This window comes from Physella acuta, unplaced genomic scaffold, assembly GCF_028476545.2.
Source record: "Physella acuta isolate Inbredline_101_S28 unplaced genomic scaffold, ASM2847654v3 ptg000281l, whole genome shotgun sequence".
In the NCBI taxonomy this organism is placed as follows: domain Eukaryota; kingdom Metazoa; phylum Mollusca; class Gastropoda; family Physidae; genus Physella; species Physella acuta.
In genome coordinates this window covers 603,653-882,500 of record NW_026731800.1, presented here as the reverse complement: position 1 = coordinate 882,500, position 278,848 = coordinate 603,653, and the positions used below count along the sequence as shown (strand labels likewise).

Below are 278,848 nucleotides of genomic sequence, written 5' to 3'. Positions count from 1 at the left end.
GCTCGGGTACCTAAACTCGATGGTTGATCAGGGTCATGCTAGGCCTGACTTTAACTGTATGACGTCAGTCTTGACGTAGGACTTACTGGCTGACTCATCATGTTGCTTGACTTTTCTGTCAATTTGACTTCACGTTTACCTGCTGAGTCAACTTTGGTTGGCATGTCCTTGTCGATTCATTTAACAAATTAACTTAGCGTTTAATTATCGATTTGATTCGTCAGCTTTGGATACACGTATGGTATACAATGTATATATATATATATATATATATATATATATATATATATATATATATATATATATATATATATGTGTGTGTGTGTGTGTGTGTGTGTTTGTGTATGTGTGTGTGTTTGTGTGTATGTGTATGTGCGTGTGTTAGGAATCAAGTACATACTATTGGGGTAGTGGGGAGGGCGTTTTCCATTTTCTTATATTGTGTTATATTGGTTGGAGCGGTGGTTCAGAGCGAGACTATATATTCAGACTTTTATTTAATCTATTATATTCGATAATTTATTTTCCGGTTATACACTGCAACTATTTTTTAAAGTGAACAATGAAAAATTGTTTTCTGAGTTGGAACAGATAAACTCTACTTCATCTGCCCAAGGCGTCTTGAGCGCAAAGGCAAAAGATGATGATGATAATATTCCGCTAACTTTCTGAGAAAAAAATTATATAATTTTATATAGAGCATTATGTTAGTGTATATGATGAACCCGATCCTTTACATTATGTACATAGACGCCTAGAAGAGTTCCATTTCGCCACATGGCTTTCCCTGGCAGCTAAGTTTGTAAAAAAAAATGTATCCTGTGTGTTACGCTAAGCTAACATCTGTTGGTCTGTAGGCTTTACAACAACAAAAAATTACAGAAAAAAAAAATTTAGGCGTATGCTCAAGAGTTCTGAGTTTCAGCGTAGTTTTAAAAAATGTAGGCTCGAATATTAACGTGTAATATATTTTTTAAATGTATTTTCTTTTTTCATACAGACAAATGCATGCAATTTTTAATCGACGTTTTATAAAACTGTAATTGAAATTTTGTTATTTGAATAATAAATTCAATACCCTTTTTTTTTATTCAGGGGAATGTATTCTTAGATATTAAAGAAAATCTTTAATCAAAGAGTTGTGTGCCTTTGTTGAGCCAGCCCGACTTGCTGAACACTAAACGAGACACAACATTAACAGCATTAATTATATATATATATATATATATATATATATATATATATATATATATATATATATATATATATATATATAATAAGATTTTAAATGTACTCAAAATAATATAATTTTTATTTTTTTTTAGTTGTCTGAAGTTATTTAGTTTTTCAAATAAATACAGTGCACTTCAGTTTTGAAATTTCAAAATAATTTACATTTCTGTACACTGACACCAGGTATAGAAAATAATATAAATTTATCAAAAACTTGCTATATAAAAGAAATGAAAAAGAATTGATTGATTTCAAAATTATATACTAGATATCTGATTTCATTTGAGATAAAAGCTATTGTTTTGTAACAAAAATTTTGTTCATTTTTTTATTTTAGTGCATTTAAAAGCTTTTTATTATAAAGTTGTATTTTATTAATTTGTTTTTAATGAGGTCGACAGCAGATATATCTTACAATATTTTCTTTGAACAATTACCGTTGTAAACAGGTTGATCAACTAAGCTATTGGGATTAATTATGGTGTTATCTCCCCTTCTATTATAAAATATAGAAATGTATCTTGATATTAAATTTAAGTACTATTTTAATAATCAGTTCAATGCTCGTGTAAATTGTAGAGCATATAATTGCAAAATAAATATTTGAAATCGAAAGACAAAAAATCTTTACCAATGAAGGAGCAAGCACGAAGTAGCATTAAAATTATATACAAATCCGTCATTAAAAACGCAAAGGAGCTCCTGGAAACCTATTGTATACATTTGTATTTTAACCTTAACTAAAAAATTGAGGTTCATAAAGTCTCAAACCATATAATTATTCAATTGGCAGCTATGTTATTAAGTTCTTTTCATTTTTGTACAACAAAAGTTCATTTTTTTTTTTTTTTTTACACTGTGGCGATGCTAACTTCCAAAAAGTTCATTTGATTTTGCTTAAATCCCAATGTTCTATTGCTCAAAATTACACATACAAACAAATACACACACACACACACAAACCGAATTTCTGTAACTACAAATATGTCAGATCCTATCTGTTATTTAGGTTTGTGTGTAAAATTATCCGAAGATTCAGATAATTAATCTACCATACAACTGTTATTCAAGAAACAAATTACAAGTTTTCTAAAAGAAAAGCGTAATTTACCGTCAATTTTTCAACACGTCATCTCTAAGAGTACATGAACGACACCTTAGAGTTATAAATGGAAACTTCATCAGAGGTGCCACGTAGCTCGGCATCAAAGAGGAACGGAATCTCGCTCAGAGAGTCTCCATGTTAATGAGATATGCGACTCTAATCAGAGAAAAGAAAAGTTAATTGCATTACAATGACCGCAATATCTTTTCCTGGAGAGCTGAAAATGATATGTTTGCATTTTAATTACTTTTCACACATTTTTTAATACGTTTAAAATACATGTTTTTCAGCTATGATGAAGATCTAAGGTCGTTACATCATTTCTTGCGTTTGATTTTTTTTCGCAAACTTTTTTAACTACTTTAAAAAAATTAATTCCAATATTTTTTTCACTTCATTCATAGTTTTTTCTTGTTCCTTTGTCTTAACTTCATTTTTTGTAAATATAAAATCTAAACGCCGAATGGGCTGGGGTGGGGGCTGGGTGTAGGGGCTGGGGGTGGGGATGAAAGAGGTGGATGACCTAGTATATTTATGTAGGCTTCCTTATAAACATGTAACGCAATGGATGACGCGATCTCAAGCTTTATCTTTTTAATCGTCCTGACGTAGTGCGGTTTACGTCGGCGGTGGGAGAGAGAAGAGGGTGGTGATGAAAGATGGAGGGGGGATGATGTTTTTTCTTGGGTTGGGGTGGGGGGTAATGTTCGTAGGGTCGCGATATTTTTTAAGCAGCGTTTGATACGACAAAAGCATTTAGCTAGTAAACTTTATTCTATTCCGGGAAACTTATTACTTTTTCGTTTATTTTTGTATACCATGGAGGCAATTTCTTTCAACATAATTAAGTATTATGTGTCAACATGTTATGCGCCATAAAGGCCGTTGATTCTGACTTCAGCCTGCTTTTCGTTCTGGATTTGCTTCCAAAGCCTTTGTCCATCCAAGAAAAATCTACAAGACAGCAGTAGATTTTGGAAATACTCTATCCTAGATGAGTAGCTGTACCCAGCCACTGAGCTTCTTCTGTCTGGAGATCCGAACTCCAGACCTTTGGGTTAGCAATCATCATCATTATGCTGTCCCACCCGACCACACCGTCTTGACTTTTGTAAAAAAAAATGCGTTTTTTTATAAATCAAATTAGATTGATGCTAATTTATCAAATAATTAAGTTAAATAATGTAATCTAAGAAACAGCTCTGTCTTGTACAGTGTCTGATCTACAGTTATACACATAATCAAAACAATAACTTTACAACATCAACTTTATTCATGAAATGTGTTACATGAACGTGATGTTTTACTGTTGCTATTTGATTTTATGAAGCACTGTCCCCAACAGGCGAAGGGACTTTGGAACGGCGTGGCTTAGTGGTAGAGCGCTAGACTGCTAAAATGAAAGTTTCAAGTTCGAACCCGCGTTCAAATCAGTAGAACGTCCCTGAGTCCGCCCACCTCTGATGGGTACCTAACTCGCGTTAGGGAAACAAAAGGCTGACCACATTATCCCCTTGAAACAGATTAACTCTACTTCATCTGCCCCATGTGCCTTGGGCACAAACGAGAAAAGTTGATGATTTGATTTTTATGAAGTGGATGTCCCCACAGGGGAGAGGACTGTGTGGAACATCCCATTTACAACCCCCCCCCCCCACATGCCGTTTCTGTTATTGTTTATTTTTTTACCTTGCGCTTTTCTGTCTTCTTAATTTTAGAGAAAACTCTTTGTAAATCAGGCTTCGATCTAGTTTATGTGACAGAAACGCATGAAGAATTAGTGTAATTATTTTTTTCTATTTTTAGAACCCAGCACCTCAAAACACCGGTGCTAACCTTACAACCAAGTTCGGTAACTCTGAAAAGCACATGTATTGTTTGTTTTGCCGTGTGTCTCAAGAATTGGTTTCTTAACGCGGTAAAAAAAATGTTTTAAATTATGGAAGTCATACCGGTCAAGTTACTACTGAGATGATTGGTTTCAGTATGTAGCGTCTTACGGCTGTCGAGAAAAATGTCTGCTAAGCTGCTGGATTGGTGAGGTTGGTCTGTGTCTTCTGATTCTATGAACATCTAACTTAGATTTTAAGGTAAGTTTCGATTAGCCGTACCCACATATTAGGCCTACTGATAAGATAAAGATTCGCATAAGTACTAATAGTATTGGCCCTAGAGCTAATCAATTCAAACCTTAACCCAACGATTCGAGACCAATTCGTCATTTCATGTGTGTGGATCTGGCTTGGGCTAGAAGAATTAAATCTATATTGAGTGATATAGATAAATTGTATCTATATTGAGTGATATAGATAAATTGTATCTATATTGAGTGATAATTAGATAAATTGTATCTATAATTGACTTATTGAGTGATATAGAGAAATTGTATCTATATTGAGTGAAAAATAGATAAATGGTATCGATATTAAGTGATAAATGGTAAATAGATAATCTGTAGCTATATTGAGTGATAAATAGATAAACTGTATCTATATTGAGTGATAGATACATAAATTGTATCTATATTAAGTGATAAATAGGATACATAACTTGTATCTATATTGAGTGATAAATACATAAATTGTATCTTTATCGAGTGATAAATACATAAACCATCACTATATTGAGTGATGATAACATACACCGAATCTATAGTAACTAAATGATGAATGCATAAGCCGTATCTATACTGAGAAGTAAATGGAAAAATCTTATGTATATTGAGAGATAATTACATAAACCATATATACAATGTATGATATATACATAGACCTATACTTTTTAGTTATCGTCAATACAGTATAGTATCCATCTATCCACACTAAAAACAATATTTTCACAGCAATCTATGAATAGAAACGACCCTAGCCGATTCGATGACGCCATGGCGCTGGTCCCCTACCCTCGGTCCTCCACCCGCTTGAGGGACGGGTCCCCACTCCCCAACAACCGCCGTCGCCGGAGAGACTGCGAGTTTTGGCCCGGGGAGAGCCGCTACGTGCCCAGACGGAGACAGTGGCGGGGGCGTGACCCGTGTCAACCTGACCCGTGTCTGCCTGACCCGTGTCTACCTGACCCGTGCCTACAGGACCCGGGTCAGATCCTGTGCGCGAGCCCGGACTGGAGACGACCGAGGAACATCCGATGGTCAAACAGGGACGAGTACTGCTGCCCGGACAGATGGGGACCGGACGGTTCCAACCTGGACGTGTACGGCCTGATGTCTGCCAGCGACGGGTTCCACCGGCCATCCTGCGAGGACAGGTACCCCCGCCGGTCACGTGAGGACAGGTACGGCCTGAGGGCGGGCCAGTCTGGGACTGAGGGGCCGGGCGATGTCCCGTCCCCGGGGCAGGCTGCCTGCATGAACGACCTGCTGCAGGTGTCGCGGCGTGACGGCAACCAGAACTCGGACGTTTTTCTCAGGTGAGATGGCGTGGTTGCCATGGCAACCAAATATTCTTCTCAGGTGAGATGGCGTGGTTGCTATGGCAACCAGATATTTTTCTCAGGGGAGATGGCGTGGTTGCTATGGCAACCAGATATTTTTATAGTTGTATAAGATGTCCAGGTATCTTATGAAATAGTTCTGTTAATATGTTGTTTGTTTGCCCATTGATTTATAACAAAGTTGCCTTTTTCCTAAACTGTGCTGTATTTCCTTAAGCATCTCAACCGCAAACTTCGCCAAAATAAATCAATACAAAACGGTACAGTAATCTGTTGTAGCTTATTGTTTTATCACAGTTGCCAGTCAGGGTTTTGAATATTTTTTAAAATCTGGCCAGCCAGTGTTTACCAAACCTGGTTGGTATTGAAACTAAATACTAGAAATCTTTCAGACTTTTATGAAAACAACAGAAACTGGGGAATCATGAAAGCTGTGCATGGCACCCGTTCATTTGTCAAACTGTTGTCTTAGTATAAGATTGTTTTTTTTTTTATTACTGTTTGTACGTCATACAAACCTGGTGACGATTGTTTGTACGCTATGCAAATCTGGTGACGATTGTTTGTACGCTATACAAACCTGTTGACCGTTGTTTGTACGCCATACAAACCTGGTGACCGTTGTTTGATTCGACAGATGCCCACCGCCAGAGTTGAACACGGACAAATTTATCCTCAAACCCTGTCAGATCGACATTCTCCTGTCTCTGGCTGCTTCAAGTAAGTCTTACCTCAGTCACACAAACTCTTCAAGTAAGTCTTACCTCAGTCATACAAACTCTTCAAGTAAGTCTTACTTCAGTCAAACAAACTCTTCAAGTAAGTCTTACCTCAGTAACAAGTAAGTCTTACCTCAGTCATACAAACTCTTCAAGTAAGTCTTACGACACTGACATAAACTCTTCAAGTAAGTCTTACCTCAGTCAAACTCTTAAAGTAGGTCTTACTTCAGTCACACAAACTCTTACATTAACTCGTACACATTGGGGGACGGAGTGGTCGAATGGTAGAGCTTACGACTGGTAACCTGAAAAGTCTCGAGTTCGGATCTTGAGGTCGAGCTTTTAGGACGATCCTGAGATCAACCAATGTTAGGAAAATCAAGCCGGCTGGACATAGTGCTAACAACATTTTCCTCATGTATGCCGTGGTCAATGAAACAGATGAACTCTACTTCATCTGCCCCATGTGTCTTGGGCTCCAGCGGGGAAAAATGATGTTGAAGTCTTACACTAAACTCTCTAAGCTAGTCCTACTGCATTTGCTGCGTTTACTATTTTGATTGGTTTAGTACTCTGTCTTAACATTGGCTATTAATAGAGGCTTAACAAATGTGTGGGTGGGGAATTACTGGAGGCGTGACAAGGAATTAGAAGGGGTGTGAACATCACAGGCTGTCACCGCCAGAGACGACACCACTGGTTAGGTACGATAATTCTATCTCACTGACCCGTAACTCCATCTCTACGTCTGATATAAGCGGCCATGTTTTGACATAAACTCATCCCCTCCCTCCCACCCCCCCCCCACCCCCCAGATGGGACCAACACGGACATGGTGCACCAGTGCAAGTACGCCCTCATGTCGTGCGATATCGAGAACTGCATCAACAACTACCTCATCGCCGCCAAGTTCCAGCTCTGTGACGTCATGGACCGCATCCTCGACCTGATCCGGCTCAACTTCATGAGCATCATCCGGACGCGGGAGTTCCTCTCGCTTCCGTGTGACGTCGTCGTGGTAGGTCAAGGTCATAGCTGGCAATTTTTTAATATAAAAATAATATTATAGCAAGCAGGCAATTGCGGAGTGGGAACAGGGCATTCCCCCACCTCCCGTCAATTACCCCCCCCCCCCCGGACATTTCCCCCCGTCATTAACGTCCGGAGTAATTATCCCCCTGTCGAGTACCCCCCCCCGCCCAATAGGACATTACCTCCCCCCCCCCCCCCCCCGGTCATAGCTTAAGGTTCAGCTAGGGTTAGAGTTAGGGTTTGAGTTTGGGCTGGGTCTAGGGTTAGGGCTAGGGTTAGTGTTAGGAGCAATGTTGAGCTTAAAATAAATCAATGGCAAGAGTTGGGTTTGGTTTTGGGTTTAGTTTAGGGTGAGGTGAATTCTTAGGATTTTCGTCTTATGGTTAGGATTAAGTTAATATATAGGTATAGAGTTGGAGTTTGAATCAGGATTCTATCTTGGTGGATGGGGGTGGGTGGGGTAATTCCCCTTGGGGGTAATTGATAGGGGGTAATTGACAGGGGGTAACTGACAGAGGAGTATTTGATAGGGGGGTGGGGGGGGGGGGGTAATTGATAGGGGGTAATTGACAGGGGGTAACTGACAGAGGAGTATTTGATAGGGGGGTGGGGGGGGGTAATTGATAGGGGGTAATTGACAGGGGGTAACTGACAGAGGGGTAATTGATAGGGGGTGGGGGGAGTAATTGATAGGGGGTAATTGACAGGTGGGTAATTGCTCCGGGGGGGGGGTAAATACGAGGAATGTCGGGGGGGGGGGGTAATGTCCTGTAGCCTTGCGGAGTACAGTAATTATGTTTCACTGTATGTTTGGAGCATTACAATGTTAAGTTTAAACTTTAGAGGCTAAAAGTTGTAAAAATAAAAAAAAAATGTTCACAATTTACTTCAGATAATTCATGTTTGGCTCATGATAAAACATTCTAATATTGTCTGACTTATATTCGGCGTTAGAAAATTTGATTAAGTTTTCCTTGAGACAATGTCTGGAATTTTGATTTTCTCCAGATGTTTCTAACGGACTCGAATGTCAACGTGACGTCAGAGCTGGAGATCTTCTTCGCGGCCTTGTCGTGGGTGGATTTTAACAAGATGGACAGGATGCCGGACGCAGGTCGGTGTCAGAAGTATCTGTCTGTCATAGGTATCTGTCTGTCATAGTTACCTTATGCCATAGGTATCTGTCTGTCATAGGTATATGTATGCCATAGGTATCTGTCAGTCGTAGGTGCCTGTCTGTCATAGGTATCTGTCAGTCGTAGGTGCCTGTCTGTCATAGGTACCTGTCTGTCGTAGGTATCTGTCTGTTATAGGTATCTGTCTGTCATAGGTATCTGTCTGTCGTAGGTATCTGTCTGTTATAGGTATCTGTCTGTCGTAGGTATCTGTTTGTCGTAGGTACCTGTATGTCATAGGTACCTGTCTTTACCTAGGTACCTGCCTGTGATAGGTACCTGTCTGTTGTAGGTATCTGACTGTCATAGCTACCTATCTGTTAGTTACCTGTCTGTTATAGGTATCTGTCTGTCGTACACGTGTCCTTACCTTTCTTGGCCAACGTTAACTGACATTGATCGCAGATTAGTTGACCATCTTTAGTTAACCATCTTAAATTGATCATCTTTAGCTAACCATCTTAAATTGGCCATCTTCAGCTGACCATCTTAAATTGGCCATCTTTAGCTTACCATCTTAAGTTGGCCATCTTTAGCTGGCCATCTTATATTAGCCATCTTTAGCTAACTATCTTAAATTGGCCATCTTTAGCTAACCATCTTAAATTGGCCATCTTTAGCTGACCATCTTAAATTGGCCATCTTTAGCTGACCATCTTAAATTGGCCATCTTTAGCTAACCATCTTAAATCGGCCATCTTTAGCTAACCATCTTAAATTGGCCATCTTCAGCTGACCATCTTAAATTGGCCATCTTTAGCTCACCATCTTAAATTGGCCATCTTTAGCTGACCATCTGCAAAACTCAACCACGCCCACACCAAGCTCAGCTGCTAATCCATACCCTCCATCCCCCGCCACATTTCGTCAAAGATTTGCTTTACAATACATAAATAGCCTTCACGTGTTTTCCGTTTAATTTGATTAATTATACACAACATGTCGACCCCAGGGGGGGCCACATAACGGAAATGATGCAGCCAACAGCTGAACATTCTCAACGCATAACCTGTCGATGTTTACATAGATCTAACACAAACTTCAATTACACTAACAATTTTTTTTTAATTTTAATATCTAACTGGCCTTGATTATATTTTTACCATACACAAATTTATAATGAAGGTTAGAAAAATGTTTCGTGAACACTTCTGTTCAATGATAACCATCTAACCTTTGCTGGAATTGAGTTTGCTTAATTAGTATATTAAATGCAGGACGTAAAGCTTACGACTTCTATTTAATTAATTGTTTTCAATGCCTTAAGCTAAATTTTATTTTACCGTTAAAAAAAGCCAGAATTATAAGAAAATACATAAATTATGTCCGCTATATCGTGTTTATTCAATCGAATATTATATTCACCAGACAAGTTTGTGCCATATTTAGTTCATCTACCAAATAACAGTGATGTCCCTACAATATGTTAGTCCCTATATAATTTGTGTATGTTATAATGGTTGTCCCTATATAATGTTTGCAGTGGCGTAGCCAGGATCGTCTCAAGGGGGGGGTCCAATTTTTACCCGGGGACAAACTTTCTATTTGCACCCCCCTCAAACTTTCGCTTTGCACCCCCCCCTCATACTTTTTCTATATACCGAGGGGTCTATGGGGGGGGGTTTATGACCCCCCCTAACCCCCCCCCCTGCCTACGCCACTGAATGTTTGTCTTCATATAGTTATTTTCCCTTTTCATCACGTTTTCCCAATCCTGTATTTTCCTATATTACGCTTGTCCTTATATCAAGTGTGTTACTACATAACGTTTGCCCGTCTATCACATTTACCCCTTTATCATATTGTTTACATAGTTTTTGTCCCCATTTACCATGTGTCCCTACATGACGCTTGTCCCTGTCACGTTTGACCCCCCCCCCCCCCACCACCCCACCCTACAGGTCGCGTCCTGAACTGTGTCAGGTATGTGTACATTGACCCAGAGGACATCATCAAATATGTGGAGCCTAACCTGCATCTCTTCACTGGTGAGCAGGGGATGGATGCCATCATTAATATGTACAGGTGAGTAGTTGGTGTGTACAGGTGAATACAGGTTGGTGTACAGGTGAGTATAGGTTGGTGTGTACAGGTTGTTGAGTACAGTTTGGTGTGTACAGGTGTGTACAGGTTGGTGTGTAGAGTATAGAATGGTGTGTACAGGTTGGTGTGTACAGGCTGGTGTGTACAGGTTGGTGTGTAGAGTATAGAATGGTGTGTACAGGTTGGTGTGTACAGGCTGGTGTGTACAGGCTGGTGTGTACAGGCTGGTGTGTACAGGCTGGAGTGTACAAGTGAGTTAGGATTGGTGTGTACAGGTGAGTATAGAATGGTGTGTTCAGGTTTGTGTACATGTGTGTACAGGTTGGTGTGTACAGGTGTGTACAAGTGAGTATAGGTTAGTGTGTACAGGTGTATACAGGTTGGTGTGTACAGGTGTATACAGGTTGGTGTGTACAGGTGTGCATAGTTTGGTGTACATGTGTGTACAGGTGAGTACAGGTTGGTGAGTACAGGTAAGTGTAGGTTAGTGTATAGAGGTAACAAAGCTGACAGAAATCACATTCAATATTCCTAAATTTAATAATGTTTTCTTTCATTTAATTTGTTCTAATGAACAAATCTTCCCACCCAGCGCTGCTGGCAAAAAGGTTTTTCAAAAGTAAAGAATATTTAATGTGCTGTAACAATACATCTATAAATACCCCAACACGATTGTGTTTGTCATGTCGTGAAAGTCCATTTAACACTTCAAAAACTACTAGGTCGTATGCTCTTTATTCCCAATACACGATACCCATTTGATTCTTATGAAATCGATCAATCTTCTATAGAATTAAAACAAATCTATACGTTTATTTAACGAAAATCTTCGGACATGATGCCGATAAAGAAGTAAAATGGTGAGGCGTTTGTTCTTCGGTTGCTCTCTTTTTTAGGTTATTCTTACGAATCTTTTGGTGGAAAATATTTTCAATCACTTAGGTCAGGGGTCTCCAAACTTTTCAGCCCGAGGGCCGCATTAACTATCAAATATCAGCTCGGGGGCCAGAGTTTCTTTAAGGCATCTCTTCGGGTTGGTGTGGCGCCCCCCCCCCCCCACCCCCAAAGAACGTCTATCGCCCGCCCCCTCCCACCGAAATATAAGTTATATAGAAATACATACAAATTTCAAGTGTCTACACCCCCTCCCCCCACCAGAAGAAAATAGTCTGGAAGAAACACTTTCGGGGGTCGACAACACAATCGAGGTCCAAGTTTTCTCACGTATTTCATTCTTGAAAGTGTACTTGTTTCAAAAATATGACAAGCCTGAAGGCCTTAAGGTGGGCGTATAGATCAGAAACTAGATTTCCCTCTCTTGCTGTTTTAGGTTCAGAAAATTTAAATGACTAGTTATGTCTGCAGTAGAGGCCAATTTCTATACCCACTCTTCGTGACACGATAATGGCTGTGGCTTGAATTTAATTTCAGGAAGTCACCCATTTATTTTCTTATATATTCTGCTCAGAACTTTCTAGCCAAATTAGCCATCTTACTGATGTAAAATATGGTGAATCTTGCGATTTTGTGTTTGTCTCTGAACTATCAATGGTTAGATATCCTCTCCGGTAACAGTGTCATACATTCTATATAGAGAAGCCAGCTCTTGTGTTATGTTCATGTCTTCAGAGTTTCTTCCAGGCATCTCTTCGGGGGGGGGGGGGGCTAAGTGCCCCCCCCCCCGATTTTTTTTACCTCCCCCCCCCCCCGAACGAAATGAAATTTATTTAATTTATATAGAAAATATATACTTTTAACAGTAGATGCAGTAGATGGCGATCAGACAGGATACAATGAACAAAGCCAACCCCACACCTGTTGGCAAAAGTAAATCAAGACACACGTTTAAAGCTTACCTACGCCCCATCGGAGTGGTCTAGCGGTAGAGAGCTGGACTGGTAACCCTTAAGTCTCGAGTTCGAATCCGGGTTCAAGTCAGTAGACCGTCCCTGAGTCCACCCAACTCTGATGGGTAGATAACTCACGTTAGGGAAAGTAAAGGCGGCTGGGCATAGTGCTGACCACACTCAGTGTTTCTTCCAGACTTTTTTCTCCGGGGGTGAAAAAAAAGTCTGGAAGAAACACTGCATGTCTTCATCCTCACCTCTAATGAACACAAGCAGTTGAAAGGTGGAACAGCTGTCCATTACAATTACAAAATTGCAAAACTTGCTTGCCTTTTTCACTATTTGAGTTACGATGTTTTCACCAATGTTTGCAACACAGCGGGCAAAGGTATTTGCACCTAAAGCTACATTTTCAAATTGGTTTGAATTTTCTGTAAAAAGATCCTCAGGAACCTTTAACAACATTTATTCAGTGGACAAAACTAACATCGCGGGCCGGATGAAATTACCTCGCGATCCGGCCCGCGGGCCGTAGTTTGGAGACCCCTGTCTTAAACAGTCGCCCGACTTTGATTTTTTTTTTTTTTAAATGTCCCTTTGTTCAAGGGATCCAAAATTTTTATTATTAAAAATTTAATCAACAATGTTACAAGTGTATGTCATCATTATTGAATAGAAGTATGTTATAATAACGTTACCGTGTTTAGACTTTGAAAATAAACCTAAAACCAATTAACAAAATATATCCTATTACCACGGTTGCATAGTTGATATAAAAGGTGTTTTAAAATTATTATGTAATAAAAATTAGATCGTTAAACTTTGTATTTCATGTATGTCTTAGTTTCACTTGTTTAATTTAGCTATTTTTCTAAAACGTTATTTCCCTTGAATAATATTTTGGTATTTGGATTTCCAAATGGGAGATAATTCATCCATTTCAAATTCCTCACCTTAAGTTGACCGCTTACATATAAAAAAACCTTTAAGTTACTATTTGCTATTGTAACAATTATATAGAGCAGAAGTTCTAAACAAAATAGTTTGGTAGGTTTTTTTTAGCATTATCCAGTTGAAAAACAAATACATCAGTAGCCGTTGTAGATTGCAATAATTAATGTTAGCAACAAATGCGTCAAAATCATATAATAATATTCTAATTAATTGTCTTTTTATTATTTTTCACCCCCTAATAAAGGATTTATATATAACATTTGTAGCCTGGAATCTATAACATTTATAACCTTTTACTTTTCAAAAACAAAAACAAATCGTTACACAATCATACTATATAGACATTTTACAATTATAACTAAAGACAGTCAGCTTAAAACAGGTAAGTTCCGTCTTGGAACTCACCTTGAGAGATCTGCAGAGAACCCAACACTACAAGAACTGGTTTTTTTTTTCAGTTGTTTTTTTTTCCAGACTTTTTCCCCCGGGGGGGGGGGGGAATAAACATATGAAATTTTCTAAAGGGGGGGGGGGGGGGCTATGTCTGTAAGTACAAAGTAGACTCGTGAACAATTTTCAATATAATGTGATTACGCTTGCAAACTGGAATTGAAGGAATTAGTACAAACTTTTGCGACGAAGGAGGCATGCAAAATTTGATTTTGATGTCTACTTATAACGTTTATGTAATTGATAATAAATTAACAGGTCACTTTTAATTAATTGTTTTCTTATACATATGTTTTATTAATTAGTCTGTGTGAAAGGGAGCGTTTTAATAAGTTTTGCCTGGGGCGCTAAATAACCCGGCGCCGGCAATGCTCCTAGTTCTAACAAGTCATTTGTCTATTAGCTCGAACAAGCTATATGTCTCTTTGTTCGAACAAGACATATGTCTCTTAGTTCGAACAAGCTATATGTCTCTTAGTTCGAACAAGACATATGTCTCTTAGTTCAAACAAGCCACGAGTCTGTCAGATTAAACTGGCCACACGTCTCTTATTTCGAATAAGCCATGTCTCTTTGTTCGAATAAGCGATATGTCTCTTAGTTCGAACAAGCAAGATTATATCAGTTTGAACAGGCTACGCGAGTCTTATTTCGAGCAAGCCATTGTCTCTTAGTTTGAACAAGCCCAGGGGCGGAACTACAGTGCCGCCAGACCCCGCAATGCGGGGGGCCCCAGACCGATTGGGGGCCCAAAAATCCTGGCTAAATTATTACAAAAATTATTTTTTTTTAAATTTAATTTTAAAAAAATAGGTGGATGTCGAGTTATCTTTCTTCTACAGTTACAAACAAACACGATAGTCGGCAAACATCATTGAGAAAAATGCACAGACTATTGCTCGAGAGACCGCCAGACATATAGACAACTTCAAAGACGCAGCCTACCGTTCTTTTTTAGTGTCGTCGATTAGGAGAACAAAAAAGCTTTGAAAATCGGGCTGGGGAAATGTTGCGGCGACTATCCTGGTCTTCTAGACGACCGGAAAAAGTCGGCACTATTGATGTAGATGTTCATCGGCGCTTTCTTGTCCCCTTCCCTTGAACCTTCCCAACTCTCTACCCTCCCCCCATCCCCCTAACCTCTACCCCTCACCACACCCTTACTCTTACAATAAGATGTAATGCATAGATTAACGAACCGTTTATGAACTACTGAACTGTAAACTGACCAATTCTGAACATTTTGTTAAAGACACTAGTCAGTAGTTGTTCATTTACCTCAGGGGTCTATAAGCTTTTCAGTCCGAGGGCCGCATTAACTATCGAATTTCAGTTCGGGGGCCAGTTTCTTCCAGGCATGTCGTGATTTTTCTGAGCAAAGTTCCTCAGCCATCACCAACAAACGTTTTTCCGTAGACAAAATATCTCCGCGGGCCGGATGAGAGGACCTCGCGGGCCGTAGTTTGGAGACCCCTGACTTAGGTCATTGCAGTACCTCTGATTTGTTTTTTATATCACGGTTTTAAGGTTGGACACTGTTTGTTGAGAACTGTGCAGAAACTGCAAAAATTGCTTTATATTTCGTAGTTTTAAAAATCGATGAAAAGAATACACTTGGTTTATACACTACATTTTAACTACCCTTAAGTCGATTGCTAACACAAACGTCACGAGTTGTGGACACGGACTCGAGTGTAGGTTGTTCCTGAGCCCACCAAGCTCTGATGCGTACCTAACTCACTTGAGGGAAAGTAAAAACGGCTGGGCTTAGTTAACATGCTGTGGTCAAGAAACAGATAAACTCTTCTTCATCTACACTAAGGAACGTCGTATAACGTAATATATAACCTCAGATGATATCTCCATAGACTACTCCCTCTCATGTAATAATTCTAGGAATCCCCCTCCCCCCCCCCCCCCCCCCCCACGCGGCCTCCTCCCGCCCCTTACTGAACTCTGATACTATACGATTCTAGAAGAAAAAATCATGAGTTTTAAAATCAATAACGGATAAAATCGCTTTATACATCTTGGTTAGACACTGTTGTAAAGCCGAGAATGAGAAGAAAGAATCTTTCAAGTGGGTTATGTTATCGATTTAGCCGGCTAAATAGTAAAAGTGTTACGGGTCAGTTCAGTTGTAGGTTAGATTAGAATAGGATTGAATGATCAACTTTCAAATCAAGAAAAATCAAAGATTATTTAACCCTTGCTCTCTACTTTCATGTAGCACAAAATAACCTTTGACACTGTTTGATTATATAATAAAACCGGCAGCCGGAAAAACAATTGCCCGAATTCCGTTTACATTTCCCCGAAGGCGACAAACGCTCAAATGGTCACTTGCCTGAATGCGACTAAGCCCGGAAATCATATATGTGTATTAATACGCTATTTGTCTCGTAAAATTATCACCATGCTGAGTAAACTATGAAAATGACAACAACAAAAAACAACTCTTTACGAACTTCTACTTGATAAAGTATACGTTTTTTTTTTGTCGTTTGTTTTTTGGCAAACAGTCTTTGGGCAAATGACATTAGGGCATTCATCTCATTCGAACAAACGTCCATTCAAACATTTGTCGTAGATGGAATAAAGCCAGCAAAGCATTCTTCCCATTTCTGATCCCAGAATTACAAGACCCCGATCCTCCCATTTCTGACACGGCCCTAATCCTCCCACTTCTGACACGGCCCTAATCCTCCCACTTCTGATACGCCCTAATCCTCCCACTTCTGACACGGCCCTAATCCTCCCACTTCTGACACGGCCCTAATCCTCCCACTTCTGACACGGCCCTAATCCTCCCACTTCTGATACGCCCTAATCCTCCCACTTCTGACACGGCCCTAATCCTCCCACTTCTGATACGGCCCTAATCCTCCCACTTCTAACACGGCCCTGATTCTCCCACTTCTGACACGGCCCTAATCCTCCCACTTCTGACACGGCTCTAATCCACTTCTGACACGGCCCTAATCCTCCCACTTCTGACACGGCCCTAATCCTCCCACTTCTGATACGGCCCTAATCCTCCCACTTCTAACACGGCCCTGATTCTCCCACTTCTGACACGGCCCTAATCCTCCCACTTCTGACACGGCTCTAATCCACTTCTGACACGGCCCTAATCCTCCCACTTCTGACACGGCCCTAATCCACTTCTGACACGGCCCTAATCCTCCCACTTCTGACACGGCCCTAATCCTCCCACTTCTGACACGGCTCTAATCCTCCCACTTCTGACACGGCCCTAATCCACTTCTGACACGGATCTAATCCTCCCACTTCTGACACGGCCCTAATCCTCCCACTTCTGACACGGCTCTAATCCTCCCACTTCTGACACGGCCCTAATCCTCCCACTTCTGACACGGCCCTAATCCTCCCACTTCTGACACGGCCCTAATCCTCCCACTTCTGACACGGCCCTAATCCTCCCACTTCTGATACGGCCCTAATCCTCCCACTTCTGATTCCAGGACCAAGGCTCTGATCCTGTCTGGAACAATCCCAATGCCCCCGGGCAGCAATGGCCTTTGCAGGCCCAACCTCACCTACGACGCAATGAAGAACCCCATGGCCGTGGGTCCCATCCGTGAGGTCGCCCCCTCCCGTGGGGTAGGTCCCACGCGTGAGGTCCCGCCCTCCCGTGGGGGAGGCCCCACCCCCGGTGGGTCGAAGCCCGACAAGAAAGGCAAAAAAGGCGGTAAAGAAAATGAAAAGAAAAAGAAAGGGGACGAAATGAAAAGGGAGAAAGATGAGAATAAGAAAGGGGGAGACAAGAGTATGAAAAAAGATGACAAGAAAAAGAAAAAAGGCGATAAGAAAGAGAAACCCCCTGAGGATCTGGCTATGGGGGACATGGGGGGCGAGGAAAACATGCAGACGTTTAGAGAGGAACCTAACGACGCACCGAACGATGCACCGAATGAAGATGTAACGGAGAATAGTAACGAGAACTACTTTTACTACCCGTATCAGGAGATGGGGTACTACGACAACTGCTACAACTACGACTACTGCTACAACTACTACAATGTCTGCTGAAACTCTCGTGTCTGACTTTACCTTCAGGTGAGCGATGTTTAGATCTCATGTTTTTAGCCTGAACTCTCAGTTTTTTCATTGTATCAGGTAGGTTATGTTTAGACCTCATGTTTTTAGCCTGAACTCTCAGTTTTTTCATTGTATCAGGTAGGTTATGTTTAGACCTCATGTTTTTAGCCTGAACTCTCAGTTTTTTCATTGTATCAGGTAGGGTATGTTTAGACCTCATGTTTTTAGCCTGAACTCTCAGTTTTTTCATTGTATCAGGTAGGGTATGTTTAGACCTCATGTTTTTAGCCTGAACTCTCAGTTTTTTCATTGTATCAGGTAGGTTATGTTTAGACCTCATGTTTTCACTCTGAACTCATAGTTTCCTTAATAAACAATGTATAAGGTGAGCGATGTTTTGACATAATGTTTTCAGACTGAATTCACAGCTTACCTTAATGAAAAATGTATAAGGTGAGTTATGTTTAGACCTCATGTTTTCGGTCTGAATTCATAGTTTCCTTAATAAACAATGTATAAGGTGAGTTATGTTTAGACCTCATGTTTTCACTCTGAACTCACAGGTTTCCTCAAAGATCAATGTATACATGTAGTTTTAAAATACTAGATCTAAAAGGATAATCAGATAAACGTGTTGTTTCAAAAAACGTAGCACATGTCTAGTTTTAGGTCCTTAAGGTATCAGCGGTTGGGATTAGGGTTAAGGTAAGGATTAGGTCCAGAAATTGGTTCAGGAAAATTAGAGTCTAGTCGATGGTTATGACCTGTTTTAGAGCTAGCACAGCGAAACTAGCCTAATTTCTTCTTATTAAAATTATTGATACTTTTTTTAAAAACTGTTTCTCGTATATTATATTAGGAGTCATTTGTCAACACATGTATTTGTAACGATGGACGATTTAAAAAAATGTTTTTCACTTATCTGATGAGTGAATTCATACAGTACGTTCTTATAAAGTTGTGAACTAGAGATGGACGCTTCTCTAAACCGTTTTTTATTGAGGCAATACGTAGAAGTGCTTTTAAAATGTAGAAAATATCGGCAAACAATGAAATGAAAAATAGTCACATTGTTTTAACTTTCGTCCCCTCCCCACAGGCAAAATCCACCAATCACACCAACTACAACTTTCACCGCCATCCCACCCCTCCGTCTCCATTTCACCTCCACTCATTACAACCCCCTAATTCCATTTATGGCAGTTATATGGTTAAAAAAAGATGGATTTCGCATACTGACGTTATTTTAACTTTGTTTCGTTTCAGTGCAGAATGCTCTTCCTTTTTAAAGTTACCTTTTGCTTCGTGTAATGAGAAACAAAATTGTAATCTTCAATCTTGGCCAGCAAGAAAATCAGCCCCACGGTCGCTTAGATTTTTTTTTTAAATAAACCAATAAACGTATTCATGCATTTCTGGTTGCGATTGAGTATTTTGATGAGTTACACCATAATGCTAGTCTAATAGACGCACCACTTGCCAGATAAAATATATTACCCTAGTCCAGGGGTCTCCAAACTTTTCAGTCCGAGGGCCGCATTACCTACCAAATTTCAGTTCGGGGGCCAATTTCTTCCAGGTATGTCTTTGATTTTTCTGGGCAAAGTTCCTCAGCCTGCTCCAACAAACATTTTTTCCGTGGACAAAATGATCTCCGCGGGCCGGATGAGAGGACCTCGCGGGCCGCATCTGGCCCGCGGGCCGTAGTTTGGAGACCCCTGCCCTAGTCTAATAGACGTAAGACTTGCCAAATTTACAAACAAAAGTTAGAATCTTAACCGACTCCCCCCCCCCGAAGACCCCCCCCCCCCCCCCCCAACCCCTAAGACTGTGACGCAGTTTATGGATGACCCTAACAGATCCAAATTTGCATGGTTTACCCATCATCGTGTTATTTCAGTTACATTGACGTAAAGAATTCTATTAGCACCATTCTTTACACACACAAAAATCACAATAAAGTACACAAAATTAAGTTTAAAATAACGTTTTTGACATTATTAATTTTTTTTTAAACAAGCAAATAGACCATCGCTTTCTCATTCCACTGTTGATATTATCCCTATACTAAAAAAAATTGTTAACGACGGTACGTCTTTTCATTTATTTATTTTTTGTGGTTGTTTTTTTTTTTTAGTTATAATAGTTTTTTCCTCATTTCAAATTTTCTTATTCACATTGAAAGGTACAGTTTCTTAGAGCTCAGATTTACTTTCTGCTCCTCCCCCGGCCAAATTGTTATATTAATAAATTTGCCATTTATATACTGGATGTGCGGACCCACAACACCACCCAAACACCAAGATAAAAGAAGAACCACCGGACACAACACCACTAAACACCAAGTTAAACGATCACCCACAAGATTCTCAACACCACCAAATGAACAACCACCGGACCCACAACACCACCAAACGATCATCCACCGAACCCACAACACCACCAACCACCCAGTTAAACGAACAACCACAACCAAGACAAACGCGAACCAGATTGTAAAAAGTAAAGAAAGTATAAAATCCCGTGAATGTATCACGCCCGGGTAGCTCTAATGAAGGTCGGAGGTTTTTCTTCTGTGACCATGTTAAGCTCTAAGGTTTCGTATGGCATCTTGTAGAGTTGGGTGCCAGATGACATTTCTCTTGCCAGATTACAGAGTTTATTTATAGCTCATGTATTTAGATATGGCGTAATGTGTTTGTGTGCCCGGTTAGAATAATTTCTCTTAATTATCTAGGTTTTAGTGGGGGTGGGTTTGTATATATATATATATATATATATATATATATATATATATATATATATATATATATATATATATCAAGTTATATATATATATATATAGAGAGAGAGAGAGAGAGGGGGTTACATAATAATTTATCTTAGAAACATTCCAGACAACAGATCTCAAGGACGTAGTATCCCATACAAAATCTCTCACAGTAAAATAACTAAAGTATATAATGAGATTTTTTAAAGCGAGAAAAAGAAACGCAATATGTCGTATTACATTCGACTTACTTATATCATAATTTGTTTCTATTTTATTTGTAATTATAAGATTTTTTTTTCAATGAGAATGAAATAGATTGAAGCACATGCGATATTCACGTTATCAAAAAAAATGTTTGATGGCCTAGGTGGTTTATTTGATCGTGAGACGACCCAACCACCTCTGGTGGACGATACTAGATCAAAAGATTAATCTAGAGCTTTACTTGTGGGTTCCTAGAGGTTCTAGCTTGGTTAGAAGTACATCAAAGTGTTCCGCCCATCTGTTGGTCAAAGCCTATGATGGTGTCCCCTGGTTGTTTGTCCTTGACAGGTCGTTCCGGTTCGCTGAATTTAACAGAGAGACGGTTGGTTGTGTCGTAGAGATGTTTCCTGTTTCCATTGCTTATCTTCAGCTGATAGACTCTCTATGTAAGTGGTTCTTAACCTGGGTTTGATCGGAACCCAAGGGTTTGGGTAGACCGATTCAGGGATTCGGTGGACGTCAAGACCCACCGATGCACAATGCACGATCAGAATACTGTCGGTGAGGACGATACAAGGTTTGGTGAATGTGCATATAAAACTCGTAGGGTTTGGTACCTCCAAAATGGTTGAGAACTTTTAATATAATCTTTATCTTGTTAAAGCTTCTGCTTCACTTCTCTGTGCTCTTGTGGACCTATGCCTTTGCTGTTCTTGTTCTGGTATAGTTATTGTATAGTTGTTCTTCTTTTCTTCTATTTTATGTATGGTCTCAGTTGTAATATATTCCATCTGTTGGAGATTCCTTGGTCCTACTACATCTTAACGTGATGACCATGGCGCTTCTTTCACTTTTAGCAGCAACTGGTTTCTCTTCTAAACCAAAAAGATAAAATTGCTTTTATGGATCTCACGGTGCTAAGGATAGATGCAGTAGAGTTCGTTTTTCTTGACTAGGGAATATGAAGGGATGGTGTGATCAGCAATCTTTACTTTCCCTAACGTAAGTCACGTACCCCAAAAGAGCTGGGTGGACTCATGGAAACTTTAGGGTTAGCAGTTCTAAGTTCTAACCCTAACATTCTGTAAATGTCTTCAGAATTTCTTACAAATGCAGACAAGATGGATCTAGTTTTGGCTCCCTCCATCAGGTGATACGTAAGTACTTCTGTGCACGGCTCTCAGATTTGTAAACAACTACCGTGAACTCTAACTCACCTAACCAGCAAATAGTCGCTATTATCTCCCTTTGTGCTACTAAATATAAGTATTAAAACACTCATTACATTAATTTTAATGACTTTTTTTTAAAATTATACTACACTGACAATTAGATAGTGTACGGTGTTTTACGAGGTGCGTGTATCTTAAACTTCTTTTTTTCTTCTTCTTCGTTCTTAATTTTAGTGTTGGAAGGGATCCCCTCCAACACAATTAAGGATACGTGTCAACTGGTTATGCGCCATTGAGGCCATTGACTCCGATTTCAGCCTGCTTTTCGTTTTGGATTTGCTTCCATAGCCTTTGTCCAACCAAGAACAAACTACAAGGCAGCAGTTGTTTGATTTTGGAGTTATCTCTCCTAGAAGAATGGCTGTCCTCAGCTAACGAGCCTCATCTGCCCGAGGGTTCGAGCTCAAGACTTTTCGGTTTAGCAACCATGAGATTTACCAACTCGACCACGCCGACCCCTTACGCAATTGAAACGTAATTCTTCATTAGAATATTTTTAGTTACAAAAAGTTACCTCAACACACTAGCCTTAATCACTTTCATAAATATACAACAACTATTGTCTGTGTTTGTTTTATAGGATTTAGTGACAGCCTTCTATTCTCAAGAACAGAACGGTAAAAAAAAAGTTATATAATGACATGGATTGTAGTTTATTTTTAAGCCGTCGACTGTTTGTAAGAAACATCACTACAATCTCACCTCTACCGAGCGTTCAAGAAACACATGAAAGTTGTGCAAATAGCCAATTTCTGTCATCAACTAATTACCGTGTGCAGGTCGACGTGGATGAAACTACATGTCGTGAAGCAACCTATATACAATAACCTTCCTCAAACGAGCAATAACAAGATCTTACTATTGTGTCTCACCAGACATAAAACTGTCGCTATGATAATACCATCAAGTTGAGCATAATTACACAGCATATAGCTCTTCTATGCTCATTGCTGAAGATGGAAAGGCTTTTCTATTCTAAAAATAAATATTTTATTTTTATAGTTTGGTAATTTACAACATAGAAGGGAATGATCCCAGTTAATAAAAAAAAAACTTTTTTTTCACACTCTTTTGTTTTCTGAATCAGCATTTTAAAATTAGTTTATTTAGTTGTTGTATTATATGAAATAGCAAGACTCCTGTGGGCGCTTTGTTGAATTTCAGTAATTGTCAAAATCAATCTTTATAATATCTCGGGCAGATGAGGCTCGTTAGCTGGGGACAGCCACTCTTCTAGGAGAGACAACTCCAAAATCAAACAACTGCTGCCTTGTAGTTTGTTCTTGGTTGGACAAAGGCTATGGAAGCAAATCCAAAAAGAAAAGCAGGCTGAAATCGGAGTCAATGGCCTCAATGGCGCATAACCAGCTGAAGAGTAACGCTTAATTGTGTTGGAGGCGTGGTCGAGTCGGCAAAAAGCTCATGGTTGATAAATTCGAACAAAGTCTCGAGTTCAAACCCACTGGCAGATAAATCTCGATCCCCTTCAACACTAATAATTAAGAACGAAGAAGAAGAATCTTTATTATGTATTTAAGTACCAATTTTTCAATTGGTAATCGAAAAATGAAACATATTGAAAATATGTGATTTGAACAATTCAAATTGTGGGATATTTTAATTTTTGAATTGGTCGGATGGTAAAGCGATCGATCCATAACCTTGTTTGGGGTGTGTGGGAGTGTGGGAGTGTGGGAGTGGGAGGTGACGCAATATAGTAATTGACAGCAACAGTTCAACTTTTCGTGTTACTTTCTACACCAATCGTACACTTAATCAAAAACAAAGGCCCAAAATAAAACGCCCTAAATCAAACGCCGAAAATCAAACGCCCAAAATCATACGCCCAAAAATCAAACGCCCTAAATCAAACTGAGCGTCACCTCAACTCGTTTGTCTCCTTTTCTGAACACGTTGAAACAGCAAAGGCGTAGCTAGGGGAGGGCGGGTGGGGTAGCCGCCCCCGGCGTCGAAACTCTGAGGCGCCACTAGGGATAAGAAAAAAAAACTCATATTGAACAACATTACTGCATTATACACAGTCGATATCCAGAAAATAAATTGCAATAGGCCTACAGCCTTACACGTTAATTTAATTATTGTATGTAACGTCTAAGTAACATCAGATTAAGATGTTAAGAGTTAGTGGCCAGTAAAAAAAATCAATATAGGGCCGATGTATATGTATCTCTAATTTCTCTAGAAAATGGAGAGTCGAACATTAATACTTTTTGCTGTTATGCGGTGCTTTGGGAACAATGTTTATTCCACACTTTTTTTTCCGGGGAGGCACTTGAAATTTTTGGGGGAGGGGGGGGGGACTAAAATATTTCCGGGGCGGACACTGTTAAAGTATATATTTTGAATATAAATTTCATTTTGTTCGGGGGGGGGGCTGAAAGAAACTCTGTTTGGGAATTCATGAGTTTTGGGAACTAAAACAACCCCAAAGCTTTATAATCAATATTTCGGAGGAAAACAATGTAATGATTTTACAACTTCCGCTCATCTTTAAAACACGAGTTTAATAACCTCGGTGATGAAGTGTATTTTTAGTAACGGATATTCCCAGTCTCACGCGAAGATCACGTGACGTCTAACCGTCAGCTGACTTGCTGTCAAGTGCGTCAGTTTAATTATCTTCCGGTTTAAAAAGTTAAACCATTCCCTTCTCCGAATCCCTCTTCAATCCCATTCTTCGAGTTTCTATGGAACGGGACCAAGGTTACTCAATGAAGGGAAGTAATTCAATTTCGTGATGATTTTTTTTCTCACTAAAGGATGCCGAGGTGATGATGTGAAACATTGATGAAGCCAGTTACACCAAAGATGATTTAAAAATTATATTGTTTTCGCGATTTCATTTGCTTTTCACGTGGTTCAACAATGAAATGCGGAAAAAAAATTAATTTAAAGTATGTTTAAAAACGTGACGAATTTTCCGTTTAATAAAGCTGAGGACATAGGGGTTAACCATTGATCAGACTTTCTAAAAACCTGCAAACAACCTACCAGAACAGACCCTCGCCTGAAACCTACACGGCAGGCAAGAAAGGGACAGGTCAAGACAAGACTAGCCACGTGAGCACAACACGAGAAATATGAGTAACCATGGTGATGGGTGGAGAAAACAGCTCAGAATCGAGTTCTAGGTGACATTGTTGCAAATGGTGACGACACATTTAGGACCTGCTACACATGAGATGTTAGTGGACACACATGACCTACTACACATGAGGTGCTGGTGACGACACACTTGGGCAGTGGCGTTGCTGTGTCGGGTGTCACCCGGTGCGGCACATCTTGGTGTCACCTCACCCCCTCCCAAGAAACAAAGTTTTAATATATGCCAAATACGCGTACATATATGTGTATAACTTTAATCGCTGCTTTAATTAATAGTAACGGTGTTTATCTATTGTCTATTAATAATACAGTTGGATGTATTTTAGTTGTCTCCATAGTTAGCACGATTACGTCATGGTGTCACCATACCTTCTTGTTATAATTGTCGATTTGTACTTAAGAGACTATTTAACTTTCATTCATCATTAATGGAACTGGCAAAAAACCTTTTTTTTTGCACATTTTGTAATTTTTTTTTTTGCCCAGGTGTTACCTCCCCCCTAAATGGTGTAACTCGGTGCGGTCAGCCCCCCCCCCCCCCCACCGCCCTCGCTACGCCTCTGCACTTGGGCCCTACTACACATGAAGGTTCTGTGTAGAGAAGTACCAAATATGTTCTACAACACGATTCCACCCACACATCCCAAGTTCAAATACCAACATTGGATCAAACCCAACTAAAACATTTCATCAAGTCCACCCCTTACAAAGCACCTCTCGTATTGAATAAAATATTGAAAATTCCATTAATGTAATGTTCTGTAACAGTCGGCTATAAAATCATCTTAAATGTCTAGCATTTTGTAAGGAAAATATTTCAATGTCCGTCCATTTTCAGATTAATTTTTTGATAGAATTTTGTTTTGAAAAACGTGATGTCTGCTTCGCTAGTGACCTTCGACTTAATTCGGATAAATTAGAGAGAGAGAGAAATTAAATCGAGGGCGCCTCTCTAGAGTCTTAATTAATGAACAGCTAGTTAAATTTTAATGGCGGATATTTAGTAATGTTATATGATGGAGCATGTCAGTACTGTAAGATCAGCTACGTGTGTATGTGAGTACATGTATGTGTACATGTATGTGTATGTATGTATGGGTGAGTAGGAGAGTTTACATGTATATGTATAAGTACGTGAATATGAACGTGTACGTGTATGCGTGTATGTTTATGTAATATATATGTAAGGGTGTATTTGTTTGTCTGCGTGTATATGTACGGGTATATGCGTGTGCGCGTGAATAAGTACGTGTATTTTGTGTACGTGAATCTAGTACGTGTTGCGTACCTGTATGCGTATTAGTATGTGTATGTATAGGTGTACCGGTGTGCATGTGTGCGTACATGTATATATACATGTGCGAACGTGTTCTTTGTACGTGCGATGTACGTGTACGAATACAAATACACATAATCGAATTCATTTACACGTGTATTTCTCACTCACCTTTGCAGAAAAATACCATCTGTCGCATGTTCACTCCCCCCCACCCCACACAAACCCCACACACACCCCGCACACACCCCACTGTATTCGACACCTAAGCTGTAATGTCACCGTGACCTGGACGACCCATCAAAGGCTGTGGCACCTTCACCCGGAAAATTGTCCTGGACACTTCGCTTTGTCTTCAATGAGAAACGCAGAATGTGAGAGAAATGCCAACTCATGCTCACAGTTCAGGAATAACTCTTGCAATGTCACAAGGTGTAGTTCTTTCAAACCAGTTCATCGATGTTGTAACAGCTTATTCCTCACGTGATAAACTCAGTACGTTCACGTGGCGTCACGTGCGATCACGTGGAGAGCTACCCCTTTAGCTCTTACATGCACCCAATGGAGTTTTTTAAATTCAGTGTATTGTTTTTAAGTGTCTAACAAGTGACTAATTTGGGCTCGATTGCTCGATATATGTTGCAGGGAATTTATGAAAACCCGGCATTCTTTACACTTTGACGATAACATTTATATATATATATATATATATATATATATATATATATATATATATATATATATATATATATATATATATATATATATATATATATATATATATATATATATATATATATATATATATATATATATATATATATATATATACTAGCTGCATACCCGTGCTCCGCCACGGTGTATCTTTTTAAAATGTACCAACCAACGTGGGAACAGAACAATACAAACACAAACACACAAAAAAGCGCAAAAACGAAAACAATGCAACACACAAACACGATGCAAACACAAACGCAAACTCGAAAAATCACAAACGAAAACATAAACACAAAAGAAAAAACAAACGCAAACACAAAAAACGCAAGCGCAAACTCAATGAAAACGCAAACACAAACGCAAGCGCAACACGCCTAACATAAATACAACTTAAATGCAAACATAAACGCATAGTGCTCGCAGTCTAGCCCGGAGCGCCGCATCGCATCCTGCCCGGGCGCCGGCGGAACCGCCTGATTTAACTTACTCAACGACTATGATACCCCAACTTATTAATAAAATAAACAAAAGGCAGTAGGCTTATTTAAAATATCTAACACGGTGCTTTTCATCAATCCATGCTAATTATAACATTCTGACAATAATGTCTCCTTGGACTTCCGCGGAATTTGCATTCGCATTTTTTTTTTTATTAACGTGAGTTGAATTTCTTTCTAAATTACCTCCCCTGACATAATTATTAAAATTTTTAAATTAGTTTTTTCAACCCTACTATTATTACAATGTATCAAATTTTTCAAGGAATTTAAGCGAACATATTATTTGACATTGATCCGTTTAATATGTATAGCAATGTAAGTGTATTTAATATTTTATTACGTCATGCTAAAAAGTAAAAACTGTGCCAGCTACAAAAGAAATTTAAGTCGTTATATAAATAAATCCTACTCCGCTATTAAAAATAAGACAATTCGAAGCATGTAAAATCACGGCATATATTGTTTACTTTTATGGGTCCAAAATCTATAGCGATGACGGAAGGAAGGAAGAACTGACACACTACCACCAGCGTTATGTTATAGATAGTCTATATATACACTGTATTGACTCTAAAAAGACATTTTTTACATCTTTGCCCTAAACTATGAGTGGGACGGCGTGAATTTGAAGTAGAGCGCACGATTACCTACTAGAAAGTCTGAAGTTCGGATACCTGATTCGGCGCGACCTAGTGCACTCAGTGCTTGTACTCTACACAACAAAACTGCTAGAGAAATCAACAGCTAGGCGTGAGTCGCCGATAGCCGGATTAAAAGTACTCTCCTGAAGCCATTAATTGAGGTTTACAAAAAACTGACTGTTGCAACAAATTGAGATGTAATTAATCCGCAGAACACGCTAGAAAACTGAGCTCAATAACACATTGTCCTTTATTATTCCGCATTGTTTTTTAAGATATTCGATTTTTTAACAATGTTTTTTTGGACAATTTATATACAAAATATTATCCCACGGCGACACTGTGACAGATAAAGCATGTAAGAAACGTGTAATCAAATGACATCATTAATTCACACTAAGAGTGCAAAGCCTTTCTAAGCCCCACTTTGTAGAAAGTATTGAATCAAGCAGCGCAGTTTATATTGTAGTAACCTTTCTTTCGTTGTATGTGCAGCACTAGACACATTTAGGATGTACATCTTTAGATGCACATCAATTGAGACACTTCTAGATGCACAGATTGAGATGCACATCTGTAGACACTTCGAGATGCACAGATTCTCTAGATGGTGTAAAATAACTTATACTATTTCTCTCTCTCCTTCTCTCCCTCTCTCTCCCTCTCTCCCTATCTCCCTCTCTTCTATCTCTTTCTTCTTCTCTCTCTCTCCCTCCCTCACTCTCTCACTCCCTCCCCCTCTCTCTCTCTCTCTCGTCAACTCCAAAATAAACTCTGTGATATTATTGCAATACACCTCTTGTAGTCTGTATTGCTTTCGGAAATAGCGTGGTCAAGCAGTGGAGCAAATGATAACAAGCTCTAAGGGCTAGAGTTTCAGTTCTGGTGATATAGTAGTTTAATGTAGAGCTTGAAAAACTCAGGGAAAAGAAGAAAGCAATGTAGTTAAGGTTGGCGTGTCTGCCTGCCCGGGGTTTAAAGCGCCCCCCATGCGTCACGCCACACGCCATATGAAGAACGACGGCTGTTTTATCTATGTCTGACAGAATTTTGTTTCGGTGACGTCATCTCCCGACACGCTCACTTGAAATAGCTGTTGGCCACTTGACGGATGACTGGTAGGATATATCCCCCACCCCCTCCCCCATCAATATTTATTTAGGCTCACCCGCAAAATGTATACACGCACTTTATTTTAAGGAGATGTAGAGCACTAAAAGTATGGGGACCACTGATGTAGACTACAGAAGTTTTTTTTTTTTAAAGGGTGTGTTTACAAAAAATGGGGGACCATTGGCTATAAAATAGTTTTTTTAAAAGATGGGTGGAGCTACAAAGTATGGGGACAATAGACATATAGATAGCAGGAGTTTAAAAGAAGGGCTGGGGGTGGGGGTACAAGGACCACTGATGTTTACAAAAAGTGTTTAAAAACGTGTGCTACAATCACGGGAGTTTCAAATGAAGGGTTGGGGATTAAGAAGTATGGGGACCCCTGTTATAGATAAAAGGAGTTTTTAAAAAACAGGGGGTGGGGGTACAAAGTATGGGGGCCCCTGTTATAGATAAAAGCAGTGTTTCACTTAGGTATCGAATATAGTCGGGTGTGTGTGTGGGGGGGGGTGGAGGTGGGGGGAGTGAACATGCGACAGATGGTATTTGTTTTTCTGCAAAGGTGAGTGAGAAATACACGTGTAAATGAATTCGATTACGTACATCGCACGTATAAAGAACACGTACGTACACGTACATATACACGTACACACACCTGCACACCGGTACACCCATACATACACATACTAATACGCATACAGGTGCGCAACACGTTCTAGAAACACTTACACAAAATACACGTACTTATTCACGCACACATGCATATACACGTACATATACACGCAGTTAAACCAATACACCCTTATATATATATATTACACTAGCCGTCCCGGCCAGGCCCTGCTCTGGCTTCTGTGAAAAACCTTTCTGTTAAAGACCATTACCTGTGTGTTTAGTAATCATCATAAACCCGGCATTGCCCACCCAAACCACAACCAACCAAAACAACAAAACGCAAACATAACGCTAACACAATTAGAAATACAAACGAAAACAAAAACCTAACAACAAACCCAACCACAAACACCAATACAAACACAAAGAAAAAACAAACGAAAACAAAAACCTAACAACAAACCCAACCACAAACACCAATACCAAAAAAAAAACAACGAAAAAGCAAACGAAAACAAACCAAATCCAAACGCAAAACCAACCAAAAACACAAATACAAACCCAAACAAAAAAAAAACACAAACAAAAACGAAAAAAGAAAGAACAAAAACGAACCAAATCAAAACGCAACCACTAACGCAAACCCACCTAAACACAAAGAAAACACTAACGCGAACATAAACGCCCGGGGCAGAATCGCCTGTTTTAGCTTAATAAACGACTATAGTACCCCAACTTATTCATAGTTTTTGCACTCACTTAAACGAACGCGCCTGTTTCAATTTATTGAACAATTATAATACTCCAAGCTAATCCGTAAAATACCTAAAACATTTGCACTTGATCAATCCCCGCTAATTATGTAATTATTTTTTTCCCAACACCAAAACAAAGTAATTAAAAAGTAAATGCTTTTCAACTAATGCAATGGTTTCATAAAGGGAAGTAATTGTGTTTTGCCTAATTTATCAAAGGGAAGTAAGCGCTATAGGACTAAATAAAAACATAATTAGAATTTTTGTAAAAGATAATATTTTTTTAAAACTTGTGTTTAATGAACATGCCGACAATTATTACTATAATTTGAAAAATGAAAATGATTTCCCAACACTTTTAATAGTAATTTTTTAACTCATAAATTTAGACAACTGCGCACGATAATTGATCTAACACTTAAATCCGTAGAAATGCCAACGACAAACATATGCGTTACAGAATTGAGCTTTATATATTAGATAAACATACACGCATACACCTACACGTGCATATTCACGTGCTTATACATGTAAACTATCATACACACCCATACATATATACACACATACATGTACACAGTGGCGTAGCCAGGATCATCTCATGGGGGGGGGGGGTCAAATTTTTTCCAGCATGATATATATATATATATATATATATATATATATATATATATATATATATATATATATATATATATATATATATATACATATATATATATATATATATAAAGACCCATATATATATATATATATATATATATATATATATATATATATATATGTGTGTGTGTGTGTGTGTGTGTGTGTGTGTGTGTGTGTGTGTGTGTGTGTGTGTGTGTGATATAGTACTTTAATAGTCTGATATTCTGGTGATATAGTAGTTTAATGTAGAGCTTGAAAAACTCAGGGAAAAGAATAAAGCAATGTAGTTGAGGTTGGCGTGTCTGCCTGCCCGGGGTTTAAAACGCCCCCCCCCCCCCCCGTGCGTCACGCCACACGCCATATGAAGAACGACGGCTGTTTTATCTATGTCAGACAGAATTTTGTTTCGGTGATGTCATCTCCCGACACGCTCACTTGAAATAGCGGTTGGCCACTTGACGGATGACTGGTAGGATATATCCCCCCCCTCTCCCATCAATATTTATTTAGGCTCCCCCGCAAAATGTATACACGCACTTTATTTTAAGGAGATATAGAGCACTAAAATTATGGGAACCACTGATGTAGACTACAGAAGTTTTTGTTTTTCAAAAAGGGTGTGGTTACAAAAAATGGGGGACGATTGGCTATAAAATAGTTTTTTAAAAGAAGGGGTGGAGCTACAAAGTATGGCGACAACAGATATAGATAGCAGGAGTTTAAAAGAAGGGCGGGGTGGGTGTACAAGGACCACTGATGTGTACAAAATGTGTTCAAAAACGTGTGCTACAATCACGGGGATTTCAAAGGAAGGGTTGGGGATTGGGAAGTGTGAGGACCCCTGGTATAGATAAAAGGAGTTTTTCAGAAAGGGTGGGGGTACAAAGTATGGGGGCCCTTGTTATAGATAAAAGGAGTTTAAAATAAGGGGTTGGGGTACAAAGTATGGGGGTCCCTGTTATAGATAAAAGGAGTTTTAAAAAACAGGGGGTGAGGGTACAAAGTATTGGGACCCCTGGTATAGATAAAAAAAAGAGTTCTTCAGAAAGGGTGGGGATACAATGTATAGGGATGTTATAGATAAAAGGAGTTTAAATAAGGGTTAGGGTACAAAGTATGGGGGCCCCTGTTATAGATAAAAGGAGTTTAAAAACAGGGGGTTGGGTTACAAAGTATGGGGACCCCTGGTATAGATATAAAAGAGTTTTTCAGAAAGGGTGGGGGTATAAAGTATAGGATGACTGAAATAGATAACAGGAGTTTAAAAGAAGGGATGGGGGTATAAAGTATGGATACCACTGATGATGTAGGCTTAAAGAAGTTCAAAAGAAGAGATGGGGGTGCAAAGTATTGGGACAACACACGAACTAACACAGCGGTTCCCAAACTGGGAGGGGCATCTTTCGAAGTGTGAACAGCTTGGTGAAAAATATTCGAAAATAAAAGTTGACTGAAACTTACAGATGAGATCGAACACTTACAAATGATATATCGTTCACCTCACTCAAGCGCAGAGTTTCTTCCAGGCATCTCTTTTAAAAATTTTACCGCCCCCCCCCCCCCCCCGAACGAAATGAAATGTATACAATTTATAGAGAAAATATATACTTTTAACAGTGTCCGGCGCCCCGAAGAAAGTCTACCGCCCCCCCCCCCAGAAAATGTCAAGCAACCCCCCCCCCCCCGGTGAAAAAAAGTCAGGAAGAAACACTGCTCAAGCGGTACTCGAGTTGTCACGCTTACACGCAAGCATACAAGTATATACAGACAAACCCGCCAAACTGCGCTTCCCTACTCTTGATGGTATAAAACTTCGAGATTATTCATACATCTTGATTTCAATTTTTTTAACGGTTACAGTATTTCAGGCTATATTCGTCATTTGAGAAAATAAAAAGACGATAGCTAAAGAATAGATACTACCTTAAACTTTCTCAGTGACTTGTACATTTTGTGAACATTAACAAATATATCCACAACATGTCATTCTACACACACACACACACACACACACACATACATATATATATATATATATATATATATATATATATATATATATATATATATATATATATATATATATATATATGTAGAGAGTGAGAGAGAGAGAGAGAGAGAGAGAGCCTTTATATATATATATATATATATATATATATATATATATATATATATATATATATATATATATATATATATATGCATATATGTACATATGTGTATGTATATATATGTGTATATATATATATATATATATATATATATATATATATATATATATATATATACTACTAAAATTCAAGTTTGTGTACATGTTTGAATATTTATTTTTTTGGTTGTTTGTCTGATTGACTACTGTAGAGGATCTGCGCTATGTGGAGAGCTGTAAAATAGTAGGCCTATGTAGGTAGAGAACAATTTTTGTTTTCAGACAGACTGTTTATCACAAATTTATTTAAAGACGTTAATTAATTTATTGATTTATTCATAGTTAGATTAACCACATTAATTTTAAAGTTTTCAAACAATGGATTTACCTTGACTGAATAGTGACGTCACTTGATTTATTTACTTTTTAGTACAATAAAATGGCGGCTACCTTCATAGACTTTGTGGCCCTTTCAAAAGTTTAACGCGTTATAAAGCTATTTTTCTGCCGGCTATAACTTTATGAATCTAGAATTCTAGATTTAGATCTAAATTTAGATTTAGATCTAAATGTTCTAAATCTAGGTCACAAGACTTAATGTAAATTCTAGAATCTATTTCAGGCCTTAATTATTTATATAAATCGGGTTTTCGCGTTATATAAACATGCTATAGGTGGTCAGGGCTTGATATGCCGGAAAAGCATTTTAAAATTTGCTATGGAGAATGAAGGCTAATTTTGAAGCCGGTGTCATTAAAATTAAATAGAACTTTTTAAAGGTCACCTGTGACGTTAGTATATAAAGGGATAGTGTGGTCAGACCCATGCTCAGCCGAAATCGGTGTTTTTAAAAGATAAAAAACGTCTTTTTGAATGTGGGGGTCTGGTTATTTTGTGAAAAAGTCACTGACGTGATGTCATTTATGGATGACCCCCGAAACCCACAGTCATCCAAGGTATGACGGGTAAGTCTAGTAGTATATATTAATTTTAAAAATATAGGGGCCTATATGTATATATACGTATGTATATGTATATATATACATATATATATATATATATATATATATATATATATATATATATATATATATATATAAATTAAAATATACATATATAGGCCCCTATATATATATATATATATATATATATATATATATATATATATATATATATATATATATATATATATATATATATAGTGGTACCTCGAAATACTAATTTAATAATTTCGATAAACTTGCTCGTAAATCATTTTGTATGTAACTGAAATTAATTGAAAATGTAAAGACTAGGTCACTCACTACCTCACATATTGGGGTCTACCAGCAAAGTTTGTAGACCGCTGATGTACGACTCACGCCTGACGTGAGGGAAGCTGCGCGCGTCGCTCGGGTGACGGCATAAAAAGACGTCCCCTCCGCCGTGAAGCTGTCCACGAGCCAACCGGAAACAGAAGTATACCGCGTCGTCTGTCAGCCCTGTCGTCCACACGGTGTACAGTGATATAAGTCGGGTCAGGTAAGGAAACTTTTGCACCTGAACATTAGTGTCCTGTTAATTAGATTAGGTTCTGAATTTAACACGGAATTTACTCACTTAAAACTCAACAAATTGGTATCAAATTAGGCTATATCTGGACAAGAGTTTAAGGTAAAAAAAAATAAACATAAAAAGTTTAGTATTAACATACAACAGATGACAAAATTTGTTTGATTCCTTTTATTAATGTTGCCTAGATTAAAGTTACGTTACTCTCAGATCTGTTAAGATTTGCCTATATTTTATTAATAGAAACGCACTTATATTATTTTTTTTATTATCTTAAAAATGCATTCTTCTGTTGATATTAAGTTTCGTTTATAATTTTTTTTACCTTGTTTTTTTTTCTGGTGACCGCCCACTGCTTATCTTTTTAAAACTCACAATCGCTGTCTGGGTAATCGTCATTAACAAAGGAAAGCTTAATTGCCTAATAAATGCAAATGTTAGCCGTTGAAATGTGTTCTATTCAGAGTTATAACCGCGTTCATTGTCTTGATGAACCGCCGATGTATGGTATATTTTCAACGTCTGAATCTTGCTGGCGATAATGGGGCGGACTAGAGTGCGTTTTTCTTAATTGGTGTGCGTGCTAATGTTAGGGTTATCGAGAGTCGGGGGGGGGGGGGAGGAGAGAAGATGGACAGCTCATGGCATCACTTCCGATTTCATTTTCATCTAGAAAGATTAGAATATATCACGACACATTCAATAATCTCATCAACATGACACTCGCGATAATTTCATCATGACAGTTGCGATAATGTAATCACGACACTCGCAATTATTGTATCATGACACTAGCAATTATTGTATCATGACTCTTGCGATAATTCAATCATGACACTCGAGATAATTGTATCACGACACTCGGGATAATTTAATCACGACACTCGGGATAATTTAATCACGACACTCGGGATAATTTAATCACGACACTCGCGTTAATTTCACCACGACACTGGCAATTATTGTATCATGACAGTCGCGATAATGTAATCATGACACTCGCAACAATTTCAACACGACACTCGCTATAATTTAATCACGACACATGCGATAATGACATCAAGACACTCCCAATAGTTGTATTAAGGTATTCAATTATGTTATGAAATCTGAATTTTGTCACATACACAAGTTTGTTTTTCAAGTACATATACACACATACATAACACATATATTATGAGTTTGTCCACAAACTACTTTACGCAACTTGAACCCAATTTTACCACTGACAATCTGATAAATTAAAACTTCTGTTTATCTTTATTGTTAACCAAATATATACTTGCTAGTTTGTTGTTTGTTTGTTTTTTGTTTTTTTTTAGCTATTTACATCTACAGTTATAGTATTTTCTCGTGCTATTTACATCTAGAGCTGTTGCATTGTCTCGTGCTATTTACATCTACAGTTTGCACCTTTCCCTGCTAGCTTGGGATTGCAAAATTCCCAATGCGTCTCGTTAGAGGATTCTTTTATTATCTAAAATAGACAAACTTTTCGAGCGTTATTTTTGCCGCATGAACTGCACAGAGTAAACACACCTACATCTACAGGTGATCAGAGACTAGAAGAGAATTACTTTAGTGGTCGGTAATATATTAGAGGACGGCAATAGATTAGAGGACGGTAATATATTAGAGGACGGCAATAGATTAGAGGACGGCAATGGATTAGAGGACGGCAATAGATTAGAGGACGGCAATATATTAGAGGACTGCAATAGATTAGTGGACGGCAATAGATTAGTGGACGGCAATAGATTAGTGGACGGCAATAGATTAGAGGACGGCAATAGATTAGAGGACGGCAATAGATTAGAGGACGGAAATAGATTAGAGGACGGCGATATATTAGAGGACGGCAATAGATTAGAGGACGGCAATATATTAGAGGACGGCGATATATTAGAGGACGGCAATAGATTAGAGGACGGAAATAGATTAGAGGACGGCAATATATTAGTGGACGGCAATAGATTAGAGGACGGCAATATATTAGAGGACGGCGATATATTAGAGGACGGCAATATATTAGAGGACGGCAATAGATTAGAGGACGGCAATAGATTAGAGGACGGCAATATATTAGAGGACGGCAATATTTTAGAGGACGGAAATAGATTAGTGGACGGCAATATATTAGTGGACGGCAATAAATTAGTGGTAGGAAATATAGTAGTGGACGGCAATATATTAGAGGACGGCAATATATTAGAGGACGGCAATAGATTAGAGGACGGCAATATATTAGAGGACGGCAATATATTAGAGGACGGCAATAGATTAGTGGACGGCAATATATTAGAGGACGGCAATAGATTAGAGGACGGCAATTGATAAGAGGACGGCAATAGATTAGTGGTAGGAAATATATTAGTGGACGGCAATAGATTAGTGGACGGCAATATATTAGAGGACGGCAATAGATTAGAGGACGGCAATATATTAGAGGACGGCAATAGATTAGTGGACGGCAATATATTAGAGGACGGCAATAGATTAGAGGACGGCAATTGATAAGAGGACGGCAATAGATTAGTGGTAGGAAATATATTAGTGGACGGCAATAGATTAGTGGACGGCAATATATTAGAGGACGGCAATAGATTAGAGGACGGCAATAGATTAGCGGAAAGCAATAGATTAGTGGTCGGTAATATATTAGTGGACGGCAATATCTTAGTTGACGGCAATATTCGGCACCACAGGATTCAAAAACGTATAGATGTGACTCCCCCTTAAACGTATAGATGTGACTCCCCTTAAACGTATAGATGTGACTCCCCACTAAACGTATAGATGTGACTCGCCACTAAACGAATAGATGTGACTCCCCACTAAACGTATAGATGTGACTCCCCACTAAACGTATAGATGTGACTCCCATTAAACGTATAGATGTGACTCGGCCACTAAACGAATAGATGTGACTCCCCACTAAACGTATAGATGTGACTCCCCACTAAACGTATAGATGTGACTCCCCATTAAACGTATAGATGTGACTCTCCATTAAACGTAGATATGTGACTCCCCACTAAACGTATAGATGTGACTCGCCACTAAACGAATAGATGTGACTCCCCACTAACCGTATAGATGTGACTCGCCACTAAACGAATAGATGTGACTCCCCACTAAACGTATAGATGTGACTCCCCACTAAACGTATAGATGTGACTCCCCATTAAACGTATAGATGTGACTCGCCACTAACGAATAGATGTGACTCCCCATTAAACGTATATATGTGACTCCCCATTAAACGTATAGATGTGACTCCCAATTAAATGTATAGATGTGACTCCCCACTAAACGTATAAATGTGACTCCCCACTAAACGTATATATGTGACCCCCATTAAACGTATAGATGTGACCCCCCATTAAACGTATAGATGTGACTCCCCATTAAACGTATAGATGTGACTCCCATTAAACGTATAGATGTGACTCCCCATTAAACGTATAGATGTGACTCCCCATTAAACGTATAGATGTGACTCCCCATTAAACGTATAAATGTGACTCCTCATAAAACGAATAGATTGACTCCTCATAAAACGAAGAGATTTGACCCCACTCATTAAAAACCTCCAACTAAGAAAGTAACAGCAACCCTACCGTCCGACCGACACACAGACCACCCACAAGAGTTTTCTGTCTACCCACGAGCTAGCTCCTGCAACTGTCCCAATTTGTAATCTGCCTTTAACATGTCGCTCAAACTCTCAACTCCAGGTTTTATCCTAGCTTTCACTTTGTATTTTACCTTGTAGATTCTAGTGAGAGCCAGTCTTGTTATGCTAGTTCTAAGCTTCGGTGTATGTCATTTTTCTTGAGGGATTTCATCTTAATCAGGTCGTCAGTTTGTTCGCTGCTATTGTCCTTCGTTGTAAAGGCGATAGAGTACTGAATCTGAATCAGAGGCGTAGCGACCCTTCCCGGCGCCCAGGGACAAACTTTCAATTTGGCGCCCCCTCGGGATCAAATTTTCGATTTGCACCCAACTCAAACTTTCGATTACACCCCCCCCCCCCAAACTGCTAAAATTCAGCTAAAAATGACATTTCTTAATTTGTTTTTACAACCCATTTTGGCGCCCCCTAAGGTCGGCGCCCGGAGACATATGTACCCCCCTGCCCCCCCCCCCCCCCCCCCATCGCTACGCCTCTGTACTGAATACCTTATTATTATTCCGAGGCATGCGAATATTTTCCTTTTTGTTCGCTCCCAAGAATTATGTTTCCGTGACTTCGGTATTCTGGGGAAAGACTTCCCTAACTTAAGTCAGGTACCCATTAGAGCTGGATAGACTCAGGGGTTTGCTTGAGCTCGAGACTTTCAGGTTAGAAATCGTGAGCTCTACAATCCGATCACACGGTCATGACCCGATTCTTGAATACCAGCCATTTCTCGGCGTCTCTGCTAGAACTAACAAAACAGAAAAATGTTCGTCTAGCAGTTTGTACTTGCTACAATCATAAGTGTCAGAAACACAATACACTCTGGAATTATGTACGATCAGAAATAATTAATGACGGGGCTCGTTACTCAGAACGTTTGCCGATCTGTGCCCTAGATCAACACTAGCGAGAACGTCCGAGAGCTCAATGCATGAATCAATGAACGAAGACGATGAAAGCTATATCAGAGTTCACGGAGTCACGTTTGAAGTACGAGCAAGCTGTGAGGTGTTCGTTGGTCGTTTGAAATCAGCGCGCGACCATAAAGCTGTGTAGCTATGGTTGGGTTAGGACAATGACGTCATGCAGCCATAAATCTGAAGCTATGAATTATCTCCCAAATGAATTTACCCCACATCCACCTCATTTAATTATACTTGTCACTATCCACAGTGTCATTACCCCCCGTGTCAATAACCCTGTGTCACTACCCCCTGTGTCACTATCCCCCCCCGTGTCAAAACTCCCGTATCACTATCCTCCGTGTCACTACCCTCGTATCACTTTCCCGTGTCACTAACCCCCCTCCCCAGTATCACTATCCCCTGAGTCACTATCCCCCTCTAGTTTCAGAGCAGATGGGGTGGGGGGGGGGGGGGTAATGTACGGAGTACGGAGGGTCATCTTACAGGGGGACGGGGGTACTGACCAATAATGGGGTGGGATAAGGTCGTGGGGGGGGGGGTGATCGGGGAGTAGTTGATAGAGAACAATATCCTACCCACCCCTCATTATCCGTCCTTTGCCAGACAAACTTAAGTCATTTTTTTTTTAAAGCGAACGGTCGCCTTACTAATGACATGAAATTATATAACGAAAAGTTCCAAAACATTTCACCATAGGATATTGCACATCCCTAATTTACCATAAAAAGTTAACATTTTTACTACAAATTTTACTTGAAATCACTCTTTTATTGGATTTGATTTAGAAAAACTAAATTGCAGTGGTATTCAAAACTAAGGCATTGAAAAAATCATTCAGAACTATGTTTAAACTTTAGAAAGTTGGTTATCTTGAAAAGTGATATTTTAAAAACTTTTACAATAATTCTTTATGAATATTTCGATACTTTTTAGCATGCATCCTTTCAAGAGGATTTTTTACAAAACAGCCTTATACAATAATCCTTCATGAATAATTCTAGATGTTTCTAAACATACCTTTTTTCAAAGAGAATTGTTTAAAAACCGTGTAGGCCGCTAAAATTAAACAGGTCACAAGAAGTGGGCTGCGATATATGTGATTGAAACTGTTCAATTTCGCATTCGTCAAGACATAAGCTAAGCTGTAATTAGGACTGGTTGCTCTGCCATTGTTTGTAATATTTTATTAGTTAAAGAAAACGTTACTCAAGAGCTTGTAAATATGGAATTGTTTTTTTAATATTTAAAACAGTTCAGACTTTATTCTACGGGTGAGCTAATTTTTCCGGGAGTGGGGGGGGGGGGAGACGGAAACCGGTAAAGTATATATTGCATATATTTTCTTTATAAATTAGAGGTTTCGTTGGGGGGGGAGCGATTAGACGTGCTTCTGGAGAGGGCCGTGCTCTTCATCCATCCCCCACGCCTTCCAGCCTCCTCCCCCACCCGATTCCACTTCCTCCCCCAGCCTCCTTCCAGATCCACCCCCCACGCCTCTCCAACTACCGGCACTAACAACACCACCCCACCTTCCCACCATCCACCACCCCCACCCTCCACGCATCCCAACCTCCTCCCCCCACCCTTCAACTCCTCCCCCACCCTTCCACCTCACTCCCCCACCCCCCTTCCACTTCCTCCCCACCCCTTCCACTTCCTCCCCCACCCTTTCCACATCCTCCCAACCCCTCCACCTCCTCCCCCAACCCCCTTCCACCTCCTCCCCCCACACTTTCCACCTCCACCTCCTCCCCCACCCCTTCCACTTCCTCCCCCACCCCTTCCACCTCCTCCCCCACCCCTTCCAACCTCCTCCCCCACCCCCTTCCACCTCCTCCCCCACCCCTTCAACTCCTCCTCCCCCACCCCTTCCACCTCCTCCCCCACCCCTTCCACTTCCTCCCCCACCCCTTCACTCCCGCCACCCCTTCCACCTCCTCCCCCACCCCTTCCACCTCCTCTCCCCACCCCTTCCACCTCCTCCCCCACCCTTCCACTTCCACCTCCTCCCCCACCCCTTCACCTCCTCCCCACCCCTTCCACTCCTCCCCCCACCCCTTCCACCTTCCTCCCCCACCCCTTCCACCTCCTCCCCCACCCCTCCACCTCCTCCCCCACCCCTTCACACCTCCTCCCCACCCCTTCCACCTCCTCCCCCACCCTTTCCACCTCCTCCCCCCACCCCTTCCACTTCCTCCCCCACCCTTTCCACCTCCTCCCCCACCCCTTCCACTTCCTCCCCACCCCTTCCACTTCCCTCCCCCACCCTTTCCACCTCCTCCCCCACCCCATTCCACCTCCTCCCCCACCCCTTCCACCTCCTCCCCCACACTTTCCACCTCCACCTCCTCCCCCACCCCTTCCACTTCCTCCCCCACCCCTTCCACCTCCTCCCCCACCCCTTCCACCTCCTCCCCCAACCCCTTCCACCTCCCCCACCCCTTCAACTTCCTCCCCCACCCCCTTCCACCTCCTCCCCCACCCCTTCCAACTTCCTCCCCACCCCTTCCACCCTCCTCCCCCACCCCCTTCACACCTCCTCCCCCACCCCTTCCACCTCCTCCCCCACCCTTCCACTTCACACCTCCTCCCCCACCCCTTCCACCTCCTCCCCCACCCCTTCCACTTCCTCCCCCACCCCTTCCACCTCCTCCCCCACCCCTTCCACCTCCTCCCCACCCCTTCAACTTCCTCCCCCACCCCTTCCACCTCCTCCCCCACCCCTTCCACCTCCTCCCCCACCCCTTCCACCTCCTCCCCACCCCTTCCAACCTCCTCCCCCACCCCTTCAACTTCCTCCCCCACCCCTTCCACCTCCTCCCCCACCCCTTCCACCTCCTCCCCCGCCACTTCCACTTCCTCCCCCACCCCTTCCACCTCCTCCCCCACCCCTTCCACTCCTCCCCCACCCCTTCCACTTCTCCCCACCCCTTCCACTTTCTCCCCACCCCTTCCACCTCCTCCCCCACCCCTTCCACTTCCTCCCCTCCCTCACCCCTTCCACTTCTTCCCCCACCCCTTCAACCTCCTCCCCCACCCCTTCCACTTCCTCCCCCACCCCTTCCACTTCTTCCCCCACCCCTTCCACCTCCTCCCCACCCCTTCCACTTCCTCCCTCACCCCTTCACTTCTTCCCTCACCCCTTCCACTTCCTCCCCCACCCCTTCCACTTTCTCCCCCACCCCTTCCACCTCCTCCCCCACCCCTTCCACTTCCTCCCTCCCTCACCCCTTCCACTTCTTCCCCACCCCTTCAACCTCCTCCCCCACCCCTTCCACTTCTCCTCCCCCACCCCTTCCACTTCTTCCCCCACCCCTTCCACCTCCTCCCCACCCCTTCCACTTCCTCCCCCACCCCTTCCACTTCTTCCCCACCCCTTCCACCTCTTCCCCCAACCCTTCCTACTTCCTCCCCCACCCCACCCCTTCCACTTCCTCCCCACCCCTTCCACTTCCTCCCCCACCCCTTCCACCCCTTTCCACTTCCTCCCCCACCCCTTCCACTTCCTCCCCCACCCCTTCCACTTCCTCCCCCACCCCTTCCACTTCCTCCCCCACCTCTTCCACTTCCTCCCCACCCCTTCCGCCCCTCCCCATCCCTTCCACCCTCCCCCACCCCTTCCACTTCTCCCCAACCCCTTCCACTTCCTCCCCCACCCCTTCCACTTCCTCCCCCACCCCTTCCACTTCCTCCCCCACCCCTTCCACTTCCTCTCCCTCCACTTCCTCCCCTCCCACTCCCAAAGAGATGTCTGAAAGAAACTCTACTCGCCAGTAGACTACTCTACAACGAACGCGTGCGTCAAATTTTCTAACCGTTTCCGGAATGGAACTAACTCTGAGCTGAAGATTAAATGAGACGCTATGCTACGTCTAGAAGTTTCGATCGGCGGTCGTGTTATCGGGACGGGGATGAAGCCATTTTTAATCCCTGGGGATAAATCCGGACATACCGCCGTGAAATCTTAATCCCCGAATATATCGTCATTCACCCCCACAGGTAAACACTACTTCACCTGCAAATCAAAGCTTCTCATCCCGTTGAGATAACATTCGTTATTCCCGTGCCGATCGTGGTTTTGTTTCAACCCAAAATGTTTCAGTAAAAGTAAACCAAAATGCCCTTTATGGTAGGAGAGTTTTTTCAAAACATTTCTGGCTAGAATACCCTTGGTAGGATTCGCGTATGAAAGGCAAACTTGATCTGGGCTAGCATAACCCGGAGTTAAATTTTAATTGGGGTAAGGTAACTTCCAACAAGGGTAACATAATTAACCTATAGGTAAATCTTAATTATGATAAGGTAACCTGCATAACATAACCTATAGGTAAATTTTAATTAGGGTAAGGTAACCTCAGGGTAATCTGTTTAGGGTAACCTCCAACTAGGGTAACACAACGTATAGGTAGCTTTTAATTAGTAATTTGGGTACGGTAATCATGGGCTAGTCTGTCCTTAAGGTAACCTTCAATTAGGTTTAATTAGGTTATCTTAAACTCAGAGTAATTAGCGTTTGGGGTTACACAAAATGGTTGTTCTACCCCCATCTTTCCAACGCCAACCCAATCCCCACCCCACACCGTATTTTTTTTTTTGAAAACGGAGATTTTGAGGAGAGTTTTGTCTGGTCAACTTCTTCATCGATTCTCAAACCGGTGGAGCTGATCAAACCCCGATCCATCTTCGACATTTGCGATTGATTGATTCGTCCCTAATTTTCCACAGCTTTGAGGGGTTGGGAGACGAATATAGAAGGTACACGGGCGACAATTTCAATAACAAAAAACCCAACGATAAAATTATGAAAAGAAACCGCCAAAGCTTAGAATGAAGTCTAAAAAAGGCGTTTGATCTTCTATTCATTTACGGTCGATTTGACCGGAAAAATTTCCGGGTTGCGGTCATTATTTATCCGGGCCAGGTTGCCGTCTGGTTGTGTTGTGTTTTGTGAGTGACCCACGCTTGCAAGGCTGAGAGAAGGAAAAAACTTGAATGGTTCTGAGAGAAGGAAAAAACTTGAATGGTTTTTATTTTTGTTGACGTGAGTGAAAGAGATTTAAAAGTGACAAAACAAAAGCCTAGTTTAGGGGACGTCAGTAACAAACATATGAATGGTGTAAGACGTCAGTAAAAAACATATGAATTGTGTAAGACGTCAGTAAAAAACATATGAATGGTGTAAGACGTCAGTAAAAAACATATGAATGGTGTAAGACGTCAGTAAAAAACATATGAATGGTGTAAGACGTCAGTAACAAATATATGTATGGTGTAAGACGTCAGTAACAAACAATTTAGTGGCGTAAGACGTCAGTAAGAAAAACCTGAGCTGTGTTAAACGTGAGTTTCAAATATCAGAAAAAAATCAAGAGATATCATGACGAGGTTCAAACCTTTTGAGATGTCAACCATATCACGTGACACCGGCTAGAGGCGAATTGACGCCACACTTAACAATGTATTTATCCCATATTTAATCCCAAAGTTCATGTGACTGGATTTTGATGATAGATATCGAATAATAAATATTTTCTATCGAGACAAGTTTATAAGCTTCTAATTAGTGCAGTTAGAGCAGTTGCTATACACTTTCATATATATATATATATATATATATATATATATATATATATATATATATATATATATATATATATATATATATATAGTATATGATTTACGGTGTGTCTGCCCTTTTGCATATGCTAATACAAACAAGTAATCTAACAAGAGGATAGTCCCTTCGCCCCAAATCCCCGAGCTACGCCACTCTACGATGATGTACTGGGTACGGCACTTTTAGATGACGTTGTGGGGGTTGTGGGATGGCCACACGGCCATGTATAATTTAAGGCCATCTCCTCTGGCCCACGATGAAAGCTGACCAGACCTCGCTGTGTACATGGGCTGTACAATTTCTCCTCCACCACTACCCTCCCTCCCACTCAAATCCCCCCCCCCCCCCGGTACCTAGCAGACGTCACAAACAACTGGCATTACCCACGCGTGGCAATGCCCGTTATTAAGGGCCCATGTTTTCAGCAGTACCAGAAGTGGGGTAAGAGTGTTTTGTTTTTACAGCCAGCAACTAGATCGTTATTGTGGTGTAAAGTAGCCCTAAGCACTTTACGTTTTGTTTTGCTGTACAGGACCACTCGCTTACACAAACATAGCAACACACACACACAGAAGCACACACAAAGAATATAGACACCCACACACACTCAATGAAATGTGTGTGTGTTTGTGTTAGTGTGTGTAGTTCATTGCATTTCTTCCTTCATGTGTATTTATTTTGTTTTAATTCGCCAATGTTGCCTTTTCACATTTTACCAATATATATATATATATATATATATATATATATATATATATATATATATATATATATATATATATATATATATATATATATATATATATATATATATATATACGTGTGTGTGTGCGTCTATATCTTCTTAGGTGGGGGTGGGTGTAGGGTACTTCACTTTGCATGTTTTCGTTCATGTATTTATTTTTTTATAAATCTCCAGTTTCATATTTTACCTAAGCCAGTAATTTATATATTCTATAGAAGGCTTAAAGTATATTAAAAAATGATTATTCCATTTATTCACGTGGTTTCCGTCGAAAATAACAATTTTCTGAGAATTAAATACATCTGCGCAATTTAGAATTTTACATTTCCTTTTTGTGCCTTTTGCATCAATGTAACCGGAATATCAGAAACGATGCGAACATTTTTCCACTGAGTTTAAAGGCCGTCTAATCTAAGCTGGACTTCGAGTGCCGGCTATAAAGCCGTCTGTGTTTTATTATTCTTTTGTGCTGAAGACATAAAACTTGGTAATGGGACATGTTATCATGGTAGCCATGTTACGTATTTTTTTTATTAACTGGCCATTTGATATGGATGTGGGTGTATGTGTTTTTGTTTGTGCACGTGTGTGTGTGAGTGAACGCATGTGCTACAAGCTCGGTGTGGGACAGCTTTGTGTGGGACAGCCCTGTGTGGGACAGCTTTGTGTGGAACAACGTCGTGTGAGACAGCTTTGTGTGGGACAGCTTTGTGTGGGACAGCTCTGTGTGGGACAGCTCTATGTGGGACAGCTCTATGTGGGACAGCTTTGTGTGGGACAGCTTTGTGTGGGACAGCTTTGTGTGGGACAGCTCTGTGTGGGACAGCTCTATGTGGGACAGCTTTGTGTGGGACAGCTTTGTGTGGGACAGCTCTGTGTGGGACAGCTCTATGTGGGACAGCTTTGTGTGGGACAGCTCTATGTGGGACAGCCCTGTGTGGGACAGCTTTGTGTGGAACAACGTCGTGTGAGACAGCTCTATGTGAGACAGCTCTATGTGGGACAGCTTTGTGTGGGACAGCTCTGTGTGGGACAGCTCTATGTGAGACAGCTCTATGTGGGACAGCTTTGTGTGGGACAGCTTTGTGTGGGACAGCTTTGTGTGGGACAGCTCGTTTGTACATCTATTGACTACGGTCCGCTCGTGTTGCTTAATGTCTACCACACATGAAAAAATGACACCCCCCCCCCCCCCGACCAACCCCTGCGGACGCCAATGAAGCTACAATACCATACTGAAACCGCCCACCTACAAGTAAAGCGATAAGACACTTTTTTTTTAAGCCCAGGATTGTTGACATGCTGACGATAGGCCGGGGCGTTTAATGAGCACTTAAGTGAGTACCTAAGTGCGCGCACGGTCTGAAACAAGGAGTTAACTCTGTCACACGATGCGCGTGACCTGGTGAGCACGAGGGGCTGATTTGTCCTGGGACCTGTTCACACGAGCAGGACGACTGTCAGTACTCACGCTTTAGTCTAGGGGCAGCCGGTCCAGCTTTTTACGGCTTGTGGTGCTTCAAATTTAATTAGTCCCCAGCAAAGGTCGTCAAATTGGGGAGTTGGGGTGGGCAATTACGCTAAGGGTGGGGGGGGGTCTTGTTTTTGAGTTCTAAGAGACTGGAATTGTGGTATTTTGGATATCTTTGTTCGTGAGTAGGTGGGATTCGGTATCTGTGCTTTATGATTTATTTTTTTGTTTATTTGTTTGTTTGTTTGTTGTTTGTTAGTTGTTTTTTTTGATATCTATTCTTGTGAGGTTTGTTTTTGGGGATATCTTTGTTCGTGAGCAGCGCTATTTGGGATTAGCTCGTGAGGCTGTTTTTTTTTTCTTTGTGTGCGGTGGGGGAATTTCTACGCTCGTAAGATGAGTAGTTTGTAAATCACTTTGTAAATTCTGTTATTTTTTTGTTGTTTTTTTTTTAGGATATCCATGCTCGTGAGATTGTTTTTTGGGGATAACTATCTTCGTGACGAATGTTCTTCTTTGGGATAAATATATTCGTGACAAATGGGTTTTTTTTTGCGGGATATCTATATACGTGATGTCTGTTCTTTTTTTAAAAGTCTCGTATTGAAGAAATCTATGTTTGTGAGATTTGGAAATAGAGTAATGTATTTGTTGTCAGAGTTGATATGTAGGAGTAGGTAAGGTCTCTTACTTTGAATAGCATTATGCATACTGTCTAATATGAAGTACAACATTGTCAAATATACAGTACATGTTGTCTGATTTATAGTATATTTTGTCTGATTTGTAGTATATGTTGTCTGATATCAAGTATACCATGTCTGATATAAAGTACAACGTGTATGATATAAAGTACAACGTGTATGATATAAAGTACAATACGTCTGATATAAAGTACAACGTGTCGAATATAAAGTACAACATATCTGATATAAAGTAAAATACGTCTGATATATATTATTTATATATATATATATATATATATATATATATATATATATATATATATATATAATATATATATATATATATATATATATATATATATAAAGCACAACACGTTTCATACTATAATGTACAACATGTCTGATATAAAGTACAACGTGTCTGATATAAAGTACAATACATCTGATATATAGTAGTACGTGTCTGATATGAAGTACATGGTCTAATATAAAGTACACCATGTCTGATATAAAGTACACCATGTCTAATATAAAGTACACCATGTCTGATATAAAGTACACCATGTCTGATATAAAGTACACCATGTCTGATATAAAGTACACCATGTCTGATATAAAGTACACCATGTCTGATATAAAGTACACCATGTCTGATATAAAGTACTAAGTGTCTGATATAAAGTACACCATGTCTGATATAAAGTACACCATGTCTGATATAAAGTACACCATGTCTGATATAAAGTACTAAGTGTCTGATATAAAGTACACCATGTCTGATATAAAGTACACCATGTCTGATGTAACGTCTACACATGTCAACACGGCTGTCATCAGTGAACACAATCTAAAGGCTTGTATCTAGTGAGTGGACGTACAGTCAGACACACAAAGAGATATTCCTATTTCACCTATTATTACCTATCTAACCTACAGTTAAACAATATAATAGTATGGACATCAATACAATTAAGAACTAAACGATATTCTATCCCAATCCTCCTATCCTATGCTAATCCCGGTAATAACACATCCCCATCAGTGTTTTCTAAGAATATTCGAGAGAGTTTAGGGGAGATCACTTCCGCTTTATTTGTGGTAATTAAAACTAAATTTACTGGTATTGTTTTCAATTCCACAATCTTTTTTTTTAATACCAGACTAGAAGAAATTGTATGTATTTTGGTGGGCATTTTATGACACGGCATATTTGTGTTGGTTCCATTCTTTGCAATGGACATAATTATTGATAGTAAGTGTGCTATATTATGCATGAGATATTTAGTCTTGTGATATTAATTTACACAGCGATATTTTGTCTATGGGATAATTTTTTCGCGTGGTGAAATTTATTTCAATCACCGGATTTTTTTAGTTAACAACAGATTAAAACACACATTTCAACGCACCTTCCCTCATTCAGTATAAAGTTTTTGTATCTGTTAACCACACAAAAACACAACCGTAAGTTAATTTTTGTTGTTTTTTTTTATCCGAATCTCTACTAAACTCGTATTTGTTTCATCATTTCTCAGGTTGTGAAAATCCAGAAGAAAAACAAACAGAAAAAGTTTATACACAAATTTTAGTCTTCGATACCTTTTGGGCAGCTGGAACTGTAGAATGAGTACACATTTGTGCAGCTTGCGCGTGCTGGTGGTGACCTTGGGTCTGTCTTTCACATGTGCCTTGTATATCCCTTCAAATCAGATCTGGAAGTACGACTCTCAACAGAGGTATCTGGAGAATATCATAGAGCAACTGTATCAGTCCCTTATACCTACCGAGAACGGCGAGCAAACATTCAAGGAAGTTCTTGAAATTCTCCGTCCGTTCATCAGACCGAAGATGTACATATTGTTGAGGAAAAATGCGAAAGGGACGGACAACGCCAATGAAATTCCCCAACAGAGATACCAAAAGAAATTGGCTACGAAACAAAAGAAGGTTTCTATATCAGAGAACGAGCTCCAGAGTTTTTTCAGCGAGGACCGAGACAAATTTGGGCCGCACAAACCAATCTCCCTGAAAATCGTCAAGATCCAGCGATTTCCGGATACCTTCGAGAGTTTCCCGACATTCGACCGCTTTAAGATTCCGTCTATGAATGGGAAACCTCACGGTTCCTGGGACGCACTCCCAGTCGAAATCCCAGTCAACGAGGAGCAACTCAACCCCTTTGAAGACACGTCCGTGGAAGATCCGTTTGAGGGCTTCCCGTTAGGGGACTTCATCAACGATAGAGTAGGTCTGCTTCAGTACATTGACTTAAATAACTTAAACAATCCACCAGCTCATTTTACTGTTGTACTTCACCAGTGTTTCTTTCATACTTTTTTTTCTCCGGGGGTTGGAGGGAAGGGGGGACATTTGAAACTTTCGGAGGGGGGGTGGTGGACTAAATTATCCGGAGGTGGACACGGTAAAAGTATATATTTTCTTTATAAATTATATTTCTTAATTCCAAATCCCCGAAGAGATGCCTGAAAGAAACATTGCACTTCACATAGTAGGGAGGATAGGGTTAGAATTATTTAAAGGAGAATCTAAAGATGAAAACGTTGCATGTACGAGATGTTAAAGGATTTTTTTTTTTTTTTTTTGCGTTTAGAAGAGAAATCTATAGGGGCTAGGGAAAACACTAAACAATGATTGTTGGTTGCTTGAGAAATTAAGCGATGATGGAGAAAATTTCAAAGCTGTCACGCGATATTGTGGGTCATTATATGGTCATTGTATGGTAACAGTATGGTCATTCTATGGTCATCAAGCCGGTACTCAATTGAGTTTCATTATACATCTACTAAGCACAAACCCACAGATAGGCTATATCTTTACAACCAAGACAATGGCATGGTTATCTTCTTATTACTCAAATACCATTGAAAAACTTTCTGTGGTGTATGGTTACGTTAGGTTAGGATTTGCCTGTCGCCCCAACTGGGACATAGGTCGCTGACATGAGCTTTTCGAACATCTCTGTCCTGGGCTAGTCTCTCCAACTGTCCCTATGTGTATCCAATCTTCTTGGTGTCAGGTATCTATGTACAGTGCTAGTCTCTCCAACTGTCCCCATGTGTATCATGTCCTGGGCTAGTCTCTCCAACTGTCCCCATGTGTATCCAATCTTCTTGGTGTCAGGTATCTATGTACTGGGCTAGTCTCTCCAACTGCCCCAAGTGTATCATGTACTGGGCTACTCTCTCCAACTGTCCCCATGTGTATCATGTCCTGGGCTAGTCTCTCCAACTGTCCCCATGTGTATCCAATCTTCTTGGTGTCAGGTATCTATGTACTGGGCTAGTCTCTCCAACTGCCCCAAGTGTATCATGTACTGGGCTACTCTCTCCAACTGTCCCCATGTGTATCATGTCCTGGGCTAGTCTCTCCAACTGTCCCCAGGTGTATCCAATCTTCTTGGTGTCAGGTATCTATGTACTGGGCTAGTCTCTCCAACTGTCCCAGGTGTATCATGTACTGGGCTAGTCTCTCCAACTGTCCCCAGGTGTATCCAATCTTCTTGGTGTCAGGTATCTATGTACTGGGCTAGTCTCTCCAACTGTCCCCAGGTGTATCATGTACTGGGCTAGTCTCTCCCACTGTCCCCAGGTGTATCATTTACTGGGCTAGTCTCTCCAACTGTCCCAGGTGTATCATGTACTGGGCTAGTCTCTCCAACTGTCCCAGGTGTATCCTATACTGGGCTAGTCTCTCCAACTGTCCTCAGGTGTATCCTGTCCTGGGCTAGTCTCTCCAACTGTCCCCAGGTGTATCCAATCTTCTTGGTGTCTTTTTCCAGGTCACGTCTCCAGGTCTATCTTGGTCTGTCTCTTTTCCTTTCGCCTAGTGGCCTGTCTCGTTATGTTGGATACAGGCTTCCTAAGTGTGTGGCCATTCCATTTCCAACATTCTTCTACAGCTGGCAGTTGATTTTTCCTTTGCCGTAGTACCTCATTTCTGATGGTTTTAGGCCAGCGCATTCGTGGGATCTTTCAGGCAAGTCAATTGCCAGCAGGAACAGAAATGGTGAAAATATCCACGGAGGGGAAAATATGAACGGAGGGGAAAAAATCCAACAGTGAAATAATTGTTTTTATATCTTCAATTTCACTTTCCTTAAATATATTTTGCCATTGTTAGATACTAAAAAGTAGAAAATAAAATATTAATTACATAAATGTGTTAATAACAAGCTTTTAAATGCACTAAAATATAAAAATAAAACATCATTTATATTAATTTATAGATTAGCAAAACCCGTACACAACATTTTTTTAGTTTATAAAATCATGTATCCAACATTTTTTTAGCTAATGAAATCCTGTATCCAACATTTTTTTAGCTTATAAAATCCTGTATCCAACATTTTTTTAGCTTATAAAATCCTGTATCCAACATTTTTTTAGCTTATAAAATCCTGTATCCAACATTTTTTTAGCTAATGAAATCCTGTATCCAACATTTTTTTAGCTTATAAAATCCTGTATCCAACATTTTTTTAGCTTATAAAATCCTGTATCCAACATTTTTTTAGCTTATGAAATCATGTATCCAACATTTTTTTAGCTTATGAAATCCTGTATCCAACATTTTTTTAGCTTATGAAATCCTGTATCCAACATTTTTTTAGCTAATGAAATCCTGTATCCAACATTTTTTTAGCTTATAAAATCCTGTATCCAACATTTTTTAGCTAATGAAATCCTGTATCCAACATTTTTTTAGCTTATGAAATCCTGTATCCAACATTTTTTTAGCTTATGAAATCCTGTATCCAACATTTTTTTAGCTCATGAAATCCTGTATCCAACATTTTTTAGCTTATAAAATCCTGTATCCAACATTTTTTTAGCTTATGAAATCCTGTATCCAACATTTTTTTAGCTTATGAAATCCTGTATCCAACATTTTTTTAGCTTATGAAATCCTGTATCCAACATTTTTTTAGCTTATGAAATCCTGTATCCAACATTTTTTTAGCTCATGAAATCCTGTATCCAACATTTTTTAGCTTATAAAATCCTGTATCCAACATTTTTTTAGCTTATGAAATCCTGTATCCAACATTTTTTTAGCATATGAAATCCTGTATCCAACATTTTTTTAGCTTATGAAATCCTGTATCCAACATTTTTTTAGCTTATGAAATCCTGTATCCAACATTTTTTTAGCTTATGAAATCCTGTATCCAACATTTTTTAGCTTATGAAATCCTGTATCCAACATTTTTTTAGCTTATGAAATCCTGTATCCAACATTTTTTTAGCTTATGAAATCCCGTATCCAACATTTTTTTAGCTTATGAAATCCTGTATCCAACATTTTTTTAGCTTATGAAATCCTGTATCCAACATTTTTTTAGCTTATGAAATCCTGTATCCAACATTTTTTAGCTTATGAAATCCTGTATCCAACATTTTTTTAGCTTATGAAATCCCGTATCCAACATTTTTTTAGCTTATGAAATCCCGTATCCAACATTTTTTTAGCTTATGAAATCCTGTATCCAACATTTTTTTAGCTTATGAAATCCTGTATCCAACATTTTTTTAGCTTATGAAATCCTGTATCCAACATTTTTTAGCTTATGAAATCCTGTATCCAACATTTTTTTAGCTTATGAAATCCCGTATCCAACATTTTTTTAGCTTATGAAATCCTGTATCCAACATTTTTTTAGCTTATGAAATCCTGTATCCAACATTTTCCCGACTTAACAACCGATGTGCTCAACAGTCTCATAGTTTATCAAATATTAGCTCCGGTCTTTCATATTTAGTATCTAACATTTTCCGACCTTATAAAATTGTATCCAACGTTTTCTGAGCTTTTAAAAATCTTGTATCCAACATTTTCTGATCTTATAAGAATCTTGTATCCAACATTTTCTGATCTTATAAGAATCTTTTATCCAAGATTTTCTGATCTTATAAAAATCTTGTATCCAACATTTTCTGAGCTTATAAAAAATCCAACATTTTCTGAGCTTATAAACAATCCAACATTTTCTGAGCTTATAAAAAATCCAACATTTTCTGAGCTAATAAAAAATCCAACATTTTCTGAGCTTATAAAAAATCCAACATTTTCTGAGCTTATAAAAAAATCTTGTATCCAACATTTCACAGCGTGACTGTGATAATATCAAGAATCAGCCTTGTGACGAAGAGAGCGATTGCATCTGTAACGGCTTCTACACCTGTAGAGCAGGCAGGTGTGAGCCAAAGAGCCCTATCAACATAGGTATGTAAACCACAGCCTCATTGGTCAGACCCAAGCTTTGTTCCCAATCAGAAGTCGCGACACAGCTGTGTGTGGGGGGTTTTTTTCCCTAGATGCGGGTATGTTTTATACCAGGGTTTAATAATGCCACTTCAAGAGAATCTTTTAATTAATTTAATTATTTTAAAACAGGTGTGTTGGGTTAAATGTTGTAAACTACGACAGATAAAACTTAATAATATGAACACTAATCACACTCATAACCCAAAGCCTAACCCATGCCCCTCCCCCCTCCCAAGCCCTAACTTTAAGGCGAGGAAAGTTGAATGGTAGTCAAGTTAGTGTCAGAAATTAGGATAAGTGGTATGGTAGGACTTGGGTTAGGATATTAGCAAGACTAATTCTTTTCTTTAAATGGGACGTAGTGGCCTAGCGGTAGAGAGCTAGACTGCTAACTCGAAAGTCTCTAAGTCCACCCAGATCTGATGGGTACGTAGCTCACGATAGGGAAAGTAAAGGCGGATGGGCATAGTACTGACCGCATTATTCTTTCCAGTGGCGTAGCCAGGAATTGGTCATGGAGGTGTTCAAATATTTTTTCCATATGTATAAAATCATATATATATATATATATATATATATATATATATATATATATATATATATATATATATATATATATATAGGGGTGTGAGTCCATGGGAGGGGTTATAACCCCCCCTAAACCCCCCCCCCTACCCTTGCCTACGCCACTGATCCTTTCACATGCCGAGGTCACAGAAACAAGTGAACCCTACTTAACTTACCCCATAGATCACCGGGTTTGAAAGGAAACTTGTTTGTATTTAGGCTACTACCAGTAACCTGACACCCCCCCCCCCTTTTTTTTTTAAAGAAGTTTTCTGCAGCATTATCGAACTTGCCCGCTTACCATCACAGTAGTGCAATGAAACCCATATCTCATAACCCAGCATCCAATACCCCAGCATGCTTTAATCCTTGTAAACCGGCTCTCCTACCCGCCCCCCCCCCCTCCCCCCCCCCCCCCCACAAAGCTGTAAACTCCGCCGCACAAATACCACGCTTTACACCGCAATTAACTCCAGCCCTTTACACTTGAATCGATGTCTAAACAGGGGGCGGGGTTTCTAAAATGGCCGGCGGCACATCCGGTTTGTGGCGCGTGGGTCATCACATGAAAGCCCCGGGGGTACCTGCACGCGGGAAGGGGAGAAATAACAGCAAGGCTAAATTACTTTGAACTTGGCCATAAGTCAGGCGTAAATTAGCCGGTTAATATATTTCCTTTTCTCCTTGTGTGAGGGAATCAGTGTAATATGTAGAGAATTTTTTTGTTCCAAATTAAAATCTTGTTTTTGAGAAAAATAGGAGCGGGGAGGGGTAAAAAATTGGAAAGGCGGGCTAATTTAAAATCTGCAGCCGTCGGTGACGTGGGTTTGTGTGCAGCAGAGAATATTTCTATAAGAGAGAAGGTCAGCGTATGTGTGTTTGTAAGAGTATTTGTATGAGAGAGATGATGCATATGCATGGCGTGTGTATGTGCGCGCGTTTGTGTGTTTCTGTGTGTCCGTGTTTATTCATTTTATTGCTCCATAGAAATATATTTATTTTCCATAGACTAACTACGCTTGTAGAGTTTAGAACGATAAAGAATAATGTCGATGTTATGGTAAACAATATAATATTCAGGACAAAGGATAATCATCTACTTTTCTCTAGAGAACCACACTTTCTTTATAAACTATGTATTTAGTTTTAAACAATGACAGTAAGACACAAGTCTTACGCGTTTCTATACAATGAGAGTACTATCGAATCAAATATCTATACGTCTGTCTGTCTATCTATTTGTCTGTCCGTCCATCTGTCCATCTGTCTGTCTGTCTGTCTGTCTGTCTGTCCATCGGTCTGTCTGTCTGTCCGTCCGTCCGTCCGTCCGTTCGTCTGTTATATATATATATATATATATATATATATATATATATATATATGTGTGTGTGTGTGTGTGTGCGTGTGTGTGTGTGTGTGTGTATCCTGCATTTTTACATCCATGTATATAAGCTACTTGCCGTGGGTGTTTATTTGTTTTGTAAAGCTTAAAAAGTTAAAACCATACTTCATTCAGTACAGTGCAATGGATACGATGCAAAGTGTATTAAAACTCTGTCATTAGACATTTTAAGAAGTATTATTTCGATTTGTGAATTGCTTATTTTTTTAATTATCTTAATGGAGAAGAAGCAAGTTTTCAAAACGATCGTGATGTTTTAAAATAGTTAAGCAGCATAAAAGATTTTTTTTTAAATCCTGGTCAAGAGATATTTTGATTTAAAATTCCGTGTAATGGATATTGTGGCGTGGTCGTTACGAGTCCTTGGCACGATATGGTAAAAACAAAAAGTTTTCGCGATGTCAGGCGCAAATTGTGGAATGTTTAAAAACATGGGCAGGAATAAAGATAGGATAAAATATCTTTTGTTTCGTTTATCTCTGTCATCTTTTAATAAAGTAGACCTAACTTGCCTACTTATAATTTTCTAGTGTAGTTAATATGTCGTAACGAATACGCTAAAAAAAAATTTTTAATTGAAACGTAAAGCATTGGACGGAAAAGAAGTTTGTTTTTATTTCATTTTAAATAAATTGCCCTCAAACTTCGACCTAGAAATCAAAGAATTTCTGTGTGTGACAGCGAAATACGTTTTGATGTATTGGAAGCAATCAAAATAAACATTAAGAATTACCAGAATTTTCTTTCATCGAAGGCTTATGACAAAATACAAATTGCGCACTTGTTTATCATCAAAAGTTTTCGCTGTCCGTATTTAATCTCTAATCGGTTGTTTTTGTTGTTTGTTGGTTTTTTTTCACGAAAAAAAAGGTTGTAAATGTCGTACGCTTTAATTAACCTTAACAAACCTAACGTTAAAAATACACTGATTTTTTTTATTATTTCTGGCAAAGAAAAGAAATTGAAATGTAAGCGGTTGGGTTTTTAATTACGATTATTAAAACATGAGGATTTAAACTTTTAAAAATATAAATTCTTGAAAATAAAGAAATAAAAAATCCCAAACATTAAAAATTAACAACTTACGGTTTGTTTGTTTTTAAATTTTAAAAATGTAAGATTTAAACTTTAAAAAACAATTTAAAATCACACAACTTTTTAAAGAACTTAAAATCATATTTTTAAAATTTTTACTTTCTCGTATATACGAAGTATAGAGAAAGTCTTGTAATCGTGCAAAAAAAATCCAGATTTTTGTAAATCTCGACGTTTTACACCTCACTTATACGGAAAAACATAATTTTGCAATCTTGTTTTAAAGGGGGAAAAAGAATTAAAATTGTAATATTTAAACTACAACATAAAATCACAATATATTTTTTTTTTCAATAGTCTAAAATTCGGCAAATTTTAAAATAACTTGAAAACAACTTTTCGCCCTAACCATAAGACAACCGGTTCAACTAAGCCACCGATTTCTACATCTGACAGGCGTTGATTACAACAACCACTAGTTGACACGGCGGGCCGTCATCAAAGAAAAATAATTGTCATAAGAACCTACTGGAATCGAACAAGCATCGGTGATCGATATGTCCAGTCCTAGCGCGGGGTTCGATCACCCATTAAATATATTATTATTTTTCTGTGTTAATAGTTGCAAACTTCTCGTAAAGATTATTCGACCATTATTTTATAATAGTTTATCATTTACCTCCAAAAAATGACATTCACTATTTTATCGTTTTTTTATAATAGTTTACAACTGAGCGGGAATACAGTGTTGAGCACAATATCCCGTGATGTGTCACGTCATTAACCCAAACTCACTCACACTGTCACTCAGGTTTGGTCTACTCCACCGTGTAGCTCAGGTTTGGTCTACTCCACCGTGTAGCTCAGGTTAGGTCTACTCCACCGTGTAGCTCAGTTTTGTCTACTCCACCGTGCCACTGTCACTCAGGTTTTGTCTACTCCACCGTGCCACTGTACCTCAGGTTTGGTCTACTCCACCGTGTAGCTCAGGTTAGGTCTACTCCACCGTGTAGCTCAGGTTAGGTCTACTCCACCGTGTAGCTCAGTTTTGTCTACTCCACCGTGTAGCTCAGGTTAGGTCTACTCCACCGTGTAGCTCAGTTTTGTCTACTCCACCGTGTAGCTCAGGTTAGGTCTACTCCACCGTGTAGCTCAGGTTAGGTCTACTCCACCGTGTAGCTCAGTTTTGTCTACTCCACCGTGTAGCTCAGGTTAGGTCTACTCCACCGTGTAGCTCAGGTTAGGTCTACTCCACCGTGTAGCTCAGGTTTGGTCTACTCCACCGTGTAGCTCAGGTTTTGTCTACTCCACCGTGCCACTGTCACTCAGGTTTTGTCTACTCCACCGTGCCACTGTACCTCAGGTTTGGTCTACTCCACCGTGTATCTCAGGTTAGGTCTACTCCACCGTGCCACTGTAGCTCAGGTTAGGTCTACTCTACCGTACCACTGTAGCTCAGGTTAGGTCTACTCCACCGTGCCACTGTAGCTCAGGTTAGGTCTACTCTACCGTACCACTGTAGCTCAGGTTAGGTCTACTCTACCGTACCACTGTAGCTCAGGTTAGGTCTACTCCACCGTGCCACTGTCACTCAGGTTAGGTCTACTCCACCGTGCCACTGTACCTCAGGTTTTGTCTACTCCACCGTGCCACTGTCACTCAGATTTTAGGTCTACACCACGTAATCAAGGGAGGCAATCAGATAAGCTAATTACGTCTAGACAACAGCTGAGATAATTAGAGATTAGACATAACGTTCACTCTGTGATCTTTACCGTGTGTCTCTTTCTTTTCACCCCACGATAGTTGGTCATCAAAGTAATTGGATCGTACTATCTCTCCCAAGCCCCTCTATTTGTGGAATCAGTCGCCCCATCTGTTCTGTAATCCGATGTATGGTTCGCGTGCATTTCTTTTTTTTTATCTCAATTTTTTTCTCTATTTAATCTGCCCTGTGACTGTGAAGATTTCTCTTGAATCCCACTTGACTTTGAATACCGGTGCGTTTTTTTTAGTCTGCCTTATCCAGTCTGTTCATTGACTTCCATTTATTCTACGAAGATGTACTGTTTGGAAGATCTTATCAAGTTTTTCGTACTGTTTTTATTTCTTGTGTGATCTATGGCGACAATCGGAGATTCGATCCATTCCATTAATCCGTTTATTTATTGACGTCATAAGGTATAATTGGGACGGTGTGGCCTAGCGATAGAGCGCTAGGCTGCCAGCCAAAAAGTCTTGAGTTCGAATCCGGGTTCAAGTCAGTTGAATGTCCCTGAGTCCACCCAGTTCTGATAAGTACTTAACTCACGTTAGGGGGAAAGAAAAGGCTACTGGGCATAATGTCGACCACACTATCCTTTCATATGCCGAGGTCACAGAAACCAGTGAACTCTACTTGACTTGCCCCATAGACCATCATGTCTGAAAGAGAACCTAACTTTATCCTAGATTCATAACGACATATAAAATCCCCGATCTTTTTTTACCAGAATAAACCTTTAAACAAGTATTCTAATCCTTTATACATATGGCCGTAAATCATCTAATGGACCTCCGCTTTGACACTTCTCATTCGGATGCTTATAATTTCTTAAACCTCGCTCTTAAAACAAAGACGAAGCAATTTTGTAGGTACCACCTACTCGATTCTGTATTTGAAAATCTTCAAATTCGCTTATATTTCTCGCAAAAATTTCATAACTTTTAGCAACCACCCGACGCTTTGTGACAACTACTCCATTACAATCTCACTACCTCTCTGACTGTAAGACTACCTTCATGTCTATTGGTTTTCACATTTCGTTTGATTCCTCAACGCCGCATCAATTGTGTTAATTCACACACTTTTGTACCACACCCCACCCTCGCCTCTACCCTAACCCCCCCCCCCCCCTCACGTTTATTACCCCACTCTAGAAGCAACAACACCCCTCCATCTCTAGCCAATGGAGACAAGAAACGTAACGGACACCGCGAAAACAAGTTAGTCTGGTTTCATGGCGGTGGTCAAGCGGTCAGTACCGTTCAATTCTCCACTCTGTTAAACTTGTTAGGGGAAATCAAGCTGACCAGTGGGTGACGCGGGGTGGGGGGAGGGGGGTGATTAGGGTTAAAACGCTATGGACAGGGGAATGTATCAACCTGGGAAGGGGAGAGAGTTCGTGACAACTGGTGTAAGGCTAGACATGAAAGGTCGATACATCATGGAGGATGATGGAGGGTGGTTGTTTAAAGGGTGGGATATTGTTGATGGTGGTTGTTTAAAGGGTGGGATATTGTTGATAGTGGTTGTTTAAAGGGTGGGATATTGTTGATGGTGGTTGTTTAAAGGGTGGGATATTGTTGATGGTGGTTGTTTAAAGGGTGGGATATTGTTGATGATGGTTGTTTAAAGGGTGGGATATTGTTGATGGTGGTTGTTTAAAGGGTGGGGTATTGTTGATGGTGGTTGTTTAAAGGGTGGGATATTGATGATGGTGGTAAAGAGGTGGAATATTACGGGTGGTATTTTTTAAAAAGGTGGTATTTTGAGGATGGAGGTTTCAATAAGGTACAGTGATATCGGTTTGTTAAAAGCTATCTAAACATTATAAAAAGGTGGGTGGTGGTTGAAAGGTTGAAAACAAAAAAAATGTGGTTTTTGCAAGTGGTTATCATGTGTTATGTGATAGACATGTAACATGTTAATTTCAGGCGTTCGTTAAACGTGTCGGCCTTTGTTTTTAGCGCAATTTCCATTCTGGAGAATTGCGTTTATTAACTCGTCATTTCTGGGAATGGATGGATGGATGAATGTATGGATGAATGTGTGTCCGGGCTTTAAGTCGTATCTCCTCCTCAACGAAGCAATATCGATGAATAGTTCCAAAAGCAATTATGTTAAGCAAGTTACGAGAATGAGCATAGGCCATAAAAATTTCGGGTTTCTTTCATGTATTTCCCGGAAAAGCCAAAAAACCTCGAAAAAATTCAGTTTTTGGCCCATATCTCGGCAACCAGACCACTTAGCGACTTGAAACATGTACCAATCGATTCCTGTCATAATTTAGAACAATATTGCCGAAGAAAGTTTTCAAAAATATTCTCTCGTTCGGTCACAAATTTTAAAATTACATAAACACCTACAAACCGATTGTTCTTCTAGCTTGAACGCACCCCAACATTATACGTCAGAGCTATTTTTAGATAACATAAGGAAATTGCGCACAAATGTCACTAGACTTTTTTAATTAACTTGTTTTTAATTGATAGATTCTTACAATCCATGAGAAATAAATGAAGCGCATGTTTATGCATTTAGCGAGATCTTGATAACCTGTTTAATGAATCCCTTTTAATTTCTGTAACCTAATCCGTGATCTATTTTTAAGTTGCCTGTCCTGGTTCCGGTCAGCTGATTGGAAGTGACTTTAATTAAAGTGACTTTAATTAATTACGTTACATTTTTGACAGAAGTGGGGTGAGCACTTTTAGTCAGGATTTTAATATCCGACCACCGTAATGTCACATGTCATCAAATCCCGCTCCCCCCCCCCTCCCGCCCCCACACACACAGTAGCACAAAGTTTGATCCCCAATGTTATTTTTTTCTCTACCGATAAATTAAATTAACTTGCTGATCATTATATTTTTGTTCTGTAAAAAAAAATACAGAAATCATTCTGCTTTACAACTGCTGCCTTGTAGTTTGTTCTTGGTTGAACAAAGGCTATGGAAGCAAATCCAAAAAGAAAAGCAGGCTGAAATCGGAGTCAATGGCCTGAATGGCGCATAACACGTAATCGTGTTGGAAGGGATACCTTCCAACTCTAAAATTATGAACGAAGAAAAAGAGAGATTCTGCTTTAAACTTCTAAATGTTAGAACAACATCAAAATCATATTGTCCCCCCCCCCTCACACACACACATCATCATCCCACCCCCAACCTCCCGCACCTCCTCCCAACTACGTAAACTCATGTGTAGACAACCCTCAACTTAAACTACTTATAGCTGGGAAATCCCAGCTATGGGAATCTACGTCAGGCGTTAATTGCTTTAAACTTTCAAACCGCCGCATCCCAGTGTGTTAATCCTAGCTAATCCAAAACTAATCCAATATACTGTAAGCATCTGGAAACAACTGCTCTTTGTTTTGATTCCAAGCTTGTACAAAATCTTTTGTTTGCGTTAAATGGTTGGGTGTGTTAAAAGTGTTTGTAGTTACATCTTGCAACTCAATGTTGATCCAGCTTGGAGGGATCCCCCCCCCCCTCTCCACACTTTTGCTGATAGGTGCATCTCTGATGACAATGCAAGAATATATTTATTTTCAACATATTTAGAAATGAAACTATTCTTTTCAAATGAATTAAAAGAAAACTATTTGCAATAACAAAAGGGGAGGTAATTCGCTGATTACTATCAGTCGATCAGTCAGCTGAGCCGATGTTCAAGTATTTTGTTAACAAAGCGAGATGAACGCTAACAATTGGAAAACACATTTTAGCGACCAATGCTTTCATTATTATAGCTAAATAATTTTCATGCCTATTTTGCTCATTTTTATTCAATTGACAGCTTGTTATCATAAAGATGAGTATTTTATTTTATTATTATTATAGTCGAGGTTCGCGTGTTGTAAGGTTTTCTAGAGTACTTCACGGCTAAGTAACTCGTCTTTATAACTGGAACATAGTTACAGTCTAGGCTAAAGTAATGGAAGTTGCTGTTCTTTGTGTCTTTATATGACTTTTTTTAAAGAACGAGGGGGGGGGGGGGATAAAACTTCAAAAATAAAAATATTCAAACAAGACGTTATAAACACGAGGGTCACAATAGTACTTTTTAATCTTGGTAATCTTTTTTTTAACTTTCTAGAGAAATGTTTTCGGTTACAATTCAAATGCGTAGCTATTTCGAGTCAGCCCATCCCACATATAATGTTTTATGCTTAAATTATCATCCAACTATATCAAAATATGGGTCTGTCTAATCAATGAATAACCCACGTGTTTGATTGATTTTTTTAAATTCGATTTTTAATTTTTTGCTGAATTAAATTTTCCAGCATCTACCGTCGCAGTGTGATTCTAAAAGCTTATAGAATTAACGCTAACGTTTTTTTTTTTAATATATTCCTACTGTCGCGGTCCCTGCGAATAACGAAAAACAAAATACGCTCCGGGCGAAAAAAAAACAGAGCCAGAAATAACAAACATCAGCCTTGTCGTATCTGGGTTGGCGGCTTATAACTGGGTCATGTCGACTGCTACATCGTATTTCGTCTGCTTAAACTGACCACTGGTTAACCGGTTTAACGTTAATGCCCTGCGTGGGTTAGTCCAGCATGGCATTGGGCTTTAACAATATCCCTCTAACCGAGTTTCGGCATTTATCAGTTAAAATATATTTAAAGGTTATTGGGTACGTTTGCTTTCTTAACAAAAGTAACACTTATACCTACCCCCACCACAACCCCTTTAAGTCGAAATAGACTTTACCAGTGTCCGTGCCTCCCACGCGGAGATTTTAAGTGCCCCCCCCACTTCCACTCTCCCCGGGGAAATATTTTGTGTAAAAAAAATAGTTTTATTTCCTTACCGAAAAGTATATGAACTTAGTTTAATTCCTTACGGAAATGTTTATGAACGTGAAAGAGGTTTTTATGCGTCAATTACAACAGTGTGGTGCTGATGTCGTCAATTAGAAAAGTGTGGTGCTGGCGTCGGATGTCCGTTGTTAGAATACTGTGGTTGTTGTCTGAAAATTGTGCGCATGCCCCGCGGAGAGTGTTTTATATCCGCAATTATTTTCATTGTCTGCACTTGGTCGTCTCGATCATTAAGTATAGACTTGGATGACTGGGGCTGGAGGGTGGGTGAGGTGAGGGTGGGGAGCTGAAGGTGGGGGAGGTGATGGTGGAGGTATGGGGGTGGGGTGGGGGAGGAGAGGGTGGAGGTATGAAGGTGTGGTGGGGGAGGTGATGGTGGAGGTATGAGGGTGTCGTGGGGGAGATGATGGTGGAGGTATGAGGGTGTGGTGGGGGAGGTGATGGTGGAGGTATGAGGGTGTGGTGGGGAGGTGATGGTGGAGGTGTAAGGGTGTGGTGGGGGAGGTGATGGTGGAGGTATGAGGGTGTGGTGGGGGAGGTGATGGTGGAGGTATGAGGGTGTGGTGGGGGAGGTGATGGTGGAGGTGTAAGGGTGTGGTGGGGGAGGTGATGGTGGAGGTATGAGGGTGTGGTGGGGGAGGTGATGGTGGAGGTATGAGGGTGTGGTGGGGGAGGTGATGGTGGAGGTATGAGGGTGTGGTGGGGGAGGTAATGGTGGAGGTGTAAGGGTGTGGTGGGGGAGGTGATGGTGGAGGTATGAGGGTGTGGTGGGGGAGGTGATGGTGGAGGTATGAGGGTGTGGTGGGGGAGGTGATGGTGGAGGTATGAGGGTGTGGTGGGGGAGGTGATGGTGGAGGTATGAGGGTGTGGTGGGGGAGGTGATGGTGGAGGTAAGAGGGTGGGGTGGGGGAGGTAATGGTGGAGGTGTAAGGGTGTGGTGGGGGAGTTGATGGTGGAGGTATGAGGGTGGGGTGGGGTGGGGGAGGTGATGGTGGAGGTATGAGGGTGTGGTGGGGGAGGTGATGGTGGAGGTATGAGGGTGTGGTGGGGGAGGTGATGGTGGAGGTATGAGGGTGGGGTGGGGGAGGTGATGGTGGAGGTATGGGGGTGTGGTGGGGGAGGCGATGGTGGAGGTATGGAGGTGGGGTGGGGTGGGGGAGGTGATGGTGGAGGTGTGAGGGTGAGGTGGGGGAGGTGATGGTGGAGGTATGGGGGTGTGGTGGGGGAGGCGATGGTGGAGGTATGGAGGTGGGGTGGGGTGGGGGAGGTGATGGTGGAGGTGTGAGGGTGTGGTGGGGGAGGTGATGGTGGAGGTATGGGGGTGTGGTGGGGGAGGTGATGGTGGAGGTATGGGGGTGTGGTGGGGGAGGCGATGGTGGAGGTATGGAGGTGGGGTGGGGTGGGGGAGGTGATGGTGGAGGTGTGAGGGTGTGGTGGGGGAGGTGATGGTGGAGGTATGGGGGTGTGGTGGGGGAGGTGATGTTGGAGGTTTGAGGGGGGGGTGGGGTGGGGGAGGTGATGGTGGAGGTATGAGGGTGGGGTGGGGGAGGTGAGGGTGGGAAGCTGAAGGTGGGGGAGGTGATGGTGGAGGTATGAGGGTGGGGTGGGGGAGGTGATGGTGGAGGTATGAGGGTGGGGTGGGGGAGGTGAGGGTGGGGAGCTGAAGGTGGGGGAGGTGATGGTGGAGGTATGAGGGTGGGGTGGGGGAGGTGATGGTGGAGGTATGAGGGTGTGGTGGGGGAGGTGATGGTGGAGGTATGAGGGTGTGGTGGGGGAGGTGATGGTGGAGGTATGAGGGTGGGGTGAGGTGGTGATGTTGGAGGTATGAGGGATGGTGGTGGGGGAGGTGAGGTAATAGGTATGAGGGTGGGGGGAGGTGATGTTGGCGGTATGAGGGTGGAGGTGGTGAGAATGGAGGTATGAGGGTGGGGGTGGGGGAGGTGATGGTTGAGGTGTAAGGGTGGGGAGGTTGTGAGAGTTGAAGGCGGTAGTTGGTGAGGGATGAGGTGTGGGTGACTGCGGATTCGATGCGTGTTGTTTTGAGGGGAGTTGATAATTTATAGAGATAGATGGAGAAATGATTATGAGGTTTGGGGGTAGGGTGAGGGAGGAGTATGTGATCTGATGATATGTTAGAGTAGGCTGGCTACTGAGAAATGAAAGAGGAAGGGGGGGGGTGGCATTTCTAAGCTAAATGAGGTTGTGAGCGAATGTACCTACTAACTAAATATCTCACTAATATCTCACTAATATCTCAATAATATCTCATTAATATCACTAATATCTCATTCAAATGAAGAAAATAGTCAAAAATATCCTAAATTAAAAAGAAAGCTAAAATTACAAAATTATTATTAATTTTTTTTAACTTATAAAAACCTTTTAAAAATCAACAATTTAAATGCGTAAGAGAAAAAAATGAATGTTTCTTTCTTTAATGAAATCATTACTCGGTAAAATTTATTCAACATGTTCGTAGGCCTACATGTTCAACGAATACGGGGTCAGAATTGATTGCGTTCATTTTTTTTTAATTTACATCCGATTGGCTACGTAAGAAAACACACCGTAGGCCAACCATTAAAAAATATTGCCCATAAGGTCCTAGGTGCTTTGACCCTATGGTCAAAGCTCCGCTGTGGTCAAACCCCCTATGGTCAAAGCACCTGTGGTCAAAGATCCGCGCACCTGCCCATAACGAGGCTCTGATATAATTGTTTTTAGATGTAAATTAGTTTTCATTGTAGTTGAGAGTGTATCCAAATTTTGAAAAAAACAATTTGAAGATTTAACCACAAACTGACACACCCACCCACACACGGTCTTTAAACACCCAACTTTCCACACACACACACACACACACACAAACACACACACACACACACACACAGATACATCCATCCACACACACATAAACGGACACTGAGACCTAACTAAAAATAAAATTATTCCAGCGCTTTTACCCCAAACGTTCAACCAAACTGCATTATACTCCTGTAACCCCTTGTAGATCCTTCCTTTCACCACGATGATATTGCAACTTGTTTTTACTATAACTAAGTTTTACCCAGCAAAATATCTTAGCTCACACATATTTGCGTTCCTGGCTATTTTATGATAGTGTTGATGTTGTACGAATGTACAATAATTTCTTGGAAAAATGGATGGTGGGAGAGGCAGAATTTATATGCGTGTTGAAGTTGTATGAATGTACACAAATTTCTTGGAAAAAAAAAACTGATGGTGGGCGAGGCAGAAAAAAAAGTATACAATTCGTCTATAGAGAAAGGTATTAAATTGAACTTACATAATGGAAACGCAAATAAAGCTTTTTATTTAGTGTCATGGAGTTCAACGGAATAAAAAAATATATATAAATTAGATGGGAGTGTATGACGTGGGTAGCTTTTAAAATATTTCATCGAGATAACCGGGTAAATTCAACGTGATAGCCGGAAAAATACAACGTGATAGCCGGAAAAATGCAACGTGATAGCCGGAAAAATACAACGTGATAGCGTGATAGCCGGAAAAATACAACGTGGTAGCCGGAAAATACAACGTGATAGGAAAAATACAACGTGATAGCCGGAAAAATACAACGTGATAGCCGGAAAAATACAACGTGATAGCGTGATAGCCGGAAAAATACAACGTGATAGCCGGAAAAATACAACGTGGTAGCCGGAAAAATACAACGTGATAGCCGGAAAAATGCAACGTGATAGCCGGAAAAATACAACGTGGTGGTCGGAAAATACGATGTGGTAGCCGGAAAATACAACGTGGTAGCCGGAAAATACAACGTGATAGGAAAAATACAACGTGATAGCCGGAAAAATACAACGTGATAGCCGGAAAAATACAACGTGATAGCGTGATAGCCGGAAAAATACAACGTGATAGCCGGAAAAATACAACGTGGTAGCCGGAAAAATACACCGTGATCGTCCGATTGAAACAACGTGATAGCCGGAAAAATACAACGTGATAGCCGGAAAAATTCAACGTGGTAGCCGGAAAATACAACGTGACCGTCAGAAAAATACAACGTGATCGCCGGAAAAAACAATGTGATCGTCTAAAAAATACAACGTTATCGTGGGAAAAAACAACACGGTAGCCGTAAAGAAACAAAGTCATAGTCAAAGCGAAACAACGTGATAGTCGGAAATAGCTCGCTGTGACCCCGGGGCCCCACTACACCGGACAGTAAAACAGCTGTAGAAGAACAGAGCCAGGGGTGGATGTGTCCAAGAGGCCCCGGGAAATTTAAAAAGGGACCCCCAAGTGGAATCGAAATTTTCATACTGCAATTTTTCTACATTAAAGCCTGCCTATAAAGTCTACGTGTGAAGGGGATGGAGACTTGTGTCATGTTTGAGATTAGGTGCAAGGTTTAGGGGTATGTGTCTCACTGGTCTACCGGGGAAAATCCCGATGGGCCCCCAGATAAAATAATGGTGAGCCCCCAAGAAAAATCCCATCCCCCCCCCCCCCCCAGGTAAATCTCGGTGGTGCCCCTGGATCGTTGCTCTAATACTCCTAATAGTGTTCTGATATTTTTTTTATAAACAATAGGTTGGTATTTCTCTATATGTTCGCTTCAAGGCCGGGTGACAGGAGTACGGTTAAATCCATAGTGGGTAGAATCCTTGGGCGGCTCGCACCATAGTGGGTAGATTCCTTGGGTGGCACGCACCATAGTAGGTAGATTCCTTGGGTGGCTCGCACCATAGTAGGTAGATTCCTTGGGCGGCACGCATCATAGTAGGTAGATTCCTTGGGTGGCATGCACCATAGTAGGTAGATTCATTGGGCGGCACGCACAATATCCAGTCGATTCCTTGGGCGGCACGCACCATAGACAACACTGGCGTTACGCTTCAGACGCAACAGCTAGAAGAGAAGTTTATCTCCATGTAGGATGGTCTGTATCGGGTGGCATCAAAGGGGTCAGGTGCTGGAACAGGTTCTGTCAGTGTTAAGACGGTTATTTAAAGCTAATCTATTTAGACACAAACTGATTCTCTGAATACTTGTTTCTACTTCCAGGCGGTAGTTCTCCGGCAGTCACTCCCTTTGGAACCTGGCACGACCTGCTGATTGATAAGCGAGACCGACCCTAGAGCGCCATGGCGGAGGCATCTGTCCCAACGTTTGAGCCGGGACTACTTGAATAAATAAACAGAAAAATAAAAGTTAATAACTTTGTTGGTTGTTGATTTATTTTTTTTACAATATATAAAAAATATTTTTGACCTTTTTATTTACAATATTTACAACAACAAAATGATTCAATTTTATTTAAGTTTGTTTTTTTTTTTTTTTTTTTTTTTTTTTTTTTTTTTTTTTTTTTTTTTTTAATATCTGATTATATTATCGGTTAAAAACAAGACTAACTCAAGCCTAGGGATAGAGAAAGGACCTAGCACAGGGGTCGGCAACCTGCGGCTCGCGAGCCGCATGCGGCTCTTTTGATATCAAGATGCGGCTCTCCAGCTCCTTGAACAAATACTAATAATCTTAATAAAAAAAAATAACATATTTGAAATTTTAAAAAATGTTAGTGGCTCTTTAAAACCAGTGAAATATTGAAAATTGTAACTTTTGGCTCTTCCGCTTCAAAAGGTTGCCGACCCCTGACCTAGCACACCCCTTCCTTTCCTTCCCCCAAACTTTATCTAGATGTTCTTTTCCTGTCGTCTCCCGCCCTACCACCCACCAATATAGGCACCGCGGGGCTGACGGTGGAGAAAGGTTAGCCGTGTACGTGTAGGAGGGGGAGTTAAGAAAGTTTGACATTTCCGTAACAAGGGACTCGGATTGATCAGGGGAGGTAACCTTTGACGTTGACACAAGGGAGATAATCCGTCAATATCACACAGCTTTATGTTTTAAATACTGTATTATAATGATATGCTTCTACTCCAATTTTTTAAACATTGGAATATTGCAATTTGTTTATTTAAATGTTTGTTTATTAATAGAATTCTTAGAAATAATTAAAATTACAAACATAATCATTATAAGTAATTAGATAACACCTTAATACAATAACTACTGTTCACAAAATAAGACATGTCGACGTTGCTCACAGTATATTCAAGTAACTGTGAACATTATTCGATATAGTAAGTAAAAAAAAACGGGAATTATCTCCCCTAAACTTTCTCTAATACTCTTGAATAACACTTCAGGGGTTGTCAACACGTGATAAGACAATATTTAAATCCATTTGTGATTACTTAAAACTAGAATAGAATCTCGCAGAATACTTGTGCACCAAGTGAACTTCAAGCAATATGTGTATAGTAGTCGCGCAATATTATTAGTACTTTATAAATTCACATGCGTTTTTTTTTAGAAATCGCAAATAACGTAAATTACTACTTTCAGTCAACGGAAATTACTCAAAATTTGAAAGAAGGCAGAAAAGTAGATCCTTTACTTATATGTGAAATTTCCTTCATCTATCTGAAACATTACTCAAGTTATAGGCTTTGAAAGATTGAAAGTAGAATAAGTTCCACCTCCGGTTACCGGAAATCGCTGAAAAATTAATACAAAACTACAAATTTGATATTATACTTATGTATGAAATTTCATCAACCTAGCTGTAAGGGTACCCAATTTATCGTGTTTACACACACACACACACACACACACACACACACACACACATACGGACTCAAGGAGGTGTAAAACGTCGAGATTTGCAAAAATCTCGATTTTTTTTTTTTGCACGATTACAATACTTTCTCTATAGGCCTACTTTGTATACGAGAAAGTAAAAACAAATAATGTGGATAATAATTATTAAAGAGGACCTGGGTGCTTAGACCTATGAATACCCACAATATGGTGTGTGTAATAAGGTAAGCATCAACGACTTCGACATACAAGGGATCAGTGTTTCTTCCAGACTTTTTTCTACGGGTGGGGGGGGGGGGCACTTGAAATTTTCCGGGGGGGGGGGGACATTTTCCGGGGAGGGGTGGACACTGGTAAAAGTATATGTTTTCTATGTAAATTCCATTTCGTTCGAAAGAGGGGGGGGGGGGCGGTAGACTTTCTTCGAGGGGGGGGGGGGCTCTGCAAGGGATACTATTGATTCCCTAACGTGGACGTTCTATGAACTCAAGCCCATGATCCGAACCCAAGACTTTCGTGTTAGCACTTGAAAGCTCTACCGTCCAACCATGCCCTCCCTGTGATAGGTTTATAGGTCTGTGTAAACGTGAAACAGTATAGAAGTATTGTAAGGATATGTTAAATGAATGTCTGTTGATAAATACGAGTAAGGTAAAATAAAAGGAAGATTAAAGGCAACAGCATGAAAAAGGAAAGTACGAATAAAAGAGGTCGAAAACGGTGAAGTCTCCACCTCCTCATCAACCAAGTCCTCACTCCTCCTCAAGATTTACTTCTTCTATCCTCCCACTTCACGCCATCCTCTCGCCAACCTATCATCTTACCTCAAGCCACTACTTTACACTCACATCCCAACCCCCACAACTCCAACCCACACCATCCCAGCCCACACTACCCAACCCCCACAACCCAGCACACACCACGCAAACCCCGCAACCCCAGCCAACACTACCCAACCCCCACAAAACCCAGCCCAGACCAACCCATCCCAGCCCACACCTCCTAACCCTCACAAACCCCAGCCCACACCACCCCAGCCCCACCACAAGACCCAGCCCACACCACTCAACCCCCCCCCCCACACACACACAACCCCAGCCCCCACCACCTAACCCCCACAAAACCCAGCCCACACCACCCAACCCCCCCCCCCACACACACACAACCCCAGCCCACACCACCCTAGCCCCCCCCCCACATGACCCAGCCCACACCACCCAACTCCCCCCCTCCCACACACACACAAACAACCCCAGCCCACACCACCCCAGCCCCCTTTACCTAAAATAACGTCAAAAGCAGGATTGATGAGGTCTGGCATCTTTTTAAAAAATCAATTTTGGTGGGATTTTGATAATTTCAGATTTTGAGTAGATTATGCTTTGAGCTTTTCTTTTGAGACAATATTATATTCCAAATCCCAGTAGGATTGTTTAGATTTGAGTTTCTGGTTTCAGTTATGAAATAATAAAGTTTAAGATTCTTCAACTTTTATTTTTTAATATTACCTACAGAATTATGTGTATTTCCAATAGTAAATCTCGACTGAATCTGGTGGCTCCATTATGAAGATGTATTTGAATTAAACAACATTGCGCATGTGTACCTCTTCCTATAAGTACACAACACAGCAGAGTGAGAGAGGACAATCCCAGTGGAGCAAGACATTCGGAATAGAAGATGGAGATAGATAGGCCATAGGTTATGGTAGCCGTCAACAATTAGTATTGACAGACAGGGCACATCCATGTATATTATATATAGAAACAGAGAGAGACCATTGATGATTGAGTACTCTTCATGAAAACCTTTTTCAAGAAAGTGATTTAATATAATCTCTTATGTATATAAATAACTCTGCCTTCGTAATCTCAAATGGTTGGCAGTTTTTATTGTTTGTATCTAAAGAAAATCATAATTGAACATGTGTAGTATTAGCCCTATTTTAGTTACCTTAAAAAACTTTTAGTTTGTAAAATTAATGTGATTTCAAGTATTATTCACAGTCGACAATAAAAAAATTCAAGATTAGAGCGCAAGTTTACAAGTTATTTCCCGTTACCAAAAGACCAGGGAATTCAGTTCAGGTGCTAAAGTTCGTGTTGGTCTCTAATGTTATTCTAATTTTAATGTGTTTAAATGTAATAATCATCATTATTATTAATGAACAAGTAAGTTTTTTTTCTCTATAAACAATATTAAGTTTTTGTCGTTTATTTTAACTTGGAAATTTTATAAAACAAATATTTTTTTAAAACCTTTATAAAAAAATTGTACTGAAAAGTATTTTAAACATAAAACTAACTTGATTTCTTTATTGAAAGCTTGGTCGCTAAAATGTGTAAGAGATTTCATGAACGGCCAAAGAATGTACTAAAGAGTGTAAGTTTGCTGTACTTATTTTTAATTTCCAGTGCATTAAAATGTTGTTTGTATAAAGTGGAATTTTTTAAATTAATTTTTTGTGGTAATAAATAGTATTTCATTTGCATTCCGTTCGTTATTTATTATGAAACCTACATAACATACGACAAAAATTTGCTTTAAAACCTTATCAGTATCTTGCTATTTGAACCCTCGCGGACAATTATCTGCCCCTTTTTCATGTTCGGGTCAGCCAGAGTTTCTTCCAGGCATCTCTTCGGGGGGGGCAAAGCCCCCCCGAAAATTTTTTACCGCCCCCCCCCCCCCCCGAACGAAATGAAATTTGTATCATTTATATAGAAAATATATACTTTTAACAGTGTCCGCCCCCCCGAAGAAAGTTTACCGCCCCCCCCGAAGATTTCAAGTGCCCCCCCGGAGAAAAAAGTCTGGAAGAAACACTGGGGTCAGCTTTCAGGCGTAAAACTAACCATCCGTAACCAACAGCTCTTATGGTACACTAGTTATCTCCCCTTTCATTTATTTGTAATAACTAAACTAGATTAATTTTTTTTTATTAAATTTTTTTTAATTGTCTTTGGAGACGAATGTTTCTGGAAAAGGAATCACTGCATTAGAAGTAGGTCAAAATTGTAGGAGGTCAGATCGACATTGTGAACTAAATTTAAAAAGCTTACACTAATTACAGAAATCATTAAGACATAATTACATCCAAATGGTGTTAGGGTAGGGTGGCATGAAAGTGGTGTGCTGTAAGGACGCGGGTCTCGTAGTTTGAGTGCTCTTCTGCAGACAGGTTTTTATTAGCTTAATGCACTTTTATGCACCACCATCAAAAGTGATGTTCATTAAAGTAATTTCAATAAAATAATTGACATAAAAGTATGATAAATAAATAAATAATCTAACAACTTGTTTTGATGATTTTACATAAAGACGATAACAGACAATAATGTATGACACAGACAAGAATCAAAAAAAGGATGTGTTGTGGCCCTAACTAGTAATCGATTGGATGATGACGCATACCACCCGGTGGACACTAACAACTAGCCTAGAGGACCTAGTTTTTGCAGACGACTTAACTCTACTGGCCTGAATTTAAAAAGACATGCAAGAAAAACTAACCAGATTTATCTGTTTTGCTAACAGAGTAGACTCAAAATCACATTAACAGTACCAAAATTACCAAACAAAACAAACCAATATTTTTTTTAAATAATCAACACATAAGAAGACGGAGTAAAAGATTTCACATACAGTGGTAACCCGACATACGATGTGCCCCGACATACGAATACCCCGACATACGAGTGCCCCGACATACGAGTGCCCCGACATACGAGTACCCTGACATACGAGTGCCCCAACATACTAGTGTCCCGACATACGAGTACCCCGACATACGAGTGCCCCGATATACGAGTGCCCCGACATACGAGTGCCCCGATATACGAGTGCCCCGACATACGAGTGCCCCGATATACGAGTGCCCCGACATACGAGTGCCCAGACATACGAGTGCCCCGACATACGAGTGCCCCGATATACGAGTACCCCGACATACGAGTGCCCCGATATACGAGTACCCCGACATACGAGTGCCCAGACATACGAGTACCCCGACATACGAGTGCCCCGATATACGAGTGCCCCGACATACGAGTGCCACGATATACGAATACCCCGACATACGAGTGCCCCGACATACGAGTGCCCCGACATACGAGTGCCCTGACATACGAGATTTTGAGGTGTCGAGCGAGCTAAAGTTTACTATAAAATACGAGCAAATTTTAGATACGAGTAGACGGATTAGTGGGTTTAACAGTCCGTGGGAAAAAACCCGAAAAGTTGTAGCTGATTGTGCTCCAGAGCTATTTAATGGAACTTATCTAACTCATTTCCAAAACCTTCTGAAAAGGATGAACCAAAACAACCTTTTTGGGCAGGTTTATTTTAAAGGTTGCGTGGAAAAGAGGGAAGAGTGAAGAAAGGGTGGTGAAAAAAAACAAGCAAACAACAACAAATTGAAAAGCAGTGACCAAATTTGGGCGAAAGTAACAAAAAATTATTTAGTAACATCTAGACTCAATTATGTTTGGTGAAAGTAATGTTCTGTTCATTTTTAATGAACAAAGCGTAGGACTGTGTAGTCGAATGGCAGAACGTTCGACGGTTAGCCCGGAGGCCTAGAGTTCAGATCCCGATTCGGACACGTAAAGCAGGACGTTCGTGAGTCCACACAGCAGTAATGGGTGCCTTACTCACCACACTATCCCTTCATATGCCGAGGTCATTGAAACACATACACTCTACTTCATCTACATCATTTGTCTGGGGAACGAACGGGAAAAGATGATAATGATGAAGTGCACTAAAGCTCAAATCGGCTGATTTCAAGGTTCACACATAATAAAAAACCAGTTGTTTTTTTTTTCTTTGCATTACCTTTAATATGTTATTAAAAAATATATGTCGTGTATAAATAAACTGAATGCTTGCGAAGGATAAAAGGCCTCCTCTGGCCCAACACTATCTCCAATGAGAGATTACGAGGAGAAATGTAAATGAAAGCCGTTTCTGAAATAATGGAGAAAAAAAGATGGCGCTGGGTGGATCACGTGCAGTCCAGACGATATCACAGGAATGGCGCTGAACTTGGACGCCTCAAGGAGAAAGTAGGGAAGGCCTAGGGAAACGTGGAGACACACAGCAGAAAAACAACTGACAAAAGCAGGACTATCTTCGGGGACTGCCAGGGAAAGTCAATGGCGTAGCCAGGAATTGGTCATGGGAGGGGTTCAACTATTTTTCCATATGTATAATATATATATATATATATATATATATATATATATATATATATATATATATATATATATATATATATATAAATCGGTGTGAGTCCATGGGAGGGGTTATAACCCCCCCCCCCCCCAACCCCCCCCCCCTTGCCTACGCCACTGGGAAAAGTATCAGGGAAAGAGTTTTCTGTGGCGGTCCCATGTGTCTTAGGCAAAAAAAAAGGGAAAGATGTTGATTTTTTTTTAACATGTTAAAATTAAAAGTAATTATTCGTTGATTACTTAATAAATAAATTAGAAGTATAACTCCGTCATGTTAAAAAATTATTTCTATTATTTGAAAAAAAAATTCACATTTTCATATAATTTCTATGTTCACTCTAATGATCTATTTTAATGACCTAATGGTGTACTCATTAATAGATAAACGCTTGTCGCATAAATTCAGCGGTTCTCATGTTGTTAACTGTCCAGCTTGGGGTTTAGGTACAAAAACTAAAAAGTATAACCAAATTCGTGTTTTGTAAATTGATCTAACGTTGTTGTCAATACAACAATGAAAACATGATACTTAGCAAAAATTGTGGAACGGCGTGGCCGTGCGATTAGCGCACAACTACTAACCGTGAAAGTCTCAACTTCGAGTTCCGTATTCGAGTCCTTAGCACGTATATGAGTCCACCCGATCGAATGGTTTTCATGACATTCAATACATGTCCGGAAATGAATGATTCATAGACACAAATCCCCGCAGATTTAAAAAAAAAACTGGATATAAAAAGCGCACCCAGTCTTTCTAATTAAAATGTACCTTACTTTTTATAAGTGTAATTAATAAAGTTAGATTAGCATGTCCCCCATTTCCAGGTATCTCTATTTTGCGTAGTTCTACAACAGTTACAATCTCCAGTTGTATTTAAGGTTTTAAATATCTTTCAGGTCACAATTATCAGTTGTGCTGTCCGCAGATTTTTTTTTATTTTCTCCTATACAAAGTATAGAGAAAGTATTGTAATTGTGCAGAATAATCAAATGATATATGGACAGTTTTACACCTGCCTGATTTATTATGTGCGTAATATGAAGGACGTTTTTTAATCGTGCAAAAATCTAAATCGAGATTTTGAAACATTTAACATTTTAACAATTGTGTTTGTCTGTTAACACCATAAGTTAAATGCCGTTTCAGTTAGGTAGATATAATTACATAAATAAGTATACAATCTGATACTTAAATTATTTTTAATTTTTGAGTGATTCCCGATGACCGGAAGTGGTACTTTATTCTTTTCTGGGTTTTTTTTTTTAAATACCGATAATTGAGTACCGTTTCAAGTAGATAGACGAAATCTCAAACATAGGTAAAAGAGCTTATTCTCTTAACTCAAATTTCCGATTTTAAAAAAAAATGAAAATTTTACATAACTTTTTTGATGGTCCATTCTTTTTTTTAAAGTCGATTCTATTATATTTAAAGTGTGTATAATAGAGCGAACACTTGATGCGTTATAATGGGGTATTTCGCCCCATTTCCGATTTCTCGAAGAGACGATGTGTGGTGATCAGCGGGGAACGGATGTAAAGATCAACTCAAATTGTATGACGTCATTTATGAACGACCACTGAGTAGTGGCAAACTGTTTTCATCAGGCGGGGGAGGGATGTAAAGACCAACTCAAACTGTGTGACGTCATTTATGAGCGGCCACTGAGTAGTGGCAAACTGTTTTCAACAGGCTGACGTCACTCATTATGGCAGGCTTGTTATTGTGACTTTAGCTACAAGTATGCCGATGTAACTTTTAGTAGCCACTGATTAGGTAATTAATTGTGGGTTTTTTTTTAATCATACTTTAATTATTTTTCATCATCATTTTATTTTGTATTTACCTAGGCAAAAAATATACTGTAGTACCGAACCAATACATACATTTTTGCTCTAAATTTTCTATTACAGGTTGTTGGCAGTTGTGGTAGGTTGCTTACGGGAATTGGGTTGTGATAGGTTGCTTACATGAGTTAGGTTGTGGGAGGTTGCTTACAAGTTACAGAAACTAGGTTGAGGTAGGTTGCTTACAGGAACTAGGTTGTGATAGGTTGCTTAAAGAAACCAGGTTGTGGGAGGTTGCTTACAGGAACTAGGTTGTGATAGGTTGCTTAAAGACACTAGGTTGTGGGAGGTTGCTTACAGGAACTAGGTTGTGATAGGTTGCTTAAAGAAACCAGGTTGTGGGAGGTTGCTTACAGGAACTAGGTTGTGATAGGTTGCTTAAAGAAACCAGGTTGTGGGAGGTTGCTTACAGGAACTAGGTTGTGATAGGTTGCTTAAAGACACTAGGTTGTGGGAGGTTGCTTACAGGAACTAGGTTGTGGGAGGTTGCTTACAGGAACTAGGTTGTGGGAGGTTGCTTACATGAAGTAGGTTGTGATAGGTTTCTTGCAGAAACTAGGTAGTGGGAGATTTATGAAGCGAAATTTTTTGCAAATGTATATTTTACAATGCACCTGTTGTCTAAGCTCAATAACTAGCTTTATATATATATATATATATATATATATATATATATATATATATATATATATATATATATATATATATATATATATATATATATATATATATATATACCTGCACCAATTAATGGCCAAGTGCGAAGATTCTGATGTTTCAGGAAATGTTGGGGCAGATGGCTGTATGACGGTGGGGGAGGCAAACGCTGTAGATTATTAAAGAAGCCTTCTGTTATCCTAAGCGCCTGGTCCCATTGATTAACTTTAGCAGCTGGGATTCCGTCGATGCTAACTGATTTGGCTGGCACAGATGGAGGACAATTCGGCAAGAATTCTTGAGACATTGTAGCCTCGGTTGTTTTTTGTAGGGGTGTTTCTCTTTAATTATTTTTTTTTTTAAATAAGATAGTTTGGAACTTTCCTGTTCAATTCTAAACAAAGGCGAAATCGGGACTTGCCGGTACGTTGAACTGGAGTTCACGATAAGTAGAATAACCAATACCTATTCTTAGCTATTAACCAATGTTAATACATAAACCAGGGGTCGCCAACCTTTTAAGAAGGAAGAGCCAAAAGTTAATATTTACAAAATTTACAAGTTTTTAAAGAGCCACTAACATTATAGTTTTTTTCAATATTTTGATATTTGATAAGGATTTGGTATATAAATTTGGTTTATGATTTGAAATAAATAGCGTTAAGTATGAACTAATATTGATTCATATAAAAAACATACAAATGTTTCGCACAAAAAGTGTTTTAGCTAGCTCTGTTATGATAAAAGTGGTAATCAAATAATATAAATATTTGACTATCCCAAACCACTTTAGAAGCAAATAACTTTTTGTTTCTTTCTTTACGGACACCACTGGCTCAGGAGGCGTCTCCCATAGCCGGACAGGCCTCAACACGGTCAACTCCGACTAACTGGTTTGGGTATTGGTTTGATTACTGTATCGGTCGCTTCTGTCCTTCAGTTCTCACAGGGCTTATCTTTCACCCTACACGAACCCAGAGTCCAGTACCTGGCCCAACCGTAGGAAGCTAATAACTAAAATATTACGTCACTCAGGTCAAATTAATGCATACTGACAGGTAGAGGAATGCTTTCTGAATAAAATAACATTCCCCATTCAACGATATTCGAAAAAGTCGGCACTTTGGCAGTGGCAACCATGGAATTGTTGCCACGGGTCTGGCTAAAGTACGACTGTGGGGCTGAGCTGTTATTAATATTTGTACAAGAAACTGGAGAGCTGCACCTTGACATCAAAAGAGCCGCATGCGGCTCGCGAGCCGCAGGTTGCCGACCCCTGCAGTCTATACGTCTTTATTAGTTGTTTTTTTTTTATTATTATTATTATTTCTAGCAATATGTATGTCAAGGGAGATAACAACAAATTAAATGAGAAAATTATAGAAAATGTGTAACCAACGAAAAGTTAACCAAGTTAATATACCTGTATTCAGTAATTTAATGTGATATTACATGAATACGTTTAAACAAACCTGCTTTTTTCTACATAGATGAAGCACAATTTAAAATTATGATTGAACATAGAACTCAACACATTGTTGGTAAAGTATTCATATAATTTTAAATACACAGTTTCCCATTCAATTGCACTTTTAGAACTTCACTATTTTCGAAAAAAAAAATTTTTAAAGAAAAAAAAGAGAGAAAAAAAAGGGGGACGGCGTGGCCTAGTGATCGAGATCTCTAGACACTAGCCCTGGGGTCGGCATCCCTCGGCTACAAAATAAAAACTTGAAAAAATCGATTTTTAACAAATATTAAATGATCGATATTTACTAGTCGAATTCATTTATTTATTTACTTACATAGCCTATTGTAAAAGTCTATTGCCTATTTCGATATGTCACTTTTATTAATATATCATATTCACATAGGCACTGCTAAGTAGCGAAAAGTGTTTTTCAATAAAATGAATATGTTGTGTTAAACATTGAATATGTGTTATGAAACAATGACTGCTGAAATAGGTCAACGACATATTGCTTCATTGTCATTTCTAAAAAAAAAATAAAGACAAAATAAATAAAATTTACAATAAAGACAAATTTTACAATACAGAGAAGATTTTTTACGAACTCCAAGATAAAACCACTAAACATTCCTTAGCAAAAGAGGCGCATGCCGCAGATTACCGACCCGTGAACTAAACCACAACTTAAACTATTTTAGTTTTGTCTTGCAGATCATGCTAAATGATGAACCGGAATTTCAAAAATCATTTTAAAGTAATTTTTTACTATACATCAGAGGCGTAGCGACCCTTCCCGGCGCCCGGGGACAAACTTTTCGATTTGCAACCCCCCCCCCCCTCGAGATTTCGATTTGCACCCCCCCCCCCCTCGAGATTTCGATTTGCACCCCCCCCCCCCTCGAGATTTCGATTTGCGCCCCCCCCCCTCTCAAACTTTCGATTTGCACCCCTCAACCTTTCAATTTATTTTTCCAACCCATTTAGGCGCCCCCTAAATGCCCCCCCCCCGCTACGCTACTGCTATACATTTTAGTATTATAAAACCCTGCGCTTTATTCGTGTATGAATGAAATGTGTAATAAATGTTTTTGAAAAAAAAATGTCTTTTATTAAAATGCACTACCTTCGCAGCTGCTTTGTTCACTCTTTAAAAAAAAAACTTCCTCCTTTTTTGTGTTCAACCCAGGCTTGTTAACATTGATTTGTAAAACTTTTTTATGATCCTGTTTTTTAAAAAATCCATTGATTTCTCAGCGACGTTTTTTTTTTTTTTTTAAATTTAAGCGGTACTTGTGTTTTAATCTTCATCCAGATTTTTTTATGGCGACGATCATAAAAAAAATAATAGCTGATTGGCTAACCTTCACTTTATTATAGTGAAAGTGTTTCTTAGTTTACGCAAGCTGTGTTTAAAAATATCCAGACATAATATACTAAAACAAAATCTGTCGGGAATAAATTAATCCTAACCGGGTAATTGTGCTATTTCTTCTTTAAAAATAAAATACCATATTCCTGGTCAATAAGTCGATGATGTTGCCATACGGAAAGAATAAATCACAATGTCAAATACATTTAATATTTACCACTGCATTAAACCACGAAACCTGTCAAAAAAAAATGAATATGAAATAGAGTTCATCTGCATTGGTTGTGGGTTTCCATTTTCTTCGTGTACAAGACTGATACTTCGGAAAATGTTGGTGAATATGGTGTAACGTTCATAGTCTAACCTGCCAGCCATAGTCCTTTAGATAATGCCCACTTTGACTAATTTATCACTGCACAGAATAAAAATTGATAAATCTATTGGACAATGACCTCTACGACAAACGACTTCTACTTGTCAGTTAAGCTTTGAACTATGACCGTTGAAAGACTAACCGACTCAGAAGTAAACGCCTCACAAAATTCAATCCGCCCAGAACGGCAAGCACTTATTTTGTAGTTTTTTTTCAAAACCACACGCTTAATAGTTTCATCAAAAATTCAAAGTTGAGTAAAAACCCCAAACTAAGTGGTCCTTTCAATGTTATTATTTTATTTTTATATTGTGTTTTGCAGACAATTATCCTAAGTGGTGTGAAAGTCACCCCCCCCCCCCCCCCCAAGAAAAAAAAGCCGCAGGGTAAAATTCCATGTTAACAATCTATTTTTTTTTTTCAAAGAAGAAATTTTGACTAGAATCCGCTAGTATTGATATGATTTTATTACTAACCTTTACCAGTTATTTAAGCCGAGACAGATACGGTTATACTTAAGTCACTTCTAACCCTAGATCTCATCTAGCCCTTGACAAAACTCTTAACCTAACCAATTGTTAACGTGTCTCAAGATTTTTCAGGAAAAGAGGGTTATTTTGTAAACTAATGGGTCATATTTTTACGTCTATATCATAGAATTTTTTGGTTCGTTAAAAATTACTTTCGAAATAAAACTCACTATGAACTGTACTCTCGTAGAATAAGTTATCAGGGGAGCACATATGTAGTATCTCCTCCCACTCACATTGTATCTCGATACTTCACGCCCCCTCCCCCAGGGCTCCCCTGCCCATCTCCCAGCACATCGACCCAGACGCCCGTACCTTCCACCCTACTATACTCCCCGTCCCACGATTCCGATCAGTAGACCCGCTGTCAACCACACACCAACCACACACCAACCACACACCAACCACACACCAACCCACGTTCTCACAATACAATACGGGGGGGGGGGGGCACACAATAACAGAACACAACACTATATAATACTCACAATAGTGCAGACCCATAAAAACAGTCTGATATAATCTATTACACTACGATCCTCTAGGACTGTGTAACTTGATTATAGAGAAGCGCCAACAGTGTGTTCCCTAGTGTAAGATTATACTGTGTGTATACAGATAGCTTGGGGTAAATCGGTACCCCGTATGTAACTGAGAAAACTTACAATTGATTTTTTACATATGGGATCGTCCATAAATGACGTCACACTCGTAGGGGGAGGGGGATCCGTAATTTGCATTATAAAAAAGCGATGTTAGAAAACGAATTTTAGACGTTATTTCGCATTTTAGAAACTGTTTTAATAGGAATTGGATTAAAATACTCTATTTTGACTGAGTTCAGGGGTCGGCGTGGTCGAGTCTGTAAAGCTCATGGTTGCTAAACCGAAAAGTCTCGAGTTCGAACCCTCGGGCAGATGAGGCTCGTTAGCTGGGGACAGCCACTCTTCTAGGAGAGACAACTCCAAAATTTAAACAACTGCTGCCTTGTAGATTGTTCTTGGTTGGACAAAGACTATGGAAGCAAATCCAAAAAGAAAAGCAGGCTGAAATCGGAGTCAATGGCCTCAATGGCGCATAACCAGTTGACACGTAACGCTTAATTGTGTTGGAGGCGTGGTCGAGTCGGCAAAAATCATGGTTGATAAATTCGAACAAAGTCTCGAGTTCAAACCCACTGGCAGATAAATCTCGATCCCCTTCAACACTAATAATTAAGAATGAAGAAGAAGAAGAAAAACTGAGTTCAGACAAGAAAAATATCGATGTTTCAAGAAAATTCAACTGCAATTTTGAGGGGGGTTGTAGACTGAGGTGTGACGTCATTTTAGGGGGAGGGCTGACTTTTTGTGACGATGTGTGACGGAGTGGAGGCGGGGGAGGTAAAAATCGTCAAAAAAGCGTGACGTCATTTATGGATGACCCCTATCCTTTTAAAAAAAAAATTTGCATGTAGGCCTATAAATATTTACTCTTTTGTTATTGAATACATGTGAAACTCCTTTTTTTTGTTGTTTACTTTTTTCACCTCAACAATATGGCTGGTCTTAAGTTTCAAAACTTCTTGTTTCGGCGATATGGGAAACCTTTCAAACCTTACGGTCCATGGGGCAGGTGAAGCAGAGTTCACCTGTTTCAGTGACCTCGGCAAATTATAAGGAATCGTGTGGTCAGCACTATGCCCAGCTGCCTTTACTCCCCCTGCAGGTACCCACCAGAGCTGGCTGGACTGAAGGACGGTGTAAGGGCTAGAGCCCAGGATCGGAACTCCAACTTTACCACACCCTCCCTCGACAATACGGGTAGCATCTGTCTTAAATGCAGGCTTTAGGCTCAAGGCAATGTAGCGTTGTTTTCGTGTCGTTGGCATAGGCTATACTCGTCTGATCTGGTTTTATAAATTATCTCCCTTTGATAAGAAATCTTCTGACCTACAGGTTTTATTTTCGACCAAATTTATTTTTCAACCATAATTCAGACCCCGGCCCTCTTCATCATCTGTAACTCGAGTCTTAGGGGGGAGAAAGGTCAAGGACGAGTATCGCATGACCACAATGTCTGGAGCTCATTGATCCAGAGCCTAATCTGGGTTACACATCGCTGGATTACAGTTTTACGTTAATCCCTAGTTATGAAGATAATGTTCACGCAAACGCTGACGTATTGGCGACACACATCTACACGCAGTGGCGTAGGCAGGGGGGGGGGTTAGGGGGGGTCATAACCCCCCCCCCCCCCCCCATAGACCCCTCGGTATATATAAAAAGTATGAGGGGGGGTGCAAATCGAAAGTTTGAAGGGGGGGTGCAAATCGAAAGTTTGAGGGGGGGGGGGTGCAAATCGAAAGTTTGAGGGGGGGTGCAAATCGAAAGTTTGTCCCCGGGTAAAAATTGGAACCCCCCCCCCCCCTTTGAGACGATCCTGGCTACGCCACTGTCTACACGTTTCTACCGCTGGAACATACCTTTGGAACCCTTAAACAGTAGTCCTACACACATATTTCCCCTACACGTACCTAAAATATCCCCTACTACGACAGCCCCTGTTTGTTTCAACTACTTGATATTGTAATATACACCAGCGACCCGTGCAAATTGGGTATTAACTAGTATTTCAACCCGTAAAGCAACGGTCCACGAGTTGCTTTTTTTGCCCTCGCTGCTAATGGCAATAAGCACGCTGTGCGACATCAGCCTCGGATAGTTTACGAGGGACCCACACGAGAGGCATTGACACTGTCTTCCTATTGTAGTTTTTCGGAGCTCTGCCAAAGAGAAAGATTTTAGAGTAAAGCCACACTTTACTATACAATCTTCCGCTTGGCCTTTTTATGTTATAAATGTTAACTCCAGCACGGAGGGACGTTAAAGTTCGTGGCTTGCCTGGAGTTAGCCGGTCAAGGTGCTCGAATGAAAGTGAAGCACTTCTTGACTCTATGTCAAACCTTGCAGTGACGCGGAAGGGGGGGGGGGGCAAAAGTAAATTTCTCTATTCGGACCTGACGGTCCATGGAGCAAGTAAAGTAGAGTTTACCTGTTTCTGCAACCTAGCCATATGATGGGATAGTGTGGTGAGCACTATGCCCAGCGCCTTTACTTTCCCCTAACGTAAGTTAGTTATCCAAGTGCTACGTTCTACTGACTTAAATCCAATCCAGATTCGAACTGGAGACTTTCGGGTTAGCATTCTAGCGCTCTACCGCTAGGCCACGCCCTAAATTTAATCTAAAATATAAATGAGTTAAGTGAATTGACTGTATACACATTTGATTAGTTTACATGTGTACATATTTTGAAATAGTTTTGAGCGACTGTGGAGCAATAAAGATATCTCTATTGCAGTCTCACTACAACCAAAGCTGCTGAGCTCATAGAGTATAGAAAAATTGACAAACAATGTAGCGTGAAAGAAGAGCGATCCTTCAGCTGCTTATGTGAAGTAAGGATGGGGGGGGGGGGGGGGGGGGGGGGGGGGGGGGGAGGAGGAAGAGCAAAGTACGTTCTTAGTGTTATTTTAAGGGTCATTTTTTTCTACTTTCTAAATATATTTCATTATTTGAAAAAATTAACAAAGTATTGAGACAACATTTTCAATTTGTATTTCTCTTTTTATTTTACACATTTTGTTCATAAACCACGTCCAGTATGGACAGTTCACACTCCCCCGAAGGGGGTGGGGGGGGGGGTGGAGTCTACATTATGGGGGGGGGGGGGGGGGCGAACACTAGTAAAAGTGTATGTTTGCTATATAAAATCCATCTCGTTGGGGGGGGGGGGGGGGGGGCAGTAGACTTTCTTTCACCCCCCCCCCCCTCGAAGGGATGCCTGGAAGAAACGCTGGTAGTGGAAATCCAAGCACAAAGTCTGGGCAGTAAGAAGAGAAGGACAAGATCTAGCACTATGTATCAGAGCTTTCACTCAATACAGATGACTGACCCAAGGAAGAGGTATAACAGCCAAAAGGAAACCAGAGTTGGTAATCCTATCGCCAAAGGGGGTGTATTTAATAGCATATTTTCAGATAAGTGTATACAATAAATATACATTTTCTTGAGATAGTTGTTTAAATTACATTACCACAAACACCTTGATCCCCACACACACCAAGACTTCCAACTACATAAATGTTACACAAACAATTGCAGCATGTCAAGATTTGTACCGTCATCACAAAGTTTTATATGGTCATCACAAACTACTGCAAAGTGTCAAGTTTTGTACTGTCATCACAAACTACAGCAAAGTGTCAAGTTTTGTACCGTCATCACAAACTACAGCAAAGTGTCAAGTTTTGTACCATCATCACACACTACAGCAAAGTGTCAAGTTTTGTACCATCATCACAAACTACAGCAAAGTGTCAAGTTTTGTATGGTTATCACTAACTACATCATGTCAAGTTTTGTACCATCATCACAACCTAAAGCAAAGTGTCAAGTTTAATATGGTCATCACAAACTACAGCAGTGTCAAGTTTTGTACCGTCATCACAAACTACAGCAAAGTGTCAAGTTTTGTATTTTGTACTGTCATCAACCACTACAACAAAGTGTCAAGTTTTATATGGTCATCACCAACTACAGCAAATTGTCAAGTTTTGTATGGTTATCACAAACTACATCATGTCAAGTTTTGTAAGGTTAACAACAATGACAGCAGTGTCTACTTTTGTACTGTCATCACCAACTACAGCACAGTGTCAAGTTTTGTATGGTTATCACTAACTACAGCACAGTGTCAAGTTTTGTATGGTTATCACTAACTACAGCACAGTGTCAAGTTTTGTACTGTCATCATCAACTACAGCACAGTGTCAAGTTTTGTACTGTCATCATCAACCACAGCACAGTGTCAAGTTTTGTACTGTCATCACTAACTAGTGCACACACAAAAAAACAATCACATTTTTAACAATTTAATATATAACATATAGTACATGACTGACAGGGTGTAGCCTATTCTACTTTATCTGCTTGTATGAAGTCTTTCGTGTAGGTCTATACTTGAGCAGTTCACCATACTTCTGTAACAACAGCTTCCAATAACAGGACACATCATCCAGTCGCAAATGTTCTGTTATAAATTGCCTCCCCCTTAGAAAAGAAAACGTGTAATCAAACTTCATTCAAATATTGGTATGAGATATTTTTAACTATCACATTTGAAAATTTTCAATCTTTTTATTTCAGCCTTACAACTCAACATTTATCAAATATTCGCCAGTTTTCTTCCTGATGACAAACAGGACAACAAAAACCAGAATTGTCACATTCTTGAGTCTTGACTTAGTCAACAATTCAGACTCATCTATAAACATCCCTCATCCAACTCTATCAGCAAAACAATTCATTAGACCCAGCTTTACATCACACTTAATGATCATTTGGTTGAATAAACAAAAAAGGCTGAGCGCAAACTCTTTGGAATTGCAAACCCTACACGACCTAAACTAAACTGGCACTACAAACACAAACTCACAAATATGAACTCTGAACTTTCAACCTAGCTGAGATATTTTTACAAGGCTATAAAGGAAACTACTTCAAATACAGCCTCATAAATATAAACTCTTAATTTAATTTTCAACCTAGCTGAGATATTTTTACAAGACTAAATGGGAAGCAACTTCTCTACACACAACAGCTAACATCCATACCACAACACACTTACCTTTCTGCAATGCCTTGCATCAAGTCTTGGTTATTCTTTGCAAACACAAGCAGGTCTCTACAACAAAGACAAAAGATTTCTTCAAACTTACAGTTTTTAAAAACTAATCTACAAAACTTCACCAAGCAATAGGCAGGTAAAAAAAATTATTGTCTACAACTTTTGCAAAAGTGATGTAAAACTAAAAACAACCTCAAAAAAGTATAGGCAAAAAAATTCATTGTCTACAACATCTCCCCCAAGTAATATAAAACAAAATAACTTCACAAAATTATAGGTAAAAAAAAATCTTGTCTGCAACACTGCCACCAAGTGATGTACAAAATAATGACTTCACAAAGTAAACTATTAGGTACATAAACCACCATCAACAAACAACATTTTTTAATGCACTGTTGGGACGGAGTGGTCTAGGGGTAGAGAGCTGGACTGCTAATCCGTAAGTCTCAAGTTCGAATCCGGGTTCTAGTCAGTAGACCGTCCCTGAGTCCACCCAACTCTGATGGGTACCTAACTCACAATAGGGAAAGTAAAGGCGGCTGGGCATAGTGCTGACAACACTATCTCTTCATATGCCGAGGTCACAGAAAAAAGTGAACTCTACTTCACTTGCCCCATAGACCGTCAGGTTTGAAAGGGAAACTTTTACTTTACAAACATCTCTAAAAAAATAATCTGTAAATAAAACCATCATCTGCAAACACTTCACTAAATCAATGGGTTAAAAAAACAGTGCCCCACCTAACTTGAGAGAGATCAGAGCTGACAGGAACATAGTGCACCCACGGCTTTAAGGCGGGGTAGAAGAACTCTAACCAATCGTTGCCCACGTGAAAGACCGTTGAGTTGCACAAAAACAGATGTTTGAGCCTGAAACTGGCAGCCACACCTCGAAAGTTAAACAGGTACCTGTAGACGACAAGAGATGGTTTACCTGCTGAGCTGCAGAGATTTGTTGTAAGTGGCACATTACAAACTGGTTGTATGAGATGTGTTGTAGGCCTGAAAGCACGCATCATTTTATATTTTTTTAAAGGTAACTTTTGAAACAAAAATTCTTTAGTTTCTCAATAATATACTTATATATATATATATATATATATATATATATATATATATATATATATATATAAACAAATACATTTCTTGTTATACAAATAATACAAAATATTAGAACCTATCATTTGAGATTAAATTTTACTAAAGTTCATGTACATATAAAACTAAATAAATTTTGTATATATATATATATATATATAAACAAATACATTTCTTGTTATACAAATAATACAAAATATTAGAACCTATCATTTGAGATTAAATTTTACTACAGTTCATGTACATATAAAACTAAATTAATTTTGTATCATGATGTATTGGTTATTGGAGAAAAAAATTACTTTTTATTTAATTACATTTAAGTTACTTTTAATTATTTTTTAATTTCATATTACATAAGAGTTTAAGACATATATTTTGCTCAGGTGATTGGCTTTTGGGGCCAATATTATTCATGCATATGTCCAATGGGTATTCAAATGTATGTCCACCACACATTTAAAATACAGATAGAAAATGAGATAGACTTTACCTACCTATATCTACAATGTTCTTCTAATTTAACTTCTGTGGCTGGGGCTCTGTACAATGTATCCTACATGATGATGATGAGAGAGAAATGTTTATGGACACAGTGACAAGGCAATGGTTAAAGACACAAACATAGAGCAGAGCAACTCACCTCGTCTGACTTCCACGCTTGATTTTTTGTGTACTGGGCATCAACTAAAGTGGGCTCCTTGCGAGACAAAAGAATTAAGGGATCTCTTTCTGCGCTAGTTCTTGATCCACGAAAATAGGCTAAATCGTCTTTTTTCTCCCAAGGCCAATTTTCAGCTGCTCTTAAAAAAAACAAATAAATTTTAAAAGTTAGACAACTTAAGCTGTAAGTTACCCTTTCAGACCAGCAGTTTCTGTTATCTCAGCATTGAAAGAGACAGTGTGGTCAATTCTATGCCCAGCCCCTGTATTTTCCCTACAGTGAGTCAGGTACCCATCAAGGCTGGGTAGACTCAGGGACATACTATGAACTCAAACCCCGGAGACGTTCAGGTTAGTCGTCTTTCACAGTACAAGAACTGATCAACCAATATTTAAAATCAACAACAAGTTGTTTAAAACTCACTGGGTAATAATATCTCTCTGCAGGTCCCATCGCCCTAATCCAGTGGGATAAATAGGCCAAACTGCAGGCCCTCCTTCCCAAAATGTCCAGGCTGGATACATGATATCCCAGTGGTCAGTCAGCTGTCAACAGATCAAGACACCAAACTAGAACCAGTATACCAGTCACGCAATAGATAATACAAAGTTTTTCAGATATTATTTTAACTAAAAACTTACCACTTTGCTAAAGGAGAATACAGGTAAAGGCTTTAATCTTCGTGGCACTTGCGGCCAATCGTGAAGACACCAAACTAGAACTAGTATACCAGTCAGACAATAGATAACAAAGTTTTTCAGATATTATTATTACTAAAAACTTACCACTTTGCTAAAGGAGAATACAGGTAAAGGCTTTAATCTTCGTGGCACTTGAGGCCAATCATGAACATTTATAACCAGGTCCATGTCAGACAAAGTTGGTAGAATTTGTAGAATGAAGTGCTCAACTCCACTGCATCTAGTTAAAGAAGAAAAAAATTAGGAGATAAACATATCCAAAATCATTTGACATCAAACTATTTTAACTGTAATATGCAACAGATAGATCTGTATATAGATCTATATTTTGTAAAGTAAAATTACAAGTCGGCTTAAAATGTTCCCTCCTTTCTTACAGAAGAATTTTAAAAATTTGTGCACTGTAACTTGATGAAATTACATGACTACTAGTTTTAGAAGTCAAACAGGAAATTACTTACAGTGGATGTCTATTTTATTCTGACAAAAATAAAATGGGAGACAACTCACATTTTAATAAAAACAATATGTACTATTTAAAAATTACCTTGATGGAAACATACATTCATCTTGTCTGTAGAGTTTGTGATCAATGATCTGGTAGTGTACACCAAATCTTACGGCAGCTTCTATGTCTTCTTTGGTAATTCCACCCCGCCATACAGACAAATCATCAACTAAAACACTTCACAAAGAGGAATAAGTAAAAATAAAAAGTAGGAACATTAAAAAATGGAAGTTATTGTTCTAAATTATAGTATAGTATTCATGTGTTATTGACAAAAACTAAAACACTTCACAAAGAGGAATAAGTAAAAATAAAAAGTAGGAACATTAAAAAATGGAAGTTATTGTTCTAAATTATAGTATAGTATTCATGTGTTATTGACAAAAAAATGGTGTAAAATTGTAAAATATATGACTAAAAAGTAAACATGCTAATTAGTAAATGCAAGCCTGTTAATGATAATAAGCCATGACCATATGATATTTTCTACAAATTTAAATATACTATTACATATAACTATTCAATACCTTGAAAAGCAAGAACAGTCTTCATTGCTGCAATCATGGTACCCAGCAATACTGTCTTTGATTAGCTCTCTATAGTACTCCCACTGGGACGCTAAGAAAGTTTGGGTTTAGGGTTAAAATAGTTAAATAAATAATACATTTTACAAATGGCTGCTGTTTATATAGCAAATCTTGCTCGCAATATAAAAAGCGGCCATCTGTATGTTAGAGTGGCTTCCCCTGAATCTTGCGCTATAAGTTTAGAATAAAAAAAAATAAACAAGATAGCTGCTAGATCTATAGTAAATGAGCATGGTTGCATCTGTTGGAAACATCGCTAGTCTTCATTTATTACTGAAAAGTTTTAATTCCATTGTTTAAAAAACAGGTACATAAATGAAACAAGGAAACATTTTTGTATTTTTCAAAACATAAATCCTCCTGAAAATGTGAAATAATTATTAAAATTTAAAGAGTCACCTGTTTTTCACATCACTAGTCGCTGGCGATTTTACTTTAATTTTACGTACCTAAAAAAACGATAGATTACAAAGATTTAGAAAAGTAGGGGTCGGCGTGGTCGAGTCGGTAAAGCTCATGGTTGCTAAACCAAAAAGTCTTGAGTTCGAACCCTCAGGCAGATGAGGCTCGTTAGCTGGGGACAGCCACTCTTCTAGGAGAGACAACTCCAAAATCAAACAACTGCTGCCTTGTAGTTTGTTCTTGGTTAGACAAAGGCTATGGAAGCAAATCCAAAAAGAAAAGCAGGCTGAAATCGGAGTCAATGGCCTCAATTTCAATGGCGCATAAAGTTAAACAGTTGACACGTAATCCTTAATTCAAGTTAATTGTGATGGAAGCATGGTCGAGTCGGCAAAGCTCATGGTTGATAAATTCGAAAACAAGTCTCGAGTTCAAACCCTCTAGCAGATAAGGCTCGATCCCTCCCAACACTAAAAATTTTGGTAATCTATCGTTTTGGGTACGTAAAATCGCCCGCGACTAGTAATGTGAAAAACAGGTGACTCCATAAATTTTAATAATTATTTCACATTTTGAGGAGGATTTATGTTTTAAAAAATACAAAAATGTTTCTTTGTTTCATTTATGTACCTGTTTTTAAACAATTGAATTAAAACTTTTCAGTAATAAATGAACACTAGCGATGTTTCCAACAGATGCAACCATACTCATTTACTATAGCAGCCATCTTGTTTAAGTTTTTTTTTATAGCGGATATAGCGCGAGACAGGGGGAAGCCACTCTATTTTACAAATGGCTGCTGTTTATATAGCAAATCTTGCTCACAAACACTGCTGTTTAAAGTTAATTTCTGGCATATAATATTGATATATTTACTATTTAGCCATTGATTTATGTTTATTATTCATTTATCTATAATATTTGACACAAATATATCACAATATACTTCTACTAAAGCCTTGACAATGAGGTAACTTTTTCGTACATTAATAGCCGCGGGCGATTTTACGTACCCAAAACGATAGATTACCAAAAATTTTTAGTACTAAAAAAATTAAGATTCTAAGATTAAGATAAGAATTAAGAACGAAGAAGAAAAGTAGAAAGTTCTGGCCACAAATTAAAACTTAGGCTACAGCTTACCTTTTGTATATTTTTCTTTTTCGTGGGTGGAATCTCCGGATACTCGAAGTAGAATAGCAACTGAGAACAGAATTTTGGTTAATGTTATGATCATTGTTTTGTAAAATTGTGGTTACGATGAAAGGAAAATGAAAGTGGATTTGTTTATTTAAAAAACAGCTTCCGTGAAATACAACTTTTTAATAAGAACTTAAAGAAGCGAACGGAAGTTGTTTTCACATAACGGAACAAATTTACTAATTAAATTTTTTTTTAAATAAAAGAAAAAGTTCCCTTTTCGAACCTGATGATCAATGAAGCAAGTAAAATTGACTTAGGGTTAGTAGTCGTTAGCCCCGCAATTCCCCTTTTTTTATAATGATATGTTAGTCTAAAATAATTTTAAAATTTCGTGTATTTTCAAAAAGTAGGCTAATCGTTAACTGTGTTCCCCCCCCCCCGAAAAAAGTCTACCGCCCCCCCCCCCTCCCCCGAACGAGATGGAATTTATATAGCAAACATATACTTTTACTAGTGTCCGCCCCCCCCCCCCCGGAAAAGGGTGACCGCCCCTCCCCCTCGAAAATATCAAGTGCCCCCCCCCCCCCCCCCCGGCGAAAAAAGTCTGTAAGAAACACTGAGCCATATTGCACTAGAAGTGCTATCCACACACATACGAATATATAAGCAAGATTGGGGGCAGGGCCGGCGCTACCTATAAGGCAAACTAGGCGGTCGCCTAGGGCGCCATTCCTAGGGGGCGCAAACGGTTTAATCGCTATTATCAAAAAGTACCTAATAATTAATAACTTGTATTAAGCAGTAGCGATCTATTTCGGCACCCAGGACCAGTAGGGTTGAAATTTTCAAACTTTCGATTTGCACCCCCCCCCCCCCTCAAACTTTCGATTTGCATCCCCCGTCATACTTTATATATATATATACCGAGGGTCTATGGGTGGTTATGACCCCCCATAACCCCCCCCCCCCCCCTGCCTACGTCACTGCCCAGGACGAACTATCAATTTTGCACCCCACCCCAAAATTAGGTTATATTGGTCTATATTTATTAGCGATAGTGAAAATGCAACCCCACCTCCCTAATTTGGAAAGGTCGGGTCGCTTTTTACCAGTCACTTTGCCTTTTTAATTTGTTGTCACATAATTGATGTAGAAAACGATTAAATAAGTTCGTAATTTAAATTTCGAACATTTTAATGGGGCTTGTAAGTCTCGTTTTCTCTGACTTTGAATTAGAAATCTGTCCTGGTGTATAGAGTTTTGTAATGACGGGGTGTTCAAAGTATTGTCACTTGTTTGGTAAGTTTTGATGACTCGTTTAGATTTGGAAGTAACGGCGGAAGGCTGTTGCTGATATGGTTTCGTAGGTATAAAGTATCGAAGTGTTAAAGTGTCGTATTTTTTATTTGGCTGATGTTGTAGATCCAGTGGAATCTGATTGGTATAAGTAGAGAAATGCGAATGTAGGTGATGAGGTATCGTAGTTTTGAAGTTCAGGACTATCGAGCCTTGTGGTATTAAGGTATCGAATTATATTGACTGTTAAAGTGTAGTAGTAGGTCCAGTGAAATCGTTGGTGTCGTAGCCCTGGAGTATTGAATCTAGTTATGTTTAGGTATCCAAGTTTGATATGTGTTGTGAATGTAGTAGAGCAGGGGTCGGCAACCTGCGGCTCGCGAGCCGCATGCGGCTCTTTTGATATCAAGATGCGGTTCTCCAGCTCCTTGCACAAATACTAATAATCTTAATCAAAAAAGAAAATATTTGAAATTAAAAAATGTTAGTGGCTCTTTAAAACCAGGGACATTTTGAAAATTGTAACTTTTGGCTCTTCCGCTTCAAAAGGTTGCCGACCCCTGTAGTAGAGTATATCGAGTAGGCGAGTTTATCGTAAGTTAGATTATTTCAATTCAGGGCGGAACAAACAACAAAGAAAGGTAGGCGTTCAGTAATGAAAAATCTTTAGTTTTTTAGGAATCTATATTACCACTCTTAAAGTATTAATATTTATTAAATAGGATGGAATTTTTAACTAACCGTAATTTTGTTTTTCAATTTTTTTTTTTATATTTAATCATTAGGCCTAAATCTAGCAATGTCTAAAACCAATTACCTGAGTTTAATTTTTTGAAAGACATCCCTTTATTTAGGGGATCCAAAATTTTGAATTTTTTCTAGAAATGAAAGATATACCTATATGTATGTCATGCAAATTGAATAGAAGTATGTTATAATAAAGCTAACATTTTTAGACTTTCAAACAAAACCTACAATTAAGTATTCAATAAGTAAAATATATTGTTTTCACAAGATTACATAGCTAATATAAAGATTTGTTATAATTATTACGTAATGAAATTTAGAGCGTTTTATTGTGTTTTTCAAGCATGTCTTAGTTACACTTGGTTAATTTAGCAATTCTTGTGAACGTTATTTCCCTTGAATAAAATTTTGTTATTTTGATTTTCAAATGGGAGATAATTCATTCCTTACTTTACATTCATTTCAAATTCCTACACCTTAGGTTGACCGCTTACATATAAATACAACTTTAAGTTATTATTTGGTATTGTAAAAATTATATAGAGCTTTTCTAAACAAAATAGTTTGGTAGGTTTTTTTAGCATTAGCAAGTTGAAAAACAAATACAAAATCAGTAGCCGTTGTTGACTGCAATATTGAATGCTAGTAGACATAGTCTTAGTCGAAAATTAAACATCTACTTAATTGTCTTTTCATATTTTTCACCCTCTCCTAAAGGATTCATATACAACATCTTTACGCTGGAATCTATAACATTTATAACCTTTTATTTTTCAAAAACAAACAAAAAAAAATCGTTAAATAATCACACAATATAGACATTTTACAATTATAACTGAAGAGAGTCAAGCTTAAAACAGGTAATGTCCGTTTTGGAACTCACCTTGGGAGGACTGCAGAGAGTCCAACACTACAAGAACTTTTTTTTTCAAGGGGAAGGGGCTATGTCGTCAAGTACAAAGAAGACTCGTGGACTTAGCAACAATTTCAATAAAATGTGATTACGCTTGCAAACTGGAATTGAAGGAATTAGTCAGAGGCGTAGCGACAAACTTTTGATTTGCACCCCCCCCTCAAACTTTCGATTTACACCCCCCCCCCCTCAAACTTTCAATTTCTTTATCCAACCCATTTTGGCGCCCCCCCCCTAAGGTCGGCGCCCGGGGACATATGTTAATTTGTTTGAAAGGGGGCGTTTTAATAAGTTTTGCCAAGGGCGCTAAATAACCTGGCGCCGGCACTGATTGGGGGATATTACTCCCACTTTTTTTAAAAATAAAATCAACGCCTAGTTTATCACAATGGCCAGAGTCTACTAGAATGACAAGCACACACACGCACACGCACACACATACACACAAACCCAATACACATTTATATATTTTAACCCTTTTTTTAATTACCAGATAATAAAAAGTGTTTTTAAACAAACAACATAAATAACACCATAAAATTATCCTGGATCATTAAGACAAAGTGAACGCGAACATATGCTGTCTCTCTCATCGAATGCATAGATAAGAATACAATAATCTTCATTGGCTTCAATTCTAACCCGAAGCTGAAAAGAAACGGATTACAAGCTCACATCAGTTATGAAAGATAACACATATTGTAGTTTGTTTTTTAAAACACGAATCTTAACTAATAATAGTATTCACATAACGTATATACAAACATCAAGTACAAACATGCATCTCAAGTACAAACGTGTACATCAAGTACAAACATGCATCTCAAGTACAAACATGCATCTCAAGTACAAACATGCATCTCAAGTACAAACATGTCCATCAAGTAGAAACATGCATCTCAAGTACAAACATATACATCAAGTACAAACATGCATCTCAAGTACAAACATGCATCTCAAGTACAAACATGTCCATCAAGTACAAACATGCATCTCAAGTACAAACATATACATCAAGTACAAACATGCATCTCAAGTACAAACATGCATCTCAAGTACAAACATGCATCTCAAGTACAAACATGCATCTCAAGTACAAACATGTACTTCAAGTACAAACATGCATCTCAAGTACAAACATATACATCAAGTACAAACATGCATCTCAAGTACAAACATGCATCTCAAGTACAAACATGCATCTCAAGTACAAACATGCATCTCAAGTACAAACATGTACTTCAAGTACAAACATACCTCTCAAGTACAAACATGTAGATCAAGTACAAACATACTCGTCAAGTACAAACACACACATCAAGTAAAAGCATACACATCAAGTGCAAACACACACATCACGTACAAACACATACATAAAGTACCAACGCACACATCAAGTACAAATATACACATTAAGTACAAACAGATACATCAACTATAAAAACACACATCACTTACAAACACATACATAAAGTACAACGCACACATCAAGTACAAATATACACATTAAGTACAAACAGATACATCAACTATAAAAACACACATCACTTACAAACACATACATAAAGTACAACGCACACATCAAGTACAAACATACTCATCAAGTACAAACACATACACCAAGTACAAACATTTGATTTAATTAGACTTACGGCAATTAGCCTCATCACTTCTGTCGCCACAGTCGTTATCGCCATCGCAGACATAGACGCGGGTGATGCACTTGCCGTTTGCGCATTTGAACTGGTTTTGGTGGCTACAGTCAGTTGCTGTCATACACAAAGGTGTTATATTTCAACTGGTTTTACAGTCAGTTGCTGTCATACACATAGGTGTTATATTTCAACTGGTTTTACAGTCAGTTGATGTCATTGACACATGTATTATATTTGAACTGGTTTTACAGTCGGTTTATGTCATAGGCAATGGCAGGGGCGTAGCGAGGGGGGGGGGGGCGGGGGGTGCGGACCGCACCGGGTGACACCATTTAGGGGGGTGACACCAAGGCAAAAAATAGCAAAATATATAGAGAAAAACTTGAGGTGAGGGGGTGCAAATCGAAAGTTTGAGAGGGGTGCAAATCGAAAACTTGAGGGGGGGGGTGCAAATCGAAAGTTTGAGAGGGGGGGGGGGGGTGCAAATCGAAAACTTGGAAGTTTGTCCCCGGAAAGGGTCGCAACGCCTCTGGGGGGGGGTGACTTCATTAAGTGCCGCACCGGGTGACACCCGACCTCGCTACGCCACTGGGCAATGGTGTTATATTTCTATACACATTCGAGTGGGCTTTCATGATCAAAGTCGCCCCCCTAGGTAAATCTGTTCAAACGTATTTAGGCCAGGATGTCAAAACAAAGTACAATGATGAGTAGGTGGAGTAATTAATGACCAGATAAAGAAATGGATTAATCAATGGTTGTACAGTATTATTAATATTGTATATTAATAACATGCAGATGTTGAACGAGTGTGATGTAGACATTAGAAAGTTTCTTACGACACCCGGCCTCATCAGAACCGTCCAAACAGTCGCGCTCCGAGTCACACACCCATGATGCCTCAGCACATTCCATGTCCTTGCACGTGAACTGGTCGTCCAAGCAAGCTGTTGATGGTGATTACAATGTAATGGTTTAGCTGCAAATTACGACGTGGTCGGGTTGGTGAGCTTATGTTGTTAGTTCTAAAAGTCCCATGTTCGGATCTCCAGCAAATAAGTTTCGTTAGCGGGTGAAAACTTCAAAATAAACAACTGCTGCTTGCAGATTGGTTTTGGGTGAATAGGACTAAGGAAGCAAATTAAGAAAGCAGGCTGCTGTCAGTTATATTTTATTTAGATGAATATTCAAGTGTCTATTTACTTTAACTAAAATTCTTTCTTCTATCAAAACACTGGAATAGATCAAACAAGTCCGACATCGTGTTGTTCATTCAACATGAGCATTGCTGTCGAAAGATTAAACATCCAATTACATTAAACGGTAAACCTTCACTAAAGAGGGGCAGCAAAATTCGACAAGGTAGCATGTGTTTGGTTTCGGAGTTCCCACCTCCCCCCCCCCCCCCCCCCCCCCCCAGATGGGTTGCTGTCCCCAGCTAACTGAGCGTCATTCGCCCTGGAATCAAACACGGGTCCTACGGGTTGGCAGTCGTGTGCCCCACCATCCAGCCACCACAGTCACGTTTTTCTCTAATATTGAATCCATCTTGCACTTCTTACTCACATGGACCGACTAGCCTTAGCCTAATGCAATGCTTATACATGCCTTACAGCTTTAGTTTAATTATTTGCGTGCAAAAAAATTAAGAAAAAATTAAATCTGCATTTTTTTTAAAATATATTTTTATAAACTTGAACGACATTAAAACAAACCATATTTAAAAAAAACTATTACAGCTTGTTCCAACTTTGATCAGTGTTTCTTCCAGACTCTTCGGGGGGGGGGGGGGGGGGGGGGGGGGGGGGGTAGAGGGGAAGAGGGGGGGGGGGGGGCACTTAAAATTTTCAGGGGGGAGGGGCGGACTAAAATTTTGGGGGGGGGGAGGGGCGGACACTGTTAAAAGTATATATTTTCTATATAAACTCCATTTCGTGGGGGAAGGGGGGGGGGGCGGTAGACTGAGAAGAGATGCCTGGAAGAAACTCTGACCTTGACGTCTAAAAATATCAACTCACTTCGCTTTACGATACTCCCAAATGTCCTGACACTCTTTTTGCTAGCATTGGCGCATACAACAAAAGCCAGCAGTGTGATGGTCAGTAGTTTCACGGACATTCTTGATGACTTGGTTTTCACTATTTTCAGCTTTCAGCCCAAGAAATGTGTTAGACTATTGAAAATGTGATTTCTTTTTATATCAAGTTCGCATTCTTTAAATTTGGGTCTAGGTCAAGAATGCTCAAATCTGATTTAAACCCAATTTTATATATGCAAATTAAAGTGGCTTTTTTTTTTATTTTGTGTGATTAGAATCGGCATCACAATATAATTTAATTTTACTTCTACGATTTAAAAAAAAGTAATTAAATAAATAGCTGATAAGCATATTTAATTAATTGCTGATAGGCTTATTTTAAAATGTTTAAATTAAACATCACGAAGCAAAACACCGGTTGCAGTTAGTGCGTTATAAAGAGGCTAGACAGAACAATCAAGATGTTTAAGAACAAATAATTAGCAAAGAAACTATTTTATGATAATTGATTAACATTACCGAAGTCAAAAATGTTTCATACCTGTTCTAAATAGGTATATTAGTTGAACGATTTCCTTGCTTTTTTTGTTGTGACTAATTGTTGGGTGCTACAAGAATGCTATTAGTTATTGGGTGTTATAAGAATACTATTAATCAGAAGCGTAGCGATGGGGGGGGGGGGGGGCGGGCGGGGTGCGGACCGCACCGCGTGACACCATTGGCGGGGGGAGGGGGATGACACCAATGCAAAAAATATCAAAATATATAAAGAAAAAAAATGATCATTCCAGTTAAATAAATGAATAATTAGATTTAAATAGACTTTTAAGAGCAAAGTTGACAAGTCCCGACAAGATGGGAGGGGGGAGGGGTGATACCATGACGTAAACCTGCTACATCCAGCTGTACTAATAACGGCTATAGAAAAATATTGTTGGTATTATCTGAGCACAACTTAACGCTATCGGGGGGGGGGGGGGGGGAAGTTACATCAACAAAACTTTGCAACATTTGCCCATGGAAAAAGATTTTGTTGAGAAAATTAATAACTTATATGTCAATCCACGTCTGGGTGAGGGGGGGTGATACCACAATTTATTACAAAAAACAACTATCTTTGCAATTGAATTAATAGCTGTTAGAGTTAGGCCCCTAAATGCTTTTACTAGGTCGATTAATATAATATTTGCATGAATGGACGCCATTCGACAAAAAGTTAGGGGGGGTGACACCAAAAACAACGTCCACCGAATTGGATTGGGGTGAAACCACATAGGAAATTTACAAATCTGTATATCATATCAAGCAAAATAATATAAAACAGCCTACGTGTGTATGTGTGTTTGTATTTATACGTGTGCATGTGTAAGTGTGTGTTTGACACCAATAGAACAATAGCTGCACATTTGATAGTGCTTAAGTAATTTAGCCTCGGGTCGATGTTCTTACTTTTCGTTTTTTTTACTGATTTGTTATCCATTATTTGTGATACTTTTAATGGGTTATTTATCTATTCTACTAAAAGTTGTGTGAGATACGGATAAAATCAATGTATGTATTTTTCGAGGGTTTGTCATAAATATTTTTACTTTTTTAAATAAGTTTAATGAAAACTTTTTGGTTTTTTATTACTATTTAAAAAGTGCATGTTACAAAATAGCACAACTTTAGAAATGTATCAATCCATTGTAAAAAAATTATGTTAAAAAAAACTTAAGAGACGAAAATGAATAAAGGACACCATACGCAATATAAGCAAGCAACAGATGAATAGAACTGGTTGGCTTGCACTAATGACACATTTTGACGCTTTTTGTCGACATGAAAAGAGTTGCCAAACTTTTTGAAACAATTAATTCACGCCTTAAGTCAGTTCGATCTTTAAATTTTTTTATATATTATGCTATTGAATATGTTGAATTATAATAATTTGATTACAAATTTTGCATGCCCATAAAAGGTAAAAAGATTCTGGTGGATTCGAACGTTGCAAAAAATGATTTGTCGTTATGTTACTCATTTTCCTATACATTAGAATTTAAAGGATGAAGTTCAGTCAAAAGCGCGTAGCTTAAAAAATCTTCCAGAAAAAAAAAAGATTTATTTGAATACATGTACACATGCGCATACACATACTTACAATGGTATATGGAATGAATATATATATATATATATATATATATATATATATATATATATATATATATATATATATATATATATATATATATATATATATATATATATATATATATATACATTTTTTCGGGGTGGGGATGACACCATTAGGTGCCGCTGCTGTTAATAATTGTTGGGTACTATAAGAGTGCTGCTAGTTGTTGGGTGTTATAAGGATGCTATTAACTGGTTGGGTGCTATAAGAATGCTGTTGGGTGCTGTAAGAATACTGGTATAATCTTTACAAACCTAATGTTCTCTATCTGCCTTCAGATGATGGCGTTCCAGGTCAGGTAGTATTTATCGTAGATCCACCGTTTCTTACGTATCCAAATGTGCAACACATTTTTCTAGCCAACATATATGTAATTGTAACGTGTTGACATAAATATATTCAGTTACATTTCACATAATGCGCATATACATTGAGTCAATATTGTAATATTACCGGTAAACATATTGTATGTATTCGTAAGTATGTGCGTGCGTGTGTTTGTGGCATAATGGTGGAGAGGTGCATTATGTCCTAGTCGGATATCAGGCGAGCTACAGGCGTAGCGACCCATTCCAAAGGTTGAACTATTAATTTTACGCCTACCCCCTCCCGCCCACTTATAAAATAATATATAGTTATTCATGTTGGTGAAAAAGCACCCCCCCCCCCGACCCGCCCCTAGATGTAAAGGTTGGCGCTTTTTATGAGTCACAAACCTTTAAAGGTTTTTATAGTGGTGTTACCCAATTGATGTAGAAAACAGTTAATCTGCATGTACTTTGACTGGGTATAATGCAATATCCAAGCTTAAAATTAATTTTTTAATATTTATTGTTTTCTACCTCTTTTGGCGCCCCCTTACAGTCGGCGTCCGGTGCGCCTGCCCCAACCCCCCCCCCCCTGCCCTAGCTACATGCGGCCTATTTCCTACTGGGACCTCAAGCTAGATACTTGCTGCCTTACAAGACGCGTCCTGACTGTTTAACGCCTATGTAATTCTAGTCCAGGAAGGCAGGTTAGTCACCAGCACACATTAAATTTGATTTCTGGCCTTTTCAAGTATGAAAAAAACTTCTGTAAATGATCTACAAAGAGGGTGTACCCCATCCTTAAGCTGTATATATCTAATGATTTCTTAGGTGACACACTGTGTTGGTCCAACAACCGCATCAGAGCAGGCAGCCTTAGGTCACCATACAAGCCAATCTTATCTTGTGTGTCGCTTGCTTTTTATTGTTGTTTTTTTTTACCTTCTCATCAAGACATTGTGTTGATGCAAGGTTGTACTGGCCCGCCGGTCTACCAAGGAAAATCCCAGTGGGCCCCTAGGAATGGTGTTGTTCTAGGCGCACTGTTGCCTAAGAAGATCATCAGGTATGGGGAAAATGCACAATAAAAATAAATTTATACCTTGAGTTGGATGCCCCTGTTGGCATTTCCTGAGCCTTATGGACACAGCAAGTCTATTTCTGTCTTAATGTACGGCATTGACACAAATACAGAAAAAGATAACAAACACCAAAAAAAAAAAGAAAAACAATTATGTTTGTCAAGCTTTATTAATTTTTAGATAATGATAGTTTTTTTAATTTAAAAAAAGTATGTCGGCGGTTACGATAAGGTTAACGTGAGTGAACATATGTCATCTCTCATGTCTGACCCAGAGATAAGAACATTCGATGATTAACCAGAGGCTGAAATATTCAAAGTTCACATTAGTGTGGTGAAATACAGCATCAGCGTTTATTGTCTTTAGACAACAAAACAAGCGTTGTGTATGAGTTATGTACAAATATTTATTTTCAAACGCAAATATGCGTTACACTAGAACTCAAGAAATAAAACACTTATTACAAATCAAATTAGCTAGTAAAAAAAACTCTGGATCAACTCAATTTAAAAGAAAGGATAAACGCAAACATTAACACAAAATTCGATATACGCCAAACAGGCATATAGAATCAACTACATTTTAAACTAATTTGTTTACTTTGACACACGCCTACAAAAAAAAACCTAATTAGCCAAATGAGAACACACTACTGCTAACCGAATTTCTCGAGTTCGAATCCGGGTTCAAGTCCGAGGAACGTCCCCGAGTCCACCCAGCTCTATTAGGTACCTGCCTCGTGTTAGTGAAAGTAAAGGCGTCTGAGCTTAGTGCTACCCACACAATCACTTCATGCGTCGAGGTCACAGAAACAGGTGAACTCTACTTCAATCGACCCATGGACCGTCGAGGTTCGCTAAGAAACTTTAATTAATTGGCCGGATCAAATGAAACCATGGTAATGGCATCTTTAAACTTGAAAAGCGGTTTTTTTAATCGTCATTGATGTGGATTGAATAAAAAAGCTTTCTTGTGAATATCATCCTTATAGTTGTCTAAAAGTTACGATGGTGTATATTTAAAAAGTCTGTAATTTAATTTTAAAAATTTGTATTTCAATAATATAATTTGCAAACACAAAGCAGTTTACTTGATTCTACAAAGCTACATAATAGTTTACATTAAAAAAAGTATTGAGAATCATACTCGTATAAATTTCTTAATAACAGCTTTAATTAGCCTCTTTAGTAGCACAAAAGTAATTGTGAACAATGAATGATCTGTAGTGCCTACTTTTAAACATCTAAAAATCAAAACGCCAAATTTTTTTTTCTTGTGTGTCTGTGTTATTAAGTTGCTACAAGAAAATAATTAGTTACCTTAGAGTGGTCTAGCGGTAGAGAGCTGCACTGCTAACCCGTAAGTCTCGAGTTCGAATCCGGGTTCAAGTCAGTAGGCCGTCCCTGAGTCCACCCAACTCCCACCCTATCTCTTCATATGCCGAGGTCACAGAAACAAGTGAACTCTACTTCACTTACCCCATAGACCGTCAGGTCTAAAAGGGAAACTTTACTAGAGTATTGTTCAACATTTTTTTAAAAAAAACCGTCCGAGTATTGATGCAAATTATACACAACCAATGCGTTTTTAAATGTCTTGATAGTTGTTAATAACTTCAAAAAAAAAGAAAATAAGAATAATATGCTGAAGAACTCTTTCGAGCACAATTGAGACGATAACCTGCTCGTCTTTATCGCAAATCATAACTTTCAATTCTGCCTTTATCATGATTAAAAAAATGTCAGTGAGACTTACGGCATGTAGCCTCGTCGCTTCCATCGCCACAATCGTTATCGCCGTCACACAGGTAGATACGTGGAATACACTTGGAATTGGCACATTTGTACATGTTTGCGTGACTACAATCGGTGGCTAACAAAAATAATATAATTTTTATTAAATATAAAATAATTTTTTAAAATATAATAAATCTGCGGTTACTTTAAATATTAAAAAAATCACTTTCTTTAAATATATTAATGCACTACTATTTATATCACTATAAATAAAATCGCGGGCCGCTTGTTTAAATACCTATTATTATAGCTGCCCACGCTTTTATTTATTCTATTTTTAAATATTAAAAATAATGCAAGTTATGGATGAATGGGTGTGTGGATGGATTAATGGACAGGTGGGGGCAGATTGGATGCGAACGTGGGTGGCTGGTGGATCGATGGATGAATTGATCGATGGATAGATGGATACAATTGCAACACTAATTAGTTTAAAGGACATGTTTTAAATCAACTCACGGCATCCATCTTCGTCAGAGCCATCTAAACAATCCAACTCTGCATCACAGACCCAAATTTTATCAGCGCATCCTATATTATTCTTGCACGTGAATTCATCAGCCCCGCATGCTGTTGATTAATTTTTCAACACAATTTTTTTTGTTATAAATAAAAATATAAATTGAAACACAACATAAAACTTAAATCATTTTTTTCCTGATATTTCCCAAGCAAGTAATGTATTCATTAAATGTAAACAATAACAGTTCAGAAACGGCCACAGACTGCTCTAGAGATTAATGTTAAGCTGCCAACAATATTGTGCTATTAAAGGTTTTACTGGGGGGGGGGGGTCTGGTTTTTGACTACTTTTTTTCTCCCGCTCCCCATTGTAAAGCATCGTTACACATCAGTCTATCACTCCCTTATAATTGTAATTTTCTTACTTCTAGTCTATATAAAACTAAATAGCTGATCTCAGTCAACACTCAATATATGATTCATTTTTTTTTTAAGTCTTTTTAAACAGAGGCGTAGTGACCTATTCCGGCGCCCGGGGTGAACTGTTAGTTTTGCGCCAACCCCCACCCACCCCCACCCACCACAAACGTTTTTAACAGTCACTGTTTTTATTTAGTGTCACACAATCGATTTAGAAAACAAAGTCTGTTAAACCAATTAGTAGTCTTTAAATAATGAATCTCAAAACTAGGCTTTTATTTATTTTTCTCCCCCGTTTGGCGCCCCTCTAAGGTTGGCGCCTGGGGCAGCCGTCCCACCCGCCCTCCCCTAGCTACGCCACTGTTTTTAAAATGTGAAAAGCGGCTGATTTAAGTTTCAAACATTTATTTTCTTAATTCAAATACAACACACTTTCGTGAACCGCTGCCTCTTGTCGCACTTCGTCACCAAGTCCGATTTCCTTCCACTAGAAGGGAGCAATTGAAGTTTTTTTTAGGGGGGGGGAGGGGGGTAGACCTTCTTAGGAAGGGGCAACAACCCCCCCCCCCAAAAAAAAAGAGAGAAACTCTGACCCCAGTCAATCAAACAATATTAATGTAATCAAACAATATTAATGTAATCAAACAATGTTAATTTTTTTAAAAACGAAAAACAACTCACCTCGCTTTACGATATTCTCAAACACACTTTTCTTGGTAGCACTAACATACACAACAAAAACCAACAGGGTGATGGTCAGCAGTTTCACGGACATTCTTGATCAACTGGATTTCAGCTTTCACTACTTTCAGTCTAACAAATGTGAGTTCGACTAGTCAAATGTTTTTTTCTTTATATATTAACTGCGTATTTTTAAAAACTTGAATCTAGGCTCAAGAATGCTAAAATCGTGTTTTAAAACAAATTCAACGTGTATGAATTACAAGAGTTTTGTACTTTTTTTTTTCTTTTTTTTTTCTTATTTTTTTTTCAAACGAGATTACATGATAAGATTTGGCGCCAACACAGAACAGGTCGATGTAATTTTTTTTCTAAGTATATACTGAAATGCTGATAAGCATATTCAATAAATAATGATAGGCGAAATTATGGATCCATTTAAAATCCAACCACAAAGCCTGGGCCCTAAGTTGAGAAGAGCCAGATGTTGCCTATATATCAGGCCCCTTCTCTTCCCACAGCTGACGGACCCAAGGGACAGGACGTTACTTGTACGGCTTGAAAATGAAATCAGCATTATTTGTCGCAGGAGCTGCCGAAAGTAAAACATAATTGGTAATCATGTCGCCTAAGGGGCTGCACTCACAAATTACAGAGTATTCTTTCCTAGATGGGTTGCTGTCCCCCGATGGAGAGCCTCAAGGCTAATAAATGGAGAGAATATTTTCGAAATATGGTGTGGTCTACAAAATTATCTCAAGAGGTAGACTGGCGTCATGTTTTATCGTTTTTTCACCTTTGCCTTGGGGCTATTTTTACTGGTCAAAACAGAGAACCACTTCCGACTCCAGTAAACCACACCAGACCCCGCCACATCAGGGGCGGATTAAGCTTGAGCGGGGCCCTTATATATATATATATATATATATATATATATATATATATATATATATATATATATATATATATATATATATATATATATATATATATATATATATATATATATATATATATATATATATATATATATATATATATATATATATATATATATATATATCCGGGACGGAGTGGTCTAGCGGTAGAGAGCTGGACTGCTAACCCGTAAGTCTCGAGTTCGAATCCGGGTCCAAGTCAGTAGACCGTCCCTGAGTCCACCCAACTCTGATGGGTACCTAACTCATGTTAGGGAAAGTAAAGGCGGCTGGGCATAGTGCTGACCACACTATCTCTTCATATGCCGAGGTCACAGAAACAAGTGAACTCTACTTCACTTGCCCCATAGACCGTCAGATTTGAAAGGGAAACTTTACTTACTTACTTTATATATATATATATATATATATATATATATATATATATATATATATATATATATATATATGTGTGTGTGTGTGTGTGTGTATGTGTATGCGTGTGTGTGTGCGTGTTAGATATTTTGTAAAAAAAAAATTAAAGCTGGTGATGCAAACATTAAAACTTTAGTTTTTATAATCATGTCATGTTTGCCTGTCGTCCCTACTGGGACATAGGCCGCTGACAAGAGCTTTCCAGACGTCTCTGTCCAGGGCTAGTCTCTCCAACTGTCCCCAAGTGTATCCAATCTTCTTGGTGTCTTCTTCCAGGTCACGTCTCCAGGTCTTTCTTGGTCTGCCTCTCTTCCTCCTGCCTTGTGGATTCCAGGTGAGGGCCTGTCTTGTTATGCTGGATACAGGCTTCCTGAGTGTGTGGCCAATCCATTTCCATTTTCTCTGGAGGATCTCTACTTCAACTGGCAGTTGATTTGTCCGTTGCCATAGAACATCATTTCTGATGGTTTTAGGCCAGCGAATTCGCAGGATCTTTCTGAGGCATGCGTTTATAAATGATTGTATTTTCTTCTTGTTTTTAGCAGTTATTCTCCATGTCTCGGCTCCATAGAGTAAAACAGGTTTTACTAGTGTGTTGAAGATCCTGATTTTTATTCCAAGAGTTAAATCTCCCGAACCCCAAACATTTTTTAGTTGGTTGAAGACTGCTCTTGCCTTACCCGTCCTTATTGTTATGTCTGCTTCTGTCCCACCCTGCTTATCAACAATACTTCCAAGGTAGGTGAATCTATCCACTTCTTCTAGGGCTTCTTCTGCCAGTGTTATAGGGTTGTTGTTTGATGCATTGACTTTGAGAACTTTACTTTTCCCTCTGTGGATGTTCAGGCCCAGGCATGTAGAAAAATTTGCAACCCTGTTGGTTTTATCCTGCATTTGCTGTTGTGTGTGAGAAAGGAGGGCCAGGTCGTCAGCAAAGTCCAGGTCATCCAGCTAGTTCCACAGTGTCCACTGTATACCGTTTCGCGTTTTCTCTGTTGACATCTTCATAACCCAGTCTATGGCCAGCAGGAACAGGAATGGTGAAAGTAGGCAACCCTGCCTTACTCCGGTCTGTACTGGGAAGGCCTCTGTAGTCTGTTGGCCATGCACTACTCTACATTTGAGACCTTCATATGAAGACATAATAATGTTGACTATTTTCTGTGGCACCCCGTAGTGTCTCAACAATTTCCACATTGACTGCCCATCCAGGCTATCAAAGGCCTTCTCATAGTCTATGAAATTAATATAGAGAGACGAGTTCCACTCTTGGGTCTGTTCAATGATGATGCGCAGGGTAGCAATTTGGTCTATGCATGACCTTTCCTTCCTAAAGCCCGCCTGTTGATCTCGAAGCTGGGGATCTATCGCTTCCTTCATTCTGTTTAATAATATTCTGTTGAAGACTTTGCCTGGGATGGACAAAAGTGTTATCCCTCTATAGTTAGAGCATGCACTAAGATCGCCTTTCTTTGGAAGCTTCATGAGTAGTCCCTCTTTCCACTCCTCTGGTATTTGTTCATCTTCCCAGATTTTCTTGAAGAGTGTGTATAGTAGTGTGGTGCTAGTTTCTATATCTGCTGTCAGTGCTTCTGCCGGTATACCATATATTCCTGGAGCCTTCCAATTTTTCAGCTGCTTTATAGCTTTATGTATCTCTTCTTTTGAAGGTGGGTTGCAGTCTATAGGGAGGTCACTTTCAGCTGGTGGTATGTCTTGCGTGCACTCTGGTGTTGGTCTATTCAGTAGTTCTTCAAAATGTTCTACCCATCTCTTCATCTGTCCTTCCGCATCAGGTATTGTCTTTCCATCTTTGGTTTTCACTGGCCTCTCTGGCTTACTGTACTTACCAGATATCTTCTTAATTGTATTGTACACGTCCCTAATATTATCATGGTACAGTGCTTCTTCCGCTTCTCTTGCCAGCAGTTCCAAATAATTCCGTTTGTCTTTCCTTATGTGTTTCTTGACATTTTTGTTCGTTTCGGTGTATTCTTCCAGTGCTTTTAATTTCGTAGCCCGTGTGCGGCTGTTGTTGAATGTTGCCTTCTTTCTTTTTCTCTCTTCAATAATTTTCATGGTATCTGCTGATATCCATTCCTTCGCTTGTCTTTTGATAGGGCCTAGCACTTCTTCGCATGTTGATGTTAATATGCTTTTAGTTTTTTCCCATGTTTCCTCTATCGTCTCTTCTTCTATTAGTTCTTGTAGTACCTGAAACCTATTGGACATATGAAGTTTAAATTCGTTGAGTTTAGATGGGTCCTTTAGCAGGCCTGTGTTGTATCTGTATTTCCTTTTGTTTTCCAACATGTTTTTCTTCAGCTTGAGTTTTAATTTAGCTACCAGTAGGTGATGGTCTGAAGCAACATCAGCTCCTCTCTTGACGCGTACATCCTGAAGTGATCTCCTGAACTTTTTTATGATACATATATGGTCTATCTGGTTTTCTGTAGATAGGTCGGGTGATACCCAAGTAGCTTTATGTATCCTTTTGTGATGAAAGAGACTACCACCAATGACTAAATTATTTGTGGCACACAAGTCAGCAAATCTTTCTCCGTTTTCGTTCATCTCACCTAAACCCTGCTGTCCCATACATTCTTCATATCCTCTGTTGTCACTTCCAATCTTAGCATTGAAGTCGCCCATGAGTATAAGGATGTTTCTTCTTGGGCGGTTCTGGATAATGGTCATTAGCCTGTTGTAGAATTCGTCTTTGTCCTCCTCTTTGCTGTCATTTGTTGGGGCGTAGGCCTGTATTATGTCCATGTTTATTCGTCTTATTTTAGTTTTAAAGGTAGCTGTTATGATCCGCGGGCAGTGTGCCTCCATCCAATGAGAGCCCTTTGTGCTTGGTTTGATAGCATGAGTGCAACTCCTTGAGTATGTGGTGCATTTTCATCCTCATGGCCTGAGTACAGCAGTAGTTCTCCTGTTATCAGTCTTTTTTGTCCTGAGCCAGTCCACCTTGATTCGCTGACACCCAGGATAGCTATTTTATAGCGTCTCATTTCTGCTGCTACTTGGGTTGCTTTTCCAGCTTCGTACATCGTGCGGACATTCCAAGCTCCAATATTAATGGTGGTCCTAGTGGAAATAATGGTGGTCGACCTGGTAGTTTCCAATATATATTGGCTTTCACCACCCGGCTTCATAAATTCTCCATCAGGAGATCCATTTTTCCCCTGGTCCGAGCTGTCTTTGTTTCTCTCTGTCTGCGTTTCTGTAGCGATAATTGTTTTACGATATAAGGTTGCTGACCTTATGCTCAACCCCCAACCTGGAGGACCAGGGTGCTAGCTTTCGTCTGACCCCTACCCGCGCAGACCTTCCCGGCTTGGTTGAACCTGCCAGGAGTTAACACTCCCGCTGGTATAGCTCTGGGGGTCGTCAGGGTACGCAAGCTGCCAAGCCACGACAAGGCCCTAGCAAGTTTTTATAATGAAAACCAACAATTAAGCAGCATTTTTGGGCCCCCCCAAAAAAGGGGGGCACACCTGACTTCAGTCCTCTCAGCCCCCCCCCCCCCCCTTAATCCTCTACTGCGTCGCATTACTTTAGGCCTAGTACAATGGATGTAGAACATATTTATAGCTATTAAGTAAATGTCCGTGAGCTGTCCCACACAAGTTAGGGGCCATCTAGAAACAACGTCAGGCTTTCTTTAACTATTTTACACCACCCCTCACCCCAAAGGCAGACCCCCTCCCCGTGAAACAATATCTTACATCAGTTTAGGGGTCGTCCATACATGATGTCACACTCTTAGGGGGGAGGGGGGTCCGTAATTTTGTGATGGTGTGTGACGAGGGGGAGCGGGTTCAGATGGTGCGACGTCACATTTTTGCAATATATAAAAGCCATGTTAGAAAACGAATTTTAGACGTTATTTCGGGTATTAGAAAACAGTTTTAATACATTGTAATAGGAATTGATTAAAATAATCTATATAGACAGAGTTCAGACAAGATTTTGGAAAAATATCGATGTTTTAAGAAAAATTTAACTGCAATTTTGAGGGGGGGGGTGTAGGCTGAGGTGAGCCGTCATTTTAGGGGTGGGTGTCTGGCTTTTTGTGACGATGTGTGACGGAGGGGAGGGGGGAGGTAAAAATCGTCCCAAAATAGCGTGACGTCATTTATGGATGACCCCTTACCCCCTGTTTCAAAGATGAAATTTTTGTTTGTTTTTATACATATCTTTCTAAGATATTTATTGAGCTCAACATTGAGCAAGCTTGTATTAATAAATGTTATTACAATTGACAAAAAAAAACATTTTTTAATGCGAAGCACTGAAATTCAGTTTCAAGCATTATTTTATATAACACAAAAAAATGTGTCGTCGCATTTTCTGAACCCATCCTACCCTTTATCCCCTTGTCACACATCGTCACAAAAATCCGATCCCCGCCTAAAAAATGTATGTCATTTAAGAGATTTTCTTAACTTAAATGTGTATTATTCAGTAATGCAGCTCAAAAGTCAAAAAGTGTAATTTTTCTAACGCTTTTGGGGCTTTCTACCGTTGGTGTCCCCGAACACCTAGCTACTCTGGTGTGCAATGAAAATACCTCTGCCTCTATGATAATTTATTCGTGGGCGTGAAAAAAAAATGTCCTATTGTTTGTTGTGTAGCTTAGATCGTGGGATAAAATAAAAGCTGCAAAATGCGACTTTTGGTCCAAACTACAACAAACAAAATAAACCGGGAGTGATCTCCCCTAAACTTTCTCGAATATTCTTATACAAAAAAAAACAGGGCATGGGAACACGGGATATAGACATGAATTTTAACCCATTTTAAATACTTAAACTTTTTAAAAATAGAATAAAATCTCGTAGAAAAAAGAATTGCACACCAGTGAACACCAAATAAAATGTGCATAATAGTGCGGAATATTATTAGTACTTAATAAATTTACATTAGTTTTTTGAGATATCGGAAATAGCGTAAATTACTACTTCCGGTAAACGGAAATTACTCAAAATTTGAGAGAAGGTAGAGAATTAGATCTTTTACTTACATGTGAAATTTCATTTATCTATCTGAAATACTACTCAAATTATAGGCTTTTGAAAAATTCAAAGTAAAAAAGACCACTTCCGGTTATCGGAAATCGCTCAAAAGTTGATACGGATCTACGATTTTGATAAAATACTTACATATGAAATTTCATCAACCTAGCTGTAACGGTACTCAAGTTATCGTGTTTACAGACACACGGACACACAGACACACATACACACAGACATACGGACAAGATTGCAAAATTATGTTTTTCCGTATCAGTAAGGTGTAAAACGTCGAGATTTGCAAAAATCTCGATTGGTTTTTTTTTTTTTGCACGATTACAAGACTTTCTGTATACTTCGTAGCCTATATACGTCACGAGAAAGTAAAAACAGCTTTGAGCCGCAAAATGCGGCTCGTGGGACGGAGATGTGAATGGAAAAGTGATAATATTTTTCTAATCATTCATTTCAATAAAACACAGTTTTTAAATGTATGTAATTAGAAAGTTTGAAACAACTCGGAAAGTGGGTAAAACTGATAGCAAGAATTCCATTATGACAAAAGAATCCAAAAAAAAGTTTTTGTAAACAATTAAAAGCGCCGCCTAGTAGCCTAACTCAGCTTTTTGACCTTGCTAAAAATAAAATATTGAACCTTAAATAATAACTTCCGGAGTCAAGCAAACAATGGAAACTAATGTTAACTTTCAATCAATGGCTGCTATAGAGGAGCAGAATATTCTTATGTATAGCCTTTTAGATTATGAAAATAAGCCAGCTCACGTTTATCTAACATCAACACAAATAATCATCGAAAACAATAACAGGCCAAGATCAAACGACATATCATTGGATGCTCGACCGAGTTCGTGTGAGTAGACCAACTCTACAACTTTTAACTTGAGGCACTCAAGTCCACTAGTCTAGGCCAGGCACTACGCATTAGCCCAGACTACAGTTACAGTACTGAGTAATAGCCAACAGATTTTAGATCCTCTAGATCAGGGGTCTCCAAACTTTTCAGCCCGAGGGCCGCATTAACTATCAAATGTCAGTTCGGGGGCCAGAGTTTGTTCAAGGTATCTCTTCAGGGTGGTGCCCCCCCCCCCCCCTGAAGAACCTCTACCCCCCCCCCCCCCCCAAAAGAAATATAATTTATATAGAAATATAAACAAATTTCAAGTGTCTCCCTCCCCCGAAGAAAAAAGTCATAAAGAAACACTATCGGGGGACAACACACTCTATGTCTATGGAGGTCATTTGCTTGCAATTCAATGACCTCCAGCTGCTGTTCATCTTTGTAACTGGCCACACTTGCATTATATGGGTTTTGAAATAGTCTCACTTCTGCATTTGAACCCAAGTCAGAAAACCGTTATTGAAACTGCACCTGGAGGTCTTTGATGATCTCGCATACAAATGACGTGGGGAACTCAGTGGTTGGTTCAGCCGTAAAGACCTTGCACTGCTGAGAGTGGGTCAAGTTGTTGGCCTGTACTCGTTCCAAAAACAAGACAAATCTGGATCTGAAGACCTTTAGGTGAACGCAGAGTTTCTTCCAGGCATCTCTTCGGGGGGGCTTTGCCCCCCCCGAAAAATTTTTACCGCCCCCCCCGAACGAAATGAAATTTATACAATTTATATAGAAAGTATATACTTTTAACAGTGTCCGCCCCCCCGAAGAAAGTTTACCGCCCCCCCGAAGTTTTCAAGTGCCCCCCCGGAGAAAAAAGTCTGGAAGAAACACTGGGTGAACGTATAGATCAGATACTAGATTTCCCTCTCTTGTAGTTTTATGTTCAAAAAATTTTAATGACTAGTTATGTCTGCAGCAGAGACCAATTTATATACCTAATCTTCATCAGACATTAATGGCTGTGGCTTGCCTTTACTTTCCAGGAAGTCACCTATTTCTTTCCTTAACTTAAATACTCTGCTCAGAACTTTCTCGCAAATTAGCCATCTTACTGCTGTGGAATATGCTAAATCTTGCGATTCTGTGTTTGTATCTTTCAACGTGTCTCTGAACTATCTATGGTTGGATATCATCTCCGGTAACAGTGCCATATTTCTATGTAGGGAAGCCAGCTATTGTGTTATGTTCATGTCTTCATCCACACCTCTAATGAATACAAGAAGTTTAGAGGTGGAACAGCTGTCCAGCGACTCATCCATGGCAATTGAAAAATATCGAAATTCGCTTGCATTTCTCGCTATTTCAGTCCCGATGTTTTCACCAAGGCTGCAACACGGTGGGCAAGTTTTATTTGCACCCAAAGGTACATTTTCAAATTGTTTTGAAATTTCTATGCAAAGTTCCTCAGCCACCTCTAACAAACATTTATTCAGTAGACAAAAAGATTGCCGCGGGCCGGATGAGAGGACCTCGCGGGCCGCATCCGGCCCGCGGGCCGTAGTTTGGAGACCCCTGCTCTAGATCTATAGTAATTATAGTATAGAGTGTATAGGCCTTGTTTAAATCTTGATGTCACAACCCACATACTACATACTACATACAACATATCGTATCATTGCCACATAATAAATTACTTAAAATTAGTATGTATAAAAATAAATAGGCCTAGTCTACTTAATTTTTTTACTACTTACATAATATAATATACGGTCTACTTATGCTTATCTGTGGTTTAGCTAAGTATTTGCTGCCTGGTACTGACCTGATCATAGTGCTGACCACACTATATGATATGTATATGCCGAGGTCACAGAAACAAGTGAACTCTACTTCACTTGCCCCTTACATAGACCGTCAGGTTTGAAAGGAAAACTTTACTTTACTTACTGACCTGATATTGATGTTGTCAAAATAGATAGAACTTAAATAAACAGCAAATTTGATGTCCTATACCTGATGAACAGTATGGCCAGCACCATCCTTGCTACATTACTGATGCCTTGTGTAATATTAAATGAATTTTCATTTTACATTACAGGTCCCTCTAATCAAGTAATAGATTTAAAGGAAATTATAGCAGTTAGAGCTGACCACAAGTCACCAATCAAAGATAGAAAAGTCACATCTCCAAACAAACCATCCTTGCTCCAGGAAGAGAAATCCTCTGGCACAAATACATTTTCTATTTTTGTTATAAAGGTTTGTTCCCTGTTTTGTTTTTAAAATATGTATTATAAGAGTATTTTTTAGAATTGTTAAAGAAATTGTAACTCATGTTCCCTAAGGTTACAATTATAAATGTACATTGATTGATCATGCAAATGCTATGCTGTGTATAAAAAGAAAAAGAGAAGTCCTGAGCACAGTTCTATCTAAATGGAATTGTACTTGTTTATGTATAGGTTATTTTCTCCCAAAAATTACAGTTTTTGTGGTCTTATAATTTGTAGAATAACTTACCTTTTCTAAAGTGAGCTATATTTTAAAACAAGAAAAACCTTTATAAATTGTATTTTACAGCGTGTTGCAAAGCATAGGTGGCGCCACAAAAAGTGCTTGTTTGTGTGCCGAGATTATGGCACCTGCCAAATCTGGATTGAAAAACTTCAAGACATTTTGAGGAGTCCAGGTCAGTCAGAGAATTATTTTTAAAAATCCAGTAATCATTCATAGTTTTTATGTAATGCTAACTTGATATTTTGAAGCCATCTGTTCTGTTACAAAATTTTCATTTATTTATAAGCTTTATAGTAAAGGCCTTGTTATTTTGTTAATATCTCAAACATGGTAGTGTGCATTTGATGTTTTTTTTTTAAGGGAAGATTTTACACTTTATTTATTTTCAGAGTGGAAAAGACCAAAACGTCTGCTTGTATTTATCAACCCATTCGGTGGTAAAAAGAAAGCTGTGAAAATATTTAATGAAAAAGTTCGCCCTTTGTTTGAATTAGCAGGGATCTACTCAGAAGTCATTAGTAAGTTTGTTCAGTGCGAGTTTATTTACAATTTTACACTACAGAAAAATAAAAGTTATCCTTTAAAAATTAAGCATTAGTTTAGAACAGTTAAATTAATTGAAATGTTTTAAACATTGTAATTTACAGGTGTGACATTTGTCTTTATCATTGCAGTTTACTCATTCTTAAACTTCAAGAAAAAAAGAATGTTTTCTATTTTATGATTCATTTTTTGACATATTCATTAGCTGACTGTATAGGTATTAACTAGGTCATTAAGTTATCATATAGTTAAATGTAATCCCTTTGGATTCACTGCAATTACTTAGTTTTTTGTTATTTGATCCAGTAGTTTGAAATTATTTTTTTATATTCTTTTTTTCAAGTTACCAAAAGGCAGTATCATGCTAGAGATGTGATTTTTGATTATGATCTACACTCCGTAGACGGGTTTGTTTTATTTTTACAAGTATACTTTTTTAAATAAAGCAATTTAAAAATGTTTGAGCATGATTTGAACTGCGTCTAATGTTTATTCACTTATTTAAAATTGCATTCTTTAATGTCGGTCAATTAAAAAAAAATGTATATTAACTAACAGATTGGTTTGTGTTGGGGGAGATGGCACTTTCTCAGAGCTGCTCAATGGCCTGCTGGACAGGGTCAATGCTGAGGCTGGCGTCCAGCAGATTTTTCGACATACACCAGTTAGTCCATCTGTAAGGATAGGCATCATACCTGCAGGTCAACTTGGCTTAATTTTATTCATCCTGTTTTTTTTTTTATTAGAAATCTTTTTCAACATCATCTTTTGTATTTCTTTATAGAGGAATTTGTTTTCACTTGTTTACATCTAGCACCTGTGTACAGTTTATCCATGTCAGTACAGAGTTAACTCAGACAATTGGAATGTTAGCAGTATTTTTTTAAATGTATTTTTTTAACAACACCTTTAGCCAGTAAGCACTCAGCTAGAATCTGCTTAAAATGGAAATACACAAACTTGTCTCAACCTGCTCATATAGTGTTGAAAAAAATGTTTCTCAGTTACTGTTTGTTTGAACAGGTTACTGAGTTAAACTGTTTCTCAGTTACTGTTTGTTTGAGCAGGCTACTGAGTTAAACTGTTTCTCAGTTACAGTTTGTTTGAGCAGGTTACTGAGTTAAACTGTTTCTCAGTTACTGTTTGTTTGAACAGGTTACTGAGTTAAACTGTTTCTCTGTTACTGTTTGTTTGAGCAGTTCAGTATGTAACAATACTACAAGAAGAAAAAGAGTATGACATGTTCTTACAATTACAGGCTCTACAGATGCTATAGTCTACTCTTTGGTTGGGATCAATGACCCAGTGACATCAGCCCTGCAGATTATCTTAGGTTTGTTTTACTTCATTCAACTATAAACATCTGCATTAGTTTTTATTTAGTCACACACTAGTGCTGTTGACCACATATATAGATACTTGCTATCTGTTATAATTATTACAATAACTTTATCATTAAATGACCTGAGAATTCAAATGTTCATTTTTCCATAATTTTACAAGTTTCTTTCTTAATGAAAATAAAATTCCATAGGCCATACTTAAATGTTTTTAAATCAAAGATTTAAGTGCCACTTTTCACATGATAACATTGGTATTGTAGTTGTGGGTCATATTAAAAAATGAAAAACAATATTATTTGTCCCCTTTTTGTGTGTTTATATATGCATTTTGTTGTTGGCCAGATTTTTTAAATTTTCCCAAACCAAACTACTTCATATATCCTTTATCAGGTGATAGCATTGGTATGGATGTAACAGCACTGTACAAGAAAGAAGAGTTTGTTAAATACACTGTCACCATGTCTGGGTATGGTTACTATGGTGATTTACTCAAGGAAAGTGAAACTCTTCGCTGGATGGGACCAAAAAGATACACATGGAGTGGTAAATTTAGTGATTTTATGCTAAGACAATAAAATCAATGTGTTAGTGATATAAGTTTTAGGCAAATATCATCACACAACAATATGTTTTTGTTTTTCAAAAAATGCATGAAAGTTTGTTATCGACACAGTTAATTCTTTCTTTAAATATTTCGTCTTTTCTGTTTCTATTCCTCCGCTGACCCTTATGCTGCTACCTGTATACAGTCAGGGAATATATGTGAAAGTTTAAACTAAGTCTCACTCTATGGCTATCTCTAAAAAGTTTTAGCATTTTGTTTTATACTGTGCCATTACTAACATGTAGCTTCAACTTGCCAGGTTTCAAAACCTTCTTAGCTAACAAGGCATATGAGGGGGAAGTATCTTTCCTCTTGGCATCTGAGGAGGATAGCCACCCTAGGGATCACACTGTTTGCTACGCAGGGTAAGTGTTCAAGTGAAATGAAGTAGCTGATCATTCTTTCATCACAGGGGCTTAGAAAAAAGTATGAAGAGAAAATTAGTACTTTAATATCATTTTCTTTTTTATTTGCAAATGTGTACATATTTTATACAAATCTTATTAATATTTTTAAAGGTATAGGTTTGCACCATGACATTCATGACATGACTTTACATTGATTGATTAATGATTTCCATGTTTAGTTGTGAGAAGTGCCGTAAGGCTGGGATGAGAAGTGAGCTTACATCAAGCTCACAAATCGAGCTGGACTTGGGTGCTGCTAGTGAGGGTTTGTCTGCCCACAGGAGAGCCAATTTTATGTGTAAGCTGCCTTATTTTTAAAGCATTTGGCTATTACATTTGTTGAGTGGGACATCTCCCTTATTCAATGTGTTAATTTGTATTCTTTTTGAAGATTTTAAATTTTCAAATGTCACCAAAATGTTAATTTTTTTTTTATAGATAGAACCATTTTCCCTTAAAATAATTGTTTTGCCATTTACATTTATAAAATAAAAACTTTGTTGTTTTTGGTAGTAAAAAAAAGCAAACAATTTTTGCTCTCTTTCAGTGAAGGATGGATGGCACCACGTGAAAGGAAGATTTAGTGCCATAAATTTGGTGACAATCAGCTGCCGCTGCAGTCTCAGCCCACAGGGCATGTCACCATCCTCACACCTGGGGGATGGATGCATGGATCTCATCCTAATTCAAGATTGTTCCAGGCTGGATTACCTACGACATCTGGCACGGATACCAGACAGCCGATCTGATCAGGTACTTTGTACTGCTGCAAACCACAAAAATATTTTTTCACACTTTTACAACATCAGAAATTTTAAGTTTTACTGTATCTTGATAACACTTGCAGCCCTGGATGCATACTTTTTCATTTCTCTTCCTTACACCCACTGTTTCAATACAAAAAGTCCATTTCTCAACTCCACTACCTCATGCCCAGACAAGAATTTCCCTCTTTCATGTGTAATATTTACAATAAAGTATTATAATGCTATTATCACATTCAGTTTATAAATTTTCATCTATGTTCAGTTTCACTCAAATAATTTTCTACATATTATTCATAATTATCCAAAAAAAAAATACTTCATCTTTATCTAACCCAACAAGCATTATCTACATGGTAAAAAAATGAGCATGAGGGAATTATTATAAAGTAACATGCAAGACTGGGGAAATAGAGGGCAAAAAATAGCTCAGGGCTGAAAGGGTTAAGTATTTTATTCAAAATAGATTCTAGATTCAGCTGGTTTATATATAAAAGTGAGACAGATTATTTTATATTTTCCGACATTTCTTGATTCTTCCAGTTTGACTTTGATTTCATCCAAGTCTACCGTGTGAAAGAATTCTGTTTCCAGCCAGCTACTGAGCCAGAGGAATGCTTTGAGGACTCAGGTGGCTGTGCCATGAAAAAATCTGGCCACACCCGCATGACGTCTGCTTCTAACAGTTGTTGGAATTGTGATGGTGAAGTTTTTGATCACCCATCTTTATACATCCAGTGAGTATCACTTATCTTACATTTGGGTTGCTTGATTTTATTGAAACATGTTTGTCTATAGAGGCCTGCCTGGGTTTATATACCTTAGTAGTTAGATGCTGTGAAGTTAAACATTGTTGTCTCCCTTTCTTCCTTGATTACCACACAAGTAGTAGTAAGAGCAGGCAACTCAATATAAACTTTAAAATTGCTCAGCATTACCATAGTTTTTTTTGTTTGTTTAAACCAGGGTGCACTGTCAGCTGATCAAGTTGTTTGGCAGGGGTGTGGAGGAATCAAACAGACATGACAGTCTCCAGTGCCCCACCTGCTGCTCTGCTTATGACAGTGACAAATGAAAAAAAGAACTCAGCAGAGCATTGTGGGATGTCTAGTTATTTTTAGACCTGTTTGTGCACAGTGCCTTGTTGTGTGTCACACAGAACAGCTGTCATGTGTATAGTTTTATATTTTTGTAACAATTTTCTAGTAATTTATTTGTAAACAGAAGCAGTGTTTATGTTTATTTTATCTCTGGGAAAATCAATAGAAACTCAAACTTTGGTGGGTTTTTTAAAACAAATAGTAAACTTGACAGGCAAGGTATTTTTCTTTGATAAAAAAATTATTTGAAAAAAAATTTTTAGAGAAATATTTGTGAATAGTTAATGATTAGATAAAGTATTTGTGTATTTTCCTATATTTCTGTTTAACCTGTTTGCTTTGATGTTAATTCAATGTTAGCTACATCAAAAGATCTGTTGTATTTTCCCTGCTGTCATATGTGATACAGAGAACAGAATTTTTTTATCTTATTTATATTTAAAGTCACCTTGTACAATTTTATTTCTTTCATTTTTTCTACATGTCTCATAAACTTGTGTTGAAAACCACCTTTTTATGAAAGAACAGTTGCAGTCAGTCTAGCGAGGGTTGCCTGCCTGTCAGCCTGACAGGAGCAGAGGTCTGTGTAGGTCTTTTGACCAAGCATAACTGTTCCTCAATTATTTTCACCCAGATGTTAAACTACAAGTTCAGAACAAACTTTATTTATTTAAACATGTTTGATAACCATTTTACATTTGGTTATGAATTACATCCATGCAGGCATAGTTGTCTGTATGCGGCTTCCATGTTGTGTAGGCTGGCATTGGTGCTGTTCTGAGGCTGCATTTAAAGTCTAGATTTTAAACATGGAATTATTTATTCTTGAAAGTGTGTCATAAATTTAAGCATGTGGTTGATGCATTTGGTCAGCCACATGAAGGAGCTTTTTGGAAGAAATGTACTGTTTATCATGGTGCTAAAGTTGCTGTTACAAAGTTGTTGTTTTACTCACATCCCCACCCACGCTTAGATTTTCACATGCCAAAATTTTATGTTTTCAAATTTTGGTGTATTTCTGCTAATTTATTTTAAAAATCACCAGACTTGAATTTTTCAGCTTTTTTTCTATCAAGCAAATTTAGCAGCTTCTTCCTTTCATTCCCCCAAGGTTAATTTTTTTAAATGTATTTCAATGTCCAATTCTTCCTGTTATACATTTCATTATAATTATACGGGCAAAACAAAAAAATGGGATATAATATCTAAGTCAGGAGCTTTCATAGTAATAGTTCAAGCTATTATTTAGTACTTTAGTGTCTATTGAGTAGGTTATTGTGATGAAGTATGTTTGTAAAGTGCTTATACTGGTGCTGGTACAAAGTTTTTATTTCAAAGTCAGGTCACATCTCCATGTTTGTTTTTATAACACTAATACAAGCATCAAAAACAAATACGAAAAATCAAACTTTAGTATTTATTGGTTATGATTGATCATATACATGACATAGTGATGATTTTTTTTTCCTTTTAATTAAAGTTAAACAGAATTACATTTTTGTACTGATGACTTTTCATCTTTATCTTTTTTAAGTATTTTTCATCTAAAAGTATATAAAATTTAGCTATTTGTAAAAAAAATTTCCAGTATCAATTTTTTCTATTTCTATATTTAGAAAGCTAAATTCTCCATGTGGTTGTTTTATTTATTTTAATCATTGCCAAATTAACTTTATACAAATTCCAATGATCAAAGTGTTAAATATTATAGTTATTAAACAGAATTACATTTTTACACTGATGAATTTTCATTTCTATGTTGACCCTTTTAAATATGTATTATTCAAAGCTAATGTAGTAATTAAAAGTAGATACATTTATCCAGATTAATTATAGTTTCTAGTATTAATTCTTGTCTTTCTATTATCAAGCTAAATTTTCAATGTGATTATTTTTATTTTAACCATTGCCAAATTACTGGAATTTAATTGTCTACAAATTCCATGCATCAGAGGGTTTAATATAATTATTTTTGACCTGAGTGTAAAATTGAAAAATTTCTTTTTAGCATTCCATATTTAAATATTGAACATTATCACAGGCAAAGATTTATCTGTAATATTAGCCATGGAACAATTTAATATTTATTTGTTCCAATTATTAATGGTGCAATAAGATTTTTTTTCTTGTTGAAAGAATTTTGTTTGTCTTAGGTGCACAATAATATTTTTTTTGTACCAACAGAGTTTTTATTTCATTGTTGTTTACATGTGGGTTAGTTATGTTACATACTGTCGAACGGTGAATGGCCATAAACAAGTTGGCGATGTTTAGACATCTGTAAGTCAAGTTGCCTTTTAAACCAGAGGACCCATAGGGAAAGTGAAGTACCTGTTTCTGTGACCTCAAAATGTGAAAACAGTGTGGTCAGCACTATGCCCAGTCACCTTTACTTTCTATAAGCCAAGTACCCATCAGAGCTGGGTGGGCTCAGGGACATTCTGTGGACTTGATCTCAAAACTTTCAGGTAGCAGTCCTATGCTCTACCTTTCTATAGCAATCCACATATTTCTGTTGTGTAATTTTTGTAACTCTTCCCAAATTGGAACTTCTTTTACATGGTTTAAATATGATGATCCTTTAGCGAAACAAAGGGTAATGTTGAGTTAAGGCAACTCTTTGTTCATGACACTAATAAAATCCTCATTAGGCAAATTAATGCCCATTTTTACCCAAATTCTTTTTGTTTAACTCAGGTGACCTGTGACAATTCCAGTATTAGCAAATAATCAACAACTTCTCATTTTACACACCTTTTATTATTTACTTTTTTTTAATTACAAAATTGGAAGTAATTAAGTTTGAAAAAAATTCTGAAGAGGCACAAAAAGACTTCCAAAATGAATTTCCTTTTGTAACAAATTAGATTAAAATAAGATAAAAAATATTAGGCAGTTGAAAAAGTTAAAAGAAAAACGTGATCACATCAAAATGTAAGCAAGGCATTAAAACAACTGGAGACAAAGTTATTGCATAATCCCCTGACAAAAAAAAATCAAGCTGGCAATAACAAAAAAGACCCGGACTTTATATTGCACAGACAGCTTCATTCCAGTGGTCAATGTTAGTGTTAAGCTCAAGTGTAAAAAGTAAAAAGGCATTTGTAGTCTAGTTTTTAGAGCCAGGGACGGTTAGGTTATGGGTAAAGTTGAAAATGAATCATGAATGGATTAGAGTCAACACAATAATGATTTAAAGTAAGTCAGTGGTTTTAAGTGCAGTTTTGGAAGGATTTCTCATGTTTAACAGTAAGTATTTACCTTAAGACAATGTTACAAGCCCACTGTCTTGACATTAATATTATAATATAGTTCATTTTGTTTTGTTCATTTGCCCTTTTTGCCACTTTAGACTTATTACTTTGTTACTTATGCGTTGTTGATCATGTTAATTTTTTTCTTGAAATTTGGTTAATTTTAATGTTTGTTCATGTTTGTTAGTTCATGTCACTTTGTTCATGTTAGTTTATTCATGTTATTTTGTTCATGTTAGTTTATTCATGTTAGTTTGCTCATTTTACTTTGTTCATGTCACTTGGTCTGTGTCCATTGGTTCATGTGACATGGTCCACGTCAATAAGTCACAGTCATTGTCAACGTCCATGTGAACATCCCTTGGTTCATGCCTAGATGATTCGTGTCTATTGGTCCATGTCTATCAGTTCATGTTTACAGTAATGTATGAACTGTGAACACTATTTCATCCTGTAGCAAATTACAGAAATTACTGTAAGGCTCGACAACATGTCTACATCAACAAATAAATTGCAATAACACAGTAAGAGAAAGACTTTCAACCAAGGGCCAATATTAAAAATAAATTAACGGAGAATATTAATGAAACAAGATGCAATGAAAGAAAGTATGTAAAAATTCAAATTGTTCCTACACAATAACAGATCAAATCTTAAAAATCTTCTATACATAATTACAGAAACATTTCTAGATTCCTAATTTTAAAAGCAGTCACCAGCCTCTCTATTTACAAAGATTGTAAGGAGGGAGGTATGAATTAAATTAAGCCAACCATTTCTTTCACTAGTTCAATTTAGACATAAAACTAAACATAATGAAGCAAGTTACAATATAAAACTTGCATGAGACTAGAAATAATTGGAGTGTGAGATTAACTTTTGGCAATAGTTTATGATAGCTGGCTACTGATTTTTCTAAAAAAATATTTTAAATTCAGAGTATTATTTTAAAAAATAAATAACTTAAAAAAAAATACTTTTCATACCAAAAAGTCTGAGTATTTTCTAGTTAAGAAAAATATGAATTATCCTTAATTATGAATTTTGTATAATGATATGAATTAAGTCATTCATCTGAGAGATGAATGACTTAATTCATTATTCTTTGATAGACAATAGTCATTATCAATTAACTTGTATAAAATTGCCTGCCCTTCAGAGAAACACACATCAACACAAAGGTAGGATTTCAAAATATCATTAAAAAAATTCAAACACTAAATGGTTTGGTCCAAAGCTCTACATCAAATAAAAAAGTAGAACTACTGTTATTAGCAACAGTTTGTTACTAGAGTTAAGCAAAATATCTTCTAAAACATTGGATAAAAAAACTACTATTTAATATTAAAAGTAAACTTGACTGTGTATCTGGTCAGTAAATATTCCTAACAAAATGTTCTGAAATAACATTTTTGTCAAATGACTAGCTTAACTATATATGCCAGTAATATCATTATCAACATTGTAAACAAAGGTTTATTTTTTGAGTAGCTTCAAGAGTCATTTGTTGTATCTTCTGTGCCCTTGTCCTGGAGCAGCAGAGGGTTTCTACAAACAATCAGCGTCACCCTCTTGTCAGACTGGGAGAACAGTGGCACAGTCAGCCGGCAGTCAAAGTCTCTTGTCTTGACACGGTTCACCTGAGGCAGAGAACAGACACATCTCACCAGCTCCTGACTAGACTACGTAGCTTATAAGAATGTGATATTTAGTGTTTCTGTATTTTCTTAAGGATTTTGAATCTTTTTTAAATTTGTAAGGAAATAATTTGTTTTTCTAAACATCATGAAGAAAACAAATTGTCACCATAGAAATAAGCCGAGCAAACAAACCTAAGAAAATAAATAGGCAAAAAGAAAAATAAATAGCAAAATTTACCCAAAAAAAAAAGCTGTTAGTGAAATGTAACACTGTGGTCAAATGCCAAAGTGTATAACTGTTAAACTAGAAGTCTTGAGTTCAAATCCCAGACTAGAGTCCATTAGACATTCTGACTCTGCCCAGCTTTGATGGGTTTCTGGTTCATGTTAAGAAAATGAAATAAAGGCGGCTGACCACAATATCCCTTCATATGCCGAGGTCCCAGCAACTGGTGAACTAGCGTCTGACCACACTATCCCTTCATATGCCGAGGTCACAGCAACTGGTGAGCTATCTTCAACTTATTTTTTATGCTCACCTTTGAAAGTGGGATTTATAAGCATAAAGAAAACAAATTCCATACTCACTTGTAAGACTCTGTCTAGTTCCTTCAGCCCTGCCTTGTGGGCTACACTGCCTTCCCTTACCCCACTGATGTAGACACCTTTTTCATAGAGCCCATCAGACAAGGAGAAACCAAAATCTTCCGTCACACAAGTCTTCTCTAGCTTCACCCTCTGCAGCTGGATGGGTGCTGGGGTGTAGATGGTGTGAATGTGGCCAGATTTAGCAACTGGTTTTGGTGCAATTTTTGGCTTGGGTTTGATGGGGGGTGGTGGTCCTCGTGAGGTTTTACTGGCAGTCGCAGGTGGTTGGTCTGAGGTTTTGTTGACACTGGATGTGGTTTTACTGGCTGGGACTGGCGGGGGGTCATACCTTTTAGTGGTGACCGCTGTTATTTTACTGGCAGAATCTGTTTTGGCTGTATGGTCATTTTGTGACTTAGCAGATTGTTTGATCCTGTTTATTAAAGAATCACTTTTAGCTGGGAGTGGTGGGGGGCATCCATTTTCAGGAGCACTTCCATTTTTAGATGTATTTCCATTTTCATGTGCTCCTCCATTTTCAGAAGGACCAGACTCTATCAAATGATTTCGTTCCTTCAAGCTGAGACCAATCTGCTGTAACATTTCAGACTCACTGCCCATGTCGAAATCTTTCAATGTTTTCACCCATTCTTCCATGTCATCTTCATCCTTCTGCTCCCTTTTCAGGTCTGATGAGCTGTTCAATTTTTATTTAAATCATGTCAACACAATTTGCAACACTATCAAAGTTAACAAGCAAACAGACATTACTCTAGTAGATTGAAGAAATATTTGTAAGTATTACCTGCTGTGAGAGTCTCTGTCCCAATCTGAAGCGTTGTCCACTTTCTTGCAAGAATCTGAAAAAAGATATGCAATTACTCAGATTACAATTTATAAATCAGAGTTAAGTTTGAATGATATTCTAAGTGGGAAATTGAAAATAGGAATTCCGAAACAAAAACTAGTTATTTTATTGTACAGACAGGTCACAAGTAAATACTACAACAAGGTTGGCAACATCTTTTCTTAAAAAACAATGTTTTAGAAAGTATTTCTTCGAAACAATGGTTTGTAAGCTGCATTAAAAAAATATTTGAGATCTAAGGACTTGAAACTTCTTGAATACAACACTGTTCTGCCATTAAGGGTACTAAAAACATTGTAATTACACCAGCACTGACCTGTGGTCAAGAGTACTGAACACCTTGTAATTAAATCATCACTGACCTGTGAGGTTCTCATGTACAGACATGTCATGAACTGAGCTGCTCCAGGATGCCACAGCACTGTCTATGCTAGGGATTGCTGTGCTGCCCCAGTTGGCTTTCAGGCCAAACTGCAAAAGGAAATAAACTTAATAAAATAAACTTCTCATTGTGACAGTGATGGTGGGAGGTTGGGTGCATTGAAAAAGTTATGCTGAAGTTCTTGTACAGGTTACTATGACCCATCTGTACCAATGGATGTTTATGTGGTATCATTTACGGAGGTGGATGACGACACCTTCTTTTAGATACTGTTATTTCACCTAAGGTTCAGACAAAAAACATCCCAGTATCCTACAGTCTAGACCCCTTGCTAGTGATCCCCTATTGGGTAACATAGCAAAAAAAAACTATTTAAAGGTCACCAACTATGAACACATCTCTTATTCTCTAAAACACCTGCATTGTTGCTCTACAACTACACACATTTCTATGAAAATGCACAAAGACATTTTAGCATTAAGTTGGTCTGTTAGATGTGTTTTAAACTGATAATGTTAGATAGATAAACCAGTAAACCTATTCAAATGCTGGGTTTAAGGTCAAATATGTGATGTAAATTTAATTTAAGAAAGTAGTTCAAAATGTTCTTACCGGGTGCAGATAATGATGGCTGCTGTCTGAAAAACAGAAACAAAACTCAAATATTAGACTTATACAAAAGGAAATGTATATTTAGTAAAACTCTTTATCAAAAAACTTTATTTAAAAACTAGTTAACAGGGAAATTGTGTATTATTTTAATATTCTATACATTTTATATCTTTAAATAAAAAATCATGATTTAGATACATGATTGAAATTAATTAACTCAAAGTGTTTGTAATTGAAGGAGTCGATCTGTATACTGAAACAAGAGAGATGTGAGAATCAGCTACTTACCAATGCTGGGGTCAGGCCTAGCAATCTTAAGTGTCACCACATCACCAGCACTTTGTAGCATACGTATGGCTTCAGACAGAGGTTTGTTTTTAGTTGTGTCGCCACTGACAGCTAAAAGCCTGTCCCCAACATGAATGGCACCAGTTCTAAAATAAAATTTAAAAGTATTTTCAACTTAGAAAATGAGATAAAAATCAAAAGGTAGGCCTACTTATTTAACACCTGTGAGATTTAGCCTAATCCCTAACTACAACCCTGACCCTAGCCTTGTCCTTAACTACAACCATAACCCCAAGCTGTTCACTATTGATATATAAATATTACATGTCCTTTTAGCATTTTTTTTAAACTTATGAACATTTCAAAGTACAGAATCAAAAATTGGCCTATACACAACAAGGACAATAAATTTTAGAATGAAATTTAACAGACATTTTATATAGTTAATATATTATTTAATATATTATTAGTAACAAAACTGAGTAATAAAACTTTTATTAGATCAAAATAACTCTTCCTACAACAACTACTTATTATTAGCAATACATTTTGTAAACAGTTACAAAGCAAACAAAGCTAATAAAAAGATTTGAACAAATGAAAAGTATAATTGTACCTATCAGCCAATCCAAGGGGGGTAAGCTCAGATATAATGATAGGATCCAGGGGATCTTCAGTACCAGATATTGTGATGCCCAGAGGCCCACCAAACCTCTGGAGCTCCACTGTGTAGATAATGCAGCCTTCATGTCCCTCATCTGTCAACAGATTCATTCAATTCATCTTCCCCACAAGAATACGCTCACAAATATACATTTTAAATTTGTTTAATTTGCAGATGGCACTAGCAAAAGTTAAAAGTTTCCCTTTCAAACCTGACGGTCTATGGGGCAAGTGAAGTAGAGTTCACTTATTTCTGTGACCTCGGCATATGAAGAGATAGTGTGGTCAGCACTATGCCCAGCCGCCTTTACTTTCCCTAATGTGAGTTAGGTACCCATCAGAGTTGGGTGGACTCAGGGATGGTCTACTGACTTGTACCCGGATTCGAACTCGAAACTTACGGGTTAGCAGTCCAGCTCTCTACCGCTAGACCACTCCGTCCCACAGATGGCACTAGAGCTGTGATCAATTAACACAGAGCAATGATGTAAAAAAGTATTTCACAAACATTGCACTGAGAACAGGAGGGAAAATTGTCAACATAGTGTTCTGGAAGAGATCAATTGAGAAAGTGGTGTATGGGATGCTTAAGTAAAATGAGAATATCTGCTGATTAAGTTGGTCAATGTAAGTGATCTCAGCCCTATCTTCCCTTGAGAGGGTAAAGGAAAAAGCAAATGAAGATTAGAATGTGACACAACGCACCTGGGTCATCACGCCTTAATTTTAATTTCACAATATCATCAGGAAGTTCCAACAGATGCATGACATCATCGGGTGAGTAATTCTCAAGGCTGACATCGTTGATGGCCAGAAGTTTATCCCCAGGCTGGATGGAGCCAGTTCTGTGGGGGAGAAGGTAGAGAATGTCAAGACAGACCCTCACCTTGGTGGGACATAATGTGGACAGGTGCTCAAGTTAACTTACCTGTGAGCAACACTACCCCTCCTCACGTCAGATATGAACATCACATCTTTGTTACCTTGCTTGCTTGGAGTAGCTGAATGATCAGGTGAGTGAAAAAAAAATTGAACCTTATTAAAGTTTAAAAGAATTCATTTTAAAAGATTTATTATTAAAGCATTCAGCTAAAAAAATATACACAAACATAAATTAAGCATTAAACATTCTAATTTATGTCAGTTTTTGTCTATTTATTATTGCTCCTCAGTCAAGTTACTTTCAAATTAATTAACAATCAACATTTTTCTGTTTTAATGCCTAGTTGGTATCATCATGAATCAACAAAGAAAATTTCAGGCATCCAGCACCTCAGAACTTTAGCCCTCAAGTATTGTAGAGACTGTAACCCTCCCTCTCTTCTCCCCGAATATAACAACTTTTTATTAGATAACTCTGGTCTAGGGGGAAATATTTTCTTAGATTAACATAATTTGTCTGACTTAATTTCTACGAAAAAACATCTCACCATTAACAGTTATCCCAGTATCACCAGCTCTCTTGCCCAGCTTCACAAAGTATACACCTGAGCTGGGAGTCACAGAATCTGATGAAAAAAATAAAAGTCATTTCGTTTTAATATCAACTTACAAAATACTATGGAATACATTTCGTCATTTAGAAGAAATTAACTTGTGAGTTTAAAGACAATGTTTCAATATTTTGAACTTTTGGTCCTTTTGTTTCCTGGGAGAGCTACTTTAAAAATCTGATACCTATCCTTGGCCCTAACCATTGGAAAATGGTGATGAATCAGAGATAAACAAAGCTATAAAGAATACTGTAGTTCCATGACAAGTACGTAAAGTAGACAGTTGTACCTGTGACATCAAATTCAACAAGCAAGAGACATCTTGGTCGAGACTCCCGCAGCAGATGATTAACTTCCTCCAATGTGTGTCCTGTAGTTTCCACACCATTGATGGCCAGCACTCTGTCCCCCTCTTGCAAAACACCACATCTTAACAACAAATTTGGTTACAATTATTAAATGACTTGCTGTCTTATTAGTTTTTAAATTGGAGACTTGAAAAAACATTACACTAAAACTAAAAACATGCAACCATCTAGAAACTGCAAAACACCACATCTTAACAACAAATTTGGTTACAATTATTAAATGACTTGCTGTCTTACTCATTTTTAAGTTGGACTTGATAAACATTACACTAAAAAATATGTAACCATCTTCTAGATAAGTAGCTATTATCCAGAAACGTAGCTTGAAGTTTACTGTAAGTGTAATAATTGTAATAATTGATAAAATCGAAGAGTTTCTTACTTCTCTGCAGGGCTGCGAGGCTCAACAAATGTAATACTAGGTGGCTGGGACAGTGGAGCTGTTGCGAAAACACCACCCTTGAGGGTCAGGCCCAGACCCTTGTGGTTGGCAAAGAGAATGACTTCCAGGCTCTCACTGTGGCAAACTTGGTTGGTGGCACTCAAAACTGACGCACATGATGATGCAATGGACACTGTGGACAGTTCAATTTCATTTTAATTTTTTCTTGTCGGAGTTTGTGAAAAATATATTTTATGGGCACAGAGGATAGTTTAATTTTTTATTTTTTTCTTCTCAGAAATTGTAAAAAATATATTTAGTGATGCAATTGGCACAAGGGATGGTTGACATTTGTTTTAATATATATTCTTAAAAATTGCGAAAATGTCAGTTATTTTATTAGTTTTTTAGTATAGTATTAGCATAGCTTTTGAATTATGCAAAAATAATATTAGATCAATAATTACTGCACAAACAAGGTTAAGAATGTTGATTTTTAATACTGTGAAACACTTACTGCAGGAAGCGGCCCTACGCTGATGTGGATTCCTCCACAGGTTTGTTTTTCTCATGTTTAATGTGCCAAACTGCGACACCCCCACAGAGGAGCTGTCTGTAAAGTTCTTAAAGTAGCCTCCAGTGTGGTCAGCGTAGCCCCCTATTGTGCTGCTTTTGTTGCGCATAACATTGTAGGGGATGTTGCAGTAGGCTGAGGGCAGGGCATGCGCAGAGAGGGATGACGACAGGGCTGGGAAATCAACAAGTTAGTGTCAACATAAACTTAGACACAAGGTCCAGGTGTGGGTCCAACTATGTGTAGTACAGTGAAGGGCAAGTAAAAAATGCATGCACCTTTATAGCTTGTACTAACATGAATTTTACTCAATGCTAGAATATTAAACTTAAAAGTCATGTAACACAAACTAGTTTATAAAACAGGAAAATAATTTTTTTTGAAAGATTTTTCATTATGCAATTAGTGGTTTCATTTTAAACATTAGTTCTCTATATAACTTAAAAACCTGAGACAAATAGTACAGTAAGTGAAGTGAGTGCCAATGATACTACATTTGGTTGATTTGCCAATAAGAAATGTATTATTACTTAAACATGCAGGGTTGTATATCTAAAAGTTAAATTCCCCTTTTGGACCTAACAATCTATAGGGCAGATGAAATACAGTTTATCTGTTTCTTGACCACAGCATATGAAGAGTGACAGTAGTCAGCTGCTTTATATCTAAGTTCAATGTCAAATATTTTACTGAAACATATATCTAGCCTATTATCTTAAATCTAAGCAATTACCATATTAAAAACGAAACTTACAGTTCTTCTTAAGATTATTCTGATGAATGGAATTCTCCAGTAATGAAGATGGTAAAATTTCAAAGTGAATGACATTCTCTGTGCCAGACTTGAGTCTCTGGCTGGCCTCAGCTTCAGACATAGACTCTACGCCATCTATTGCCATGATAAGGTCCCCGGGGTGTAACACACCTGACCTGAAACACAGTCAAGTAGGTGTCAACTTGCATACAATTAAATGGATGGTAAACTATGAGCAACCTACTAGATGTTCAACCATAATCAACAAGCTAGATGTTCAACCATAAACAACAAGCTAGATGTTCAATTATAAACAACCAATTAGATATTCAACCATATACATATATTTACCCATATAAAATCAACTAACAATCAACTAAATACACACCCACAAACAATCAACTCCACTGTAAACCACATACAATAAAGATTACCAAAGATATATTAAAGACCGCCATATCGTAAGCAAAGAAAGAAGGCATACACAAAAATGTCTTACCTGTCAGCAATACTCATCAGCGAGACATGGTCAATGTTTAAGCATGGTTTTCCCTCATGCTTGGCCTCTGACAGAGTTATCCCTATAGCTACCCCTGGTGGTCTTTCAACCTTGACCATGACTGGACCAGTAGCCTTCTCTACTTCATCTGCAAGTTTTCATTCAAAGATTTTTTCATCAGGCAGTTGTTTTTCAAAAACAATGTCTACACAAATCAGTTTACAACAAATACTGGTGACTTTTATAAAGACTATACTATTACCATCCGACTGCAACAATGAATGAATGGCCACAAACAATAGCTACATAATTAAAGAAGTAAAAAATTAAAGTTGATCAATAGCCAGTTAAGCATACTACTGTCAAAATACCAAAAGTGCTGAAATCAGCTAATAGTGTTAAAATCATTTAGTATCAAATATAAGATGCTTTGAATTTTATTTGTTATTGCTGAAATTCAATTAATTTAAAATGTAATTACACATTACACATATTTGTTTAGTTGAACTTGAAAAAAATAATACAGAAGAATTAAGAAATTGTAAGACTTCTTTTAACTAGTATGATCTGATTCAATACCCACTCAAGATGAACTTACCAACAATAGCCACATCATACGAGACAGTGAACGATGCAGATGATTCACACTGTGACAAGATCCCCTACTAAAGATGAACTTACCAACAATAGCCACATCATACGAGACAGTGAACGATGCAGATGATTCACACTGTGACAAGATCCCCTACTAAAGATGAACTTACCAACAATAGCCACATCATATGAGACAGTGAACGATGCAGATGATTCACACTGTGACAAGATCCCCATGATGTCTTGAAGGCTATGATGATTAAGTTTGTACCCATTGATGGCATTGATTCGATCTCCGACTCGGATACTTCCCTCCCTTGAGTGATTAAAAATGTTAGTATAAAAGTTGTGTAACTTGTCAAAAAATGTTTAGCTTGTCATAAATGTTACACTTGTCAAATCCCACAAGTACATTGACTGTTTAAAAACTAAATCCTAAATTGGAGTGGTCATGATGACCAAATGTCAGTTCACATAGTTGTGTTTACAACTGAGCTAACAAAAAATAAATCTTTCAAAATGTTTACAAGTCAACTCATCTTTACAAAACAGCTTAATCAGTTAGCTGACAAACTTATCCAGATGCCAACAAATTAACTGATTAACCTATCCACATATTTACTAGTTAACTAACAAACCTATCCATGTATTAACAAATTGACTGACCAACCTATGCACACATTAACACATTGACTGACTAACATATCCACAAATCAACAACTGGACTGACCATCCTATCCACGTATCAACAAATTGACTGACCAGCCTATGCACATGCCAAAAAAATTAACTGACCAACCTATAAATTGACTGACCAAAGTATCTACATATTAACAAATTGACTGACCAACCTATAAATTGACTGACCAAAGTATCTACATATTAACATATTGACTGACCAACCTATAAATTGACTGACCAAAGTATCTACATATTAACATATTGACTGACCAACCTATCCTCATGTTTACCTGTCAGCTGGCCCACCATGTCTAATAACAACAACTGTGATTGGGTATGTTCGTTTGGCGTCCACCATTCCACCACGGAGAATCATCCCAAATCCAGAAACTTCTTTTTCTAAAATGACTTCATGAACTTGACTATAAACATTTGAAAGGCCTGAACCTATTTAAAAAATTACACATCAATTTGAACAATTACTTATACATAGTTCAATTTCTTCAAATTTAAATGTATATACAGTACAGACACATTTTCAAAAATATGCAGAGTATACACATAACACACGACTATAAGCTTCAAATTATAAATTGAAGGCTAAACTTTTAAGTGTAAACTAATCCTATAACTATAACATTGCAAAGACAACTGTGGACAAAAAAATTAGATTTTTATAAACACTGCATTGTTAAGATTTAAATACCTGAATCAGGTATTTCATAGTCTATCTCAAGCGTCACAGTGGACCCAGCATTTTTAAGTAGATTGGTGATCTCCTCATGTCGCAGATTTGCAGTTCTGATGTCATTGATAGAAATAATTTGGTCGCCAACTCTAAGTGCATCACATCTGAAACAGGAGAGGAGAGGCTAATGATTATGAAAACAAGAAAACAAACTTGGAAATAACAGTATCTTGCTAGGTAAAAAATATATATTACAATTTATTTTTTTTAAACTGCATTTGTCCAATCTTATTCCAATTGCAATATTCAACATATAGGGCCATTTACAAACAAAGACATAGTTTACAGATCATAACTAGTAAAAATATTTTTAATGAAATATATAAGCCTCCAATGTTAGAAATGTGAGAATTAAAGTAGTCACATGGCATTGGTAACTACTTGAGGCTGATAATTAGCTTACAATTTCTGGGTTTAAATTTGTATCATAATATAACAAACTTACCTGTCTGCAACACTTCCTGGACGTAAATTAGAGACATGACAACGATGAGCTTTGTCTGCACCACCTATAATTGTAATTATGTGAGAAAATTGGTCTTTATTTAAAAATACAATTAGCACCTACAATGTTAATCAGAAGCCATAAAAGATATGTATAAATTTCACACAACTAGACCTTACCTCTGGTTTAGCCTTTTTAAATTTTTTATTTAGCTTTAACTATTCCCTTATCAAAAAAACTATTTTAAAATTGTTCAGTATCTCATTGGTCTAGATTCCACTGAATAACCCTGTCCATATGCTTTAGATATTACTCCAGAAACACTTTATATCTAGATTATCAATAATAACAGCCAACCAGTGTAAGATTTACTTTCATTAACAAAAGAAAAGACATACCTGAAATTGTTAATCCTAGTCCACATCCTTCTCTTTTCTGTAGTTCAACCAAAATACTTCCTTTGCGGTCAGCTGGAATGAAAATAATTTCATCACTTAGGTCTTTTTAATTTATTTACAACTGCTAACCCAAAAGTCTTGAGTTCAGATCCTGAGGTCAAGTCAGTAGGATGACTCAGAGTCCACTCAGCTCTGATGGGTACCTGAATCATGTCAGGGAAACTAAGGCATTGGGGTGTAGTGCTGACCACACACTCTTGTATGCTCAGGTTACTGAAACAGATGAACTCTACTTCATCTGCTCCATGCGTCTTGGGCACAAACAAGAAAAGATTATGTTGAAATTAATTATTTAATAAATATAAAACATTACTTGAGAAACACTTCAAATTTATGCATGTTTAAAAAAAATGTCTCATAATGCTAATCTTATCACTTACGATTAATGTCTTGATTGGAGTTGTCTGCCTTTGGAACAATGCTGTAGTGTGGCGCATCTAAAACAAGATTAATCATGTGTAAATTAAACAAATGAAACATCAATTTCATCTACATAATAAACTCTGGTCCTAATCGCTGGCCCTAACCAGCTAAAACATCTCATGATACTGGATTTCCTGTCTGCATTTGTATATAATCCACAAGAATTATTTTATTGTACAACTTCAAATCTGGATGGAGGGTTTGTTTTAGTTAAAGACATTCAATAGATCTATATATAATGTTTTATTTATGAAAAAAAAAAACAGAACTCACCATTGTAAATAGACCCCCTCAGACAATTGGGTCTCCAACTGGGCATGGCATCTATTCACTCAAAAGAAATCTGCAGTACTTCAACTATTTCAGTTACAACACTGTTGAAGATTCACAGGTTTTGTTGGTCATTGCGTTACCATATCACATTGTGAATTCATCTTTTTCTTTTCAAATTTTTTCAGCCATTAGGTGCACACCTGAGAACAACACAAATAAAAAAACTTTAACTTTTACATTTTGTTTGTCATAGTTGCCAAGGTTACTTAGGTAATCATCTATATAAGGAGATTAGCTGATTATTGCCGATTATTCAAAACAACAATTTTCTATCCTCAAACATTTCTTACACAATCTTAGGTTATTAAGTTAAAGATAAACTCGTTAGCTAAAAACTCAGTACATTTGAAGTCAAGCTATGGATATTGAGTAAGATGTATTAAAAGGGTCTTGATAATATTTACTATGATTGAGGAATTCCAGGAACTAGATCTAACTGAAATGTAAATCTTAATAAATCAGTTTTTTAATGACTCACAACAACGACTCTGACCACCACATTCCCATTGGTGTTGTTGCTTTTAAAAACTTATATATTATATATAGATCTATTATAATTTATATATTAGGCCTATTATTTACTATTATTTAGATCTACTATCTACTACATACTAGATTCGTCTAGATCTAATCTAATAAATATTAAATATAGAATCTAGATCTAGATCTAATTGTAAAACTGTAGGCCTAATAGATCTAGTAATAGTAAAAATATTAAATAGATTTAGAATTAGATCTCTAGATTCTAGACTCTGGAAGATATTGATAGTGAGTGATAGATCTAGATCTAGATCTTAGTAATTTTTAGTATAGTTATTCTTAGTCATGCAAACATCCTACTACAGTAGATCTAGAATCTACATTTAAATTGTAGGCCGAGGACTCAGATGTCAACACCGGCGCTTGGCCACTTACACGATACATAAACATAGTCCAGTCCTAGAGCGAGAGGTCTAATGCTAAACTCTGGATTTCTAGCCTACATGCAGCACATTACTGACTTGAAAAGTGAGAGCTGCTATCTAATCACACAAACACACACACACATTGCAGCGAGCTGTGTTTCTGTTTGACGTTTGTTGTTTCGTTTTCTTTTAGTTTTTATGTTTAGCATATAGATCTATACTCAGATTTTAAAGCAAATTTTATTTTCTACATGTCTGTTCGATTTTTTTATTAATACATATGTTTGTCGACAGAACTCATGTTTTGTTTTGTTTTGGTTTTTTTTTTTAATTTAGGCCTATCACAAAGAATTTTGACAACTCACAGCCGCCACGCCCTGGCTTGCAGCAACGCAGGTGACCTACTCTAGTCGTAGCAGCTGTTTTTTTTTTTTTTTGGGGGGGGGGGAGAGAAAATGCAAGGCTAGAATACAAGTCTAAATCCGATTTAGATTGAGAATATGGTTGAGTATGTCGTCCAGCAGGGCTAGCATAGGCCTAAATTATATTTTTACTGAGTTAGGCCTAGATCTAGAACTCGATCTGGCTATGAGAAATTTTAAAATGTGGCCTTCGCCAATATTCAAGAATTACATTAGCCTAATGTGAAATTTATAAATCGGCCAATATATAAAAATGAAAGTAGATCTATTTTTTTGTGTGTTTATCTTCTATACATCACTACACCTTTCATCCGATCAACATGAAACTTCGTGAATTTGTGGAGAATACTCCTTGGAAAGTTTCTGCAACGGCACGGCACCCCGGCAGTATGGTGCAGCTTGGCGCCCAGTTTCCCAGCAGCTATTTTATTATTGGCACCTGGAATCCGCTGTTTAGGCGTCCTGCATATGGGGTCAAGAGTACTAATTGATTCAACTGTCGAACTGTCGTATGACCCGGTGCGCCATGGGACACACTACGACGTTCGTTGCAAAGAGCACCATACACTATGGCTACGGTAGGCTACGAGAGAATACCTCGTCGACGCCTCTGACACCTGGGCGGTTGCTGAGGTCTGTTCTACCTCTCTGTTGCGTAGGTAGGGTGATTAACGTACACTCACGGCTTTCATACAGCTCGCCCTGTGGCGTCTGGGCGGAAGAGTGGACAAATCCGCGGCCACAACAACTTACATGACTTGATTTAACATGCCCCTCTATATCAGAAGTAATGTGCAACCATTTCAGACCTGGCGATGTAGCCAATAAGATTGATGTGTAAACTCTTACTTAATACTTTTGACTACATGTGGGGCATAAGGTAGCCAAATAATGCGCGCCAAGCCTCCCTGTTCTGGCCGAGCCACCAGAGTTCTGCCACACTTTCTTCTATTTGTCTTCACGTTCTAAATGGGTTTCCCCACTGTCGCTTTCCATGTGGAGTCCATTCTAGTAGCATGTAACTATGTATATGAGTGTTTCTTTTTTCTTTTTTTAAAACCTTCGCAAGGCAAGACCCAAATATTCTACCTTCTTAATTGCTCTTATTTCACTCACAACATCGTTTAGTTCGGTCGTCCTTATTTCTCAACTTGATATTCGACATTCCCACTCACTTTTCAGAATGCGTTGAAGGGATCGTCTATTCCTTATAGAAACTTCTACGGCAGCTTTCTGTCTTCTTGTTGTATTTCTGCGTTTCTGCAGAACTGAACATGTTTTTGACTAAGATCTAAATATCTCCACATTAGATCTTCGCTGCAGGGAAGATGATCCCTTGTTTTTTTTCCGGGCTTGTTGAAGGTATGAGCTGCCATAGCTATTCTTGTAGCTATTTCTTTTTCGTTGCTCCATTAGCTGAAATGTGGCTGCCAAGGCATTTCAAGTCTTCGACCTCTTCCACTCCATTAGCGCATGTCTTTACTGTACTTTTAGTTGTCATTTTTTTTTTACCTTTAGCCGCTTTGTTTAAACGAGTTGATTACATATAATCAATAATCAGGGTTTCATTCAGACATTTTTCTCCTGTGTGAGGGGAGAGGGAGGACATATATATATATATATATATATATATATATATATATATATATATATATATATATATATATATATATATATATATATATGGTTGAACTGTTGAAATTTGTCTTGAGGATTATTGCATTGGCATCTTGGGCACGTCAGTGATTTGATTCGTCTTAGACACCAAGTAGTAGCACCTTTTTTTGAAAAAGTAATGTGATGAGTAGTTACCATTTCCAATAAAGAGAGTCTTTTCAAATTCGTCTGTCGTTTTTAATACAATGCCCATGGATAAATCCAGGTTACTTATTTAGGCCAGCAGTGTTGCAGGTAGAGTGTTTGGGGGAAGGGACGTGTAGAACATCTCCCATTGGACCTCCAATATTATAGGTGTTTTATTTTATAGCCTATATATTGGTGACGGTGAGCTTGTGTCGCTTTACACTGTAAATCTCAGTGGTCTTTTCCTGGGTTAATCGTTTTTTACATACTTTTACTTAGTTCACTGCAATCCAGAGGCGTAGCGACCCTTCCCGGCGCCCGGGGACAAACTTTTCGATTTGCACCCCCCTCCCTCGAGATTTTGATTTGCACCCCCCCCCCCCTCAAACTTTCGATTTGCACCCCCCCCCCCTTGAGATTTTGATTTGCACCCCCCCTCAAACTTTCGATTTGTACCCCCCTCAACCTTTCTATTTACTTTTCCAACCCATTTTGGCGCCCCCTAAGGTCGGCGCCCGGGGACATATTTCCCCCCCCCCCCCCCCGCCCCCCCCCCCCTCGCTACGCTACTGCTGCAATCAATGTCTGTTTCTGAACAATTTTAAACGCAGTGATTTCGTTACACGTTGATCAACATTTGTCTCCGATGACAATGCAAGAATAGCAAATTTTATAATTTAATTAGATGTTTCATTAGTCGTTAAAAATTGATTTAAAGATTACAATAATACAAGAGGAGATAACAAGATTAAGTACTAGCGATCGCTCGATCAGATGGCCGTTGAGGTTGAACTGTTTGTTACGGCTAATTGATTTTTTTCTCTCCTGTGACCACTAACCAGCAAGTGGACAGATAACCAGATAACTGTGTTTTGGAGATAACAGGCTACTATCTATAGGGTTTTACCGCAAATATTTTTAGTCAACGTCATTTCTTGGGTCGTCCATAAATGATGTTACACTCGTAGGGGGTCAAGGGGGTCCGTAATTTTGTGAAGGTGTGTGATGATGAGGAGGGGGGGGGGGGGGTTCAAATTGTGTGACGTCACACTTTGGCATTATAAAAATGCAATGTTAGAAAACGAGTTTTAGTCGTTCTTTCGCGTTTTAAAAAACGGTTTTAATAAATTGTAATAGGAATTGATTAAAATACTCTATGTTGACAGAGTTCAGACAAGATTTTGGAAAAATATTGATGTTTTAAGAAAAATTCAACTGCAATTTTGAGGGGGGGGGGGGCTTTAGGCTAAGGTGTGACGTCATTTTAGGTAGGGGGTCTAGTTTTTTGGTACGATGTGTGACGGAGGATAGGTAAAAATCGTTAAAAAAGCGTGACGTCATTTATGGATTACTCTCTAAAGAAAAATAACCATTTATAATAACAAGCTTTTAAATGAACGGAAATAAAGAGAACAAAACGAAATGTCTTGCTTTATTAAAGTATTTTAACTGCTGTAATTACTCTTACATATTTTTAGCGAGAAAAGCTTTTATCAATAAAATTAAAGGAAGCAAGTTTGTTTTGTGGATTTTGTATAGTAAACATACACTTTTACAAGTGTCCGCTCCCCCCCCCCCCCCCCCCGAAAATTTCAAGTACACCCCCCCCCCCCCCCCCCCGGAGAAAAATGTCTCAAAGAAACACTGTTTGTTAGTGCATTTAATTTAAAGCTTATGAGTAAAATGTTTTTTTCTTTCTTTTTTTTTAAATTAAAAAAAAAAGGCCTTGAATAATCTTTGGTCGTATCCGAGTTAGAAAAGATACGTTGGACATTAAAAAAAATAACAACAATAAAGAGAACCCATAGTGATCTGCAAACACAACTGCTAGTTATATTCAAAGGGTAGTAACTCTAAATTTATTATTTTCCTACTAATCAACATTATCGTTGCAGTCAAACAAAATTAATTTTTTTTTAACATTATGATCAGATTATTATTCATTGATTGTCTTAGATTTTTAAAGTCAACTTTTATTAAAAACACTAGGTAGTCCCATGGCACATAGCGCTAGCTAGATCTACTAGATCTAACTAAATCTAGATCTAGATCTCGTTAAATAAATAAATAAATACTAGCCAAGTATGAAGTAAGTACTACTAACTCGTCTAACTAGTAACTACAGTACAGTGACAGTGGATTAGTCGTCTTAGTCATTTTAGTCTAAGTCTTCTTACTAGATCTAGTTCTTAGTCTACTTGACTTACTACTACTACTAGTACTAGAATTCTAGATCTACTTCTTAATTTGGCCTTATAATTAATTAATAATAATTATTAATAATTATTACTTTCACTTTACTAAAACTGAGCTATTTAGTAACTATTTACTATTTAATTTAATAATTTTATGAATTTTATGTCAACGCAATATTTCTTTAATCATGATATTTGTTGGAGCCATGATTCCACACTAATGACTAAGTCTAGATCCCAGATGCCCTAAGCCCTAGGCTAGGACATGCTGTATGAAAGGGGCATCGCAGAGTGCTCTTGGGCGTTATTGGCTACATTATTGTAGGGGGGCGGGGTTCGACTACATTTCAGTTTAGTCATTGAATGTCGCATGTCCTGTGTCCATTGCGACCTGATGAAAAGTGTAGTAATGCCTATAAGGCTACTATAAGACAAACCCACAGCCATACTTTCATTTATATGTAGCCCTATATAGATCTAGATAACATAACTATAAACTTAAATAACTAGTGATGAATCACTCAGTTTGTGCCACCAGTTATACCTAAGTGGCAGGGGTATAGCATGAGCCACTAGTTACTCTACCAGGGCAGTGCCAGTGCATATCCCCAAAAAGGTATAGTTTTAAACTTTTGTGCACAGCCCTAAAAAATACAGCCTCCCCTGCATCATTAACTATGAATGTTTGTTAATATAAATCAATATATATAGACTAGTATAATTAATGTATTTTCTGATCTAAAGCAGGCTTATATAAATTTCAACGTAGAGGAATAATAATTTTCAGAAATAATATAGGAATTTAGCTAGTTGGTTTAATGGAAGAATATACTTAAGGCTAATTTTTGTGGCTTGTCTTTTTCAGATAAAATGTTATGAGCTGCTACAAATCAATTTGATAATTAGTTGGTCATGAGCCAAATTATGGAGAAAACATTGGCTTCATTGCCAAAACTTTTAACACAAACTCTTATTGGCGGAAAAAACAGCAAATCATCAGCCCGACAACCTCTGCACCAAGAGGTGCAAATTTTTATGAATGTTGTGCATAGAGCTCGTTCCAAGACCCATGAAGCAGCAATAGTGCATTCTGAATTGACTGCATTGCAGCAAAAGCTCAAGCAGGCTGAAGTATCAAGTTCATCTGTCATGATTCGGAATTCTTTTACTAAAGCTATTTTTTGTCATCTTTTAGGATACGATGTCACTTTTGTTGCAATTTATGCAATAAATCTTGCGCAGCAGGGCAAAGGCTATGACAAGAGGTTGGGGTATCTGTTGTGTTGTCTGTTGTTACATCCGCATCATGAGATGGTCATGCTGATGATGGCCACTCTCCTGCGTGATTTGAAGAGTTCCAACATGGGAGACAACTGTATTGCTTTGATTGTTGCTGGTCAGCTTGTTGGGGAAGAAAACATTGCAAGTATTTTACCTGAAGTGATCAAAAAGCTGAAACATTCCCATGAGCTAGTCAGAGAAAAAGCAATTTACTGCTTGCAAGCATTCTACAACAGTTCTCCGGCCTTGGTACAACCTTCTCTTCCGCAACTTAATTTATTTCTGGAATCTAGAGACCCTGGTATTTTATCAGCTGTGGTGAATATTTTTCTTATTTTGGTTAGGGAAAACCCACACAAGTATGTAAGCCTTGGAGGAAGTTTCTTGCATATACTTGATCAAATTAACAGTGGAGGATTTGGTTCAACTTACTATTACCATATGGTTCCGTTACCTTGGTTGCAAATTAATCTCCTGAAAATCTTAGGTCACTTGGGTTCAGTGGAAGCTAGACTACAAAGTGCAATAGCTTCTTTTCTGCAAACATTAATTGAAAAGACCAAGGTGACAGAGCCAGTGTCTTTAGCAATTCTGATAGAAAGTGTGCTGACAGCTGCCAAGATTCATGCAGATGAGCAGCTGCTCAATTTATGCTCCCGTTGCATTGGTAAACTGCTGTCATCTGATGCCAGTAACAGCATGCGATACCAAGGCTTAGGGCTTCTTATATCTCTGTCTAGAATCAAATCATCCTTTGCAGCTCAACACCAAAGAGCTGTAGTGGAATGTCTGGCTGATGAAGATCCAGCCATCCAGTATAGAACAACATATTTACTCCATGCCATGGCCAACAGAGCAAATATAAAACCTATTTGTTCTAAGCTGTTTGATCAGATACAGAAAACAAAGGATAAGACGTTTGTGGATGACATCATAAAACTTATTAGTGATTTAGCAGAAAGGCTGGCTCCGGGAATAGACTGGTACGTACAGACGTACTTGAGCATTTTACATCTCAATGTTACACATGACGTTCAGCTTCAGCTGACTGAACAGGTGTTGCTGAAAATTGAGAACGTTTTCCAGACTGAAGACTCAGTTACAGTGGAGGATAAGAGTAGTTTAATGAGAGTGTTGTTGGAGGTGATAAACCAGCAGAGCCCATCACACCCTACTTTAATGCTGTCCATAGAGATAATGGCTTTAATAGCTCCAAAACTTGGCACCAAAATGCCGTTTAGAGAATTTCTTGATTCTGCTGAAAAGCTACTATTGTGGCAAAACAATTCATTCCCTAGCCATAGTCTGATACCAAGACCTTCTCAAAGCAGTGATGAAAATGTGGATAAATATCACATCTCAAATCTCATGGAGGTCAAATGTAGCTGTTTACGTGCAATAATTAAACTAGTTTTAGCCGGTTGTCTAGAAATTCCGGCTTTGAGAGAATGGCTTCAAAAACAGAATTACAGACTTTTGATTAGAGATCCTAGAGTGCTCTATCTACTGTCACTCCTGGAAGATTTGATCCAGAATCCTGAAACTGTGACTCAAATGTCTCAGATTGTCTTTGACTCTTCCCATCTAGATTTGTCTTTGTCATTCTTGGATAAATTTATTGTACACGAGTTAGCTCAGGGTAAAGAAACTCTTAAACCCAAGTATTTAAAAACTGATCAAAATGTTGATAGCTCAGTTGGGAATTTTACTGAAGTCATTACATCAGTGGAAACAAATAATTCCTCATCTGTTGTCTCAAAGTCTTCCTCCAATATCAAAACCAAATGGGTCGACGAAGAAGAGACTTCAAATACCACAGATCCGGAGAAAAAACCTGAAGAGAATATTGCTAATGAAATTTTTCTTGGTTTAGATGATACTGGGATATCAGAACATTATGGTTTCAACAACACATACTCTAAATCTAGAAACAAATGGGCAGATGATGAGAATGATTTGCTGTCAGGATTAAGTCTGAATCCTTTTGGGATCTCTAAAAAAAATGCTCAGTTCTCTCGTTGGCACGAAGAAGATGACACTGACAATGCATCCTGTATTTCAGATGCAGATGCCAGCCAATCCAGCTTCATCTCCAACCAGTCTGAGAAAGTAGAAAGCCCTTTAAATTATCCAGGCCAGATAAGTTTGCCCTATTTGTCCGAGCCTTACAGCTTAGAAGCTGAATTGTCTAGTTCAAGTTACAATGCAACTGCTCAACAGGAAGCTTCTATCTACTCTGAGTATTTGGCAGATGTGACCTCACCCAGTTTTTCACTATCTACCATGGAGACCCTCACAGACAGTGAGCCTGAAGATGCCACTTGATAGAAAACTTAATTATTTTCCCATGTATGTCGTCAGCTTGTATGATCTTGTCTTACTTTTTTTAGATTGTAAAACTCATTTTCCATGACTCTGCATTCTGTTTGACAGATGGATAAGACAGACCACTTCTAGCAAACCCACCGCAAACAAATCTTATTATTAATGAGTTATTTTACAATAATTTTATGTAATGTGTAAGTTCTAAAAAATGTAGGGCAAAATAAGTAGTCTTGAATAATTTGGATAGTGCCTACTCTTAAAATTGTTAATCAGGTATAGGTAAAAATGTGTTGTTTTCTTTTGGTAGGATGAGAGGGTCACTAATAAATACTCAACTAGTAGATACATGTTTGGGGGGGGGGGGGGGGGGGGACTTAAGTGGAATTCACTGTAGACTTGTTTAACAGCTAAGATTATTTATAAAATATTGTCAAGAAAAAAATAAATATAGCTTGTGCTGAAAACTACTGTTTAAGGGAGTGAGTTGGGCATTAAACCCGTCAACCCCCCCCCCCCCCCCATTAGCCCTTGCAATTACCACCCTGATCTCCCCCTTCCCACTGTCAATTTGCCCTCATAATAATCCCCATTATATAAAACAAAACCTCATGAACATGACTAAAAAAACACAACATACAATATATTATTAATTAGCAGTTGTGAAATTTTGTGTTAAATGCTCTATCCTGATATGAAAAATGGAACACGAACATAAAATTTAATATGAGTATTCTATACTACCCATCGCAAGAGGTAATTTTCTCAAGACAAAATTTATTGGCTTTGAATTAGTAGAGCCTAAAAAAAATCAATGGTTCTTTCAGACTATTGAGGGGTGGGGGGGGGGGGGGGGGGGGGGGGTGGAGTAAGGAGGAGGTAAGTGGTCAAAGTAAATATTTGAATATATTTTACTAATTCTAGTATACACTTCAGAAGATACATTGGCCAGACACCACACCCATAGAGAGTGGTCTCACTTTAAGGTGTTACATTTCACGTTTGCTGTCGGCTCTTACATCAGCATTCTAATTATGTATACCTGTTATGCCTATTCATCACTCAACAAAGAAATAGTGCACTATTTGGTGAAGGGGAGTGTTAATAAATATGGGAGACAATAGGTAATGCATTACCCCACTAGTTAACCTGCAATATTTTTTTTTAAAAGTAGATGTATGTTATTTTTTATATAATTGGAATATTTTGCTTATCTAATGCTAAACAAGTGTAATATTTGTCTTTTTCTATTCATTGTTTCCTGTTTTTGCAATACCTTGACATTTGCCTTACCTATTGGTTTGCTTTGGAGGGTAAAGAGAAACAGCATGTGTATATTTGTATATTTTAATCTTATGTTTGTATGCAAAGCTTTAAACTAGTGCTAGTCATTAAAAAGGGCTGCTGAATTGCAGGATATGAACCCCTCAGGTTAAGGATCATGATATAAAATTTGTTTAATAAAGACTCACACTAGACTTGGAAGATATAACTGAAAGAACATCATACTCCTAGAGGTGGTTCAGTCTTTAGAAACTGTGTGACAATACCTTTGCATTTAAATACATGTATTTTTATAACTGAATTTTAGCCATTGATATTTTAATTACTTATTGTTGTTAACTGTTTTGAGAATTGATCAGTATATCTAATATTGACAGCCATGTGTTTGGCTTTATCAACTTAGTTAACCAAAACTGTTAACATATATCCATTGCAAAGGGAAACAATAAATATTTTTGACAAAATCAAAAACTGTCTAGCACATGTTAAGAGCACATGATTGCAAAGAGAATCAACACAAAAATTGAACTTTCAATCCCTAGTCTACATGTCATAAATGGCAAACCCCTAACAGGAAAACACAAACCTTTATTTTCTATGATAGTGTATGCAATGCAATTGTATCTTATGTACTAACAGGACGTTGATTTAATTTTACTACCATTCACAAAATATACTACAATGAAAACAAGTGTTTATAATTATTTTAATGAAAGAATATTTTACAAATAAGAGTCACCTGTTACCCATTATAAATCTAAATACATGAAAAAAAAGAAAAAAAAATGCATTCTGTGGGTTTTTTTTTAAACTAAAAAATTACAAAAGTATTAAATTAAGTGAAAAGTTATTGCTTTAAAATAGATTCTGATTTGTGTATACTCTAAGTAGGCCTATTTCTCTTTTACAGTTGACATTCAAAATTTATTTTAAAAACAGCATTTTTATTTTTATGTCATTAGTCTAGTAAAAAAAAGTCTGAACCAAATGCTGTAGAAATTAAAACAATTGGCTTAAAACAAACATTTGATTTTGTTTAAAACTTGTTTGATTTTGTATGCTATATCAAATAATTGTAATTTGGTTGTGAAATTGGTCAAAAACAAATTATTTTAAACTTGTATATATTTATTTATATTAATCAATGGAGTTTTCATATCTGCACAAACCAACTTAAGACAATGGGAACTTGTGAATTTAAAAAATTATAAATAATAGTTATGGTATATTATTAATTAAAAAATACTTTCAGAATCTGAAAACTAAACATATGTCATACTCATGCACTTAAAAAGAGTATACGAAAAAAATTCCTTTCCCTGTTGAAAGATGATATATACAGAAAACATTTATTGAAACTTTATTCATGGAATAAATCCCTTCATATTAAAATCTTTCAGAAAATGAATGTCAAACACACAGGTTATCATTATTTTTCTTCAAACACACCAAACATTTTGTTCAATGTAAAACCCACTCCCATGGTTCCAGCAGGCAGAAAAATGTTTGCATCATATACACAATCATCTTTGATATACATTGACTTATTCAAAAAAAGTGGAGGAATATATTTTAAATATTAAAAGGGAGTCCACCCAAAGCCCCTGAAAAATTGCAATGGAAATAAATGTGATCCATTTTCCTGGCACAGAGTAAAATCAATATTTTCAACGATATCTTCAAATTTAAATCACCATTATTCATCTGATCATGAATCTTCTTGGGTCAGTCAGAGTTGCACCAATGACCAGAGTGATGCATATTTATGAAACAATTGAATCACTTATGGTCTGTTTAGCAGATGTATAAAGAGGACCGAACTTTCCCTTCTCCCTTAAGCTATCAGAACTTATCATCTCAAACTTTGTCATTTTATAATGGCTGTTATCCATGGGATGGCTGTGAGCTTAGTTATTCTATAGCAGCCATAAGTCAGGAGACCAAGCAGGCTAAGTCGAAAACTCCACTTTGTAATTACAGATATTGCACTAGGTGCTGGCATTCTGAAAAATAGTTGTTTTTTTTTTAAATCAAACAGGTGTCATTAGATTGTGAGATCAAATTTAATCAACAGTTGTAAAAGAAAGATTTCTTACTTGCAAATCTCATCAATATTCAATTCCTTCTCCCAGTTTTCTTTAATGCCTTGAACATGTCCAATACCGACAACACCAACAACAACTGTGGGCAATTTTCCTGCAATAAAAAATAACAAGAATAAAATACAATAATTTTGTGATAAAATGTAAACTGAGCAAACTTTTTAATCAAATTGCATAATTAAACACCCGTGGTTAAAACTTAATATGATACATAATAAAAAGAAATTCAGTATTATAAAAAAGGCTGCTAATGATCACTTGGTATATGATATGCTTGTTTCTACAGAATGGTTATTCTCTTTGATTTCTAAATTATGTCGACAAGTTCTGGTAATTCTTTATTCAAACAACAGATCACTATCAGTTCAGATTTATTCACAATTGTCTAATTGGCCTCAGCATTGTATGTATATGAAATGGCATGGTTTAGACAAGTGGTAAAATGTCTGCCATAAAAACTAGTCTAGAATCCATCACTGATATCTAATATAAGATGGATTCAAGCTGACTTATCAAAATGCACAAAGATGTCTATCTATTCACCATCAAGCTTAAAAAGAGTTAAAAAATAAAAATCTTTCAATCTTTACTTTATAATATCTTAACACACAAGTAAAACCTTCAAAGGTAGTAAAATCAATTTCAGATGTCCAACATTAAGTTAAAAAAAAATGTACCATCTGGGGCTTCTGGGCAAGCAAGTGGTTGAGCTACTTTACGCAGAGAGTGTGCCAGAAAGATATCTCGTTCTGTGACAAAGACTCGTCCAAGTGCAGGAAATTCTCCTGTCATTTCTTCAATCATCTGCTCTAGCATATCTTTTTGTTTACATTTCTCAACATCTTCTTTCCTGCAAAAAATTGAACATTTAAAAAAAAAAAATTATAGAAATTTTAAAGTTTCTTTAGCAAAATAAAATCATTTTGATGTTTCCAGTTACTAATTTGGGAATGTTTGTATAAGATTTTTTATGACACTCTCCTTGAAAAAAGATGCATTGCTTGCTTACGTTATTGGCTCCTTTGAGAAGAGGATTGCATATGCTAGCTTTAAGCGTTGCCATATACTCAGAGATGCTAATGCTCTACGCAGGGTAATGTGGATAGGTCTGTCACCAAGGATAAACTTACAGCCACCTTTCAATTTCTGGGCCTGTAAAGTAATAAAACTTGCATTATTTTAACTACCTTTTAACATAGGTCACGGTATTTTAGGTTAATAAAAATATAACAAACCTCATTAAATGCAACTCTAAATTCACCACCTGGCGCCATACCAAGCTCTTTGGTAATGTAGGCAGACATGTTCAGCAAGAGAATATTTAGAATGCCTTGCATTAAACCATTCTGTAAAATAAAATGTGATTTATTTACATTTTAAACTGAAACAAAGGAAGACAATTCTATTCTTTCTCCTTAAAAACACAAGTTTTACTCTCTCTTTTAAATTAATAAATACGAGCCTACCCCCAGCGTATCATACGCTGCTCTTTAGTTGTTTCATTTTCTACTTTTCAGTAATTCATAATTTGTGAATTCGACAGTACCAATGCTGCCACTGAAAATATTTTATATTTAAATATTTAAAATACTAACCCCCCCCCTTTCCCCTAACCCTACACCCGCCCCATCCCCCCCCCCCCCACCCCCATCCCCGTGAAAGCAGCCTCCTCTTAGTTATTTCTTAGTTACCTCCTGTAAGTTTAAAATCGAACTAAATTATCTGCCCCTAATAGAAACCCGGCTCTAGGGCTCTACGATTTGTAAACATTTAGCTTTGTAAACATATAGTGTGACCACAGCTCACCAGACAATGTGGGGGTGGGGTGGGGGTGGTAGTGATAGTGATGGAGAGAAAGAGAGGGGACTGCAAGGAGGCGCTTGCAGCTTGTTTTCTAAAGGCTCCCAGAAGAGAATTATATATATAGATTCTCTGGGCATGATTGCTTTGTGTAAATGGGAGTACTCTACCAATGTATCTAGTTGATATCTTTATTTTAAAGTCATCCCTTCATTAATCTAAAAAAATAATTTGTGTTCATGAGTTATGACTCAAGCTAAAGGTGTTTTATCCAAAAAGTTGCAAAAGCCAATAAACATTTAATGGAATCACATGATTGATATGTGATAACTAATAACCCCTCAAAGTCTTGAGTACCCAGCTCAAGGCTGTTGGATATCAAAAACCACCCAGGCCTGGGGTAGACCTGTTACAAATTATATGAAGTAAGATAACTGGCTACATAACTGGAGTCAGCTGAACTCTAACTCAACAGACCTAAAAAGTTACTTTCATTACTGCATAACCAAGTCTCAAGTTCAGATCCTGTGTTTGAGTCTCAGAGACCATCTAGCTCTGATGGGTTCCTGACTCACATTAGGGAAAGTAGAGGTGGCAGGGCTGACCACACTATCCCTTCAAATGTTGAGGTCACTAATACCTGCCTCATGGACCAATTAAGTTTTGAAAGGGTATTTTACTTTTTTCCTAACATTGCTAATAACATTTTTATAACTCTTTTAAAAAAATGCTTATAAACAAGTATTTAATATAATAACCATTGATATTGGCATTTTCTTGGTAATAACTGTGTTTTTTTTGGGTTAGGCAAAGACATGGAAAGAAAACTGCCACCTGTTAACTTACCCTTTTGATGACCTGTTGTATAGTAGAGAAGTTGATGTTCTTAGCTTCTTCTAAAATTTTCTCTTCATCCATTCTCAAGATGTTCACTCTACTCTGACACAATTCAACCATGATTACATGTGGTTTTGTTGATTGAATTACCTGTAATAATTGAATTTCATAGATCTAAATTAACAACAGTCTATGTTTTAAAAAGTGTTACTGGCCACTGTCATCACATACAAATGGTGTTATTTCAAAAAATATAAAAACTATAATCTCGACTCTTCTTGTATAACAGAATGCAAAACAAATAATATATAAGCATATTCTGTTATGTCAATAAAATATATATCTATTTGAAAAGTTATATTTGTATCTACCTTTGACACATCGTCTTGACTCTCCTTGCTAAAATGTGCAGTACCAACAATATATACAAGGCAACCATCTCTTTCTAACAATGTGACTGTCTCTGGCAAATCAGAGATAGGAACTGGAACTCTAGTTAATGACTTGGGATCAACATCTGCTTCGTCATCTGTATAATTTTCATCTTCATCCTCATCTTCACTTAGCCAAATATCATCTGATCATTAAAAAAAAGTATTTTGTCTTTAACTTGACAGTTACTATGAAGTTAGGTTTAAATGTTAACCCAACCATAATTATTTTCTTACAATTTCCTAAATTTTGAATTATGAGGTCTTAAAGGGTAATTTCACTTTATGCTTCAAAATTTAATCCTAGGTATTTTGTTAGTAAATACTAAAACATTTAGTGCACTATATCAAAAAATAGATAATATTGATGCTTTATTTGAGTTTCTTAATGTTTTAAGTCAACTATTTTTTTTAAATTTCATTAGAGGTATTAGTTTTCTTACACTCAAATATTTTAAGTTAGATTTAACTTAATTATGTGATTTTTCAAGAAAAAGTACTAATCATGACACCCCCCCCCCCATTAAAAAAACACTGTAACTGCTGCAAGTTTATTTAACAATGAAAAAAATACAAGGTGTGGATATGCATAAGTATGTTAAATTTACTAAGAAGAGTAAAGAGTATGTTGAATTAGTTTCCTTACCATCAATACCACTACCATTTTTTGCTGCATTACTAGAAGGGATGTCTCCACTTGCCATTAGATCTCCCTGCATATTGTCAGGTATGTAAAAATTTTCTTCAGTACTGTCATTGTGTTCAGATTCTTCATCATCTTCCTTATTGTAGAGTGAGGCCCCTCCTACATTGTTGTTCTCTGCATTGTCCACAACTATGTGTCCTGTGTTGTTGTTCGTTGTTAGATCGGCATCGTCTTGATCTACTTCTTGTGACATAGTTTACACATTCATTTAACTCCTTTGAAGAGAAAATAATTTTCAAAAATAGACCTAAATAAAGCTAACTATGTTTCTATTACACTAACGTAAAGAACACAAAATAAACATATCCTGGTGACTTTAACTATATTATACAAAATTTGAATCAGATGTGATAAAAACTCTTGATTTCTATACAGGCCTATAGACTTAAGACTATATCAAATTGTATTTAAGCAAAATAAAGTTAAAATTTCTTATTTTTGACATGGAGTGTACAATTTACATTCTTTTAGATCTACAGATAGATCTAAATATTTGTAAAGTTTCATTTCTGTACCAATTGATATTATTTAGTATTGACCTAACTTAATGTTTTCATTCTAATTCTTCACTTTTGTCAGAAAAATTTCCTTATTGATACACTTTTCTGTTGTTCAAACCTACAACCAGAATAGGGCTAACAGTTTTTTACAGTTTTTTACTGCTGTACCATTTTGGAATAATGACCGACGCTATATTGTAAGATTAGCCAGCAGTGTTTGAGCGCAAGATTTGCTATATAAACAGCTGCCATCTGTAAATTAGGGTTGTTTCCCCTGAATCTAACTATAATATTTTACAAAAAAAAACAACAACTTAATATGGCTGCTATAGTTACTAGTAATCAGAGAATCGTTTATGTAACTTTTAAAACATATATCCTCCTGAAAATGTTAAATAATAACTAAAATTTAATGAATCTTCTTTAAAAAAAGGGGAGTTAGGTTACTGGTAGTTAACTAAATAAACACATTGCTGGCTAATGTCAATGCTAACCCTATCCCTAACCCTAGTCCTACCATATGCCTCACCGTAATTTCTAACCATAAAATTAGTTGAGATTACAATACTACTAACAACCCAACACACCTATTTTATGGAAGAGACAATTATCATACATCGGTATCTAAAATCATCCAAAACCAAATAGTCAGGATTTTATAACCATATTAATTTTTATTACATCGCACATGATTTTAAAAATATTTTATGGGCCTCTTGAATACCTTTGAGGTAAAACTACATTTTAGTGTAGGCCTATTTTATTCCCCACTTCACATTCACCTCCAGTTCAGCGTATTTTATTATAAACACAACTGAAACACACAGGAAAACACTAAGCCTATTTCTTTATGAATTTTAGTTTTAGATAATTTAGCCTACTTTTGTCAAAACTTAAGAAAAATCAAAATTTGGAATATTGAATTTAGATTTACCTTTATTTTTACTCTTTAAAATATGTTTGTGTCAGTTAAGATTTTCATGGCGATGGGTAAAGTACCAAACTCATAACTGCAAGGCAGTTAAAGTTTGTATTGTTTAAAGTTAAAAGTATCTCTAGCTCGCCTAATACTATTATAACTAAACATATATGAACTCACAATGACCCCAACATTGAGGCCACCACAATTTCAAATAGCAATTGCCCAAGCTATGACGTATGCTGATAAATCAGTCAATGTGAACTCACTGTTTACCCTCGTCCATGTAGGGATTTTTCTCAGGCCGGCGATATTTAATTCAATAATTGGTAGGTTGAATTATGGATTTTTTAAAATAAAACATTATGTTATTTCAAATACACCATTAAGTTCCTTACCCCTTAAGAGAACATTTGACACCACATTTAAATATCTAGCTTACTCGGTTGACGAGAAAAGAGAGAATTTGAAAATTATCCGAGAATGGAAAATGAACGACAAAACAGCGTTCTTACTCCTCGACCGGCATAACATGACGTCGTGGACTTGTGTCCACGAGCTTTTAATTCCCGCCATGGTAATTGCGTCAGCTTAGGTTATTTACTCACCGGAAAATAACAAATAGCAACTGGTTGATAATTAAAACTAGATGTAGTTATTTTATTATTTATTAAATTCTATTCTACATGTTATTCATACCATTTTATGAAGTAATGAACACCTGCAAAAATCAAATGGCCATAATAAATATTTTTATTTCAAATTCTAATTTTAAATAATAAATATGCTTAAAATAATATGATAGTAATAGTTAATAGTTAAGATAGTTTATAAATACAAATACATATTTTACACTCAATTCACATTATGGGGATGATTATATTGAGTCAACAGTGTGGCAGCTGAGGTTCATACATGGTATTAGTGTCTTTTTTTTTTCTTACATTAAAGTTTTTTATTCTTTTAAAAATCTCCAAACATCGTCACTCGCGTGATTGCTTGCTTATGTTTACTATCCTGTGGATGAAAAATCCCACTACGGTCGCGGGTTCACCGTGAGTTCAGTACACGTCATAGAATGAACACGCGTACACTAGATGGTCGGTGTCTTCACTTCCCCCTTCTTCAAGCAAATTAAAAAACAGACCTACTTTCCTACTTCTGGTCATTTTTTTTTTTAAAGTTCGGTCATTTTTTTTAAAGTTTACATATCAGACATGCTAGACAGCCAGTAGCTAGGCCAATGCAAAAATTTAATTTCAATAAAACAATATAATAGTTACATATTTGGATAGGGGCTGTCAATCTGATTACAGATCAGTTTAAATTTTCTAAATCTGACCATAAACAAAAAAGTTATGAATTTTTTTGTCATTAAAAAATAGCCGTTTTTTCAGACAACCGGGGTAGACCCTGAAAGAGGAAAAATACTGGGAGGGTATGGACCAAATTTTAAAGAGTTTTTCACTAAAAGTGGTATTAAAGCAAGCAAACTTCATCAATTGATGTCATGTTATGGTATTTTATAGATGTTTGTATGCCGAATCCAATGATGCTATTTTAAAAAGTGTCATTCGATTACATAATCGACTAATCGCATAGATTATCATTGATTATGTAATACCCCCCTTTCTATTTTTTTAAAACATCTAATAATCAATGTGATAAGAAGTCATTGTTTAAATGTAACACTGTTTTAATCTATAATATGACATTTATATATGCTGAAGCTAATGGTAGTATTTAAAATGGTCCAACATTGTTACATAACTATCAAATGTTAAGGTTAGGTAATACCACCCTTTGCTCAAAATATACCATTAATTAGTTTTTAAATCACTTTTGCTCATTGCCAGTTAACTTCAAGTTAATAGCCTACTAAAAGAAAATATAACTAATCAAGTTTTACAATACAAAGAGAAGAATGCTATTACAAAAGTAAATTTGTGATTATGTAACTTCTTAAAAGATGTTATGTAATCTATGTCCAATACTTTAGGCCTACTCTATTCCAAAATATAGGCCTATTTCATTATAATTATATTTCTTGTTACTTTGCTATAAAATTAGTCTAGTCACAAATGTGTCTGATCAGAATCAGAGTGTGCTTTATGATAATTACGTAATATTATTACCCATATTAAAATTATTCCTTTTTACAATTTCAATAAAATATTTTTTGGAGGAAAATTTTTTTTTAAAAACTTGCACAAGGTATAGATCTAGTGTAAGTTATAGGTCTATAACATAAATTATATTTAAGCCCAATGTTTGTGCTAGTAGTAAGTAGGCTTATGTATTTTTGTATGTCTACCAGTAGGCCTTTTACAATTAAAAACTTTCTTAAGAAAAAAGCACGTGTTTGAGTGCTTGATTGTGTAGATCTAGTAGATTCTAGAAACTGTGTAAGATTACGGTGTGTGCCTATACACAGACACGTGTACCACCACAAGCTTTTGCCTAGATTTTGTTTAATCTGACTAACCAGATCTTCTGACTAACGAATTTTATTGCCCTATTACGTAAACACCACCGCTGGATAGGCTAGTCGGCCAAGCCGATGAACGTGTCAGACGAATATTATGTACTTTCAGAGACAAAAGTCTGGCAAGATTTCTTGATCTATGCCCGAGGGTTAGTAACATCAACTCCACAAAGTGAAGGGGGAGGTAGGTGGGATATGAAACCACCACGTACTGAGTAGGTACCGTACGGGTGTTGTACAACATCAAAGGCGACGACCGTCGGCTCGTCGCGTCACGGACTAGTGGGGGCGGGGTGAGGCTTACGTAGGCTATGGTTGTTACGTTGGGTGTTATACAGAATGCCCACCCACCCCATCCCTTTTTGGTCAATTTGGCTGGCTAGTATCCTCCACTTTGTTAAGCGTATGTAGATTCTAAATGTGTAGTGAAAAAAAGGGGGACCGGGAAAAAAATAAAAGCCGTTTTTATGAAAAAGAAATGCTCTAATTTTAAATGAAATTAGGGTGCGCAAAACGCAGAATTGTTATAATCGGACAGTAACCATCTGGATTAATTTTAAAAACAAGATAAATTTGAAACCTGAGCCGTAAATATTAATAAGACTTTTTCCCCTTTAAATGGGTAAGGACAAAATTATGAAACATGCCTGTCGGCTTATATATCTAATCTATACAAAATAGATATAACCGTCGAGTCTAACACGGGAACACATGTAGGCCTATCTATCTTTAGAAATTGTTTACAGTATCATCCAATCGGATCGACCGCCTAGCGTCACGTGACCAGGCATTCGGATGTGCCACACGGTGTGTAGATCGACACAGCAGAGCACGCAGTCGGACAGCGGTCGGCGCGTTAATTTTAATTTTTGCTCCAATTTAAAATGTATGGGCGGCTTTATTTGGGGGTATTGTAGAGAAAATCATACATATAAATAAACGTCCAGATTTCAGCAATACAGCGCAGGGTTCAAATTAAAAATCGGTCTATAAATAACCCGGGAAACTTGGTTCAACTTTGCTGTACGATATCTCCGAAAGTATTTAATATATTTTGACGACGAACCCTGCGCTGTATACGTCTACATCTAATCTGTATTTCTGCCAAGTTTCACTGTTGTAGTATGTAAACTCGATTCGTGTATAAGAATTTTGTAACGCGTCGTCTTTGTAAAGAGGGCGATTCGAAGCACAGCCGAGCGGTTCAGTCGGCCAGCGGTCGGCGCGTTATGTTTTGATTTTCGGTCCACTTCAAAGTCTATAGACGTCTCTATCTTAGGGCATTATAGTACATATCATACATATTAATAAACGTCCAGATTTCAGCAATACAGCGCAGGGTTCAAATTAAAAATCGGTCTATAAATAACCCTGGAAACTTGGTTCAACTTTGCTGTACGATATCTCCGAAAGTATTTAATATATTTTGACGACGAACCCTGCGCTGTATACGTCTACATCTAATCTGTATTTCTGCCAAGTTTCACTGTTGAATGGCGAAAACTCGAAGAGTCTATAGACTCAAAGTAGCACCCCTGTTTTAAAAAGGCGAAAAAGCCTCCCCCCTAATAGCCTCCCCCCTAATCGGCACGTCGCCGCGGAGGGTAAAAAATGCGATTTAATCGGCGATTTCTTCAACGTTTGAAATCATATTAAAATCAAAATTATACAGTTTAAAAGGTTATTCAATTACAAACAGAATGGTGTATAACATGTTAATATAAACACAATAAAATCATGCAAAAAACAGAGTTAAACATGCAGGGGGTAGGGAAAAGCCGATTTGTCCGATTTTCTCGGCAGCGGCATTGGCCTAGCTACAGCCAGCTGTTTTTTTAATTAGATCTACGTCTAGCTTAAAAAAATAAATAAATAAACGCTTAAAATGCCCGTAAACAGATTATTTAGCGCAAAAAAAAAAAAAGGCAGCTGAACGAGCATTTTTTAAAATATGCAGCAATGAAAAAGGCTCAATGAAGTCTAAAAATCGCCCGTAATTAGGCCTAGCTCTGAAAAAGGCCACTGAACGAGCATCACTGATTATATAAGCGAATAGGCCACGCGGCGTTGACGAGGTTAACCACCGGTCACGAATGCAGCAACTGTCGGCCCACAGTGAAGAAAAAATCAATATACTAATAAAATTACTAATACAATAATAATGTCCATAATTTTACTTTTTCCGCACATGCTACAATTGAATTATAATTAAAATACTAGACTTAACAGTTCATTCCGTAAAAAACAAAAACTAGTTGTTTCAGTCTGGCAACTAGCGTAGCAATGACGTCATGATACTAAAAATAGCGGATAGAAATGTCAGCGTGGGTACCTCATTTTGGGATAAGATTTTGGAAACCAGAATCAATAATAATGTAAATATACAAGGTAAATATCTCAATTATATAATAACTTAGAGTCTGTCGGGCCATTTTCCCCGGAGGTCGGTCGTTTTTAGCGGCGGTTCAGTTTTTACGGAGAGCGCTCCACTAGAAATCCTCTTATTATTTACAACAACAAATATCTCGATTTTTTCTGGCATTCTAAGGCATATTATCCATTTTATTAGCATTTTGCATTAAAATAATGATGAAAAATTGCGAGATTAACAGGTTTTTTTGTCGTGGATAGGACCCCTAAAATAAACGTAAAAACCGTCTAAAAACGACGCGTGACGTTTCAGGGTCAGAGGTCAATCCAGCCATCTAAGCAACGCGCCAGACTAATAATTGGAATTGTTTTTTACCTTTTCTAATAAAAACACACTTTCATAAAAAAAAAATAAGTAGATGTAGAACTAAACCTAGTGTTTTCTAAATGTTTTGTGTGTTTCGGTTGTGTAGTTATAATAAAATACGCGCAACCGGGGGTGTACGTGAAGCGGCGAATAAAATTTAAAATACGCTAAAAATAAAATGGAGTTTCAACCCTCCTTTCAATTTGAGTAGGCATTCCGACTTCCGCTGTTTCGATTCGGTATTCAACATCCGGACTTTTCGATGCAGTCTTTATAAAAACTCGCTCTTTTCCGAAGAATGCCGAATCTCACTGTTGGAATCGAGTTTTTAGAAATATTCGATATAGATATTCTAGTGTAGTCGTATTATATGTTTCAATTAGAAAATTACCGCCATTATGACAATCTTTAAGCCGAAATCGATCGCACGATTCTAATGAGTTTATCTCGCGAACATGTCCCGTACGGTGCTGTCACATTTTAAATAAGTTTACGTATTAAACACATTATAAGTGTCTTGCCATTAGTTGTAAGTGTCCATTAAATAAACAAATATTATTATAATAACGGTTTTATGGCACTTACTACTTCTGCTTACGAGTTATCATACATGTCAAATCCCCGAGCTAGCGCTTCGGCCTTGACAACGCCATGGCGTCGGTTTAGCACCGCATTACCTATTATCGATAAAATACGCGCACTAATGCCAATGACGTAGTTTTCGAAGTTGGAAAGAATTTAAATTGTGGGTGGCACTGTTAAAACTAGATAAAATACGTTGATCAAGTTATCTATTAAAACCGACAGGCAAGAAGCTTAGGCTTACATTAAATAGTGTTAAGCATTTCACACATACCTACTTACTGACTTACTTAGATTTAAGGCTAATACTAATAGCCTTTAATATACTATTATACTTTATACTATAAATAAGTTATAGGCCTATTTCTTAGTATAACTAATGCTATATACTATATGTATCGATTGATAAAGTAAGTCTGGGCATATTATTGGTTATGATAAGTAAAGAAGCTTGGTGATAAACTTATTTAATTATTTGTAATAATTATGCTTATGACATTAGTAAATAATTAACAAAAGGTGCAGCAATTGACATGGGGGGGGGTACTAATTAATAAGGCAGTGAATTTAGAATGACATGAAAAAGGCATGATAATTATTATTCATAATAATTTAGGATACAATTTTTACATTTAATAATAAAAAGTAACAAAAAACAAATAACAACAAACAATACGGATTTAAATCACTGCATGTTGCCAATATATATATTCATATAAGCAGATAGACAGGGAAGCTGTAACTTCTGATTTGGTACAAATTAATACTTAGCTTAATAAACTTTTACAAGAATTTAAGGTTTTTCTATTGATTAGTAATTTAGTTGTACCAAAATATCAATAGGGTCTTATAAAGGCCCTAGTATATTAAAGTAGTTTCCCTTTTGGACCTGTCAATCCATCATCCATAAAGCAGCTGAAGTAGAGTTTATCTTTTCTTGACCCATGCACATGAAGTGATGGTGTGGTTAGCTCTCTGCCAAGCTATCTTTACTTTCCCTTGGGTCAGGTACTCATCTGAGCTTGGTGGATGCTGCACAGACAGACTCGTCTGAGATCTGAGCTTAAGACTTGCATGTTAGTAGTTGAGTGCTTTAACACACCATCCCTAGTTTTATTTTTCAGCATTCTTCTTATTACATGCTTCAGTATCAATAACCAAAATGTATCCTATCTATTATAGTAACATTCTGGACATACGTCTGTTGCAGTCACTATAATTACTATAAAAGGGTGCAACACCCTTTCATAGGACTTTTTAATTATATGCAGTCATACTTAATATAATTTTTTTCTATATTTCTATTGCCCCCACCCTCTAGCAAAGTTTCAATTTTAATATTAAAAAAAAACATAGACTTTCAGTCTGCATATTGACCTATATAGAACAGCACCCCTCACTTTAATTTGACTTGATTAGTTCTAATTATCCTTCATCAAATTTTGATTTTACTTTCATATTTCTATTGCCCACACTCTCTAGCACTAATGTGCAAAGTTTTATAATTATATCTCAAATAGCAGCAGTGGTATGCAAGCCTAAAGCCAATCACACAATTAAATCCGATGTTACAGTAATATATAACAGGTTTAATACATAACTTTAAAAATTCATATAAAAAAACTATTAGGCCTAGAATGATAAATTTGGTATTTTTATCAATGGGGTATATTATAGGATTAATCTGTGTACATTTTATCATTCTATGGTAATTAGGAAAAATATCCCAACATTCCTAATTTGTAGGCCGCCTCATTACTTAGATGGCTGGATTGACCTCTGACCCTGAAACGTCACGCGTCGTTTTCTGACGGTTTTTACGTTTATTTTAGGGTCCAATCCACGACATATGAAAAAACTGTTAATCTCGCAAATTCTTATCATTATTTTAACACAAGATGCTAATAAAATGGATAATATGCCTTAGAATGCCAGAAAAAATCGCTAGAATTGTAGTTGTAAATAATGAGAGGATTTCTAGTGGAGCACTCTCCGTATAAACTGAACCGCGGCCAAAAACGACCGTATAACGGGGAAAACGGCCCGTATAACAGTAGATTAATATATAATTGAGATATTTACCATGTATATTTACAGTATTATAGATGATTTTTACCAAAAATCCAATTACCCCGTAAGTAACCATGCGACAATTTCTCTCTGCTATTTTTAGTAACGTTGCATCATTGTTACGCTAGTTGCCAGACAGAAACAACTAGATCTAGTTTTTTGCGGAATGAACTGTTAAGTCTAGTATTTTAATTATAATTCAATTGTAGCATGTGCGGAAAAAGTAAAATTATGGACATTATTATTGTATTAGTAATTTTATTAGTATATTGATTTTTTCTTCACTGTGGGCCGACAGTTGCTGCATTCGTGACCGGTGGTTAACCTCGTCAACGCTGCGTGGCCTATTCGTTTATATAATTAGTGAAGCTCGTTCAGTGGCCTTTTTCAGAGCTAGGCCTAATTACGGGCGATTTTTAGACTTATTGATCGCCGTTAGCCTTTTTCAATTTTCATTGCTGCGTATTTTAAAAAATGCTCGTTCAGCGGCCTTTTTTTTGGCGCTAAATAATCTGTTTACGGGCATTTTAAGCGTTTATTTATTTTATTTTTTAAGCTAGATGTAGATCTAGTTAAAAAAATAATCTAGCATGCCTGATATGAGAACTTTAAAAAAAAAAAAAAAATTACCGAACTTTTAAAAAAATGATCAGAAGTAGGAAAGTAGGTCTGTTTTTCAATTTGCTTGAAGAAGGGGGGGGGGGGGGGGGAGAGAAGTGAAGACACCGACCATCTCGTGTACACGTGTTCATTCTATGACGTGTACTATAGGCCTGCTGAAGTCACGGTGACCCCGCGACCGTGGTGGGATTTTTCATCAATAGGATAGTAAACGCAAGCAAGCAATCACGCGAGTGACGATGTTTGGAGATTTTATTTAAAAAAAAAAATCACATACGTCATGTTTTCAAGATGAAAAAAAAATGTAATGTAAAAAAAAAAAAAAGACACTAATACCATGTATGAACCTCAGCTGCCACACTGTTGACTCAATATAATGTGAATTGAGTGTAAAATGTATTTGTATTTATAAACTATAATATAGCATATTTATTATTTAAAATTAGAATTTGAAATAAAAATATTTATTATGGTCATTTGATTTATGCAGGTGTTCATTATTGCATAAAATGGTTTGAATAACATGTAGAGTAGAATTTAATAAATAATAAAATAACTAGATCTAGTTTTATTATCAAATCAACCAGTTACTTTTTGTTATTTTCCGGTGAGTAAATTACCTAAGCTGACGCAATTACCATGGCGGGAATTAAAAGCTCGTGTACACAAGTCGACGACGTCATGTTATGCCGGTCGAGGGCCAAGAACGCTGTTTGTCATTCATTTTCCATTTTTGATTAATTTTCAAATTCTCTCTTTTCTCGTCAACCGAGTAAGCTAGATATTTAAATGTGGTGTCAAATGTTCTCTTAAGGGGTAAGGAAGTTAATGGTGTATTTAAAATAACAGAATATTTTATTTTAAAAAATCCATAATTCAACCTACTAATTTGAGACTATTCTCGCTCGGGTCCATTAAAAACGATTAAAATCTTATAAGTGTAGGTCTAGATCAATAACTAGTTAAAGATATCTACAAAGAATAGGTATTATGCATACAGAAAGTGGTCTAGATCTACGCCAGATTGGTTTGAAGACTTGCAGGTTAGAAGAGAATATTGATGAAAGGCTTTTGAGTGATGACAAACGATTATGTTGTTTATCTCCCCATGTTTCCGGTGAAACGGGCTTAGCAGTTATCGGTGATGGTATTTTAAAAATGTAGATCTCTATTCTGTTTTAGAAAAAAAGATTTGATACAATGAATAAAGACTAAATATCTACTTCTAGGCCTAGACTGGAGCAATGTCCGACCTCCCCCACCCCCTCCCCAGAAATTTGAGTCCGCTTCGAATGTTTCAGCCCCACCCAGTGGCGGAACTAGAAAAAAAGGGCCACCTCGCAAAAAAAATTATTGGGGGTCATCCCCCCCCCCCCTCAAAATTGCAGTTGAATTTTTCTTAAAACATCGATATTTTTTCCAAAATCTTGTCTGAACTCTCTCAACTTGGAGTATTTTAATCATTTCCTATTACGATTTATTAAAACAGTTACCTAAAACGCGAAATAAAGGCTAAAATTCGTTTTCCAACATTACTTTTTGTTAATGCAAAAATGTGACGTCCCACCATCTGAACCCCACCCCCCCCCCCCCCCACCCCTCATCACACGCAGTCACAAAATTACGGACCCCCCTCCGCCCTACGAGTGTGACGTCATTTATGGACGACCCCTTGGGCCCCTATATAATTATATATATATATATATATATATATATATATATATATATATATATATATATATATATATATATATATATATATATATATATATATATATATATACAATACAAACATAGAAGACTCATTTCGAGCCTGATCGGGTTTTGAAAAACAATTCTTTGCTTTTTTTTTATTTTCACAAATTACAACAAAAAATCATGTGTGTCCGTCCATTGGTCTGTTTCATTTTACGAGCCGACCCGCGGCGTATCATATGCCGCTATTTAGTTGTTTTATTTTCTACTTTTCAGTAATTCATAATTTGTGAATTCTACAGTACCAATGCTGCCACTGAAAATATTTGCTTTAAAACACTATCAGTAGGTCGTTAAGAACGATACTACCACACCCTCCTTTCCACCAACTACTACCCTACACCCCCCCCCCGCCCCGTGAAAGCAGCCTCCCCTTTATTACCTCCCTTAAGTTTAAAATCGTTTCAAACTAAATTATCTGCCCCTAATAGCCGTCACTAAACCCGGCTCTACGAATGTAAACATTTAGCGTGAACCACAGCTCACCAGACCATGTAGGGGTGGGGTGGTAAGGAGCGCGCTTACAGCTTGTTTTCTAGCGTCTCCCAGAAGAGAATTATATATATAGATATCTGCCGTAATGCATCTTTCACGCGAAGCCGTCAAAAGTATATGCACATGAAAGCTTTGTATGTGTAATGGTTTCTCGTGTTATGTTTATTTTTATGTTTTCTTTTTACTATCTCGTATAAACGAAGTATAGAAAAGTCTTGTAATCGTGCAAAAAAAAAATAATCAAGATTTTTACAAATCTCGACGTTTTACACCTCACTGATACGGAAAAACATAATTTTGCAATCTTGTCCGTCTGTCTGTGTGTCTGTGTGTGTGTGTGTCTGTCTGTCTGTCCGTGTGTAAACACGATAACTTGAGTACCGTTACAGCTAGGTTCATGAAATTTCATATATAAGTATTTAATCAAAATCGTAGATCCGTATCAACTTTTGAGCGATTTCCGATAACCAGAAGTGGTACTTTTCCTACTTTGAATTTTTCAAAAGCCTATAACTTGAGTACTATTTCAGATAGATAAATGAAATTTCACATGTAAGTAAAACATCTAATTCTCTACCTTCTGTTAAATTTTGAGTAATTTCCGTTGACTGGAAGTAGTTATTTACGCTACTTCCGATTTCTCAAAAAACTAATGTAAATTTTTAAAGTACTAATAATATCGCGCACTATTATACGCGTTTTTATTTGGCGTTCACTTGGTGTGCAATTAATCTGTCTACGAGATTTTATTCTATTTTTAAAACTTTAAGTATTTAAAATGGATTAAAAATCATGTCTATAGCCCGAGTTCCCATCCCCTGTTATTTTATATAAGAATATTCGAGAAAATTTAGGGGAGATCACTCCCGGTTTATTTATATTATTAATTTTTAATACATTTCCATTTTATGCTATGTCATGGTATTTTTTCTTCTTTCCCTACTAAGCACAATTGTCCGATTCCTAAAAATTCACTACAGTATAAGTGTTTTAATTTCTGTTTTAGGAATCGTAAAATGTGAACGTTATATACCCCACCTAGCTAGTCACACATCATCGCAAGAAGTCCGATGCCCAACAGAGAGCTTAAATGCTACCCCGCCCCTCCCGCCCGCTACCTGAGGTTAGGGGTCATTCATTTATGACGTCAACACGGAGGGGGGGGGGGCGGAATGAGAAAATAATCGACTTTTGTGGACGTGTGTGGACTGGGGGTGGGGGGGGGGTGGTCAATGTGGACATCCACATTCGGAATTAAACAACAAAGTACTTACATTTGATAATTTTAAAAATAAAATTTAAATAAACCGGGAGTGATTTCCCCTAAACTTTCTCGAATATTCTTATATAAAACAACAGGGGGCGGGAACTCGGGATATAGTTATGATTTTTAATCCATTTTAAATACTTGAACTTTTTAAAATAGAATAGAATCTCATAGAAAAAATAATTGCGCACCAAGCGAACGCCGAATAAAGATGTGTATAATAGTGTGGAATATTATTAGTACTTCATAAATTCACATGCGTTTTTGAGGTATAGGAAATAGTGAAAATTACTACTTCCGGTCATCGGAAATTACTCAAAATTTGACAGAATGCAGAAAATTAGATCTTTTACTTACATGTGAAATTTCATTTATTTATCTGAAATAGTACTCAAGTTATAGGCTTTTGCAAAATTGAAAGTAGAAAAAGTTCCACTTCCGTTTATCGGAAATCGCTCAAAAGTTGATCAGGATCTACGATTTTGATATAATACTTATATATGAAATTTCATCAACTTAGCTGTAACGGTACTCAAGTTATCGTGTTTACACACACACACACACACAGACATACGGACAAGATTGCAAAACTATGTTTTTCCGACTTAGGAAGGTGAAAAACTTCGAGATTAGCAAAAATCTCGATTTTTTTTTTGCACGATTACAATACTTTCTCTATACTTCGTATATACGAGAAAGTAAAAAAGTTCTCATAAAATGTAGATTGTACTTGGCAGTTCTCGGAGTAAATGTATGAGAAATGTAGCTATATATACAGCCCGCCTAAGGGGTTTTTGTGACGACGTGTTACGGAGGGAAGGGGGGGGGGAGGTAAAAATCGTTTAAAAAGCGTGACGTCATTTATGGATGACCCCCCCCCCCCCCCCACCAAGAAAAAAAAGCGATTTTATTTTACAACCGGGAGGGGATGAGGCAGTGACCACGGCAATTTTCTAAAACAATTCATGGTATTCAAGTTTATTTTTAAACATTTCAAACAATTGTAACCATATCATAGTAGGCCTACGTCATTATTTTGTGTCAAAACTTAACATGATGTAGATCTAGTCATTTTTTCATTTAAATAAACCGGGAGTGATCTCCCCTAAACTTTCTCGAATATTCTTATATAATATTATTAGTACTTTATAAATTAACATGCGTTGTTTTTTTTTGAGAAATCTGAAATAGCGTAAATTAGTACTTTCGGTCAACGGAAATTACTCAAAATTTGACAGAAGGTAGAAAATTAGATCTTTTACTTACATGTGAAATTTCATTTATCTATCTGAAATAGTACTCAAGTTATAGGCTTTTGAAAAATTCAAAGTAGAAAAATTACCACTTCCGTTTATCGGAAATCGCTCAAAAGTTGATCAGGATCTACGATTTTGATAAAATACTTAGATATGAAATTTCATCATCCTAGCTATAACGGTACTCAAGTTATCGTGTTTATACACAGACAGACACACAGACACACGGACAAGATTTCAAAATTATGTTTTTCCGTATCAGTGAGGTGTAAAACGTTACAAATCTCGATTTTTTTTTTGCACGATTACAAGACTTTATACGAGAAGGTAATAACCACGTTACGTAGGGCTACTGTTCAGATCGACCACAAAAAGGGGGAAAGGCCGTTTGTTGTTGAAATGCATGCAACGATAAGTTGAGTAAAAGGAATATAATGACGTCACGTCACGGGTGGGGGTTGGGGAAAGGAGGGGGGGTTATCGTCCTTAACGAGCTAGTGATAGTGTTTTAAAGCAAATATTTTCAGTGGAAGCGTTGGTACTGTCGAATTAACAAATTATGAATTACTGAAAAGTAGAAAATAAAACAACTAAACAGCGGCGTATGATACGCCGCGGGTCGGCTCGTATGATATAATCGTTAATAGCTAGGCAGCCACAAATGACAGTAAAAAGTTGGGTCTACAGCATCTTCAATAAAAAAACAAGTAATTAAAAAAAGTCTAGTGACAATTTTAGCACAATTTCCTTATGTTATCTAAAAATAGCTCTGTCGTAGCGTTAATCAAGAGCAGGGTTAGTAAAACCATTGGTTAGTTATTAAAACGTTTTTTATTAAAAAAAAATTCATTATTTTACATGTTTTATTTACAATAGAGTAACATGACTAAAAACCATTGCGCGCCTAGCTACCGAACGTGATGTCGCAGCCATTGAACGTGATGGCGCAGCTATTGAACGTGATGACGCGTGTGGTGTGGTTGGAAAAACATGCCTACTAATTCGGTCCAAATTTTAATTAATTCAAACAATTTTTTGTGACCGAACGAAAGGATATTTTTGAAAATTTTCTTCGGCAATATTGTTCTAAATTATGGCAGGAATCGATTGGTACATGTTTCAAGTCGCTAAGTGGTCTGGTTGCCGAGATATGGGCCAAAAACTGCATTTTTTCGAGGTTTTTTGGCTTTTTCGGGAAATCCATGAAAGAAACCCGGAATTTTTATGGCCTATGTTCATCCTCGTAACTTGCTTAACATAATTGCTTTTGTAACTAGTCATCGATATTGCTTCGTTGAGGAGGAGATACGACTTAAAGCCCGGACACACATTCATACATCCATACATTCATTCATTCATCCATCCATTCCCAGAAATGACGAGTTAATAAACGCAATTCTCCAGAATGGAAATTGCGCTAAAAATTATGACTGCCTGCAATTTCTGACTCTTTATAAAAATGGTGGGTAAAAAAAACATTTAAAATCGAGAGGCAGGGTACACAGCGTCACAGCGCAATCACTCTTTCAATAAAGAACAATTCTAGATAGTCCTAGCACCTTCACACGGTACATGTAATGGATGTTACTGAAAATACCAAACCCCTATATTACATAATCAGTTAATGTACACATTGCATGTAAACGAATTAATAATTTTGCAGCATGTTTTGAGAGGTCTACTAAATTTTTGTGGACGTCCACAATGCGAGGAGGGGGGATTCGTCGAAAGTGGACTCGTGTGGACGGAGGAAGAAGGGGGGGGGATTCTAAACTTCCAAAATTTTGTGGATGTCATATGGATGGTCCGTTTGATTACCGGTACCCCAACAACACGATAGGACCTACAGCAACAAATTACTAGCAACAAACAAGAACTGTAACTCTCCAATTTTCCACAAATAGCGAGAAATGCGTAAAGTATTTAGGCAAGCATTCATTACTAAATGCTGTTTATAATCAAATGAATATCACTTTAAATAGACCTTGTTAGCCCTAAATGCATTTCTATTGATAAAATATTTTACGATTGACGGTAATCAAAAAGATGTTTAAAGTTTTATTTTGTTTTTAAATCAGCTTTTTGGTATATGAACTTTGCTTTTACATTCGAAACATAAATATAGCAGTTCAAAATATCAATTGTAAGTTTCAGCGTGAGGAAGATACCAGTGATATTCATACTGGAAGCTAGATCGGGATTCTAGTTTTGATCTAGACAAGGAATTCCAGCTCATTTTATTTGAACTGTTTTATTAACACTACGCATAATTCAACATGAATATCAGATGTGCAACGGTAATATATTGCTTAACTTCCTTAATTACATAAATAATAGAGATCTAGAACTAACTGAACAGTCCAGAGTCCCTGTCGGCGGCGACCGCCACGGCCACGGTAAAGTTAACTGCTGACTGCTAAGTATTAAGTAAGAGTGCTAAGCTAAGCTAATAGATTCTAGAGTCTAGATCTACTTGTAATAGCCTAATGCAGGCCGATTTATTTATATACTTCTATTTGTTTGCTTGTCTTCTAGATCTACCTTTTTTGAAGTGACTGTTGTAGCGCGACCCAAAAATTAATGTCGGGGCGGGAGGATGGGTGGCAGATTCTATTCAAATTTTGGGTAATCTATCGTTTTAAGTTAGGCATTTCGACTTCTGCTGTTTCGATTGGATACGACCACATACGGACTTTTTCATCGTACTTGTTGAAATTCGCCATTTTTTAACATGTTAATTCTCGCCATCGGAATCAAAGGATTTGTAATAAATAATATTAGGCCGACTAGGCCTATTAACTTCAAAATGTTATGAAATTCATATGATTCTCTAAAAATTAAGTCTTAATACAGGCAGTTGTCTTGTGGTTCTGAACTAGGTACATTGGGTTAGTAGCTAGGAACTATTCCATCCAACCACAGTCTATAAGTATAGGCCCTAATAAATCTAGTTAGAAATATTAACAGTAAAACCACTCAAAATGTGCAACTTCAAGATAACATGTACAAAAAAAGTACTTTGTCCATCTCAACAATGTTTGGTTCAGTATTAATAAGTTAACTATTTAAGAATGTTTGGCTATCCAATGAGTTTCATTAGTTTCAAAAAACTTATCTCTGTCAAACAAAGTTACCCTGTAGATAAGTTACTTTATAGGTATTATTACTTGTGAAAACCCTGCAGTATCTCAGTATATTGAAACACAATTAGGTTTTCATATAATTGAAAGCAATTATTTTTTTTTACAGCCTGATGACTTAATGAACATGCAACATTGTAATTTGTTATGTTTACCAGAAAATTATCAGATGAAATACTACTTTTACCATGGTCTTTCTTGGCCTCAGGTGATTTAATTTTTTAAAAAATTCTTATATTTGTAACTTACCAATTTGAAAAATAATGTTTAATTAAGTTTAAGTTACTTATTATGTCTATGTGCTAACACTTTAATGCTGTATGTATTTTTGGCTCTTTTAATTTGTTTTTATTTATCAGAAGCAAAAAAGCAAAAAACTCACAATAACATATTTTTCTTTTAGTTGTCCTATGTGGCTGAAGATCACAGTGGTAAAATTGTTGGCTATGTGTTAGCCAAAATGTAAGTATAATAGCAATATACTAAATTTATTGAAAAAAATTAAATTCTTATTCTGCCAGTGATCACATTAATTTAAAAAAATAGATTTTATTTCCTCAGATTAATATGCTTTCTGGAGGTAAAAAAATTGTTCATTAAATAAAATTATTTAAATTTGACCTGGCATGTTTACGAACTTATATGCCTCAAGTTCAGTCCCCAGTTCGATTTAGCTTTGGGTACCTGATTCAATTTGGGGGGAAGTAAATGCACATAGGGCTGAGCACACAATCCTATAATTTACTCAGATAAATAAATAAAAACTGACAAATATTCATCTGCCCTAAGGACTTTCAGGTCTGAGTGTTTACTGTAATTGTTTTCAATAATTTATTAAGTTATTACATAAATTGGAGTAAATAAGCAATTTCCCAGCTAGATAACACACTAATAGTCTTTAAAAAAATTATGCTTTCAAATGTTTTTACCCACATTTTTCATCAGATCAGTATAATTTCTTTAGTGCAAATAGTACTATACATGTTTAAACCATGCTAAAGGCAATACACACCACAATCACTTTTGAATTTCCAATATTTATAATCATACACTAGGCAAATGCTGATGTTGACATTGCCAAATATGTAAATATATCTATGTTGCAATGAGGGCTGAAAATAAAGCTGGTTTTTATATTTGTAAAAAGTGCACAATATTATCGACAATCGTTTTGTCCTTTTAATTTGTTTTTATTGTAGGGAAGAAGACCCAGAAGACTCTGTTCCTCATGGACACATAACATCTTTGGTGAGATCTTTTTCTTTCACTTACTCAGATACAAACTTGTAGTTGGCCTCTAAAGGTCTATCATGTTTCTCTGACATGTTGTAATCTCCTTTAGGTAATGCTTTTTTTTATTAAAAGTACAAACTGTAATAGAATTGATTATATTATAATTTATCCTCTAAAGAAGGCTTGGTTGGCTGGTCCATCCACCACAGGCATTTGTACACATTCCTATAGCTATACAAGCCAGTTATTTCCATTTGATTTTAGTTTGTGTAAACTAGAGCTGCAATCGCCTTCTCTATTTTTTTAGTACCAAACCTTGCATCAATTTTTATAAATCATTTTATTTAGGCTGTTAAAAGATCCCATAGACGTCTAGGATTAGCTCAAAAGTTAATGGATCAAGCATCACGTGCAATGGTAGAAAATTTTAATGCTCAGTATGTTTCACTTCATGTAAGAAAGAGCAATAGAGCAGCACTTCATCTGTATACAGAAAATCTCAAATTCTCGTAAGTATTTGAGTAAGGTATTAAAAACTAGTTGAGTGTATAATAAGAATTATAAAGTAAATTATTATATTATATTTTTTCATTTATTGTTTGTTTTTGTATAAACATTTTGAATTAATTATTAAGTTGATTTCTCATTATAAAAAAATAATCAGCCTTTTCTTCTGTACAGCATTAGTGAAATAGAGCCAAAGTATTATGCAGATGGTGAGGATGCTTATGCCATGAGAAGGGACTTGACAGAATTCAGAGAAAAGGTAAGATGTCATTATTGAACAGTTACTTGAACTTTTTTTTCAAATTGTGTATTCCCAGTATGGACTAAAACCTGAAACATATCAGCTAGCTATTTAAGATATCACGAGCCGACCCGCTGCGTATCATACGCCGCTATTTAGTTGTTTTTATTTTTCTACTTTTCAGTAATTTATAATTTGTGAATTCGACAGTACCAATGCTGCCACTGAAAATATTTGCTTAAAACACTAAACTCCCCCCCCCCCCCCCCCCACTTGAAAGCAGCCTCCTCTTAGTTACCTCCTCTAAGTTTAAAATCGTTTCAAACTAAATTATCTGCCCCTAATAGCCGTCACCAAACCCGTCTCTATGATTGTAAAATGTAAACAGCGTGAACCACAGCTCACCAGACAATGTGGGGGTGGAGTGATAGTGATAGAGAGAGAGGGGACTGCAAGGAGGCGCTTGCAGCTTGTTTTCTTATGGCTCCCAGTAGAGAATTATATATATAGATAGATTATTGAAGAGTAATAGTAATAGTAACATGTAGTTACTTTTTTAATGTTTTTTTTTTTTTCAAATTGTGTATCCCAGTATGGACTAAAACCTGAAACAGATCAGCTAGCTTTGTAAGATATCATTATTGAAGAGTAATAGTAACATGTGGTTACTTTTTTAATGTTTTTTTTTTTCAAATTGTGTATCCCCAGTATGGACTAAAACCTGAAACAGATCAGCTAGCAATCGAATCTTTACCTGAACAAAAGATGAAAGATTGAACCAAGCTAATCTGGAGATTTAGCCATTCTTAACCAAACCATTTGTAGCAATGACTTATTATGAGATTGTAAATAAAATTATTTAATTTGATCAACTGGCAAGAGAGTGTGTCTGATTTTTTTTATTCAAATGTTGGTACGCCTTTTTTTGCATTATATGAATAATTTAGGAATACATTGCTTTATTAACTAAAACAATTTATAATTTGACTTGCGAACATTTGTCTATGATCTTTAAAAAATTATTATTTTTTAACTGGTATGATTAGAATACTTGAATTATAAAAAACATTGTACATAACTACACCGACATTTGAATAAAAGTGTAGAGAAAGGTTTTTCAAAATGCAAAAATATGATTGAATGTAGTTTTTTGTACATGTTTTATATTTTGTATGCAGTGCAACATTTATAATCATATCTAATAAACATTGATAGGAAAATACCCATAATTTGTTGATGAAATTTCAAATCATTATTTAAGAGAAATTAAGTGAAAAATATTACAGTATAGTTTTAACTGGCTAGTATATTGTGAAAGAAATTTTTTTTTTTTAAATTGAGAAAAAATAAAATAATTTTAAAAATTGTGAATATTTATGTTGATTTAGAATGTTTGTAGTTTTGTTAAACATCTCTTCAATTAATGATTTGAAGGACTGTTTTTTTCTCTTATATTCAAAAAGTTGAATGCCTAGGGTATTTAAAAAGGTGTACTGAATAAGTTATTTATCCAAGGGATCATCCATAAATGACTTCACGCTTTTTTGAACGATTTTTACACCCCCCTCCCCTCCGTCATACGTTGTCACAAAAAACCAGCCCCCCTCCTAAAATGACGTCACACCTCAGCCTGCAACCCCCCCCCCCCCCTTTAAAAATTGCTGTAGAATTTTTCTTAAAACATCGATATTTTTCCAAAATCTTGTCAGAACGCTGTCAACATTGAGTATTTCGATCAATTCCTATTACAATTTATCAAAACCATTTTCAAAAACAGCGAAATAACGGCTAAAACTCGTTTTCTAACATTGCTTTTTATAATGTAAAAATGTGACATCACACCATCTGAACACCCCACTCCCCCTCATCACACATCGTCATAAAATCACGGACCCCCCTACGAGTGTGACGTCATTTATGGACGACCCCCAAACTGGTACTGTAACTTCATACAAGTATACCCCATCGCACCAAGTGATGCAAATTTTTATGAGGTTTTCATCAACCTGTTACCAGCCGTTATTTTTAGACACGTGACATTGTTTTCTCGAACTGAGTTATTTAAATGCAAACAAAGGCGGAAAAAATTTCTTGTATCTTAGGTTTTGGAGCGCGGCTTTTGTCTTCTCTACCTCCTGAAGCCCCCAAGACAAGAAAACCTTGAGTGTATGTTTATCACCCTTTGTAAGGTAGAAAACCTCTTGGCGACGTCGCGGGGCCACGTTTCATACTACTGTAGAGGCACTGGGAGCAACCCCTGACAGAGGCGTAGCGGTGGGGGGGGGGGGGGGGACAGGGGGGGGGGACATATGTCCCCGGGCGCCGACCTTAGGGGGCGCCAAAATGGGTTGTAAAAACAAATTAAAATGTCATTTTAGCTTCATTTTTGCAGTTTGAGGGGGTGGTGCAAATCGAAAAGTTGAGGGGGGGGGGGTGCAAATTGAACATTTGCTCCCGAGGGGGGGCGCCAAATTGAAAGTTTGTCCCCTGGCGCCGGGAAGGGTTGCTACGCCTCTGACCTCAGGATAGGTTTAGTCATCTAACGTAGTGGCACACAATGTCATTAGTGTAGTAGGTTCTTAAATATGAATGTGGGTGCCATAGTGCTCACTGGAGAACCCATAGTGCTCTGGGGCATTCGACCGGCGGATGCACCTGGTGCAGTTTGATCGTTAAATCTGTAGTTCCCTGGCGGCCTGCCCAAGACGTTCTACCAATAGATCCCCGCTGCTAAGATATCCCCTCGGGGTATCTAGGCACCAAACATCAACCTACTGAATTTTTCCCCCCTGAAATCTTCCCAGGAGTATTCTCATCAACTTCCCAAAGTTTCATGGCGATCGATGGTGAATGGTGTGGTAATGTATAAAATACAAACCAACCAATATATATTTTCAAACGAAGTAATATATATGACTTCATTAACAACCGTAGTCAGCTGGGATAAAACATCTAGTATAATGAATTTTACGTGCATAGTTGGGAACATATTTTAGGCCAAGTTAGTTTACAAAATAAATATTCTAGTTTGACTGTTGGCTGGTAGGTCTATCTCTTACATTGTCTACCCTTCCTCCAGCCTTACCTAATTTAGTATTTTAATGTCGCCACAGTTCTGTGGTGCCTGATTCAGAGGCGTAGCGACCCTGCCCGGGGACAAACTTTTCGATTTGCACCCTCCCTCAAGATTTCGATTTGCACCCCCCGTCAAACTTTCGATTTGCACCCCTTCCCCCTCAAGATTTCGATATGAACCCCCCCCCCCCCCCCCCTCAAACTTTCGATTTGCATCCCCCTTAACCTTTCAATTTATTTTTCCAACCCATTTTGGCGCCCCCTAAGGTCGGCGCCCGGGGTCATATATCCCCCCCCCCGCCCCTTCGCTACGGTACTGGCCTGATTAAAAAGTCAGATTTGATTAGCGACCAGGCAGGAATGCATGGTGCCATCACCGATGACCCGATGTCAACCAGAGGGGAGGTACAAAAAACCGCGGGGACTTGGATAAGCAAAAGACGGCCGTTGTGTAAGTGAGGGCTACAGGACATTAAACCCCACCCCCCAGACATCCCTCCGTATTTACCCCCCCCCCCCCCCATCCACCAAGATAGAAAGATTTAAAAACCTATTAAATAAACCCAAAACTAAACCCGACTCTAGACATTGATTTAGGGGGGTATATCCAGGAGGTAATTGACGGGGGTGGGGGTGGTGGTGGCAACGCCCTATTACCGTAAGGTAGGCCTACAGCTAGAGATGAGAGGTTTTTGGAGTGATATGTAGAGAATTTTAAAAACATAAATGTAACACATTTGTTATAATGTGCACTCAGTGTTTCTTCCAGACTTTGTTCTCCGGAGGGGCTGTTAAAAGTATATATTTTCTATATAAATTATATAAATTTCATTTCGTTCGGGGGGGGGGGGGGGGGGGGGCGGTAAAATTTTTTCGGGGGGGGGGGGGCGGGGGGCTTCCGAAGAGATGCCTGGAAGAAACTCTGTGTGCACTGTGTTCTTAAGTCGTAGAATTGTGTTTACAACTATTAGCTAACGTATTAGCTTTAATGAACATCCTGGCGTTAAATGTAATTTTTTTTTTCGGCCTTAAAATTCTGGCCTGTTAGAATTTCAAGGTAGGTTATATATTATTGAATGTTGTAGTTGAACATGTCTCAGTTATGTTGTTTTGTTGCAGCATCGACTGCGGTTGGTTTGTACCCAAGAAACACGGGGCCTATGGGACGTTCTACCAGTGTTTCCTCCAGGAAACCGCCCCCCCCCCCCCACTCGAACGAAATGGAATTTATATCGAAACTATATACGTTTACCATGCCCCCCCCCAAAGTTTAAACTACCCCCCCGGAGAAAAAGGTTTGAAAGAAGCACTAAATCGGCATGGGAAGGGATAGTGTGGGCAGCACTATGACCAGCCACCTTTGCTTTCCCTTACGTGAGTTAGATACCCACCAGACCTGGGGGGTCATCCATAAATGACGTCACGCTTTTTTGGACGATTTTTACCTCCCCCTCCCCTCCGTCACATGTCGTCACAAAAAGCCAGACCCCCCCCCCCCCTAAAATGACGTCACACCTCAACCTACAACCCCCCTCAAAATTGCAGTTGAAGTTTTTTTAAACATCGATATTTTTCCAAAATCTTGTCTAAACTATTACAATTTATTAAAACAGTTATCTAAAACGCGAAATAACGTCTAAAATTCGTTTCTAACATTGCTTTTTTATAATGCAAAAATGTGACGTCGCAACATCTGAAACCCCCCCCCCCTCCCCCTCATCACACATCGTCACAAAATTACGGACCCCTCCCCCTAAGAGTGTGACGTCATTTATGGATGACCCCCTGGGCGGATTGAATTCGTTTCGAACTCGAGACTTTCGGGTAAGCATTCTAACTCAGAAGCATCAAAATCTATCTGGGATCAACGTTGCGACATAAACGACTAGATATATCATCATTAACATTGCTTAGTGTTGAAATTGACTTATTGATGACTTAAAATTTGAAGAAATTATATGGCCCTGAGTCTATAAACATAATGGCCAAAATTGTTAGAACTACACTGGCAAACTGAAATTGACAACGGACATCCGGTTTTAGTAAAGTTTGCACCAGCTTTGAAAATCAAAACAGTATGATGACTCATTAATACTCATTATAGATCTAGATTCTAGATTAATCTAGATCTAGATCTAGAATCTAGTTGTTGGTTAACCAAACTGTTTTGAAGTAGACAGTCTGATTTAGTGTTTATGCCTGAATAAGCTCTAGATCTATATCTAAGTCGCGCTTTTAAAACGATTTTTACCTGCCCATATCTTAACCCGGACCATAGCTCTAGGTCCGACCGCCCCTCCCCACCCCCCACCCTTTATAGTACTTTATACTTTATTATGATCTATATACCCCACCCTTTATTATGATCTATATATTAATTATTTATAACTTATATCTTATGTAATATGCAAAGTGGGCCACCTTCTTTTGTTTTTTAAAGTGATAATTTAATATAGAATATAGAATAATTATTAAATTATTTACTGTAAGTGGTGAACATTGAGTTTATTAATAATTTCAAAAACAGTTAGAGTTAGAGATCTAAAAACTTTAAACATATTTTTAATTTTAGTTTCTAACATTTAAAAAAAAAAAAGTATAGTGTGGCAACAAACTTTCTGAATCTAGATCTAGATTAAAGATTTAGATCTCTAGATTTACCTCCCCCATACATGTTCACAATAGTTTGAAATCTCATTGTTGACAGCTTCAAAAGTTCTGAAAGCTACCTTTTTTTTACAAGCATTTTTAGATCTAGAATCTATATTTAAGCATGAACTTGTGCTTAGTTTGAAAAGGTCACTACTGGTCTAAAAATGGTCTTAGAAGGAGCAGCAGCTCAACTCTTTATAATATATGAGCAGAGTTTCTTCCAGGCATCTCTTCGGGGGGGGGGGGGGGGCAAAGCCGAAAATTTTTTACCGCCCCCCCCCCCCGAACAAATGAAATTTATATAATTTATATAGAAAATATATACTTTTAACAGTGTCCGCCCCCCCCCCCCCCTCGAAGAAAGTTTACCGCCCCCCCGAAGATTTCAAGTGCCCCCCCCCCCCGGAGAAAAAAGTCTGGAAGAAACACTGTATATGAGAGCTTACTTGCATTCATATCATTAGTAGTAAATTATTAGACTAGGCTGCTTATGACATTAATAGCAGTTAGAATAGTGAATGTTCCAAAAAATTTCTTATATTTTAATAATGGTAATAATAGGCTTTATTTAAGGCAAAAGTACTAAACAATGAAAGCCCATGTTGCTTAATAGATGGAAAAGTATTTTTTTATTGCATTCATTAAAAAACATTTTCAATTTTAGTCTGTTTTTTTGTCAAGAACTAAAGACAGAACTGCATGGTAGTGCTGGGCTAACGTGACTTAACCATGGCCTTTAGTGCCCAATTATGAGTTCTAATGGAAATTAATGCTCAGTTGCAAATCCACAGGCCTAACTATCCAGGTAAAGCTTCTACAAGTTGAAAAAAATGCATTAGTCATACATTAAAATTTTAGGTTAATTTGTTTTGGTGCTGTTTTTATGTTTTGATGATACCTCCATACTTTATCCCAATAATCAAAGTAAAAGTTTCATCTTTGAAGGGGCAAACAAAAATTCAGCTGTAGTTAAATGACAACCCAATTTGTATTAACAAAAGTAATTTTTTTCACTCTATCTTGCTAGATTTCATTTATTGAATTGAATTGTATTGTTTTTTTAAAAAAAAACAACTTACCAATACTAATTGTGTTATTGATTTGTATAAATAATGTAATTCTTCTTAATTAGACTAATAAATATTTTTTGATATTTCAGATGAAATGTGGTGGAAAATATGAAAATATTTGTAATTTACAACATCAAAATTATTTGAAATTCTTAAAATAAAGTCAATTCAACCAAAATGCTAATTTCACAACTTCTCCTGTTAATGGTTCATTGGTATCTATTCAGTAATAGCTTTGTCGCAAGCATTTCAGTTGATTTTCCAGTTTTTCATTGTGGAAATGACTGTTTATGCACAACTTACATGGGTAGTAAAATAAGTGCTGAATGTTCTAATCAGCAATTGATAATGGTACCAACTGATCTTCCAAAAGAAATAGAGAAATTAGATCTGTCAAACAATAACATAAATCTAGAAGCATATGAAGAAGGTCTGATTTGCCAAATGTATCCCAATCTGAGCACTGTATCATTTGCTGAAAATAAAATGAAACAATTATATCCCATATTTTCAGGTAATTAAAAAAATGCTTATATAGACTACTTATTTTCTTAAACTTGAACTGGAAAAACCTGCCTTTCTTGTTAATTATTAATCTTTTTCATACCTACTTATTTTGTGTATTGTCTGTTCTAGGCCATTGCCATATAGGTCTATAATGGTCTATTGGTCAATTACATATGCATTCATTTTTGCCTGTCTATCAGTTGCTTTATTTCCAACAGGTTGTGACAAACTTACTGAAATGAATCTTCAAAATAACAACATTCAAAATCTAAATCCTGATACTTTGAAGGGGCTAAATAATCTTGAGGTTTTGCTTGGTCTAGAATTAAAGGAATTAAAAGTTGACAGTCTTAGGGAACTGCATCAATTAAAACATCTACAGTTGACTTATCATGGCAAACTGCTGCCAAGTTTACAAAGTCTCAGTACACTAAACAAACTAGAATTAACCCTGCCAAATATGATTAGGTTATCTGCTGAGAGTTTCCAGGTGGAAAATAGCAGTTTGATGGAGTTAAAATTAAAAGCACCAAAGGTATGAAAAGGATTTTCGTGAAATAACTAGATTTAATCAATGCTGTTGTTACCATATCAGCATTTAAAAAAGAAAGAAAATAATTTATTAATGTGTAATTTAAATTCTCATAATCCTTCCTAGCCTGTTTCTTCCTTTAAGATTTAACATAAAGCATTTTAGTTTTGTATGATAAATTATCTAGGTCTAATTTAGAAATCAAACTGCTATTGACTATTCATCAATTTTATCTTGTTATTTTTTGGTTTTTAAGTTAGCCACCAATATATTTTTTAATTTAATTTAACTTTATTAAGTCAGCAGAAAATCAATTTTTTGATGCTAAAATCACAATTTTTGTTTAATGGACTGTACCTTGATGGAATTAAATTAAATTAATAAACTGCTTTTCTTTCAGTTAAAACTTCTACCGTCAACACTGTTGAAAATGCTAGTCAACTTAGTTGACCTTGAATTAGAATTTACTAAACTAAATGACCTGCATTTTGAAAATACACCTAAAAAGATCAAGGTATTGTAATGATTAGTATGAAATGTTTTCAAACAATTTATTGCTTTATGCTATTGTCTTCATTTAAACTCACCTAATCTTGTAAAGACAGTTAATATTTTGTTCCTTAGGTTGTTTCATTGCATGTTAATTTGTTTTTATAAAAAAAATAGCCTTACGCCACAAGCATATTAACTAATTTAAACAGAGCCTCAAATTGAAGGGAGTGAGAGCTACACACACAGATTTGTTGCAGGGTATGGATTCTTTGGAAAGGTTATGGCTGCAGAACATGGATATTATTCGCTTCAATATGTATGGAAACACATTAAAGGTACATTCTAAAATAACCTGCTAAAAATTGCCAGGTAGTTTTTTAATTGAGAAATTTACCATATAATATTTAAAACAGAATACTCTACAAAAAGTAGTTATATTCTTTGTAACTTTCTGTTTAAAATTATTTTCCTCTCAATTAAAAATTTATTGCATTTTAAAAATATGGACAAATCTTCTCATTTTTTTTTTTTGGGGACCAAATCACCAAGCAATGTAATATTTTTATACCTAAAATGTCACTCAACATTTTTATTTTGCAACACCCTGGTTATTAAAATGTAAGTATTATAGTATTTTAAAAGTACTGTAAAAGATAAATAGTTACTGTGATCATCATGTATATACTCGATTATCTATAGTGCATATTTTTATTGAAGGATAAATGGATCTGAATCAAGTAGAATTGGAGGGAGAAAAAATAAATTTCTAAGAGAACCATTGTAGATCAATTAAACACAAAAAGGAAATAGTAGTGGTGGGATAATAACTGCATTAAGTTTAGCAAACTGAAACTAATTTTGTCCTATTTGTTTTTAATAACAGGAACTGTTATTAGCTGATTGTTCGTTGGAAAAGATGCCCCCTAAATGGCTTATAAACCTAACTAACCTTGAAATCTTGAATATAACTACCAGCGGTCTCCAGTACATAGATCCACTTGATTTTGTTAACTTGAGTTCATTGAAACTTCTGGTACTATCAGGCAATAAGGTCATTAAATCTGTTCTTAATGTTTGTTTGAAACCTCTGTATTACTATAAACTATCAATATTTCCTAAAACTATATATATGTTTATTAGATAGTCCATAGAGGCCTATAGTTTTTTCACTGATAATTGTTTATTCTGCTGATAATTTAAAAGTATCCTCAATTGCGTTTTTAAAACAATTTGTATTTTTTCAGAAATTATAAATTTACCACTAGAGCCAAAAAACTAAATAGTTATTACAACATTCAAAATAATTTAGGTAGTTTATGTAAAGAAACAGAATAACATTTATGCATTGTAACTGTATACAAGATGTATTTCATTTTACTTCAACAGTTGTCAAGTTTCCCAGCATTAGCAGTGAGGCATCTAAGCCATACTTTGCAAAAGCTAATTGTAAGCAAATCTCCATTAGATACTCTCTTGGAAGGGCATGTTTCCAATATGCTTGCACTTGAAGTCATTGATTTCAGTGAGAATAAAATTGAAGTTATTGGAGAAAATGCATTTCACAACTTGCCACAGCTCAAACGGTTATACCTGCAACAAAATTTTCTGGAAAAGCTGCCCACCAAGTTTTTGGCTAACATTCCTAAATTGGCTGTTCTAAATCTTGCAGGCAATAGCTTCTATACATGGCCAACAACGCTGCTAACCACAGATGTTGATGAGTTGGATATGTCTTCCAATATGCTTACTAAATTACCTTGGGAAAAAATGTGCACGATGAAAAATTACACAGTTTTGAAATTGTTCAGTAATTTACTTCTTTGTGATTGCGCCTTGCGAGAGCTACTGTATTGTCGGCCACCTAAAACTATACATGCCACCTGCAGCATCTCACTTCATGATGAACCCATGAACATTAATGAGTATACTGGTTGCATAACAACAACAACCACATCCTCTTCAACTGAATCTACCACAGCAGCTTCCACCTTGTCTTCAACAACACCTTCTACCCTATCTTCAACAGAGAGTACCACAGTTGGATCATATTCAACAAAAAGCACTTCAACAGAAACAGTAGTTCTAGCAGTAGAAAAAGCAGAAGAGGTTGAGATTGTTCGACCAATTGTTATTTCTGATAACACTGGCAGTGAAGTGAGAGATACCACCACACAGGTTACCAGCACAACAAAATCTACTCGTTCCACTGTTGAACGTTCCACTGTTGAACCATCGCAGAATGCTTCAATTCAAACACATGTATCCCATGAAAGCACAACTATAGCAGGCTTTGTTAAGAACAGAACTTTAGCGTATCCATTTGAAAATGTAACTGGACAGAAAGAACACCATAAGCTAGAGATGATCAAGCAAATGGCAGCCCCCAATAGTCAGAGTCAATCTATGTTGACATTAAACAGCTTGATCATAGCTTTTGCTGTCATTGGCACTCTCACTGCTGTAGCTGGAATAGGCGTTTGGTGTTACAGGAAAGTCTGGCAAACTGGATCATATGATACCGCTACCTATACTGATCCCTTAAGTCTAAACCATAGAGGTACAACTTAAATGTCAGCTCTAATATCTCAGTGATTTTTTAATCTACATTTTGTAATAATTACTTATTGTAATGCTGTAGAAACTTCAAAAAAAATTTTTTTTGATAATAGTCTATTTTTTTATAAAAAAGTTTAGCTAAGAGTTTTTAGTATCAAGTCTAACTTTTGTTAGATATCGATCAGTTACTAGAATACTATTAACTTAATATTTTCCCAACTAGAAAACATACATTCTGTCTTATTTACCTAGTAGGTTTAAAACGCTATTACCACAAAGCTATTGATCTTTCAACTTAACTGTTAAATTATTTAACATTTAAAACATTTTTTGCTTTTGGTCACATTGCATTCAATTTTTCAAAACTTGTGTTTTTGTTTGCTAAAGTCCATTTTTGTGCTCCTTCATAGCTGCTAATGTGACAGATTTCACAAAGAAATTTGTAAATAGAATTTTTAGACATTGATTTTATTTAACTTTGTCAATAAACATAGCCATAGAACATTTTTCTTCATATACCAGTTTTTTAAATGTATTGAATCATTTGTGAAACAAGCAAAAGTTAAAATAAAAAAAAGTAAATGTTTTAAAACTTAAGTTTAAAGAAAAAAATAAACATGTTGAGAAATATATTTGTTCTTTCATAAGCATGTTAGCTTTTTTTAAAGCATTTTTTATTATACTTTAAGCCATCTTGATTTTGGAGTCATTTAACTACCCAGCATTATTGGTCTTTCCAACATGCTCTTTCTCAAAGAGGAAGAAAAACCTCTGAATAGTTACATGCAAAATAATGTGCACTTTCACATTTTTTGGATAAAGCGATTGTGATTATTCAATTCTGTAAATACAGGAAACTCCAGAATTTTTGCTGGAACGTTTGTGCAAATTTATATATATTTTTTTTGTTATTGTATTATTATTGTTTCTTTTTTGGAGTTCACATTTGCATTAAACTGTTAGACACCCACGATGTTGAATCAATTTTATTAGTCTATGGTTTGTTGATATTTGAAAATTTTTGAAGTTAAAACAAATAAACAACTCAAACATAGGTTGACCAGTTTATTTAGCTTGTGTAAATTAGAATGGCCAGATAACTAGGCAAAGTAGATGTACAAAGAATATCATACCTAAGAGTACAAGCACAATACTTACATTAAAACTATACACATAGTTTTTAAACAAAAACGTGACGCATACACAACTAGTGATAAATAGTAGTACAATTATGCAAGAGTAAGCAAATGAAAGACATTAAAGAGTGTGATATGATCTAGTGCATGGTAAATCATTCTATTTACAGTCATTAACTAAAATTTTTCAATATCAGCGCATAAAATTTTCCAATGTGGAAAAGGATGATGAAAATGATGTTTGTAAATAGCATGCTCACTAAAACCATTGCACATGCTCCCTGTAAAAAATGCTAATTAAAAAAATATCTAATGAGTAAAGGAGTAAATGCTAAGTTTGATTGTTAGCAGTTTAAAAAGCATTTTTTGTCTGTCTTTCATTTCTTGAAGTCACTAGAACACACTAGGAGAGCCAGAAACTGTACATCCTACATGTTAATATAATGGTTACATCTGTCCCTTTCTATCCCAATACATTGCTTTATATATAGACTCGAATAAAAAAACATTTTAAAAAGATTTTTAAAAGTTTATCAGCTCTAAAAAAAAAGTATGATCCGATTTATATCCACACAGTCATCCAACAGCAGTTCCTGAGATATCCATACAGTTACTCAATAGCAGAATACAAGTGCTGATTCATCATGGAATGCATGTGTCAAACATTAAAATGTTACATGCGGTCCTCTGTGATGCTGGTTGTCATTGGTTGACTACTGCAACTTCCTGGGCTACATGACATCAGCTCTGTTGATGTATTATTAATAAATTAATCAATTTAAAAGTTTCAATTTCGTATCAATGCAGGAAAAATTACACATTGAAATGTGCAACTAAAATAAATCAATAGTGCTTTTTTGTTAGTACTTTAGGTGGCATGATGCTACATTTAGACAAAATGGGTAATTAACTACCTATACAACCAGCTATACAAATTTATCCAAAGTATATTAAACTTGTACAGCCATTGTCAGGTCTATTATTTGTGCTTTCTACGGACCACGGGTGTTATAAGACGATAAAAAATATACCAATAATTTTTAGATTAAAACTAATGCTGTATTTCAGATTACAGTAATACAATAAAAATATCATTTGCTTTGCTCATTTAAAAAATTAAATGCTATTGCAAGTGTTGGTTATAACAGAGAATTTAAACTGAGTTGCAACTTAATCAATATTCAACCCAATTGTTATTAAAATATTCATAGCTTACAAAACAGCTTCAATTTTAACAACCATGTAAAAAGAAAGCAGTGGATAAAAAGGCATGGTCTAAGAATATTGTAGTCAAAATTTTTAGATTACAAATGTATAACTATTATTTTACAGAGGGGATTAATTTTAAATTTGTTTCTTTTGTATTTTATGTAATATTAAAAAAAAAAGCTTTACTGAGTGACAGAAGTTGTAAATACAGATTTAAAATCTAGAGAACCTTTCATCAGTTTTTAATATTAATGTCACGAGGGCATAGTGAATATATAGGAATTGCAGTAAAAACAGTTAAATGTTTCAATATCTCTTATCCAGCATATCATTTGTGTTATTTTATGCTGCTAAGTGGTAAATATTCATTTTTCCCCCTGAAATAATGATTTTTATGTTTAATCCTTAATATGATAATACTGTTAGTGAACCTACTAAAACTTGTAAGTGGTTAACAAATGATTGCACCAACAACATAAAAAGAGTAAAACTTTTAAAGATATTCTCATGCAATAAAATGATTAACTCCAAACATCTACTTTAGGTAATTATTTCTTGGTTGGGTATACATTTGAATTCTCAGTCCCCACTTTGTCATGTGGGTGTGTGTATACAAGGAGCGGTAAACTTCACTTTTAAGTTAAAAAAATGTTTAAGTGTATATAGGGGAAGTCATGTTAAAGAGAATCTGAGCTTTAGTCAAAAGAATACACCAGTGAGTGTCGACAATTAGTTTTAGTGTATATTAACTAGCATTGCTTATAACCTTCAATAGTCTCTTTAATTTTAATGAAAACATCAAGTCTCAATTGTATGGGTCAATTAATTATGTTAGAGACTTGACAATAACTTTCCTGACCTCTGTTAAGTGACTCAGATAAATGATAATGGGAATAAGGTGATGGATGAGCTTCTGAACTTGCCAAGACCATAACGGTACTCTACATAACAGTAGAGCAGAGTTAATTCATCATTGTACATCAATTTTATTCCATCTAATAGATAATTCTAACAACAATCTGTTGTATCTTTCACAGAGAGGGTGTAAGGGAAGAAGAAAATGAGGGGGGTGGGGGGTGGGAGAAAGAGGGAGAATTGAATTATTGAATTACTTTAAAAATCATCCTAAATTTGCTTACATCACAGATAGGCGTTCTCATAGAGCTAAATGTGGAATCTAGTGACTCAGAAATAATTACAATTCTAGCTCAGTGAGAAAATATCTGTAAAAATAAAAAAAAAGGCTAACAATAAAAATAAATTATTAGCCACAGCCACTACAGTCAGCTATATATAACAATGGGGTTGAGCCAAGTATCTGAATAAAAGTTAGGCAACAGAGACTTACACTAATACAAAAAATAAAAAGAAATATCCCCCAACATCTATGACTTTATATGATGCAAAAAACATAAACCAGAATATAAAAAAATATTACATAATACATCAAATGATCTAGTAAATGAAAAAAATTAAAGAGTTCAATTTCATTAGTAGAGGCATGTCCAGCAATATGCCAAGCATCTGTGAATTGGTCACCAAGATCCTTAATGAATCATAACCTAGACGATAAATAGTTGAATAAACGACTGACGGATTTTTATTATCCTTACTTGTTAAGCCAAAGTTTATTTGCTTCTTTGTGTTATTTTGTTTAAATTTCAACATGAACAACCTCTATGTCGGGCTTTAAAAATCTTGAGCATCAGCAATAGGTTGTCAAAAATGGTTTTTAAAAAAAAAGGACTACAGCTAATAGAAAACTTTTTGCAATAGGTGTTTTTAAAAAAATGTGCTAGAAGCTAAGCTGAACATAGACATGCAACACAGATTATAGACCTGCTGGCAGACACAGTTTATTCTTACTGGTGATGCCCTAGTAGAGGAAAGAAAAGAATAAAACCATTGTTACAAATGTTATTTCTAAGTGGTCTTTTATTTTCAGCTTTAGTGATATAAGCACCAACTGGGCCAAACCAATATTCACTCCCTGGAAAAAAAACTTTTATAACAATATTGGAATCTAGATGGAAAAGCCACATCATGATCTAAGTATTGTACATTCATTATATATAGTACAATCTAACCTGTATCCTAACTGAACAACTTTTAAAACAACTTTCTCCACAATTAACTCAAAATATCTTAAAGTAGTACTGCTGATGAAAGATTTTTCCATGCAGATTAAAAAATAAAAAAAAAAATATTGTAATGTAATTAGATCATTTTGTATTATAAAGTAAAAAAATGTGTAAGAAACAACTAATCTCTCAAGGGTAAAAGGGGTGTCCAACCATGGACACTGAATAGAGACAAGCAATCACAGTCGTTTTTATACTTAAAAAAAAATACACACAACAACCAGTCTAAAAAAATAATCTGCTTTCAGTAAACACCCGTCATTACCAATCATTAATGTAAGTGATGTTTAAATTTTTAAGAATGTGAAGAACAAACATTTTAACGATTGTCGCTGCAGTATACTTTCAATAAAACAAGACTCCTGTTAGAATTTTGTTCAGACCAAATGCTAATTCTTTTCCATTTGCTTGATCTTTTCTATACTGAAATTAAAATCTGCCAAAATATACCCCATCACCACAGCAATGTGCAAGTCAAACTACATGCTAATTAGATATGTCACTCAGACTTCTATTAGAGTTGTAGAAATGCTAGATTGATTTCTACATACAAAATATATCCTTTAAAGCCATGTAAGTAAAACACGCCAAGAGTAAGCAAAAGGGATAAACTTTTAATTTAATAAATTTACTCAAAAGATAAATCATTAAAACTCAATTGTAAAGATTAACGTGTTCTACTCTAGACAATTTTAAAAAATATATTTTTATTGTTTTGAACAAGCCTCATCCAACTGAAATTAGTTTTTAGGATCATTATTAGTACACAAAAGGTTTATTTAAGCATTCAAAGTGCCAAAACTTTATGCTGATTATAAATTAAATAAATTAGAAATTATCAGTGAATGTTTAAAGTGAAGTAAGATGATAAACTGTTTTTAAACAAAAGAAAAAGAAGTAACTTTTCATCTAGATTTGTTTTGCATTTATAAAGTACAGATTTACTATAACTTTACTTTACCTGTGTATTATTGTATAAAACTTTTAAGATAAAAAAGTATGTCAATGGAAAGATTTACCTAAATTTTAATAAATTGATTATCCAAAGGGTAGAATTTTTGTGCTGTATAATTCTAGGTTTAGGTAAATGCTGGTTAATACATGCCATAAGTGAAGCAATCCCGCAGCAAATGTTAGAATGGTGTCTCGTCAAACTTACCCCTCCTACCACAGCAGAGACCTTATACTAATAATCTCTGCGAAAGTTATGATAAGGGCGCCTGTAATGGCTGCCAGATTGCTCTTCTTGTTGTTGGTGCTGAGCTGATGCTGAGGTATACTGTAAGACAATATGTCATCATGTCACTTAGACAAATAAATACTACTAATGTCAAGGTCAAGTCTCTATGTCAAAGGCAAATGAATCTTTTTGGTGGCTACACATTTGTATTTAGGTCGCAAATTTTTGCCAACATTTCATTATTTGTTTTATTATTTGTAGATTTGTTTACCATGATTTATTAACATAAATGCCTGAATTATTATTTTTAAGCAACTATTATTAGTGATAACTTATCCATCTATAAGGATCTTTGTGCATTGTATTAATGACTGAAATTTTTTAATGAATTATCTTAGGCATACGTTTTTAATAATAAGTGGCATGTAATTTGTAATTGTATAATTATTACTATTAGATCAAGAAAGTCTCACAAATGAAACTTCTTAATTTAAAACAAAATGTAACTGCAACCAATTGAGATTTAGATAACAGGCCCATATCACTGGTGTGACCAAATTTACAAACCGCTTTAAAGAAAAAGCTAGTAAGTGTCACAACATCAGATCTGAAACATGTCTAAAGATAAAAAAAAAAAACAACACTTTACTGTAAATATACCACAATACTGCACAAAGTGATAATAGTTATAATGTACCACAAAAGTCCACACTTTCACATTCAACTGACTACCACCAAAAACATAACATAAAAAGACCATAAATTTGTTACCATCATGAATGTCAGTACTGTTTTTCTAGCTAGGGACTTTCTACAATATCAATGACAAATAATAAATACAAGTGAATACGTTTGACATTCATTATTACATTGGAATTCCTTTTGAGAAAACTGCATTCAAATTATGATAAGCTAACTGAATAAAAAGTGCAGAAAGCCAAACAAAATAAATATTTGTGTAGAAAAGGATGGGTCTATAAAAAAAAAGGAATGGTGTTCCTTGGAAGGTACAACAACAAAACAAAATAGGTAACATTCCACTGCAAAGTATTTGCTGTGGTGATCCACGGTTTTAAATGAGATTCCAAATAAAATAACTTTCAAATGCCTTTAACATAAAGATTTTGGTCACAAATAAAATGAAAAGAAAATTAAACAAATAAATTAAACTCAACAAATCTGCTCCCATTAAAAAGCTGTTATCTTGTTAACAAATGTTATCCCTTGTATATATATGCATTTATCTTTAAATTACCAAACTAAGCTACGGAAAAATAAATAAAACAATAAAAAAAGCAAAGAATCTAAATGGTTTCTGGCTGGCTCACACTGCTGAAAAAAAGCTCGGAGTAAAAAAAAATGTTAGTTTAGCAACTCAGGGGTTGTCTTGATTATCATGCTATCAATTAAAAAAAAACACACTATACTAAAAAAATATTACTGAGCTCCTTGTAAAATTAAAATCAGAAGACAACTTACAAAAATCTTGCTTTAGGTCTCAGGTTAGACAATAGTGACCTGCATAAACAATAGAAGAAATAAGATTCTTACCTTTGAATTGCTCATTTTAGGATTCCTGGGTGCACCCTGTCGCCTTGTAGTTATATTTCTTCTCTCCCTGTCAAATTCCAGATCTTCCAACCGTTGTGTAAGAGCTAGCTTTTGCTGGATAGCCATGCGTAACAAAGAGTTGAGAGTTTTCTTTTCCTCTTCAGCAGCAGAGAGCTGCCTCTGCATCTCATCCAGCTGGGTGACATATTCGTCGCAGCGCTGAGCAAACATAGCTCTCAAAGATGCAAAAGTGGCGGCGTCTTCTTTCAATGACTTGAGTTCATTTCTCAGCTTCATCATTGTCTCTGTCACAATAACCTTTTCATTTTCATATTTCTGTTTCAGATTGGCCAGCGCCACTTCAGCTGTTGATTTGTTGGCCTTTAGAACTGATCGGAGGGTGGCTATCTGCTCACGTTTTGTAGACAGCATTGCCTTGAGTTTAACAACCTGTAAGTAGATCATCCAAAGGGTTAGATAATTTGTTTTTTACAATATTAGTTAAGTTACAATAATTTCATGAAGTAGTCAGATATCAGAACTTCAGCCATTTGGGTTGGCAGTTAAGTGTTTAAGTGTAACACCATGCAATATAATTAAATTAAAGGAGTAAACTAGGATTTCATATTTTTGCTAAAAAGATAAATAATTTTACTATAGGTTGTTTGAGCTAACTGGTTGCCGAACTATTAAATCCTGTACTTACCTGTTCCTGTAGTTCATGACGATCATCATCTCCATTTTCCTCCCCACCATCATTGCCTTGTTTCTGCCACTGTTTGGAAGTTTCCATTAAATACTCAATAGCACGGCGTAAGAACTTCACCTAAGTTTTGATAATGAAAACAAAAATTTATAAAAAAAAAAAACCAACAGAACAAACACTTATGATTTTTAAAATTATAAACATTGAACAGTTAATATGCATTGTGTTGAATTAACACTTGTGAAAACAACTTTGGTTAAATATTCTATAGAAAAAGGACCGTTTTTTAAAAAATACTAATGCTGAGTACCATTTGCAACCAGAAGCATTCCTAATACATTATTGAGACTTCTTTCTTCTTCTTCCTTCTTAATTTTTAGTGTTAGAAGGGATCGAGCCTATATGCCAGAGGGTTTGAACTCGAGACTTTTTCGAATTTCTCAACCATGAACTTTTTGCCGACTTGACCACGCCTCCAACACAATTAAGGATACGTGTCAACTGGTTATGCGCCATTGAAACCATTGACTCCGATTTCAGCCTGCTTTTCTTTTTGGATTTGCTTCCATAGCCTTTGTCCAATTAAGAACAAATTACAAGGCAGCAGTTGTTTTTATTGAGACAAAAAATAGTTTTTTTTTTGCTCTATAGTCAAAATTTAGTAGATGTTAAATAAAAAAAATTGTTGGCATGGACAAGATTTGATTAAAACAACTGGGTAGAGTTCTGATGAGTTATTGCGCTTACTTGATCAACAATAGTTTCAGACAAGGTTGAACAGGAGGTAGGGTCTGACTTGCTTGGACTTGACCTGGCTTTATCTTCACTTTTCCTTACAGCAACTTCATCTTTATTCTCCTTAAAGTATTTTAACGATTTGGGCCTCGTTAGATAGTGTTACAAAGCATTTTAAAGTTTATGTATAATATGTCATGCTAAAAGCTGAAAAAAATTTTCACATTCAAAATTGATGCAAAAACTTAAAAAAAAAAAATATAGTCCTACCTGGCTATTCAATATCACAGATTTATTTTCAACAGCTGGAGAAGATTCTTCGCTGGGCTCTCTCTCCCCTCTAACAACCCCACCTTTGGCATGATCCAACATGACTCGGGATGGTGTCTCGCCAGTCACCTGACACACCAGATGGTACAACTGAGCAAGGTCTTCTGTTATGCTGCTCAATTCCCCTTGAAGATTGTCTAGGCTGCTCTTTGCCATGCCTGCTGCATGTGTTGCAGATTTCAGATCACTCTCCTGATCTCTGATGGTCCGTTCATACAAGTCACACTTGTTTTTCAGCTCAGCTAGTGCCTAGCACAGACAAAACAGATCATAGCACTCTGGTTTTCTAGATTTCAACATTTTATGTTCAATACCATTTAAAAAATGATTTTAAAAAAGTACTTTTAAAATTTTAAGTGAGAATAGTTAAAGCAAAAAAAAAAAAAAAAAAAAAAAAAAAAAAAAAAAAAAAACTGTCTAATTTAATTCTGTATTGATTTAGAAAATATATTAATAACCTGTTTACAATATTGCACACAAGACCAACTTTTCATTTCTTTAAATAAAAAGAACAAAAACTTAATGTGTGAATTACCTGTTCAATATCTGGGTTGCCAACAATAGCATTTCGACTCTGCAGCCTACTTATTTCTGCTTGTAAGTTTCCTATTTCTCTGATGGCAGTGGTATACTTTTTTTCATTATGCTGTAAGTTCTGCTTGAGTTCTAGAAGAGCCTTTTTATCTGGATCTGTCTCTCCTGCAATTTCTGCCAGAAGTCCTTCATCATAGGATACCTGTGGACAATATACCTTTGCTAAAGACCACAATCATAACTTTTCAGAAAATGTAATAGTACCTGTAACTATTAAGATGATCAAAAATATTTACAGGTACCCATCTACAACCATAACAGAACATCTGTAAATATACAGATGTACTTGAGTTACTCTAAAATTTTATATTAAATGATAATATTTAAAATATTTAAATGCTCACAGTTAGGGAAAAGAGAATAGATAATGCAATACCTGTAAGTCATTGGGTAATAATTGCCTTTCATGCAAAGCCGCTACATGAGAAATTGTGGCCTTGAGCTGGTCTGCTCTTTCCTTCTGTTCAATCAGATCTTTCTGGGTCTCCTCTATCAACTTCCTTGCTTCATCTAAAGCTTTCTGTAGCTCCATCTTCTCACCTTCTGATTGCTCCAACAAACTTTCCAGTTTGCCCACCTCAGTTATCTAAAGTAACAAAATAAGTGCTTATAATGCAACATTAACTTTATGATTTCAGACTGAATTAATTAAAGTACACTAATGGCTATATTAATGAATAGACACATATTTAGACGTATTTACCTAAAATAAATAGTTCTAAAACACAATTTGCCTAAGTTATCTAAGTCTAATCCCACAATCATACCTGGATCTCACTCAGAATATCCCCAACTGTACCAGGTCTTGGTCCATCAATGGAATTCTTTTTAGTTGGAAATGAGAAGTCTGCTTCTATTCTCTTTAAAGCTGGGTGAACACTGCCATCCATGTCATCTTCTATAAAAAATGTTCATTAACTAGTTAAAAAGCTGGTTATAATTATCCTTTATTCTTTGTATCAATGAACAACATAAAGAATACACAACTTATGTGAAGAATGAGTATTTAAATTGAGTTATTTTACTACTAAGTTAGTTACTCTTTCTGGTGTTAAGTCGTTTTGTATTCTTTATGATCTTACTAAACAATTTTGAATCAAACACAAATAATTGGCCAAGTATATATATGCAATAACTGTGACCATGATGATGATTAAAATTAGCAAACCTCTGTCCCTGTCCAAATGAGTCGCTGATGGTACTTACCGTGATCATGATGGCTATTAAAATTGAGACCCTCGCTGAGACCACCCAAGTGAGCCAAGTTACTGAGATTGAACATGGACTCCTGAGTTATTCTCTGGTCTAACTCTTTCTTCAAGCTGTGCTTTTGCTCCCTTTCTTGAGCCAGTGAAGACAGAGCTTCCTCTAATTTTTTTTCTACTATGGCTTTAAGGCCAGCAAGTTCATCCAGTTGCATATTTAAATCTTCCAACTCTCCTTGCAGTCGAAGAGTTTCATGTTTACTTGACTCAAACTCCACCTGATTTTGTTTCAGTTGGGAAACCTGTGGCATGCAAGTTAAATTGGTAAGGTAAGTAAAAATCTTATGACATTTTACAAAGGAACAAAAAAAAAGAATACAGCTTTTAAAATTGTTTATGATCTAACTCTTTCAGAGTTACAAAATAAATGTTAATTATGTAATAGTATAGCTGAGGTTAAACATAGCAGTAATGTTTTGAAAGATTTGAGTTGAATTTACACTTTATACAGAATGAAAGCAATCTGCGTGGTTCTTTTGTGAAAACACATTAAAAAAAAACAAAAAACTATCAAAAAAAAAAAAAAAATTAAAGGGAGAAAAAAAAGGTTAAAAAGTCAAATGTATAAACCTGTTTCTGAAGTGAGATGTTTTCTTCCTCTAATTCTGCATAATCACTTAAATTTCGGTTCTCACGAATTTTGAATTCACGCAAATCATGGCGCATCTGTTGTCTTTGGTTTTCCAGGGTTTCAATCTGAAAGTAATCAAACAAAATTTTAATGTGATGCCTAAAGTTTATATAACAGTAACCCATATCATCATAATGGAAACTAAATTAATGAAAAAAAAAATCTTACCAAAACACTATAAGAAAAAAGATACAAAATTTCCCCTTGTCTAGCAAATAGAAAAGTAAAAACAGCAAATTTAACTACTTTCTCATACCTGTATCAAACTTGTTGACACCATTAATCAAGGTATTCAGTTATCATCATATAAAATATTCATTCAATATTTTCTATCTCTATATAGACCATATTTGCTTAACTCAAAACAAGTGTTGGAAATGTTTCTTTTGAATTCATGAAATCTAAAACAGAAGATACTAAATGCTAAAAAATGTTTAATATTGCTTGGCAACCAAAAATAAAAGCTAAGCATGTAGGATATTACAAAGAGTCTCTAACAGTATTATATCTGTTTCGTGCTTTTCATTTAGACAAAAATTCACACATACCTATTTTGTACTGCAAAATTACTTAAGCTGTTGGACAATAATTTTCAGTAACTATAAATTTTGCATAAGTTGTTTGAAAGGATAATGCTCATCTTTTACCCAAGAAAACAAAGATGAAAAATTAAAATGTTAGATTATTTGTCCTCAGCTAATTAAGCATAAAATAAATTACTCCATGTACCTGGTGATTTAATTCAGCTATTTCTGAGGCAAGGCGTTCATTTTCACCAGTCACCCGAAGAAAATTACTGCGAGTAGCTTTCAGATCTTGTTCCAGTTCCGTGATAGATGTCTGGTAATTTTCTTCTCTCTGAGCAGTTTCTTCCAAGAACTTTTCCTCCTGGTGCACACCACTCTCATGGTGCTTTTTAAAAGTACTCTGATGTTTCTTCAAAGCCTGAAGAATAAAACACCAAAAGTTATGTACAGTGAAAAAAAACCCACACCAAACTAGGCAAAGGTTAAAAAATAAATGTGTATAATTCTCTAAATATTCAACTTTTAAAACACTAAAGTTTTTGTATTACTAAATGCACATTTATGATACATGAGGTGTCTAATATTAAAAATTAAAAAGTTAGAACTATTTCTAACGAAAAACTTGGGCGTTACAATTATGTCAATAAATAGTAAAGATATCAGTTGACATGAGTACCTCTTGTTTTTGACAAGTTCAAATTTAAAGCTATCACTGCATCAGTCATTAGAACAGGAAAAGTATCTACTTTTCTACCTAAATCATTTTGGAACTAATTTTTAATAATTAGGTTTTAGCTATCTATGTTTATATATTTAGTTTTAACCAGCATCAAGAATTTTAATGAGGAAAACAGTAAATTGAGAATTTTATTTGTGTTGCTAATTGATTTTCTGTCCATAGTTATGTAAAAGGTTAGCTGGGCTCTAAGATGTATTAAAATGGTGCGATGCCACAGGATACTTTGTAACAGCACATAAAAAGACATGTAAATGAGGCAAAGTGGGTCAAAGAATGCAGGCAACTAATTAAGTTTATTCTCATGGGTGACGGTTATTAACTGACTGATCAACATTCCATTTGCTTTTTTGTGGTGCATTTTCATTTCATATACAGCCACAAGCCTATCTAAAAGTTGAAAAAAATCATAACTAATTACATATATTATTATCTAATATTGCCCAGTTAACTGAGATTAGAGCTCATTAGAACATCTAAGGATGCAAATTATAAGCACCATCACTGATGGATAAAGAAGAAATAGAGATGGACTCACTATCCCCCACCCCCTACATGTTCTTTATTTTATAAGCAACATTGTTTCTGTTAAATATGTGCAATGAAATAATTATAACAAAGAAATTATTCCTTTCATATTTGATTAAAAAAATTAATAAAGTTTTCTCCAATATTAGAGGTCATTTTTTTTTTGTAAACATAAATGTTAAAATTACCAACCCCAATCAGTAGTTATGCAGCTTGGAAATCTTTATTTAAAAAAAATATAACAGTAACAGGTAAAGCAAGGCAGGACATTTAGGAGTTTAAAAAAAAACATGACTCATAGATCTTCAGTGCACACCATACCACCTTACACTCTCTTAACTGTCTGTTTATTTTAACTCTAGATTTACATCTTATTTAATTAGGACGCAGCCAGTGTAATTTTGGTGACACCATTATGATAAAGTAAACATCCTGGTTAAACATGGAGGGGCTTAGTATGTGTTAAAAACTAATTTCAAAGAGGTGATAAAGGTAGACTATCCTAAACTTTTCATTCATATTTACTCAAAGCATGTAGCTACTGTAAATACAAAAAATTCCTTTCAAATGTCCTCTCATCATTTTAAGGCCAGAGAATTTTAGCTGAAATGTATGGTGGCAGAACATGTGTTAATTTGAATATTTATTCTTTTTTCTTACTTGTTTTATTTTATTTTTTCTTAAATTATTTTTCTGATAATTAACGTGACCAACTTTAATTTGCAGGAAGTCTATGACTTCTATACCTTAAAAATAAATAAAAATAATACTAAATACAGCCCAGTAATAACACTTATTGCAATTAACAATACTTATTGCAATTAACACATAGCAGGCAAATTCTAGTAGTGACTATGCTTGTTAAAACCTACCAAAAAAAATGGGCAAGGGCAGATAAGTGAACACTTAAACCCTAAACATACTAGGCTTCATTGAAGTATAATGAAGTATAAGCCAAGTGTTCAGTTAAAAAACAAACAGGACATTGGGCCTAACTTTAACATCATTCACAGTGGCATAGGTCTTAAGATAAATAAAGAAAAGACAGTAGTAAAAAGAACAAACAATAACCATCAGGCCCCAGTAACAATAGTAATTATAGTAAGACATGTAAAGGATGTGGAAGACTTTGTCTACATTGGCAGCAAGATAATCAGGAGGCACAGAATTAATACAGCCTAATATGCTTTCATTTTCTGCTGTCCATGTGGAAAAATTCTGCCATAGGGGTCGTCCATAAATGACGTCATACTTGTGGGGGAGGGGGGGGGGGGTAATTTTGTGTCGGAGTGTGATGAGGGGGAGAGGTTAAGTTGCTGCGATGTCACACTTTTGCATTATAAGCAGTTAATGTTAGAAAAAGAATTTTAGACGTTATTTCGCGTTTTAGTAAACTATTTTAATAAATTACAATAGGAATAGATTAAAATACTCCATTTAACAGAGTTCAGTCAAGATTTTAGAAAAATATCGATGGTTTAAAAAAATTCAACTGCAATTTTGAGGGGGGTTGTAGGCTGAGGACGTTATTTTAAGGGGGGGGGGGGGGGGGGGAACTGGCTTTTTGTGACGATGTGTGACAGAGGGGAGGTAAAAATCGTCAAAAAAATGTGACGTCATTTATGGATGACCCCATATCCAACACAACAAAAATCAGGGTTCTAAATTTAAATGTTAAAGCTGTTTTATTATATGGATATTGGAGCAGAGAGAGTCTCCAAGAACAGCACAGACAAGGTACAGACATTCATTAAAAAAAGTCTCAGACAGATTCTGAAATTGAGGTGGCAGGACAAAGTGCCTAATATTGACCTATGGAGATTGACAAGACAGGAGCCCATGACAGTGTAAATAAGAGGAAGTGGCGCTAGGTGGGTCACACTCTGTGAAAGGCTCACTCAAGTGTGACATGACAGGCGTTTGATTGGAACCCTCATGGAAAGCATAAGACAGACCTGGAGGAGATGTAGAGCATTATGTCCTGTTGCCTTTGTTTTCCTAAAGTACTAAAATTAAATGCAGATTAATAAGCTGATGATATGAAAACCTCTCCTAAAGTAATTCTTTTAACTATATTGTTTAATAGTTCATATTTCTGAAATTGCAAAAATGGTTTGAAACGAAAGTATACATTTTCATGTTAACTGTTGACTACCCGCCTCATATTTGGTTACATCACAAATTTCTCATATTTGGTTACATCACAAATTTAACTAAGTGAATCACTAACATTTGGTCCATTTAACTGGCTCCATATGTGGTTGTTATTAAATAATACTCAAATAGTTCATTAACCGAGAATCATCAAAATATATAAATCCCTATTTTAGCACTTAAATAAATCTGAGCCTAGATTAGTACATAAATATGATTGGCTTTTCAGACTTTGTACAAGCTAATCAGATTGCTTCAGTTAACATTGGAAGTTTAATGGTGGCTTCCATTTAAAGTTTGCTTTGTTTTGTTTAATGCAAGTCATGTGGCCTAGTATGCACTATAGGATATTTTCAGCTGAAGTTGATACGTCCAGTATTGACAATAATAAAATATATATGGGTCTAGTGATTCTGAAATTAAACAGTTAAGTGGTGCAGGATATATTGGCCTTAGTGTTAAAATTAAAATAAAACAGCCAAAAATTTTAACCAACGCCAACATAATCTTCTTTTTAACACTACATGTAAAGACACCAAACCAGTTAAACAAACTAGCTACTCTATAACATTCATTTCTACATATATATGCATCAGAACAATTGTTTGCTGAGCCTCTAATGTCTAATGAAGTGTAGTGTACATCCCACCTCCTAAGGCCACAGGCTAAGGCGTAATAATTTATTTTTGAACAAATGATAAAAAAAAACATTCAGACAAAATCAATGTAGGCTAACACAAGAATGCAACAGATAACAAAAATCAAGCTTCTGTAGTAAAGAGTGTGTAGCTTTAAATTACATTTGGCTAGCAGCTCCAGTTGTTTAAATTTAATATTTAGCCTGCAATATTTTTTTCAAGAATGGCCTAGATCTTGGTCTACGTTCATTTTAAAATAAATGGATTTAAATTTGATTTTTGTTAGCCAGCTAAACTTGCAAAGAATAGGAAAATGTTAGGCCTAATTCAATAAATAATTTTGATCTAGATGTAGAAATCTAGTTTCTAATAAATTTAGTGAGACAACCCTTTGTTGGGTCAACAAACTTGTCCAACAGGTTTGATGTTAACTTTTTCAAGTGAAGTACAACTTGGTAGTACAGGTCTAAGAAAACTCAGCTAAGAAAGTTTTGTAGTCTTTGTTTAAACTTATCTGGGATAATTTAACAACTACCTTCAAAGTAAAACAAAATACTACCTCCTTAGCACATTCCAATTCCTGTCGAGTTGCTTCCAGATGAGCCTCAAGATCTTCATACTGTTGCTGAAGTTGTTGCTTTTCATCCAAAACTGCCAGTCCGTATTCGGCTGCTTGTAACTTTTCCGTAGTGGTTTCACTTAGCTCTTTAGTCAGCCGTTCAACTTCATTTTGTAATTCTTCGACACTTGGCGGTGAGACAGAAATAGATGCCATGACTTCAGTTTTGAGTAATTAGACCTACGCTACCATTAAAATAACCCGTCGATAAATTATAGTATCATCCATTTCGTACTTAGGTAGCCATATTTTCCCCTCTATTTATTATGCAGCAATGTCAATTGTCACGTGACAGGACACATCTTCCGCCGAAACCCGAGGGAAGTTTAAATAAAACACATTATTATATTTTAGATCCCTATCTCTAGATCTAATATAGATCTTATAGATCTAGAAAATTGCACTACGATGCAAATAAGATAAAACATGTTTAGATCTAATTATTATTAATTATACAATACATTATTATATAGGGCATATGGCATATATAAGATCTATATAGAATCTATAAGTTGAATTCTCTGTTGGACAGCGGATCCTTGATAACAAAGGAAAGTTAGAACATAATATAATAGACCATCATCATAGTCATATCATAGTGTTATAGTTATACGTCTAAAATTCATGATTTAAAAAATAATATTTAAGTAATTATTAATTTTTCAACTTTAAAGACATAATTGTCGGCATGTCCATCAATCAAAATTAAAGAAAATGTATCACCCTTGACAAAAATTCTAATTGTGTCATTTACATTCTATTTCATTTAGTCCTTTAGCACTCATTACCTCCCTTGATAAATTAGGAAAACACATTTTTTTTTACTTTCTCGTATATACGTAGTATAGAGAAAGTATTGTAATCGTGCAAAAAAAAAAATCGAGATTTTTACAAATCTCGACGTTTTACACCTCACTGATACGGAAAAACATAATTTTGCAATCTTGTCCGTATGTCTGTGTGTGTGTGTGTGTGTGTCTGTGTGTGTGTCTGTGTGTCCGTGTGTAAACACGATAACTTGAGTACCGTTACAGCTAGGTTGATGAAATTTCATATATAAGTATTATATCAAAATCGTAGATCCGTATCAACTTTTGAGCGATTTCCGACAAACGGAAGTGGTACTTTTTCTACTTTGAATTTTTCAAAAGCCTATAACTTGAGTACTATTTCAGATAGATAAATGGAATTTCACATGTAAGTAACAGATCTAATTCTCTACCTTCTGTTAAATTTTGAGTAATTTCCGTTGACAGGAAGTAGTAATTTACGCTACTTCCGATTTCTCAAAAAACTAATGTAAATTTATTAAGTACTAATACTATTGCGCACTATTATACACACCTTTATTAGGCGTTCGCTTGGTGCGCAATTGTTTTTTACTGAGATTCTATTCTATTTTTAAAAGTTTCAGTATTTAAAATGGATTAAAAATCATAACTATATCCCCAGTTACCATCCCCTGTTGTTTTATATAAGAATATTCGAGAAAGTTTAGGGGAGATCACTACCGGTTTATTTCCCTTTATAAAAAAACATTACATCGGAGAAAAAAACAACTTTTTATTATTTTGTTTTGGTGTTGGGAAAAAAATAATTACATAATTAGCATGGATTGATCAAGTGCAATTTGGTAGGCATGTAAATACTTCCTTTTATCTATTTTATACAGTAAAGTTACTGTTTTTAATCAAAGACACTTGACGTTAAAAAAGACATCTTTATTCGGGAACTGGCATTCCCGCAGGTTATTATCTGTGTATTTTTTTTTGCGCACGCAAGGCAATTCGGTTTTTGTCTGTCTTTTTTGCAAACGAAGGGGAATTCGTTTTTGTCTCGCGCACCAAACATGATAATGTCGTCTTTATTAATCTCACCATAGTGCGTACCATTTTTACTTTCTCGTATATACGAAGTATAGAGAAAGTCTTGTAATCGTGCAAAAAAAAAAAAAATCGAGATTTTTACAAATCTCGACGTTTCACACCTCACTGATACGGAAAAACATAATTTTGCAATCTTGTCCGTATGTCTGTGTGTCTGTCTGTGTGTCTGTCTGTCTGTCCGTGTGTAAACACGATAACTTGAGTACCGTTACAGCTAGGTTGATGAAATTTCATATATAAGTATTTAATCAAAACCGTAGATCCGTATCAACTTTTGAGCGATTTCCGATAACCGGAAGTGGTACTTTTCCTACTTTGAATTTTTCAAAAGCCTATAACTTGAGTACTATTTCAGATAGATAAATGAAATTTCATACGTAAGTAAAAGATCTAATTCTCTACCTTCTATTAAATTTTGAGTCATTTCCGTTGACTGGATCCGAAGTAGTACTTTACGCTACTTCCGATTTCTCAAAAAACTAATGTAAATTTTAAAAGTAATAATAATATTGCGCACTATTATGCGCTTTTTTATTTGGCGTTCACTTGGTGTGCAATTAATTTGTCTACGAGATTTTATTCTATTTTTAAAACTTTAAGTATTTAAAATGGATTAAAAATCATGTCTATAGCCCGAGTTCCCATCCCCTGTTATTTTATATAAGAATATTCGAGAAAGTTTAGGGGAGATCACTCCCGGTTTATTTAAGCAGAGTTTTTAAAAGTATATTTAGCAGTGTAAAGTTTTACTACGTTTCTCGATTGTAAAGGCAAGATCGAAAAAACAATTTCTTTTAAGAGCCATGTTTATGTTTTATACTAGCCGTCCCGGCCAGGCCCTGCTCTGGCTTCTGTGAAAAACCTTTTTGTTAAAGACCGTTACCTGTGTGTTTAGTAATCATCATAAACCCGGCATTGCCCACCCAAACCACAACCAACCAAAACAACAAAACGCAAACATAACGCTAGCACAATTACAAATACAAACAAAAACCTAACAACAAACCCAACCACAATCACAAACACCAATACAAACACAAAGAAAAAACAAACAAAAAAGCAAACGAAAACAAAAACCTAACAACAAACCCAACCACAACCACAAACACCAGTACGAACACAAAGAAAAAAACAAACGAAATCCAAACGCAAAACCAACCACAAACACAAACTCAAAGAAAAAAACACAAACGAAAAAGCAAACGAAAACAAACCAAATCCAAACGCAAAACCAACCACAAACACAAATACAAACACAAACCCAAAGAAAAAAACACAAACGAAAACGAAAAAAGAAAGAACAAAAACGAACCAAATCAAAACGCAACCACTAACGCAAACCCAACCTAAACACAAAGAAAACACTAACGCGAACATAAACGCAAAGTGCTCACAGTCTAGCCCGGGGCAGAATCGCCTGTTTCAGCTTAATAATCGACTGTAGTACCCCAACTTATTCATAGTCTTTTGCACTCACTTAAACGAACGTAGGTGCCAAACCAAACCAAATGAACAATTATAATACTCCAAGCTTATTCGTAAAATACCTACAACATTTGCACTTGATCAATTCCCGCTAATTATGAATTATTTTTTTCCCAAAACATAAATATACAATAAACAATAGGCAGTATTTAAAATATCCGTGTTTTACCTACCATATATCACTTTGTCAATTCACGCATTTTTTTCCAGTACTCTAAATTTTAAAAATTTACAATAGTTTCATAACTAAAACTATTGCGCACCCAATGAACGTGATGACGTGTCTATGATAGTGCGGAATAGTTGATTAAAAATTAGAAGTAGTAAACAGTACATTCAGTGAATAAAATAAATAAAAGATTGCCTTTTATCAGTCCATGCTAATTATAATTTTCTAACAATAATTTCCTCTTCCACATCCGTACAATTTGCATTCATATTTTGCTAATTATATGTAACACATATGGTTACCAGCCAAGGGGGATAAAAATATGAAGTTTTAATTCATTGAGTTGCGGCCCCTGTGGGGTCGTGGCACTTTGACTTAGTTGTTTTTTCATGCTTTTGTGAGCGATGTTACCTGTGTCCCATGTCATGTGACATGGGACTGTGGGTAGTTTCATGCCTAGCCGTGTCAGTCACACGGAAGGCTGCTGTCTGTGGACACGGTGACCAAGATGTAGACCTAATGAAGGTACTGTAGTTACATAAATTATGTTTGTTATATTACTTATTTGTGTATTCCTGCTAGTGCTGCATGTACACACTAGTTAGGGTGAGTATTAATATAAATATTTATGTGTAGTACTACTTATTGGTACTTGTTGGCAGTACTGTGTACTGGCCGAAACATATTTTATTGTACCCGTGTATTGTAGCTTACACGTGGTGTTGTCATAAATGTAACTTTTTATTTACATTTGTTTTAGGGCTACAGTTTTTTTTTCTTGGCTAGTTTGTTTTCTTGGTTTCCCGTTGCTTCAGTATTTTCCCTCGTCGTACTACTGTGCTGCATCGTCGTCATGGCTCGATGCTGTGAATAAAGGAGTACTTGACAACAACTGTCGGTGTGTTCTTAATCTCAGGGTCAGCCCGTCTTAACCACAACACCTCAGTGGGTAAAAGCATCCCCACTGAGTGAGGGTTACATATATTATAGCAACACCAATTCCTTCTAGGACGCCCGTAGATTTGCATTCACATTTTTTTAATTAGCGTGAGTTTAATTTATTTTTAAATTACCTCCCTTATCAAAATTAGAAAAAAGAGTTAAATTAATTTGATTTTTCTACCCTACTGTTATTATGTTATTAAAATGTATCCACTTTTTCTGGGAATATATACGAAAATGATATTTGACATTAATCTTTTTAATATGTTTTAGCAGTGTGCGTGTATTTAATATTTTCTTAACGTTATGCGAAAAAGTAAAAACAGTGGCATTTATAAAATAACCTTATGTAGCTATATAAACAAACTCTACTCTATTTCTTAAAATAAGACGCTGCGATTCACTGAAAATCACTGCATGGTGCGATGATTACTTTTTATAATTAGCAATGACAGAAGGAAGGAAGGACAGACACAGCCCGCTTATATGCAGAAAATAATAATAATAATCATTAAAAAAGTTAAAAAAAACCCACGTTTTCTGATTGAACTAAAATGTAGAAAATAAATGCTATACATCACAATAATGAGCAAGCGATCACTCTACTATAAGCGATGAAAAACGTGGGGCGCCGAAGTAAAAGTTATATTACTATTGATTAGATAATACTATTGACTTTTATTAGGGAGCTTGTAGAGAGTCAACAGTATTAGAAACTGTAAGAAAATCACGGCGCCCCACGTTTTTGATCGCTTATAGTAGAGTGATCGCTTGCATTATTGTGATGTATAGCATTTATTTTCTACATTTTAGTTCAATCAAAAAACGTGGGTTTTTAAAAACTTTTTTAATGATTATTATTTTCTACTTTTTAGTCTTTGTCTGTTTGTTTGCATTAAAATCTTGCTATCGATTTTATCTTTTCACTTTTTTTTTTGGGTAAACGAAGACAACTCGTAAAAAGACAACTCGTAAAAAACACGTTGTGTGAATACGTTACTGACTAGAACACATAGATTTGAACCCGTGTCGAGTGGGATAGCAATCGTGTGCCCAACCACTCGACCATATCGTCTCCCCCATACTGGCCACCAGTTGTTACGGTTGTTTGTATACAAATTACAGTTAATGGGTTATGTCCCTTTTTCCCCACGTTTTTACTACAATGAGCCGACCCACGGCGTATCATACGCCGCTATTTAGTTGATTTATTTTCTACTTTTCAGTAATTCATAATTTGTGAATTCGACAGTACCAATGCTGCCACTGAAAATATTTGCTTTAAAACACTAACCCCCCTCCTTTCCCCTAACCCCGACCCTACACCCCCCCCCCCCCGTGAAAGCAGCCTCCTCTTAGTTACCTCCTGTAAGTTTAAAGTCGGTTCAAACGAAATTATCTGCCCCTAATAGCCGTCACTAAACCTGGCTGTACGGTTTGTAAACATTAACGTGACCACAGCTCAGCAGACCATGTGGGGGTGGGGTAGGGTGGTAGTGAAAGTGATAGAGAGAAAGAGAGGGGACTGTAAGGAGGCGCTTGCAGCTTGTTTTCTAATGGCCCGCAGAGGAGAATTATATATATAGATTATATAGCGGTCTAAAATGCTCAATACAATGTTTCCATGGATCAATTTAGTAATAATAACAATTGAATATTCTAATGTCATCCAAAACAAAGCTTCCCTGAAAATTTCAGCGCGCTAGCTAACTGGGAAGTGCCAGAAATTTCGATCGCAAGATTTGATTGGAAAGACAAACAAACAGAGACGAAAGCAAGTTAAAGAAAACGTGGGAAAAAAATAGTTCAATCGATGGTTGTTTAATTAACCGCGGCATCCGGTCTCATCCCAGTTGTTGCCGCAGTCGTTGTAGCGGTCACATATCCAGGTCGCCGCAATACAGCGGTGGTTGTCGCACTTGATTTCACCGTCAGGGCACACGAATTTCTCTGTAAATATATGACAGAAGTGTTATACTAATTTCATGCATTTTCCGGCTTTAAAAAAAAACCACAATGCTACATTGAGGATTAGGGATAAGATTATCAGAGACAGCGTTTTTTTGGCAGTTTCTTTCAGGCATCTCTTCAGGAGAGGGGGGGGGGGGGGGAGTCTACCGCCCGCCATCCATTTCCATGAAATAACAAAGTATATTTTAAAAGATACACTGGTTTCTAGCTTTCAAAAGACAAGTATATTACACTGATGCTTATACTATTAAAGAAAGCGTTTTCTGGTTTTCAAAAGTATACGAAATTTAGCCTTAAATATTTTCTGACAGGAAATGTCGAGGATCACATGTTCTACAATTTGGTATGTTGATGCTAAAGTAAAGTAAATCAGGAGATGTTTATGCTAAGAAATAGTGTAAGACAAAAGATGTTTAAGCAAAGACTGTTTATGAAAAAGGATTCTGAAGTTCACTATGCACAGCCGCCTTTGCTTTCCCTAAGGTGAGTTAGGTATCTATTAGAGCTGGGTGGACTCAGGGATGTTCTACTGACTTTAACCTGGATTCGAACGCGAAACTTTCCGGATATCAGTCGCGCTCTACCGCTAGGCCTTGCTATCGCGTGAGCTCCTAGGATACCGTCATGTACTAACCAGCAAGAAATAAACAAACAAACAAACAAACAAACAAAAATCATACCGCAGTTTTGTTCGTCTGACCCGTCGGTGCAGTCGTTGATACCATCGCAGACATAATCAATGGGCTTGCATTCGTTTCCAGAGGTACATTTGAACTGGTTGGCGTGTGAGCAGTTAGTTGCTGTAAGGATGAAGAGGGTGGATGGTCAAGCTAAATGTTTAGACAGATAGGTGATTTTAGGTAGGTGATCAAGTTAAATATACGGTGCCCTGTCAAAACGGCCCGGGACAAATCGGCCCCGTCAAAACGGGCCCGTTAATTTGACCCCGTCAAATCGACCCCTGACAAAACGACCCAGTCAAAATAGCCCCGTTAAAAGGGCCCCGACTTATTGTCTCCCGTCAAATGGGCTCCCGCCATATTGACTTGCGACATATAGGCTCCCGACAAATGGGCTCCCGATATTTAGGCTCCCGACAAATGGACTCCCGACATATTAACCCCTGACAAATAGGCTCAGGACATATTGGCTCCCGACAAAGCGGCTCCCAACATATTGGCTCCCGACATAAGGGCTCAAGACTAATGGGCTCCCGGCAAATGGTCTCACGACATATTGGCTCCCGACAATTGGGCTCCCGACATATTGGCTTTTGACAAAATGACTCCCGACATATTGGCTCCAGACCAATGAATGGCATGACCACTATTGGCATAAAAGTAACCATTGCGTCTGTTATGGTCAGTTGACGTCTTTCTGTTGGGAACTAGCCATAACACAATTAAAAACAGAGTCCAACGTTCGTTAATCACAATAAAATATAATCTTTCAAGTACAACCGAGAAACAAGATAACTTTCAACTACAAAACACTCCTCCTTCTTAAGACAAACTCAGGTTACGCTCTGCTGACCATATCACACACTGCTTACACACGTCTTTTTCTCGCTGACACACCACTTACAAGGGGAGGCCACCCTCACACACACTTTATATAAACAAATACATCACACCTCCCCCCTTAAAAAATAGATTTCTTCTTTTCATTTGGTGAAATCTTTTTACAGTAGTTACCCTTTCCGGGGTTATATAAATGAGAAATGTTGAAGAAATCTATTACATGATGATAACTGAAAGCTAGAAGCTATACCTATACTACAAATTCGTACATCATTCTAATTTTGGAATAGTAGGCCATCCAACTCTCTTAGGTATTGTTTTAGCCTTCGTTTCCTTTTTGGCTTCTCTCCGTCAAACCAAGACCTAACTACAAGACAGCATTTCTAAGGTCTATCCTGCACAACTACTTAATAACATGAACAGTAAAAATGTTAATACAATATTTACTTGACCTTTTACCTGCTTTTAATCTCCCTATAAATAAATGATGGCGGGTAAAAATTATATCTCTACAATAAAATGTTGGACGTAAGCATGAATTAACTACTTATAGGGAAATATAGCTTTATACGTCTAGTCTATAAGTCAACAAGGTTTTTTAAAAAACATTTGTCATTAATAAAGCATTTGAATTGAATCACAAGACATCAGAACAATGTTACTTTCCTTTCGTTTTATGAAGTGAGATATACTGAAATAAATCTAGTCAATGATGACAATGAAAACTAGAAGCTATTCATAAAATACAAGTTCGTACACCACTCTAATTTTGGTACAGTATTCTGGCTCTGGATGTCGATCTGGATCTCACTCTGGCTTTGGCTCTGGCTCTGGTTTTGGCTCTGGCTCTGGTTTTGGCTCCGGCTCTGGCTCTGGCTCTGGTTTTGGCTCTGGCTCTGGTTTTGGCTCTGGCTCTGGCTTTGGTTCTGGCTCTGGTTTTGGCTCTGGCTCTGGCACGGGCTCTGGCTCTGGCACGGGCTCTGGCTCTGGTTCTGGCACGGGCTCTGGCTCTTGCTTTGGCTCTGGCTCTGGTTTTGGCTCTGGCTCTGGCTCTGGCACGGGCTCTGGCTCTTGCTCTGGCTCTGGCACGGGCTCTGGCTCTTGCTTTGGCTCTGGCTCTGGCACTGGCTCTGGCACTGATGTTGGCTCTGGCTCTTCTGCTCAGCTCTGGCTCTGGAGTCCAAACATTTTTGTTTCGATCCTGCTATCTTGACATCACAGTCTTTAACTAAGATTAAAGTCTCATTTGAAAAGACTATGAACTTGATACTGGATTAAAGTTACCTTCTGCTCAGCTGCCCTTGACCTAGTTCTCCACTCTGTTGACTTGTTGCCTAGATTGCGTGTCTGGTTGACTAGGTCTTCTGCAAGTGGGACAGTAGCTAGAGCTTTCATGTTGGTGGCGACGCAATGATTTGCTTCTGATGTGCCCAAGGACTGAGATGCTAATATTGTAGCTCTAAAATTTGATAACTTACTTGATATGCTAATGTAGTCAACTTTGTAGCTAGCAAGTTCTCTCAACTTCTCTCCTAGCTTTATCACTGTATTTTTAACTTCATTATTTATGGCCATGATGTCTGCAGCACTGTTCACAAGTTTTGTGGCTGTTGATACTAAGTCTTTTCCGGTCGGCGATGACTGCTGCCGTTAATACTACATATTTTCTAGTCGGCTGTAACGCTGCCGTTGATACGAGACATTTTCTAGTCGGCTGTAACGCTGCCGTTAATACTAGATATTTTCTAGTCGGCTGTAACGATGCCGTTAATACTAGAAATTTTCCCGTCGGTTGTGACACTGCCGTTGATACTAGAAATTTTCCAGTCGGTTGTGACGCTGCTGTTGATACTCGACATTTTCCTTTTTGTCTAGGGGTAAAAACTTCTCAAAAATCTTGTTGTTTCAAATCCCGGACGAGCCCCCACTTGTTATGGTCAGTTGACGTCTTTCTGTTGGGAACTAGCCATAACACAATTAAAAACAGAGTCCAACGTTCGTTTATCACAATAAAATATAATCTTTCAAGTACAACCGAGAAACAAGATAACCTTCAACTACAAAACACTCCTCCTTCTTAAGACAAACTCAGGTTACGCTCTGCTGACCATATCACACACTGCTTACACACGTCTTTTTCTCGCTGACACACCACTTACAAGGGGAGGCCACTCTCACACACACTTTATATAAACAAATACATCACAGTGTCCTACCTCCAATACCTCCGTAGTTTTGTGACGATGTGTGATGAGGGGGAGGGGGGGGGGGGGTTCAGATGTTGCCACGTCACATTTTTGCATTATAAAAAAGCAATGTTAGAAAACGAATTTTTGACGTTATTTTGCGTTTTAGATAACTGTTTTAATAAATTGTAATAGTTTAGACAAGATTTTGGAAAAATATCGATGTTAAAAAAATAATTCAACTGCAATTTTGAGGGGGGGGGGGTTTAGGTTGAGGTGTGACGTCATTTTAGAGGGGGGGGGGGTCTGGCTTTTTGTGACGACGTGTGACGGAGAGGAGGGGGGGGGAGGGGAGGTAAAAATCGTCAAAAAAAGCGTGACGTCATTTATGAATGACCCCAATTTACAACAGAAAATATCTGTTGCTTAAAAGCGAGCACAGAAGTGTAAATGTATGATATACATGATGTTTACATGATAACAGCATTTTGTTTTGATAACCTACAAGCATACTGCAGTTAAGAAGGACCCTTCTCCCCACACACTGAGTTGGAACAGCCTATAACCGACTCAATTATGGATATCATAGATAGATGACCCTTAAATTAAAACATACTATATTTTATAATAGATAAACTAATATAAAAATAAGGCCTGCCGAATTAGAGATGCATACGTTGTATTACATAAGAGTGTAGGATAAGCTAACTCTAAAGAATATTGATGAAGGGGTCCCACTGGCAGGTGTCATATTCAGTGACCGGGAGACTTAGTCTCTACAGAAACGGTATTGTCAGTGCAGTGGCGTAGCTAGGATTTTTGGGCCCCTATGCAAAAATTATCAGTGGGCCCCTTCGTCAGCCGTTAGGCCAGTGGCGTCGCTAGGTCGGGTGTCACCCGGTGCGGCTCTTCGTATTGTCATATATATATATATATATATATATATATATATATATATATATATATATATATATATATATATATATATATATATATATATGTGTGTGTGTGTGTGTGTGTCGGCCTACATAAAAGTTATATAATAATATATATGCCACATACTGGTACACATACGTGTTTAAGCTTTAATCACTGCAGACTTAATAGTAACGATGTTTATCTACGGTCTGTTTATAATACAGTTGGATGTAGCATTGTTTTCTTTATAGTTTACGTTTACGTCGTGGTGTCACCCCCCCCCCCCCCCTCTTGATATAATTTTCGATTTTTACTTAGAAGACTATTTAACTTTAACTAATGGATCTGGAAAAATGGCATTTCATTCTATAAATTTTGTAACTTTTTTGCCTTTGGTGTCACCCCCCCCCCCCTAAATGGTGTCACCCGTTGCGGTCCGCACCCCCGCCCCGCCTTCGCTACGCCTCTGCGTTAGGCTACAGAGGAGTTAAACGAAGAGATCAACTTCTACTTGCGATGTATATTTTTTAATATATAAATATTCTGAAGGCAACATTTTGTATTTTATATGTCCTGATTATGTATTTATACTATATTATTATGTTTGCCTACTACTGCTAAAAAGTTTATTTATAGGCTGATTCTCTCAATGTCTTACACGACAAAGTGATATCGCCTGTAGTGTTATTATAACGATTGGGCTCTGTTTGACCCCCCCCCCACACACACACACTGAATCCCACTGCCGAAACGGTGGGGGGGGGGGCTTTTTGGAACTTTTAACCTTTTTCTTTTTTAAAATTATTTATATGTAATAAATATTAAAATTCCATTGTAAAAGTTTTAATTTTGTATGCGGGAAAAGGGCCCCTATGTGCCTTGGGCCCCTATGCCTTGCTTACGCTAGCTTTACGGTAGCTACGCCACTGTGTCAGTGGTCCTTTTGTCTGGAGCCAAATTGACAGGAGCCTTTTTGTCGTGAGCCAAAATAACGCTAGCCTATTTGTCGGGAGTCGTAACGACGGGGGCCGTTTTGTGGAAAAAACTAAATGACGGGAGCCTATATGTCGGAGCCAAAATGACGGGAGCCTATTTGTCAGGAGCCTTATTGACTGGAGCCCTTTTGTCGGGAGCCTATATAACGGGAGCCTATTTGTCGGTAGCCTAAATGACGGGAGCCTATTTGTCGGGAGCCTATATGACGGGGTCCATATGTCGCTGGCCCTTTTGGCGGGGCCGATTTGACGGGGTCGTTTTGACGGGGCCGTTTTGTCATTGGCCGTTTTGACGCCTATATAACGGGAGCCTATTTGTCGGTAGCCTAAATGACGGGAGCCTATTTGTCGGGAGCCTATATGACGGGGTCCATATGTCGCTGGCCCTTTTGGCGGGGCCGATTTGACGGGGTCGTTTTGACGGGGCCGTTTTGTCATTGGCCGTTTTGACGCCGAACGACCCACTTGATATCCAAGCGATTTAAAAGGTTGTCTTTTTCGGACAAGTGTCACGATTCTACTTTCTTATCTGAGAATAAAATACTTAAAAAAAAACTTTTAAAAAAACCACGTTTTTCTTGTGGACTAAAAAGTAGAAAATAACTATTTACATACATTTGATGACAAAAAACGTGGGTACGTTCAACATCAAATTTCCCGACCCATCTGCCCGACCCACGTTTTTTGTCATCAAATGTATGTAAATAGTTATTTTCTACTTTTTAGTCCACAAGAAAAACGTGGTTTTTTAAAAAGTTTTTTTTTAAGTATTTTATTTTCTCCTTTTTAGTCCGTTGCTACACATAAAAACGTGGTTTTTAAAAAAGTTTTTTATATAGTTTATTTTCTACTTTATCTAATGACTTGATTAAGTATGACTTGACTCGTGTTTATAAATACACGGACTAAAAAAATCTTGAGCGACCAGGATTCGAACCTGGGTTGTCGCGGCCACAACGCGAAGTACTAACCACTATACGATCACGGCCAGCGCGCTCACATCGATTGGGGCCGAAGTAAATGTGTCAATAGGCCTCCAGTCTTGTCGGTATCTTTAGAAATCATGTCCTCAGTTTTATGGTCCTTCGGGCGTAATTAAATTAAGCTAATTACGGTCTCTAATTGCTAGTTTTTATGATTGCATCTGAAATTGTTAGGCGAAAGTAGCCTGCCTGCCAAATTTCAGAGCTCTAGAGCAATCAGAAGTGGGTTAATTTTCGATGTCAATTTTAACAACAAACAAACAAACGCGAAGCTGAGTTAAGAAAAACGTTTTAAAAAGCAACATGTGTTGAACATAAACACAGTAGCGTAGCGAGGGGGGGGGGGGGGGCGGGGGGGACATATGTCCCCGGGCGCCGACCTTAGGGGGGGGGCGCCAAATTGAAAGTTTGAGGGGGGGGGTGCAAATGAAAAGTTCGAGGGGGGGTGCAAATCGAAAGTTTGAGGGGGGGGTGCAAATGAAAAGTTCGAGGGGGGGGGGGGGTGCAAATCGAAAGTTAGAGGGGGGGTGCAAATGAAAAGTTCGAGGGGGGGGGGGTGCAAATCAAAAGTTTGAGGGGGGGGGTGCAAATGAAAAGTTCGAGGGGGGGGTGCAAATCGAAAATTTGCTCCCAAGGGGGCGCCAAAGTGAAAGTATGTCCCCGGGCGCCGGGAAGGGTCGCTACGCCTCTGCATAAACACAACTCTTCTACATAACTATTCCATTATTCCCAAAAATTTTGTACTCTATTTAAAAAAAAACATCGATATATTTGAAAAACAAAGCCAGACTAGTATTCCCTCACTGAGAGAGGCGAAGAGCTATTGCTTGTTCTCTCGTGCATAGTGACTCTCAAAAGCGTGAATGTGAATAAGGACATTGCTAAATGCAATAGCACAGTGGTTAAGTATAAGCATTCAAAGAAACTGATAGTTCGTCGTTTTTCAGCTGTAGTTCCACGTTCATGCTTCTCTAGCAAGCCGAATTAATTTCTCTACCAGCTTAGCTCTATGTTTATATACACTCTGCAGCGAGGCGAATAATTTTCACTTGTGTAATGCTTGGTGGGCCTACTTTTGCAGTAAAACTTAATTACCCTCCACCACCATCCCGCGAGATGGTTATTTATTTTTAAAAATAAGCCTAGGTCGCATTGTCTAAGGATGGGCGTACGCTCAAATCTTGAAACTCAGTTTTAGCCACTTCCGATGCCGCGATTACATTCCCAAGATAAATTACTTTTCGATGACAACGCAAGAAAAATCGTTTAAAAAAATCTCGTCAGATAATGAATTAGTCATTAAAATAATAATTACTATATTCATTAATAAACCGGGAGTGATCTCCCCTAAACTTTCTCGAATATTCTTATATAAAACAACAGGGGATGGGAACTCGGGATATAGACATGATTTTTAATCCATTTTAAATACTTAAAGTTTTAAAAATAGAATAAAATCTCGTAGACAAAAGAATTGCACACCAAGTGAACGCGCAATGAAAAAGTGCATAATAGTGCGCAATATTATTAGTACTTTAAAAATTTGCATTAGTTTTTTGAGAAATTGGAAGTAGCGTAAATTACTACTTCCGGTCAACGGAAATTACTCAAAATTTAACAGAAGGTAGAGTATTAGATCGTTTACTTACATGTGAAATTTCATTTACGTATCTGAAATAGTACACAAGTTATAGGCTTTTGAAAAATTCAAAGAACAAAAAGTACCACTTCCGGTTATCGGAAATCGCTCAAAAGTTGATACAGATCTACGATTTTGATAAAATACTTATATATGAAATTTCATCAACCTAGCTGTAACGGTACTCAAGTTATCGTGTTTACACACGGACACACACACAGACACACACACAGACATACGGACAGAATTGCAAAGCCCAGATTTTCAGACTGCATTACGCATAAAACCTCTTAATTTTGATAAATCTGGATTGATAATTTTTGCCCGATTAAAATAAGTCCTCTATACTTCGGATGTGATGAAGGACTGAGGTATAATACGGTGAAAATAGTTAAAATTTCAAGTGATTTTTGTGCACGATTACAATACTTTCTCTATACTTCGTATATACGAGAAAGTAAAAAGGGGGAGATAACAGTAGCTAAGTAGAAGCAATTGCTTATCATTGATGTTTTCACACACGAGAGCCGACCGAGGCTATATATTTATTTATATAAATACATTTATATACATATATATGTTTTATCGAGTGACTTTCATGTACCACAGAAAATAAAGGGAAATAATGAATGAATAAAACTCACGGCAATTTAAACGTTCATCTGAGCCATCCTCACAGTTCTCCACCGTATCACAAAGCGTTTTCATGGGGAGACAAACGATTCCACCATCACATGGGAAGTCGTTTGGCCTGCAAATCCGCTCTGGGGATATCAGTATAAATTGTAGTAAAGCAGATCGTGGTTTTTGTGAGAAAATATACTTTGTAATGAAACACTCACTTGAAAGATTTTGAATTATATATTTTTTCAATACATTCTATAGCATCTATCTATATATATATATATATATATATATATATATATATATATATATATATATATATATATATATATATATATATAAAATTATCTTCTTGGAGACGTTAGAAAACAAGCTGTAAGCGCGCCTTGCAGTCCCTTCTCTTCCTCTCTCGGAAGTCTGGTGAGCTGTGGTTCACGCTAAATGTTTACAATCGTAGAGCCGTGTTTAGTGACGGCTATTAGGGGCAGATAATTTAGTTTGAACCGATTTTAAACTTAGGGGAGGTAGCTAAGAGGAGGCTGCTTTCACGGGGGGGGGGGATGGGGTAGGGGGCAAGGGGGGGCGGTTATCGTCCTTAACGACTTACTGATAGTGTTTTAAAGCAGTGATACTGTCGAATTCACAAATTATGAATTACTGAAAAGTAAAAAATAAAACAACTAAATAGCGGCGGCGTATGATAGGCCGCGGGTCGGCTCGTTAGAAATAATGTTTTATACCAACATTCTTATACTGACTTTTATTTTTAAAGTTTACAATTATAAAAGATCCAAGAAATAGACAAGCAAAAGATAAATCGGCTGAGTGATAATTTATATTATAAAAAAAAGCTAAAACAACAATAATTAACGTGTCAGTTTATTGGCATTAGGACGTCTAAAGGACACACATAAAACAAGGAACTTCATCAAAAATTCTTTCGATGGTTTAATGTGCGTCAATGGAAACAACCGAAACACTTTGTCTACAGATCAACCACAGACGTTATGTACAGATCAACCACAATATTTGCATACTGAAACAAAAGTGGCTTGCAGAAAATTCTACTAATTGTCTTCATAGGAAACAATTCACTAAAACAATAGCTTAAAAGAGCTAAAATCACCACCTATACAAATACTTAAAAAAACCCAGCGAATTCGTGTTTAAAATTGAAGAAATTTTGAACATAAATGCAACAATATAAAAAAAAACTGTGAATAAATAGATAATTTAAAAGAGCTATATCTATTTAATTTAAATTTAATAGTAAATTTTTATAGTAATTTAAATAGTTGTGTATAATTTATTTTCTACTTTTTTAGTGCATTAGTACATTAAAGCTTATTATTAAAACGTTTTTTTATGAAAAAATTTCAGTACTTTACATATTTTATTTATACTAGTTGCGTATTGAACGTGATGGCGCGCTTTTGCCGTGATGACGCGTATGGATAGAACTGCCTACAAATTCGGTCCAAATTTTAATTAATTCATAAAAAATTAATTAGGCGACGAATTCAGTCAAATTGAATGTCACGATGCATTGTCTTCATGTCTTCACCCACGTACCAATTAAGAACCGTATCTGTCAAGTAGAAGTGCCTGCAATTTCGCTCCGGTTTTCGATCAAGACAGACTGACGACGTTTTAATAACAAGCTTTTATGTAATAATTAAAAAGTAGTCTAGAATTTATTTTCTCCTTTTTAGTGCATTATTACATAAAAGCGTGTTATTGAAACGTTTTTTAATGAAATTTTTTGAGTACTTTACATGTTTTTATTTACAATAGGGTTACATGACTAAACTAAACATTGCGCGGTTCCAATGTTTCGACTTTCCTAAGAAAACGAATTCCACTGCATCAAATTGACAGACGCTCTGCACCAGACCCTCGTTATCTTAACGTTACAAACATTTAACACTTCTATTTAAATAAACCGGGAGTGATCTTCTCTAAACTTTCTAGAATATTCTTATATGAAACAACAGGGGATGGCAACTCGGGATATAGACATGATTTTTAATCCATTTTAAATACTTAAACTTCTAAAATTTTGGTAAAATCTCGTATAAAAAAGAATTGCACACCAAGTGAACGCCAAATAAAATGTTCATAATAGTGCGGAATATTATTAATACTTTATAAATTCAAATGCGTTTTTTGAGAAATCGGAAATAGCGAAAATTACTACTTCCGTAAACGGAAATTACTCAAAATTTAATAGAAGGCAGAGAATTTAATCTTTTACTTACATGTGAAATTTCATTTATCTATCTAAAATAGTACTCAAGTTATAGGCTTTTGAAAAATTCAAAGTAGAAAAAGTACCACTTCCGGTTATCGGAAATCGCTCAAAAGTTGATCAGGATCTACGATTTTGATAAAATGCTTATATATGAAATGTCATCAACTTAACTGTAACGGTACTCAAGTTATCGTGTTTACACACAGACAGACAAACAGACAAACACACACATACATACGGACAAGATTGCAAAATTATGTTTTTCCGTATCAGTGAGGTGTAAAACGTCGAGATTTGCAAAAGTCTCGCTTTATTTTTTGCACGATTACAATACATTCTGTATACTTCGTTTATACGAGAAAGTAAAAATACAACTTTTCACAATCTTCAGTTGTTTTCGACAATCATTGCCGTCAATCATTTCCCATAATCAATAAACCCATCGATAGTCAATGGTTTAGGTAAAAGACGTTTGACCACAGTTTGGCTAGCACAAATCATGATGCTGATCACATCATTTCTTCATGTGAGGTGTAACCCTCACTCAATGGGGATGCTTTTACCCACTGAGGTGTTGTGGTTAAGACGGGCTTACCCTGAGATTTAGGACACACTTACACCGACAGTTGTTGTCAAGTACTGGTTTTATTTACTACATCGAGCCATGACGGCGATGCAGTACAACACTAAATACTTAAATAAATACTCAACCTAACTAGTGTGCACATGCAGCACTAGCAGGAATACACAAATAAGTATTCTACCAATAACCGTAATTTAATACCCACACTACCTTCATTAGGTCTACATCTTGGTACCGTCACCGTGTCCACAGACAGCAGCCTTGCGTGTGACTGACACGGCTAGGCACGAAACTACCCATAGTCCCATGTCACATGACATGGGACACAGGTAAAATTGCTCAAAAGAGCATGCAACACAAATACATCAACAGGGCTACGGCCCCAAAGGGACCGCAACTCAATGAATTAAAACTTTATTTGCTATCCTCCTTGGCTGGTAACCATATGTGTTACGTAACAGACGCAAGATATAAACAGATAAACAATACTTTGCCATGCCTCATTAGACATTTGTTCTAAAAGAATACTTTGAAAAAACAAAAACAAGTTATAGCCTTGTAGCCCAGAATAAACAACGCAAGACCAATCATGTACTCGAAGATCTGACACAAGATCAATCTTACGGAAGACCAGTCTTCTTTAAGGCCAATCTTGTACAAGACCAATCTTGTACCAGACCAATCATGTACAAACAATCTTGTACAAGACCAATCTTTTTAATGCGACTAGATGGGGCATACAGAAAGTTTTGTGAGAACCCTTGGACGAGAGCCTCCTAGTATGTTGATGAGAGGAGTATCTTTCTAGCCATCAGCCGGATTTATACATATCTTCTGTCTCTCAAGATACGCCTCAGGAGCCGGATATGTCCGACATTTGTCGGTCAGTAAAAACATTCAAGCGGAAGTTCCTTCTGTTGACGACTAGGTCTTACTTTAGGATAAATACTAGTAGTCTGTTAACAAATGACATTTCTATAAATAAAAAATAAAATCCAAAGTTGTTTTAAAATAAGCGATATTAACCCTATATAACTTGACATAATTCTTTCTATTCGTTGTGAAGTATAAGGCCTCAACCATAACCTTCCAGTTTTTCCGGTTCCAGGCTTTTGATTTAGCAGTATCCCAAAACATCCCTGCTGTCTTCAGCTAACTCTATATAACAGCTTAATTCGGCTTGTACATGAACGAAAAATAATATAAATTCAAATAATTTGCATTTAAACGGTTGCTTTTTTTTTTTTCTGTTTTTCCAAGTACCTGTAAGGTGAAACACTGAATCCCCATATTTTTGCACACGTTCAAAAATAATTTCTTTTACTCTTCTACTTAGTCGTAATGTTAGTGAAACGTTAATATCGTTTATCCCTAATCCAGACAGTCACAGAACTTAAGTTTTACATTAGCCTTATTTTAAAAAAAACATTGAGTTGGTAGCGCTATTATGAAAGTACCTTAACCGATTGTTTAACAACAAAAATTTTATGAATAAAATTTGAAAACATCTCCTGTTGAAGCAGACGACAACACTACTCACCAGTAGTTACTAGTTGTCTCATCGTGGAAGTCTGGCAAAAGGCACCAGTGATGATGAGTAGAAAAAAACCCAAACGAAGACAAAATGAGGTCATTTTGATCATCAACTTCGACAGCCGTTTATGTCCGGCAAATATCTAGCCGTAGAGTTTAAAAAATACCAAAGTATTTTCTGATCACAACAAGTCTAGTTTTTGTTGCAAGATGGTCATAGACACAAATCTTCTGGGCATATAAAGGCCACTCAGCTGTAATAAATACCTGTCGCTATTCGGGGAAATAAAAGCGGCCTAAAATAATGTTGACCCACAATGTATCCGGAAAACAGGGCCTACCATATAAAATAACGTGTTATAATTAAGCATTAGTATTGGTTACTATTAAAAACGAAGGTTTCATTGGTTATATTAAAAAAATAGTTCGTTTGTTCTCGATATGGGAGGAGCTTCAAAATTGTTAACTGACTGACATAGTAGGATTAGTTTCCTCGATCGCCACATAACCCACACATCATTAAAGTAGCACTCGTGGCATACAAGACCCTTCGGTCGCAATTGGACCAGCTTCGCACATTGGGGTGTTTTCACATAATCCCCGCCCCTTTTCGCACACTGTGCTCTCAATTTACCTATGGGCATGGTATTGCGCTTCAAAATCAATAATCGGTAAAAATGTCCACGCATACACCCGATGAATTGCCCAATGCATACTCACACACTGAAAGCTAATTGATATGACATTTTTGATATCTAACTAACAAGATAAATTTATTTCGTGGGTATACTATTAACTCTTCAAATATGTGAATTAGAATTCATTATACAATCAACTAAAAATAGTTTGAATTGTGTTAGATTCACCTTGATCATTCCTCTCCAATCCCCTCCCCCAATCATAACGCCAGACTGAAACGTAGTTCCTAAACTTGCTAGGTCAATGTGATGTTTTTTTTTTTACAATCTATATATAGAGGTGGCCATTCTATGGTGAAGAAATAGGACGGGGTGGGGGTGGAACAATCAGCGCATTGTAATTTTCTTTTATCAAGCAGGTTATGCTATGAAAATATATGATCTAAACGAATTTTTCATTGTTGAAAGCATACTGGCTTTAAAGGAAATAATAAGCAACGCCTTTTCCCTCAAATGACCTATATAAACTATCTAATACCGTATTCAACTCACTATCCCCGCCTTCATACAAACACATTCACTTACTGATGACACTTTTAGTCGTTGCTAGGGCCTTCATTATTTACTCTCACAGTGTGTAAAAATAGAATGCGCGGGGGGGGGGGGGGAGATGTGTTGGGGTTGCTAAACATTTTATATCTGTTAAAGAATCAGCTTACAGCGGTTTTAGATTTTTTATTCAGCTGGATCATCACGCATCCGCCCACACACCAGAGTGTATGTCGTATATATTAATATTTATAATATATATTTATAGTCATGTAAGTCTATTGTAAATAAAACATGTAAAGTACTAAATTTCTTTTCATAAAAATAACAAGCGTTTATACGCACATACGTACATACGTACATACGTACATACGTACATACGTACATACGTACATACGTACATGCGTACATATGTACATGTGTACACGCGTACACGCGTACATGCGTACACGCGTACATGCGTACGTGCGTACATGCGTACATGTGTACATGCGTAACTACGAACATACATACATACATGCATGCATACGTACATACATACATACATACACCATTTGAATCAAGTTTGTGATAAAAATGAAATAACTGTCTAATTAAATTCATGTCTAATTAAAGCATAGGATTTATAGTCTTATAGAGATTGTGCATTACTTAAACACAATGAGTTTCCTGTCTAATCCCTGTTTAATTAAATATAGACGCAAATATTTTTCTGGCGAATAAAATATTCATATGATTCAACTGATTCACGAGCAAATAAAAACACACACACATACCTAAATCTTGAAAATAAAACATGTAAAGTACATTTTTTTTTACGTTTTAATTCAAGCATTTATACGTACATACGTACATACGTACATACGTACATACGTACATATGTACATACGTACATACGTACATACGTACATACGTACATACGTACATGCGTACACGCGTACATGCGTACACGCGTAATGCGTACACGCGTACATGCGAACATGCGTACCTGCGTTCATGCGTATATGTGTACATGCGTAACTACGTACATACATACATACATACATGCATGCATACGTACATACAACCATACATACATACATACACCATTTGAATCAAGTTTGTGATAACAATGAAATAACTGTCTAATTAAATTCATGTCTAATTAAAGCATAGGATTTATAGTCTTATAGAGATTGTGCATTACTTAAACAAAATGAGTTTCCTGTCTTATCCCTGTTTGATTAAATATGGACGCAAATATTTTTCTGGCGAATAAAATATTCATACTTCATTCAACTGATTCACGAGCAAATAAAAACACACACACATACTTAAATCCTGTACCTACGCACTCATACACACGTGCAATCGTAACAAATACAAATGAACACACATCCTCAGCCAGTGAGGAATTAAAGGGGGGGGGGAGGCTAATAGAGCAGCAATCTGGAGACAGGCTAGTCTTTTGAGAGAGGCTTGTCTGTTGAAAGAGGCTGGTCTGTTGAGAGAGGCTGGTCTGTTGAGAGAGGCTGGTCTGTTGAGAGAGGCTGGTCTGTTGAGAGAGGCTGGTCTGTTGTGAGATGCTGGTCTGTTGAGAGAGGCTGGTCTGTTGAAAGAGGCTCGTTTGTTGAGAGAGGCTGGTCTGTTGTGAGAGGCTGGTCTGTTGTGAGAGGCTGGTCTGTTGTAAAAGGCTGGTCTGTTGGATTTTGGTTTGTTTTCGATTGTTTTATTTGTTTGCGTTTGTGTTTTCTTTGTGTTTGTGTTTGTGTTTATGGTTGTGTTTGTGTTTAGGTTTGTATTTGTGTTTGCGTTTGCGTTTGTGTTATGTTTGCGTTTTTGAGTGTTTAGGTTTCGGTTGGTTGTGGTTAGGGTTTATTCGAAAAGTAATATATTTCCTAAACCATGGCATTGCCAGGTATATTCTGATTACTAAACACACACGTCATGGTCCTTTACAGATAGGTTTTTCGGAGAAGCCTGTTCAGGGCCTAGAATGGACGGCTAGTCTATTACTAAATCTAAACTCTTGATGCAATATCCACGGTAAAAGGCCTACTAAATAACTGGGTATTGCTAGATTTACTCATACATTTTCTACATCTAGTAGTAAGCATATGCCTACTACTACTACTCTACATAATGACGTATTGTACAGCTCTACACATAGTGCAGATTCTATCCTGTAACCAAACGGACAAACAAAAACATATTCAAACATGTAGACAAACTTGGGTTTTAGTAGTATATAGATAGATAGATGATCAACTAATTCGAGAATACATGGCATTTATCTATCTAGATCTAGATTCTATCTAGATCTAGAGTTAGATCTACCGCAAAAACTAGACTTAACCGTAAATTCTAGAATCTGTATACTAAACTATTTCGGGCGTTAATTATTTGGCGGAACTTGGCGGGAAACAGGGCATGTGAAGTAGAGCTTACCTGTTTCTGTGTCCTCAGCATATGAAGGGATATTGTGGTCAGGCCTATGCTCAGCCGAAATCGGTGTTTTTAAAAGAGAAAAACGTCTGAGGTGTGTCGTCTTTTTGAATGTGGGGTCTGGTTATTACGTGATGATAAGTGACAGACTTGATGTCATTTATAGATGACCCCCAAAACCCACAGTTATCTAATGATAACGGGTAGTCTAGTTAGATCTATATATTAGATTATATATCTATGCCTAGATCTAGCTATATCTATTTTTTTCTTTATATAGATCTAGATTTATATCTACTGCTAACAAATGCACTACGCTGCAAAAAAGATAAAACTTGTTTATAACTTATTATACAATATTATACAACAATTATATATATATATATATATATATATATATATATATATATATATATATATATATATATATATATATATATATATATATATATATATAGTAATTTATGTTTTTTTGTTTGTTTGTCCTTTATGCATTACCACACTTCTCATCACATCGCCGTGAAACTTTGGGAAGATGTTGAAAATATTCCTGGGGAGGTTTCTGCGAAAAAAAATATTTCAAATTCGCAGGGGTGGCGCCCCGGCAGGGCGCGATTTGTTTTTCTCTATATACGGTTTATAAAAATAAAAGTCGATTTTGGCTTGACACCGTTATCCGATAGCCATGAGACTTGGGGGAGTTGATTGGGACACTCTGGGGAAGGGTTTTGTAAAAAAAATAATTTTTAATTTCGCAAGGGCGGCGCCACGTGAGGGTGTGATATTTCTCTCTCTATTAATATAAATAAAAGACTATTGCGGTTCGACGCAATTTAAAACTTTAGGGAGATGATGAATACTCCCGAGAAGGTTTCTGGGGTGGGGGGGGGGGGGGGGCGATAGGGGTGAGTGGGTGGTGGGGCGGAAATTTAATTTTGCATGTGCGCCCCCCCCCCCCGGCAGAATGCGATTTGGCGTCCCGGTCTTTCCCGTGAGCACTATGATGAATATGTTCGGTTCAAACAGTGTGATAGACAATGGATAGGATGGGGCGTTACAAACGCTTACTAAATTGAATCAGGCGTGTCCTCTGGCGCCCTGGTAGGGTGCGATTAGACTGCAAATAAAAATGTCTGTTTCGGCCTCCGAAGGCTCACATGGTTCGCTGAGGGCCATGTAATACGTTTTATTTTAATAATCAGAAAAATTAACTAAGGTTAGATTTTTAACTGGGATGTTTCTTTTTGTCTGTAAAAAATCCAAACAGTTTCGTCAATTTGCGAATGATGCAAATAGCAGCTATTTTTAGATAATCCAAACAGAAATTGAGATCGAGCATCTAAGAATAGACCATTACTAACTCTAACATTTTGTATCAGTCACACTGATGTTTAAAACGCGTCAAATATTTTTTTTACGTGTTAAATAACAAATCCTGTTAATTGGGTCACTTTGGTGAATGACGCAATCTGCATCATTGTTAACAGGTTGCTATTTTAAGGAGCCAGGGGTCGTACGCCGCGCCTATGCAGTAGTGTAATCGGTGGGCGGGGGGCTTCTGAGAGCGGGCCTCTACGTCTCTGACACATGGGTGGTCACCGAAGTGTGTTGTACCATATTATTTCGGTGTTTTCATGCGGTAGTGTAGGTAAACCCGTGTCCTGATATTTATGATCCAAGCGCAGGCATTGTTTACATTTAAATAACTGATTTTTAGAAAAGAAGGTCACGCGTCTAAGAACATATGATTGGTAATGCGTTGGTGAAATTCTTTTAATATATTTCGTCAAACTTTCTTCTATCCCCGCGGTAACGCGCGGGGGTCGGGTACGCTAGTATATATATATATATATATATATATATATATATATATATATATATATATATATATATATATATATATATATATATATATATATATATATATATACTTCCCTTGATGAATTAGGAAATCACAATTACTTCCCTTTATAAAAAACATACGGGGGGGGGGGAATTACTTTTTATTACTTTGTTTTAATGTTGTGAAAAAAAAATTACATAATTAGCGTGGATTGATCAAGTGCAATGTGGTAGATATTTTAATTACTGTCATTTATAAATTTTATACAGCTTCAAAGACATTTTATAGTAATTAAATAAAATGGCATAAGAACTAGACTAATAAAATATTTGAAAACTCGGTTTCTTTTGACTGCTTAGTTTACTGCGCTTCATCCTCAGCTGCGAAGTCAAAAGTTTGCACTGTAGCCACCCATGGACAAAAATAGAAACGACCGTGGGAGAAGATTCTCTGTAATACTCATACTGATCTATCATTCCAAAATTTTCCATGACACAAAATTGACCCCTTGCGATGAGGGCACGCTGCCTTGATATATCCGACAGTCCGGTTGTGTGTGTGTTTAGGGGGAGGGGGGGGGGGGTGAGGTGTGTATCTCTTTCTACCATTCAGATTGTGCCCTTTTAAAACCTAGGAAACATTTTAAAAAAATAATGGAATAATAGCTTCCTGATTAGATCTAATAGCTGCTTCCTTTTATTACTTTCAATAATGAGACTATCACAATCATATCATATTTTAAAATGTTAATTATTTCCCTTGATTTCAAAATGTCTGAGACTGAAATGTAGTTGTGTGTCCTGATGTAATCAGACGCAATTGCTGTATATGATTAAATGATTTGGTTAGGAAGTTTCGCACTGTATTTATTTCCATCAATGTCAAGTAGTTTAATTTGGCATGTGATACATCACACTTAACAAAAAACGTCAATACTGCTCCTTAACTTTGCTCTCCTAAGATCCCAAATGTCTTTGACTAAAGTTCTAATTTCATCTGCTTTGGGAATGTCATCTGTTCCCCACTGTAACATGGGAAACAGAAGACTATACATTAAATATATATATATATATATATATATATATATATATATATATATATATATATATATATATATATATATATATATATATATATATATAGTTAAGTGAGAGTTCACAGTCTAAGCTTTGCTTGAAATATTTCTTGTAACTCGATGTCGGTGTATTTTGTAAAATGAAATCTGAATTTATTCCTTATTTCCCATATAATCGATCTATAAATAATCGTTGCTACTAGTTTGTTTTCGTCTTCTGTTTTTGTCTAGTCGTGTTAATTAAGTTAAGTGTGATTGCTTTATTAGTTGTGGGTGTTTCATTGGTGTTTTTTTTATATTTTCGCAAGTGTTTGTTTTGCAAACTAAATAAATGTATTTCTCAGTATCTTATATATTTTGTTTACACGCTTGACATGTTATTTTTAACATTTTTGATTTGACTTTGCATTTTTTAAAATCTCGAAGTCATTTATGAACAATGTTGTTAGATTGTGCTAATATTGTCCACAAATAATCGTTTGCTTGCCTACTAGTTACGCATTGATGTCTAGCATTTTTTCGAAATGCGTTCTTATGAGATATCATTGACTTTATTATACCATTTTAAAAATAGACATAAAGTATAAACAAAGTATAAACACTGCACTACATTTAAAAAAAACCGGCAGTGATGTAGTTTTAATTTTTACATTTCGATCTCCAAGCGATTCCAATGTTTCCTTAAAAAAACAATTTTATTGCATCAAATTGACAGAGACGCTCCGTACCAGACCCACGTTATCGCGTTACAAAAAGATTATATATTAATACTAATAGTTTCGCTGTCTGTCTATCTATCTATGTATATATCTGACAAGATTCTTACAGATGCCAAATCAGTCCTGCAATCCCTACAAAATCCGGAGTCCTATATTCAAACACTTATGACAGCACTAGAGAGGCTAAAAAATACCTGCAGCAGAATTGTGCTGCAGTGGATCCCGGGCCACTGCCAGATCCAGGGTAACGAGATCGCAGACCAGCTGGCAAAAATTGGGGGAAAGAAACCACAACCGGAAATTTCGCTACACCCAAAAGAAATAAAAAGAATAATTAAAAACAAACAAACGCAAATGTGGTCTGTCACACACCCTCACTACATTAAAGACGACGGCTATTACAATTTAACACGAAAACAACAATACATAATCTTTCGACTTAGAACAGGCCACAACAGACTAAATCAACACATGCACAAAAAACTGAAGGTTGGGTGTAGCGAAATGTGCCCTTGTGGCAAGGCCCCGGAAAACACGGAGCACGTACTCCAGGATTGTACTCTGTATAGCCAGGCAAGAGGCAGACACTGGCCCCAGCCCACCCCACTCAGGGAAAAATTATATGGAACACCTGACAAACTGGAAACCACAGTCCGGTTTGTCCACGAAGTTGGACTTGTTGTCTGAATCCTCCACCATATTCAAAAATTAAGAACGAAGAAGAAGAAGAAAAAGATCTGACAAGAAAGCTCTAGAGAAAACACAAGCAAAATAAAAACATGCATAGTAAAACGGAAACGAAACATGACGTCACATTAAGCATATGGTAGTCTAAAGCCGGGGGAGTGCACACAATAATATAACGTCATTGATTCTCGAGTAAACCATGAACAAAAAGGCAATTTTGTCTAATCTAAGTGGTTTGCGTGAAGAGTTTCTTTCATACAATTTTTTCGGGTAATGGCGAAGCCCAACCCTCGCGTAAAAACGTCTAAGCCCCCCCCCCAACTCAAAAGAAATGTCGTCATCGATACTCTATAATAAAATTATCGCCTAATTAATGTGTCTAATCTAAAATGTGGTTTGCGTGCAGAGTTTCTTTCATGCAATTTTTCGGGTGGGGCTTAGCGTTTAGCGTGTAGAGTTTATTTCATGCAATTCTTTGAATAGTGGCTAAGCACAACACCAGTGTTTCTTTCAGACTTTTGCTCTCCGGAGCGGGGAACTTGAAATTTTCTAATCTAAAAAGCGTTTTGCGTGCAGTTTCTTTCGTGCAGCTCTTTCAGGCTCTACCTTTAGTTTGTATGATCAACAAATGCGACCAGTGTTACTTTCAGACATTTTCCTCCCCGGAGAGGAGTGGGGGTACTTGAAATTTTTGGGGGCGGGGTGGAATTTTCTGAGAGGGGAAAAAAGTATGTAATTATATTTTGTTGAATGGGACGGTAGACAAGTTTTGTGGTGTGTGTGTGTGGGGGGGGGGGGGGGGGTAGAGCCCCCTACTCCCAAGTAGAGTTGCCTGAAGAAACTCTAAATGCGACTTTTGTCATGATTGAGATAAGGTGCATGGTTTAGAGGTATGGCTACGACTGTATTTAGTATAAATGCGCGATAACTACGCGTAGATCATGCTTAAATCTGATTAAAATGCCGATTCTGGATAAAAATCCGTTTTCAATGTCATTTTTCGTTTCTGTTTAAATTTGAAGTATAGGTGGTGATTTTGGTTTTGATTTTAGTTTAGAGAAAATAGACAGCACTATCAACCTAGCCCCCGTTGTATCCTTCCTCAACGGGATATTTTTCTCGTATAATATTATTTACGCTAATAAAACATTATAAATCGTTTTTTTTTTTAAAATTATTTCCGTTTTTAGTATTGTCTCAATTTGTGATTTGTACCATTAGGCTCATACACCCATCTTGTGATTTTAATATTTTAAGATACGCAAACCATTATAGTTTAAGATACTTAATTTTTTTTTCCATTTGGTAATCTTTGCTCACTCATTTCGTTTTTAAGCAAAAAAAAAAAAGAGCGTAAGTTGTGAGTAGATGAAGAACTGAAAAATCTTGTCACGTAAGCATGGCAAGCTTTATCGATTACTTTGGCTCGATGAGGCGTACTCCAATACTTATTTATCTTGTGTAAATGGGGCCCTAGGTGCTTTGGTTACAGGTGTTTTGACCATAGAGGTTTTGGCCATGCATGGTTTGACCACAGTGGGGCTTTGACCTTAGGGGGTTGACCTGTGGTCAAAGGTCCAAGTATCGATAATCGTAGATAGCCGATAGTGGTACTTTAGTATTAAAGACTAAGGTAGGCTAAATGTAGGGAGGACTAATTCCATAATTAGATCTGGCGTGTGAATGAAACGGAGTAAATATGAAAGTGTTTGTTGAAATAATTCATAACCATCAACATAGTTTATGTTCACATTGATGATTAGAGATAAGGTTAAGGAGATGGTTATTGTTAGAGTTGGCGTTTGGATTATGTGCTACATTAGATATCGGCATAACGAACATTATTCGCGCTTTTTGTCACTAAACTATCCGTGTATTTTAGAAACTGCTAGACAAAAATTCTACCCAGAAATACATTATTTTGTGTTGGTAACCTCTTTATAAGGGGATTATTTTCTTCAATTCAGCACTATAGGCTAATAAGTCTATAATCAACGATCTGATATTGAGAGACGTTAATGGGAAAATATTTTTAATGTATCCAATTTTTGGGATAGGTCAGTGAACAGCATTATTTGACAACACTGAATCAATTCCGTTTAACCGCAGTTCTTCTCATCCCATCCATTGCCACAGTGATTTTGACCGTCACACACCCAGGTTTTCAGTATACAGATGTGGTTGTCGCATTTGATCTCGTTTTCAGCGCAAACAAAGTCCTCTAAAAAGACACACACAAGATCACAACTTTACATATTTCAGTTAAAGATTTGAACTTAAAAATACCAATATTACTAAACACAAAATGGCGCCTCACCACATAATTTTAACTCATCGGTGCCGTCCTTACAGTCCCAGTATCTGTCGCACATACGGTAACGCGGTACACATTCTCCTGACCCACAGCGGGTCTGGTTGTTCTCATCCCATCCGGTGCCGCAATCATCTTTACCGTCACATAACTTGGTTTTATATATACAAATGTGGTTGTCGCACCTCTCCTTGCCATAATAGCAAGGACGTTTTTCTAAAAAGACATAATTTTTTTTTTACAATTTTACGTATTTTAGTTATAGATTCTCACTTTAAAATAACAACAATATTAAACACAAGCAAAACGATAACAACAAAACAAAATAATAAAAACACGGTCAATTCTATAGGTATAATATTTTAAAATTTTAATAAACTTATTGAAGTTGTGGCAACTACATTTTAGCTTTTATCGATATAATCAACCCTTTTTAATACATTTAAGCGTTGGAACATACATTAAATGAACAAACCTAATTATGCCTTCTCGCAATTCTCCAAGGTCAAGAGATACCCGAGAAGAATAAATAAATTCATATTCCGTGTTTTTCTTAAAAATTCAGTAGTTGTTTTTAGTACTTTAGCCAACCGAAAACCTGTTACACAATTTAGATGTAAGCCATGTCAGGAGGATGACTAATCTTCGCCCCTAGGCTTATGTTTAAACTGTCAGGTAAGAGCAAGCCTGGTCGAACCCAGACTGGTGAAAACCCTAATCTTAGTCTCAACTAAAATAAAAAAAAAATTAAAAACTAAAAGTTTATAAAATTTATTAAACAAAAAATGAAACCAAATTTACTAAAAACAATTAATCAAAAAATACAAAATAAAAATAAACCGGGAGTGATCTCCCATAAACTTTGTCGAATATTCTTATATGAAACAACAGGGGATGGCACTCGGGATATAGACATAATTTTAAATCCTTTTTAAATACTTAAACTTTTTAAAATAGAATAAAATCTAGTAGAAAAAAGAATTGCACACCAAGTGAACGCCAAATAAAATGTGCTTAATAGTGCGGAATTTTATTAGTACTTTATAAATAAACATGCGTTTTTTTAGAAATCGGAAATAGTGAAATTTACTACTTCAGGTCAACGGAAATTACTCAAAATTTGAGAGAAGGCAGAGAATTAGATCTTTTACTTACATATGAAATTTCATTTATCTTTCGGAAATAGTACTCAAGTTATAGGCTTTTGAAAAATTGAAAGTAAAAAAAGTTCCACTTCCGGTTATTGGAAATCGCTCAAACGTTGATACGGATCTACGATTTTGATATAATACTTATATAAGAAATTTCATCAACCTAGCCGTAACTTTACTCAAGCTATCGTGTTTACACACACACACACACACACACACACATACACACACACACCAACACACACACACATACAGACATACGGACAAGATTGCAAAACTAAGTTTTTCCGACTCAAGGAGGTGTAAAACGTTGGGATTTGCAAAAATCTCGATGTTTTTTTTTCACGATTACAAGACTTTCTCTATATTTCGTCCATCCGTCCATCCGTCCATCCGACCATCCGTCCGTCCATCCGTCCATCCGTCCATCCATCCATCCATCCATCCATCCATCCATCCATCCATCCATCCATCCATCCATCCATCCATCCATCCATCCATCCATCCATCCATCCATCCATCCATCCATCCATCCATCCATCCATCCATCCATCCATCCATCCATCCATCCATCCATCCATCCATCCATCCATCCATCCATCCATCCATCCATCCATCCATCCATCCATCCATCCATCCATCCATCCATCCATCCATCCATCCATCCATCCATCCATCCATCCATCCATCCATCCATCCATCCATCCATCCATCCATCCATCCATCCATCCATCCATCCATCCATCCATCCATCCATCCATCCATCCATCCATCCATCCATCCATCCATCCATCCATCCATCCATCCATCCATCCATCCATCCATCCATCCATCCATCCATCCATCCATCCATCTACCCACCCACCCTCGCACGCACACACGCACGCACGCACCCACACACAGACACAGACACACACAGACGCACAGAGATAGACACAGATACACAAATACACAGACACACAGACACACAGCAGAGGCGTAGCGACCCCTCCCGGCGCCCGGGGCGAACTTTCAATTTGGCGCCCCCATATATATATATATATATATATATATATATATATATATATATATATATATATATATATATATATGTATATATATATCATGCATGTGCATACATATACATATATATTCATGTATATACTTATATTAAATATATACGTGTGTGTGTGTGTGTGACACAGAGGAGTAACGACGTGTAACGTGAAATTTAAGTATAAATAAGTGAACGTAGAACGTGAGGAAATTCTTTTATTTGTCAAACAATATTTTTTTTGTTGGACAGAAGACAGTTATAAACATTGCATGAATTAAATAACAAACACACACACACACACAAATGAAAGAATAACATCTAATCTGGTATTAATATAAATTATATAAATAGTTGCATTTTTAGCATTATTTTTCACCTTAACATATGCTACCGATTTCAATGTGTTTAAAAATGCATTAAAGTTAAACCACAGATGGATGTATTTTACTGTTAATAATCAATTTAAAGCAGATTTATTTTTCTGCTCTTTAGTGATGCAAACTTATCAATGATATCATCAAAATCAATACTGTTCAGTGTCTCTTTTTCTACACTTAATATCGCCAGATCACTAAGTCGATCTTGTCCCATGGATGATCTCAAATAAGACAGAATGAGTTTTAACTTGCTAAAGGAGCGTTCACAGCTTGCAATAGACACAGAAATCGTAAGAAGGATTTGAAGTGCAATACGTAAATTAGGAAAAACATCGTTGCCATAAGAAATTATAAAGGAAAGCAGTTCAAATGGATTCTTTGGCAAGGCATCCGAACGAGAACCAAGCAGCATTCTGCAGTCACATATTTCTGCCCACAACTCACTTCCATTAAAATCAGTTTTATAAAATTCACCGAGGAATTTGCATTTTTGGCTGATGGAATCTTTGTTAGTTAAATCAGATTTTAAAAGGCAATTTACATCAAGTAGAAAACCAAATTTTTCATTTAGATCTTTTAGGCGAGTAAACCGTACTGCAACTTTTTCCCTAAAACGATCAATGACGCTTTTCATTACTCGCACGATCTCTTCTTCTGCCGTCAGACTAACATCTTGCCCTACCTCACCGGGCATCAGTTTTCGCCTCCTTATCCTCCTGCTGATTTCCACTCCCCAGTGCTCGCATTTGGTTTTTGCACTTTCTAAAGCCTTCTGACACAACTCTTCACGTCCTCTGTTTAGCTCAGTTTCCAAAGCTACAAGATCAGCCGCTGCTTCACTAAAGTTCATAGTCGGATCCTGCAGACGTTTTTGAACCCGATCGATTTTCCCCAAAACTTTGTTCCAGAAAAAAAGAAGGACAAAAAAGTTAAAACTTAAAACATTTGCCAGCAACGTGTTTGCCTCACTTCTTGTCTCGCTTGTTTGGCTGGAATCTTCCGACAGTTCTTCAAGAAGTGATATTAGTTCGTCCAGCCCTTTGTAAACTGCTTTGACCGACTCAGCTCTTGCGCACCAGCGTGTGTCGGATTCGCGTTTTACCGTTATAGGTAGAGCTGTAGTTAATCTGTTCCATCGAATAGTTGAACAGGAAAAAAAATTATAAATTGTTCTTATAGTATCGAAGAATGTAACAACTTGAAAGTCTTGCTTTGCTGAATAAACTCCAGCCAAGTTTAAACTATGATTATCACAATTGACAAATAATGCGTGACAATTTCTTTTGAGCATCCGTTGTTGAAGGCCAGAAATATGACCAGCCATTACAGATGCATTATCGTAGCATTGGGATCTGCAGTCAGCCAGAGGTAAATCATCAGATTCTAGTTTATCTACGATGGCTTTTTCAATACTAGCAGCATCTTTGGCAATGACCTGTACAAATCCAAGAAATGATTCTTTGATGGTTACTTTCTTAGTTACAAAATCAACATCCACGTATCTAATAACCTCAGATAGCTGTTCACGGTGTGCTAGATCAGGAGTAGTGTCAAGCAAAATTCCGAAATATTTGTTTTTTCTGATATCCTTTAGCAGCTGATTTCTCACAGTAGAAGCCAATATGGATAAAAATTCGTTCTGAATTTCAGGGGACAGATAAGAAATAGCACCTGGATTTTGTTGGGCATGTTGCAAATGGTTAGCTAAAAGCTGGTCATATTGGGCCACAAGTGTGAGAAGAGAAAGGAAGTTTCCCACATTGGTTCCAGGTTCAGGGGATAAGTTTTCTTGGTGACCTCGCAGAGCTAAATTTTGAGATGCCAGGAACTTAATACAAGAAAGTAGTCTTTTTAAAACGTCACGCCAGCGTTGTTTTTCGACCTGAATTTGTGCCTCTACTTCAACATCTATTCCTTTTCTTAATACTATTCTTCGTTCTGCTTCTTTCCAGGTGGTAAAAGCTGCACGGTGACTGGGGCTACTTTCGTGATCCCTAACCCTTTCTGTGTGTCTCCAATTTTTAAATCCTGTAACAGACTCAAACGATGATTGAGAGTTTGGTGTTGATGATGTGAACAGCAAACAACAAAAGCAATATGCAGCTTCCTTGAGGGGTGAATAAAGCAGCCATGACCTGCTTACCTCTTCCCCATTAGCTAACTTACGCTGGAGCCACACTTGTGTCATGCAACGCCCGCTTGATGTTGCAAATTGGGCATTTCGATTTTGAAACGCCAAAGATCCTTGAGCTATCATTTCTGTACGTAGCCTCTGACTTATAACAGAAAGTTTTGACTGTTTGTCAAAATCCAAGTATCCAACATCACAAAACCGTAACACAGCAGGGATTGAACTTGTGGGATTATTCAGGACTTCATCATTGTTTAAATTAGTACTGCCAGATGCCTCGTTGATATCAGTGTCGTCCATTTTATCCGACTCGGCTGAATTGATCTCATCAGATACATGCAGTTTCGTTTCTCCTTTCTCTTCTGATTCAGATCTGGAATTTGATTCGCCTTGGGAACATTGTTCATTTTTGTCGGAATTGTCTCTTTTTAAAAATTTTGCCATCAATACACTAGACTTTACATTTGCTCCATCAGCCTCGCGATTTCGTTTACGACGTTCAGATCCGCTTAATTTTTTTGGAGGCATTTCTAAAAAGAATATTAAAGTATTTAAGAGATTTTTTTACTTGTACATTAGCTGTTTCTAGTTTCCTATGCTGATTCATAAAGTAGATGCATGCTTGAGTTAATAATATCCTAATGTTTAACCAATTATGTGTCAGCCAACGTAGCCAAAAGGACAGTGCAGTCACACATACTATTTTTTCTCACCTATCGCTAGTGTTGCTGGAGTAAACACTGCGGTTAGAAACAAGGTTAGGCCTAGAATTTGAGCACCGGCTTTTGGCTTATCTATAATTATAAAACACGTCAGACTATTTTGATAATTTTCCCCGTTCCTCCAATTCTCAGACAAGGTCCCAAAAGTTCGATCCCCACCCTATCTGTTAGGAGTCTGACGTGATGTATGGATAATTCCATGGTTAAGGGTAGAGAAATGCTGTTACGCTAGAGAGTACCATAGAGGTACCTTTTTAAAACGCATTTTATTTAGTAGAATCTAGCGAGAAGTCACATAACATCAGTATTATTATGTAGGTCATTTTGAGTACATAATGCTAACGTAACCTAATTAAAATACGTTTTAAAACTTTTAAATAATTTCACTACTCGAACAAATTTAAACCTTAAAAATATCCAGACTATTTTTGTTTGTAAAGGAAATTAATTTACACTATTTTAAATTAATTATAATACAACTCTATAGCCACGCTCCTAATTATGTAACAATAAAACAAAAGAATAAACTAATCTATAAAACTTACCTGGTATGTAATTCAATAACCCTTTCTCCTCTTTTAACAAAATGAAATGAAGTGAGCACGTTATATAACGACACAGACGACGTGTTAGCTACTATTTAATTTGTAAACAGTACTTGGACGGAGCGGTATAAACAAAACATGACCGTCGAAATAAAAAAAACAAAAACGGCACTCGTCATCAATGTTTATACAAAAAGATAGGGGGGAAAATGTAGCCTGTCGTCAGTTAATTGCTCACAAGTCTTTTAGCAGATGAAATTAATTTAAAAATAAAATAGTGTTATTAAATAATTAATTTAATCGTCGCTTTGGCGCCCCCCTAGACCCGGCGCCCGGGGCGGCCGCCCCCCCGCCCCCCCTAGCTACGCCTCTGACACACAGAGACAGAGACAGAGACAGAGACAGAGACAGAGACAGAGACAGAGACAGAGACAGAGACAGAGACAGAGACAGAGACAGAGACAGAGACAGAGACACAGAGACACAGAGACACACAGACACACAGACACACAGAAACACAGACACAAAGACTGACAGACACACAGACACACAGACACACAGACACACAGACGCACATACGCACAGACGCACAAACGTACAGACACACAGAAACACAGACACACAGACACAAAGACTGACAGACACACAGACACACAGACGCACATACGCACAGACGCACAAAAGTACAGACACACAGAAACAAAGACACACAGACACAAATACACAGGGACATACAGACACACAGACACACAGAGACAGACACAGATACACAGAAACACAGACACACAGACACACATACGCACAGACGCACAAACGTACAGACACACAGAAACAAAGACACACAGACACAAAGACACACAGACATACAGACACACAGACACACAGAGACAGACACAGATACACAGACACACAGACACACAGACACACATACGCACAGACGCACAAACGTACAGACACACAGAAACAAAGACACACAGACACAAAGACACACAGACACACAGACACACAGACGCACAGACGCACATACGCACATACGCACAGACATACAGACACACAGACACACAGACACACAGACATACATAGGCTATATATCTATGGTCTCGGTCGCAAACCATCTAACTCCGAAAATGCACATTTGAAAGGGAAGACAAAAACTGATTATTTCATTGTTGATCGCTCTAATAACTTTTTAAAATTTATTATATTTTATATGAGCGAAGAAACTCCACCGACTTTACTGTAGATTTTTAAATGAGTTACATATTTACAAAATTATAAATGGTTTTAAAAGATAGTCGATTTAGCTCGGTCTAAAACTCCTCGCTGCCAAAACCGTCTCTGTGCGCGCGCAAACTTAGCCGTTTTGAACCGAGAATTTCGGTCTCAGTCACGATCGTTCGTTTTTTCCGAGGAACGTAATATATTTATGTTTATGTTTTTAAGTTATAATCAACACTTTATAAAATTTAGATTATAGTTTTTGGGCTCATATTTTAATAATTGGAGATTAATCTACTTTAAAGGATTAGTTTAATTTTAGTAGAGATATTATAGTATGGCTTTATTGCTTTCGATTGTTTATTCATAATGGCTGTATTTAACACTAGACTTGTTAATTGTGGAAGGTTATAATTTATTAATTATATCTTTCTATTCTCACAGTTTATATTACGTAATCTGGTGGGTGTTGCGTTTGTAGAATGATAATAGTAATAATATAAACCTTACTTAGACTGTCAGATATATTATGAATGAGACATGACACATTAATCACATTAATATTGGCTTAAGGTTTACTTATTTTACAAAATGCAACCAAATAAACATGTGTTTATTTTAAAATTTATTCTTTAAATAAACATCACATGAAGAAACATTAAAATGGCAACTTGTTTTTATAATCAGCAAATCATAATAAAATGTAGATTTATGACTTGCTTTTATGTGCTCATATATGACAGCTTTTATCTTTTTTCTGCTCTTGTACAAGTGGCCAGGGGCTACAGATGAGATCATAAGGTTGCGACCCTAGTTTAGCAATTGCCAGCTACTGCTAATTGACTTTGAACTAGATAGCAGCATCAGGGTTGTAGGCCTACTGTAGTGAATATCTATCGCATTGAATTCTCGACAGGTCAGACTGTTCTGTTGAAAGAGGCTGGTGCCTTGTATACAATATGACTGGAGTGCCGAGAGAGGCTGGTCGATTGTATGTTTGGTCTGTTGAGATATGCTGACCTCTTGTATGGTTGGACTGGTCTTTTGAGAGAGGCTGGTGTCTTGTATGGTAAAACTGGTGTGTTGAGAGAGGATGGTTTCTTATATGTTAAGACTGGTCTTTTTGAGAGAGGCTGGTCTGTTATGTGAGGCTGGTCTCTTGTACAGAGGCGTAGCTAGGGGAGGGCGGGTGGGGTGGCCCCATTTACCCTGGGCGTTAACGGTAAAAAATGACGAATTTAGACAAGTTACTATACTATTACCATTTTGATAAAAAGCATGCAAAAATACATTCAAAACAATTTTTTTCGGTACACCAAAAAAAAAAAAAAAAAAAAAAAACAAAAAAAAAAAAAACAACCCAAGTTGATCGTCTTTGAATCGATAGATTCCTCATATTTTGCTTTTCGATGTTTTAATTGCACAATTTTTTAACAAATTCTGAATATATTTGGAAACTGCAGGAATTCAACTCTTAATTTTAATTTCTGTCTCAGTTTTAACACAAAGTACGAACAATACAATTTTTGTTTTGTTTTAAAATTTGTGTATTTTTATAGGCTTTTATTTAACTTGCTTACTCTGTCTGTATGGATCTAAGCTGGCGATCACCTGGAGACGGTTTTTCGCTAAGCCACCCATTTACTTATCATTTGGATCCGCCTATGTATGTGAAGCTTAACATTAAAAAGATACCAATGGTAGTACGACCAGTATCATTTATCGACCGACCAGACCTTTGTAATACTTGCTTAAATTCGAAATGTTCTCGCTGTGGAAGTTTAATTAATTAATTAATTAAATGTGAGGATTAATTGTAAAAATTCTACTCAATGTTATATCCGATATTACTTGTTACACAGACGATTTATTAATGATAATTTGCAAATAACGAAGTGGACGGCCATTTCAGGTAGGTTATAATGTGACGTAGTGGACGGCCAGTATAGCCAGGTTCACTGGTGACGTAGTAGACGGTCGTCATTGCTAGGTTTAACAATGACGTAGTAGACGGCCGATATTTCTAGTTAAAAAGTGCCGTAATGGACGGCTCTTTACAAATAGGTTCACTGTAGCATTAGTGGACGGCTGTTATAGCTATTCTATCAAGTGACCAAGTACTTACTTACTTACTTAATCCTCATCACTCCCTGTGGAGTATAGGGCAGCAACAAATCTCCGCCATTCCACCCTGTCCTGGGCGAGCCACTTTAGTTCATGCCAGGTTTTGCCAGTAGCCTGTACTTCTTCTTCCATCTCCCTCCTCCATGTTCCCAGTGGTCTTCCTCTATTTCTCTTTCCGGGTGGGTTCCACTTCAGCGCCATGTTGGGGAGTCTTTTTTTGCTCATGCGTAGGACATGGCCCAGCCATCTCCATCTCCTCGTTCGAACTTCTGACACAATGTCGTTTAATCCTGTCCTTCGCCATATTTCCTTGTTCGGGACTTTGTCGTCCCACTTTATCCTGAGGATGCGTTGGAGGGATCTTCTTTCAAAGCCTCTGAGTCGGCTCTCTCCTTTCTTGTTTAGTTTCCATGACTCTGCAGCATAGATGAGTACAGAACGTACATTTGACTTATAGATCCTTATTTTAGTTCTCTGCTGCAGTGAGGATGATTTCCAGATCTTAGCGAGTCTGTTGAAAGCTTGTGCTGCCATTGCTATTCTGGTGGTAATTTCTTTCTCCATGCTGCCATTTGCTGATATATAGCTGCCGAGGTACTTAAAGTCTTCGACCTCTTCTAGATCTACTCCATTCGCAAAGGTCTTGAGAGTACTTTTGGTTTTTATTTTCATTAGCTTGGTTTTTCCGGAGTTTATCTTTAGCCCAACGCTTTTGGCAATTTGCTCTATTCTTGTGGTTTTTGCTTGGATGTCTTTTTGGGCATGTGAAAGTAAAGCCAAGTCATCAGCAAAGTCACAGTCCTCTAGGTGGTTGGTAAGTTCCCAAACAATTCCTCTTGGCTTATCCTCAGTGGCTCTTCTCATAATCCAGTCTATTACCACCAAAAAGATGACAGGTGAGATGACACAGCCCTGTCTGACTCCTGTTTTTACCTTGAACCATTCACTTTGCTGATTTTCGTGTCGCACACAGCATTGGTTATCATAGCACATGTCCTTAAGTATGTTTATGACTTTTCCTGGAAAGCCATATAGCTCTAGTATCTTCCATAATGATGGATGGTGGATGCTATCAAATGCTTTCTCGAAATCTATGTAGTTGATGTAGAGAGACGAATTCCACTCCAGGGACTGTTCCACTATAGTGCGCAAGACAAATATTTGGTCGTTACATGACCTGTTGGCCCTGAAGCCAGCTTGTTCTTCACGAAGGATCCCATCAATTCCTTTCCTCATTCTTTGTAATAGGACTCTGCAGAAGACTTTTCCTGGTACTGACAGAAGATTAATGCCTCTCCAGTTCTCACAAACATTAAGGTCGCCCTTTTTGGGTAATTTGATAATGATTCCCCGTTTCCAAGAATCTAGGACTTTTTCTTAATTCCATACTTTATTGAAGATCCCTGATAGAGTTTCTGCACCTATTTTTGGGTCTGCCTTTAGCATCTCCGCAGTGATTCTGTCCTCTCCTGGAGCCTTATTGCTTTTTGTTTTTTGGATAGCTTCTATTATTTCTTGTTCTAGGATGGGTCCTCTATACATTTCAAAATGTGTGTTCATGTCTCTTCTTCTTCTTCGTTCTTAATAATAAGTGTTGAAGGGGATCGAGAATTATCTGCCAGTGGGTTTGAACTCGAGACTCTGTTCGAATTTATCGAACATGAACTTTTTGCCGACTCGACCACGCCTCCAACACAATTAAGCGTTACGTGTCAACCGGTTATGCGCCATTGAGGCCATTGACTCCGATTTCAGCCTGTTTGTCATGTCAGTGAAGTCAGCAGTTTCTTCTGGGTCTGGTCTGTTTGGGGTCTCTTCGAAGTATTCAGCCCATCTTTTCAATTGATGTTTCTCCGTTGTAAGAACTTTCCCGTTTTTGTCCTTGATGGTAGATGATCTATTTGCTATTCCTCCTGTTAGAGTCCTGATAATCTTGTAGACTGTTCTGCTATCTCCCTTATCAGCTGCAGCCTGTGCTTCTGTGGCCATTGTGTCTACATAGTTCCTTTTATCCTTCCTAGCATTCCTTTTTACCTCTTTTTGCAGTCTTCTATATTCTACATCGTTCCGTACCCTGCTTTCCATGATTCCAGATAGTGTTTTGATTTTGGCTTCTCTTCTCTTTTCAATGAGATTCCAAGTATCGTTTGAGATCCATTCCTTCCATTGTTTGTTCCTGTGTCCTAGTATGCATTGGCTTGTTTTCGTGTATACATCCAGGATCTTCTCGCATTGAGTATTGGTTTCCTCTTCTGGTAGGTTCTCGAGTAGACTAAATCTATTTTTTAGTTCAATTGCGAAGTTTGTCTTAATGATGGGATCTTTTAGTTTAGCCGAGTCAAATAGCTGGTGGTTTACTTTCCTGTTGACTCTCTTAAGCTTGAGTTGTAGTTTGCACAAGACTAGATTATGGTCGCTACCCATGTAGATGGCCGTTATAGGTATTCTAACAAGGGCCGTAATATATGACTGCTATACCTAGGTTATCAAGTAAATAAAGACCAGCCATCTAAGAATTCAGAGAAATATTAAGCAAGTGATTAATGAGTTTTGAAATAATTAGTGTTGCTTGTAAATCTTAGAAAATAATATTTCTTTTATCAGATGCACAATTTGTTTTAATAAACCATTATTTAATAAATTCCAGTGCAGTGTTATTATTAAATTTCAATATTGTTTAATAACTTAAATCTGGTTGACTTATAGCTACATTGTTAATGAATAAGTGAGCATTAAATATAACCCAGTGGCGTTGCTAGGTCGGGTGTCACCTGCTGCGACACTCATATATATATATATATATATATATATATATATATATATATATATATATATATATATATATATATATATATATATATATATATATATATATATATATATATATATATATATATATATATATATATATACATCTACATATGTGTGTGTGTGTCGTTTACGTCATGGTGCACCCCCACCTCGTTGTTATAATTGTCGATTATTATTTAAAAGACTATTTAACTTTGATTAATTGTTAATTGAACTGGTAAAAAAGCATTTTTCTTCTGTAAATTTTGCTATTTTTTGTTTTGGTGTCACCACCTAAATGGTGTCACACGGTGCGGCCCGCACCCCCCCCCCACCCCGCCCTCGCTACGCCTCTGCTCTACTTTACTAACAGTAGTCTAGTCTACAACACAGTTTTCAGTTTACTATTCGAGATCTAGAATCTAGATAACTAACAACAAGATCTCTACAAACACACACTACATCTAATCATTGTCTTTTTTATTTAGAGGGATCAGTGTAGTTAATCAAGTAATAAATATCGATTTAGGATATATATTTATGTATATTAGATATATTTTTATGGTTTCCCGGGGTTAGGCCTCTTAGGCCTTTCATAAACTTTAAAAATAATTAATTTACTTACCGCCACAAGACTTTTCTGTCAGGATCGCATGCAAATACATTAGTTCCCAACCATATGAACAAAATAGAGTTAAATTTTAAATATTTTTTGCATTCGGGGAATTCATGATGAGTTTAAAATCTTGAAGCGAATCGAAAAAAAGAAAGCAGCCGCCATGTTTTTTTTATCAATGGGAATCATGGTCACAAAAATTCATTTAGTTTGAAACATTTAATCTCTCCCTGGCAAAAATAGATTTTAAATTCCTGGAAATGATCGAGTGATTCCAGGAAGCGAAAGTAATTAATTATTTTAAAGATTATTTTCAACAGTTTAGCTTCAATTAAAAAATACAAAACACATGAAAATCAATACTTTAAATTCTGCGTTAGGGGTCGTCCATAAATGACGTCACACTCGTAGGGGGGAGGGGGGTCCGTAATTTTGAGACGGTGTGTGATGAGGGGGAGGGGGGGGGGGGTTCAGATGGTGCGACGTCACACTTTTGCATTATAAAAAAGCAATGTTAGAAAACGAATTTTAGACGTTATTTTGCGTTTTAGAAAACTGTTTTAATAAATTGTAATAACAATTTATTAAAATACTTTATTTTGACAGAGTTCAGACAAGATTTTTGAAAAATATAGCTGTTTTAAAAAAAAATCAACTGCAATTTTGAGAGGGGTTGTAGGCTGAGGTGTGACATTATTTTAGGGGGGGGGGGAGGTCTGACTTTTTGTCACGACGTGTGACGGAGGGGGGGGGGGGAGGTAAAAATCGTCCAAAAAGCGTGACGTCATTTATGGATGACCCCTTACATTTTCCCAGCTTAAACTTAATTTTAGCGCTTGAAAATTAATTTATATAGTTTTTGAAAAATAGCATTTTATATAGCAAAATATCACTGAAACACAATGGAACTTCACCGCATTCCTGTTCATCCGAGCAGTCTTTACAATGGTTAACTCGGTCACACACTTTGTTACGTGGTATACATAGTCCGGACCTACAGCGGAACTGGTTGTTGTGGGAGCAGTCCTTGGCTGACAGGGACACAGGTTACACATGTATGGGTTAGAGTCAGGTTTAATTGTAGGCAGTTCAATTAAGCTAGCAATTCCTGATTACAACACAATGTCGGGGATGGGACTAAAGAAAAATGTAGTCCGCATTGTCATGATAAATCGTAACTACACATACACACACACACTCAGATACACACTAATAATATATATATATATATATATATATATATATATATATATATATATATATATATATATATATATATATATATATATATATATATATATATATATATATCAAGAGACTCATTTACTTTAAAATGTATAAAAAGTAGTCATGAGTACACCCATTCCGTTAATAACCTCAGAAAGACTTTAGAAAGGTTTTCAACTCACGACATCTGAACTCGTCGGTGCCACCTTTGCAGTCAACTATAGTATCGCAGACTTGCGATTTTTCGACACACTGGACCAGATTCCAACATGCGAATTGGTTGGATCCACACTTCACCGTCACTAGAAAAAGATGTTAGACGTGGTGAAAAGAGTTCAAAGATATAATCATTATTATTTAAATATCCCGACCATGACTGACAATCTGACAAATTTAAATTTCACGAATTGTCTCAGTAAGTCGAACCGGTGGTACCCCGTGTGTAATGTAACTAGATGGGGCATATAAAAAGTTTTGTGAGAACCCTTGGACGAGAGCCTCCTAGTATGTTGATGAGAGGAGTATCTTTCTAGCCATCAGTCGGATTTATACATATCTTCCGTCTCTCAAGATACGCCCCCGGAGCCGGATATGTCCGACATTTGTAGGTCAGTAAAAACATTCTAGCGGAAGTTCCTTCTGTAGTCGACTAGGTCTTACTTTAGGATAAATACTAGTAGTCTGTTAACAAATGACAATTTCTGTTAACGAGCCGACCCGCTGCGTATCATACGCCGCTATTTAGTTGTTTTTTTTTCTACTTTTCAGTAATTTATAATTTGTGAATTCGACAGTACCAATGCTGCCACTGAAAATATTTGCTTAAGAACACTAAACCCCCCTCCCCCCCACGTGAAAGCAGCCTCCTCTTAGTTATCTCCTCTAAGTTTAAAATCGTTTCAAACTAAATTATCTGCCCCTAATAGCCGTCACCAAACCCGTCTCTATGATTGTAAAATGTAAACAGAGTGAACACCGCTCACCAGATCATGTGGGGGTGGTAGTGATAGAGAGGAAGAGGGGACTGCAAAGGCGCGCTTGCAGCTTGTTTTCTAACTGATCCCAGAAGAGAATTATATATATAGATTATAAAATAAAACCCACAGTTGTTTTACAATAAGCGCTGTTAACCCTATATAACTGACACAATTCTTTTTATTCTTTGTGAAGTATAAGGCCTCTACAATAACCTTCCAGTTTTTCCGGTTCTAGGCTTTTGATTTAGCAGTATCCCAAAACATCCCTGCTGTATTCAGCTAACTCTATATAACAGCTTAATTCGGCTTGTACATGAATGAAATATAATATAAACTCAAATTACATTTAAACGGTTGCTTTTATTTTTTAATTTTATTTTCTGTTTTTTTCCAAGTACCTGTAAGGTGAAACACTGAATCCCCATATTTTTGTACACGTTCAAAAATAATTTCTTTTACTCTTCTACTTAGTCGTAATGTTTGTAAAACGTTAATACCGTTTATCCCTAATCCAGACAGTCACATAACTTAAGGTTTACATTAGCCTTATTTAAAAAAAAACATTGAGTTGGTAGCGCTATTATGAAAGTACCCAAACAGATTGTTTAAAAAAAATATGAATACAATGGACACGACCGAGAAAACTCTCAAAGGTATTTGAGAGGTGTATAAATTAGTTTAAAAATCATGCACAGCGTAGTTACAATTAATATGGTTATAAAATCCTGTCTATCTGTTTTTTTTCGGACTTTACTAAAGATTGGATGTATTTGATGTTTATAATATTTTCGGTAACTAAATAAAAATTAAAAAAAAAGCAAAAACAATTTGGTTTTCACGTGTAATGGCGACATAAACAATGGCATCCTGCTATTGGATAGGCCGTCATTGATTTTATTGTACACATTGTAAGCTAAAAATAGAAAACTAGGTCATGGGGTTTTTAATTTGCATTGTTATTTAAAAACTTGATCTGCAAAGTTTTGTAAACAAATAGTTATCGATCACTAAGTTACTGTACAGCCAATCAATATTTGTCTTACGAAAGTGAAACATCCGGTTATAACTTAGGCTTGATGAAAATAAATAGAAATGTAGCCTTAAACTCAACAAATTATTTTCAAGTTCTCTGGATTTGCAACTTTTATAGCATTTATTCTAAAAATATAAAATTTCTAAATTAATTTTAGGCTTAAGTTTTTTTTTTATATTTTTTTTTACGGTCTAAATCTTAAAAAGCACGTTTTTATTCCATGTCAACAACATTGGGGACGGAATCTCGTCAACTCGCTCGCCTCCATTAGAAAACATCATCTCACGTTGAAGCAGACGACACCACTACTCACCATCACGCTTGTTTACAGATGGTTGATTTCTCTTCGTAAAATTCTGGCAAAAGGCACCTGCGATGCTAAGTAGAACAAACACCAAACGAAGACGAATTGACGCCATTTTGATCATCATCTACTTCGGCAGCTGTCTATATCAGGCAAATAGCCGTATAGTTAAAAAAAAATAAAGTATTTTCTGATTACAACAAGTTTAGTTTTTGTTGGAAACTGGTCATAGACACAAATCTTTTGGGCATATAAAGGCCATTCGAGGAAATAAAAGCGGTTATAATATAATATTGACCCACATGTATCCGGAAAACTGGGCCTATCATATAAAACCACGTGTTATAATTAAGCATTAGGATTGGTTACTATGAAAAAAACCTATCCATAAAATCAAGGTTTCATTGGTTATATTAAAGAAACCAGTGAATATTTTGTGCTAGATATGGGAGGAGCTTCAAAATTGTGGCTGACTGACATAGTTTCCTCGATCGCCACATAGCTCACACATCACCAATGTAACACTCGTGGCTTACAACACCATTCCGTCGCAATGGAACCAGCTTTGCACATTGGGGTGGTGGTTGTACATAATCCCCCGCCCCTTTTCGCAAATGGTGGGCTCGATGTACCTATGGGCATGGTTTCACAAATCTTGCTAGACGTTTGTCTCTGAAACTACATAACATTCGTCTGACACGCTTCACCAGGCTACCCGCTTTGCTTATTGAATCATGTGTTCAATGACAGAATCTGGTAATAAGATTTGTTGGTCAGAAGACCTGGATAAGCACATATAGAAGTATAAAGATTCTACGCAAAGTTGAAGGCATGATTAGATACATATTTGCCAATTTCCGTCTGCAGGCGAGCAGGCTTTTATGAATAATACCATACAGTTCTGTTAAAAAATTAAATATTTTAAAAACTTACCGAAAACATATGGCCTAACTTAATTAAAATCTATAACGCTTAATATAAACCTCTTCTTCTAGACTATGATGATTGCATTAACTGGTATAAATTATGTTGTATTGTGTCAAAAGACCAAAGCGACCAGCTGTACCACATTCAGGTATTACGCTCTAAAATCAATAATCGGTAAAAATACACCCATACACCAGAGGCGTAGCTAAGTGTGTGTGTGTGAGGGGGGATGGAGGGTGGCAGCTCCTGGCGCCGACCCTATGGGGGCGCCAAAAGGGGTAGAAAATAAAATAAATTTAAAAGCTGCAATTTTGAAGTATAAACAGCTACGAAATTTAACGTCTACGAGCCTTTACATACTGATTTAACTGTTTGTACCTTGATTGTGTAACAGTCAAACATATATCTTGAAGAACCAGTGATCGGCAAAAAACCGCTTTCCAGCTTTACCTAGATGGGGGGGGGGGAGTTTGCGCTTTTTGCGACTTAAATCGGAAGGATTTACAGTGGACTGCTGAGTATATAACCTTTATCACTTAGAAAAAGAAACCAATTAAACTGTGATACGATGGTGTAACATTAAAAAGAGAGTTAGTGACATTAAAACCCGCTCTACTAGATTTGTCCAAGATGGTGGGTTGGGGGGGGGGCGCTTTAAAAAAAAAAATAACCCGCTAGCTATTGTACTGGATTGGTGAGTAGATAACCCGTTGTATTAAAGCGCAATATACAACAGTAAAATAAAAAAAAAAGATGGTGGATAAGGCGCTTTTTCGCAAAGATAAATGGGAAGGATCTACACCGGAACGGGTGAGAATATGAATGATTTAACACTTAAAATAGAAACCAATTGTATAAACAAGTCATACACGATTTCACTAGCCAGTTTTGTTAAGAAATGACGCGACTAGTTCTTTGTACGATTCTTACGATTCTCTCAACTTCAACGAGAGAGATCTGATACTTGTACTTGATTACATTACATCTTGCCTGGTTCACTGTATTGAATGGAAATCAATATCACGTATTTTTGAATCGGTAAATATTAAGTAATAAAGCATATAGTCAAATCGGGTGGATGGAAGATGATACTCTTTGCCTTAATTTTAGGAAAATGTACCAAATAAATCATTTTAACCTACTAAAATAGTTAAAGTTGGTACAACACGACGACTGGTACTGCTTTGTTACTTTGTTCAGCCTAACTAATAGCTTAAAACTGTATTATAGTTTCAATGAAAAAATTGTTCTAAAGACACGATCAAAAGTAGACCAAATAAGCTTGCATTTTCTACAAACTACACTATAAAGCAGTGGTTCTTTACCAAATTAGAGGTACCGAATTCCACCAGTTTCATATGCACATTCACCAAAGCCTTCTTAATACTTTTATGGTTCACATTAAAATCTGATGGTAAATCATATGAGTCGGGCGTGTTGGTTAGATTGAACACAGGTTAAGAACTACTTCTCTAAACTCTTTTGCTTTTCTTCTTTTTCTTCTTTTTCTTCTTTTCGGCTTTCTAAGAGGCATAGACATATGCAACACTTCGTTAACTAACTTTTTATGAAGATCGAACCCTAATAATCCAGCCTCCCCCATCTCTATTTTAAACGATTTTCTTCATGATTTTTGTCTTCTTCTCTTCCTCCTTCCCCGTGGACTTTACACTAGCACCTGCTTAGTAATGTTATTTACTGTTTTTCTGACATTGTGCCCTAACCACCACATTTTCGTTGCTCTTATTTCATTATTCACTGTCTGTACCCACCTAGCTCCTTGCCATACAGTGAAAGAGACTTCACATTTAGCTAAAGATCCAGATTGAATGTTTTTGACAATTCCATATTTCAGTTTCGCACATCTGCGAATTACAAGACTTCGAGCTGTTGCGCCCGTTGGATTCCAATTTGTTTCCTCTAACTTGTTTCATTATACAGTCAATAATGTGTACAATAAATCATAAATGTTTCTGATCATGATAATTTGCTATTGTATGTCACTTATATAAACATTTTGTAACAATCTGATAATCCAGCTATATACCATATCATACCAGAGACTGTTCCAAAGATAAAACATAACAAGACTGGCCTAAAGGAATTAGCGCCTGCTCACAAACTACTTCTAAACTCATATAAGTTTCCCTTTCAAACCGATCTATGGGGCAAGTGAAGTAGAGTTTGCTTGTTTCTGTGACCTCGGCATATACAGAGATAGTGTAGTCAGCACTATGCCCAGCCGCCTTTACTTTCCCTAACGTGAGTTAGGTACCTCAGAGTTGGGTGGACTCAGGGACGGTCTACTGATTTGAACCCAGATTCGAACTCGAGACTAACGGGTTAGCAGTCCAGCTCTCTACCGCTAGACCACTCCGTCCCACTCTAAACTCATATAATGTATGTTTATTATTTTTCTGACATTACTAATGTTTTTTAAAAAGATAATGCATCTTAAATGGAAATTAATTGGCGTCAGGTAAAATTATAGTGAACGAAAATCATACACCGTAATTATTAAACCTTTTCCGGTCTGTCACTCACATACACGTACACGTACACGTACACACGTACACGTACACGTACACGTACACGTACACGTACACGTACACGTACACGTACACGTACACGTACACGTACACGTACACGTACACGTACACGTAATCGTACACGTACACGTACACGTACACGTACACGTACACGTACACGTACACGTACGCGTACGCGTACGCGTACGCGTACGCGTGCACGTGCGCATGCGCATGCGCATGCGCATACGCATACACATACACATACGCATACACATACACATACACATACACATACACATACACATACACATACACATACACATACACATACACATACACATACACATACACATACACATACACATACACATACACATACACATACACATACACATACACATACACATACACATACACATACACATACACATACACATACACATACACATACACATACACATACACATACACATACACATACACATACACATACACATACACATACACATACACATACACATACACATACACATACACATACACATACACATACACATACACATACACATACACATACACATACACATACACATACACATACACATACACATACACATACACATACACATACACATACACATACACATACACATACACATACACATCCACATCCACATCCACATCCACATCCACATCCACATACACATACACATACACATACACATACACATACACATACACATACACATACACATACACATACACATACACATACACATACACATACACATACACATACACATACACATACACATACACATACACATACACATACACATACACATACACATACACATACACATACACATACACATACACATACACATACACATACACAATTTGGCGCCCCCATATATATATATATATATATATATATATATATATATATGGGGGCGCCGAATTGAAAGTTCATTCCGGGCACCGGGATGGGTCGTTACGCCCCTGACATACACCCGATGCATTGCTCACACACTGAAAGCTAATTGAAATCACATTTTTGATATCTAAATAAAATGATAAATTTATTTCGTGGGTATACTATTAACCCTTCAAATAAGTGAATTTAGGATTCGTTATACAATCAACTAAAAAAAGTTTGAATTGCCTTGATCATCCCTTTCCAACCCCCTCTCCCAATCCTGATACCAAAGTGTAACGTAGTTCCTAAAGTGGCTAGGTTACTGTGATGTTTAAAAAAAAAAAATCTAAATACAGTGGTGGCCCTTCTATGGTGAAGAAATATAAAGGCTAAAAACACCTAATCTAAATACATATTTTTTTCATTGTTGAAAGCATACTGGCTTCATAGTAAATAATAAGCAACGCCTTCCCCCTCACATGAACAATATGAAATACCTCACCCGTATTTCACCAACTCTCCCCGACTTCATACACACACATTTACAAACGGATGACACATTTTAGTAGGGCCTACATTATTTACTCTCCCAGAGTGTAACAATAGAATGGAGAGTGGGGTGGGGGGGGGGGGAGGGGGGGGGGATGGGCGGTGGGGGGGGGGGGGGGGTTGCGAAACATTTAATATCTGTAAAAGAATCAGCTTACAGTGTTTTTAATTTTGTAACTAGGTCCCTAACAAAACCGCATGGTTTTCTAAACGCGGCTAGGTCTATGTGTTGTATTTTAATTTAAACTACGGTGGCGGCCCACCTATGGTGTAAAAGATTGTAGGAAAGACAAGTCACAGGAAAAAAATAACACTTGAAAAAGCAGAAAAAAGTCACATGAAAAAGTAACAGGAAAAAAGTCACAAATGTATATTTGCATGCAATTGTTAATACTTACTAGACTACTCGTTATCTAGTTAGATAACTGTGGGTTTCACGTCTCAGACGTTTTTGTCTTTTAAAAACACTGACTTCGTCTGACAACATAATCTTTTCATATCAGCACTAGAATTAGATCTAGAATTATTTCTAATTAAATGTATTGTATAACACGTTACGAGATTCCTATGCACTTCTCTCTCGTGGTATTCCTTGTTGCCCCAATGATTGAATTCCTGGGTGCAAAATCTGCATTTATTTTCGTCGAATACTGGTTTTATAGTTTTTTTATTTTTTGCTATTTGTTTTGCGTCTGTGGGGCTGTCTTCCTTTTTCCTTTTTTGACTTGTATATTCGGGCATATCTGTATCTGTACTGGGCTTGTTACAATCAAGAGTTGGTTTCAAAGTAAATGTAAAATTGGTTGGGTATAGCGTGGATGGTAGAGGAGAGTTCGAATTGGTGTTTTTTGATGCAGCTGGTTTAACGGATGATATTTTCGCTATGCTTGCCATAGGGGTTGTTGGTCTGCTTGGCGGCTTGTATGGACTGGTTGGTTTCTTGAATTGGGCTTTGGGTTCTTTGGTAGGTGAGATTGGTGCAGTTAATTCTGATATTGTTTTAGGAGGTTCTGCTAATAGCTGCTGTGCAGATGTGGCTGGTTTCTGTGATGTTGTCAGTTGTACATTGGATTTTGGACAGTGACTGGTCCAGTGCAAGGTTGACGAGCAGGTTTGGCAGGCTTGTTTTCTTCCATTGATGGCAACTAGGATGTTGAGGGATTCACATATAGTTCTTAAAAAATAAATAATTGAAAACATTGTTGTAAAAAAAAATCTTTTTACTATTACTACTGTCATTGTTCTAAACTTTTATAATTAATGTGGTTAATCTACCAATGAATATATCAATAAATTAATTAACGGCTTTAAATTAGTTCGTAATTAACAGTGTGTTTAAGAAAGAACAATATTTACCATCCAAAACCCTATTTTACAGCTCTACATATAATGCAGATTCTCCTCAATAACAAATCAGAAAAACAAACAAACAAAAAAATGAGTTATGAAACATCACTATTAAGTCAAAGTTAAGCCATTGTTCTAAAACTTAAAAATTAATGTGGTTAATCTACCTATGAATAAATCAATAAATTAATTAAAGTCTTTAAACAAATTTGTGATTAACAGTCTGTCTGAAAACAAAAATTGTTCTCTACCTACATACTATTTTACAGCTCTCCACATAGAGTAGAACCATTTACAATAGTCAGTCAGACAACTAAATATTCAAACATGTAAACAAACTTGAGTTTTAGTAGTATACTAGAATACCCGTCATCCGTTGGATAACTGTGGGTTTCGGGGGTCATCCATCAAAAAACATCACGTCTGTCACTCAGAGGCATAGCGACCCTTCCCGGCGCCCGGGGACAAACTTTTCGATTTTAACCCCCCCCCCCCCAAAGATTTCGATTTTCACCCCCCCCCCCTCCCTCAAACTTTTGATGTACACCCCCCCCCACTCAAACTTTCGATTTGAACCCCCCTCAACCTTTCAATTTATTTTTCCAAACCATTTTGGCGCCCCAACATATGTCCCCCCCCCGCCCCCCCCCCTCCACCTCCCCCCCGCCTCCCCTCCCACCCGCCCCCCCCTCCTCGCTACGCTACTGCAGTGTCACTTATCGTCACAAAAAACAGACCCCACATTCAAAAAGATGTTTTTTATCATTTAAAAACACCGAAAACACCGATTTCGGACTATCCCTTCATATACTGACGTCACAGGTGACCTACTCAACTCTACTTCACCTGCCCAGTGTCCCGCCAAGTCTCAGACAACATGTTTTTATCGTTTAAAAAACGATTCCAGCCGAGCATGTCTCTGACCACACTATCCCTTCATATGCTTAGGACAAAGAAACAGATGAACCCTACTTCACCTGCCCTGTGCCCCGCGAGTTCCTGATAGTCAACCTTATCATTCACATATAGGGCTTAAGAAAAAATAATTGAAAACGTAAAAAAAAAGTTCTATTAATTTTTATGACACTGACTTTAAAATTTAGCCTTCACTCTCCAAAGCAAATTTTAAAATGCTTTTCTGGCATATCTAGCCCTGGCCACCTATACCATGTTTAAATAATGTGAACACCCGCCATCTTGCTCGTGGTAAACATGGCCTAAAAATGGTCCGAAGTCATTCGTCCGGTCCGGACGCCATATTTATGTTAGCAGCCGACCACGCCTCCAAGTTAGTTAGTAATCCTACTATATCTAGATATAGAACCTAGATTTAAAAAAATCCCATTTATTCTCGAATTAGATGATCATTGAAGCTAAACAAAGATTTATATAAAATAATTAAGGCCTGAAATAGATTCTAGATGTAGAATTTACATTAAGTCTAGATCTAGAATGTACATTGAGTCTAGTGACCTAGATCTAGGCTAGATCTAGATCTAGATTCTAGTCTAGAATCTAGGCTAGATTCATAACTTTCCTTCAACAGCTGATCTTTAGATCTAGAGAAATTTATTGTAAAACTAATGAAAAAAGACAGTTTAAAATTGATATAAGTGTTGGAACGTAATAAATACAGCAAACGGACGTATTGTTTAAGTTATAGCCGGCAGAAAATTAGCTTTGTAACGCGTTAAACTTTTGAATGGGCCACAAAGTCTATGATGGAGTCCGCCATTTTTATTGTACTAAAAAAGTAAACACATCAAGGGACGTCACTATTCCCACAAAGTTTAGTCAATGTTTTAACATTTTCTTGGACAGATTGTAGATCTAGAGAAATTTATCGTAAAACTAAATGAAAAAAGACAGTTTCAAATTGATATAAGTGTTGGAACGTAATAAATACAGCAAACGGACGTATTGTTAAAGTTATGACCGACAGAAAATTAGATTTAGAACGCGTTAAACTTTTGAATGGGAACACAATTTTCTTCGATAGACGCCGCCATTTTATTGTACTAAAGAGTAAACAAAAACCTGTGACGTCACGGTCCCGCCGAGTGTAGTGGTCGTTTTAATCTTTTTTAAAAAAATGGGTTATTCTGCGTATGAATAAATCAATAAATTAATTAACGTCTTTAAATAAATGTGTGATTAACAGTCTGTCTGCATTAAAAAATTATTCTCTACCTACATACTATTTTACAGCTATCCAGATTGAGTCGAACATATCACAATAGTCGATCAGGCAAACAAACAAACAAAAAAACAAATAAATATTCAAACATGTAAACAAACTTGACTTTTAGTAGTATATAGATAGATAGATAGATAGATAGATAGATAGATGTATTAAATATTCCGAGAGTGCAAATCAACTTATGATTAATGAAATGTAATGTATGTCGTATATAGTAATATTCTTAACACATGAAAATATTTAGTATGAAGTATGTAGGTTGTAATTGTCTTAGACTTAATAGACTTAATATAATTTAATACAATGTTTCAATGCTCTCTGTATTCATTGTGTTCTTTTACATACTAACTTTAAATTAGCATGAAATGGCATACACAGTGGCGTCGCTTTGTTGGTGCGCGGACCTTTGACCACAGGTGCTTTGACCATAGGGGGTTTGACCATAGGGGGTTTGACCACAGCGGAGCTTTGACCATAGGGGCTTTGACCATAGGGGGTTTGACCACAGCGGGCCTTTGACCATAGCGGTGCTTTGACCATAGGGGGTTTGATCATAGGGGGTTTGACCATAGGGGGTTTGATCACAGGTGTTTTCTTAGCAGAGGGTCTTTGATCACAGGTGGTCTATCAACGGGAGTTAGATCACAAGCGCTGTGTCCGGTTTTGATCATAGGTGTGATACAATTAACACGATTTTATACATGTTTCCTGAGAGTACGTTAATAGAAATTAACATGTATTTTAAAAAAAAGACAAGAACTATAAAGGCTGGTGCTAGGCCTCATAGATTTATTTTAAATATAAATGAAACACAAATAATGCGACATATAACAAGTTTCACAAATAAATAATGTAGATGTACTTGAAAATACATAGCATATATAAAGGATAATAAAAATGATACAAAACTTGCCAACAATATAGTCAAAGATGTAATACATAAAATGGTTAACTAAATTACAGATGTGCTATAGCACGCAAATATGTCAGTACATCTGTTTGACCATATGTCTAGACAGCACGTTGTACTTTTTCGTGCAGCATCTTGTATCGCTTCTCAGCTGGGTAGCTTGCCCCTGCGACACCTTGCAAGAAAGTTGTCTTTTGCCGTGTGCAGTCCATCTGTAGACCTTCAAGGAAACGCCACATTGTTGGGTGACTACATTGGAGGAGAGACTGAAGACTGTAATGCCATCCTTCACAAATGTTATTTGTTCGTGCTACACCATCGCCAATCATGTGCATTTGATTCAACTGGAAACAAAACACCTGAGATCAAAGACCCTATGTGGACTAAACACCTATGATCAAAGCCGGACACAGCGCTTGTGATCAAACACCCGTTGATAGACCACCTGTGATCAAAGACCCTCTGCTGAGAAAACACCTGTGGTCAAACCCCCTATGGTCAAACCCCCTATGATCAAACCCCCTATGGTCAAAGCACCGCTATGGTCAAAGGCCCGCTGTGGTCAAACCCCCTATGGTCAAAGCCCCTGTGGTCAAAGCTCCGCTGTGGTCAAACCCCCTATGGTCAAACCCCCTATGGTCAAAGCACCTGTGGTCAAAGGTCCTAGGACCGCTTTGTTGGGTGTCACCCGGTGCGGCATCTCATGGTGTCACCCCCCCCCCCCCCCCCCCAAATTATATATATTTATTATTGCCTACATAGGCCTATATAGTTGCCTAATGGCGTCAATTTGTGCGCACATTATAATATTAATACACCTATTGTTTCATGTGAAAAAAAGCATCGTTTTCATCGTAAATTATTAGATTTTGGTGTCACCACCTTCCCCGTTATTGCTTGACTTATAAGTTCTTCAAAATACTCCCCAAATCTAAGGGTTATAATTTTGAAATATGCACAATTAATAGTAAAGATGTTTATCTATTGTCAGTTATTAATACAGTTGAATGAACTCTAATTCATTATTAATTTAACTTGCAAAAAGCATATTTCTATATATTTCGCCATGGTGTCACCCCCTAAATGGTGTCGTCCAGTGCGGTCCGCACCCCCGCCACCGCCTCCCGACGCCTCTGATACTAAGAGAAAATTAGGTCACGAAAATGCCATATCTGTGTAAACTGCAAAGCGGATTGTAAGATTTGGGTGTTTCCGAGATTATGGAAATTAAGATTATGAAACACATGAAACTTCCAGCTTTCCAATGATGCCAATTACAATATGATGACGGATTTAAAACTTTTGTTAGAGTGCTTATTAGATCGGGAAAAATCGATTAGTTTTTAATTAATAGGGTCAAAAATGGTAATTTAAACACATACATTTTTTTCTTATTAAAGTAATTAGTTTCTTAATACAAAAATGGACAAAGTATCCAAAAGTTCATGCGAAAAACAAGAAATTTTGCTTAGCATATCGCTTCAAATAAAAGGTAGTTTATTCGAGATAATGGGCCTATTATATTCTGTTTTTTTTTGGCATTAGGCTATAATTTTACAATAATCTAAATCTAAATATTTTTTATAATACAGGATGAGCCAAGGTATATCCAAGATATAGCCATTATTGGGAAAAGATGTAGCCAATTTTGGACCAAGACATTGCCAATTTGGGACCGCGATATAGCCAATTTTGGGCCAAGATATAGCCAATGTTGGGCCAATATGTAGCCGGGATATAGCCAATATTGTGCCAATATTGCGCCAATATCATGCCAAGTTTCACTACCAATATTTGGCCAAGGTTAAGCCAAGGTGGCGTACAATTTAAAATGTGTTTTATTTATTAAAAGAGGGTGGTGCAAATCGAAAGACGGGGTGCAAATCGAAAGTTTGAGGGGGGGGTGTGCAAATCGAAAGTTTGAGGGTAGGGGGGTGTAAATCGAAAGTTCAAGGAAAAGGTGCAAATCGAAAATCGAAAGGTTGATCCAGAGAGCGCGCCAAATTGAAAGTTTGTCCCCAGGCGCCGGGAAGGGTCGCTGCGCCTCTGGGAGGGTGACACCATTAAGTGCCGCACCGGGTGACACCCGACCTCGCTACCCCACTGATAAACACATAACATAAACATACGAGCCCAGAATAATACCTACTTCATATCAAGTATTGAAGATTAATTAACAGCATACAAATAACAAAGTCACGTTCGTGGACAAAACGCACGAAACCGGCTGAGACAAAAATTCTCGGTTCAAAACAGTAAATTCGGTCGCCCAGTGATAGACAGTGTGGCGTTGATCAGCGTCGATTGATCGAACAAAAAACTCCGTGATAGATCTTTTGCGAACCCAGTTTTTTTTTTTTTGTAATCTGTTCTCAAAACACGGGCAATCATTTTTTTATCGAATTGTGCTTTTTTTAAAAAACTACATGTCCTAGTTATGCCATATGTATTTACATTTTCTTTAACAAAATGAAAACAACTAAAATATTTTTGGTTGGAAATTTGTGTGTGTTTAGTTATCGAAAATACTAAAAATCATCAGGCACATCCGATTTTTAAAATTAAAGTTTAAAAAGTCATGTTTCCAGTGCACTTTTAGAATAAACTTGATTTCATCTTTCAGTTTAAAGACACGATTCACAATATTTACTTTGGACAACCAGCATACTACCGTATAGAAAAGACGAACCTCGCAAGTTAAAGATTTTTATAACCTAATTAAGTGGGCCTACTCTTGCAAAAGTTGGAATATATTTTGATTGCAAGAGCATGCCGGTGAATCGTGCAGTGGATTTCCTTTATTAGGCGAATTAGATATTTTAGTTTTGTTCCCCCCTGAAAGCCTGATTTTGACACAAACATAGATTACGCACAATCTATATAAACAACACATTCGTTAATCCCCAGCTAAATGTGTGCATTTTCTTTATTAAATCTATGTTTAATTTTATCTTTCCGTGTGCGGATACGCTTGGGGTATTACATTCGTTCACTAACTTGAATCATGTGCGTGCGCCGGAGCCCCGGCAGGGTTCGATTTGGCGCCCTGGGCTATCCTGGGAGCGCTATGGTGCATAATTTCGTTTCAAACAGTGCGATAGACTTTGTATAAGAAAGGTAACTATAGTGTTTATCTGAATCGAATTCGGGTGTCCCCCGGCGCCCCGACAGGGTGCTATTTGGCGCCCCGACAGAGTGCTATTTGGTGCCTCGGGTTTTCCCGTGTTCGCTTTGGCGCCTACGTTTGTTGAAGTGAGCACATAAGACTAAGAATAAGTTGGGGGTACTTTAGTCGTTTACTAAGTTGAATCAGGCGGTTCCACCGGCACCTCAGCATGGTGTAATTTGTCGCCCCGGGCTGGACTATGAGCAGTATGCTTTTATATTTGCATTTAAATTTGGTTTTATGTTTGCGTTTATTTGCATTATTTTAGTTATTGTTTGCGTTTAGATATGCGGTTGTGTTTTCTATTTGTATTTGTGTTTGCTTTTTTGTTTGCGTTTGTGTTTTTTTTTGTGTTTGGGTTTATTTTCGTTTTTTGTGTTTGTGTTTGTGGCACGGTTTGTGTATGCGTTTTTGTTCGTGTTTTTGTTTGTGTTTGAATTTGTGTTTTATTTGCGTTTTTTTGTGTTTGGTTTTGATTGGTTGTGATTAGTGTTTATTGGAAACTAATATATTTCCTATATTTCCTAAACACGAACAATGCCGGGTATATATATATATATATATATATATATATATATATATATATATATATATATATATATATATATTATGCTACTGCAGATAAGCAAGCATAAACTAATTTTAAAAATCACGCTCCTTACAAAGTAGATCGTGTTAATACATTTATTTATCTTCTATCTCTATAAACTTATTTTTTAATAAATAGTCACATATCTTTTTATTCTCATATTTTACAAATACACTCGAATGTGCATATATTTTTGGGCATGTATGTAGACTGGCACGTGATTTGTAAAATAGTTCAATCGATGGTTGATTAATTAACCGCTGCATCCGGTCTCATCCCAGTTGTTACCGCAGTCGTTGTTGCCGTCACACTTCCAGTCCGCCTCAATACAGAGGTGGTTGTCGCACTTGATTTCACCGTCAGAGCACACGAATTTCTCTGTAAATATATGACAGAAGAGTTACACTGATTTCAGGCGTTATCCGGCTTTAAAAAAAAACTACAATGCTACATTGATGATTGGGGTTAAGATTATCAGCGACAGCGTTTTTTTGGCAGTTTCTTTCAGGCATCTTTTCAGGATCCGGGTAGGGGGGGGTCTATTGCCCGCCATCCCTTTCCACGAAATAGAAAAGTATATTTTAAAGGCACACTGTTTCTAGCTTTCAAAAGACAAGTATGTTACACTGATGCTTAGATTATCAGATAAAGCGTTTTCTGGTTTTAAAAAGTATACAAAATTTAGCCTTAAATATTTTCTGACAGGAAATGTCTAGGATTAAATGTTTTACAATTAGGTATGTTGATGCTAAAGTAAAGTAAATCAGGAGATGTTTATGCTAAGAAATAGTGTAAGACAAAAGATGTTTAAGCTCAGACTGTTTATGAAAAAGGATTCTGAAGTTCACTGTGCACAGCCGCCTTTGCTTTCCCTAATGCGAGTTAGGTATCTATTAGAGGTGGGTGGACTCAGGGACGTTCTACGGACTTGAACCTGGATTCGAAAGCGAAACATTCCAGATAGCAGTCTAGCGGTGCTAGGCCTTGCTATCGCTTGAGCTCCTAGGATACCGTCACTAAGTCATGTACTAACCAGCAAGAAATAAACAAACAAACAAACAAACAAAAAACAAACAAAAAACAAACAAATAAACAAACAAAAATCATACCGCAGTTTTGTTCGTCTGACCCGTCAGTGCAGTCGGCGATACCATCGCAGGCAAAAAACCTTGACTTGCATTCGTTTCCAGAGGCACATTTGAACTGGTTTTTGTGTGAGCAGTCAGTTGCTGTAAGGATGAAGAGGGTGGATGGTCAAGCTAAATGTTTAGACAGATAGGTGATTTTAGGTAGGTGATCAAGTTAAATATACAGACAGGTAGGTGGTGCTACTTAGGTGATCAAGTTAAATATACAGACAGGTAGGTGGTGGTAGTTATGTGGTCAAGTTAAATATACAGAGAGGTAGGTGGTGGTAGTTATGTGGTCAAGTTAAATATACAGACAGGTAGGTGGTTTTAGTTAGATGGTCAAGTTAAATATACAGACAGGTAGGTGGTGCTACTTAGGTGATCAAGTTAAATATACAGACAAGTAGGTGGTGGTAGATAGATGGTCAAGTTAAATATACAGACAAGGTCAGTTTAGAATTAGGAAAAAGTAAATAGACAGTCAAGCTAAATATACAGACAGGTAGGTGGTGGTAGGTAGGTGGTCAAGTTAAATATACAGGCATAGCCAGTGTAGAGTCGGGACAAGGTCGGTAGATGGTAAAGCTAAATATACAGGCATGGTCACTTTAGATTCAGCACAAAGTAAATAGATAGTCAAGTTAAACATACAGACACGGTCATTTCAAATGCAGGATTACAGCTTACTTAATTTATTTTTAATGTTACTAAAATGCTGTTTAACTAAACTCTGTGTTTTATACTTTTAAAGATTACATTTTTTTTCTTATCAGAATTAATTAACCCACTAGTTATCCAAGCGATTTAAAAGGTTGTGTTTTTCGGACAAGTGTCACGATTCTACTTTCTATTCTGAGAAAAAGCAACATGTGTTGTAAATAAACACAAATCTTCTACATAACCATTCTCTTATTCCCATAAATTATGTGTTGTATTTAAAAAAAAACATCAATGTATTTGAAAAACAAAGCCAGACTTGAATATGAATAAGAACATCGCTAAATGCAATAGCACAGTGGTTAATTATAAGCATTCAAAGACATTGACAGTTGATAGTTTTTCAGCGGTAGTTCCATGTTCATGCTTCTCTAGCATGCCGAATTAATTTTTCTACCAGCTTAGCTCTATGTTTATACACTCGGCAGCGAGGCGAATAATTTCTCACTAGTGTTAATCTAGTTGGGCCTACTTTTGCAGTGTAGGTTATCATTGATATTTTCACACACGAGAGCCGACCGAGGCTATATATATATATTTATATAAATACATTTATATACATATTTATATGTTTTTTCGAGTAACTTTCATGTACCACAGAAAATAAAGGGAAATAATCAATAAATAAAACTCACGGCAATTTAAACGTTCATCCGAGGCATCGCCACAGTCCTCCTCTATATCACAAGTGAGTTTCATGGGGACACAGTTCTGGCCATCTTTACATAGGAACTCGTTTGGCTTGCAATTCAGAGCTGGGGATATGCGTATAAATTGTAGTAAAGCAGATCGTGGTTTTTGTAAGAAAACATACTTTGTAATGAAACACTCACTTGAAAGTTTTTGAATTATATATTTTTTCAATACATTCTATAGCATTAGAAATAATGTTTTATACCAACATTCTTATACTGACTTTTATTTTTAAGTTTACAATTATAAAAGATCCAAGAAATAGACAGGCAAAAGATAAATCGGCTGAGTGATACGTTATATTATAAAATAAAAAAAGCTAAACCAACAATAATTAACGTGTCAATTTACTGGCATTGAATATCTATCTATCTATATTCTACTAAAACTCATGTTTGGTTACATGTTTGAATATTTATTTGTTTGTTTGTCTGATTGACTACTGTAGAGTATCTACGCTATATGCAGAACTGTAAAATAGTATGTAGGTAGAGAACAATTTTTGTTTTCAGACAGACTGTTAATCACAAATTTATTTTAAGATGTTAATTAATTTATTGATTTATTCATAGGTAGATTTACCACATTAATTTTAAAGTTTTAGAACAATGGCTATCTTTGACTGAATAGTGACGTCACAAATTTTGTTTACTCTTTAGTACAAAAACATGGTGGCTTCCATCATTGACTTTGTGGCCCATTCAAAAGTTTAACGCGTTATAAAGCTAATTTTCTGTCGGCTATGACTTTAACAATACGTCCGTTTGCTGTTTTTATTACCTTCCAACACTTATACAAATTTTCAACTGTCTTCTTCATTTAGTTTTACAATAAATTTCTCTAGCTCTACAATCTGTCCAAGAAAGTTATTTATAGATCTAAAAATATCAGGTGGCCAAGCAAGTTATTTATAGATCTAGATCTAGAATCTAGGTCGAACCAAAGATTAATTAGATACATACCAAAGATGAATTAGATAAAAATACAATCCATTTTATAATCTTAATAAATTTTTTAGTCCTTAAATACTTGATATAAATCTTTGTGATTTATCTATCTAGGTCTAGATCTATCTAGCTAGAATAGGTCTAATGATTAAATCGAGATTCTAGATCTAGATCGAGCAAGATTTACGTAAAAACTAGACTTAAGACTTAAGCAAACGAGTCGTAGAATCTAGATCTAGATAATTTCAGACCTTCATTATTTTATATAAATCTTTGTTTGTTTAGCTATGTAATTGGCAAATTTAAGATAAAATTTAATTTGAAAGTTACTATTTCCTTCCTTTCTTATACGGAAACCGGCTCAGGAGTTGGGCTCCCATTAGCCAGGCAGGCCTCAGTGTAACAAACCCCGACCACGAGAGTTTCCTACGCATCGGTCGCTACTTCCGTTGGCTCTCATCGGGCTTTCCTTCCCCACCCACTAGACGCGGGACGTCGTCCTACCGCCTGGTACCAAGATTGATCGTGGGGGGCGTTCGAAAGTTACTACTACTAGACTTAGATCTAGATCTATGCGCGTAAATCAAGTTGCATAAGGAGACTCAAAGTGATAAACTATAGTGTAAAAAAAACCTCTGTGACGTCACGAGTTAAATAGCTAAGTTGTTACTGTAATCGGCTTTCAAGCGGGTGGCACGGGTTCTAGACTAATACGTCAATGTTAATTTATTTTTTTTCAATTTTTTATTGTCTAGATGTGAATGATAAAGTTGCTTATATGAACTTGGCGGAATACAGGGCAGGTGAAGTAGAGTGCATCTATTTCTTTGTCCTAAGCATATGAAGGGATAGTGTGGTCAGAGACATGCTCCGCTGGAATCGTTTAAAAAAAACGATAAAAACATGTTGTCTGAGACTTGGCGGAACACTGGGCAGGTGAAGTAGAGTTGAGTAGGTCACCTGTGACGTCAGTATATGAAGGGATAGTCCAAAATCGGTGTTTTCGGTGTTTTTAAAAGATAAAAATAATCTTTTCGAATGTGGGGTCTGGTTTTTGTGACGAAAAGTGACAGACGTGATGTTTTTTATGGATGACCCCGAAACCCAGTGTTATCCAAGGGATGACGGGTAGTCTAGTATACTACTAAAACTCAAGTTTACATGTTTGATAACTCATTTTTTTGTTTGTTTGTTTGTCTGATTTCTTATTGGGGAGTATTTACATTATGTGTAGAGCTGTAAAATAGGATTTTGGGTGGAACTCATTGTTCTTTCTTAAACACACTGTTAATTACAAACTAATTTAACGCCGTTAATTAATTTATTGATATATTCATTGGTATATTAACGACATTTATTATAAAAGTTTAGAACAATGATTTTACTAATAGTAAAAAGATTTATTTTCTTATTTACATCAATGTTTTCAATTAATTTTTCTTGTCTGAGACTTGGCGGGACACTGGGCACGTGAAGTAGAGTTTAGTAGAGTTTTTAAAATATAAAAAAAACGTCTTTTTGAATGTGGGGTCTGGTTTTTTTGGAATGATAAGTGCTGACAGACGTGATGTCATTTATGGATGACCCCCGAAACCCACAGTTATCTAACTAGATAACGGGTAGTCTAGTATACTACTAAAACTCAAGTTTATTTACATGTTTGAATATTTATTTGTTTGTTTGTTGTTTTGTTTGTCTGGAGAGAATCGGCGCTAGGTGGTGAGCTGTAAAATAGTATGTAGGTAGAGAACAATTTCTGTTTTCAGACAGACTGTTAATCACAAATTTATTTCAAGATGTTAATTAATTTATTGATTTATTCATAGGTAGATTAACCACATTAATTTTAAATTTTTCAAACAATGGCTTTACCTTGACTGCATAGTAACGTCACATGATTTGTTTATTTTTTAGTACAATAAGATGGCGGCTTCCATCATAGACTTTGTGGCCCATTCAAAAATTTAACTCTTTCTAAAGCTAATTATCTTCGGTCATAACTTTAACAATACGTCCGTTTGCTGTATTTATTACGTTCCAATAGTTATATTAACTTTCAACTGTCTTTTTCATTTAGTTTTACAATAAATTTCTCTAGCTGTACAAACTGTCCAAGAAAGTTATCTATTTATTTATAGATCTAAATATCAGGTGGCCAAGAAAGTTATTTATAGATCTAGATATAGAATCTTGATCAAACCAAAGATTAATTATATACAAACGAAAGATTAATTAGATAAAAATACAATCGATTTTATAATCATAATACATTTTTTAGTCGTTAAATACTTGATATAAATCTTTGTGATTTATCTATCTAGATCTAGATCTATCTAGCTAGAATAGGTCTAACGAGCCGGCCCGCGACATAACATACGCCGCTATTTAGTTGTTTCTAATTTTCAATAATTCATAATTTGTGAATTCGACAGTACCAACGCTGACACTGAAAATATTTCTTTAAAACACTATAAGTAGCTCGTTAAGGACTATAATCCCCCCCCCCCCTTCCTTCCCTCCCCCCCCCCTCCTCCCCCCCTACGTTTAAAATCGTTGGCTCTGCTTGTAAACATTTAGAGTGAACACAGCTCACTAAAACCATGTAGGGGTGGGGAGGTAGGGAGAGCGTTTGCAGCTTGTTTTCTAACGGCTCGAAGAAGAGAATTATATATATAGATGATTAGATCTAGCAAGAGTTACGCAAAAACTAGACTCAAGACTTGATGTTTTCCCGAAAGACACTTGCCCGTATGCCGTTTGCCCGAAGACCGATTTCCCGAATGGACACTTGCCCGAATGCGACAAATGCCCGAATGGACACTTGCCCGAATGCGACAAACGCCCGAATGGACACCTGCCCGAATGCGACAAATGCCCGAATTCCACTTGCCCTAAAGCCGTTTGCCGGAAAAATGTTAATATTAGATAATTAATAATATTACCAAATATACATTCTTAATCAATTTAATTTTGAAATTTTGATAACAAACACAATTCTATGCATAAAACACAGTTGTTTATATTTTAAAATTAAGATTTTTCGGGAATTGGTCGTAGACCCTAGCATCGTGCAGATAACTCTTGAAGCTGCGTTTCCCAAAGGAGCCAACAACCAGCAATGTCAAAAAAATTGCGTAGAATTTGACAAACATTTTTTAAAAATGTTATTTTACTATACGATGACGGCGGAAAGAGTAACTCTTAACCAACAGTGCCAACTTATATTTCTCACTTGAAGATCATACCAAAGTCTTATGAGAGATAAGGTTTTTTTTAAAATTTTCTCGAATTAGTTTATGAACAATGTTGTATGATTGTGCTAATATTGTCTACGTATAATTGCTGTTATACGCTTGCTCGCCTACTTGTTGCACATTGATGTGTAGTATTTTTGCGAAATGCGTTCTTATGAGATGTCATTAACTTTATTTTACCATTTTAAAAAAGGCTTAAAGTATGAACACTACACTACATTTTAAAAAAAAATCACAGTAGTAATGTAATTGTAATTTTTAATTTTTACCTTTCGATCTACAAGCGGTTCCAATGTTTTGACTTTACTAAGAAAACGAATTCCACTGCATCAATTTACAGACGCCCTGCACCAGACCCTCGTTATCTTAACGTTACAAACATTTAACACTACTATTTAAATAAACCGGGAGTGATCTTCTCTAAACTTTCCGAATATTCTTATATGAAACAACAGGGGATGGCAACTTGGGATATAGACATGATTTTTATTCCATTTTCAATACTTAAACTTCTATAATAATATAATATAATCTCGTAGAAAAAAGAATTGCACACCAAGTTAACGCCAAATAAAATGTCCATAATAGTGCAGAATATTATTAATACTTTATAAATTCACATGCATTTTTTGAGAAATCGGAAATAGCAAAAGTTACTACTTCCGGTAAACAGAAATTACTCAAAGTTTAAAAGAAGACAGAAAATCGGAAATCGCTCAAAAGTTGATTAGGATCTACTATTTTAATAAAATACTTATATATGAAATTTCATCAACCTAGCTTTAACGGTACTCAAGTTATCGTGTTTACACACACACAGACACACACACAGACACACACATACACACACAGAGACATACAGACAAGATTGCAAAACTATGTTTTTCTTACTCAGGGAGCTGTAAAACATCGAGATTTGAAAATATCTCGATTTTTTTTGCACGATTATAAGACTTTCTCTATACTTCGTTTGCACACGTTCAAAAATAATTTCTTTTACTCTTCTACTTAGTCGTAATGTTAGTAAAACGTTAATACCGTTTATCCCTAATCCAGACAGTTACAGAACTAAAGTTTTACATTAGCCTTATTTTAAAAAAAAACAACATTTGACTTGGTAGTGCTATTATGAAAGTACCTTAACAGATGGTTTAAAAACAAAAAAAAATATGAATAAAATTAGAAAACATGTTTTGAAGCACGACAACATTATTTATTACCTCGGTTGTGTAGAATGCTCTTCATGAAATTCCGGCATAAGGCACCAGCGATGCTGAGTAGAAAAATCACCAAATGAAGACGAAATGACGTCATTTTGATCATCTACTTCGACAGCCGTCTATGTCCGGAAAATATCTAGCCGTAGAGTTTAAAAAATACCAAAGTATTTTCTGATCACAAGTCTAGTTTTTGTTGCAAACTGGTCATAGAAACAAATCTTCTGGGCATATAAAGGCCACTGAACTGCAATAAATACCTGGCGCTATTCGGGGAAATAAAAGTGGCCTAATATAATGTTGACCCACAATGTATCCGGAAAACAGGGCCTACCAATATAAAATAACGTGTTATATTTAAGCATTAGTATTGGTTACTATTAAAAATGAAGGTTTCATTGGTTATATGAAAAAACCAATAAATAGTTCGTTTTTTCTCGATATGGGAGGAGCTTCAAAATTGTGGCTGACTGACATAGTAGGATTAGTTTCCTCGATCGCCACATAACCCACACATCATCAAAGTAACACTCGTGGCATACAAGACCCTTCGGTCGCAATTGGACCAGCTTCGCACATTGGTGTGGTTTTACATAATTCCCCGCCCCTTTTCGCACACTGTGGGCTCGATGTACCTATGGGCATGGAATTACGCTCTAAAAACAATAATCGGTAAAAATGTCCCCGCATACACACGATGAATTGCTCAATGCACGCTCACACACTGAAAGCTAATTGAAATGACATTTTTGATATCTAAACAAAATGATTAATTTATTTCGTGGGTATACTATTAACACTTCAAATATGTGAATTTAGGATTCGTTATACAATCAACTAAAAATAGTTTGAATTGTGTTAGATTCACCTTGATCATCCCTCTCCAATCCCCTCCCCCAATCATAACGCCAGATTGAAACGTAGTTCCTAAAGTTGCTAGGTCAATGTGATGTGTTTTTTTTAAAAAAATCTATATACAGTGGTGGCCCTTCTATGGTGAAGAAATAGGACTGGGTGGGGGTGGGATGGAACAATCAGCGCATTGTAATTTTCTTTTTTCAAGCAGGTTATGCTATGAGAATATATCATCTAAACGAATTTTTTATTGTTGAAAGCATACTGGCTTTAAAGGAAATAATAAGCAACGCCTTCCCCCTCACATGACCTATATAAACTATCTAATACCGTATTCAACTCACTATCCCCGCCTTCATACAGACGCATTCACTTACTGATGACACATTTAGTTGTTGCTAGGGCCTATATCATTTACTCTCACAGTGTGTAAAAATAGAATGCGGGGGTGAAGGTGGGTGGGGAAGATGTGTTGGGGTTGCTAAACATTTTATATCTGTTAAAGAATCAGCTTACAGCGGTTTTAGATTTTTTATTCAGCTGGATCATCACTCATCCACCCCCACACCAGAGTATATGTCGTATATATTAATATTTATAACACACGAAAAATATTTAGTATGAAGTATGTAGGTTGCAATTATGTTATACTTAATATAATTTAATACAATGTTCCAACGCTCTCGGCATTCATCGTGTTCTTTTAAATTCTAACTTTAACTTAGCATGAAATGACATACACAGTAGCATCGCTAGGTCGGGTGTCACCCGGTGTGGCATCTCGTGGTGTCACCCCCTCCAAAAATGTATATATATATATATATATAAATAAATAAATATATATATATATATATATATATATATATATATATATATATATATATATATAATGGTGTAGGCCTACATAGGCTTATATAATTGCCTAATTGCGCCAATTTGTGAGCACATTATATTAATACACCTATTGATTTATGTGGAAAAAGTATCGTTTTCATCGTAAATTATAAGATTTTGGTGTCACCCCTCTCCGGTCATTGCTTGACTTATCAGTTATTCAAAATAAATCTATGAGTGATAATTTTAAAATATGCACAGTTAATAGTAAATATTTTTTTCTATTGTACGTTATTAATACAAGTGGATGAACTCAAATTAATTATTAATTTAACTTGCAAAAAGCGCACAAATTGACTATTCTACTGTTAATTTACTCGAAGGTTGATCATGTGATGTTTGGCTTGAGACCGACTTGATTAATATTAATTCTTTATTTTTTTTATTTATTAACACGTTTTTCTTAGCTCAGCTTCGCGTTTGTTTGTGGGTTTGTTGTTAAAATTGACAACGAAAATTAGCCCACTTCTGATTGCTCTAGAGATCTGAAATTCGGCATGCAGGCTATTTTCGCCTAACAATTTCAGATGCAATCATAAAAACTAGCAATTAGACCTAAATTAGCTTAATTAAATTACGCCCCAAGGACCCTAAAATTGAGGACATGATTTCTAAAGATACCGACAAGACTGGAGGCCTATTGACACAGTTACTTCGGCCCCAATCGATGTGAGCGCGCTGGCCGTGATCGTATAGTGGTTAGTACTTCGCGTTGTGGCCGCGACAACCCAGGTTCGAATCCTGGTCACGGCATTTGATGACAAAAAAAGTGGGTACGTTCACCATCAAATTTCCAAAATTCGTGTCATCAAATGTCATCGCCTAACAATTTCAGATGCAATCATAAAAAACTAGCAATTAGAGACCTAAATTAGCTTAATTAAATTACGCCCCTTCTCTGTTTAAAGCGTATCGGTCGCTCAAGATTTTTAGTCCGTGTATTTAAAAACACTTAGTCAAGTCATACTTAATCAAGTCATTAGATAAAGTAGAAAATAAATTATATAAAAAACTTTTTAAAAACCACTTTTTTTATGTGTAGCAACGGACTAAAAAGGAGAAAATAAAATACTTAAAAAAAACTTTTTTAAAAAACCACGTTTTTCTTGTAGACTAAAAAGTAGAAAATAAATTTTTCTTCCGACCCTAGGGGATCTACCAATGACTGCTCGTAGATTTTGTGCTTCCTCGAGCTGTGCAGGTTCTTGTGATGACTGTTCATACATTTGATGACAAAAAACGTGGGTCGGGCAGATGGGTTGGGAAATTTGATGGTGAACGTACCCACAAGAAAAACGTGGTTTTTTAAAAAGTTTTTTTTAAGTATTTTATTTTTCCTATAAGTTTTTTTTAGTTAGGTGAGGGTTCCCAGTCCGACTCAGCTTTGCTTGAAATATTTTTTTTATCTCAATGTCAAAGTATTTTTTCAAATAAAATCCGATTTTATTCCTATATTCCCATATAGTCGATCTATAAATAGCCGTTGCTACTAGATTGTTTTCGTCTTCTTTACATTTTCTAGTCGTGTTAATTAAGTTAAGTGTAATTGTTTTATTTGTTTTGGCTGTTTGATAGATTGTTTTTTAATATTTTCGCAAGTGTTTTGCTTTGCTTTCTGTACTAATATACAATCTAAATAAATGTGTTTCTTAGTTCCTTGTATATTTTGTTAACACGTTTTACATGTTATTTTTACTTTTTGATTTGACTTTGTATTTCGTTAAACTGGTGTTGTATTAAAAATCAGTGTTTATGCTACTTCCGTTTCTTTTGGTGTAATGCGTTTATTATGTAGGTTTCTAAATGTATCTTTGATGTCTATTATATTGTGTTCACTGGCCCTAATAATTGTGGTGTATAAAGGTTTTTCGCTTTTTGTTTGAATAGGATGTCGTGTATTTTTACAAGCTTTTATTTAACTCACTTCCACTGTCATCAGTCGTCAATCGTCAGTCGTCAGTCTGTCTAGATGGAAACGGCCGAGCGAAATTGCAGGCACTTCTGTCTGACAGATACGGTTCATAGTTGGTACGTGTACGTGGGTCAAGACATGAAGACAATGCATCGTGACATTAAATTTGACTTAATTGGTCGCCTGATTCATGTTTTATGAATTAATTAAAATTTTGACCAACTTAGAAAGCAGTATAATTCAACTACTCCACACGCGTAATCACCTTCAATAGCGCGTCATCACGCTCAATATGTGCGCAAGGGTTTTTAGTCATGTAACTCTATTGTAACTTGTAAAGTACTAAAATCTTTTTCATAAAAAAAAAACGTTTTAATAACAAGCTTTTATGTAATAATGCACATAAAAAGGAGAAAATAAATTATAATAATAACCCACGCATTTGTTTATAGTTATTTAAATAGTAGTGTATAATTTATTTTCTCCTTTTTAGCGCATTATTACATAAAATCTTGTTATTCATTTTTTTTAAGAAATTTTTTTTACAAACTTTCATTTAACTCACTTCCTCTGTCGTCAGTCGTCAGTCTGTCTAGATCAAAACGCCCGAGCGAAATTGCAGGCACTTCTATCGGACAGATAAGGTTCGTAGTTGGCAGGTGGGTCAAGACATGAAGACAATGCAACACGACATTTAATTTTACTTAATTGGATGCCTGGTTAATTTTTTATGAATTAATTAAAATTTTGTCCAAATTAGTAGGCTGACTCATCAAACTATTCCTCACTATTAGATACGCGTCATTACGTTCAATAGGACGTCATCACGTTCAATAGGTGCGTAATGGTTTTTAGTCATGTAAGTCTATTGTAAATAAAACATGTAAAGTACTACATTTTTTCATAAAAAACGTTTTAATAACAAGCGTTTATACTTACATACGTACATATGTACATACGTACATACGTACATACGTACATACGTACATACGTACATACGTACATACGTACATACGTACATACGTACATACATACATACATACATACGAACACACGTACATACGTACTTACGTACATACGTACATACGTACATACGTATATACGTACATACATACATGCGTACATACATACATACATACACCATTTGAATCAAGTTTGTGATAAAAATGAAATAACTGTCTAATTAAATTCATGTCTAATTAAAGCATAGGATTTATAGTCTTATAGAGATTGTGCATTACTTAAACAAAATGAGTTTCCTGTCTAATCCCTGTTTGATTAAATATAGACGCAAATATTTTTCTGTCGAATAAAATATTCATACTTGATTCAACTGATTCACGAGCAAATAAAAACACACACACACACCTAAATCTTGTAAATAAAACATGTAAAGTACTAATATTTTTTCATAAAAAACGTTTTAATAACAAGCTTTTATACGTACATACGTACATACGTACATACGTACATACGTACATACGTACATACGTACATACGTACATACGTACATACGTACATACGTACATACGTACATACGTACATACGTACATACGTACATACGTACATACGTACATACGTACATACTTACATACGAACACACGTACATACGTACTTACGTACATACGTACATACGTACATACGTACATACGTACATACGTATATACGTACATACATACATGCGTACATACATACATACATACATTCATGCATACGTACATACAACCATACATACATACATACACCATTTGAATCAAGTTTGTGATAAAAATGAAATAACTGTCTAATTAAATTCATGTCAAATTAAAGCATAGGATTTATAGTCTTATAGAGATTGTGCATTACTTAAACAAAATGCGTTTCCTGTCTAATCCCTGTTTGATTAAATATTAGAGCAACAATCTGGAGACATGCTGGTCTTTTGAGAGAGGCTGATCTGTTGAGAGAGACTGGTCTGTTGAGAGAGGCTGGTTTGTTGAGAGAGGCTGGTCTGTTGAAAGAGGCTGGTCTTTTGAGAGAGGCTGGTCTGTTGAGAGAGGCTCTCTGTTGAGAGAGGCTGGTCTGTTGGATTTGGATTTGTTTGCGATTGCTTTTTGTTTGCGTTTGTGTTTTCTTTGTGTTTGCATTTGTGTTTGTGGCTGTGTTTGTGGTTGTGCTTGTGTTTTCATTTTTATTTGTGTTTGCGTTTTTGTTATGATTGCGTTTTTAAGTGTTTTGGTTTCGGTTGGTTGTGGTTAGGGTTAATTCGAAAAGCAATATATTTCCTAAAACCAGGCATTACCGGGTATATTCTGATTACTAAACACACACGTCATGGTCCTTTATAGATAGGTTTTTCGAAGAGGCCAGTGTAGGGCCTAAACGAACCGGCTAGTCTATTACTAAATCTAAACTCTTGATCTAACATTCATGGTAAAAGGCCTACTAAATAACTGGGTATTGTTAGATTTATACATAAATTTCCTAAATCTAGTCGTAAGCATATGCCTACTACTACTTCTCTAGTTAGTTAGTAGTAATCTTCTTTAATCTTTAGCAGTCAACTAAATTTAAAAAAAAATCTACTCCTTAGTCTTACACCTAGATGTCAACATATAATTTTATTTATACTATTGCCTAAATTACTAAATTATTCTAGATCTAGATTTCTCTAGACAGGCTACTAACCAGATTAAACGCTGGTTATTAAATATTAGATCTAGAAAATATAGAATACTCGCTGGATCTAGAATTATAATTAGTATCATTTTAATTTATTACTCACACTCACAATGTTACAGTCACTCTCTACTTCAGTATCTTAACTACACTCAACTAAACTAACACCATCAGTACTCTACCTTAGTGGCGTCGCTAGGTTGGGTGTCACCCCTCCAACCATATAAAATCACGTGTTATAATTAAGCATTAGTATTGGTTACTATTAAAAACGAAGGTTTCATTGGTTATATTAAAAAATAGTTCGTTTGTGTAATAAAGTGAGACTTGTGAGGTCAAGGGAACTCACTCTTCTTGTATTAGTATTATATTTATACTGTTATCTTGAGTGATGTCCCTTACATGTATATAAATAGTTGTCTCTCGTCACTTCCGTCCTCTCTCTGTTATCATCATGTAGTTAGACCCAATAAACGTTTTATATACAACCACATGCTTCTATCGTCAATCTATTATATCTGGCGACGAGGATAAAAATCTACTAGAAAGAACACCTACTTACGCAAAAAAGAGGTTTGCTAGAGCTTATTGGCTAAGTATTTCTAGAATAATGGCGCTGTATGGCCAAATAAAAGAATTTGATTCGAATGATGAAATCATTCAGGATTACCTAGATAGGTTAAGCTTTTACCTTGAAGCAAACAACGTGACGATAGAAGCCAAAAAGAGAGCTGTTTTGTTAACAGTCATAGGGCCTCAACAATTTAGGCTGCTAAAGGACTTATGCGCACCAGCTAGTCTAACTACCAAGAGCTTTAACGAGCTGAGCAAATTGCTAACAGACCACCATGCGCCTACCCCATCAAAGTTTCTATGTCGAGCTAGATTTGACAGTAGGACTCGTCAACCAAACGAGTCAATATCAGAATATGTTGCTGCTTTACGTCATTTAAGTAAATTTTGTGAATTCGGCGATACGCTGTCTGACAGACTGTGTGAAAAGTTTGTGACCGGTGTAAACAGCCCTGATATTCAAAGAAAGTTGCTGCTCGAGTCAGATCTAACATTAGAAAAAGCAATACAACTAGCAACTTCATTCCAGCAGTCATCCGAGGCGGCGAAATCTCTAACGTCTTCAGAGATCCATGCAGTAAACAGCAGGTTAGTCAATAAACACCAACCCCATCAGAGCATTTCAACTTATGCTAAACAGCCTGCACGTTTAAAGCCTAGATCTAAATCTAGTAATAATTATCAAAAATGTCATCGATGCAAAGGTCCCCATGCATCTCATCGGTGCAAGTTCAAGTTAGCAACTTGTTATAAGTGCGGTAAGCAAGGTCACATTGCTAAGGCCTGCTTTGCAAAGTCTTCGTCTGTTGCTAAATCTAGCCAGTCAAGACAGTACCGCAACCAAAGGCAGCACTATGTTAACTCTCACCAAGACTACCTAACCCAACCAATGAACCACTCTACCTGTGAAAATGCTCAAACTGATTCGCAGCCGGATTTCAGCCTGTTCTCTGTGAAATCAATAAGTCATGCTCCCATCAATGTACCAGTTTATATCAACGGTAAGAGCATCAGCTTCCAACTTGACACTGGAGCATCTCTAACAGTCATCACAAAGAAGGACTTTAACGCTGTCACAGGAGGATCAGTGCCTCTACAACCATGTCACAAGTGTCTAACAACATACACTGGTGACAATGTTCCGGTAATAGGAGAGTGTATGGTTCATGTAAGTTATAATAGTCAAAGCGTTAAACTTCCTATTCTTGTGGTTGAAGGAAATGGACCACCATTACTAGGTAGGAACTGGTTAAGTGATCTTAAGTTAAATTGGGAGAGTATATGTTCATTGAAGAATGTAAGAGAATCTAGTCTTACTTCACTAGATAAAGTTATATCTGAAAATAAAAGTGTTTTTGGCAATTCAGGTTTACTAAATGATAGAACAGTGAAGTTAAGCATTAAAGACACAAAGCCAAGATACTGCAAAGCTAGAGTTCCACCTTATGCAATGAGGAATAAAATTGAAAATGAGCTAAGTAGATTGGAATCTAATGGCATCATAAAGAAGGTAGACTATTCCGATTGGGCAACGCCCATTGTGCCAGTGTTAAAGAAGGATGGTTCTATAAGAATTTGTGGAGACTATAAAACTACACTGAATAAGCAAATAGAGCTAAATAGGTACCCTATTCCTAACATTGAGGAAATTTCTTTGAATTTGGCAGGAGGAGACAAATTCACTGAATTAGACTTTAGTCATGCTTACACTCAACTAGAACTGCATCCAGATTCAAAAGTCTATACGACAATAAACACACATAAAGGACTCTACCAATATGAAAGACTATGTTTTGGCATATCATCTAGCCCTGGAATTTTCCAAGCTGTCATGGACAGTATTTTTAAGGATATTCCAAATGTTTGTGTGTACTTTGACAATGTGTACATAACTGGTAAGAATGACACTGAACATCTTAAAACACTAGATAAAGTCTTGAAAATTGTTGGTGAAAAAGGTTTAAAGATAAACAAAGATAAATGTCGATTCATGTTGACATAAATTAGTTTTCTTGGTTATATATTGAGCAAACAAGGCATCAGACCTCAACCTGAGAAAACAAAAGCCATATTAAATAAGAAATAAAAACCTTTGTGAAGATAATATAAAAGATGGAGAAGATGCAGTCCTTTATCAGTCAGAGTTGCCTAAACAAAGTATTTGTAACTTAATAAATGATTATGGTGATATGGCAATTTCAAATGCTTTAAGTAAGAAGGAATGTGATCATCAAACAACTTTGCTTACATCATTAGCACTTACAGAAACTAAAAGGGTAACATCAAAAGTAAATACCAAACAGAAGAAGCTAAAGGTGACAATGAAAGAGTAAACAGGTTATTGGCCAAATACCGCACAACTTCTCATATAACAACAGATGTTGCACCATGTGAATTGCTATGTGGTAGGAAAATTAAAACTCATCTTGACCTACTACATCCAACTGTTCAAAGGTCTGTTTCCCAACATCAACATACACAAAAAGTAAATCATGACAAATCATCCATTGAAAGAGAATTTGGTGTTAATGACAATGTGTATCTAAGAAACTATGGGAGAAAGGAAAAATGGATACCAGGTCAAATTGTTCAATGTACAGGACCTGTGTCTTATAAAGTAAAAACAAATGAAGGACTTATTGTCCGTAGACATGCAGACCAGTTAAAAATAACTTGTGCAGATAATAAGTGTGAATCTATCAATCCCACCAAATCTGATCAGTTCACACCAACTCAGTTTGTTCCACAACCAAGTTCTGTTGATATGAGTGAACCAAGTTGTCTAGAGTCAGAAAATGTAAATTCTGGAGTTAATGATTTAAATCCTAGACCTCCTGAGATAGAGAATCCATATGGTCAGAATCTTGAGTCACCAAATCAAAAGCCACTGAGAAGGTCAAGCAGGACAATCAAAGTCCCAAATAAGTTAGACCTATGATTTTAAAGGTCAAAAGGACTTTGACATCATTGTTTTGTATCTTGATTATGTTGTGGCATATTGTGCATTGTTTGTAAGGATGTAATCTACCATAGTGTTCATGTTACAATATAAGTGGTGATTTTAGGATACTGTAAATTGTTCTATTGAGAGATGTGTTGTGTTTACTAAGGGTAAAGGGATGTAATAAAGTGAGACTTGTGAGGTCAAGGGAACTCACTCTTCTTGTATTAGTATTATATTTATACTGTTATCTTGAGTGATGTCCCTTACATGTATATAAATAGTTGTCTCTCGTCACTTCCGTCCTCTCTCTGTTATCATCATGTAGTTAGACCCAATAAACGTTTTATATACAACCACATGCTTCTATCGTCAATCTATTATAGTTTGTTCTCGATATGGGAGGAGCTTCAAAATTGTGACTAACTGACATAGTAGGATTAGTTTCCTCGATCGCCACATAGCCCACACATCACCAATGTAACACTTGCGGCATACAGGACCCTTCGGTCGCAATGGAACCAACTTCGTATATATGAGAAAGTAAAAAAGTCACAAATGTATATTTGCGTGCAATTGTTAATAGTTATGTATTAAATATTCCGAGAGTGCAAATCAACTTATGATTAATTTTGAGTGTATGTCGTATATAGTAATATTTATAACACATGAAAAATATTTAGTATGTAGGTTGTAATTATGTAAGATAATATAATTTAATACAATGTTAAAACGCTCTCGCTATTCATCGTGTTCTTTTAAATACTAACTTTAAATTAGCATGAAATGACATACACAGTGGCGTCGCTAGGTGAGGTGTCACCCGGTGCGGCATCTAATGGTGTCACCCCCGCCAAATATATAT

At 37.0% G+C, this 278,848-nt stretch overlaps 15 protein-coding genes and 1 non-coding gene across 24 annotated transcripts; 7 read left to right on the top strand and 9 right to left on the bottom strand.

Annotated features, from left to right (window-relative positions):
- Positions 1 to 4,210: 4,210 nt before the first annotated feature.
- LOC131939496 (uncharacterized) lies at positions 4,211 to 19,442 on the top strand. The gene is made up of 8 exons (XM_059297825.1): positions 4,211 to 4,428; positions 5,181 to 5,764; positions 6,426 to 6,508; positions 7,326 to 7,528; positions 8,551 to 8,656; positions 10,619 to 10,742; positions 17,497 to 18,091; positions 19,340 to 19,442. The coding sequence occupies exons 2-7, from the start codon at positions 5,187 to 5,189 to the stop codon at positions 18,062 to 18,064; spliced, it is 1,662 nt and encodes a 553-aa protein (XP_059153808.1). The 5' UTR covers positions 4,211 to 4,428; positions 5,181 to 5,186; the 3' UTR covers positions 18,065 to 18,091; positions 19,340 to 19,442.
- Positions 19,443 to 35,236: 15,794 nt separating this feature from the next.
- On the top strand, positions 35,237 to 69,587 carry LOC131939464 (uncharacterized). Its single transcript, XM_059297767.1, has 4 exons — positions 35,237 to 35,340; positions 50,033 to 50,741; positions 54,626 to 54,740; positions 69,438 to 69,587. Exons 2-4 carry the CDS (start codon positions 50,121 to 50,123, stop codon positions 69,509 to 69,511), a joined length of 810 nt encoding a protein of 269 aa, XP_059153750.1. The 5' UTR covers positions 35,237 to 35,340; positions 50,033 to 50,120; the 3' UTR covers positions 69,512 to 69,587.
- A 17,824-nt stretch (positions 69,588 to 87,411) lies between these two features.
- LOC131939502 (protein O-glucosyltransferase 1) lies at positions 87,412 to 93,396 on the bottom strand. The gene is made up of 10 exons (XM_059297832.1): positions 93,291 to 93,396; positions 91,686 to 91,776; positions 91,198 to 91,335; positions 90,735 to 90,870; positions 90,373 to 90,494; positions 89,929 to 90,088; positions 89,783 to 89,841; positions 88,929 to 89,096; positions 88,188 to 88,244; positions 87,412 to 87,610 (listed from the first exon to the last, which is right to left on the bottom strand). Exons 1-10 carry the CDS (start codon positions 93,382 to 93,384, stop codon positions 87,478 to 87,480), a joined length of 1,158 nt encoding a protein of 385 aa, XP_059153815.1. The 5' UTR covers positions 93,385 to 93,396; the 3' UTR covers positions 87,412 to 87,477.
- A 3,333-nt stretch (positions 93,397 to 96,729) lies between these two features.
- On the bottom strand, positions 96,730 to 100,051 carry LOC131939501 (low-density lipoprotein receptor). The gene is made up of 4 exons (XM_059297831.1): positions 99,920 to 100,051; positions 98,741 to 98,848; positions 97,899 to 98,015; positions 96,730 to 96,894 (listed from the first exon to the last, which is right to left on the bottom strand). The coding sequence occupies exons 1-4, from the start codon at positions 100,017 to 100,019 to the stop codon at positions 96,884 to 96,886; spliced, it is 336 nt and encodes a 111-aa protein (XP_059153814.1). The 5' UTR covers positions 100,020 to 100,051; the 3' UTR covers positions 96,730 to 96,883.
- A 3,601-nt stretch (positions 100,052 to 103,652) lies between these two features.
- On the bottom strand, positions 103,653 to 107,035 carry LOC131939500 (low-density lipoprotein receptor). Its single transcript, XM_059297830.1, has 4 exons — positions 106,862 to 107,035; positions 105,758 to 105,868; positions 105,258 to 105,374; positions 103,653 to 103,806 (listed from the first exon to the last, which is right to left on the bottom strand). The coding sequence occupies exons 1-4, from the start codon at positions 106,953 to 106,955 to the stop codon at positions 103,796 to 103,798; spliced, it is 333 nt and encodes a 110-aa protein (XP_059153813.1). The 5' UTR covers positions 106,956 to 107,035; the 3' UTR covers positions 103,653 to 103,795.
- Positions 107,036 to 113,911: 6,876 nt separating this feature from the next.
- LOC131939485 (ceramide kinase) lies at positions 113,912 to 122,449 on the top strand. The gene is made up of 13 exons (XM_059297809.1): positions 113,912 to 114,102; positions 116,186 to 116,346; positions 116,668 to 116,776; positions 116,994 to 117,122; positions 117,491 to 117,554; positions 117,706 to 117,848; positions 118,406 to 118,480; positions 118,881 to 119,033; positions 119,354 to 119,459; positions 119,681 to 119,799; positions 120,049 to 120,254; positions 120,809 to 121,002; positions 121,232 to 122,449. The coding sequence occupies exons 1-13, from the start codon at positions 113,919 to 113,921 to the stop codon at positions 121,338 to 121,340; spliced, it is 1,752 nt and encodes a 583-aa protein (XP_059153792.1). The 5' UTR covers positions 113,912 to 113,918; the 3' UTR covers positions 121,341 to 122,449.
- Positions 122,450 to 124,112: 1,663 nt separating this feature from the next.
- Positions 124,113 to 138,416, bottom strand: LOC131939483 (glutamate receptor-interacting protein 2). Of its 2 annotated transcripts, none has more exons than XM_059297807.1 (23): positions 138,328 to 138,416; positions 137,353 to 137,552; positions 137,037 to 137,093; positions 136,597 to 136,668; positions 136,199 to 136,262; positions 135,712 to 135,857; positions 135,296 to 135,452; positions 134,495 to 134,640; positions 133,731 to 133,878; positions 133,232 to 133,407; positions 132,421 to 132,651; positions 131,904 to 132,096; positions 131,443 to 131,582; positions 131,091 to 131,168; positions 130,589 to 130,661; positions 130,366 to 130,505; positions 129,614 to 129,755; positions 128,998 to 129,143; positions 128,710 to 128,735; positions 128,078 to 128,186; positions 127,653 to 127,707; positions 126,848 to 127,544; positions 124,113 to 126,259 (listed from the first exon to the last, which is right to left on the bottom strand). In XM_059297807.1, exons 2-23 carry the CDS (start codon positions 137,396 to 137,398, stop codon positions 126,113 to 126,115), a joined length of 3,189 nt encoding a protein of 1,062 aa, XP_059153790.1. In that variant the 5' UTR covers positions 137,399 to 137,552; positions 138,328 to 138,416; the 3' UTR covers positions 124,113 to 126,112. The 2 variants fall into 2 exon arrangements, with proteins under 2 accessions (XP_059153790.1, XP_059153791.1); XM_059297808.1 differs by having other exon boundaries at positions 138,335 to 138,416.
- A 5,189-nt stretch (positions 138,417 to 143,605) lies between these two features.
- On the top strand, positions 143,606 to 146,665 carry LOC131939463 (AP-4 complex subunit epsilon-1-like). The gene has a single exon (XM_059297766.1). It carries the CDS (start codon positions 143,650 to 143,652, stop codon positions 146,341 to 146,343), a length of 2,694 nt encoding a protein of 897 aa, XP_059153749.1. The 5' UTR covers positions 143,606 to 143,649; the 3' UTR covers positions 146,344 to 146,665.
- Positions 146,666 to 148,529: 1,864 nt separating this feature from the next.
- Positions 148,530 to 164,536, bottom strand: LOC131939487 (traB domain-containing protein). The gene is made up of 9 exons (XM_059297812.1): positions 164,413 to 164,536; positions 153,441 to 153,715; positions 152,735 to 152,940; positions 152,373 to 152,513; positions 150,962 to 151,072; positions 150,736 to 150,878; positions 150,404 to 150,576; positions 149,721 to 149,820; positions 148,530 to 149,627 (listed from the first exon to the last, which is right to left on the bottom strand). The coding sequence occupies exons 2-9, from the start codon at positions 153,691 to 153,693 to the stop codon at positions 149,492 to 149,494; spliced, it is 1,263 nt and encodes a 420-aa protein (XP_059153795.1). The 5' UTR covers positions 153,694 to 153,715; positions 164,413 to 164,536; the 3' UTR covers positions 148,530 to 149,491.
- Positions 164,537 to 170,187: 5,651 nt separating this feature from the next.
- On the top strand, positions 170,188 to 174,644 carry LOC131939506 (N-alpha-acetyltransferase 10). 3 transcript variants are annotated; one of them, XM_059297839.1, is made up of 7 exons: positions 170,188 to 170,484; positions 171,437 to 171,535; positions 171,731 to 171,789; positions 172,524 to 172,575; positions 172,909 to 173,069; positions 173,242 to 173,326; positions 173,901 to 173,954. In XM_059297839.1, the coding sequence occupies exons 1-7, from the start codon at positions 170,464 to 170,466 to the stop codon at positions 173,937 to 173,939; spliced, it is 516 nt and encodes a 171-aa protein (XP_059153822.1). In that variant the 5' UTR covers positions 170,188 to 170,463; the 3' UTR covers positions 173,940 to 173,954. The 3 variants fall into 3 exon arrangements, with proteins under 3 accessions (XP_059153822.1, XP_059153819.1, XP_059153820.1); XM_059297836.1 differs by lacking the exon at positions 173,901 to 173,954 and adding an exon at positions 174,017 to 174,644 and having other exon boundaries at positions 170,198 to 170,484; XM_059297837.1 differs by lacking the exon at positions 173,901 to 173,954 and adding an exon at positions 174,017 to 174,644 and having other exon boundaries at positions 170,203 to 170,484; positions 172,527 to 172,575.
- A 3,750-nt stretch (positions 174,645 to 178,394) lies between these two features.
- Positions 178,395 to 185,155, top strand: LOC131939513 (leucine-rich repeat-containing G-protein coupled receptor 6). 2 transcript variants are annotated; one of them, XM_059297853.1, is made up of 8 exons: positions 178,395 to 178,458; positions 179,700 to 179,840; positions 180,195 to 180,619; positions 180,831 to 181,147; positions 181,545 to 181,658; positions 181,846 to 181,971; positions 182,520 to 182,687; positions 183,023 to 185,155. In XM_059297853.1, exons 3-8 carry the CDS (start codon positions 180,283 to 180,285, stop codon positions 184,202 to 184,204), a joined length of 2,244 nt encoding a protein of 747 aa, XP_059153836.1. In that variant the 5' UTR covers positions 178,395 to 178,458; positions 179,700 to 179,840; positions 180,195 to 180,282; the 3' UTR covers positions 184,205 to 185,155. The 2 variants fall into 2 exon arrangements, with proteins under 2 accessions (XP_059153836.1, XP_059153837.1); XM_059297854.1 differs by having other exon boundaries at positions 178,397 to 178,458; positions 179,717 to 179,840.
- An 89-nt stretch (positions 185,156 to 185,244) lies between these two features.
- On the bottom strand, positions 185,245 to 201,143 carry LOC131939512 (protein bicaudal D). 4 transcript variants are annotated; one of them, XM_059297850.1, is made up of 13 exons: positions 200,813 to 201,143; positions 196,400 to 196,615; positions 195,610 to 195,735; positions 194,981 to 195,281; positions 194,542 to 194,672; positions 194,151 to 194,360; positions 193,716 to 193,916; positions 193,121 to 193,429; positions 192,863 to 192,973; positions 192,116 to 192,235; positions 191,410 to 191,859; positions 189,838 to 189,957; positions 185,245 to 186,075 (listed from the first exon to the last, which is right to left on the bottom strand). In XM_059297850.1, exons 1-12 carry the CDS (start codon positions 201,026 to 201,028, stop codon positions 189,865 to 189,867), a joined length of 2,484 nt encoding a protein of 827 aa, XP_059153833.1. In that variant the 5' UTR covers positions 201,029 to 201,143; the 3' UTR covers positions 185,245 to 186,075; positions 189,838 to 189,864. The 4 variants fall into 4 exon arrangements, with proteins under 4 accessions (XP_059153833.1, XP_059153831.1, XP_059153832.1 ...); XM_059297848.1 differs by lacking the exon at positions 189,838 to 189,957 and adding an exon at positions 188,377 to 188,413; XM_059297849.1 differs by lacking the exon at positions 189,838 to 189,957 and adding an exon at positions 188,377 to 188,413 and having other exon boundaries at positions 192,863 to 192,970.
- Positions 201,144 to 207,161: 6,018 nt separating this feature from the next.
- LOC131939471 (LDL receptor repeat-containing protein egg-1-like) lies at positions 207,162 to 220,918 on the bottom strand. Its single transcript, XM_059297785.1, has 4 exons — positions 220,565 to 220,918; positions 216,211 to 216,330; positions 208,006 to 208,125; positions 207,162 to 207,304 (listed from the first exon to the last, which is right to left on the bottom strand). Exons 1-4 carry the CDS (start codon positions 220,665 to 220,667, stop codon positions 207,180 to 207,182), a joined length of 468 nt encoding a protein of 155 aa, XP_059153768.1. The 5' UTR covers positions 220,668 to 220,918; the 3' UTR covers positions 207,162 to 207,179.
- A 9,484-nt stretch (positions 220,919 to 230,402) lies between these two features.
- Positions 230,403 to 247,330, bottom strand: LOC131939505 (low-density lipoprotein receptor-related protein 8). Of its 2 annotated transcripts, XM_059297834.1 has the most exons (5): positions 247,064 to 247,330; positions 244,923 to 245,042; positions 244,428 to 244,544; positions 230,810 to 231,019; positions 230,403 to 230,713 (listed from the first exon to the last, which is right to left on the bottom strand). In XM_059297834.1, exons 1-5 carry the CDS (start codon positions 247,179 to 247,181, stop codon positions 230,592 to 230,594), a joined length of 687 nt encoding a protein of 228 aa, XP_059153817.1. In that variant the 5' UTR covers positions 247,182 to 247,330; the 3' UTR covers positions 230,403 to 230,591. The 2 variants fall into 2 exon arrangements, with proteins under 2 accessions (XP_059153817.1, XP_059153818.1); XM_059297835.1 differs by lacking the exon at positions 244,428 to 244,544.
- A 12,950-nt stretch (positions 247,331 to 260,280) lies between these two features.
- Positions 260,281 to 268,487, bottom strand: LOC131939493 (low-density lipoprotein receptor). Its single transcript, XM_059297820.1, has 4 exons — positions 268,154 to 268,487; positions 262,675 to 262,794; positions 261,302 to 261,421; positions 260,281 to 260,570 (listed from the first exon to the last, which is right to left on the bottom strand). The coding sequence occupies exons 1-4, from the start codon at positions 268,254 to 268,256 to the stop codon at positions 260,446 to 260,448; spliced, it is 468 nt and encodes a 155-aa protein (XP_059153803.1). The 5' UTR covers positions 268,257 to 268,487; the 3' UTR covers positions 260,281 to 260,445.
- Positions 268,488 to 270,580: 2,093 nt separating this feature from the next.
- Positions 270,581 to 270,652, top strand: Trnah-gug (transfer RNA histidin (anticodon GUG)). Its single transcript has one exon. It is a non-coding gene; the product is annotated as a tRNA-His (tRNA).
- The last annotated feature ends 8,196 nt before the right edge of the window (positions 270,653 to 278,848 follow it).

What these genes read in the sequence shown, in the direction of transcription:
- LOC131939496 (XM_059297825.1), top strand. Translation starts at nt 5,187, where the DNA reads ATGAATAGAAACGACCCTAGCCGATTCGATGACGCCATGGCGCTGGTC. An exon ending in GGACAGGATGCCGGACGCAG is followed by an intron (nt 8,657 to 10,618) that starts GTCGGTGTCAGA and finishes CCCACCCTACAG; the next exon opens with GTCGCGTCCTGAACTGTGTC. An exon ending in GCCATCATTAATATGTACAG is followed by an intron (nt 10,743 to 17,496) that starts GTGAGTAGTTGG and finishes TTCTGATTCCAG; the next exon opens with GACCAAGGCTCTGATCCTGT.
- LOC131939464 (XM_059297767.1), top strand. Translation starts at nt 50,121, where the DNA reads ATGAGTACACATTTGTGCAGCTTGCGCGTGCTGGTGGTGACCTTGGGT. An exon ending in GGGACTTCATCAACGATAGA is followed by an intron (nt 50,742 to 54,625) that starts GTAGGTCTGCTT and finishes AACATTTCACAG; the next exon opens with CGTGACTGTGATAATATCAA. An exon ending in AAAGAGCCCTATCAACATAG is followed by an intron (nt 54,741 to 69,437) that starts GTATGTAAACCA and finishes TTCTACTTCCAG; the next exon opens with GCGGTAGTTCTCCGGCAGTC.
- LOC131939502 (XM_059297832.1), bottom strand. Translation starts at nt 93,384, where the DNA reads ATGATCATAACATTAACCAAAATTCTGTTCTCAGTTGCTATTCTACTT. An exon ending in GAATGTATGTTTCCATCAAG is followed by an intron (nt 90,871 to 91,197) that starts GTAATTTTTAAA and finishes TTCTTTAACTAG; the next exon opens with ATGCAGTGGAGTTGAGCACT. An exon ending in AAGCGTGGAAGTCAGACGAG is followed by an intron (nt 89,842 to 89,928) that starts GTGAGTTGCTCT and finishes ATCATCATGTAG; the next exon opens with GATACATTGTACAGAGCCCC.
- LOC131939501 (XM_059297831.1), bottom strand. Translation starts at nt 100,019, where the DNA reads ATGTCCGTGAAACTACTGACCATCACACTGCTGGCTTTTGTTGTATGC. An exon ending in TGGGAGTATCGTAAAGCGAA is followed by an intron (nt 98,849 to 99,919) that starts GTGAGTTGATAT and finishes CACCATCAACAG; the next exon opens with CTTGCTTGGACGACCAGTTC. An exon ending in TTCTGATGAGGCCGGGTGTC is followed by an intron (nt 98,016 to 98,740) that starts GTAAGAAACTTT and finishes TGTGTATGACAG; the next exon opens with CAACTGACTGTAGCCACCAA.
- LOC131939500 (XM_059297830.1), bottom strand. Translation starts at nt 106,955, where the DNA reads ATGTCCGTGAAACTGCTGACCATCACCCTGTTGGTTTTTGTTGTGTAT. An exon ending in TGAGAATATCGTAAAGCGAG is followed by an intron (nt 105,869 to 106,861) that starts GTGAGTTGTTTT and finishes ATTAATCAACAG; the next exon opens with CATGCGGGGCTGATGAATTC. An exon ending in CTCTGACGAAGATGGATGCC is followed by an intron (nt 105,375 to 105,757) that starts GTGAGTTGATTT and finishes TATTTTTGTTAG; the next exon opens with CCACCGATTGTAGTCACGCA.
- LOC131939485 (XM_059297809.1), top strand. Translation starts at nt 113,919, where the DNA reads ATGGAAACTAATGTTAACTTTCAATCAATGGCTGCTATAGAGGAGCAG. An exon ending in GGATGCTCGACCGAGTTCGT is followed by an intron (nt 114,103 to 116,185) that starts GTGAGTAGACCA and finishes TTTACATTACAG; the next exon opens with GTCCCTCTAATCAAGTAATA. An exon ending in CAGACAGCCGATCTGATCAG is followed by an intron (nt 120,255 to 120,808) that starts GTACTTTGTACT and finishes TGATTCTTCCAG; the next exon opens with TTTGACTTTGATTTCATCCA.
- LOC131939483 (XM_059297807.1), bottom strand. Translation starts at nt 137,398, where the DNA reads ATGCCCAGTTGGAGACCCAATTGTCTGAGGGGGTCTATTTACAATG. An exon ending in GAATAATCTTAAGAAGAACT is followed by an intron (nt 132,652 to 133,231) that starts GTAAGTTTCGTT and finishes TTGATTTCCCAG; the next exon opens with CCCTGTCGTCATCCCTCTCT. An exon ending in GCCATCATTATCTGCACCCG is followed by an intron (nt 128,187 to 128,709) that starts GTAAGAACATTT and finishes TTCCTTTTGCAG; the next exon opens with TTTGGCCTGAAAGCCAACTG.
- LOC131939463 (XM_059297766.1), top strand. Translation starts at nt 143,650, where the DNA reads ATGAGCCAAATTATGGAGAAAACATTGGCTTCATTGCCAAAACTTTTA.
- LOC131939487 (XM_059297812.1), bottom strand. Translation starts at nt 153,693, where the DNA reads ATGTCACAAGAAGTAGATCAAGACGATGCCGATCTAACAACGAACAAC. An exon ending in GTCAAGACGATGTGTCAAAG is followed by an intron (nt 152,514 to 152,734) that starts GTAGATACAAAT and finishes CAATTATTACAG; the next exon opens with GTAATTCAATCAACAAAACC. An exon ending in TTAGAGTTGCATTTAATGAG is followed by an intron (nt 150,879 to 150,961) that starts GTTTGTTATATT and finishes ATTACTTTACAG; the next exon opens with GCCCAGAAATTGAAAGGTGG.
- LOC131939506 (XM_059297836.1), top strand. Translation starts at nt 170,464, where the DNA reads ATGAATATCAGATGTGCAACG. An exon ending in ATGGACACATAACATCTTTG is followed by an intron (nt 172,576 to 172,908) that starts GTGAGATCTTTT and finishes CATTTTATTTAG; the next exon opens with GCTGTTAAAAGATCCCATAG. An exon ending in ACAGAAAATCTCAAATTCTC is followed by an intron (nt 173,070 to 173,241) that starts GTAAGTATTTGA and finishes TCTTCTGTACAG; the next exon opens with CATTAGTGAAATAGAGCCAA.
- LOC131939513 (XM_059297853.1), top strand. Translation starts at nt 180,283, where the DNA reads ATGCTAATTTCACAACTTCTCCTGTTAATGGTTCATTGGTATCTATTC. An exon ending in ATACACCTAAAAAGATCAAG is followed by an intron (nt 181,659 to 181,845) that starts GTATTGTAATGA and finishes TAATTTAAACAG; the next exon opens with AGCCTCAAATTGAAGGGAGT. An exon ending in TGTATGGAAACACATTAAAG is followed by an intron (nt 181,972 to 182,519) that starts GTACATTCTAAA and finishes TTTTAATAACAG; the next exon opens with GAACTGTTATTAGCTGATTG.
- LOC131939512 (XM_059297848.1), bottom strand. Translation starts at nt 201,028, where the DNA reads ATGGCATCTATTTCTGTCTCACCGCCAAGTGTCGAAGAATTACAAAAT. An exon ending in GCAACCCAGATATTGAACAG is followed by an intron (nt 193,430 to 193,715) that starts GTAATTCACACA and finishes TGTCTGTGCTAG; the next exon opens with GCACTAGCTGAGCTGAAAAA. An exon ending in CTAAAATGAGCAATTCAAAG is followed by an intron (nt 188,414 to 191,409) that starts GTAAGAATCTTA and finishes TTCCTCTACTAG; the next exon opens with GGCATCACCAGTAAGAATAA.
- LOC131939471 (XM_059297785.1), bottom strand. Translation starts at nt 220,667, where the DNA reads ATGATCAAAATGACCTCATTTTGTCTTCGTTTGGGTTTTTTTCTACTC. An exon ending in GAGACAACTAGTAACTACTG is followed by an intron (nt 216,331 to 220,564) that starts GTGAGTAGTGTT and finishes TGATATCCCCAG; the next exon opens with AGCGGATTTGCAGGCCAAAC. An exon ending in AGATGAACGTTTAAATTGCC is followed by an intron (nt 208,126 to 216,210) that starts GTGAGTTTTATT and finishes TCATCCTTACAG; the next exon opens with CAACTAACTGCTCACACGCC.
- LOC131939505 (XM_059297834.1), bottom strand. Translation starts at nt 247,181, where the DNA reads ATGATGATCAAAATGGCGTCAATTCGTCTTCGTTTGGTGTTTGTTCTA. An exon ending in ATCTGTAAACAAGCGTGATG is followed by an intron (nt 245,043 to 247,063) that starts GTGAGTAGTGGT and finishes ATCTTTTTCTAG; the next exon opens with TGACGGTGAAGTGTGGATCC. An exon ending in CACCGACGAGTTCAGATGTC is followed by an intron (nt 244,545 to 244,922) that starts GTGAGTTGAAAA and finishes TGTCCCTGTCAG; the next exon opens with CCAAGGACTGCTCCCACAAC.
- LOC131939493 (XM_059297820.1), bottom strand. Translation starts at nt 268,256, where the DNA reads ATGATCAAAATGACGTCATTTCGTCTTCATTTGGTGATTTTTCTACTC. An exon ending in GAGCATTCTACACAACCGAG is followed by an intron (nt 262,795 to 268,153) that starts GTAATAAATAAT and finishes GCATATCCCCAG; the next exon opens with CTCTGAATTGCAAGCCAAAC. An exon ending in GGATGAACGTTTAAATTGCC is followed by an intron (nt 261,422 to 262,674) that starts GTGAGTTTTATT and finishes TCATCCTTACAG; the next exon opens with CAACTGACTGCTCACACAAA.